General features: G+C 44.1%; 1 protein-coding gene across 1 annotated transcript; it reads left to right on the top strand.

Moving 5' to 3' along the window:
• Positions 1–69748: 69748 nt before the first annotated feature.
• Positions 69749–195408, top strand: LOC124722241. The gene is made up of 2 exons (XM_047247432.1): positions 69749–69923; positions 194729–195408. The coding sequence occupies exons 1-2, from the start codon at positions 69749–69751 to the stop codon at positions 195406–195408; spliced, it is 855 nt and encodes a 284-aa protein (XP_047103388.1).
• Positions 195409–288358: the final 92950 nt, after the last annotated feature.

Raw genomic sequence — 288358 nt, forward strand, 5'->3', positions numbered from 1 at the left:
GGCAACAGAGCATGCACAATGTCGGCACTAGTACAGTGTATATCCACCTTTCGCAGCAATGCAGGCTGCTATTCTCCCATGGAGACGATCGTAGAGATGCTGGATGTAGTCCTGTGGAACGGCTTGCCATGCAATTTCCACCTGGCGCCTCAGTTGGACCAGCGTTCGTGCTGGACGTGCAGACCGCGTGAGACGACGCTTCATCCAGTCCCAAACATGCTCAATGGGGGACAGATCCGGAGATCTTGCTGGCCAGGGTAGTTGACTTACACCTTCTAGAGCACGTTGGGTGGCACGGGATACATGCGGACGTGCATTGTCCTGTTGGAACAGCAAGTTCCCTTGCCGGTCTAGGAATGGTAGAACGATGGGTTCGATGACGGTTTGGATGTACCGTGCACTATTCAGTGTCCCCTCGACGATCACCAGTGGTGTACGGCCAGTGTAGGAGATCGCTCCCCACACCATGATGCCGGGTGTTGGCCCTGTGTGCCCCGGTCGTATGCAGTCCTGATTGTGGCGCTCACCTGCACGGCGCCAAACACGCATACGACCATCATTGGCACCAAGGCAGAAGCGACTCTCATCGCTGAAGACGACACGTCTCCATTCGTCCCTCCATTCACGCCTGTCGCGACACCACTGGAGGCGGGCTGCACGATGTTGGGGCGTGAGCGGAAGACGGCCTAACGGTGTGCGGGACCGTAGCCCAGCTTCATGGAGACGGTTGCGAATGGTCCTCGCCGATACCCCAGGAGCAACAGTGTCCCTAATTTTCTGGGAAGTGGCGGTGCGGTCCCCTACGGCACTGCGTAGGATCCTACGGTCTTGGCGTGCATCCGTGCGTCGCTGCGGTCCGGTCCCAGGTCGACGGGCACGTGCACCTTCCGCCGACCACTGGCGACAACATCGATGTACTGTGGAGACCTCACGCCCCACGTGTTGAGCAATTCGGCGGTACGTCCACCTGGCCTCCCGCATGCCCACTATACGCCCTCGCTCAAAGTCCGTCAACTGCACATACGGTTCACGTCCACGCTGTCGCGGCATGCTACCAGTGTTAAAGACTGCGATGGAGCTCCGTATGCCACGGGAAACTGGCTGACACTGACGGCGGCGGTGCACAAATGCTGCGCAGCTAGCGCCATTCGACGGCCAACACCGCGGTTCCTGGTGTGTCAGCTGTGCCGTGCGTGTGATCATTGCTTGTACAGCCCTCTCGCAGTGTCCGGAGCAAGTATGGTGGGTCTGACACACCGGTGTCAATGTGTTCTTTTTTCCATTTCCAGGAGTGTATTTTCACTCTGCTTCGGAGTGTGGTCTGGTATGAAACTTCCTGGCAGATTAAAACTGTGTGCCGGACCGGAACTCGAAATCGGGACCTTTGTCTTTCGCAGGCAACAAACATAAGCTGCTTCTATCAGTTTTTTTTTGTTGTAAAAATAAGACGATGTCGTTTATAAAATAAAATATTTCTGAAAAACTTAAATAAGTGTACTTTTTTTAAATAATGATGTAACAATAAAAAACATAAACTGCTTCTATTAGTGCAAAACAATAACGGACCACGTCCCTCTTCTTGGGTCCGTTCCTTGCTAATCCCGTTGCACCGCGTGTTGGTGGCAGGTACGTCTTCACGTATGGTGGTGGATCCTCTCTACTGACCTGGTCCTTTCCTGTTCTTAATACTTACGGGCAATAATTACATTCTCCAACCCGGGACATCCCAAATGAGTGGAGGATCAAGCAAGGCTCTCCCTAAATAAATTGCTTAATATGTTCAGTATCTCGGGTGTCTCATAATCTGAGAGTAATGTTCTTGTAGTAAGGCCCAAAAGTCGAATACATTATTTCTGCCCTCCCTGTAAAGGTAAAGCACAGTCAGACTCCCAATCCAAGTCACTGCCTTTGTCTTCGTTCGGGGATATAGGTCATATCTGGGAGAAGTAGTATCTGTGGTTCTATTACTTGCGGCACCACCCGAAGGAGGAAGGCGATCATTTTTTGGACCAAACACCACTCGTCCGCCGAAGGCCCATATGTCAGATGATGTTCCTCTGTGTCTATAACATTGCACAGTCGACACAGTGACTCATCCGCCATATGAATTGTATGCAACCTGAAATGAGTCACATATTTCCCATTTACCACCTGATACCACAGTGCGCGCGGCCCCAAATCAAAGTGTGGGTGGTGCACCACACGCCATACCACTGGTCATGCCACTGTTGGCTCTCGGCGCTCTACGGCATTTTTCGGCTGTCGTCGAGTCAAGATGTGATATATATCACCTGCCATTGCTGTCCTGATAGTCGGTAGTTACATGTATACATAACAGTGTTCCACAAAAAAGCTTCGCATGCGGGCAAGCGATGGTGAGATGTGAGCCACCGCTACTGGTGCCAGACGAGAAGATGGAGCTAGTTCGAATATCAAGGTGCCAGTCGGACATGGCTCTGGCTAAGCCATGTCTCCGCAATATTCTTTCTTCGAGTGCTAGTTCTGCAAGGTTCGCAGAAGAGCTTTTGTGAAGTTTGGAAGGTAGAAGACGAGTAACTGGCTGAACTGAAGCTGTGATGAGGCGTCGTGAGTCGTGCTTGGGTAGCTCAGTCGTCCGCAGCTCGTGGTCTAGCGGCTAGCGTCGCTACCTCTGGGTCCAGGGGTCCCTGATTCGATTCCCGGCTGGGTTGAGGATTTTCTCTGCCCGGGAAATGGGTGTTTGTGTTGTCCTGGTCATTTTGTCATCATCATCAATCTTGACAGAGGCTAGATTGGACTGCAAAAAAATGTAGGTATAGCCCTTGCCCGCGAAGTGCAAAGGTCCAGAGTTAGAGTCTCGGTCCGGCACTCAGTTTTAATCTGCCAGGTAGTTTCATATCTTAATGTTATGTCGTATTATAGAAAAATTTCTGGACATACGCAATCTTTTATTTACTTTATTCTTAAAAAGCCTTCGTTAGAGTTTCTGTATTATTTTAATGAACATATTTTGTCCATGTCAAAAAAATGGAAAAAGCAAGGATAGCAAACCAGTGGCTAAACACAGTTGTGATTGGTGAAAGAACAAGGCTGGACCAAGGACATGAGTATGTAGGGGTAAGAGTAGTCAGTTGGGATACAATGATGAGAAAACAATGGTACAAGGACAGACATGAGTGGAAAGCTCTCGTAAACCACATCCCGGCAACTACAGACTTGAAAAACCGACGATGACGATGAAGATTATGTCTAATTCGGAGGCAGAGATGTAATATTGTAACCGTACAAAAACGGAAGAGTCACTGTTCACAAAAATGCATCTCTACGAAATACATGAGGGATGTACATGGTCACCAGTGTTGTTTAACGTGTTCACTATGTGATCAAAAGTATCCGGACACCTGGCTGAAAATGGCGTACAAGACCGTGATATCGGTAATGCTGGAATTCAGTATGGTGTTGGCCCACCATTATGCTTGATGACAGCTTCCACTCTCGCTGGCATACCTTCAATCAGGTGCTGAAAGGTTTCTTGGGGAATGGAAGCCCATTCTTCTCGTAGTGCTTCACTAAGGAGACGTATCAATAACGGTCGGTGAGGCCTGGCAGGAAGTCACGTTCCAAAACACCCCGAAAGTGTTCTATATCATTCAGGTCAAGACTCTGTGCAAGTCAGCCCATTGCAGGGATGTTATTGTCGTGTAACCACTCCGCCACAGGCCGTACATTATGAACAGGTGCTCGATCGTGTTGAAAGATGCAGTCGCCATCACCGAATTGCTCTTCAACAGTGGGAAGCAAGAAGGTGTTTAAAACATCAATGTAGGCATGTGCTGTGATAGGGCCACGACAAACAACGATGGGTGCAAGCCCCTTCCATGAAAAATACGGCCACACCATAACACCACCGCCTACGAATTTTACTTTTGCCACTACACACACTGGAGATGACCTTCGCCGTACCCACACTCTGCCATCGGATAGCCACATTGTGTACCGTGATTCGTCACTCCGTACAACGTTTTTCCACTGTTCAATCGTTCAATGTTTACGCTTCTTACACCAAGCGAAGCATCGTTTGACATTTACCGGCGTGATTTGTGGCTTATGAGCAGCCTCTCGACCACGAAATCCAAGTTTTCTCACTTCCCGCCTAATTGTCATAGTACTTGCAGTGGATCGTGATGCAGTTTGGAATTTCTGTGTGATGGTCTGGATAGATGTGTGCCTATTACGACCCTCTTCAACAGTCGGCGGTCTCTGTCAGTCAATAGACGAGGTCGGTGATATGTCTGCGTAAGCAGAAGAAACTAACGATCAAAGTCCGAAAACAATTTATTGGACTGTTCAACTAATCAAAACAAATTCTTCAAGTATAACACCAACACAAAATAGTGATCCGTTTTCGAATCACAACTACATAGAAGAATAATATAGAAAACAACAGAAGTAATTCCTACTAGTCTCCGCCAGAGACTTCTCCGATATACCAAGCCTAATCCAGAGATTAGCGAGAAGATCCAAGCCGGGCCGGCAGCTATCCACGTCAGCTGGCGGTCGATGAACTGCCGAAAAAAACCTGTAGTACAGGCAGGCCGGACGCAGCATACGACGCCGCTCTTTGGCCGCAGAGAAACACAGATATACAAATGAAGACATTTAGAGAAAAAACATGGTGGACATATAAACGGAGACAAACACTTTTTAAAATACAAGGTGCCGTTCACGGGCGTAGAGTCCAATATAAAATTGTTCAGACACTTGGACACAGACAGAAACGAGAACTGTCACACGTGAACGTAGGTGCACAAAACGAATAACACTGAACCACTTAAGCACAAAATGACGGCACACACACAACACGAGGCGTTGATCTCCGGCGCGCGAATGTTCACTAACCGTGTACGAGTCCGGGGACCAGCCAAGAGAGGAGGAGCGGGGGAGGGAGGGAGAGGGAAGAGCAGATGCCATGGGCAGGGGAGACAGGGTGAAGGGAGGAAGGGGGAGGGGAAGCCCGGGGAAGAGGGGTGGAGGGAGGGGACAGGGGAGAAGGAAAAGGAAGGGAGGGAGCGTGCCTAAAGGAAAGGACACAGGAAGTGGGGGGGGGAGGATCAAAGTTGATAGGAGGGGTAGATGGAGGGGAGGAGGACATCATCTGGGAGGGGGAGCTGGCGGAAGCCACCTTGGGAGAGGGTAAGGAGGGTGGAGAGATGGAGACCGGATGGGACGTGGGAATACAGGCGCGGCAGCGGTCGGGGGTAGGAGAGGATGGGTGAGACAAGCGGATGAGGAGGATCGAGTTTGTGGGAGGTGTACAGAATCCGTATCCTTTCAAGGAAAAGGTGGAGGTGGGGGAAGGGGATGAGATCGTACAGGATCCGCGTGGGAGAGGGGAGACGCATGCGATAGGCGAGGCGGAGAGTATGGCGTTCAAGGATTTGGAGGGATTTATAAAAGCTAGGGGGGGGCGGAGATCCAGGCCGGATGGGCGTAACAAAGGACAGGGCGGATGAGGGATTTATAGGTGTGGAGGATGGTGGAAGGGTCCAGACCCCACGTACGGCCGGAAAGGAGCTTGAGGAGACGGAGTCGGGAGCGTGCCTTGGCTTGGATTGTCCGGAGACGGGGAGTCCAGGAGAGGTGACGGTCGAGGGTGACGCCAAGGTACTTAAGGGTGGGATTGAGGGCGATAGGACGGCCATAGATGGTGAGATAGAATTCAAGGAGGCGGGAGGAAGGGGTGGTTTTGCCTACAATGATCGCCTGGGTTTTGGAGGGATTGAACTCGAGCAACCACTGGTTGCACCAAGCAGTGAACCGGTCAAGATGGGACTGGAGAAGGTGTTGGGAGCACTGCAGGGTGGGGGCAATGGCAAGGAAGGCGGTGTCATCGGCAAACTGGAGAAGGTGGACGGGGGTCGACGGCGGCGGCATGTCATCCGTGTACAAAAGGTACAGAAGGGGGGAGAGGACGGAGCCTTGGGGCACACCGGCGGAGGGCAAAAAGGTGTAGGAATCCGTGTTATGGATGGTGACGTAGGAAGGACGGTGGGAGAGAAAGGAACCGATCATATGGACGTAGTTAAAGGGAAGGGCGAAGGTTTGGGGATTGAAGAGGAGACCGGAATGCCATACGCGGTCATAAGCACGTTCGAGGTCCAGGGAGAGGAAGATTGTGGAGCGACGGGAATTAAGCTGTTCGGAAAGGAGATGAGTGAGGTGAAGGAGAAGGTCGTCGGAAGAGAAGGACGGTCGAAAGCCACAGTGGGAAACGGGAAGGAGGCGGTGCTGGCGGAAATGCTGGTGGACGCGTCGGGTGAGGATAGATTCCAGGACCTTGCTGAAGACCGAGGCAAGGCTGATGGGACGGTAGGAGGAGACGGCGGACGGCGGTTTGCCAGGTTTAAGGAACATCAGGATACGGGAGGTTTTCCACAGGTCGGGGTAGTAACCGGTGGACAGGACTACATTGTAGAGCCTGGCCAGAGTGGAGAGGAGAGAGACAGGAGCTTCACAAAGGTGACGGTAGGTGACACGATCGTGACCAGGAGCGGTGTTGCGTTTTGTGCGGAGTGTAGCAATGAGATCCTGTGTAGTGATAGGGGCATTGAGTTCTGTGTGTGCAATGTTGTCCAAGTACTGGAAACCAGGTGCGAGGGGAGGGATAGAGGTGTCAGTTCGATCGCGGACATCCGGGGAGTAATCGAACTGGGGATCATCGGGGATGGAAAACACATCAGAGAGGTAGGAGGCAAAGTGATTGGCCTTACTAAGGGTGTCAAGGAAGGGGTGATCGTCATGGAGAAGAGGATAATAGGGGAAGGGTTTAGTTCCGGTAAGGCGACGGAAGGCTGACGAGAACTTGGACGAGTAGATAGGTAGGGTAGCATTTAAACGGGTGCATGTCTGTCGCCAGTCCCGGCGTTTCTTAGCCGCGAGCAAATTACGAATGTGTCGCTGAAGTTGCCGGTGGAATCGTAGTGTGTCCGGGTCACACGTGCGGAGGAAGGCACGGTAGAGACGGCGGGATTCACGGAGGAGGAGGACGGCCTGTGGGGGTAAGGTAGGACGGTGGGGGTGGATGGCCACAGTAGAGACGTGGGCCTCCACGGCCGCAGACAAGGTCTGCTGGAGAAAGGAGGCGGCATGGGTTACATCGTCAGGGTGGTGGTAGGTGAAGGGGTGGCTATCGACCTGGGTGGAGAGGGTATCCCGGTAGGCATTCCAGTTGGCACGGGAATTGTCATGGACGTACTTAGGAAGAGGGTCAGTACGAGGGTCGGGGTGGGGGGACGACCGTCTGAAATGGTGAGGAGGACAGGGAGATGGTCGCTACCAATAGGCTCCAGGACATCCACCGTTATGCGGCCAAGCCGATGTGCGGCCGAGCGCCGGCCTTTATAGCGCTTCGGCGGATGAGTACCTCGGAACTATTTTCCATCACGTGGTTTGACGTGTGAAAATAGTTCCGGGATCTGCAGCGACCTCTTCCTTATGTTTATGTGGGCCGGGAGTGGCCCCTGGTGGCCACTGGTGTCTTTGCAGTGGTGTTGTTGTTGTTGCTGTTGTGGCCGTTCATCAATATTGCCTGTCCGTTGTGTAGTGCTTCGGTGTGTCTGCGAGTGGGCAACCCGCGGCTGCAGGCTGTCAGTTTGGTTGCTGCTACTGTAGGCGTCGTGATGTCTGGTGGAGAAGGCCACAGCAGTCGGTGTGTACGCTTTTGTGGTGTACGGTTCCCTTCACGATTCCATTTCACTGTCACATCGGAAACAGTGGACCTATGGATGTTTGGGAGTGTGGAAATCTCACGTACAGACGTTTAACACAAGTGACACCCAATTACCTGACCACGTTCGATGTCCGTGAGTTCCATGGAGTTCCCCATTCTGCTCTCTCACGATGTATAATAACTACTGAGAGCGCTGATGTGGATTACCTGGCAGCGATTTTCAATGATCATAGAAAATGTGAACTTAATTTACGTGAACCAGAATAACCGTAATAAACATTTCACCAGAAATGAAAAATGTGCAAACCAACGGGGCTTATGGCCGTGTACAGTGATGTGGGCATGTGGACCCAGTTACAAGACATCAAATAATTACTCTTTATGTAGCATGAAGGACTGCCACTCTGTCAACTTCATCATTTCCAACTCTTCCTACTCAAAGATTATGCACAGAAGCGCGAAATATAATGATCACAGCTTCTGAATTGGTGAACGCAGGATTGTCGTCGCGAGTCTGAATCCCGTAACCTCCAAATCCCCGAAAATAAACGAAAAATAGATCTATTAAAGAAAAGCAGATAAAAATTCGCTTGACGCCTTCCTGAGAGACAATCTCCACTCCATCCAAATTAACAAGATAACAGTAGACCTGATCTGTCAAGAATTCAAAGAATTAGTATCGACAACATTTGATTTATAAAAAATATATTAACAAACGACGGAGCTGATCCCCTGGGTACACAAAAGGGTCACAACACTGTTGCAGAAACACCGAAAAAGCATGCCAAATTCAAAGGAATGGAAAATCACCAAGATTGGCGATCTTTTACAGAAGCTCGAAATTTATTGTGTACTTCAATGCTAGATGCTCATAATAGTTTCCACAACGAAACTTTGTCTCTGAACCTGGCAGAAAATCCAAAGAGATTCTGGTCGTATATAAAGTATGCTAGCAGCAAGACACAATCAGTGCCTTCTCTGGGCGATAGCAATGGAAATTCTGTCGATGACATTTCTGCTAAAGCAGAGTTACTAAACCCAGCCTTCCGAAATGATCTGTTCCCAAACCCTGGGAAGTTGCACAGGTCACACCAACATGCAAGGAAGACAGCAGTAATACATTAAATTACAGGCTCATATCATTATCGTCGATATGCAGCTGCATTTTTGAACATACATTGTGTTCAAACGTTGTGAAATATCTTGATGAGAACGGTCTATTGCCATACGGTCAACACGGATTTAGAAAACATCGTTCTTGCGAAAGATAAGTAGCTCTACTCACACGAAATGTTGAGAGCTATCGACAGTGAATTTCAGATTAATCTCGTATTTCTAGATTTCCACAAGGCGTTCGACACCGTACCTTACAAGTAACTTGTAATGAAGTTGCGTGTTTATGGATTACAGTCACAATTATGTGACTGGATTCGTTATTTCCTTCCAGAGAGGTCATATCTATGAGAACTTCACTCTGACTGTGACGAATAGGTGCAAGCAGACGTAAGTTTGTGGCTTCGTCAACAAAGTCAAACATTCCGCAGTGACAGTATCAACAAACTGGTCTCTCATTGGGAGACACGTGTTCCCCGCCAGGGTGAAAATCGATAAATAATTATGCAAACATGCAGAATCAAGATGTAGTATGCCAATAAAGATTTTTTATTTAAACAATAAAGAGTTTTCACATAAGCTGACGGAAACTGAAGGAAAGTAACTGAGTAAAACAGAAGCGCTTTCTGGCTTTCGCTATGGTACTGTTATAGGTCCCCTGCTGTTCCTTATCTATGTAAACGATTTACGAGACAATCTGAGCAGCCTTCTTAGGCTGTTTGCAGATGATGATGTTATTTATTGTCTAGTCAAGTTATCAGAAGATCTAAACAGATTGAAAGACGATTTGTAAAAGGTATCTGTATGGTGCGAAAATTGGCAATTGGACCTTAATAATGAAAAGTACGATGTCATGCACATGAATGATAGAAGTAATCCGTTAAACTTCGGTTACACAATAAATCAATCATATCTGATGGCCGTAAAGTCCGTTAAATATCCATGAACTACAATTACGAATAACTTAAATTGGAAAGAACATATAGAAAATGTTGTGGGGAAAGTGAGTCAAAGACTCCGTTTCTTTGGCAGAACACTTAGATTATGCAACAGATCTACCTAAGGTACTATCTACACGACGCTTGACCGTCCTCTTTTGGAGTACTGCTGTGCGAGGGAGAGGGGGATGGGTCCTTAATAGATAGGATTAACGGAGTACACTGAGAGAGTTCAAAGAAGGGCAGCACGTTTTGTATTGTCGAGAAATAAGGGAGGGAATATCACAGACATGATACAGGATTTGGGGTGGACATCATTAAAACAAACATGTGGCAGGAACTTCTCAAGAAATTCCAGTCACCATCTCTCTCGTTGGAATGCGAAAATATTTTGTTGACACCCACCTACTTAGGGAGGAACCATCATCAAAATAAAATAAGAGAAATCAGAACCCGTACAGAAAGATGTAGGTGTTCGTTTTTTGGTTGGTTGGTTGGTTGTTTTGGGGAAGGAGACCAGACAGCGTGGTCATCGGTCTCATCGGATTAGGGAAGGATGGGGAAGGAAGTCGGCCGTGCCCTTTCAGAGGAACCATCCCGGCATTTGCCTGGAGTGATTTAGGGAAATCACGGAAAACGTAAATCAGGATGGTCGGACGCGGGATTGAACCGTCGTCCTCCCGAATGCGAGTCCAGTGTCTAACAACTGCGCCACCTCGCTCGGTGTTCGTTTTTTCCACGCACTGTTCGAGAGAGGAATAATAGAGAATTAGTGTTAAAGCGGTTCGATGAACACTCTCCCAGGCACTAAGTTGTAATTTGCGGAGTATCCATGTAGATAGATGGAAGCAGACGAATCTAGGTTTTACATCAACTGCAGTGAGAAATGCATAGGACTGTAGAACCTTTCACATTGTGTGATCGTATGCTGTCTGCTGAGCATGAATCATTATACACTCGATAGAACAGAAGAATGACTGGCAAAAAAATTGATTTAAAAGAACGTTTGAATATACACTGAGGGGGCAGAAGTCATGGGATATCTCCCAATATCGTGTCGTACATTCTTTTGCCCGACGTAGTGCAGGTAGTGCAGCAGTATTGTGGTGTCACCGCCAGACACCACACTTGCTAGGTGGTAGCCTTTAAATCGGCCGCGGTCCATTAATATACGCCGGACCCGCGTGTCGCCACTGTCAGTGATTGCAGACCGAGCGCCACCACACGACAGGTCTAGAGAGACTTACTAGCACTCGCCCCAGTTGTACAGCCGACTTTGCTAGGAAAGGTTCACAGACAATTACGCTCTCATTTGCCGAGACGATAGTTAGCATAGCCTTCAGCTATGTCATTTGCTACGACCTAGCAAGGCACCATAGCATTTGATAATTAATATTGTGAAGCTTGTACAGTAACGAGAGATGTTCACCAATTGTGGATTAAAGTTAAGTATTACAGCGACTGCGTCCGTTTTCTACGTTCTCATTTCCTTGTAATGTTCCAGACCTTACGCCAGCCTGCGTGAGCTAACGCGTGCCTTTCGGCTACCTTACAAAGGCTTGGCTGTCTGGCCACGCCACTACAAGTATCTCGTGGCAGCGACTCAATAAGGCTTTGGTAGTCTCCTGCGGATATACTGAGCCATATTACCCTTGTAGCCGTCCACAATTGTGAAAGCCTTGCTGCTGTAGGATTTTCTGCACCAACTGGCCTCTCGATTATGTCCCATTAATGTTTGATAGCATTCATGTCGGGTGAACATGGTGGCCAAATCAGTCTCTCTAATTGTCCACAATGTTCTTCAAAGCATTCGCGAACAACTCTGGGTTGGCCACAGGGCACATTATCATCCATAAAAATTCCATTGTTGTTTGGGAACATGGAATTCCATAAATGGCTGCAAATGGTCTTCAAGCGGCCAAAAACAGCCATTTCCGGTCAAAGATCTGTTCGCCTGGAACAGAGGACCCAGTCCATTCCATGAAAACACAGCCACACCACTGTGTAGCCACCACTAACTTGCACAGTACCTTATTGACAAATTGGGTCATGACTTCAGGGGGGTCTGCGCCACACTAGAGCCCTACTATCGACTCTTACCAACTGAAATCGGGGCTAATCTGGTCAGGCCCCCGTTTTTCAGTCGTCTAGGGACCTAATGAAAAGGTCTCGAGCCCAGGAGACACGTTGTAGTCGATGTCGTACTGTTATCAAAGGCACTCGCTTTGATCTTCTGCTGTCATAACCTATTAACGCCAAATTTCGCCGCACTGTCCTAACGGATGAATTCGTCGTACGTCCCACATTGCGTTCTGCGGTTATTTCACGCAGTGTTGCTTGTCTGTTAGCACTGACTCTACGCATACGCCGCTGCTCTCTGTCGATAAGTGAATGCCGTCAGCCACTGCGTTGTCCATGGTGAGAGGTAATGCCTAAAATTTGGTAATGTCGGCATACTGTGTAGATCGGAATACTGAATTCCCTAAAGATTTCCGAGACAGAAAATTCCATGGATCTAGTTCCAAGTATCACTGCGCGTTTGAAGCACATTAATTGCCGCTGTGCGGCCATATTCACACCGTAAACCTTTTCACATGAATGACCTAAGTACAAATGACAGCTTCGCCAATGCGTTGCCCTTTTACACCTTTTGTATTGGATACTACCGCCGCCTCTGTACGTGCGTATTGCTATCCCATAGCTTTTGTCACCTCTCTGTATACCTTATAATTGCCCCTACAGATGGTAAAATCACAGTATCGCGTGTAAGAAAGTTTTCTAACAGACAGAGAGCAGTATGTCGTCCTCAATGGGGTGACTTCAACAGAAACAAGTGTAACTCCACGTGTGCCCCAGGCAAGCGTAATAGGACCGCTGCTTTTTACGATTTACGTAAACGATCTGGTTGATGGTATTGACAGCGACATTAGACTGTTTGCCGATGATGCTGTAGTCTACAGGAAAGTAGTATCACACGAAAGTTGTGAACAAATCAATGAGGATTTGCAGAAAATAAATGCGTGGTGTAATGCCTGGCAGCTATCTCTCAACATTAGTAAGTGTGACCTAATGAGTACAACAAGGCGAAAATCCCCATTAATGCACGAGTACAAAATAAATGTCCAGTCTTTGGAAGTGGTAACATCCGTCAAGTATCTGGGCATGACTGTTCGAAATGATCTCAAATGGAAAGATCAGATTACACAAGTAACGGGCAAGGCGAACTCTAGATTGCGGTTTATTGGTAGAATCCTGAAGCGATGCAGTTCTTCAACAAAGTAAATTGCTTACAATGCGTTCGTTCGTCCAGTCTTAGAGTATTGTTCTTCTGTATGGGTCCCTTACCAGTTGGGTCTGATTCAAGAGATTCGTGACTGGTACATTTAGCCATCGCGAGAGCGTTACAAATCTCATAGAAAGTTTGAAGTGGGACACGCTTGCAGATAGACGACCCGCTAAACGGAGGGGGCTGCACACTAAATTCCAAAATCCGATCTTCGCCGAGGATGTAAAGCATATATTATTACCACCAACTTTCAAATCGGGCAATGATCACCATTCAAAGATAAGGGAAATTAGAACTCGTACTGAGGCGTTCAGACAGTCGTTCTTCCCTCGCGCAATCCGCGAGTGGAACAGGGGGTTTGGGGGAGAGAAGGGGGGAATATGAATTTGGCGCGAATTGTGCCCTCCACCAGCTAGCGGAGTATATATGTAGACGTAGATGTAGAACAGTGGCACACACAGCTTCCACGTGAGAAAATGAAACAAAGCAAAGACAGTGTAAGTCGAGAAACATTGGCATGCCTCATTGATAGGGAATGTAAAGAAATTAATTGTTACACAAATCATGTGAATTAGAAACAAACAGATTCTGTACAAAGTACTGAAAGTACTGTTGTTACCAAAGCACAAAGAATGGATCCCCACATTGGAGACACGGTTATAACGAATGAAAGTCTCAGTGAAATTCTTTACCTTCAATTTCACGATGCTGACAGAGAACATGTTTATGCATTAACTACACAATTTGCGTGAACAAATACTATTAATATGCTCACACTGTATAGCTTCAGAGTACGAGGGCGTGCTGGAAAATAATGCCTCCTAATATTTAATGTGGAAACTCTTCAAGCTTTGTAATAAAACAAACGTTATTAATATTTTACATTTTTATTCTTCACGTACACAGTATGCTAATAACTTTTGTTTTATGTAAAAACCTTAATAGTCTTCACATCAAAGATTCGGAGATATTACTTTTCAGCACGCCCTCGTGCGTCGTATCACACTGCAAAGCTCCAACCGCACAGTGAAACAAGACGACACCGCATGCGTGCCAGAACATCCCTCTGCCGCTAAAATCTCCGTATGATAGCATGTAACACGGTGGTGCGTGACGTAACTACGTCGGTTTATGAGAAACAGCGTGCATTAACCGAGTTTTGAATTCGAAGAGTTCGTCCACACGTGGAGCACCCTTTCCTTCAGCAATCACACTAGTGCTCCAATATCTGTAACAGTCAGACATCTTGGGTTCACTGTCATCGATCGTCCTCAATACAATCCCGGCCTGGCCGCATACGAGTTTATCTATTTCCAACACATTTAAGGACTTCACTTTGATAGTTATGATGCGGTGCAGGCAGAGGTAAGGTTATGCCTCCACCAACAAGGTCAAACATTTTGAGGTGAGGCTATCGTTGGGAGCGATGTGTCCGTCGCCAGGGTTACTATATCGATAAAGAATTATTAAATATGCAGAACAAATACACGGTATGCTAATAACTTTGGTTTTATGCAAAAACCTTAAGAGTCTTCACATCAAAGATTCGGAGGTATTACTTTTCAGCACGCCCTCGTGCGTCGTACCACACTGCAAAGCTGCAAACAGGCAACCGCACAGTGAAACAAGACTCAACCGCACGTGTGACAGAACGCAAAGTGCTTCTTCCAACTGGCAACCCAGAACGATGGCACGACGCCGACTGTGACCTGGCTGGTCATTTCAGCCGGAACTCGAAGACTGCTTCCTGGAAACCGCAAAGGCAGACCCAAAGGTGATCGGCGCTGTCGGCAGTCGATACCTAGGCACAGAACTGTATCTATGCAGAAGACCTGCGTTAAGTAATACGCGAAATAATGAAAAGGTGAAAATTTCAGATTAAACAGTGAAATCTGCTAATGCAACAGCCAAGTTTCATCCTTTACCTACTTAGGAGATATGATCACCACTGATGACAAAAATTAAGCCTACGTGAAAAGCAGAAATGCACAGGAAAAGCAGCGTATTACAAGAAAAAGGTGCTGCATATCCTAAGGACGCCAAATTTAGAGAGCAAAAAAGAACTGTAAAGGAACTTTGTTTGGAGTGTAGCTCGGAAACATGTGCTATTGGAGGCAATTGAAAAGAGGTGCTGGAAGATGTGCAGACACTCTCCCCAACTGGGTGAATTCGTTACAATCGTCAATCGACTTTTGTGCTGAGCTACAGACAGTTTACTATGTTGCACCAAAATGTTCTTCACAACCACCCTCAGGCATGGGTGTGTGTGTTGTCCTTAGCGTAAGCTAGTTTAAGTTAGATTAAGTAGTTTGTCAGCCTAGGGGACGATGACCTCAGCAGTTTGTTTCCATAGGAACTCACAACAAATTTCCAAATTTGTCCTTCACATGGCTGCAAGGATTCTTTCGAAGAATTCCTGATAGTGGCAAACTGGGTGATAATCTATGTAAGAGACTTCGATAAAAACCTATAATTATAGTCGTCTGTATTATTTTATGCTGGAGGGCTATATTGAAGTATTGTTAAGTGTTACTTTACTAATCTTTGGATATGTATAGCTATTCACATCATTGAAAATCGCCGGCCGAAGTGGCCGTGCGGTTAAAGGCGCTGCAGTCTGGAACCGCGAGACCGCTACGGTCGCAGGTTCGAATCCTGCCTCGGGCATGGATGTTTGTGATGTCCTTAGGTTAGTTAGGTTTAACTAGTTCTAAGTTCTAGGAGACTAATGACCTCAGCAGTTGAGTCCCATAGTGCTCAGAGCCATTTTTTTTTGATTGAACATCGTTTTACGTATGCCCTACGGTTAATAAATAAATGTGGAGTTAGAGGAGGGAGAAAAAGGCGTCGGGGACAACAACAAAACTCGCAGATGGAGACATTTATAGCGAACAGGTGAAAAATGATCTCTGCCACCATCATACAGAACAGAAGAAATCAATCAATTACCCCCTTCTACCACTACAATTCTTTTCTTGCTACCGTAATCGATGGAATGAGTCAAGGCAAGATACGAAGAGGAACACCTAAGCTGCCGTACTACAGACAGAGCAGATATGATGCAAGGGTAGGCTCGTATAAGGAAATGAAAAGAATAGCAGGAAACAGAGGAGAGAGGAAACGCGAAACGCTGCCAATAAATCTTCGGATTGAGACTTGAGAAGAGTAATTAATTATTAACTGACTTATAATCCTTTACTTACTTTTAAGGCCTGTAAAGACATGATCTTACACTGTACGTCCGAAAGAAGAGACACCACCCAGTCATGCAACTGATTCGCCTCGATGGACAATGAAACCAAAACCTTCAGTTAGGACGCATATTAACGTTCGACCCATTGTCGGAATGTACAATTAGCGAGCATGGAGTTCATGCAAGGGGTCTGCGGATAGGTGTTACTTGCTGAGAGTGTGGGTCGGCCGGGAGGCATGCCGAGATACATAGTCACAGGATAGTGATACACACATATACAGGTACTGGTGGTATCCCACACACGTTCTAAAAGGGCAGTGCATTTAGAGAGCTGTCATTTGTAGTCCGATAATTCATGTGAAAAGATTTCCGACTTGATTGTGGCAGCACGACGAGGATTAACAGACTTTGAACATGGAATGGAAGTTGGAGCTAGACGCATAGGAGATTCCATTTCGGAAATCGTTTGAGAATTCAGTATTCCGCGATCCACAGTATCCAGAGTATGCCGAGAATAGCTCATTTGAAGCATCCACATCCAACACAGGGGCCGACGGCTTTCACTTAGAGACAGAGAGCAGCGGCAATTGCGTAGGGTTCTCAGTGCTAACAGACAAGTAACACTGTGAAATAACCTCAGAAATGTGAGACCTACAACGAACATATCCGTTAGAACGTTGGGGCGAAATTCGGCGTTAATGGGCTGTGGCACCAGAGGACCGACCCAAGTGCCTTTGCTAACACTACGACATCGCCTGTAGCGCCTCTCCTGGTCTCGTGACCATATAGGTTGCACCCTAGAGGACTGGAAAACCGTGGTCTGGTCAGATGAGTCCCGGTTTCAGTTGGTACGAGTTGGTGTAGTGTTCGAGTGTGGCGCAGGCCTCACGAAGCCATGAGCCCAAGTTGTCAACAAGGCACTGTGCAAGCTGGTGGTGGCGCCACAACAGTGTGGGACGTGTTTACGTGGAATGAACCGATCATTGACTGGAAATCGTTATGTTCTGCTACTGGAAGGCGATTTGAAGCCATTCATGGACTTCTTGTTCCAAAAGAACGAAGGAATTTTTGTGGATGACAATGCGCCATGTCATCGGACCACAGCAGTTCACGGTTGGTAGAAGAGCATTCTGGACAGTTGGAGCGAATTGTTTGGCCAGCCAGTTCACCCGACATGACTCTCATCGAACATGTGTGGTACATAATCGAGAGGTTAGTTAGTGCGCAAAATCCTGTACCTGCAACACTTTCGCAATTATGGATGGCAATAGAGTCAGCATGGCTCAATAAGTCTTCAGGGGAGATCCTACGACTTGTTGAGTCCTTGTGACGTCGAGTTGCTGCACTGCGCCTTGCTAAAGAATGTCAGAAACGATATTGGAAGGCAACCCATGAATTTTTCAATTCATGAGTGAACTAACTTTTCCTTCGATCATGAACGAAAAATGGTTCAAATGGCTCTAAGCACTGTGGGACTTAACATGTGAGGCCATCAGTCCCCTAGACTTAGAATTACTTAAACGTAACTAACCTAAGGACATCACACACATCCACGCCCGAGGCAGGATTCGAACCTGCGACCATAGCAGCAGCGTCTAGAACCACTAGGCCACAGCGGTCGGCGATCATGAACGACCAAAAGCGTAAGAAGTCGATCGGTTTATACGGGATGAAATGTATCTTCCATAGCAAGATGTTCTCGAGATTCATTTTTCTGTCATTAGTACCACTGTAGGTATCAGACGGCGAACCAAGAGACGTGCACCGACGTTGTGGCGCCATTGGAACTGTCTCAAGTTCCGATACAGCGACAGGCATACTGGCGCTGTCGTGGTTGATCATGCTGGTTTTGGCCTCCGATCGTTGACAGTGTTGAGTAGAATACTCTCCTTCAAATTATAAAGGTGGTAGGGGTAAAGTACAGGGAGCGAAAGGCTATTTACAAATGACACAGAAACCAGATGGCTGTTATAATGTCGAGGGGCACGAAGGGAAGCAGTGGTTGAGAAGGGAGTGAGGTTTTTAGCCTATCCCCAGTGTTATTCAGCCTGCATATTGAGCAAACACTAAAGGAAGCAAAAGAATAATTTCTCGACGACGCCTAGGACGTTTTGCCTGTCTCTGCTACACTGCCGTCGGTGGAAGTAGAAACGAGCGATGGCCTTCAGCAGTCGTAAGACGTCTGTCCTGACCCCATGAATGTTGATCATGCAGCTGTACCTGTGGTGTCACCGCCAGACACCACACTTGCTAGGTGGTAGCCTTTAAATCGGCCGCGGTCCGTTAGTATTCGTCGGACCCGCGTGTCGCCACGGTCAGTGATTGCAGACCGAGCGCCGCCACACGGCAGGTCTAGAGAGACTTCCTAGCACTCGCCCCAGTTGTACAGCCGACTTTGCTAGCGATGGTTCACTGACAAATTACGCTCTCATTTTCCGAGACGATCGTTAGCATAGCCTTCAGCTAAGTCAATTGCTACGACCTATCAAGGCTCCATTATCATTAGCTATTTATCTTGTGATGCATGTACCGTCAGACCGATGTTCACCAATTATGAATTAAAGTTAAGTATTCCAGCAGCTTCGTACTTTATTTGCTAGTCTCAATTACTCTACCTGTTCCAGACCTCACGCCAGCCTGCGTGAGCTTAAACGCGTGCCTTTCGGCTATCTCCTAGTGGCTTGGCTGTCTTGCCAAGTCACAACAGTACCTACCTCCGCTTTTCTGCCGTCTGGACGAATGTCGGACGACAGCCGTCCGCCATCCGACACGGAACTGCATGTTAGGAAACGACGGTCGCCGAGGTTGCTCGAGTATCATGTCGTTTTTGGAAACCCAGAATCTACTAAGTAGGAATCAACATGGATTCCGGAAACAGCGATCGTGTGAGACCCAACTCGCTTTGTTTGTTCATGAGACCCAGAAAATATTAGATACAGGCTCCCAGGTAGATGCTATTTTTCTTGACTTCCGGAAGGCGTTCGATACAGTTCCGCACTGTCGCCTGATAAACAAAGTAAGAGCCTACGGAATATCAGACCAGCTGTGTGGCTGGATTGAAGAGTTTTTTGCGAACAGAACACAGCATGTTGTTATCAATGGAGAGACGTCTACAGACGTTAAAGTAACCTCTGGCGTGCCACAGGGGAGTGTTATGGGACCATTGCTTTTCACAATATACAGGGTTATTACAAATGATTAAAGCGATTTCACAGCTCTTCAATAACTTTATTATTTGAGATATTTTCACAATGCTTTGCACACACATACAAAAACTCAAAAAGTTTTTTTAGGCATTCACAAATGTTCGATATGTGCCCCTTTAGTGATTCGGCAGACATCAAGCCGATAATCAAGTTCCTCCAACACTCGGCGCAGCATGTCCCCATCAATGAGTTCGAAAACATCGTTGATGCAGGCTCGCAGTCCTGGCACGTTTCTTGGTAGAGGAGGTTTAAACACTGAATCTTTCACATAACCCCACAGAAAGAAATCGCATGGGGTTAAGTCGGGAGAGCGTGGAGGCCATGACATGAATTGCTGATCATGATCTCCACCACGACCGATCCATCGGTTTTCCGATCTCCTGTTTAAGAAATGCCGAACATCATGATGGAAGTGCGGTGGAGCACCATCATGTTGAAAGATGAAGTCGGCGCTGTCGGTCTCCAGTTGTGGCATGAGCCAATTTTCCACCATGTCCAGATACACGTGTGCTGTAACGTTTTTTTCTCAGAAGAAAAAGGGCCCGTAAACTTTAAACCGTGAGATTGCACAAAACACGTTAACTTTTGGTGAATTGCGAATTTGCTGCACGAATGCGTGAGGATTCTCTACCGCCCAGATTCGCACATTGTGTCTGTTCACTTCACCATTAAGAAAAAATGTTGCTTCATCACTGAAAAAAAGTTTCACACTGAACGCATCCTCTTCCATGAGCTGTTGCAACCGCGCCGAAAATTCAAAGCGTTTGACTTTGTCATCGGGTGCCAGGGCTTGTAGCAATTGTAAACGGTAAGGCTTCTGCTTTAGCCCTTTCCGTAAGATTTTCCAAACCGTCGGCTGTGGTACGTTTAGCTCCCTGCTTGCTTTTTTCGTCGACTTCCGCGGGCTACGCGTCAAACTTGCCCGGACGCTTTCAACCGTTTCTTCGCTCGCTGCAGGCCCCTTAGAGAGGCATCCAGAAGCTTTAAACTGCGCATGCCATCGCCGAATGGAGCTAGCAGTTGGTGGATCTTTGTTGAACTTCGTCCTGAAGTGTCGTTGCACTGTTATGACTGACTGATGTGAGTGCGTTTCAAGCACGACATACTCTTTCTCGGCTCCTGTTGCCATTTTGTCTCACTGCGCTCTCGAGCGCTCTGGCGGCAGAAACCTGAAGTGCGGCTTCAGCCGAACAAAACTTTAAGAGTTTTTCTACGTATCTGTAGTGTGTCGTGGCCATATGTCAATGAATGGAGCTACAGTGAATTTATGAAATAGCTTCAATCATTTGTAATAGCCCTGTATATAAATGACCTAGTAGATAGTGTCGGAAGTTCCATGCGGCTTTTCGCGGATGATGCTGTAGTATACAGAGAAATTGCAGCATTAGAAAATTGTAGCGAAATGCAGGAAGATCTGCAGCGGATAGGCACTTGGCGCAGGGAGTGGCAACTGACCCTTAACATAGACAGCTGTAATGTATTGCGAATACATAGAAAGAAGGATCCTTTATTGTATGATTATATGATAGCGGAACATAAACTCGTTGCAGTTACTTCTGTAAAATATCTGAGAGTATGCGTGTGGAACGATTTGAAGAGGAATGATAATATATAATTAATGGTTGGTAAGGCGGGTACCAGGTTGAGATTCATTGGGAGAGTCCTTAGAAAATGTAGTCCATCAGTTCTAGGCGCTACAGTCTGGAGCTGAGTGACCGCTACGGTCGCAGGTTCGAATCCTGCCTCGGGCATGGATGTGTGTGATGTCCTTAGGTTAGTTAGGTTTAATTAGTTCTAAGTTCTAGGTGACTGATGACCTCAGAAGTTAAGTCGCATAGTGCTCAGAGCCATTTTTTGTAGTCCATCAACAAAGGAGGTGGCTTACAAAACACTCGTTCGACCTATACTTGAGTATTGCTCATCAGTGTGGGATCCGTACCAGATCGGGTTGACGGAGGAGATAGAGAAGATCCAAAGAAGAGCGGCGCGTTTCGTCACAGAGCTATTTGGTAACCGTGATAGCGTTACGGAGATGTTTAACAAACTCAAGTGGCAGACTCTGCAAGAGAGGCGCTCTGCATCGCGGTGTAGCTTGCTGGCCAGGTTTCGAGAGGGTGCGTTTCTTGATGAGGTATCGAATATATTGCTTCCTCCTACTTATACCTCCCGAGGAGATCACGAATGTAAAATTAGAGAGATTCGAGCGCGCACGGAGGCTTTCAGACACTCGTTCTTCCCGCGAACCATACGCGACTGGAACAGAAAAGGGAGGCAATGACAGTGGCACGTAAAGTGCCCTCCGCCACACACCGTTGGGTGGCTTGCGGAGTATAAATGTAGATGTAGATGTAGATGATTCAAATGGTTCAAATGGCTCTGAGCACTATGGGACTCAACATTTGAGGTCATCAGTCCCCTAGAACTTAGAACTACTTAAACCTAACTAACCTAAGGACATCACACCCATCCATGCCCGAGACAGGATTCGAACTTGCGACCGTAGCGGTCACGCGGTTCCACACTGAAGCACTTAGAACCGCACGGCCACACTGGCCGGCAGATGTAGATGAAACGGAAGAGACAGCGCCATACCCTTTTTTGATGACTGCCTTCATCTGATGTGTGCACAGGATGACGACCTTCCTACTAATGATGTGCTGTCCTCCGACGCCATGGCAGTGGACTACGCAACGTCTCCCCACGCAACCATCTATGGTCAGTATCCACCTACAGACATAGATCTCCTACCCCTGCGTCTAATGTGGTTCTCCACATTTCTGTGTTACTATCTGCGGGAGCATCAGTGATCCTTGAAACCGTCTGCTGAGACTCTTATCTCCAGGGGTGGACGACGACGATGCTGAGGATGGACGTCCTTGAGCCGTACTGGACGATGGAACCGGCTTGGTGGGGTCGACTCACTTCACGTCACAATAATGTTCCCTTCCACGGCGGTTCAGCGCTTCTTCCGTATTTGTATCGCCCACATTTCTGGTATTGGCAGATTTTCAAACGTTCAGTGTCAATAACATTGGCGTGCACAATAAACCGGCATTATTTGTGCCATCCATCTCAGCCGCCAGAGTGTGTGGCGCTGCCGGGGACCCTGGAAACTGAAAAAGATTCATCTTTCTTCACCCGGCTGCCTGCAGCTCATAGCGATAACGTGGACAGCCTGTCGTCAACGCCACGATGCGTATCAGTCTGACTTGTCATGGTGGGTCCAATGCACAAAGCCTGCCCTCCACGAGGACTTAATTTCTTATGGATGGGAGGTCGAGGAACACTGGGTAGTTCTAAACATTTGTTCATAACTATCATGAGAAAGACAAGAGGTCTGTGTTGCAAGAAAGTGACAATATAAATATCTGTGTCAGGAAGGGAAGTGCTACGTGTACTGCAGAGAAAGCGAACGTGGATCTATAGTCACCAAGCTACAAAGAGTTGCAAACCTGTCCAATGAGCAAGGTAGATTTCGTGTCTCTCTAAGTTACACACATTTACACGGCGTTAATATGGGTAACTAGTCGTACTGATTTATGCCAATTAGGCGACACCAGCTAAAAAACGTGTTGTGATTATTCAAGTGCCAAAAGTTTGCTCAAAGCATGTTTCGTTTAGAGGTCGTGCAACTTGCATTAAGTGTCTAGCAGCCCATTAATTAAGTGGAACCACAACTATTACCCGATTATGGAACAGAGATTACATAGTCTACTCGGAGGAAAAGAAAATGCAAGAAGTTAAAAATACAAAATGCGTGATGTATGCTGAAGGAAACAAAAAAATACTGCCAGATGAAATGTAGCACCCACAAGACATGTCTGTATGTCAATGTACACTGAAAAGCCAGGGAAACTGGTAAACCTGCCTAATAACTTGTAGGGACCCCGCGAGCACGCAGATGTGCCACAACGTGACGTGGCTTAGGCTCCACTGATGTCTGAAATAGTGCTTCAGTGAACTGACACCATAGAACCTTCAGGACTGTCCCCGTAATAACAGCATGCAGCAAGGCATCTCAAAAAATGTTTCAAATGGCTCTGAGCTCTATGGGACTTAAAATCTGAGGTCATCAGCCCCATAGAACTTAGACCTACTTGAACCTAACCAACCTAAAGACATCACACACATCCATGCCGGTGGCAGGATTCGAACCTGCGACCGTTGCGGTCGCGCGGTTCCAGACTGAAGCGCCTAGAACCGCACGGCCACACTGGCTAGCTAAGGCATTTTAGATATGCTCAATAATGTTCATGTCTGGGGAGTTTGGTGGCCGGTGGAAGTGTTTAAATGCACAAGAGTGTCCTGAAGCCACTCTGTATCAATTCTGGACGTATGGGGTGTAGAATTGTCCTGCTGGAATCTCCCAGATCCGTCGGAATGCACAGTGGACATGAATGGATGCAGTGATCAGACAGGATGCTTACGTACGTGTCACCTGTCAGATTAGTGTCTAGACGCATCAGGAGTCCCAAATCAGGCCAACTGCACACGCCCCACACCAACACAGAGCATTTGCCACCTTGAACAATCCACTGCTGAGATGAAGGGCCGATGGATTCATGAGGTTGTCGCCATACCCACACACGTCAATTCGCTCTATAAAATCTTAAACGAATCTCGTCGAACCAGGCAACATGTTTCCAGTCATCAACTGTTCAATGTCGGTGCTGACAGGCCCCGGCGTGGCGTAAAGCTTTGTGTTGAGCTGTCATCACACGGGTGGACCTTCGGCTCCGATGATGTTTCGTTAAATGGTTCGAACACCGACATTTGTTGATGGCTTTGCATTGAAATCTGCAACAATTTCTGGAAGGGTTGCACTTCTGTCACGCTGAACGATTCTCTTCAGTCGTCGTTGGTCCCGATCTTGCAGTATCTTTTTCCGGCCGCAGCGATGTTGGAGATCTGATGTTTTACTGGATTCCTGATATTCACGGTGCACTCGGGAAATGACCGTACGGGAAAATCCCCACTTCATCGCTACCTCGGAGATGCTGGTGCCTGTCCGTCAACTGTAACACCACGTTCAAACTCACTTGAATCTTGATAAACTTACGTTGCAGCAGCAGTAACCCATATAACAACTGCGCCAGACACTTGTTGTCCATATAGGCGTTGCCGACGTCAGCGCCGTATTCTGTCTGTTTACATATCTCTGTATTTGAATACACATGCCTATACTAGTTTCTTTGGCGCTTCAGTGTAATATCGTACAGCCACACACCATCGATGGGTATGGAAATCTAGATCTCCAGGGTTCATTTTGGATTAACATGACCTTGCGTATCAGTTTATAGTGATATGTTAAGCAATTACGGGGTATCAGGTCACATACTGAGGCAATTAAGCAAGATCACTCCTCCCCTCTCCCCCCACACACTCGCTTCCATCTAGGACCCATCATCCAGCACAGGCAGCTGGCTCAGTTCTGCGAGTTATATTCAGAATCACTCAAGGGAACCCCCACTTACGCACACAGTTCAGGCATTTGTATGTCCCTGGACCAATAACATTAAAGCTCCCCCTCACTCTCCTTGTCGTCTCTACCTAGTTCATTTGCATACGCCTCTGCGTTCAGGGTTTTTGCATCACAGGGAGAGCATCATTACAATCAAATTATTATTAACAATAACTTTTTCTCTATCTTTCAATACTGAGAGGGCCCAGAAATTATAACAGTGTTGTTGTTGTTGTTGTGGTCTTCAGTCCTGAGACTGGTTTGATGCAGCTCTCCACGCTACTCTATCGTGTGCAAGCTTCTTCATCTCCCAGTACCTACTGAAGCCTACATCCTTCTGAATCTGCTTAGTGTATTCATCTCTTGGTCTCCCTCTACGATTTTTACCTCCCACGCTGCCCTCCAGTACTAAATTGGTGATCCCTTCATGCCTCAGAACATGTCCCTTCTTCTAGTCAAGTTGTGCCACAAACTCCTCTTCTCCCCAATTCTATTCAATACCCCCTCATTAGTTGTGTGATCTACCCATCTAATCTTCAGCATTCTTCTGTAGCACCACATTTCGAAAGCTTCTATTCTCTTCTTGTCTAAACTATTAATCGTCCATGTTTCACTTCCATACGTGGCTACACTCCATACAAATACTTTCAGAAACGGCTTCCTGACACTTAAATCAATACTCGATGTTAACAAATTTCTCTTCTTCAGAAACGCTTTCCTTGCCATTGCCAGTCTACATTTTATATCCTCTCTACTTCGACCATCATCAGTTATTTTGCTCCCCAAATAGCAAAACTACTTTACTACTTTAATTGTCTCATTTCCTACTCTAATTCCCTCAGTATCACCCGACTTAATTCGACTACATTCCATTATCCTCGTTTTGCTTTTGTTGATGTTCATCTTATACCCTCCTTTCAAGACACTGTCCATTCCGTTCAACTGCTCTTCCAAGTCCTTTGCTGTCTCTGACAGAATTACAATGTCATCGGCAAACCTCAAAGTTTTTATTTATTCTCCATGGAATTTAATACCTACTCCGAACTTTTCTTTTGTTTCCTTTACTGCTTGCTCAATATACAGATTGAATAACATCGGGGAGAGGCTACAACCCTGTCTGACTCCCTTCCCAACCACTGCTTTCCTTTCATGTCCCTCGACTCTTATAACTGTCATCTGGTTTCTGTACAAATAGTAAATAGCCTTTCGCTCCCTGTATTGTAACCCTGCCACCTTCAGAATTTGATAGAGAGTGATCCAGTCAACCCTGTCAAAAGCTTTCTCTAAGTCTACAAATGCTAGAAACGTAGGTTTGCCTTTCCTTAATCTTTCTGCTAAGATAAGGCGTAGGGTCAGTATTGCTTCACGTAGCAATCAACATGGATTCCGGAAACAGCGACCGTGTGAGACCCAACTCGCTTTATTTGTTCATGAGATCCAGAAAATATTAGATACAGGCTCCCAGGTAGATGCTATTTTCCTTGACTTCCGGAATGCATTCGATACAGTTCCGCGCTGTCGCCTGATAAACAAAGTAAGAGCCTACGGAATATCAGACCAGCTGTGTGGCTGGATTGAAGAGTTTTTAGCAAACAGAACACAGCATGCTGTTATCAATCGAGAGACGTCTACAAACGTTAAGCTAACCTCTGGCGTGCCACAGGGGAGTGTTATGGGACCATTGCTTTTCACAATATATATAAATGACCTAGTAGATAGTGTCGGAAGTTCCATGCGGCTTTTCGCGGATGATGCTGTAGTATACAGAGAAGTAGCAGCATTAGAAAATTGTAGCGAAATGCAGGAAGATCAGCAGCGGATAGGCACTTGGTGCAGGGAGTGGCAACTGACCCTTAACATAGATAAATGTAATGTATTGCGAATACATAGAATGAAGGATCCTTTACTGTATGATTATATGATATCGGAACAAACACTGGTAGCAGTTATTTCTCTAAAATATCTGGGACTATGCGTGCGGAACGATTTGAAGTGGAATGATCACATAAAACTAATTGTTGGTAAGGCGGGTACCAGGTTGAGATTCATTGGGAGAGTACTTAGAAAATGTAGTCCATCAACAAAGGAGGTGGCTTACAAAACACTCGTTCGACCTATGCTTGAGTATTGCTCATCAGTGTGGGATCCGTACCAGATCGGGTTGACGGAGGAGATAGAGAAGATCCAAAGAAGAGCGGCGCGTTTCGTCACAGGGCTATTTGGTAACCGTGATACCGTTACGGAGATGTTTATCAAACTCAAGTGGCAGACTCTGCAAGAGAGGCGCTCTGCATCGTGGTGTAGCTTGCTCGCCAGGTTTCGAGAGGGTGCGTTTCTGGATGAGGTATCGAATATATTGCTTCCCCCTACTTATACATCCCGGGGAGATCACGAATGTAAAATTAGAGAGATTCGAGTGCGCACGGAGGCTTTCAGACAGTCGTTCTTCCCGCGAACCATACGCGACTGGAACAGAACAGGGAGGTAATGACAGTGGCACGTAAAGTGCCCTCCGCCACACACCGTTGGGTGGCTTGCGGAGTATAAATGTAGATGTAGATGTAGATGTGTTCCAACATTTCTACGGAATCCAAACTGATCTCCCCCGAGGTCAGCTTCTACCAGTTTTTCCATTCGTCTGTAAAGAATTCGCGTTAGTATTTTGCAGCTGTGACTTATTAAACTGATAGTTCGGTAATTTTCACATCTGTCAACACCTGCTTTCTATGGGATTGGAATTACTATATTCTTCTTGAAGTCTGAGGGAATTTCGCCTGTCTCATACATCTTGCTCACCAGATGGTAGAGTTTTGTTAGGCCTGGCTCTCCCAAGGCTGCCATTAGTTCTAATGGAATGTTGTCTACTCCCGGGCCTTGTTTCGACTTAGGTCTTTAATGCAAAATTATGTTGTTATTAATAAACCATATGCTAATTTGTTATACCATCTTTACAGTGGTATAACAAATTAGTATATGGTTTATTAGTAACAACATTTTTTGCATTAAATCTTTAATAATAACTTTGTTGTTGCTCCTTAACAATGTTTTCCAATGTTTTTAATGGATTTATATAGAAATGTAATTTATGGAATTTTTTGTTGGAAGAACGTAAATATTATCTTTCCCATTCAGTCATGTTTTTTCTGATTGGTTTGACCATTCTGTACACCGTACTTACACTTTAGTCATATGCAGAACAGGGAATAGCAGCAGGAAGTGTAGAATAATCACACATGTTCGTATACAATATTAACATGCACACTTAGTTTAACGTAAGTTGTATGCACACACAGGGTCCAGTCATTTACATATACTATCACACACAGCAACGACCTATTCGACATACACAACCAGTATTTAGAAATGAAGAAAAATGCACAGCCACATACTTAATCACTCAACGAACAGTGTGAGTATGGTAGGGTCCCAGCTCTATTCCCACGTATGAACGGATTGTAGTCATGATCTGAAAGCCCGACTTTCAGCTGCTGTTCAGTATGTACCTGAAGGACTCACGACTCATTGACTACTTGGTGCACCATACGTAGGGTGGTGTATAGTGCTGGAGCAGACACGTCCTGTAATCCTTGATCGTTACAGCTTTTGAAGGTGCACAGTGGGAACCCTTAGCCTGCCTCTCGTTAGCACCTGCATCTGCATGGTATGAATACATTTTGTACCCGAGTGCTACAAACCCTAAAATCAGTGAACCATTCGCCTCGTTTTTCATCTGAAGAATAACCTTCTTTCGCGGTGTTATTCTCTATCGATTTTATGCCACGTATCCAGACAATTCTAATGCACTGGCATTGTGCCTAATTACTTGATATGGATCCCTGCCTTTTAACCAGTCGATGAACAGATGAAACTGCCTGTACGCATTGCAGATAATTTGGTATCAGTAAAATTTGGGAAACTGGTAGTGGAATCAGTACATGTGAAGCCTGGAGAGAGTTACACTCTGTATGTACAGTTAAAAGTACTGTTCTTTTAAAAATATTTGAAATTACGAAATTTCTGTTATACTTAAAATTCATATTATTAATTGCACAATCTAAGGCTAATTATTAAATTTATTTCTGGATTCATTTATAAAATAATATCACATCTTAGTGATGATTCTTCTTTTGCCTAGAAAGATTGCAAACTCTTCGAATATTGGGAGTACCGCAGAATGTAAATAGTAGTGGACATGCCTCTGATGGGAACGCAAGTATATTTTTAATTTGGTTTACAACAATGTAATTCATGGTTTTATGAAAATGGATATGGTGAAGTCAGTGCTATATAGAAGATTGGGGTAAAATAAAAGAAAATCATAGGAACAGATAGTACTTCATCGGTTATTTAGTCATCTGGAAACCACAACGTTAAATAAAAATTTCAGCCGCATGAATGTTCCCCTACACGCAAGAAGTGTAGCCAATAACAAGAAGAGATAATGAAGATCAGTAAAAAGTTTCTCTTTTGTATGTCTTACGTTTCTCTAAGCTGTGAAACTAATGAAGACACTAAGAAAAATTTAATAGTGATGTCTGGGAGAGTACGATTACAGTGAACTGCACTGAAAACTTGGCCATCTCCACACCAGATAGTCGTCGATGGGAGACAATTGCCTGCTTCAAATTTGGTTTCACGATGTAACGTTTTGCCCCATGACGTCCATACCATCGTTAACTAAATGAATTTCGTGGTATTGTGTAGGTTTTCCATTGTTGTTCCGAAAAATGGAATATTCATTCATTACTTTAAAAGTATCGTTTTCACAGTCAGACACGTCGCGAGAGCTCTGCGTTCGGTCTTTACCTTAATGTATTCTTTCAGCGAGCGACGCTAATTGAAATACATGCCGCAGGAGATTCTAACTCGTTTCATCCCGAAACTGAGACATTGCTGGAAGTTTCTACACTGTAGAATATACCTCTTCTTATTCCCCAGTATTGTCAACAGCTTGAGGACAGAACCATTATATGGGACTAGATACTTCGAATACAGAGGAAAGTTGCTGTGTACATCAAAGATGTATCAGTTCTGATTCCAGGACATATCCTTATGCAGAATCAGCAATCACGTTTTGGATCTCATCTTCCAGTGTATTGATTTCCTCTCTGGACATCCATCAGAACCTTCCCAAAAGCAGATATTGTAGCATGGCATGCTCATAAAGCTGAGTAAGTGATGTAACTCAAATCATCAAATGGCCTGTTCTCTTCCTCACTCATTCGTGAGTTATTCGCCTTCTTGTATCTATGCACACAGTGCAAAGCCTCTCACAAATCCCATGTTCGAAGAACTGAAGCATGTCATCATCAGTATCGACAATGACATTTACACGTGTTCCTCTTACCATTGCGTTCCACGAATGTGTAATAGATGGGTGGACGGAAGTGGATGTTCCCGTGCACATACTTTGGAATTTCTGAAAAATACACTCCTGGAAATGGAAAAAAGAACACATTGACACCGGTGTGTCAGACCCACCATACTTGCTCCGGACACTGCGAGGGGGCTGTACAAGCAATGATCACACGCACGGCACAGCGGACACACCAGGAACCGCGGTGTTGGCCGTCGAATGGCGCTAGCTGCGCAGCATTTGTGCACCGCCGCCGTCAGTGTCAGCCAGTTTGCCGTGGCATACGGAGCTCCATCGCAGTCTTTAACACTGGTAGCATGCCACGACAGCGTGGACGTGAACCGTATGTGCAGTTGACGGACTTTGAGCGAGGGCGTATAGTGGGCATGCGGGAGGCCGGGTGGACGTACCGCCGAATTGCTCAACACGTGGGGCGTGAGGTCTCCACAGTACATCGATGTTGTCTCCAGTGGTCGGCGGAAGGTGCACGTGCCCGTCGACCTGGGACCGGACCGCAGCGACGCACGGATGCACGCCAAGACCGTAGGATTCTACGCAGTGCCGTAGGGGACCGCACCGCCACTTCCCAGCAAATTAGGGACACTGTTGCTCCTGGGGTATCGGCGAGGACCATTCGCAACCGTCTCCATGAAGCTGGGCTACGGTCCCGCACACCGTTATGCCGTCTTCCGCTCACGCCCCAACATCGTGCAGCCCGCCTCCAGTGGTGTCGCGACAGGCGTGAATGGAGGGACGAATGGAGACGTGTCGTCTTCAGCGATGAGAGTCGCTTCTGCCTTGGTGCCATTGATGGTCGTACGCGTGTTTGGCGCCGTGCAGATGAGCGCCACAATCAGGACTGCATACGACCGAGGCACACAGGGCCAACACCCGGCATCATGGTGTGGGGAGCGATCTCCTACACTGGCCGTACACCACTGGTGATCGTCGAGGGGACACTGAATAGTGCACGGTACATCCAAACCGTCATCGAACCCATCGTTCTACCATTCCTAGACCGGCAAGGGAACTTGCTGTTCCAACAGGACAATGCACGTCCGCATGTATCCCGTGCCACCCAACGTGCTCTAGAAGGTGTAAATCAACTACCCTGGCCAGCAAGATCTCCGGATCTGTCCCCCATTGAGCATGTTTGGGACTGGATGAAGCGTCGTCTCACGCGGTCTGCACGTCCAGCACGAACGCTGGTCCAACTGAGGCGCCAGGTGGAAATGGCATGGCAAGCCGTTCCACAGGACTACATCCAGCATCTCTACGATCGTCTCCATGGGAGAATAGCAGCCTGCATTGCTGCGAAAGGTGGATATACACTGTACTAGTGCCGACATTGTGCATGCTCTGTGGCCTGTGTCTATGTGCCTGTGGTTCTGTCAGTGTGATCATGTGATGTATATGACCCCAGGAATGTGTCAATAAAGTTTCCCCTTCCTGGGACAATGAATTCACGGTGTTCTTATTTCAATTTCCAGGAGTGTATCTAAGAGCAGTACAATGTAACAGATTCCTCTCAGTCATAGATGTCGAACTCATGCCAAAAGTATACCGCCTGTTCGTACTCCACATTAATCTTGTCAGTACCTGGTAGGTAGTTTGCTAGAGAATACGGTCATTTCGGGGAACGTGGTTTCGTGGAGTCTCTGCAACGGATCGAGGTATTCATACAGAAAGACCCAATTCTTGGTCAAAAAATTGAAACTTGGCACAATCGGGATATGCAACGCTGGTTATGTTCGTATCCTCCTGACGCGTTGTTTGAGAAAGTTCCTGAAAAGACGATAGAAATAAACGTGCCGAAACGAGGGCGCATATATTTATTTTTGGCACGATTTGCTTGGAAAATAAAATATACTTTTTATCGGTGTCAAGTATGACACTTACCTTATCACCTTTGAAGCCGAAATGACGCAAGTGCACAACAAGGAAGTATATGTGCTGAGAGCTGACATTTTAAGTTGCATGCATTGTGAGCTGAACTTCGACGTAGATGACACTGGTTCCCGCGTGTAGTTTCCGCTTTTCTATCCAACAGCAGATAGGAAATGTGATTATCGATTGCCTTCTAGTATAATGCATCATTGTCCTGTGAATCGACCAAGGAAATATTTTTTCTGATTCGGATCATCAACTTCGCACACAATTTTTCATGCTCAGAGTGAAGCCTGCAGTATTATCCTAGATGTATGACTCAAATTTGTTGACGTTAGAGTTTACATGGCGTAAAGACGATTTTCAAACCGACAAGGAAGATCAAAGAGTGTCTTAGATCGGCAAAGGAGAAAAGAGACCCACTTGCAATGTCGGGAATATACCGTATACCATGCACATACGGGAAAGTTTATGTCGGAATGACTGGACGTTTCATCAACACCAGGATCAAAGAGCATAAGCGACATTGCAGGTTGGGGCAGGTGGAGAAATCGGCCGTGGCAGAGCACGCACTGAATGAGACCGACCACGTAATAAAATTCGCCGACACGGAAGTTCTGGCTGTAGAGAAACACTATCACACGCGCTTGTTCAGAGAAGCTGTAGAAATACAAAAAACACGTGAACAGTTTGAACAAGAAAGAGGAAAGCCTTAAGGTAAACGGATCCTGGCTTCCCGTACTGCAGCGAACGACCGTCGCAGGTAGCAAGAGGAGAACCGCACCGGAAATGACCGCATAGAAGCCCTCGGACGTTGGCGCGCCAGGTACATATAGTCTGCACCCGCGAGCTCGGCTCCAGTTCACCACCGGCAATGGAGGGTGAAGCTTTGACAATGCCAGCCACTCGTGCTGGCGAAACGTCAGAAAAATCATTATATGAACGTCGGCCGAAGAACCCGAGACAGAAGCCAATAGGCAGTTTGTCAACAAGTGGCCACGAAAGCCTTAACAATTTTGTAAAACTCGATATGTTGCTGCATATGGTAAATGCTGTTTTGCGAAGGTAGTATGCGAGACATTAAGGTCACTTTCACTACATTCCACATGAGCTAGGTGACCCTTGCTTTCAGTGTATATGGTGAAGGGATATCATTCCCGGCCTTTGTTGTCTTCAACATCAAGAACGTTGTATCCTCGGTAGGCATTTTCATACGTACTGCTTCTGGAAAAAAACAGTCAATGAGGTGCCTTTCAAAGGTACCCACTCTTGGTAAACGAGTTGCAGGACCTGGAGTAAAACTTTCATTTATGTTCTTCTTTAATCAGTTGGGTTGAATGTAAGCACGGCATGGTTTTGATTCGTACGCAGTGTTCCTTCTAGTCCTTGGAGAATAGCAACAAATCTACCTATTTTGGTCGATCAGCAGCTAATTTGGAAAGCTTACGCTTTAGTTCTCTCTGCACAGTGTGGTGCTGCACATCTTCGTCTTCTTCTGGATTGCTATCATCTGCAACTAGGCCCTAAACATAAACCGAATAGTCTGGATTCTGCCTCTTGAACTCTAGTAGGTACTGCAGTTTTATAGGGAACGAAATGTTTTTGAAATGAGAATGTCTGCAAACATCAGATGAGCAGTATATTTTCGTAAGCACGTCATTTGTATGGGAAATTTTATCACAAGTCAGAAGTGACGATCCAAAGCTTAATTCATTACCTGTGGTAAAATTCTGGATATTAACACATGCTTTTTTAGTACCAATATCTTTCGGAAGATAGATGGAACTGGATGCCCCATTAATTGAATCAAAAACATGTGAGTATAGAACGGGGTGGAGTACATGGCCGAGTGTCTTACCCAACCCTCTTCTCGGCGTTTTGGAAAATGGCCAAGCATGGCGCTCTTGGTAAATATCCTAACCACTCTGTGATTCATTCACCCTACCATATCACACCATTAGCCACCCACATTTGTACAATGATCATTTCTTCAAAAACACCACTGTCATCTTTTGAGGGTGTGTAACTTCACACTTCACAATATAGAGCTGCATTGCGCTTAACTGTGGGGTACTGTGGATCGTTGACGAATCCAGTGCTCTCCCTCTCCAAAATGACTTCTCAAGCACTTGGGAAAGTCTTAGAATGTCAGTAGCCAACATCCGTGTTGTCACTGCGATCTTGTGAGATCCTGTTCCCAGCAGCGCTAGCAACCACAGAGTAGTCAAATGCAACAGCTGTGCTTACCTAATGATCCGGAACAGCGGATTCCGGGGCTGCTGCTGTTATGCTGAGGGTGATCATGTGGCGACGACTGTGAGACGGTCCACGGTGCTGCGTGCATGGCTGAATTGTCAGACGAGCAGATGTCATCCACCCATACCACGTTGATGATGCCGGCCGGGGTGGCCGAGCGGTTCTAGGCGCTACAGCCTGGAACCGCGCAACCGCTACCTCCGAAGGTTCGAATCCTGCCTCGGGCATGGATGTGTGTGATGTCCTTGGGTTATTTAGGTTTACGTAGTTCTAAGTTCTAGGGGACTGATGACCTCAGAAGTAAAGTCCCATAGTGCTCAGAGCCATTTGAACCAACATTGATTATGTCAGTATCTGCTGTAGTGTTTGCAGGCTGGAGCGATCGCTCATCACCATCACACTCACGGCAGGTGTTGCTGTAGCTTCAGGCAGAAATCTGCATTTGTATGTCCTTCATATTACCTGCAAGGAAAAAAAAGTTCGCAGTCGCAGCAAATACATCATCGGTGGTGAGTGATAAACGCATCTTCATTGTATCAGGTCATAGAACTATTATTGCAGGTAAAAGCCTGAGTCGGCACATATCCTTCACATTTGTAACAGAAGAAGATAAATATAATGATCACACTGCAGTTTTAGATACTTAATGAACACAGACAAACATAGAAAAAATCATCCTAAATCCAATAATGCAGGATCACTAGAGTCAAATGGGTGACTCCTATTAGGCTCTGATGAGCCGTTATCATAATCATCTCCACAAAACCGTTCCATCTTTGCTGATGCTATCAGTGCCGTTGGTGTTGAAGGAAGCAATTCTCACACAAGAACGACTTTTGCGCTGAAACCTCTCATATTTATAGCCAAACACAACATCACGTTGTTAATTTAAAACAACAGGATTTGATCATGCTTATTTATGGCCACGTGGTTTTTGACGAGATTGCACCAGCTTGCAGATGTGCACAGGCGTCACTATCTTAGGCGGCTTCCCCTCAGGTTCTTATATATATCATTATACACTGCGTCCGCAAAGTCTCTCCACACCGGCAACCTCCACGTGTCTCGCCTTGTGGGGCGCGTAAGTGGGCAGCACATTCATAAGCTAGGGACCAGGATTTACTGCTGGTGGCTGCAGTTATGTTGGGACAGTGGATTCAACATTATTACAATTAAATACATGGTACTCACCACTATCACAGTTGGAGGTCGAAGTGTTTTCCTCTTTCTTGAAGGCATAGTTCAACACTTTTACATTTATTTGCGAACATCTTTACCAACGTTTCACACGTAATCGAATGTAGATAGTCAGTTATCAATATCTTCAGTTCATCTATTTTCATTGGGTTATTTTGATACACAGATGTGTTTGCAGCACCTATAGGAAATAGTCTGTCAGAGACAGATTCGGTAAGTGCGGGGGCCGGAGACCTTTCGCAATTACTCTGTCTCCAAACATTTCATCTAAACGTAATAGGGACTAATGCGTCGAACGAGCAGTAATATCGTCTAGTTAGAAAACTGAATGATCATTTTCATTCTGCATGGCCGCGCGGGATTAGCCGAGCGGTTTACGGCGCTGCAGTGATGGACTGTGCGGCTAGTTCCGGCAGAGGTTCAAGTGTCCTCCCTCGGGCAAGGGTGTGTGTGTTTGTCCTGAGGATAATTTAGGTTAAGTAGTGTGTAAGCTTATGGACTGATGACCTTAGTACTTAAGTCCCATAAGATTTTACACACATTTGAACATTTGGACATTGTACATGGTAATAAAAGGATAAATTATCTGGGAACAATAGACGTTTTAAGTGACGGTAGTATCGAAAATTTTGGCTCTATAATTCGCACTCGCACTGTGACAACCCACACTCCGATGGCGTTTGTATTAAGGCATGTGGATTTTCTGATAACCAGATTTGTGAATTTTGGGAATTAATGTAACCAGATAGATGCAGCCAAGCCCTATCAGTGAAAAAGGTTCAATCTAATACATCAACTTCATGTCGGATGACAAATCGCTGAAACCTTTCACAGTACTCAATTCATTTCACATTGTCCATGCCATGTAATTGTTGCACAGAAATAATTTTTTACTGATACATCCCCAGTTCTTTGGTTATGACCTCATGTGCTCTCGTAGAGAGGCTTTAGTCTCTTACAATATTCTCCTCACTGATTTTGTTGGACTCCGCAAAATGGTCTCAGAAACATCGTCAAGCTTCTGCTCGATTATAACTGTGGGCCTAAAGCTTCGTGGTACATCATGAACTGAACCGATTGTCTGGAATTTGCGAATAAAATCACGTAAAGTGTAATGATGTGGACACCTCGAAGCAGGAAAGCACAATCTAAATTGCCACCTCGCATGCCCTGTAAAGTTTCCACCTGCACAAGAAACCTCTTCCACTAAAAATACTCTCTCTGCAATAGTAAGCATTCTGCCGGCCGGAGTGGCCGTTCGGTTCTAGGCGCTACAGTCTGGAGCCGAGCGACCGCTACGGTAGCAGGTTCGAATCATGCCTCCGGCATGGATGTGTGTGATGTTCTTAGGTTAGTTAGGTTTAAGTAGTTCTAAGTTCTAGGGGACTGATGACCACAGATGTTAAGTCCCATAGTGCTCAGAGCCATTTCAAGTAAGCATTCTAACTACACACAGCTTACACAAGAACTAGACAATAACACAACTGCAGGTCCGTGGAAAACGTACAGGCAAGACTTGAAGGTACTGCCAACCTTACACGCCTTGTAAGGCGAGACACACGAGGCTTGTTGCTGCCAAGAGACTTTGTGGACTCACGGTATTTCAGTGCAATACCTTTTCTGTGAATTTCTGACGCTGGATGATTAGTCATGTACAAGTAATTTGGCCTCATTCACCGCTGGCCGACGCGCAGTGGCCTTTATCGGCGGAGAACTGCTCACGAGTCAGATCCCGTGGGCCCACGTGTGTTGGCCTCCAAGCACTGAGGTGAGTGACACTGTGTGTCTATGAAAAGACGGCGGCATACACGTTGAACACCAGAAAGGTCATATGTAAGCATCAGGAATGGCTCAGAGCGTGGTAGCTACCACGATAAGTACTGCCTCCACAGTACTAATAATATAATGTACCCAGTGAGATTAATTTTTTACTTCGCCATTGAGACAACACGTTAGAGCAACGCAGCATGCATTATCAGTCAGCTGCTATCAAACGCAGTTCCCCAGCAGCCCTGATTATGCTCTTCTGCAGTCAGCAGATACAGGCGCACATTTGTACAAGGGCATGCATTAAAATACACTGTCGGAAAAAAATGTGTGTCCTTTTCCAATTCACTCAAGATTTATTGTTGTAACATTGCATATGAAGTATATGAAATTATTACACTTCCAGATCAATAGCACAAGCGGTTCTGAGCTTCCAAGTATCGACCCACGCTGAAATACCCATGTTAGTACATGGTGAAGTGTCCACAGGTGGCAACGCAGCTGATGACTCAGGCATCCAGTCGATCGTACAGATGGCGAATAGTGTCCTATGATACGTAATGTATCGCCTGCTCGATCTGTTCCGTGGTTGATAAAACCCCCTTCCTCTCCGGGAGGAAGACTAATTACAGAATTAGGTGACGCTAATAGTTTGATATTAATTTGATATAAGGCATCGAATCCGAAGTGAAAGTATCACCCGGAAGAAGTCAGGTGCCGTCGTAACCTGATCGTCACTGTCCAATTTACTTCACGCAGTAACGATCGGCAGAATAAAAAAAAGTACAAAGTAATACGGAAATTAGCTAGTGAAATTCTGGTCCGAAATAAATGAATTAATTTTGACTTTGTTTGAAAATTATTGTAAATGATCGGTCGCCAGCTCACTTAGTGTGAGCGAAATCAAGTAAAACTGTAGACTTTGAAATTAAATTTCATTACTATTGTAGTATGTTGACAGGCGTGGACAGTCGCAATGGCACTGACTCGCACTCACTATCGGAACACAATGATTACCCAGAAAAATTTCCGTCACGGACAAATTCAAGCTTGCAACTACTTGATGTATTAATTACTAGTTCTTTACACTACTAGTTACAGAGCAACTGAACTGTGTTTCTCATTGGGATGCTAACTGCTATTAAACTGTTTTACAAAAGGTAAACCTTTCGAAAAGAGTAATTTTAGTATTCAAATTGACTGTTCTACAATAATAAGTGGTTTTTAAAATGATTACAAGGTTCGATACTTTGACTTATTGTTACATATATTACATCTAATACAAAATTGTTTGAACATTAAGTATTGTTATCTATACTGCTTTGTCAAATTATTTATCAATAATCAGCACTTAATATGCAAATCCAAAAAACTTTTTGTTCGCTTTCATTTAAACTATTAATCAATTCGATAAACTTCACTCGTGCGATCATTTACTTTCAGTTCATTAATGACACACTCGCTTAGTAATGGATATGGAGAGGACCCTGTCAGGTAGTTGTTACTGAGGATTATTCACCTGAACACACATAAGTTGCTAAGGTATTTGTTATTGGGCGATTCGTAATTAACACTGGCAAGCATTTAGAATTCTTAATGATAGACTAGTCGGGTCTTAGCTCATAGCCGTGCGGTCGGTGCGGCTAGGTCTATTATACCACGACAATGTTCGGCCACAGGCTCTTCACCGCAATTAACTTTGGACCCCAGCGTTCTTCTTAAAGACTGGTTAACCTTGATGTTTTGCGCTGTGCCCAATTACTTCTCTACATTATGCCTAGCCATACCGCCCACGGGATCTTGCAGTGCAAGTCTTGCGTCCTCTAGCAGCAGAATTCCTCCTTTGAGTCCGACCCGCTCACTCGCTACTAACCAAATCTCGTTACCACCAGACAGACACTGCCTGACTACGCCGCGCTTCTGCGCCCAGTGACAGTACGACAGTAACAATAACCTTTTTGGTTTACATTACGAAATTTCTTGACTTGGCCAGTGCGTCTAATTCAATTCGTTACATTCTCTTTCATTGGTTATTTTGCTCACGGGTAATTATTAAAACATATATACATTACAATATTATATACAAATTATTTATACACTTCATTTAGATGTACATAGCTAATAAAGCAGGAAAAAAAATTATATGTGGGCACGTGGTGATGTGTTGCAAATTTTGGAAGGATTGATGGTTGACGAGTCGCATGAGTCACTTCTCAACCCGTCATATCCCACATGTGCTCGACTGGAAATAAGTCCAGAGATTATTCCGGACAGATAAGTTTCTGTACGTCTTGCTGAACAGGCTGAGTTCCACCTGCAGTGAGTGCGCAAGCATTATCCTGTTGGAAGAGCAGCAAAAGAGTGAGTCCAAGAACATTCTGCATGTTCTGAGTGCCGGTTAACATCCCCTCGAGAAACACCAAAAGCGAACGAGAGTGTGGAGCCAATGTGCCTTGCACGAATGAACCAGTCGAACAGTACACGTGGATGCTGTGGCGTTAGTGGAAGACAGGATAGAGGCGTATGTGCCCATAGTCCCACTGCCAATAACCAGTTTGCAACAGTTTGAGTGTACACGTCTGCCCTCGTAAGCCACTTTTTCTGTACTGTGGTAGCTGTACGATCTGCCACTACGGCCCTTAAAATACGACGATCATTTTATTTTATTTTACTTACACGTCTAGTTCCGTAGGACCAAATTGAGGAGCAAATCTCCAAGGCCATGCAACGTGTCCGTGTATGAAATTGCAATGTAAAAGTGATAACAGATAAACTTACTTAAACTAACTTATACTAAGAACCACAGACACACACCCATGCCCGAGGGCGGACTCGAATCTCCGGCAGGAAGGGCCGCGGAATCCGTTAAGGCCGGTTCCCACTAGGGCTGCCGCGCGTCAAAACGGCGCGTCAGCGGCGTGGTTGCCATGGAAATGGCGTCAGCGGCAAGGCGCGGCGGGCTCTGCGTCGCGGTTTGACCATGTCGAACCGCTTCCGCTGCCGCGTGCCGCGCTCCAGGTGCGCGCCGCCAATCACAGAACGCGCTGATCGTGACGTCAGGTACGGACTCCCGGGCCACACGAACTTTCGCCGAACCGCTGGCGCGGACGCGGCGGCAGCTATGAAATACTTATCATCCGATTCCAAGGAAACTATTCGGTAGAAAAATTTGATTCTTGGGCATGTTACAGCCTGATATCTTCTCTCGATAAAGGACCGAATTTCTTTTCGTTATTCGTCGTGGTTACTTGCTGTATCGCATTTACGTAAACCTTTACACGAAATTTTAATGAGTGTGCAGAGGTAAAAACGCATTGCGTGGACTTTGCGTACAGTTCATTTTAGGTAATACATTATTGCGTATGAAATTTAGTCAACATATCGAAATTGTTTTTAAAGCTGAGAGCAGATCGATAGCTATCACCGTTCTCGAGATATTGTCTGATATGTCGGCGGACGGGCTATGCCGTGACCGCGCGCGGGTTGCTCGGCGTCGCGACCGGTACTTCGTCCTGCTCGTCGTAAACCATGTGGTTGTATCAACCGCAAATTTCGTAAACGGTTCAAGAAATCGAAATGTTTTTTTTTTTTTTTTTTTTTTTTTGCAAACGATAACTTGTGAAAAGTCATGTATTTCGTCGCATGATAAATATCCTAAATCTGTTCATCTACCAAGATATGAAAGTAACTACAGTTTTTCAGAAGGGATAGATGAATTTTTTTAAATGGCATTAATAGCATGTCGAATGAGAAGTTAAACCGAAACTAATTTGCTGGTATGTCATAAGATGTAATTTACTAAATATGTAGAGCTATTGATTATTTCCTTTCTTTTTTCTTTATCCAGTGTACTTTACTGATTCAAGACGCGTTTCGCCTTTTACTTTAAGGCATCTTCGGTGGAATCTAGAATGACTCAGTTTTGTTTTGATCTGTGATACTTGGAGATTATAAAACAGTTCACAGCTTTTTTTACGTGAATGACTGATTACTTACAGTGAATTGAGTTTTTGGCGGACATATACGTTTCCCCTCACCTGCTCACATGCTGGAGGTTGAACTAAAACTTAGATTATGGAACATAAGCACATTTTCATGTTCGCTCTTTTTTCTTCTGTCACTAGCAGTAGACGTTTTACCGAAAACTCTGATTTAAAGTCGTAACTACAGTGTGTTCAGCTCATGTCCCTTCCTGTCTGGTTTGTTTATGTACATGTTGCCAACCTGCAGAATTATATGCTGAAAACTAATGTTTGTTTATTTTTGTTCTCCTTATATCTGTATTTGTGTGTGGCTAGCCAGTGATAGTTATAGAAAGTTGAAAGTGAATCCAGTAGTTGTCAGACAGTGGTTGAAAGATTTGGTGCTCAGCTGATTTCAGTTTTGGTTTAAATGTTTTAAGGAGTGCATGGAAGAGTAAATTCACTGCTTACATTAATAGATAAAATAGTAGAATAGTATTTCAACAGATGATTATTATCAGAATACTATCACCCAACCCCTTTGTCCTCACTCTTTGACGCCCCACAATACGCCCTGTCAACTAACCCCTATTGTCGTCAAAATTGTACCGTAATTTCCTCTTCCTCCTCTATTTAATTCCGTACCTCTTCTTTAGTCACACGATCCTCGTATCTAAAGTTCAGCATTCTTATGAATCACCACATTTTGAAAGCGTCCATTGTCTTCTTGACAGAAGTGTTCATCGTCCACGTTTCACTTACATACGAGGCTGCACTCCACACAAATACCTTTGTAAAATAGTATCCAACCATTAGCATTTATATTCGGTGTGAACAAATTTTCTTTTTCAGAACGCTTTTCTTGCTATTGACAGTCTTCAGTCAGGTTTGCGTCTGCACCAGGAAATGCCTTACAATTTAAAATCTGGTTTCGAAAACTGTTCCAAATATATATTATTCTTTCGTGATTCTTAAGCAAGGTGCTGGCGATGATTACATTATGCTCTGTGGGAAATTCTATCAGGTGGCTTCCACTTTCATCCCTTCCACCTAGTCTTTGTGTTCTTACTGTTTTCGTGTACCTGCTACCGTATCACATTTTAAATTTTTGTCTCGCTTAACTATCTGAATAATCTCTTTTGTCGTACATTGTTTCAATGTGTTAGGAGATAGTGAACAATCGTGAACGGTAGTCATGAAATCTGTTTATGGTGAAATGAGAAAACATGAATAATGAAATATGTGAAAGAGTACATTGTACAGAAAATGAAAAATTGGTATGCCTTCACCCAACTTCGTCTTTCCTTCATGTAGGTGTAAGATATAGCTAATCAAACGCACCGCGCGTTTCAGTGGGTCCTGCCCCGTACCTCAGTGGCTGTCCGTCATTGGCTACCGCTAGCGTCTGCCGCTTCCAGGTGGGAACGCCAATTCTGCGAGCCGCCGCGTCAAAGCAGAAAACGCTTGCCGCTGCCGCTGCCGCACGACGCGCTGGCGCGCTCTAGTGGGAACCGGCCTTTACGTGGCGCCTCAAACAACGCGGCCACACAATGCGGCTTTCAAGTAATTCGTCGACAGAATAGAAGGAGTGATTCATGAGGAAACTCTTCAGTTTCGATTTGAAAGAGGGTGGATTACTGCTAAGGTTTTTGGATTCTTGTGATAGCTTGTTGAAAATGGACGTATCAGTATACCGCACACCTTTCTGGACGAGATATAAGGAACTGCGATCCAAATGCACATTGGATTTATACCTAGTATTAACTTAGTAAAAGCTGCTAATTCTTGGGAATAAGCTGATATGGTCAACAAGAAAAGACAGTAAATAATATATATTGAGAGGCCAATATCAGAATACCCAGACTAGTGAACAGAGGACAGAGGTCGACAAGAGGTTCGCAAACATACACTACTTACAGCCCGAACTGCCCGTTTCTGAACCAAAAATGTCCTTTGAGAATGGAGAGAGTTATGCCAAAATATAACACCATATGACATAAGTGAATGAAAATAAGCTAAGTAGTCGAACGATCACTTACTTTAGGTATCGTTCGGATAGTAAAAATGGCAGCATTAAGTCTTAGAACAAGATCCTGAACGTGGGCTTTCCACAACAGTTTACTATTCATCTGAACATCTAGAAATTTGGACTCTTCAGTCTCGCTAATCATATGCTCATTATGTGAAAGTAAAACGGCGGATCTTGTTGAATTGTGTGCCACAAACTCTAAAAACTGAGTCTTACTGTGATTTTGCGTTAGTATATTTTCTATAAGCCATGAACTTATGTCATGAACTGCACTAATTGAAACAGAGTCAATGTCGCACATAACATTCTTACTAACAAGCTAGTGTCATCAGCAAACTGAATTATTTTAGAATTACCTGTAACACTACAGGACAAATCATTTATATAAATAAGGAACAAGAGTGGCCCCAACACTGATCCCTGGGACACCTCCATTTGACTGTGCCCCTTCAGACCCCACATCAAAGCCATTCTCAACACTATGAATAATTACCTTTTGCTGTCTGTTGTTAAAGTAAGAGGAGAAGCAATTGTGAGCCACTCCTCGTATTCCATAATGGTTCAACTTCTGGAGCAATATTTTGTGTTCAGCACAACCAAACGTCTTAGTTAAATCAAAAAATATTCCTAGCGTTCGAAAGCTCTGTGCCTCACAGAGAAAAGAGATTATACTCCATTTTGTCGCTTTTAAAACCGAACTGCACATTTGACAGCAAATTATGTGACACCACATGATTAATTATCCTTATATACACAGCCTTTTCAATAACTTTATCAAACACTGATTTCATAGAAATAGTTTCAAAATCGTACACATTATACCTTGTTCTCTTTTTATAAAGCGGCTTTACTACTGAGTACTTTAATCGTTCAGTAAACTGACCATTCTTAAAGAAAATATTACAAATATGGCTAAATACAAGGCTAACATGTGCAGCACAGTACTTTAATATTCTGCTAGGCACTCCATCATATCCATGAGAGTCCTTGTCTTCAGTGATTTAGTCACTGACTAAGTCTCCCCTATGTCAGTATCACAAAAGGGGTATTTAGTCATCAATCACAGAAAGACATTTTCCAAGAGACTTATATGGTTCCCTGTAGAAACTACGTTTTTATTTAATTCACCAGCAATGCTCAGAAAATGATCGTTAAATACTGTAAATATATCTGACCTATCAGTAACAGAAATGCCGGCCGGAGTGGCCGTGCGGTTCTAGGCGCTACAGTCTGGAGCCGAGCGACCGCTACGGTCGCAGGTACGAATCCTGCCTCGGGCATGGATGTGTGTGATGTCCTTAGGTTAGTTAGGTTTAATTAGTTCTAAGTTCTAGGCGACTGATGACCTCAGAAGTTAAGTCGAATAGTGCTCAGAGCCATTTGAAGTAACAGAAATATTTTTACTATGAACTGACTTTATATTGTCGATCTTGTCCTGCTGACCAGACACTTACTTCACAACTGGACATATGATTTTAATTTTATTCTGTGAATTAGCCATTCTGTTTACGTACCACATACTCTTTGCCTTCCTAGTAACATTTTTAAGCACCTTACAGCACTGTCTGTAATGGGCTACTGTAGCTTGACTGTGACTACTTATAACATTTTGATATAATTCCCGCTTTGTTCTACATGATAATCTTAATCTCACTAACCAACCACCCAGTCAGCCTTTTACTGCTAGTACCCTGTTTAGAACGTTATAATGAAAAGCAGCTCTCAAAGAGCATGAGAAATGTGTTAAGAAAAGCATTATATTTGTCATCTATGTTATTGTCACTGTAAACATCCTGCCATTTTTGTTCTTTAACGAGGTTTAAAAAACTCTCTATTGCCGTTGAATTAGCTTTCCTACATACTTTGTAAATATGTGTGACTTTTGGTTGAGTACAAAAGCCTTTTATTGTTAAAATTTATTCATCATGGTCTGAAAGGCCATTCACCCTTTTACTTACAGAATAACCATCTAGTAACGAAGAATGAACAAAAGTATTGTCTATGGCTGTGCTACTGTTCCCTGCACCCTGACTGGAAAAATCAAAGTCTGCATGAGACCATATGAGTTTAGGATACCTACTAACGTCCTTCCTCTTCCACAATCATATACGAAATTCAGATTGAAGTCACCACATATGACTAATTTTTGATAGTTCCTATAAAGTGCGCCAAGAACCCTGTGTAGCTTGAGCAGAAATGCTCTGACATCAGTGTTAGGAGACCTATAAACAACATTAGTTAGATGTTTAGTTTCACTAAATTCAATAGTCCCTGCACAACATTCTAATACCTGTTCAGTGTAGTGCTGTGATACGTCTACGGACTCAAGTAAAATAATGGATTTTTATGTACATGGCCACTCCCCCACTCCGCAAATGACTCCTTGAAAAACAGCCATTTAATCTGTATCCTGGTAAAGGGAGCCTCTGAACTGCCAATTATTTAAGTGGTTCTCCGATATACCAATAATGTCAGAGCCAACATCTGTAAGCAGTTCTCTAACTTTATCTCTAATACCTCTTATATTTTGACGAAATATGCTAATTCCTTCTCTACTTGGATACGTGACCTCCTCTCAAGGTGATTCCATTGTTAGAGGGACATTCTTTAAGCAGATATACATATCGTATGACTTCAGCCTAAAAAAGGTGCAGCTATAACACCAACTGCTACTGGAATTTTTCCGTTAGTGATCCCACCACCACCCACTACACTGTCACCTGTAAGCTTTGCCAGCCTACCCTTCCCATACCTATTGAGGTGCACGCCATGTCTAGTGAAATCCGATCTATTGATAGACTCAACTGGCACCACTGCAATGTGCGCCATGCTCTCCAACATCGCTGCCTGCTCTAGCCCCATGTTAACACACCTAACAGCAGCGTTAAGGTGACGCTGCAACAGTTGCACGAAATGCACTTTAGTGCCACCAGTTTGAGTAGCTATCTCTACCAGGTTACCAACTACGTCATATTCCCTGCTCCACTCACAATCACTACATTATCCTCTTTCGTAAAATTCCTACATAACTCCCTTATGTTGACAGTCATCTTAGCCAACTCTGCACTAGGCTTCACAATGCTGGCGGGTGGGCGTCTGTGCTGTACGACGCAGCACGTCGAATTAATGTGGCAATTGTCCGAAAGGACCATCTGGCTACTCGGAAGGCCAGTATTTGGCCTGATTCAGACTCGCTAAGTTATCTGTAGGTAGCACCTCTGCATCTCCGTAGCATGGCTGCATATTTGCTTTACATGTTTGCACCACACCTTCTGTACTATCAAAGGGTAGCCACAGATGGCGATCTGATAGCTATTCCACCATAATATATGTTGGTGGACAACACTGAAACCATTATCACTATCTCCACCATTCTCCATGTGGCATATGCCGTCATCAGATCAAAATAGTCTTTTTCCCATGTGTAGTATTTTACCCAGCTGTTTATGATAAAAACTGAATGGTTTACCAATAGAACCTTAAACGAATTAAAAATGCCTTTTTAACACCTACAGAAGAAATTCCACATTGAGAAAAAAGCTGGTACTTTCTGCTAATTCACATGGACCATGCTGTATCAGAAACAGACATAACAGGAAAAACTTTAGCAGGAACGACCAGAAATCGTATAAAACTAACACACAGTGCCTATGGCTATGTCATAGGTCAATGGTACATGTATGTTCTAATAGATCAAATAATTTGGAGGTGATTACTATCTTATGAAGGTGTATGTAATGCAAGACTTTTCTGGAAATATTTTTTAAAAAAGCTGGTTGTTTAGAGGAAATACATGGCATTCTGTTCAGTTTACATTGCGCCAGAGAGCCTATTGCTGAGTTAGCAAGTTATCCTACATAATTATTGATGTCACACACATCACATTCTAAATGGAGATACGTAATACTTAGATGAATCAATAAAATTTCCTTCTAAGAAACTGGTCAACATTAGGGAGTCATGATTTTAATGCTAAAACATGAAACTGGCAGACAACACTAACTTCTTTTTTCGGCTTGGTCTTCGTGTTGGAGGGTTAAAAGTATGGATTTTTTTTTCATTGCGGAGTGTTTTCGGCGAACCATTCAGTTTGTATAATATTTTAATTCATGTCCGAGGATAGTAGCATCTTGATACGGATGTAAACCTCTATCACCATATATCAAAACACCATGATCAGGGCGATAATAGGGCTGGGGGTGATAGTGGCTGTCCACTAATGTATGATGTGCAGCTCTAAGGTGTTGTCTCACTGGCTGAATAAATAATTATACTCACTTTCTACCTTCCATTATTATTATTGCATAAGCAGTGCATACATTGGTAGCTAACTGACATTGAGCAATTCCTGACTCTTACATTGGACGTTAGTGGTGTTCAACGTGTATGCCTCCAACTTTTTATAGACATGCATAGTCACTCATCACAGTATACACTGGCCAGTACACGTGGGCTGGAAGGGTCTAAATTGTGAGCAGTTCTCTGCAGATAATGGTCGGGGCATGCCGACCGGTGGTCGCTGAGGTCGAATTTCTAACATGTTGGTGATATTTCACTGTAAACTGGGGCTGCAAAGTGTATGACAAATAATATTTTGTTCAATCGATGACTGCATTCCACTGCAGCCCAGTTGTAGCTATGGAAATGACACAGCACACACCTGCACAGAAATATAATCATTTATTGAAGAACACCAGTCGAAGCAGGCTATGATAGTGTCACTTAAACCGGCCGGGGTGGCCGAGCGGTTCTAGGTGCTTCAGTCCGGAACCGCGCGACTGCTACAGTCGCAGGTTTGAATCCTGCCTCGGGCATGGATGTGTGTGATGTCCTTAGGTTAGTCAGGTTTAAGTGGTTCTAAGTTCTAGGGGACTGGTGACCTCAGATGTTAAGTCCCATAGTGCTCAGAGCCATGTGAACCATTTATCACTTAAATGGTCAGTAGCATGTGTCATTTTATCTAAAACCATGTGACTAGAGATACGATACTCGCTTTATGTTGTTTAAAATAAACAATGGACATCAGTTTTCGACAGTAAATATGAGGCAGGAAATGAAATGATCATGTGTCATTGTTGGCCGGCAGGCACCATCCAGGGAAGTTTGGCAGCCCCAGGTTGCAAGTCTTATTTCAGGTGACATCACAATGGATGACTTACGCGTCGGTGATGATGAGACAATGACGTGGACAACACAACATCCAATCTACAAGCGGAGAAAAGCTAAAACCCAGCCGGGAATCGAACCGAGGCCCACTGCATGGAAGGCAAACACGTTACTACTCTGCTAAATGGGCCTACAAATATGAGGCATTTTAGCGTGAGAAAGTCATTCAAGTCTGAGACCTGATACCAGCGGCATCAACAGCACTAGCAGCATCAGCAAAGACTGAGAACTATAATTGAAACGGTTATCATCATGGTTCATCAAAGTGTAATGAGCATCTCTTATCTGACTCTAGTGATCAATCTAATGATTAATTCTTTCTTCTTCTGTTGCAGATGTGACGGACATTGTGGACTCGGGTTGTGCTTGTAGCTGATGTGATTAAGATGCATCAGCACCCTGATCCATCGATGATGTACTGCAAACACTACCACAGCCAAGTCCATCAACACTGGCATGGTGGCAGATAATGACGTCAACTCATTTGCCAACGCAACCATGCTCTCCTCATACCGGACCGCCTTGCAATAATTATGGACTTTCGTTTCAAAGCACACTTGATAATAATGGGATGGATCTTGATGCACAGGATGAACTCTACAAGATATTACGACAAGTGATGGCCAATAATAATGTGATGGGAGCCCTATGGACTTATTCAGAGGCTGATAACATTTCACGTAACGAGAATTGCCACTTAATTTTTATGCATGATACTTACCAATATTTTTTCTTTGCAGATTAGATAGAAGACCTATGCAGACATCGCTTGACCCAATGGCGATGTGTATGTCACCCTAGGCTGATCCATTGCTGTGACTGCAAACACTACAGCTTGCTCCATCATCATAAATGTGGATTGGCAAGATGACACCAGCTTGTTTGCCAGAGTCGTCATTGTCTCTGTGCCGTGGATAATCTTGCAGTCATCACCTTTGAAGATCATCATGATAATGCCCTAGGCATAGCACCAGCCCACTCTGCTACCGATCACCAGCTACATCTTCTGCTGCATTTGACTACTCTGGGGTTGCTGGCGCTGTTGGGGATAGGCTCTCACAACAATGCATTGGAAGCAAGAATGTGGGATACTGAGATTTTGAAATTTTTCTTGATGCCTCTCTAGCCATTTTGTAAAGGGAGCTCCTGGAATTCATCAACAGCTCTTGGTATTTCTATACTGCGAACTCACACACTCCCAGAAACAAGGTAGCGATACTCTACATCCACATCACACTCCGCAAGCCACCTAATAGTATGTAAAGGAAAGTACTTTCGGTAACACTATCTGATCCCTCCAAGCCCGTTCCACTGTCGAATAGTACATGGGAAGAATGATTGTCGGTAAGCCTCTTTATTGGCTCTGATTCCTCGGATTTTCTCCTCGTGGTCAATATGCGAGACTTGTGTGGGGGAAAATGCTATGTTGTCCGACTCTTCCTGAAAAGTGTTGTCCCAAAATTTCAATAGTTAATCTCTCCGTGATGCACAACGCCTCTCTTGCAACGTTTGCCAGTGGAGTTTGTTTAGTATCTCTGTAACGCTCTCTCGCCAGCTAAATGATCCCGTGACGAAACGCGCCGCTCTTCGTGGGATCTTCTCTATCCGCTCTATCAATCCTACCTGATAGGGATCTCAGAGAGATGAACAATATTCAAGAATCGGGCGTACAAGCGCCTTATAAGCCACTTCTTTCGTGGATGAGTTACATTTCTTTAAGTTTCTTCTGATGAATATTAGTCTGGTGCCTGCTTTTCCCACTATATGTTTTATATGGCCATTCCACCAAAGGTTCTTCTGAATAGTTATGCCGAGATATTTTACGGCAGACGCTGTCTCCAGCTGTTTGTCATCAGCAGTGTAGCTATACGGTAGCGGATTTCTTTTCCTATGTATGCACAATATGTTACATTTGCTTACGTTCAGAGTCAACTGCCTGAGCCTACTCTGTTCACAAATTCTATTGGTACTTTGGTATAGACAACTGCATCATCTGCGACCAGCCTTGCAGAGGATCCGACGCTTCCTACTAGATCAACAACCGTTCTATCGCACTTCTCTGTGGTACTCCGGATATTACCTTTACGTCTGTCGTTTTAGCTCCGTTAAGAGCAACGGGTTGAGTTCTACCTGCAAGAAAGTCTTGAATCAAGTCGCTGGTCTGCTCCTATACTCCGTAAGCTCTTTATTTTTCCATTAAACGGCAATGTGAGATGGTGTCAAAAGCCTTACTGAAGTCAAGGAGCACGGCTCCAACCTGCGCGCCGTCGTCCACTGTGCTGTGGAGCTCATGGCAGAACAGAGCGAGCTGAGTTTAGCAGGATCTATGTGGGCTGAAGGCGTGCCAGTCCCCGGCACGAATCCGCCCGTCGGATTAGTGTCGAGGTCTGGTATGCCGGCCAGTCTGCGGATGGATTTTAAGGCGGTCTTCCATCTGTCTCGGCGAATGCAGGCTGGTTCCCCTCATTCCGCTTCAGTTACACTATGTCGGAGATTGCTGTGCAAACACTTTCTCCACGAACGGGTACACTACAGTTACTCTACCACGCAAAAATGGGGGCTACACTTGTCCGGTGTGAGACGTTCCCGTGGGGTGAGGGGGGGGGGGGGGGGGTTCCACCGGGGGCCTCGAACCGCACAATAACCCTGGGTTCGTTGTGGGGCGACGGTGGGGTGAGTGGTGGACTGCTGTAGCCTGTTGTGGGGTTGTGAACCACTGATTGCTATGGCGGGGACTAAGCCTCTCCGTCGTTTCTAGGTCTCCGGTTCCATACAATACAATACAATTAGAAGGATCTCTGTTCGCGGGATCCATGTTGATTTTTTTAGAGGAGATGTTCATTTTCCAAAAACGTCATAATTCTTGAGCATAAAACATGTTCCATAATTCTACAACAGACTGACGTCAACGATATAGGTCTATAATTTTGTCGATCTGTCTTACGGCCTTTCTTAAAAACGGGAATGACCTGCGCTTTTTCCCAATCGTTAGGTATCTTTGGTTGCTCAGGTGATCTACGATAAATTACTGCTAGAAAGGAAGCAAGTTCTTTCCCATAATCTTTATAGAATCCTATACGTATCCGTTCTTGTTCTGAATCCTTTCCGCTACTAAGTGATTAGAGCTGCTTTTCAGTTCCGCGGTTATCTCAATGTTCGTACGACGATTGGAAGGATCTTCCGCGATCTTCTTCTGTGAAACAACTTCGGAAGACCGAATTAAGTATTTCGGCCTCTTCTCTGGTATCTTCCGTTTCGGTGGTGGTGTGGTCGCTGAGAGAATGAATAGATGATTTTCACCCACTTATTAATTTTACATACGACCAAAATCTCTTAGGGTTTTTACTCAGGTCGATTGACAACGTCATACTTTCAAAATCATTGAACGCTTCTCTCATTGCTCACATTACACTCATTTCCACTTTGTTAAGCTTTTGTTTGTTAGCTACGTTTTTACGTCTCTTGAATCTGAGATGAAGTGCTCTTTGTTTACGCAACGCTTCTCTAACACGGCTATTAAACGATGGTGGATCTTTCGCATCCGTTGAAACCTTACGCGGAACATAATTGTCAAGGGCATTTTGAACGATGCCTTTGAACTTTTTCCATAATGTTGAAGAAAGAGCGTCGTCCTGTTTTAGGGGGCCAATGGTGTTATATGACGGAGTAAGTCAATCACAGAGTGGTTTGGATCATTTACTAAGAACATCATGCTTAGAGATTTTCTTCTTAAATCCAGGAAAGAGGATCATTTCCATTCCAGCTGAGTAAAGACGAACATAAATGAAGTTTCTCCCATATGGACTACAAGTCGATTGCGATGAGTGAGTATCTTTGAAAGACACATCATTGACTGCTATAGCCAGAACTGGTACATATGAAAATGCCTACGCAGGATACAAAGTTTTGAAGTTCAAGGACAATCACCATCAGGAGCGATATCCCTCGTCACATATGCTGAATTCAAGTGCCTTCTAGCTCATGTGACGTGTTGTGAAGGTGACCCTAATGTCTTGCACACTAACTGCACAGAACATCATGAACTGTGTACAGCATCTTATCGAGTTGTATGCCCATATGACTCTAACCTTACGAAACATGAATTATACATCAGGGATTATACAGCATACTTCTCTCTGAGCTCGAAAAATTGAGTGGGAAGGTGATGAGATTTATTGAACAATATTCCCATTGCCGACTAGCAGGAGAATGATACATTATACCAGAAGGCCATTGACTACCACATTTGTGGGCTGCTGTTAGATGGAAAAGCGGAAACTCCATGCAGAGAGCACTATCGTTTAACGGGGAAGTTCCGTGATGCAACTGACAATGCATGAAACTTGAAATACGAACTGCCACAACTCGTATCCAAGCGTCAAGCCATGTCGTTCATCCTTGTCAGACAGCAAGCTACAAATCCCGCCTCCACTAACACGCAGTAAAGGACAATCGTCGAAGGAGCGGGTACTGAACATAATTCCGTACATTGAAAAAAGTTACGAACAGATTTCGAATAAATCCGCAGCAGTATTACCGTGTAGTGCATAAGAAAAACAATGGATACTCGAAGGAGGACAAAGCGCACTTGTTACAATAACTGGTGTTTGCACGTTTCAACGATGGTCAGTACAATTTACAGGAGGTGCATGATAGTGACCTACCACGCTATGTACATCAAATTGTCCGCGACATAGATTACACTGACTTCAACGGAAGCAGTGGATGGTTGCATAACTTCAAACAGTGCTACAGAATTGTAAGACGAAGGGTAACGAAACTTTAAACAAAGCGTCAACTTGACGATGCACAGTAAACGGCGAAATCGGTTCGAAAATTTGTAGATGATATAAACAAACTCATTCTGTCGTTCGGGATTGTTTACAGCTCCGACCAGTCGAGATTTGAAGAGTAAATGCATATGAAAGGAAACCTGGAAATTACTGTTAACCTGTGCGGTAATCTGCCTGGAAAATTATTTAATGTGCTGAGAGAAGTTGGAGGCGCTCTGTCCGCTACAATTCTGATGCATGATCTTACAAGGGCAGTAGGGAATATTTACGTCACAGCTAGCAAGAGTGAGAAAATGGGCATGAGAAAACTACAACTATGGCACGACCACTGCTTTTAACCAATGTCTGGTGAATATAATTTACATTTGCTGAATTCCTAGTCTGCATGTAAAAATCATCTTTAGAGTAATCTATCTCTCCTGAAAAGTGTGTGACATTGTAGTTCATACCACCTGGAACCACTGACAAATTCAGCTTTTGGATGTTGGTATTTTCCTTCCCTAAAAAGCATATTATTGCACTACCTGCAGCTACACCTTGAAAGATAGCCAGTTTCGTGACAAGCACCATGACAAAAAATGGTTCAAATGGTTCAACATCTGTGGTCATCAGTCCCCTAGAACTTAGAACTACTTAAACCTAACTAACCTAAGGACATCACACACATCCATGCCCGAGGCAGGATTCGAACCTGTGACCGTAGCAGTCGCGCGGTTCCGGACTGTGCGCCTAGAACCGCTAGACCACCGCGGCCGGCCCCCATGACAGGTTGTTTCGTATTCAGTTGCATACCATCACATTCCATCAGGTCTCATCAGTCCGTTACACCTAAGATTCTATATGCATTCAGTAAGAGTAGATACCTAGCTGAACGTCCTGCACGGCTTATAGCTCTCAAGGAGTTCGCCTTCGATCTTCATGACACGAACTTTCGTGATCACTGCGGTGCGCCATTTTTCATTCTGTGTTCATGGTACAAGTTAATGGTTTGTTCGGAGCATTTCCTGAATATCGACGATGTCCATTTTGTGAAGTGCGATACACACATCGCATAAAACGTTGATCTCTGCACCTCCCAGACAATCATTTTCGGTCGCCCTCCTGAAGTCCATGGAGAGTCGTAATAATTAACACTACACTTTTAAATGACTGAACGTGCAGTCTTCGGCTCAAGAGGTTCCTTGTTAGTGTTATACATGACACCACTGACAAGTATGTTTCAATAATTTTCTGCACACTTGATTCGCTACGTTTCATTCAAGAACTCCTTCACATTCAAGAATTTCTTCAGAAACTTGCTAAGACAAGTGACAGTAAGGCATGCACATCACCAGAGCTGTATGTCACGATGATGTAGAATTTCGGCTTCTGATGTTGAATGGGGCCCATCCGAATCAATACCTGGATTCAGTGGGGAGACTTAATGAAACCTCATAGACCGACATGATCATCCTTGATACGTTACGTTTCATTCAAGAATTTCTCCACATTCAAGAATTTCTTCATAAACTTGCTAAGGCATGTGACAGTAAGATATGCACATCACCAGAGCTGAATATCACGATGATGTGGACTTTCCGCTTCCGATGTTGAATGGGACCCTTATGAATCAATACCCGGATTCAGTGGAGAGACTCAATGAAACATAGTACGGGATGATCACGTTCTCCAGTAAACTACCGGGCACTGTCATAACTGATGTGGAGTAGTAGCACATGGTCAACGTTTTGCATGCCGTTAACTTGCCTGACTTAGAGGAGTATGCTAGATTGTACATGAATACTGATGCACATTTTCTTGCAGACATTTTTGAGAAATTCGGGAGTATATTCCTGCGCTCATACCTTTTGGACCCTGCCTTCTATTACAACACACCAGAGCTTTCATGGAACGCAGTGGTAAGAAGAACATGTGTCAGTGTCAAACTGTGGACTGATAGCACGCTTCTCTTCTTTGACCATGGGATTCGTGGGAGCTTTACCAGTGTATTATGTGTGCACAAGTATATCAAGGTGAATAGCTCACGAATGAGAGAGATAGAATGCATGCCATCTGATGATTTGTATAACATCTTTTACTTGGATGTAAACAACTTTTATGGGCACGCCATGTTACACTCTCTGCCATATGGAGGGTTCTGATGGGAGTCCGAAGGGGAAACGTTTAGATTGGAACATGAGATCCAAGAGGTGGCTGCTGATTCTGGTGAGGAGTATGTCCTTGGGACAGTACTGACGTATCCCACCCATTCCTGTGACATGGAAAGCGACTTTCTGCTATGTCCAGAGCGTCTAGTATCTAATCATGTGAAATGTCAAAGCTGTGGAAGAACACAGAGATATATTCTACACTACAGACACCTCTAGCAGTATCTTAGTTGGTGGAGGAAACTTGTTACCATCACCCGCAGCTCCTTCTTGATGCAGCGTCATTGGTTGGAGGAGTATATTGACATACGATTATGTCGCCAAGCCAAATTTTATTCGGGTCACTATCTTCTATTAAGGACATGGGCAACTTCAGTGCAGTTCGCGAAGCCTGCCTACATCGGCGTTTGTGTTCTGGAGTTCTCCAGATTCCGCGTGTACGGACTCCACTACGAATTTTTGAAGCCAAACCTTCCTTATCCCAAACTACTTTGTGTCGGTACAGACAATTTCATCCACTGGGTGAAAGGCTGCGATCCATATGAAGTAATTAGGCACAGTGCCGAAATATTCAGTATGTCTGGATATGCAGAATACAATCCTTGGGAATAACAGCACAAAACAAGAAGGATACTGGTCTGATGAAAGACGAGGCGAATGATATGCCGACAGTGGGGTTTGTAAGACTCAGGTAAGAAACGTATACATACCTGCAGATACATGTGCTAAAGAGAGGTAGGCTAAGAGTGCCCACAGCGCAGCTTCTAAGGCTCCCACGATTGAGGATTACAGCTGTTGTATACTTGAACACTAGGCACCACTCTGAGTTTGGTCAACCACATAGAAGTGCGATCCTATCTTACTCACACTATTCTTTGAGTGAGTGAGTATGTGGCTGTGCATTTTTTTCCCCTAAGTAGTGGCTGTGTATCAGAACATGGTTGAAATGCTCGTCTTAGCTGAGTGTAGGTGTATGCATGAATTACTGGACACTATGTGTGCATCCAAATTTTGTTAGTCTACCTGTCCGCCATTCGGCGACAAACAATGGAATCTCTGCAACATTTTTTCATCATTATCCGTTGGCCAGACACTAGCAGCACCCGGGCAGGGGATTTACAATTCCATGTGTAGGCTGCCATTAACACCAAAATACAAACGGCTGCATTTTGAGTGGTGCCTTTACCAGGAAACATGGACTGCTGATGAATAGCGTCGCATTATGTTCGCGTTGTCCCAGACAACCATCATCGGTGGCTATGGCGGCGACATGGGGATAGGCCCCAGTCTTCAGTTCTTACAATGTTTTAAAAAGGCGTCATGGTGTGGGGAGACCTCGGTTCAAGTCACGCCTGAAAGTGACTGAGGGAATTCTGACGGCACAATGATACGTCATCTGCATCGTGTATCCTCATGTGTTACTTCCCATGCGACAGTATGATGGTGCCATTTTTCAGAAGCTCAATGCTCGTCTACACATGGCACTTGTTTCTATGAACTATCTGCGTGATGTTTAGGTACTTCCTTAGCTATTAACATCACCATATCTATCCCCTATAGATCAACTGAACGTCAGCTCCATCCCAGTGCCAGTAACCATGCAATGACTGTTGACAATAGTTGTGGTGCAGCTTGCCTCAGGAGGGGATAAAACGGCTTTGCGATATCCTTACGAAGGAAATTAGTGATTGTATCCAGTCTAGAGTGGGTGCAGCGTCATAATGATAAGTGGGGTCATACTGTCAAGTTCTTTACAATTCTTACCTCTTTAAGGTAATCACAGAAATTACAACACATTTTCCCTCTCTACTCGTTAAGTTTCAGTTCGCTTACTCCTTCCCTTCTAGGCGCTTCTCATGTTTTTTGTCAGACAGTGTATTACTTCAAACCACGCCACCTCCTTAGTTTGTAATGTTACTTGCATCAGTCGTGAAGCAGTCTTCATTTATTGTTAGTGCATCAACACAGGTAAAATTAACAACAGGTTTTGTCATTTTCCACTCCGAGTAACACTTCCTACTGAAAATGTAAAGTTGTGCCTTTATTTGCTGTTTCAAACGTCACTTAACAGTGACGCACTCCCCACACCGCCTTTTATTACTTTAATTTTTTTACCACACTTCAACGTACATAGTCGTTGGGAGGCTCCCATTTAACTTGCAGCAAAGGTCGACAGTTTGAGTGTATTCTACATTTTAAGAATATGCGTCATTTATCGCATCAGAATCTAAACCTTTCGTTACGGCAGCATAATGACTCACTGTTTCTTTCGTCCCGCCCTCGGAGTTCCGCACGCGTCGGGCGAAGTCCGACTCACAGTCGCGGCCCGAATCCTCTCTTACGAATAGTTTGCGCGTGGAAGAAATTAATCGACGCATTGGATAGCAGGTTTGGTGGCTTCCAGATTAATCCTCTGCACTGTTACACTGCTAAATCAGTCTACATAAGGGTTACCAGCCTTGGTTATTTCGCGCGAAACATAGTTTTTTTTTTCCAAAGGCTGGTACATACGACCACTATATTGGAATACATACACCGCACACCGTAATTACATTAACAGCAGCAGGTTTCTAGCAACACCTGGGCAACTGCAGCTGTCAATAAAGTAACCAGGCAGGAAGGAATTCATCAATGATTTTATTGTGCCCTACATCGATGCATAAAGGACCCTGAAGATGATGTACTGTAGCGCCAAAACCGATATCAATAAATATATTTGTGACATCCGCAGAATTCATCCACAGTTTAAAAAAAATCTAGAGGTTCGAAGTCAAAAAGAACAGAAGACACACAAAAACAACACACTTCAAGTTTCTACTCGAACAAATTGAAAAAAACAAAAAGAAAAATTCCGAGTAGGTATTAATATCCATGGAGAAAAAATAAAAACTTTGAGGTTCGCCGATGACATTGTAATTCTGTGAGACACAGCAAAGGACTGGGAAGAGCAGTTGAACGGAATGGACAGTGTCTTGAAAGGAGGGTATAAGATGAACATCAACAAAAGCAAAACGAGGATAATGGAATGTACTCGAATTAAGTCGGGTGATGCTGAGGGAATTAGATTAGGAAATGAGACACTTAAAGTAGTAAAGGAATTTTGCTACCTGGGGAGCAAAATAACTGATGATGGTCGAAGTAGAGAGGATATATAATGTAGACTGGCATTGGCAAGGAAAGCGTTTCTGAAGAAGAGAATTTTGTTAACATCGAGTATCGATTTAAGTTTCAGGAAGTCGTTTCTGAAAGTATTTTTATGGAGTGTAGCCATGTATGGCAGTGAAGCATGGACGATAAACAGTTTAGACAAGAAGAGAATAGAAGCTTTCGAAATGTGGTGCAACAGAAGAATGCTGAAGATTAGATGGGTGGATCACATAACTAATGAGGTGGTATTGAATAGAATTGGGGAGAAGAGGAGTTCGTGGACAACTTGACTAGAAGAAGGGATCGGCTGGTAGGACACGTACTGGGCATCAAAGGATCACCAATTTAGTACTGGAGGGCAGCGTGGAGGACAAAAAACGTAGAGGGAGACCAAGGGATGAATACACTAAACAGATTCAGAAAGATGTAGGTTGCAGTAGTACTGGGAGATGAAGAAGCTAGCACAGGATAGGGTAGCATGGAGAGCTGCATCAAACCAGTCTCTGAACTGAAGATCACAACAACAACAACAACAACAACAACAATGTGTTCTCATACTGACAAGACTGGTTAGGGAAACTACGCCCATGGCTACATTTAAATCTCTTACAAAGTTTGAGAAATTCAATTTGTTGTTGTTGTTGTTGTTGAGGTGTTCAGTCCTGAAACTGGTTTGATGCATGCTACTCTATCCTGTGCCAGCTTCTTCATCTCCCAGTACCTACTGCAGCCTACATCCTTCTGAATCTGCTTAGTGCATTCATCTCTTGGTCTTCCTCTATGATTTTTACCCTCCACGCTGCCCTCCAGTGCTAGATTGGTGATCCCTTGATGCCTCAGAACATGTCCTACCAACCGATCCTCGTCAAATCACATCGTAATTTGACCATTTTCCCGTTATTCTCCCAGAATTCAGATTAGTTCTTTAAGTACATAATGACCTATGTCGGTCAATTATTTTAAGTGTGTTGACTGGAGCGATTTTCGCCAAGTCCCACTTTAGCTTTGAGCATAATTTACCCCTGTCGGTCAATAGTTTTAAGTGTGTTGACTGGAGCGATGTTCGCCAAGTCACACTTTAACTTTAAACATAAGTCCGCTCTCATTCCGTAAGTTCAATGGCAGTGGTCTCCAGGCCCGAATTATGATGGCAATGATCCACTCACAGTTTTTACAGTATGTGTGTGGATCACCTCCATGAAGGCAAATTGAGTACCCCATTGCCGCCACATTATCCTCCACTTTAGTTTTTTTCTGCAACTCATAACCATAACTGCGTCAAGAAGGTCAATCAGGCACGTCCATTAGTTTTTGACTTGAATCTAGACCATTTCAGGTCAAATATACTAATCTTCAATAATGATCATCTATTTTATGTGGCCGGTTTGCCGGATGTTACAGATTAGATATAGACTTGTTCATAAGTTCCATCATGGCCATTTGTGTGCTAAGTCAATAGGATGTTCATGCGTTGTAACCATAGCTAATCAAGTGCTTCACAATTACGTCATAAAAATATCTAGACGTAGTCATAATAATGACGATGTTGTCTTCATATTAACCTACCCTCTCCTAAGTTCTTTTTAGGTGATTACACAAAATTTTCCTAGACAGGCCATACCTTGTAAGCTTATGATGTCTTCCTCATATCATGACCAATGAATACTTCATAAATGTTAAGACAGTCGATCTAAGTACGTTCTGCACAGGATAACACATACGCCCTTTCCCTCAGCTATACCTTTCATTTCACTTCACTAATAAATTCAAGGTCAGGAGTTAAGTTCGCGTCTTGTCCGAGCAAGTAACTATCATACAGTTTATGCGCAGGCGTAAGGTATTGTGTCCGCATAGACGGGCCTCATGACGCTACGGTCAGTTCCAATACAGCACTCGTACCTGCCGCGTCGCGACCGCGAAGTGGGGCTGAGACAGTTTCAGGTAAGTTTTTACAGTCTGACGATAATTTATGGATTTATAGTTTTAGCTTGACGATGGACAAAAGGTAGTTATTCTGGAGAAGTTTGGGTTATCCCAACTGAAACCTGGGTAAATTCTAGGTAAACGGTGCAACTGAGGCTGTTGGTTATTAAAACTAAAATTAAAATGCCAGGATGGTACCTTTGAAAAGGCACGGCCTATTTCCTTCCCCATGCTTGACACAATGCGAGTTTGAGCTCCGTCTCTAAAGACTTCAGTGACGACGGGACGTTAAACCCAATCTTCGTTTCTCGTATACTATCGGACCCCGGTGAACGAACATTTACTTCGATTAAAATTACTTCGTGGTTGACGTTTCAGTAAGCCGAGCGGTATGGGGTAGTACTCGGCCAATCACAACTGTTTCTCCGGCTCGCCGTGTGGCCTGCTCTGCAGACACGAGTCTTGCCGGGTGACGCAGCCTGCAGGGTTATGATGCGCGGGCGGGGGGAAGGGGAAGGAGCGCTAACGGCCAAACACGTAGTCAATTTTGCGTCTTCTCTTGCACTACTATAAAAATATGTTTGTTCAAATAAGGCAAAGTTGGAAGGTGCTATAGTTTCTACAAAAATTGCTGAAAAGAACAATGGCAGACTCACAATCCTTAAGAAGCGACCATATATAAACTACTGTTTTTAATAGTTACAATTCATAGCGTGACCCCACCGAAACCTGTCACGGGTGCCACTTAGCCAGATAAAAGCAAGCGATTGTTGTAGGTTATACACTACAATAGAAATACTACAGTTTCAATGAGAAGGCTGTGCCTGTTTGATTACTAATCATTTGTCAAATAGTAGTTCTATTATTAAGGCATAAATAACCAGATCATTTCTAATTGAAGGCTATTGCTCTTCTTAGCCTTTATTGTCACCATTGAAGAGAACACTAAGTCACATAGGGAGAAAGTGGTGAATAGCACGAATAATTTTAAAGCTTTCCTTGCCACCTGTGGATGATCGTCTTTTCACTTCATTCAGTAGACGTAAATCTTTTGCGAATTAAATTCCGTTCGTCGCATGCCGGCAGAAGTGTCGAAGGGCCATACGGATTTTCGCGGATGATGCTGTAGTATACAGAGAAGTTGCAGCATTAGAAAATTGCAGCGAAATGCAGGAAGATCTGCAGCGGATAGGCACTTGGTGCAGGGAGTGGCAACTGACCCTTAACAGAGAAAAATGTAATGTATTGCGAATACATAGAAAGAAGGATTCTTTATTGTATGATTATATGATAGCGTAACAAACACTGGTTGCAGTTGCTTCTGTAAAATATGTGGGAGTATGCGTACGGAACGATTTGAAGTGGAATGATCATATAAAATTAATTCTTGGTAAGGCGGGTGCAGGTTGGGATTCATTGAGAGAGTCCTTAGAAAATGCAGTCCATCAACAAGGGAGGCGGCTTACAAAACACTCGTTCGACCTATACTTGAGTATTGCTCGTCAGTGTGGGATCCGTGCCAGGTCGGGTTGACGGAGGAGATAGAGAAGATCCAAAGAAGAGCAGCGCGTTTCGTCACAGGGTTATTTGGTATGCGTGATAGCGTTACGGAGATGTTTATCAAACTCAAGTGGCAGACTCTGCAAGAGAGGCGCTCTGCATCGAGGTGTAGCTTGTTGTCCAGGTTTCGAGAGGGTGCGTTTCTGGATGAGGTACCGAATATATTGCTTCCCCCTACTTATACCTCCCGAGGAGATCACGAATGTAAAATTAGAGAGATTCGAGCGCGCACGGAGGCTTTCCGGCAGTCGTTCTTCCCGTGAACTATACGCGACTGGAACAGGAAATGGAAGTAATGACAGTGGCACGTAAAGTGCATTCCGCCACACACCGTTGGGTGGCTTGTGGAGTATAACGTAAATGTAGATGTATAAGAATATTCTGTACTTGTTTCTTCCATCCTCGGGCTCATATCAACCAGCTGTATTTATTTATTCAAAAAAGAAATTACTTTGCAACTATGCCCCTAGTCAACTTCAGAGTTCAGTCCTGGAAAGTAGCTTAATAGTGTCATATTATGCCAGCTCTGTACCATGCGAGAACTTACCACCGTCGACTGGTCCATTGCAATTTCATTGTCAATCTTCTGAACACATCTTTTGTAATGACGTTGCCAACAAAAGAAGTTTTGAGGGGAAACCTTGTTTTATCCTTGGCCTCCATAATTTTTCCTTCTCTCGCCTGGAAAAAATATTTAGATACTTAAACATATCAACTTGAAATAGTAATTTTAATTGCCACAGAGGGTCACAAAAATAATTCACATATCCAGATTCAGAATCATGTAAGGACATTTACAGTTCAGCTTTTAATTCCAGAACTCGTGTCAATGCCTTACCTTTGGGACATCACCTGGTTTCTGTGTCATAAGTGTGATTTTGGTGGAGCGAACCCATATCTTCACAAACGATTCTCTACAGTTGATTTTGAAACGCGTTGGCTTTAATAGAGTCCACAGCTTTGAGCACCTCTTTAAGGACATCACTGAAATCAGAAGTTAAAATCATAGCTGCCAGAGCATGTCGATGAAGAAAGCAGTGTGTCCATGAAAGACTTGATATCACTGATTCTAATTTCGCAGCGAACCCGTTTTTATTGCCAGTCATAGCTTTAGCACTATAGCTACAAATGCGAAAAACTTTGTCCAATCAGTCTCGTAGTTGAGAGTCCTTCATAACAACATTTCTTACAAACACTGGCCAGTAGCGTTCTAAAGAAGTGCTTTGCAAAATAAAAAGGTTTCCATGACAAATTCATCGCCTTCAAAGCCCACAAATACCTTGAATTGCGCACAGTCTGAAACATCAGTAAATTCATCAAATTGCACAGCAAAATGTGGGCTCTTCTTTAGAATTTAGACTAACTGTTCTCCAACGTCACCGGCGATATCGTTCATTCTGCCAGTGGTATGATTTTTAGATTGTTGGCCTCCAGCTTACCTAACATAATTTCAACCATATCCAGGTTTGTTTGCGAAATAAGATTCTCAGCATCGGTATGCGGCCTTCGTGTCTCAGCGGCTCGGAAGCTACTTAATAACGTTTTCTCGTTGACACTGTGCAAGATCCCCTCCCTTCTAAACAGATACTGTTATTACTCAGCTTAGCCGCGAGTCCGTAGAGGGTGGTATATGTGACGTACAGTATGACTGGTCAGCATTTACACCCGCAATTTGCGAGTGCAAGTCGGACCTTCCTTGATCCGCCTTGGTGGGTCGTGTCGTCGGATTTCCTCCTACTTGTGCGCGGTGCAGCTCTCGTAAATGTCGTCCCGTGCCGATTCTTCATTGGCGCATTGGATGTGTCTGTCGGTGGAAGCTAATTATCTGAAATTGCTGTCGGTCAACTTAGGGGTATCTATTTACTCGAAATTAACATTTAGAATGCCGTAATATCACTTTTATTCCTATGAGATCAACAACGAAACACTCATGTCACAAACTACTCGTAACCGAGAGCATGGCTACCATCGAACAAGACAGGAAGAGCTCTTAACGCCGACTGCCGACTTTGGTTCAAAATGGCTCAAATGGCTCTGAGCACTATAGGACTTAACTTCTGTGGTCATCAGTTCCCTAGAACTGAGAACTACTTAAACCTGACGACATCACACACATCCATGCCCGAGGCAGGATTCGAACCTGCGACCGTAGCAGTCGCGCGGTTCCGGACTGAGCGCCTTAACCGCGAGACCACCGCGGCCGGCTGCCGACTTTGGCGCGCAGTCCTTATCACTTACTAGTTTCATCACAGTTCGTGGATTTCCGATCAAGTTCGTACTTACTAAGATATGCATTTGTTAATGAACGGGTGTGAATTTTAACGAGGCAAAATTATGATAAATAGTTTTAAACATCCAGAGGCTCCTCCTAATATTCATGTTGTCATAAATGACTTCAATTATTAAATATAAATAAACAAAATCGGTGACTTTGGCGCCAAGATGGCGGTACTTCTCGTTATGTATATTTCCCAGACTGACGCTTGCTGCTACGGTTCAGCGCTTAGCCCCGCCCCACTACGCGCTACATATGGTCGCTTCGTCACCTAGCCAGCCAGCGTGGGAAATGCTCTCCGACTCATGGCCGGCTACGGACTACAGCACTTCCTAACTATCGTGAATACATCAATAAGAGACAATAATTTATTAAACCTGGTAGAAATGTCTTCCTCACTTAAGAGGCACCTTACAACTGGATACCTGAAATCAGAGAAAACATATTTTGTAATCATAAAAACAAATAATTAGTCTATTTCCTACGATTTTGAATCGCTTCCGTCACTGCAAGTTATTCCAGACGTGGACGGCTGCGCAACTCTTCCGAGAAAATTCTCCATTTTATGCTCCCTCGGAGTGGAGCACGAAGACACAGTGATCACATCCGTACTCGCTATCGTACCGGGACAACTGACTGAAGCGACTGGAAATGTGCGTCTATGTGACCGTTCACCTCTTTTCGCCCCTACACCTACACCGCGGCAAAGAATATGAAAAGCCGAAGAAACTGGTACACCTGCCTAGTACCGTGTAAGGAACCCGCGAGCACACAGAAGTAACGCAACACTCGACTCGACTAAATCTGAAGTACTGCTGGAGGGAACTGACATCGTGAATCGTGCAGGGCTGTCCATAAATCCGTAAGAGTACGAGGGGGTGGATATCTCTTCTGAACAGCACGTTGCAAGGCATCTCAGATATTGTCAATAATGCTCATGTCTAGGGAGTTTGGTGGCCAGCAGTAGTCTTTAAATTCAGAAGAGTGTTCCTGGAGCCACTCTGTAGAAATTCTGGACGTGTGGGGTGTCCCATTGTCCTGCTGGAATTACCCATATCCATCGGAATGCAGAATGGACTTGAATGGATGAAGGTGATCAGACACGATACTTACGTACGTGTCACCTGTCAGGGTCGTATCAAGACGCATCAGTGGAGCACAAGCCCCACGCCATTACAGAGCCTCTAGTACCTTGAACAGTCCCCTGCTGACGTACAGCATCCATGGATTCATAAGGTTGTCTCCATAACAGTACACGTCCATCCGCGCGATACAATTTGAAACGAGACTCGTCCGTCCAGGCAACATGTTTCCAGTCGTCAACAGTCCACTGTCGGTGTTGATGCGCCAAGGCGAGGCGTAGAGCTTAGTGTCGTGCTGTCATCAAGAGTAGGCTCGTTTCACACTGGGACACTTGTGACGGTCACCGGTGACTGTGGCGAACACTCCTGGGTCACTGGTGTCCCACACTGCAGCTGTTGCCAACTGATTAGTTGGTGAAATGGACTCGAGCGAGGAGGAACTGTTGTTAGTACTTGTAATGAGGAGGAGGAGGAGGAGGAGGAGGAGAATGAAGACAAAACGTTCATTACACATACATCCACTGCTACGTGATCGGCTCGAGAAAGGATTGTATTACACCCTTTATGACGATCTGAGACCATCAGAGAAGAAGTTTTTTCAGTATTTTCTAATGTCAAAAACTTCATTTGACGAACTACTAGAAAATGTGAAAGAAGCAATCACAGGAAAAGACACTATACTAAGGAAGGTTATCCCACCAGAGGAAAAACTTGCTCTTACATTAAGGTAGGTACTGTAGTATTATTTTATTTTATTGAAAGCACATTTTACAGATTTTAACTGGTATTAATATACATTACAAAATATTGTAAAACTTTCACTCATAGTTTTAAGATCATTGTTTCTCTGCCTGTGCTGTTGAAAAGTATATTAAGGACTCGTCACTGTACTCGGAGGCTACTGGCGAGCACACAGCTGGTAACTGATCGGACAACCTCGACTGTCCTCCAGTGTAGCCTTGAACTGTTCCATGATATGCACGGTCGTGATGCGGATCCCCCGTAGCGTAATTTGGTACCGGCGCAAATCCTATTTGGGACGAAGAGGAAGCAGAAGCGCTGTAATATTGTTGGGCGTTAATAATGACATTCATCAAATCTGATTTCACTTTCAATCTTGCATGACTAGGTAATTTTTTTTAATTCAGGTACTAAAGACTGCATAAACAAGCTATCTTCGTCGGCTTGCTGTGATGAATTGTCTTTTCTGGCGTACGTTTCCTTCAAAATGTTATATGGGATATCTTCTTCTTCAAGACTCTTCTTTTCACGTGGCCTTTTTTGCCATCACTCAGCAGTTTTTTCACGTGCCTCCTGCTCTAAATTTTCTCCTTCATCAAACTCACTTCTGTCTTCATCATCATCATTGTCAATACTAGAAGTAGTGTTCTTACAGTCAGTTGTTAGGAATCGCAGCTGATCGAAGTAGATATACTTCTTCCTACCAGTTGCTGCAGAACCACTCTTTTCTGTTCTTTGCCTTAATAACTCTCTGGTGTAACTGGCCCTTAAGCTCTTCCATTTCCTTTGAAGGATTGTCCCTGCAACAAACAAAAACCACCATAGTATTGTAATATCTAATATATAAAAATTAATGTTTGTTTGGTTTTGTTCGTATTTTATGCGCAGCCGTACCGTTCATCCGATTGCGATGAAACTTTGTCACTTGCGCGAAAGTTATAGGCATAGTACAATTATTAACATTTATTAAAATTATAGTTGCCGGGTGTTTCAGCTTGTTATCTATAATGTCTACGTGTGCGTGCGTGTGTATGCTTGTGTGTAACCTGCATAATTTTGTAGTTTTGCTCCATATGCTTTATCTTTTTTTTACAGGTACTTGAGGGCCGGATCATCCATGATGGACTTACATTTTCAGTGCAGAATTGGAGTATCAACTATCTCGTATATTATACGAGACGTTTGCTCTGCCATATGGCGTAAAATGAAGTCAAAATGTTTTCCCGACCTCTCGAAGTAACTATGGCTTGCCTCAGCTGAAGGATTCCATAAGAGGGCCAACTTTCCTCATTGTGTGGGTGCAGTGGACGGGAAGCACATCAGAATTGTAAAACCCACTTCCAGTGGTTCACTCTACTGTAATTATAAGAACTATTTTTCCATTCTGTTGTTAGCTGTTTGTGATTCGACGTACAAATTCTTATTTATAGACGTTGCAGCATATGGGAAATCGTCCGACGCAACTGTGTTTGGTAATACAGAGTTAAATAATAAACTACAAGATGGTACGCTAGATTTACCTGCACCAAAACAACTATCATTATCGTTTGAAAGACCTATGCCATTCATGTTAGTGGGAGACGAAGGTTTCGGACTGTCAAAATTCATTTTGCGCCCTTATGGTGGAAAGTATTTGGACATTAAAAAACGTGTGTTCAACTATAGACTGTGCAGAGCTAGAAGGTACATCGAGTGTACTTTTGGAATTCTTGCAAACAAGTGGCGCATTTTCTATCGACCACTGGATTTTAAATTAGATTTTGCAGAGTCTATTGTGAAGACATGTTGCCTCCTCCATAACTTTGTGCGTGATCGTGATGGAATACAGTTTTAGGATACGTTAACTATTCAGGGATTGCAGGACATGTCACCTTGCTTGGTCCGTGGAGGAAATATAGCGAACGGTATCAGAGAAGATTTCGCAAACTACTTCATCAGCCCTGAAGGCGAAGTGCCATGGCAGCTGCAAAAAATCTAAGTGCTAGAAATGTTATGTGAACATTAATGTCGTTAGGCCTAAATGTTCATTGGAATTGTATTTGAAATGTGCAGTGTTCAATTATTACCATGTTAACTGTAACAAACCATACTGTTGCGTTCACTGAACTGATTAAAACTTGCAATTAAAATTATAATTACACTGCACTTTTTTGTATTACAGTTGTGTGTATCTAATTGAACAGAACACAAGCACGAGCACTGTTCTCATTCGGGTGTCAAAAACTTGTAAGTCAATAGTATTATGGTAAATAAATAAAATTCATTATTATAGTAACAACATATCCACGAACCTACTACGGTGTCGTAGCAGGCGGAGAGGTGATACTCCGACGTGGTGCGTCCCAGGTGGCGGATAGGGGGGTCCTCGCCGGTTTACCGGCGGACTTGAGCGAAATAAAATAGCTCTCGCGGACCAAACACTAAAGTCACCCAGAAAAACAGAATTGACAAAATTTTAAAAGTAGAGAGAAGAATTGCTAGAACATGCATAAATAAGAAATATCAAAAAGCTGGGCAATGGCGGATAGTTCCAAATGAAGTGGTATACAGAGAACTGGAGCCCATCACTGATACTATACGAAAGAAAAGGATCTCTTTTTGTGGTCACATTCTGAGGACACCAGAAACCAAATTATCAAGGAAAATTATTGAGAAACTCTGGAATTTGAAACAACAAGGAGGATGGCTTAAGGAAATAAGAGAGGATATGGAAGAACTGGAAATAACTCTGGATGATTTGTAGAACAAAACGCCAAATTTAAAGAAGTTGAGGGACACAGAAATAAAATTTAAACCAAAAATTGACAAACGACATACAATGGAAAGGGTATTTACAGATAAGGAACGACGAAAAGCATCGGAACGAATGAAGAGATACTGGGCCACTCGGAAGGGGAAAATACCAAAGAAGAGGACCAGAAATGATTGACTGAAGTGGTCCAATGAGGCCGTAAAAGCAGAAGAAGAAGAACAAGAAGTAACAACTTATGCATAAATTATTGCTGTTTTGAATAATATTTTAACTGTATTTTTCGGACCATAAGGCGGAGCGCCTTATTAGACTACGAAAACACGTACCCTTAATTTTGTTATGAAAATGTTGAAATAAAACTATTTATTTTATTTTACTTTCATTCGCCCTTTAGGGGTGAGTACATGCTTTCTACGCTCATCCATTTTGTCCATTCTTCTCGCATTGAGACTGCATAACAGTACACTTGCTATTGGTAATGCAAAAGAAAAGGGGTGAGGGATAGCTTTCTCCTTGTAGGTTATTAACCTCCTAGCCTGGTACAGGGGTAGAAAATATATTTCGCTATTCTTGTGGTCCGAAAAATACGGTATTAAAGTGAAAAAAGAATATAAAACTTACCAATTTTGTTTCTTTCATCTATGCTCTTTTCATCGAAATCAGGCACAAACTTTGTAATAATTTCTTGCCACGCTTTCATTTTCATGACTTTGTTACTGTAGTCATTGCTTTTCATATCCCAAATAACGGGACGACTTTCCACTTCACTTATAAAATCTTCTGTGTTGATGAACTCTAAACTCATGGCTGCACTGTGTGGAGAACCACTGGGCTCAGCAACGGCTGCCTGTCTGTTGGCAACTCTGCACTGCTGTGTCTGTGATCGTTGTCCCAGTGTGAACACTCCAATACAAGCTAATGCATGTCCGGCGGTGACCGCAGCGAACACGGTGTCGGTGTCCGTCACATGTGGCGAGGGTGAGTCACTGCTGGGTCACCGTGACTCGGTGACTCAGTGCAGTGTCCCGGTGTGAATGCTCCAATTCAAACGAATGTATCTCTATCAGTGACCGTCACCGGTGACCGTCACAAGTGTCCCAGTGTGAAATGAGCCTAGGAGAGTGGGCCTTCGGCTCCGAAAGCCCATATCGATGATGTTTCCTTCAATGGTCCGCACGCTGACACTTTTTGTAGGCCCAGCATTTGAAAGCAACAGCAATTTGAGGAAGGCTTACACTTCTGTCACGTTGAACGATTTTCTTCAGTCGTCGTTGGTCTCGTTCTTGCAGGATTTTTTTCCGGCTGCAGCGATGCCACTTCATCGCTAACTCGGAGATTCTGAGTTCCATCGCTCGTGGACTGACTATAGCACCATGTTCAAACTCATTTAAATTTTGATATCCTGCCGTTGTACCATCAATAACCGATCTAACAACTGCGCCTGACACTTGTTTTCTTATATAGGCGTTGCTGACCGCAGCGTCGTATTCTGCCAGTTTACATATCTCCGTATTTAAATCGCATGTCTATAACAGGCTCTTTGGCGCTTCAGTGTCTATCTGCCTAGAGAGCGCTGTCACTACCTTGAACAGTGCACTTTATTTCTCGGCCGGTATGGTATCAATAGAATCACTGACGTAATTTTATTGCGGTTCTAGGCGTCGCCAGAATTTCTTTACTCGGAAAGGGGTCGCGTATTCAAAAAGGTAACAAAACCCTGCTCTTTATATACATATTATGTATGTTCACCCAGTTAGACATAAATTTCAGTAGGAGGACGCTGTCGTCTGCCAGTCTGGGAGTGACATTTAATTATAGATAACCTACCCGCATCCACAGCGGAGATGTCTAAGGCACGCGCTATTGTGTTGGCGTTCAACTCAGAGGCAGCCGGACGAAATCAGGCCGCGAAAGAAATTTTCGCTGCCAATATTTGGCTGGGAAGAGGAGAAGAAATGGTGGCATAAAGTGCCTGATCACCAAACGTTGGGACAAAATTCTGGAATAAATTATAAACCTTTCTGCAACATCTAATGGAGTGAGGTGTTGGTGATCAGTTCTTCGGATTGTAACGATAAACTTGGTGGTTCTTGGTGCCATTTGAGAAGAGTGTGGTATCTACCAGCACTGGGTTTCTGCCTCTCCCATCTCTCGTCATCATACAATACAAATATTACCGTACACTATACCCGCATCTACCGGCCAGTGTGACCGAGCGGTTCTGGGCTCTACAGTCTGGAACCGCGCGACCGCTACGGTCGCAGGTTCGACTCCTGCTTCGGGCATGGGTGTGTGAGATGTCCTTAGGTTAGTGTTTTGCTCGCGTATCATGTCATTTCTGGAAACCCAGAATCTATTCTGTAGGAATCAACATGGATTCCGGAAACAGCGATCGTGTGAGACCCAACTCGCTTTATTTGTTCATGAGACCCAGAAAATATTAGATACAGGCTCCCAGGTAGATGCCATTATCCTTGACTTCCGGAATGCGTTGGATACAGTTCCACACTGTCGCGTGATAAACAAAGTAAGAGCCTACGGAATATCAGACCACCTGTTTGGCTGGATTGAAGAGTTTTTAGCAAGCAGAACACAGCATGTTGTTCTCAATGGAAATACGTCTACAGACGTTAAAGTAACCTCTGGCGTGCCACAGGGGAGTGTTATGAGACCATTGCTTTTCACAGTATATAAATGACCTAGTAGATAGCGTCGGAAGTTCCATGCGGCTTTTCGCGGATGATGCTGTAGTATACAGAGAAGTTGCAGCATAAGAAAATTGCAGCGAAATGCAGGAAGATCTGCAGCGGATAGGCACTTGATGCATGGAGTGGCAACTGACCCTTAACATAGACAAATGTAATGTATTGCGAATACATAGAAAGAAAGATCCTTTATTGCATGATTATATAATAGCGGAACAAACACTGGTAGCAGTTACTTCTGTAAAATATCTGGGAGTATGCGTGCGGAACGATTTGAAGTGGAATGATCATATAAAATTAATTCTTGGTATGGCTGGGGCCAGGTTGAGATTCATTGGTAGAATCCTTAGAAAATGTAGTCCATCAGCAAAGGAGGTGGCTTACAAAACACTCGTTCGACCTATACTTGAGTATTGCTCATCAGTGTGGCATCCGTACCAGGTCGTGTTGACAGAGGAGATAGAGAAGATCCCAATAGGAGCGGCGCGTTTCGTCACAGAGCTATTTGGTAAGTGTGATAGTATTACGGACATGTTTAGCAAACTCAGGTGGCAGACTCTGCAAGAGAGGCGCTCTGCATCGCGGTGTAGCTTGCTGTCCAGGTTTCGAGAGGGTGTGTTTCTGGATGAGATATCGAATATATTGCTTCCCCCTGCTTATACCTCCCGAGGAGGTCATGAGTGTAAAATTAGAGAGATTCGAGCGCGCACGGAGGCTTTCCGGCAGTCGTTCTTCCCGCGAACAATACGCGACTGGAACAGGAAAGGGAGGTAATGACAGTGGCACGTAAAGTGCATTCCGCCACACACCGTTGGGTGGCTTGCGCAGCATAAATGTAGATGTAGATGTAGGTTTAAATAGTTCTAAGTTCTAGGGGACTGATGACATTCACAAGTTAAGTCCGATCGTACTCAGAGACATTTGAACCATATACCCGCATCCATTACATTCTCCTGCACTCAACAGATACCCCTAAAACACAACTCTATCGTGCTGCGAGAAATGAGCCTGTTAGGCGGCTGAGTTTGCCCCTCGAGGTCTCCGAGCCTGTGATTCCATAAGAGTTATTTATTTATTCGAACAGTTAATCTGATAGGTTTTTTGTTCAGCAAACGATATAATAGTGCACTACAACGGTATATTGGAACAGTTTGTACTCTAATATCAGTCCTAGGTCGTCTATTTATAGTTGTTGAGTCGGCCATAATGTTGCATTGATCATCACTCCAGTGGCACTTTTGTACATAGGCTATCGCCTGTATTGCCATACTTACGATACGGATTGTTTCAAAATAGACACAGCTTATGACGGAGTTACAACCATTTATTTCAACGAAGATTATGTGTTTTTCCAACACGGTAATGCTTTACCACACAGTGCCCGCGAAACTCGACGTGCTGTGCAAGACGTGCAGCGACTTTCCAGGCTAGTGCGATCTCAGGACATATCTGCAATCAACAACGCGTGGGACGTGATGGCACGAGAAGCGACCAGTGCGACACGTCAACGAACAGCTCTTACGGAACTACGTGATCAGGATTAGCAGGCGGGGCATTACGTATCCCAGCGCAGTGTTCGCCATCGGCAGAGTCAACCAGGTATTACCGACCGTGGAGGCTACACCACGTAATAATACTGGTGTTTCAGTACCGGTCGATATCTGGTGCCTCAGAACCGCTTGTGCTATTGATCTATAATTGTAGTCACTTCATGTACTCCATATGCAACGTTGCAACAATAAATCTTGAGTGAATTGGAAACCTCTAGGAGAATGTACTAAGTGTATATGTTCCATTTCATACTTCATCGAAGCATTGTGTAACTCTCGTCAATTTTGTTAACATACCCCACAGGTTTTCTAAGGTTATAAAATAGCAGTTATGTAGAATTATACTGCTATAGTCTGTCTGTAAACTCAAGAGCGAGCAGCGCTTTTGGTGGGGGAAGTGGCCTTTCAGGGAAGAAAGCTGCCACCGGCCTACAGGGGCAACCAAAATCTGTTGCCTGTTACCTGTCTAGCGGTGTAGATCGGCGGGCACTGATATACGTTGTTTCTGTTCGCGGGATCTTAATTGTCAGTGTCAGTGAGTTAACTTTGTGTACTTACTGATATATTTCGATATCCGAAAGTGATGGATAATAGTCTAGCATTGCCAGAAAATGTGCAGAATACTAAGAAGAGGAAGTATTTGCGGAGTAACAAGCGTTCGATCGTCTCTAATGTTATTACAGCGTGTATTAAAGAGGCGACCCAGAAAGAACTGTTGGCTAATATTACCAGTCCCATTCAAAGGGTTGCAATTTATGCAAACGTCAGCCTATCCCAATAGGACGCATAAGGAAGGAACGCAAAAATAAACCGCATGGTTTACTGGAATCGCCACAAAGGAAAGTTAATAAGTTTGGGAGGAAACCCATCGTTATAGACAATTTCAAAATCACGTAAAACCTTTGATGCTTGTGGAACACTAAATCTCTATCTCGGTCACTATTCATCTGATTCTAAGATATAGTGCTTAAAACATGTGCGCAATAGCTATTCTTAGACACTGGTGAAATTTCCTTCGAAAATTGTACACTGATTCTGGACATCTAAGAAAAAAAGCTTGACATACGAGTTACGTTCGCATATTAATTTTTATTTTTTGGTAAGAACTTTATTTGTTAATCTACAGCAATGTTATCCTCAAAATTACGTACTATACACATATGCCAGTGCTTTTTCCAATTCCCGAAACACTTTTAGGAACTGTCTCTTCAGGTTAGTTTATAGCCTCTTAACTGTGCATTTTTAATCTCATCCATGCTTGTAAAACCGCTGTCCTTAAAGGCCTGCTTTGAAATGTTTGTAGGCCCTACCACTTGTGTTCCCTTGGTTTACCCATAACAGGCTCACCAAAAGGAATATTTAACATTTCTAAAAATTTCATACACTTTATTGCATTCTTATAACAAAACTTAATACAGATTCCACAATTTATTTTTATACAAAACAAATAAACGTTGATGCTACCAAAACACATGTAACCTTTCTGACAGCTGACAACAGAGTAAATACCCAATATGGATAACATTGTACACATATTTTTGAGGCATGTTTATGAAGATAGTGACAAAAAAGTAGTGCAAATCTGAGTAATACAACACACAAAATTATAAATTTCTTCTTACCTTTTAAACACTCTTCATGTCGCAAGTGTTGTTAAGTTTCAATGCAGTCCTTCAAAGAAAACTACTACTGATTACGCTTTAACAAGTTTAACAAGTTTGTTTGCGTGGCCATCCTCGCAACAAGCACAGAAATATTTGTTTTGTAAATAAAACCGCCTTTTCTTGCGACACTGTAATTTATTTTTCCCAGACACGTTTCGCCGTTTTCTTTATTCTAAGGCATATTCAGAGAGCTATAGAACGATACAGTTTTGTTCTGATATGTGTTATTATTAGATTATCAAACAGGCACGTGGCGTTCTTCATGTAAATAAGTAATTACTTGCAGGGAAGCAAACCAAACAGGAGGAAACACATAATGAACTCTAATATTTAAATCTTTAAAAGCGCAGTTTTCGAACATCTATCTATAACTACTGACGAAAGAGTAATAGTGCACCACAAAAATAAAGGTAAACAGGGTGAACAGTGTGAAGAAGAAGTTCGGAATATAAAAATTAGCTTATGTTTCGGAAATGAAGTGGTTATGCGACCTCCAGACCAAATGAGTAGAAACGCAGATGCCAACAAACTGTAAGTAATCACTTACTTACAGAAAAAAACGCAATGTGTACTGTTTTGTAATCCCAATATCACAGATATGAAAACAAAACTGCATCGTTCTGGATCCCACTGAAGATGGCTTAGAGAATCAAAAAAAGGCGAAACGCAAATGGGAAAAATAAATTACAGTGATTATGCTTTGCTTTACTGGGCAATGATGTAATATAGTTGAGAGTTCCCATTGTGCAGATACTAAGACCTACTGATACTGAAGGAGCCGAAAACAGCACCTTCCAGGCAATTAGGAATGATATTTGGCTACACAAACTATCATACAGAATATTATAGGACTTACCATCTGAGGTCATCAGTCCCCTAGAACTTAGAACTACACTTCTTGATTATTAATGTTGGGGGGTGGGGGGGGCGGGCACAGATTTGTCATCGATTCTAAACTTATTAGTAACATTTTTATTGGTTATGAGAGAAGAAATGGAGTACTTCAAGGCAACATTTCGTAGCGTGCGTGCAACCCCCCCCCCCCCCCCTCTCTCTCTCTCTCTCTCTCTCTCTCTCTCTCTCTCTCTCTCTCTGTGTGTGTGTGTGTGTGTGTGTGTGTGTGTAGTGGCTTGATACGGTTACTGAGAGTAGTGACAGCCAGCAGCAACATATTGCAACAATTCTCTCTCTACAGGGGTTTTAACCGATAGAAGCTGAGGGTCACAGCTCTTACAAGAATTTCCGTAGATAACGTCTATTGGTCGTTTAATATACCTAATCTGTTAAGGAACATAATTACGTTACATCGATAATTTTAGCATTTCCCCAACGCTATTGCTGCTGTAATCTCATTATGTTGTTCCTGTTTATGTTTCTTAGGAGTACTTCATGTAAGTACTGGTACATCTGAGTTGTATTTCCACTGACCATCATAAGTGATTTTACTGCACTATTTATGTCGAAATTTACTCTTAGAATTTACTGTTTTACTCCACTGTTAGGTACAAGTAAGGAACGTACATACATGTGTAACTGCTTTAAGACAAAAATTTAACATTTGGTGCTTTATATTAGCTGCTACAGAAAGATTCAAGTAATATTTGCCACACAGAATTGCCAGTGTAGAGTGAAGAATAATAACCAGCACAATTTTAGAACAGTGATAAAGAGGCCGGTTGGTGTGGCTGCCGGCCGCGGTGGTCTCGCGGTTAAGGCGCTCAGTACGGAACCGCGCGACCGCTACGGTCGCAGGTTCGAATCCTGCCTCGGTGATGGATGTGTGTGATGTCCTTAGGTTAGTTAGGTTTAAGTAGTTCTAAGTTCTAGGGGACTGATGACCACAGAAGTTAAGCCCCATAGTGCTCAGAGCCATTTTTTTGGTGTGGCTGAGTGGTTCTAGGCACTTCACTCTGGAACCGCGCGACTGCTACGGTCGCGGGTTCGAATCCTGCCTCAGGCATGGATGTGTGTTCTGTCCTTATGTTAGTTACGTTTAAGTAGTTCTAAGTTCTAGGGGACTGATGACCTCAGATGGTAAGTCCTATAATATTCAGAGCCATTTGAACCAGTGATAAGGAGTGACCGCCAATTGTACCCAAGAACTTTCACGAGTATTTATTCAGATAACAGTAGCAAATATTGAAAGAAAGATATACTCGCTGCAGGCATTGATTTGGTGAACTAGGTGACTGAGCAATAGTTCTCTGTCAGAAGAAATCAGGGGCTCCTATGATTAGTATGTTTTATATGAAGGGTGATTATTATTAACCCTTAAAAACCCCCGAACCGATGTAGATAACACTGAGACAAGTAATTTAATACAAGATTCATGGGGCCGCAATTGACGGCAAATGTTCCAAAAGAGGATGACAAATGTTGAACATGTGACGCAACCAGATGGTATACGTTGCCACAGAAATGTCGATCCTCCCCTAGCCGGTAGGGGTAGTACTCCACATCGCTCGGCTAAAATACTCTGTTTTCGTTCTTTCATTATCCAATGCGATACGGTAGCGGTCGCGGTAGTGGTAATACAAGACTGTGACGAATCGGTTTAGTTTTACGAAGACAGAGTTGCAGAGAGGAGCGATGTACAGTCAGTGCCACGGGGAAGTGTACGTCATAATTTTAAATGTAATGTTCGCAGCGACATTGCGACTTAACGCTGTGGGGACTATATAAAACGACTGAGAATGTGTGCAAAATTTACTAGAGTTCTAACAACATTTATTTAAAAAAAAAAAACAGACATAAATTATGTTAAACAAGTTATTGAGTGAATATTGTAAACAACTAACAGGTGGTTTAAGACCACAATGGACAAGGATCCTAAGGTGGCAGAAGTGAGTCAAGTACTCTGGCCCTAATAATGTGGATAACGCAACCTGAATTGATCTGACGCTGAGCAGGCTTTGATTGTTCTAATCTTCAGAAGTTTCTCTTTGTCGGTGCAGCTGCGAGCTAGTGGCGATTATCTGTACGCCCTGACTAGGCCGCAGCAGTACGTTACCCTGTTTGCTTCATGCGGCGGTGTAACTTGCAGCTGGCGAGATGTGTGCGGCGGAGGCGAGACGTGACGTGGCACCTGTGAATCGATCGCGGCCACGAAAGAAATGCAAAAATCTCACAGCCTAGCGATTAGGCATACGGATCGCAATTTACTGTCTACCAGAGCTCTGATATCACGATCTTTCAGTGTGTGACACACCCGTACGCTGGTCGTACCAAGGACCAATTTGGCTCACTTATGCGACAGAACTCACGAGGACACCAAACGTCAAGACTGGTAAACCAAAAAACGAATAAGTACCTTCAGCAAACGAGTAATCCGAGACGTTTAAAGTCACGCTGTGGGTACAGTAAGAATTTCACCACAGACTCCGTGCGGTTCTAGGCGCTACAGTCTGGAACCGCGAGACCGCCACGGTCGCAGGTTCGAATCCTGCCTCGGGCATGGATGTGTGTGATGTCCTTAGGTTAGTTAGGTTTAAGTAGTTCTAAGTTCTAGGGTACTGATGATCTTAGAAGTTAGGTCCCATAGTGCTCAGAGCCATTTGAACCAACTCCGCAGTCTAAACTACTCACACGTGAAGTCGGTCTAAGGACAGATCGCAAGTACCTACGACACATCCAGAGCATCGACCAGAAGGTGCTCTTACCAGACCAGAGTCCAGCACCCGAGTGCCTCACACCTCTCCAGAAAAAGAAAAAAATAATCCGTTTTCCCGCAAAGTGCGCGACGACACCGCCTTCACGCCGTCTTGAGCCAGTCATAGGGCTCTAGAGGCGCTAAACTCTCCTCCCACACGACAACACAAACTCATGTCGAACCAGGGCAAGAGTTCAACTTGCGTCTCTGAAAAAACAGGAAACCACCAATTCTGGCTTTTTTAAGTTTTCGTAGAGGGGGAAGATGATCTTCTCCGATGTTGCGTCGCTTCCCATGGCAAAAAGTGAACAGATACAATCTAGAAGATATTTATGTAAACTGTCCTTGCATTTGAGCTTGTCAGTGCTAGCTGTGACGTGTAATACAGATTCTATCTCTTAAAAGTTTCTCAGACGCCACAGTTTCTTATACAACCGAGGTGGCCAATGGAAATAGGCCACAGGCATATTTGCAGTATCGGTGAACAAGAAAACTTGTGAATTTTTATTACATGTGTCTCTGCACACAATGCCCGTTTTACGACTCCATTGTGTAGACACATTCCTTTAGTCCATTGACCGCAGCCCAGCCATCGGTGGCGCCAATGCAGATACTGCAGCGTTGTTCTACTGGAGACCTGTCTCGGTGAGGGGCTGCTCTATCTGCCCTGTACGGCTGTGAGCCTCTCCGGCAAGATTTACTGAGGGATGGCTTTCAACTTCCGTTACTATGACTAAGAACAATGAAAGTACCTCATGCTCTTAGCGCCCTACCAGGCTCTATCAACGTCTACTCAGGCCTTTAACTTTCTAGAGTCTCGCTCTAGGTGTGTCAGGTTGTAGCAAGTTCTTTAACAATTTTCCGTATACGGTAAATAGGTGAGAGAGTAACTTCTCCTCTCTCAACATATCTGGTAGTGGTCTCGAATTTGTACTCAAAGCGCTTTTGCACAGTGTATAGGTAAGCAGTGTGACCGGCCGGTGTGGCCGAGCGGTTCTAGGCGCTTCAACCTGGAACCGTGCGACCGCTACGGTCGCAGGTTCGAATTCTGCCTCGGGCATGGATGTGTGTGATATTCTTAGGTTAGTTAGGTTTAAGTAGTTCTAAGTTCTAGGGGACTGATGACCTCAGGTGTTAAGTCCCATAGTGCTCGGAGCCATTTTTTTTAAACAGTGTGAGAGTCGAACGTTTTGTTTCGTCGCTTGCAGTTTAAAATGAGCGCTGAAAAAATGTGCATTATTTATCAAATATTTCAATGTGGTCCGTTAAGAAGCTATTTTATTCGAACTAGTGAAACTGGGTGCTTCAACAGAATAATGATCTGAAAGATTGCAGCTGTCTCTGTACAGCATAGAAACTAGACAATTGGGTGTCCAAGATGGATTGGCCTGCGTAGTCTCCGGATGCAAATCCGATCTATAATGATGGTCATACATTAAGATGAAGCTTAAAGAAAAGCCAGTATAACTTTGAAACTGTTGTCATACAAAATCAGGACGATATGAAGATCGTTACCGAGACAATAACTGGGGAAAAGCCTGCCAAAAAGGTGCCAAGCTACAATCGATAATGACAAGGATTGGATTAACTATTAGGTAAATGTGTAATTAGCAATAACAGGTATTTTCATGTAAACAAATATTTATAATAGATAACGGCGTACACTTTATCGTGGAACTGACTATATAGCACTGTCCCCTATGAACGAGAGTAGGATCGACAAGCTCAGTCGTTTTATGTGTCGCGAGGTACTTCACTGAGGCCCACGAGAAAGACAGGTCGTGGAGCTTAAGTCACAGTAGGTCGCATTGCAGATCTTACGAGTGCCAGCATCCATCTCCGGTGGGAAGCGAGTGACGACTTCAGACGAGTTTAATTGAGTGCGTGTTTAAATGCATGCAAGCTCTCGATGGTACACAACTAAGTTGAGAACTTTAATCAATACCTTGTCAGTTACATACGTTGGTGTCCAAAATTAAAGCAACAAACCTCTGTTTCTCCGTCATGTGTCTAAGTCACGATATAGTCACACCAACTATAGGCAGATGTCCGTACGATCGTGTTCTGCTCGGAAGATGGTGTTCCGGTCAACAGACAACCACGCCAGCGATGACGTCAGGGCACCCATCAAACGGGACAGTGTTTTTCGGATAGCCCCACATCCACAATCGCTGTGTACACAGACACAGACGCTGCAATATGGCACAGAAAAGACGCCTGTTAGACTCGCTGCAGTGGAGAGGCGTAGGAAAAATGGAAGCAGGACGGTCGCAAATTGATGTGGCCCCATGGCTTAATGTGAATCGTTCTGTTGTTTTTCGAATGTGGTGACAGTTTATAGTATCCCAAAGATCATGAGAGGCCCGACCACGTGTGACATCAGAAAGAAAAGGCCGTTATTTGGCTGTAAGAGGACAATGGTACCGCCCTATTATTGCACGGCAACTGGCATCTGCCCTTGCAGTATCCACTTGACGTATTGCATCGAGGAAAACGGCGAATAGTATGCTTCGGCAGAGAGGTCTTTATTGTCAAAGACTTGCTGTAAGTGTACCTCTGACGCGTATTTTCAGAAGGGAACGTCTAGAGTGGAGTCGTCAACATGCCACCTGGCCGACCGAACGGTGGGCCAATATTCTTCCCAGATGAGTCCCGAATTGGTCTTGTGAGTGAGTCTCGACGGATTCACATCTGGAGGGAGCGTGGAACACGATTTTGGGACCCAAACGTTGCGGGAAGAGCCAGATACCGTGGAGGGTCCCTAATGCTGTGGACAGGGATTATGATGACCATGAAACTGTACGGGTGAATCGACAAGGTTTAACTGCTGTCAGGTATTGTGACGAGTACTTGAGACCTCATGTACCGTTGTTGCGAGGTGCTGTTGGCCCAGATTTCGTATTGATGGACAATAATGCTCGACCTCATAGTGCACGGGTGGTTTATGTTTTCTTGGAAACAGAAGATATTGCACGTGTGACGTGGTCTCTCCATCTTCCGATCTGAATCCCATAGTGCATTTCTGGGATGCAGTACGGAGACGGATTGCATCACGTCGCCATCCACCAACCACTGTTCAAGACTTGCGAGCAGCTCTGCAAGAAGAATGGGCGTTATTCCTCAACACGAGATTGATGACATTCACAGTAAGCTCCGTCGTTTTCAGGCTTGTATTGCTGCCAGAGATGGTCACACCACATACTGGTCAAATTGAGCAGTTGTTGGAATGTGTGTGCAAATCCGTTAAGTTGAAAAAAAACGAAGAACATTTTTGTCTACCGTTATATACGTTGCAGTTATTTACGTTCTGTATTCTTTGCACTGTTTCTACTTTACTACCACCCGTGTATAGTGTTTTGTGGCCAAATAAACGCCACCTTGAAGAATTTCCGTTTGTTGCTATGATTTTGTAACCCAGTCTATTTATTTCTCATGGGCCCTGCACGGAGCCGAGCGCTCGCGAAGTGTGGCGGACAAACCGACTAACGTGACGTCACAAGTTCGTTGCGAGACCCGTATTTTTCGTGAGGCCCGGTACGTCATCTGATGAAGTCACATGTTGGCGAGATTCGCTAAAACTACGGCTACTTCGTAAAGGTAGTTGTCCAGAAAGGAATATTTCAATACACACCAGTCGTCTCTCATTATCTATGTGATATTTAAGGGTAATAATGACCTATTGAGTTAACCGTTTTTCTTGCATTTCATCGGATTGCTCACTGCTGACTTTGACCACTAAACCACGTGATTCAGTAGTAAATATGTAAAACTTGTCACCAAGTTTGAAACCTTAGTATACGACACTGAATATTTACAAAACGAGGTAAGACGACGCCTCAGCACAGATCCAACTTCGTTACGAAGATTCCGTAGGAATGACTTGGACCGTGCGTCTTATTGTGAAGTGATTTATTTGTTTGACGGTATCTGTAGTTCGTCCTTATTTCCCTCTCGTGAAACTCTGCTACCTTCACACAAGGGAAGGATAGCCCTGACGTTAGCCCTGTATTAAATCAATCAGTGCTTATGAAGATTATGAGTAATAGATTTTTCTTACTCTCGCAGTAACATTGACAGTATTGTCATTTTATGGTAAGAACCCAAAAATGTAAAACTTGTCCTTATTACCATGAAATTTTCAATTGTTGTCAACTACCGTCCTCCTCTAACCTACCTGCGTTATACAATGTGTTTTCTGAGTCCCTGTATTTTGTGATTTTTCTTCTGCACCACATTTCATGTGTGCAAGAGGCAGGGTTATAACACTTCATTTCCCCTGAGACGAACCGAAACAATTACGCAAGAAGTTATAGTGAGACTGATATGAAAAATAGTGATGACAGTATTTTTGAATGAATTATCATGTTGGAATGTAGGATTTTTATACAAGCTATCGTAATGGCTCCGGTATGGCTAGTACGGGATATATTTAGTGCAATGTACAACATCATAATTATGTGGGAACGAAGAAGTGAGGTGTATTCATGTGCAGCATTTCTTATACGGTTATTTACAGTATTGTGGAACTTACGCCTAGAAGAACTTTCGAGGACTTGATATTTCTTTTTATAATGGATTTAAGTCTTTTCCTTTATGGTTAGTCAAGTGATTGTGATTCGCACTCCTTTTGGCAAACTGCTCACTCTGAGTACTGCAGTGGTGTGCGTTATCTTTCCGTTGAGTTGGGTACAGTGAGCTAGGCTACCTGTATTCTAACAAAACGTTTCCGTGGTGTTTTCTTGATGGTGGCTACGCTCATACTGTGGCCACCACTATTTAAATGTATAGGAGTGTTTAGTTGAGCTGTTTTCCACAATACCTGGCAGTTGCTGCCTAACGACCGTTCTCTCACAGGGGTGAACTATTTATCGCTCACTGTAAATATGTATGAGTATGTACTATTCGCGATTCCTACTGCCAGTTCATCAAGGTTATTATTATTTATGGCACTACATTTACAATTACCCCTCTCTATGCACGAATGCTTAAAAAATTTACGAAGGTGCTATAGGTAGCTTGCGGAAGTGTGGGTGCGGCAACGATGCGCGCTGAATGCTGAATACCACACCGAATGGGTGTTAATGCCGGCGCAGTACATTTAAAGTTAAAATTGCAACTGTGTGATTGATTGTAGGAAATATTTACTTACAATATTCTTCTTGACTGCTGCTTCTGCTTATATGAACACCTGCTTTTCGTATGAATCTCACTAGGAAACAAAACGTTTCAACATTACTGAAATTTCAAGAGTTGGCAGTACTTTCACCGCCACCCAATCACAGTGCATCATATTTTTCCGAAAACTGGCATTAGCCACGATATACTACAGGAATTTTGCTGAAAACAATTTCAAATAATTTTTTAATTCACTTGTTGTTTCCATCATTCAATCACAAGACAATTAGTAGACAAATAGCGACAACATCGTTACAGCATACATGGGAAAAATTTCGTGTAGTAATTTACTATGGAGAGGGGTAGATAAATGAAAAACAAAAACAGTAATCGGATTTCGAACACGGGCCAAAGATGTGAAACCGCGATGCTACCCACTGTGTCACTGGTAAGGTTAAACTTGTTAAGCGTTAAAAGGCATATAAACTATCTCGAAAACTTTCACATAATTTTCTCAGAACGGTCGAGTATCTACCGATAAGTCGGCACACGGGTTCGCTTATTTTGACATCTCTTCCACCGAGTGATGTTTCCCCGTGTTCTCCTCGCCAGCAGTATGTGCGAACCACAGACGCCTCTCGCTACAACGAAAGGTGTGAACGCAATAACTAAGTGGTACTGCGTCTCTCCTGTGCTACGTTATGTATGTTATCACTCAGAACAGTATACATACAGGGTGTCCTACTCAAACCTCCCTGATTTCAAAGATCCAGGAAAAAAGCCACAGTAGATACGTCAATGAAAAATGGACCACATTGTAGAGCATCTCAAATAATTTATTTATTTATCATCAATACACCTCTACATGTGAACCATTTGTAGCAAGAATAATATCGAGTCTATATTCAATTTCTTGCCTAGTTCTTTGTAACATTTCCTCTGTTATTGTTGCAATCGCATTAGTGATACGATGTCGCAACGTAGGAACATCATTCATTTTGGTCGCATACATACGAGTCTTCAAGAATCCCCACATGAAGAAATCAAGCGGCGTAATTTGGGGTAAACGTAGCGGCCAGGCAATAGGTCCGCCGCGTCCGATCCAACGACTGGGGACTTTCCTGTCCAGGAACTTGCGAACAGCCGTTGACCAATACGGTGGAGCTCCATCCTGTTGAAAAATGATGTTGGGTTGCAAGTATTGTATCTGAGGTTTCACAAACTGCTCCAACACGTCCAGATACACTGACCCATCTACTGTTTGTTCTGCAAAGAAGAACGGTCCAACAATCCTGTCGTGCATTAGCCCGCACCAGATGTTTAGTTTAGGGCTATCACGAACATGTTCAATGACAACGTGCGGATTTTGCGAACGCCAAATCCGAACACTAAGCCCATTAAACCTTCCTGATAGATGAAAGGTTGCCTCATCTAAGAATAAACTTCTTTCCTGGAAGCTGGTCTCCATATCAATACGCTGTAGCATAACCGCAGCAAATTGTTGTCGGCGTAGTTTGTCGTTCGGCGTCAGATGTTGCAGAATCTGAACTTTGTAAGCACACATACGAAGATGCTGGTGAACTACACGATGCATTGTAGATCGAGGTACATCAAGTTCCCTAGATGCTTGACGAATTGACTTACGTGGGCTTCTGAGAAACGTTTGTCTGATGTCCTCCAATGTCTCTTCTGAAGCTCCGTAACGTGCACCATCTGAATGTTTCAGAACACTTCATGTTGCCAGAAACTTCCTATACCATTCCTTAATTGTTTTCACATCAGATGGATCACATTCATAACCACAACGATAATTTCTTTGCACAGTAACCGGCAATTTTGTTGTGAACCACACTACTGCTTGCGCACTACTGTGGAGTCGCCATTTTCGCTTCATGTGACCATGCTGCTCTCTTGCGACTATACTTAGCACTTCTGAAGCGGGAATATAAATTCTTTAAGATGCTCCACAATGTGGTGCATTTTTCATTGTCGTATCTACTGCTGTTTTTCTCTCCTGGGTCCTTGAAATGAGAGAGGTTTGAGTGGGACACCCTGTATAATGCGTTTCAAAAGTAAACTCTTATTCCATACAGTATTAGTGTGGAAACTCCGCCATAGCCAGTCGCAAATCCTGCTGATAAAGGAGAAGGGGAGGAGTAGCACCTAGTTAAAAAACCTTGGTTCACCTGGCCCGCGTGATGGTACCTTGTCAGGGTACGGTGAAGACTTCAACGATAGCGAAGGCGGAGATAGAGACCATCGGAATGGCGGAAGTGACGCGTGAAGAAAACCTCGATTTTTGGCCCAACGGCGAAACCGTCAGAGGAGGAACCTTCTTTTAGCGGTTCTAACCGGCCGTAGAGGCGAATGAGGTCATGCCAGACGGACTGACCATCAAGGAGCAACTCAATGGCATTTTCAGCCTGCGGCAGTCCGTTACAGCGGCGGTACCAGAACCTGCACGTCTCATTTCATCTCAGCTGCAGAGTACTAAACAAAACACCGCTTGCGGCACATTTTCCTGCCGTCAAACCTGAATTCAACTCCAACGGCGATTGGTTAAGTATGGTGGAGACAGGTTTTTAGGTGAAAGTGGGAGCCTCTAGTTCGGACCTGGAGGTTGGCAGCAGATGTGTGATGGTCATCTTACTGAGACCCCATGACTACTCACGAATTCGGTCCTGCACCTGCTTTTGGGCAGGCCTCTTAAGAATCACCACTGCCGATTACGAATGGGGAAGGCCCTAGAAAATGTGGGCTCAACATCGGCAGCTACACTCTCAGCCCGCTAGGAGGCTCCGCCCAGCAGGTCACCCCTAATGTGGTCGAAAAACAAAGATTGCCATAACTCTAATGATCGAAACCTGTAATGATCGAACCTTACTTCACTTAATAGGCAATAACAAGCCTGAAAGAAGAAAAGCTCTAGCCAGCTGGGAGCTTGATCGAACGAACATTGATATAGCTGCCTTAAGTGAAACTAGATTGTCCAGCGAAGGTAAAATTACAGAGTTCAGTTCAGATTACACGATCTTCTGGAAAGGAAAAGCTGAGGGAGAACTCCACATTCGTGTTGTTGGATTCACTATGAAGACTTAATTGGTGAATGATTATCAGCTAACTCCAACGGCTGTGAGCGAAAAAATTATGTCTCCCCGAATACCACTGTCTAGAGGTAAATTTATCACTTTCATCTCTGCATATCCTCCCACCATAGATGCTGATAAGGACACTAAAGATTAGTTCCATAACCTGTTGAGGAGTGCCATCACGAAAGTACCACTTAGAGACAATCTCTTATTGCTTGGAGTTTTCAATGCCAGAGCTGGTAAAGATCATTAACCATGGAGCAATGTGATGGGGAAACAAGGACTTGGCAACTGCAGCGCTAATGGTCTGCTGCTCCTTGGTTTATGTGCTGAACATGAGCTCTAGTTCCGCCTGCCTAATCGCTATAAGACCACTTGGATGCATCCTCACTCGAAGCACTGCCACATACTTGACTACATCATCACCAGCCAATGTGGTGGAAAGGATGTTCTTGTCACTAGGACAGCAAGAAATGTCGATGACTGCTAGACAGTATTTGCGAGATTGTGTCCTGTCATTTCGGATTCCTGAGGCGAGCTATTGCCGACCGATCGATCGACAATGCTTCCCTGTTCACTAATTGTTTCACTGTTTATGCAATTATTTGCCGCCCGCTCCATTTCCCTATGCACAATTACCAAATTACTAGTTCGAACATTAGTTAATTCATTACACGGTGGCGCTAACACACTGCTTTCGTCTTCACTGTCATATCTCAGTTTACTTTGCAGCCTAGTATTACGTTTTTCACACGCCATTATTGTCACAATATTTCACATGATGACACAGAAAAGCACAATTTGAAGAGCAAAATAAGAAAACACATTATCACAGCATTGAAAATAATATCTAGTTAATCGCAAGCGCAGCTGCGAAATACTTGGTGCAAATCTACATGCATCCCACAACTGTTTTACTGTACAAGAATGTAAAACTACAACTACAAAGGAAATTCTCTCTACAATTACGCGCTAGCAATAAACAAAAGCTACACTAATTACACAAACTACAAGAAAAAATCAGAAGATTCCAGTGAGGTATCCAGGGCTAAGGGTCGACATATGAAACGTCCCCTTTGAACAATTATACATGACTGTGTTTAAACTGACACATAATATATTTTAGCGCAACGCAATCTGACTTTCAATAAAAGAATGTCCCTGACTAATATTAACCTATACCTTTCACAAATCACTTACCTCACAAAAATCTTCGTTACTCGAACTACTGCAATACAGCGAGCGCCACTACTGCCAGCTAAATAAAAGATTCAAACTACGGAAGGCACTAACTACTGATGGGCATAGTTAGTAAAATGAAAGATTTTAATAGAGAACAAACGATGTATTTACCTTAATAGTGTTGAAAAATCATAATATACATAGCAGTTCATGACATCCAGTCTTACAAATTTCAAAACTCCGCCATTTCTCTCCCCACATCCACCACTGCTGGCGGCTCACCTCCAACTGCGCAACGCTACGCGCTGTTAACAGCCAACTGCCCAACGCTACAATGGCAGACAACAATGTAAACTAGCCACAGACTGCACACAGCACAGCCAGTCATTTTTCATACAGAGCGCTACGTGGCGTTACCAATAAGAAAACCTAAACAGCCTACTTACATAGCCCCCATGCTCCGCACAAAAAATTTTACAAATTATTTTGGGCACTGGCCAATAATGATTTGATAAAATTTTTCATAATTACAATAACAAAGATATCAAATGCACACACTTATTGATACAATGTTGGTCAAAAGCTAAAATTTTCTCACAGTCCATAAAGACAGTCCTGATCATTCATCACAGTAAAATTGCAGTGTTTTTCTCAAAGGCTAAGCAGTAAAAGAAAATGCACACGGAAGTAGTGGATTTCCATGCAGTCTTGAAGAAGTAGTGTAGTCCTTCCAATGGAAAGACAGTGCTGACTCTCGACATGCAGACAGGTAATGGGTCACAACAGAGCAAACCCACAGCAGAGTCATTCGAAGTTTTGAAGAATATTGGTAGGTAGGTCATCACAGAGCAGACCCACTGTAGTCCTGGTAGAGATTACGGTGTTGGTGGGCCACCAGAGCTGCACACCCACTGCAGTCCTTGTAGAAATAATGGTACTGGTGAGTCATCAAAGGTGTAGATCCACTGTAGTCCTTGTAGAGATGGCCAGCAGCTATCTGCTGCGACTGTGCAGGTGCACAATCACCATCGAAGAGTCTTGCAGATAATATAGCACGTCCATAAACCACCACTTGTCCACTCACAAAAAATTTGTTAGAAATGTCCTTAGAACCAGCAATGCTGTTATCCAGTCCCTTGCTGAATTATTAACACACGTGCAAACACTATCAGTCCCTACTTCTCACATATTGTCCATATACTATGACCAACAGAAATGTGTCCAGTGAAATGTAACTTAAAAGTTACTTCATTTGGTGAACTGGTGTCAATTACAATTTTATAACATAAGAATACAATAACAAAGGTAGAAAATACATCATTAAAGAACATAACAATACAGATAACTTTTGTAGTAACACAGACTTTACAAAGGAATAGAAATAAACATATAAATCCGTGTTACAGGAATTATGAAATATGTAAATATATAAAATAGTGAGAATAGTTTTCTAAACATTAATTTCACACATGAGCATTGAAACAGAACAGAATTAATAATGTCTAAACATCTTTACAAAGTAAATAACATAGTATCTGAAAAATTCTGCAACATAAATCTTATTAGCTAAACATATAAAGACAGGAAAAAGACAAATACACAAGGATACATAAACACATAGACGGATAACACAAAAGGAAAAGACAGGGTTTGTTTTACTGCAGTATCTTGCAAACAAAACTTTCTTTACTTCTTGGAGATCTCCCTTCGTTCTTCATTATTTCAAAAAGTGCTATCTATACCTGCTTTCTCTACTTTTTTCGTAAAACTTCTCAATGCATTTCTTCCAATTCATCGCAACTCATTCTCTTATATAGTCTATCCCCTCTTAAGCTAACTTAAATCTACTGAGCTCAGATGCTAAACTAAGGGACGAGGCAATGCAGCAGCGTAAAACAATTAATACAAACAGCAATGAAAAAAATGGAAATTGTCAAAGCAAGCTGCAGTAAATCTAAATTACCAAGCACTGCAACATTACAACTAATATGAGCCAATGTGCAGCAACAAGAAAAATAAATCAGTAGTAAAACTAGCTTAACAGAGTAATACAAAGTGACATTTAGTAGCACTATGCCTGGCAAACAGCAGCAGCATATGCAATAACTTATATCTAAACTTGACAAAGCTCAAGCAAAAAAAAAAATATTACACTAAAAATGGCCATGTTTAATACCTATGCCACATCTTAACACTAGGGTGATGCATCACCTTAACTTACACTACTAAATAAGTTACCCAGTCATTGACAAAAATTATGTATGCAATTCCTGTGAAGGGGAATGTCTTTTCGTGCTCCCTCGTTCTTTTGAAGTAGATTATAAAATGGTTATTTACTGGATCTGTAGGCATAAAATATCTATATTAGTACATCTATTAAATTTTATTTTAACCAATGCTGCAGTGCAGCTAGAAACTAGATATTAAACGAAATGAGCAAATATATATAGCCTATATAGAGCAATGCATGAAACGTCATTCACTAGGCAAATGGCGTCTCCAAAGGCAAAAGAATCTCTCAACTAGAAAGACTAAAATGTTTCTCATCATTTCATTAGGCATTTCAGTAAATATCACAAATTAAGAGCTCCACAGTGTAATAATATGTTTTCAAGTTTGAGTGTGTCGTATTTGCGATGCTTTCTACAAAGAAATGTCAATAGCAAGGATGATGGCCTCCCTTTTTTTTTACCTGTGCCTCTGAAAAGGCACACACTAATGGCTTTTTCTCCAGGCATCTGACACAGCTGGCCGCTCAAGACGCATTACGTCAAGGTCACTTGGCTTTCTTACCAAAATATTTACGACACCAGTTTGCACTACTGTGAGTCTCATATAAAAATTTCACAGTTCGAGAGTTTGTGTTGCAAATCTGTAGAAACAAAATCCTATAAATATAACAGTGTCCAAAAAATATTCGTCGGCATTGTGATACATTCGCGCATTTAGACACATTTCATAACTCTTAAAGTACGATTCTTGGTTTCCAACATACTTTTTCACAAGTCAGAGTCCCTAACCACTGTTCATTACTCCTTACCTTATTACACATATAAATATTCGTCGATATTTCATCATAATAAATACATAGCATAATCTAATTCCTCATATAGCATCAGCTTATTGATCATAAACATACCGCAACAGCGTAATACACATAGTCATCATAACATCATAAAACCTCAGCCAAATCTCAAAAAAGGCGTAGCTTTCTGCAATAACGTCAAAACCTAAAAAAAATTCTCTGCTCATTTCAATAGTGTCATATACCTCCAACGTACTTGAAAAATCATGCTCCCTTACCAAATACATCATTCAAAGCTCTCATAGTATCACAATGGTTCCAAAAAAATATGAACAGTTCACGAAGTACAGACAAAATACAATTTCATAAGTGTGAAGTTACCCAACTGCGTAATTGCGTAAACATGTGTCACTGATGTAGTAAAAAATATGTTTGTCTCTCTCTCAGTTAAATGATCAGATAGCTGTGTAATTTATGTGTTAGACAAATACGGTACCGATGTGTAAAGTTGTATAAGCAAATACCACATTAGCTAGGGCTCCTTGTGCTTGCCACACACATGGTACACAAAGTAAGTGTGTACCCCCCTGAGGATTAAAGTAATTATACCCTCAGGTGTTACAGATTACAGCAATGGAATGAAATGTATCATGGAAAACCTTTGTATCATTGTACTTCAAATATCTTTAAAAATAAATGATTTAAGTACAAAATTAATCACTCAAATACGTGTCCTGTAGCGCTAAATGTTCGTCTTGCTGTAAGATAATCTCTGTGGAAGTGTCGTAGTTATTGTCCTCCGAAAGCTAAGTTCTGCAGAAACCAATGTACTTACCTCATGATAAACAAAGGTGAAATGCATTGCGTATAGATATCTTAGTTATTATGTACCTTACCGTGATCAAGAAAGTACTATAATGTAACGTATTGTTGTGCTACGGAAAAGGCTGTCTCATTGTAGCTATACCACAAAAGTTACTACTAAAACATGTTTTACTTTCCAGAATAATACAGAAAAACTGTGCAGATATAAATCAGAAACCCTGCAAAAGCAACATTGTAAATTGTCACTCATTAGTAGCGTCGTGATAAAATCGTGTAGCTGTCACATAAACTAACCACTGTGTCATCTGGTATCTCACAGAAAGTACTTTAAATTCAGAATGTATTTTCAAGTAAACCAAAATGTTGCCTTAAAATCTCATTAGCAGTACTGGTACATGTTCTAAGTATGTCAGCCTTATAGTCGTTACGTAATCGTGCAACTAACAAGCAAGAATGTACACACGCAATAACACTGTGTCGTTCACTATAACAATGCACTCGTAAATACTGTCTAAATATGTTCCCTAGGTTCTAGACTGGATAGTGAACTTCAAAACATTGTTGCATGTTAACAGTTTCAAAGTCTGACAAGGCATACTAATAATGTGAAATGAAAAATTGTATGGCAAAGACTAAGTTATAAAGCAGATTATCTTTCAATAAACGGTTTTACATGTGAAATGTGGTGCAATCCTTTACTCTTCCTAGTACGCAGAGTTTCAACTTCAATGCAATTATCATGCGGTATACATCGGTAAAGAATACTGGAATTTTTCTCAAGGTTAGCCTCTATGTTATTTTTCTCTGAGCCAGCTGGCGTACATGGCTGCCTGCGGTGTGAGTCATTGTCTGTCTCCTTGTTGGCGTGCGTCGTTATTGGGATTAGGAGACCTAAATTCTACAAATTCACCTTGTCGAGAGAGCCCAGCTCTGTTTGAATCCCGCCAGTTCTGATGGAATTCGGGTCTGTCGTTTTGTCGGTAGTTTACGTAGTTTCTTGTTTGTCGGTCATGTGGTGGAGAATTTCTCCCGGAATCGTAACTGTGTGCTGAACTGTTGCGTCTGAAGTTATTCTGTCTCCCGTGATAATAATAGCTCTGGTTGCCAAATTGTCTGTTTCTCTGATTGTCTCTGTGATAGTCACTACCGCAGAGAGGTGATCTTTCCCTGTAATTATTACTACTCTGCCTACGGTTGTCATACGGGTGGTGTCTGTTTTGGTTACGATTTGTGTTGTGAGAATAGCCATGTCGTGTCCAGTTGTTATTTCTTTCATCGCGGAATTGCGACGGATGTGACATGTAATTGTTGTGTTCCTGTTTTCGCGTTCCGCGATTGCCAGTATCAATTTCTAATTCTTGTAAGAGTCCGTGAAAAGCTTCAATGTCGTCTTTGCAACGTCTTGCCAAAATAATATGTCGTAAATGTTCAGGTAATTTGATTAAGCAAATGCGGATGAGTTCTGAGTGGCTGTATGGGTTTGACAGGTACTGATTCTTGTGCAGCATGTCTTCAAAATATTTCACAAGAGTGGAAAATTCAGATTGTTCGAAATATTTCATCATTATGATGATATGTTTTACTCAGTCTTGTGTAGCTTGAGACCAATATGCTGAGAGGAAGGCATGTTAAAATTCTCCTTCACTGTGGCAATCGTGAATGACCGATCGCATTCTTACAGCTGGTTCATTCCCTAAATAGCCACACATAAATTCTAATCTGTGCTCTAATGACGAGTTGGGAGGAAAGCAATGAGAGAATTGATGGAGCCATGCTTGTGGATGAATGTCGTTGCCAGAATTCTTAAATGTTTTGAATTTATGTGTAGTAATGAACAGCTTATAGTCAAAATCATCATGTCGGCGAGTCGCATGTCGGTCATTGTTACGTCGTTTCGGCGGTTCCATCTCAAAATTCGGTGTACCTTGCCAATTTCTTTCATAACTTCCGAAGTGCCCTGAGTTATTATTTTGTGGCTGTTCCGTATTTCTATGTCCCTCTTCCCGTATTGGAGCGCGAGTGGCCTCTGAAATACGTAATTCTTGTATTACCTGTGTCAGCTGACCTTGTACTTCCAGGATTTCTCTTTGGTGTTGCGTATTAATTTGTTTCTGATTTTGTTTGAATTTCCTAATTTGTTCGCACTCTTCTGTGTCGTTAAAGACTACCGGTTTTGTGTCATTCAGATTATCATCTACCTTCATAGGTAAATTATTTAGCTGATCCGAAAGTTCAGCTACTTTCTCTGATAATGAACTAATTTCCTCCATGTGTCTTTCTGAACCAATTTTCAGAGTATCTACTGTGTCCTTTAAGTTTTCCTGAGTTTTTGCAAGTTGCGTAACCGAATCGGTAGATGCAACTGAGTCAATTTTAGCTTGCCAGGTCTCATGATTTTCATGAACAATAGTTTGCAGTTCTTTCATGGCTGCTTCGTGATTCTGTAATGCATTTTCATGACGCGAAAAAATAGGTTGGAAATGCTCACAAATTTGTGTTTTTACGTCATTACAGACTTTTTGACATTTCGATTCTATTTTATGTAACTCAGTAGTTAAATCTTCACGTGTTTGTTCAAGCGTGGTGTGAAGATTTTGTTCCATTGCGTCTAACTGTTGCTGAGTTTGTCTCTGGTGTTGTTCCATTGTGTCTAACTTTTGAAGATTTTGTTCCATTGTGTCTAACTTTTGAAGCTTTTGCTGTGTTTGTCCCATTTGTTGTATTAATTGTAATAACAATGCACTGGTGTCTGAAACATGTTCCTCAGTGCTTTTCGGCAGTGAATTTGCACCGGCAACATTCACATTCTGACAAGCAGGAAATGTGTCTTGAGTTATTTGAGAAAACGGTGAGGACCCAAAACCTGAATGTACAGTATTTGCGAGATTGTGTCCTGTCATTTCGGATTCCTGAGGCGAGCTATTGCCGACCGATCGATCGACAATGCTTCCCTGTTCACTAATTGTTTCACTGTTTACGCAATTATTTGCCGCCCGCTCCATTTCCCTATGCACAATTACCAAATTACTAGTTCGAACATTAGTTAATTCATTACACGGTGGCGCTAACACACTGCTTTCGTCTTCACTGTCATGTCTCAGTTTACTTTGCAGCCTAGTATTACGTTTTTCACACGCCATTATTGTCACAATATTTCACATGATGACACAGAAAAGCACAATTTGAAGAGCAAAATAAGAAAACACATTATCACAGCATTGAAAATAATATCTAGTTAATCGCAAGCGCAGCTGCGAAATACTTGGTGCAAATCTACATGCATCCCACAACTGTTTTACTGTACAAGAATGAAAAACTACAACTACAAAGGAAATTCTCTCTACAATTACGCGCTAGCAATAAACAAAAGCTACACTAATTACACAAACTACAAGAAAAAATCAGAAGATTCCAGTGAGGTATCCAGGGCTAAGGGTCGACATATGAAACGTCCCCTTTGAACAATTATACATGACTGTGTTTAAACTGACACATAATATATTTTAGCGCAACGCAATCTGACTTTCAATAAAAGAATGTTCCTGACTAACATTAACCTATACCTTTCACAAATCACTTACCTCACAAAAATCTTCGTTACTCGAACTACTGCAATACAGCGAGCGCCACTACTGCCAGCTAAATAAAAGATTCAAACTACGGAAGGCACTAACTACTGATAGGCATAGTTAGCAAAATGAAAGATTTTAATAGAGAACAAACGATGTATTTACCTTAATAGTGTTGAAAAATCATAATATACATAGCAGTTCATGACATCCAGTCTTACAAATTTCAAAACTCCGCCATTTCTCTCCCCACATCCACCACTGCTGGCGGCTCACCTCCAACTGCACAACGCTACGCGCTATTAACAGCCAACTGCCCAACGCTACAATGGCAGACAACAATGCAAACTAGCCACAGACAGCACACAGCACAGCCAGTCATTTTTCATACAGAGCGCTACGTGGCGTTACCAATAAGAAAACCTAAACAACCTACAGAGGAACAAAAGATATGAGCCTTTGTGGTAGACAACTGCAGAAAACGTACAGAGAGCCACATAAGCCTCTATTTAGTTTGCTATGACCTGGAAAAAGACTTTGATTTAGTGCCTAGATTTGCCATGGTGAAGGTACTGAGACACCGTGGATATCCTGAGCACTGTGTGGACCTGATTCAAGCTCTGCGTGATGGCATGTCCGCGCAGGTACTTCATGGTAACGCTGCAACCGGTTTGTTTCCAGCCACTCAAGATTTCTAACTGTGTGCTTCCTCCAACCATCTTTGCTCTGTACATGTCTGCCATGCTATATGAATCATCTAGAAACAACCAGGGCATGGAGATTAAATTTCGTTTTGATGGACGTATCTTCAGTCCGGCAAGACTTCGTTCACCAATAAATACCCAGGTAACCCGGCGACAGAGCTACACTGCATCTCCTGGTCTAACCTTGGCATTGTTACAACCGTCAGTCAACTGCTTTAAGACTGCAGGTTATCACTTTGGTCTTACGATCAATTCGGGAAAAGCGAAGGTACTCGCAAAATCTGCCCCAGAATTAACTCTCCCCGTGTTTATTATCTCTATCCTAGATACGGCATTGAAGTAGGTCGTGCAATTCTCATATCTTGGATGCATATTGTCAAAACGGTGTACCTGCAAAAAAGATGTTGATAAAAGAATTGGGGTTGCCCAAGCAGCATTTGTATGGTTAACACACAGAATCTTCATGAATAAAGACCTAAAGCTACACACTAAAAACACCGTGTACAGAGTTGTTGCCATTCCTTCGCTCCTGTATGGCTGTGAAACTTGGACACTCTGTCTCGTTGATATCAAGAAATTTGAACGCTTCCACCAACAGAATGTCTGATACATCTTGACCATTAAGTGGGAGGATCATGCGACCCACACTCTTGTTTTCAAGAAAGCACATCTAAGCAGTATTTAGGCAACCCTCATTGCTTATCAGCTGAAATGATTAGACTATGTGCATCGCATGAGTGATACAAGGCTTCCCTGCCACATCCTTTACGGTGAACTCTGCTCTGGCTTTAGACTTCATGGAGCCCCTCTCATGCGCTTCAAGGACCAAATGAAAGAGATCATGAAGATAACCGGCGTAAACATACAAATATGGGGAGAATGTGCTGTGAACCGTTCACTGTGGAAGAACACTACATCCACCGCTATCAACATTTTTTTTTTTTTCAGGAGAACGCCGCAGACACGAAGAGGTCAAGCGACAAGCAAGGAAGCTCCGTCAGTTACAACCCCGCCCTCCTCCAACCGTTCACTGCGGGGTATGTGGACATATGCTTCATGCCAGGGTTGGTCTCTTCAGCTATCTGAAACATATCCGTAAGTTGAACTGAAACGTTCATAATATGCAGGAAGAAGCTGTGCATACTCGGAATAGAGTTGCAGCCGACGACGACGATTAGTGTGAAAAATGCATCTCTGCATATAAATTGTTAGTCATATTAATCTAATTATACAGTAATATTTTTGCTGTATCAGTGTTATTATTTAGAAAAAAGTCCATGATCTTCTCTCATTATGTAAATCACACAATCATTCAGTTTTGAAGAAGAAGAATGATTTTTATCTGTTATTAATTCAGTCCAAATGGTATTCAGATCTACAGGAGCAACTGCATACCTAGGCATTCCTTCAGTGAACTGGGCTTCCACAGATTTTATCCTTATAGGACTTATAGTTACATATAATTTTTGCCAGGTCGAGATAGCCATTTATACACTGTTCTATTTGATTTATATTCACACCGTTTTCACGCAAACATCAATAAAGTGATAGTATGCAGCTCTCGTACAAGCACACCAGCGGCTCCGTCTCTGTCAGCAATCAGTAACGCATTATACAGCTCACTTAAATTTGCCACACCACAATTTTTAACACATATGGTGGCATCCTCAGGTTTTAACTCAAGAACTGGCTCCCTATACATATCAATAATTGACGTCTCACCTTTTAACATGATAACGTTAATGGGGGTAGCCGATGCATTGTATTTATTCCTCATCTTCCTCTCTATGATTTCCATTATGCTACACAGATAGTCTCATACAAACAACGCATGCTGCACACTAGCACCAAGACACTGAACATTCTTTGTTTCAGTCACCATATCAAAGTCACTGTGAGGTGCTAGACATACATTCACACGTTTAAACCTATTCGTAGCTAAATTGCATGCATTGGTGAACAGCAGTGTTCTGCAATCAATTGGCTGTGACTCAGCTTCGGGCTGGTACTGCTGCTGATGCTGCAGTGACTCCGCTACAGCGTAGTCGGACGAAAACCTGTCTAATCCGTCAGGGTTGTAGGAAACGGCTGCGCGATCTCTTCCAGAATCCGATTATACTCTCTAAAAATAATAGCAATAAAAAGTAAGTACAATGAACCACGCATAATTAATAATAATAATTAGAGATTAATGGGCAAAGTACCTACCAGTAACCTCCTTCTTCTTAGAATGAAATTTTCATTCTACGTTGTGTGCGCTGATATGAAACTTCCTGGCAGATTAAAACTGTGTGCCAGACCGAGACTCGAACTCGGGACCTTTGCCCTTCGTCGGCAAGCGCTCTACCAACTGAGCTACACAAGCACGACTCATATCAGCGCACACTCCGCTGTAGAGTGAAAATTTCATTCTAGAAACATCCCCCAGGCTGTGGCTAAGCCATGTCTCCGCAATATCCTTTCTTCCAGGAGTGCTAGTTCTGCAAGGTTCGCAGGAGAGCTCCTGCGAAGTTTGGAAGGTAGGAGATGAGGTACTGGCGGAATTAAAGCTGTGAGGACGAGGCGTGCGTCGTGCTTGCGTAGCTCAGTTGGTAGAGCACCTGCCCGCGAAAGGCAAAGGTCCTGAGTTCGAGTCTCAGTACGTCACACAGTTTTAATCAGCCAGGAAGGCTCCTTCTTCTTATTCTGTCCGGCAGACGCCGAGCCGAGAGATCAACCAGAAGCGGCAGCGGAGCAGAAAATGTCTGATACACAGTAACTTGATCTAGTTTCCATTTTTTTCATGTGATTCTGCAAAGGAGTGAACTATACCGGTATATTTTACTGTGAAGACTAATGGTTAGCAAATTACTGTAAGTTTTGTTTTGTGTAAATCTTGGTGCATGTCCTTGTGTAACGCGGCTTGCTAGTGTAATTTTCCCACAGCCAGACCACAGTGTCACGCCACTAAGTTAAAATCTCGTGCTGGTACACAGCATATAGTTCAGAGCAGTGCATTTTAGTTTGCATACTTATCTTGTGCAGTATCTTTCGGGTAACTAACGTTACTTGTAATGGGTAACTATTGTTACATCCACTTCTGTAGAGAAATTTGTTCCTGTTTAGGAGTTTGCCGTCCCAGGACATAGTGAGAACTCTGCAGAGCAGTTTTTAGTGTTTCTTTATTGTTATCATTGTGTTTTTCGTACATACCAAACTCCATACGGTCATTTGAGATCTTCTATCCATTTTTACAAGCTTCAATATGGCTACGGATTGTGCTTGTTATGAGCGGACACAAGGAGAATTGGCTGCTGTCCGTAAACAGCTGCAAGCAGTTATGGCTTCCGTCGACATGCTTCTGGCTAAAACTCAAAGTTGCGGTGACATCGGGGAGCCAGGAACGAGATCTGCGACACCGTTGGCGTCGTTGGAATCTCCTGGTGACCCGGGCGTCGCTGCATCTTCTGATACTCGACATCTGGCCGGTCCATCCTCACTCGAGAGTGAGTGGATATCAATAGTGGGTTCCGGTGTCAATGGGTGGAAGGCGAAATAGGGAGCAGGTAGCGCGGCTGGCTCCCTACGACTTAGCAACTGGTACGAGATGCCACCCAATGCTGATGATAACTCTGAGCCAGCACGAGATGCCTTTCCTGTTGAGCAAACGTCCTGTTTACCTGGCCACTCTGGACAAGTACAGAGGATGGGTATGCGTTTCATTGGGAGCTCCAATGTTAAGGAACTGATGGAGCCCCTCACGGAAATGGCAGGAAAGGCGGGAAAGAATGCCAGTATGTATTCTATATGTTTGCCCCGGGGGCGGGAGCGGGGAGCGGTCTCGTCCGTGATGTGGAAGAAGTGCTGCCTGCGGCTATCGAGAGCAAAGGGTGCAACCGGCTACATACAGTGACACAAGTCGGCACGAATGACGCCCTCCGCTTGGGTTCTGAGGTCATCCTCGGCTCCTTCCGGCGTATGGGTTGATTTGGGAAAGGCAACTAGCATTGAACGCGGGGTGCAGGCTGAGCTATCTGTCTGTAGCATCGTAACCTAGGTTGACTGCGGTCCTTTGATTTGGAGCAGAGTTGAACGTCTAAACGTGAGGATCAGACGACTCTGCGACAGTATCGGACGCGGATTTCTCGACCTCGACTATCGGGTACAGAACTGTAGGGTTGCCGTTAGTAAGTCAGGCGCAGGAAGCGGCTACCAGGCGTGTGGTGTGTACATGGGGCTTTCTCAGGTTAGAGAAACCCTGGTCGAAGGCGGTTTGCCTCATAAATTAAATATAATATCCTCAGAGAAAATTTCGTAATCGCATATCAGAGGCAGAAAAAGTTAATATGATCTTAATAAACTGCAGGAACATGCAAGGAAAGGCCGCTTACTGAAGGTTACAATCCACAGATAGCATTAGGAACTGAAACTTGGTTGGAACCAGACATTAATGACAACAAAATCTTATATTTACCGTAAGGATAGGTTAGTCGCCAGTGGTGGCGGCGTTTTTATTGTAGTAGGGGATTCGATAAAATCAAGCGAGGTTATCACGGATTCGGTTTGTGAATTAATGTTGGTGAACTTAAGTGTTGTGTTGGCAGAAGGGCCAACACCGTGTTACGAGAGGAGGCCGAAATGCACGCGTTTTAGCTCACGCAGGCTGGCGTGAGGAGGGAAGAACTATACTGACGTGAGGTCTGGAACATGACAAGGAATTAGAATTCAGAAAGCGGACGTAATTAGTTTGATACTTAACTTTAATCCATTAATGATGAACGTCGCTCTTGACGGTACCTGATTCACAATATTATCTGTTCAGAACAGTAACATGTCGTCTTGCTAGGTCGTAGCAAATGACGTAGCTGAAGGCTATGCTAAACTGTCGTCTCTGCAAATGAGAGCGAATGTAGGCAGTGAACCATCGCTAGCAAAGTTGGCTGTGCAACTGGGGCGAGTGATAGGGAGTCTCTCTAGACTAGACCTGCCGTGTGGTGGCGCTCGGTCTGCAATCACTGATAGTGGCGACACGCGGGTCCGACGTATACTAACGGACCGCGGCCGATGTAAAGGCTACCACATAGCAAGTGTGGTGTCTGGCGGTGACACCACATTAAGTATCAAAGATCCGTCAAAAATTGTAATTGCATGATTTTATAGACCCCCTGGTACAAGAGCACAAGTGGTAGAGCGCTTCACACATAGCTTATAGAATATCGTTAATAATTTTCCTGATCGTACTGCTGTATTAGGGGGTGACTTCAACTTTTCAGGTATAGTTTGGGAGTCTCGTGGTATCAAAACTGGTGCCAGAGACTGGAATTTGTATGACATTGTTCTGGATGTCTCGTCCGAAAATTACTTTGGGCAGATCGTTAGAGAACCATCTCTGGCGGTAACGTCTGGCCAACAAACAGACCTGAACTTATCGAATCGGTTAGCGTAGAGGAAGGTAGCAGTGATCGTGAGGCTGTGATAGCATCTATGACAACGGGTCGGGCAAAGAATATTAAGAAAAGTGGGAAGATATTTTCGCTTAGCCAGATTGACAGGATACAAATTTTAGAGAGCAAATATTCGGTGATTAAGACGAAGATATGGAAAACGAATGGACAAAATTCGAAGAAATCGTGCAACAGGCCCTAGGCAAGTATGTTCCGAGTTAGATCTTAAGATCCGGGTGGGAAGGAGCGACTGGTCCCCGGCACGAATCCGCCCTGCGGATTTCTGTCGAGGTCCGGTGAACCCGCCAGTCTGTGGATGGTTTTTAGGCGGTTTTCCATCTGCCTCGGTGAATGCGGGCTGGTTCCCCTTATTCCGCCTCAGTTACACTATGTTGGCGATTGCTGCGCAAACAAGTTCTCCACGTACGCGCACACCACCATTACTCTACCACGCAAACATGGGGTTACACTCGTCTGGTGTGAGACGTTCCCTGGGGGGGTGGGGGTTGGTATGGGGCGGCCGAGGGGTGAAGTGGACTGAGGTAGCCGTCGTGGGGCTGTGGACCACTGCGGCTGCGGCGGGGACGGAGCCTCTCCGTCATTTCTAGGTCCCCGGTTAACATACAATACACAATACAGTACAAGATCTTAAGGGATGGTAAAAACCACCAATGATGTTCGAAAACTGCTACGTAAACAAAGAAAACTTCTTTTCAAATTCAAGAGAAGTCAAAACCTAGATGACAAACAAAAGCTGAATGAAGCGAAAATGAGCGTTAGGAGAGCACTGAGAGAATCATTCAGTCGCTTTCAAAGTAATACTTTGCAACCGATCTGAGTAAAAACCCTAATTAGTATTGGTAGTATGTAAAATCAGTCAGTGGGTTAAAATCATCTATTCATTTACTCAGTGACCACACTGTTACCAAAACGGATGATGACAGAGAGAAGGCCGAAATGCTGAATTCGGTCTTCCGAAATTGTTTCACCGCGGAAGACTGTAGCATGGGCCCTCCTTTCAATAGTCATACGAACGTCGAAATGGCAGGTATTGAGATAACCGATCACAGAACAGAACAACAACTACAATCGCTTAATAGTGGAAAGGCGTCAGGATCCGACGAGATACCTATAAGATTCCACAAAGGCTATGCGAAAGAACTTGCTCCCCTTCTTCCAGTAATTTATCGCAAATCACTTGAGCAACGGAGAGTGCCTGGGTGACTGGAAGAAAGCGCAGATTCCCGTATTTCGGAAGGGCCATTGAGCAGATGCACACTGTTATAGACCCATATCATTGATGTCAATCTATTGTAGAATTATGAAACATGTTTTATACTCAAGAATTATCACGCTCTTGGTGAAGAAAAATCTGTTCTACAAAAATCAACATGGATTCCGTAAACAGATATCCTGCGAAACTCAGCTCGCTGAGTCTCCATTGGATCCACATCGCCGTAGACTACGACGCTCAAGTTGATGCCGTGTTCCTGGACTTCAGAAACGCTTTTGACACCGTCTCGTACTGCCGTTTAGTCAAAAAAATACGAGCTTATCAAGTATCGGAGCAGATTTGCGACTGGAGTCAAGACTTCATTGCAGACAGTACTCATCACATCGCTCTTACAGGAACTACGTACAGATGTACACTAAGGAAGTGCGATAGGACCTTTACTGTTTCTTACAATAACTTCAATAATCTAGTAGGAAGCGTCGAATGCTCTCTGAGGCTGTTCACTGTTGATTCGGTTGCCAGTAAAAAGTTAGCCACACCAGAAGACAGAAACGATTTTCAGAATGACATCCAGAGAACTGATGAATGGTGCAGGCCTTGGTAGTTGACTCTGAACGTAAATAAATGTAACATATTGGGCATACAGAAGAAACGAAATCCACTACTGTATAGCTATACTATTGATGACACAGCGCTGGAAACAGTATCTGCCGTAGAATATCTAGGAGTAACTATTCTGAGAAACCTTCAGTGGAATGACCATACAAAACAAATAGTGGGAAATGCAGATGACAGACTCCGATTCATAGGAAGAACGTTAAGGAAATGTAACTCATCCACGGAGGAAATGGCTTGTAAGGCGCTTGTCCGACCAATTAGTGAGTATTGTTCATCTATCTGGGATCCTACCAGATACGAATGATAGAAGAGATAGAGAAGAGCCAACGGAGAGTGGTACATTTCACCTCGGGATCGTTTAGTCAGCACGAGAGCGTTACAGAGATGTTCAACAAACTCCGTTGGCAGACGTTACAAGGGGGGCGCTGCGCATCGCGGAGAGATTTACTATTGAACTTTCGAGAAAGTACTTTCCGGGAAGAGTCGGAGACTCGGACAACATATTACATCCCCAACATAAGTCTCGCGAAATGACTGTGAAGAAAAAATTGGAGAAATTAGAACCAATACAGAGGCTTACCGACAGTCATTCTTCTTTCGCAAAAGAATATGAAGTAAATATTTCAGAATCCGAATGAAAGACAACTGTCACCTTGAGTAGATATCCTCGGTGTAGCGAAGCAGCTTAAAAAGTCTAGTATTCTGGTCTAAATTCCATACCAGTCAGGTTGTTTTCAGAGTACGCTGATACAACAGCCCCATACTTAGCAATCATATACAACCGCTTGGTCGTAGACAGATCCATAGCCGAAGATTGGAAAGTTGCTCAAGTCACATCAATAACCAAGGAAGGAAACATGAGAAATCCGCTGACTTATAGACCTATATCACTAGCGTCGATTTGTAGTAGGATCTTGGAACATATGCTGTTCTCAAACATTATGAATCACCTCGAAGGAAACGATTTATTGACAAACAGCCAACACAGATTCAGAAAATATCGTTCTTGTGAAGCACAGCTAGTTCTTTCGTCTCAAGGAGTAAGAACTGCTATCGACAGGGGATGTCGAATTGATTCCATATTTTTAGATTTACAGAAAGTTTTTGACACTGTTCCCCTCAAGTGTGCCTATGGATTATTGAAACAGTTGTGCGTGATCATCTGTCAGAAAGGTCTCAGTTCGTAGTAACTGACGTAAAGCCAAGTAAAACAGAGGTAGTACCGGCGTTCCTCAGGGACGTGTTATAGGCCTTCTGTTGTTCCTGATCCACATCAACGATTTTGGACACAATCTGAGCAGCCCTCTTAGACTTTTTGCAGATGATGCTGTCATATACAGTCATGGAAAGTTAACAGTTGATGAAAACGAATTGCAAAATTATTTAAACAAGATATCTGTAGGGTGCAAAAAGTGGCAATGGACTCAAAATTAAAAAAAAATTGAAGTCATCCACTTGAGCACTAAAATGAATCCGCTAAATTTCAGTTACATAATAAATCACATAAATCTAAAGTCTTTATATTCAATAAAATGCTGGGAAGTTACAATTACATTTAACTTAAGCTAGAACGATCACATAGAAAATGTTGTGGGAAAAGCTAACCAAAGACGGCGGTTTATTGGCAGAACACTTTGAAAATGTATCAGGTCTACTAAAGAGACTTTTACACAACGCTTACCCGCCCCTTTCTGGAGTACCGCTATGTGGTGTGAGATCCGCATCAGATACGACTGATGGAATACAACGAAAAAGTTTAAAGAAGGGCAGCTCGTTTCGTACTACCGCGAAATAGGGGAGAGAGTTCCACGGATATGTTACAGGAATTGGGTGTCAGTAATTAAAACAGAGACAGTGAAAATATTTGTTTGGCACCCACCTACATTTAGAGAAATGCTCATCAGAATAAAATTAGGAATAGCAGAGTTCGCGCGGGAAGCTTTAAGTATTCGTTTTTTACGCGCGCTGTTTGAAAGTGGAACGGTAGAGAAGTATTTTAAAGATGGCTCGATGAACCCTCTACCAGGTAGTTAATTGTGAATTGTATAGTACTCATGTGGCCGATGTAGATGAAGTGCTGATTCTGACCTCAGCGAAATACCTGTCTGTACCGGCAGTGATTCACCGATCCAATGCGACTGTGGTCACAAGGCTATTCGCGTCCTCAAAAAAGTAAGGTAACTTTCTTTCTGTGCAGTGGATGTTGGTGTAGCTGAGCAACATCTTATTCTGCCCTATTACGAAAATTTTGTTTCTTAACAAATGCATTGAAATGGGCTTCGTCCACAGCCAACTAGCGGTTAACGAACTCACTGTTACAGTTTTCTTCATAAAACTTTCGTCACATTAGATGGCCACTAGGTTTCAGTTCCTGGACGATCTGCAACTTGTACGGATGGTAACGTAAATTGTGTACCAGTATTCTTCGACCACTGGAACTATGGAACCATAAAAACAACGCACGACGAGGATTGTTGGACTGGTAGTGAAAGGTGCTTGGACAGTTTCGAGCTGAAACTGTTTCCTCGAAATTAAATATCTACATTTTCCCTGCATGTACTGCTGGAACATCATCGTGAAGTCTTAAATTCAAAACTGTCTTTGTTTTTGTAAAACAAATCATGGCAAATTCACAAGTCCAAGTATCCATATTAAAAAAATGAGAAGATGGCGTGAGCTTGTTCCTATTTGTTAATTTGTGTTAAAAACCCTCGAAAGCTACCAAAACAATTAAAAAATTTTCTCGTTTCCTTGAATCACCCTGCAGCAACCTCACCAGCTCTTTTTGAATCAAACGTCAGTCTACTTCGCAATCTAGATTATATCGCGAATGTACGTTTGTCTGTTTTCTGCTTACCGTCCACAGAGATCGCGTTTTAAGTGATCTGCTCGAGGCCACCTGACCGAAGCATTGTTCGCCCGGCGGAGTGCCGCATCCAGAGCGCTAATGAACTGGTGACGAGTGCTTGACAGTGATTGCAGCATAAGGACGGCTTGCATATGTGAAATCCTCCCTCTCGTGAAAGCTGACCTGCTCCTACCGGAGGCAGCGCTTAATTAGGCATCGGGTAGGGTTTCGCTGACATTGATAGTCTCCTGTTTCCTCGATTCCCCTATTGAGATCGGCGTCATAGCGATAGGTCGTTTCTGCATGGCAAACACTGCTATAGTATCTCGGGATACGAAATCTCTTACCATGCTTTTCGGTACCAATAAAGAATCAGATTTATTAGATAAGTCTAGAGAATTTCAGTTTAGGCTGAAGAAGTCTTTCGCGGATTCTTTAGTTCCTGTTACTTTCCGTGTTGCATTTAACGGTCTTAATATCATTTGCATATCATCTGTTGTTCTCAAGCCTATAAGATAATCTCACGTTAATGGATGTTCAAATGGTCACAGTTTTAGCACAGGTTTTCTTTCGTAAATCAACCATTATATCGTGTTCAGCACTGATGCTACGCTGTGTATATTACATCACCATTTTCATTATCGTCATCAACATCAGTAGCATCAGCAGCCGTTAGGGATCTGATGGTAGATATTTTGTCTGTATTACACTTTTCAATGTATTACGGCCTACAGTGATACGCAACCACACAGTCCTTAAATGTTTTCAATGTAATCAACCCACTTTTTGTAACATCATATCCTCAAACTTTTCTTATATATTGATATCAATCAAAGAGCGTCCTAAATCCATATACTGTTCCTTCACCTAATTACGTGTCTCAACCACTTTCATTTAATTTTTGTTATTACTACAATTATGTACTCCATTCGAGTTTGTTGTCCTTTCCCCGGCTGTATTTCCTAAATTCCATCCCTTCCTTCTGTTCTCGCTGAACAATAATCAGCTTCTGGATTATTCTTCGTATAGCATACTGCTAACTATTTCATAAGTTCGGAGTCGAAAGTTTCATCTGGAATTCTGTCCTCCCACCAAAGAGTGTCATCTTTTCTCCCGAGTGTGTCCGCCTCCTGATAGCATCACGTATGCCCCACAGCTGGGAAAGCAGATCTTATTAATTGCGTAAATGACAATATACGGTACTGCTCTCGGCGTGCGTGGTATAATCTTCCGCTACTGTAACTGTGTTCTTCGTTACATACAGGGTGGTCCATTGATCGTGACCGGGCCAACTATCTCAAGAAATAAACGTGAAAGGAAAAAACTACAAAGGACGAAACTTGTCTAGCTTGAAGGAGGAAACCAGATAGCGGTATGGTTGGCCCGCTAGATGGCGCTGACATAGGTAAAACGGATATCAACTGCGTTTTTCAAAATAGGAACCCCATTTTTATTGCATATTCGTGAATGTTTTAGTTGGACAACTTTTTTCGCTTTGAGATAGATGGCGCTGTAATAGCCACAAACATTCGGGTCACAATTTTAGACGAACAGTTGGTAACAGGTATGTTTTTTAAATTAAAATACAGAACGTAGGTACGTTTCAAGATTTTATTTCGGTTGCTCCAATGTGATACATATACCTTTGTGAACTTATCATTTCTGAGAATGCATGCTGTTACAGTGTGATTACCTGTAAATACCACATTAATGGCTGCGCGTGATTAGCTGAGCGGTCTAGGGCGCAGCAGTCATGGACTGCGCGGCTGGTCCCGGCGGAGGTTAGAGTCCTCCCTCGGGCATGGTTGCGTGTGTTTGTCCTTAAGATAATTTAGGTTAATTAGTGTGTAAGCTTAGGGACTGATACCATAGCAGTTAAGTCCCATAAGATTTCACACACACCACATTAATCCAATAAACGCTCAAAATGATGTCCGTCAACCTCAATGCATTTGGCAATACGTGTAGCGACATTCCTCTCGACAGCGAGTAGTTCGCCTTGCGTAATCTTCGCACATGCATTGACAATGTGCTGACGCATATTGTCAGCCGTTGTTGGTGTATCTCGATAGCAAATATCTTTCAACTTTCCCCACAGAAAGAAATCCAGGGACGTCAGATCCGGTGAGCGTGCGGGCCATGGTATGGTGCTTCGACGACCAATACATCTGTCATAAAATACGCTATTCAATACCGCTTCAACCACACGCGAGCTATTTGCCGGACATCCATCATGTTGGAAGTACATCGCCATTCTGTCATGCAGTGAAACATCTTGTAGGAACGTCGGTAGAACATTACGTAGGAAAGCAGCATACATTGCACCACTTAGATTGCTATCCATAAAATGGGGGCCAATTATCCTTCCTCCCATAATGCCGCACAATACATTAACCCGCCAAGGTCGCCGATGTTCCACTTGTCGCAGCCATTGTGGATTTTCCGTTGCCCAATAGTGCATATTATGCCGGTTTGCGTTACCGCTGTTGGTGAATCACGCTTCGTCGCTAAATGAACGCGTGCAAAATATCTGTCATAGTCCCGTAATTTTACTTGTTCCCAGTGGCAGAACTGTACACGACGTTCAAACTCGTCGCCATGAAATTCCTGGTGCATACAAATACGGTACGGGTGCAGTCGATGTTGATGTAGCATTCTCAACACCGACGTTTTTGAGATTCCTGATCCTCGCGCAATTTGTGTGCTATTGATGGGCGGATTATCCACGACAGCAGCTAAAACACTTACTTGGGCATCATCATTTGTTGCAGGTCGTGTTTGACGTTTCACATGCGGCTGAACACTTCCTATTCAGTTAAATAACGTAACTATACACCGAACGGTCCGGACACTTGAATGATGTCGCCCAGGATACCGAGCAGCATACATAGCAAACGCCCGTTTGGCATTTTGACCACAATAGCCATACATTAACACGGTATCGACCTTTTCTGCAATTGGTAAACGGTCCATTTTAACACGAGTAATGTATCACGAAGCAATAACCGTCCGCACTGGCGGAATGTTACGTGATACCACGTACTTATACGTTTGTGACTATTACAGTGCCATCTATCGCAAAGCGAAAAAAGTGGTCCAACTAAAACATTCATATGTCTTACGTAATAAAAAATGGGTGTTCCTATTTTAAAAAAACGCAGTTAATATCCGTTTGACCTATGGCAGCGCCATCTAGCGGGCCAACCATAGCGCCATCTGGTTTCCCCCTTCAAGCTAGACGAGTTTCGTTCTTTGTATTTTTTTCGTTTGATGCTTATTTCGTGAGATATTTGGCCCGGTCTCTATCAATGGACCACCCTGTATATAGAATATCGGAAAAGAAAACTTGAATCTGCGCGGCAGCAGGATAAATAATGAGTGTACCTCACACATTTATAGCTTTACGAAATCAAAAGTCACAGTCTTGGACATAGACGGCCTTATATTCAATGTACAAACATCAAATACAGTCTAGTCGATACCTAGGAAAAAACGTTAAACGAAGGCAGCGAATACAAAGGAAACAATTAATAAAAATATTTTTCTTTCCAGTGGAAAAAGTCTCAGTACGAGATTTGTGAAAACAAACATTATACTGGAGTCAGTTATGCTAATCCCAAGCAATGGCCTACCGTGACATGAGGAAACTTCTCGTAACTTTTGTCACTTGTAGTTAACAGCAGGTAAATTCCGCAAGCCAAAAGTTAGCAACTGATTTAGTGCAAATCACAACAAAATAGGTAAAACTGTTTTTTATCCGCGTGTCGCAAGGTAGATGTCGTGCGAACTGTGTCAATGCGTGTGATCGACAAATTGCAGCTATTCTTAGGATCCACTGAAAAGAATTTCTCTTAGAAGCTGTGTTAAATACAACTGTGAACGTTAGGTTTCTTTTATTTTACTTTTGGGAATTGTTTGAAAATACAGTGTACGGACTGAAGACTGAGCTTCAGAAATAATTAGCACATCACTTACTCTCTCGGCGGAGGTGAGGGATTGTGTGAAGGTTTATCTGTTTTCACATTTTATATCTATAACGGGTGTTTTTTGTCAAGTTATTTGATGCGAGAAACTGTGATTACGTATTGAGAGAAATATTAAAATTATTGAGCATATCTGTGGAACAGTTGACCATTCAAAAATTCTGGTGTATTGGCTTTACGAAGACGAAAAGATTCGTTTCAAGAAAGTTCTGAGGAATTTCCGTCTCGAGCGTTTTTAATATAAAATGTGCACCCGCAAAAAATAAGCTGCAGATTGATATACAAGTAAATAAGAAATTAAGGCGATATATATATAATTTTCAAAGACTGGACAGTTGTCCTTGTCGTAGTCATATCAGTCTGTGTAAATGAACCATAGATATTGCTGAAGATTCTAGTGCAGCAGATTTTATTGCATTTTCCAAGTTGGGTTACTTGTTTTATTAATCGTGTTAAACTGAGTCGATGCACGTATGAAACTTTCTATCGAAAAAATAAGTATTTCAAACGGAAGTACTGAAACTTTGTTGCAAATTCAAATAAAAGTACCTCTAACTTTAGGTAATGTTACACCTTTCAAACAGCTAGTTATAGGTTCGAAAAGAAATGCGCCGTGAAATGTACCTGGCATCCAAATCGACAATGACTGTTATTAACCTGAATGATTATTTTTTTTACTATTACCACAGCAACAGGACCCTATAGTACTGGGAAAGGGAACTTCCACTACTATCATTTGTCACGCTCTACTTTCGTTTTGAGGAAACGAATTACTTTCACCTCTAGATTTCTGATCAAGCCATAGATATTCTCAGTTACTGTAAGCGCTTTGAACTTAAACTGTCAAAGTAGTACTTCAGTTTCTACGAGGTACGACAAATGTAATTCAATTGTTCAGCCGAGAACGTTTCGGTTAATGTTGCCCATTTTATAGGAAATTACCAGAAAAAATACTGCGGACAGGTCATAGAAGTGTTAAAAATGAACAAATATAGGTATGGGTTCAAAGTCTCGTCGACGAAGACGCAATCCTAAAAGAGAAAAACAAGCTCTGATTACAGAAAGATTAGGAAGCGTGTCTTTTAAGTGCACCAGCCAATCTGGGTTGGCCGGACTGCCCTGAATATGTAAATGAAACTCCACTGAGGAGGGAAGTATTTATATGTGGAAGATGCAGGCTTTGAGAGGAGGAAGATTGGCGGTTGTGGAGAGACAGGAAGGACGCACGAAGATAGGATAGACCTGGAGTTGTGTGGAAACCGCGGGGCCAAGCGAATGCGCCGGGACTTACTTGATGGAAGCTACGCTGGCAAAAGCGTTTAGCTTCGTGCACGGAGGAAGTAAAGGGCACAGTGACTAAAGCCGGACAGCGGTTCATGTAAAGTATCTCAAGTGGCCCGATACGTAAAGTGTTAATCCTGATGCTGGCATAATGGAAAGTTTGTGAAAGGTAATGCCATTCATGACTACTCATCTTGGTAGATCATTGACTTATGATGCGTCGGTCTCACACTGCTCATCCTCGTGGTTAAAGCCTTATCTTTTGTTGATTGTGCAGTCTTTGACCTAAAGTCTAACTGGTTGCTTGAGTGTGTTGTGCTAAACATATTTATGAAATGGGCCTGTCACGGATTACGGAATTAATTGATGCTCATTTGTGGCTGGTTGTTTATCAGTCACGCTAGTAAAGGCCTCTAACGGGTATTGTGGTGTCAAGTGGCTGCATCTGAAAGTGTTTGTCTTCTCAAAATTGTTTTTATTTCTGTCTCTATTACTGAACTGTTTCAGGTGTAAGAGATATGATCGGAACCCATAAACTGGTATAGTTTCACTAGCCAAAGATCATAGATTATTGCAATAGTGTCCGCCCCGATAGCTGAGTGGTCAGTGTGACGGATTGCCGTCCTACGGGCCCGGGTTGGATTACCGGTCGGGGTCGGGGATTTTATCCGCTGAGGGACTGGGTGTTGTGCTGTCCTCATCACCATTTCATCCTCATCCGGCGCGCAGGTCGCCCAATGTGGCGTCGAATGTTATAAGACCAGCACCGAAGCGGCCGGACCTGCCCCGCAAGGGGCCTCCCGGTCAATGACGCCGAACGCTCATGTCCGTCTCCATTGCAATAGTAAAAACTAACTCTAAAAGCTAATCATTCACTTAAATTATTTTGCAAGGTAATAAAATACTACACTGCGCTTAGTAATCTTCAAAAGGAATCATTCATGAAGGGTACCAAAACTGTACAATTATTGAAATTGTCCATAACTTCACTTCTAACAATCTACCATAAATCTGTTCATTAAAGATTTATATGTACTTGAACTTTAATCACCTGTGACGCAAGTATTCCTTGCAATAATATTTACACAATCTTGCACTTTAATACTACAAAACTATATTTTAGAATACACTAAGGATTGTATTGTATGTATTGTATGTTTACGAAGGAGAGGCACCGTCCCCGCGGCAGCAGCAGTGGTCCACAGCCCCACGACGACTACTGCAGTCCATTTCACCCCTCCGCCGCCAAACACCGAACCACTCTTTCAGGGTTATAGTGCGGTTCTGCCCCGGTGGAACCCCTCCCCCCCCCCCCTCACCCCCCGGGAACGTCTCACACCAGACGAGTGTAACCCCTATGTTTGCGTGGTAGAGTAATGGTGGTGAACGCGTACTTGGAGAACTTGTTTGGCAGCAATCGCCGCCATAGTGTAGCTGAAGAGGAATAAGGGGAACCAGCCCGTATTCGCCGAGGCAGATGGGAAACCGCCTAAAAACCATCCACAGACTGGCCAGCTCACCGGACCTCGACACAAGTCTGCCGGGAAACTAAGGATACATTATCAAAAGCCTATCCAACTTCACTTTTGTAATTTTAGCTTTTAAATAATTAAGGTTTTAACTTTCCTATTAATTGATCTTTGAATTTTTGTACTTAACTTCATACCTTAACAATTTCACTTTGAGTAGTTCATTAATAAGGCATCCAAATGTTACTCTTACTTTAACTTTTACTACTCCTTTTCCTTTAGACAAAAAAATGGCTTTTACACACATGAATGCAAGAATTGATCATTCAAATAAGGACACTCGGTTTCAGAAGCACTTAGGTGAGGACCTTGCATAGGTTCGTGATCAGGATTGAAGTTATGGTTTCGAACACGAATTGACGTTTTATGTGATTATTATTGAAACAGCCGGCCGCGGTGGTCTAGCGGTTCTAGGCGCTCAGTCAGGAACCGCGCGACTGCTACGGTCGCAGGTTCGAATCCTGCCTCGGGCATGGATGTGTGTGATGTCCTTAGGTTAGTTAGGTTTCAGTAGTTCTAAGTTCTAGGGGACTTATGACCACAGATGTTGAGTCCCATAGTGCTCAGAGCCATTTGAACCATTATTGAAACAACACACAAATTAACTGGTCCATGCTCATATACATTACCTAACTGAATATATGAAGTCTGTGAAGCAGTGGCGAAAATTAGTGGCAAGCGACCTGGCGACTAACTGTACTCACCGCTCGTGAAGTGAGAATGCTTTATAAAATCAGTTCTCATCGTAGTATTTTCAACATTTTAGAGCCATTCAATTATTCGTTGAATACCAAATAATAGCGAGATCCACATCCTAGGCAAATCCCTTCTAATGCAGCTTCCAATTGCCTCTCTTAGCACTGTCGAGGTGTACTGTGCTGAGGCTAGCCACACACTGCGTGCTGTTCACACAAAGGAGTCGCGGAGTTCGACCGCACAACCCACCTTTTATATCGTGCCATGCCACTGTCATTGCGGAGGGACTTTCCTACAGCGTTTACATGTGATAAATACAAGTGCCCTAAGCATGAGCCAGCTGTTGACAAACATAATTTTTTCATAAACATATTCATATTATAAGAATTTAAAATTTCAACATGTTCTTTTGCCTTTTTGAGGACTCTAATTTTTTGCCATATATCAAGGGGTTCAAACAAAAACACAGAACGCACACTTCATAAATTGCAGGTACACATTTACTTAAAATAAAACTTGTACTCCAAATCGATATAAGTGTTACTACACATGCCCACGTATCATTAAGGTTTCCCCACACGGATACGTCAATGAAACATCAATAACACTTCAAAACAGTGTTGTGCGAACAAAAAAATTTGAAATAACGTTACACAACAAACGCTTCAAATAAATGTTTACGCAAAACACAGTTTCATCAAGTACCAGAACATGAATTTTTGTTATATTCAGAAAATATATATTTTTCTATTCATGTCTCCATGTTGTGAAAAGCATATATAAGAATTTACATATTGCTTATATACACAGCTTACATTACACAATATTTTCATTTGGATGATAAGATGTGTCAATATTTTAAGTGCTTTCCTTTCACATGACTAATTCATACCTATTTTTTACTGTATGATCAGTAAGATACTATGTTTTGTCTGCTGTAAATATTCATGCATTTCATCATGAAAAACGTAACACTCAGTACACAATATAAACTTTCCATTCTGCCCCTTCAATATTCTAGGCAGTCCACCTTTATTTTCACTTTGACCCTTGTCTGCCTATTGGCGTATTTGGCAGTCCTCCTGATCATGCTGCCAGTATTCAATCAATGCAGTTCTTATTATGTCAAGGCCTGAAGTTTACATATAATTTGTATATCCAATTATATTACACAAGAATGAACCTTACAGGCATGTATCAGTAGTCTCATAACAGAAAAGTTTTCCAACATAACAACACTTGACAACAGAACATAATGAACAAAAACATGCAGAGTAAAATACTGTTTGATTAATTCCATATACACTTTTTAATGTTGTCCCTTATTACTCATTTATGTGGGCGTAAGGTTTTAAATCTACAATGTCACCAACACCTAATTGCTTCTTTGAATTAGGGTAAACAAGATAATATGCGTTAGTGTGCCGAATCCCCTGCACTTCAAAGGAACCATTATTAAATGTATTTGAACTTAGAAATTTCTTGGTTTATTTCACTAGATTATTCGTGAGTTGTTATGATGATGATTATGATGATGTTCGCTTTGTGGGGCGCTCAACTGCGTGGTTATCAGTGCCCGTACAAAATCCCAAAATTTACTCAGTCCAATCTCGGCACTTTCAGGAATGATGACGAAATGATGACAACAAAAATACCCGGTCATCTCGAGGCATGTGAAAATCCCTGACCCACCAGGAATCGAACCCGGGACCCCGTGCTCTATAACCAAGAACGCGACCGCGAGACCACTAGCTGCGAACGTGAGTTTTTATGAGAACAAAATCCCCAATTAGAATTTGGTCACATTAAGGCTCTTATCATGCCTTTTACATCTGGCTTCCACTTTCTGTTTCATTCTTTTTCTTACTGATTCTTTTTTCTGCCCCAGATCTAGCTCTACACATGGTGGAAATTGTAAGGTTTCTTCAATTATACCTTTCGTCTCATGATTAAGTACAATTTCCTCAGGTGTAAATCCTGTAGTTTCATGGTGGAGGGTATTCATTACAATTTCAAAAAATGGTTCAAATGGCTCTGAGCACAATGGGACTTAACGTCTGAGGTAATCAGTCCCCTAGAACTTAGAACTACTCAAACCTAACTAACCTAAGGACATCACACACATTCATGCCCAAGGCAGGATTCGAACATGCGACCGTGGCGGTCTCGTGGTTCCAGACTGTAGCGCCTAGAACCGCTCGGCCACACCTGCCGGCTGCAATTTCAAAGTCAGCAATACCCACGCCTTATGATTGTGAAATGGCACTCATTAGGGATCCAGTGTCTAAATGTACTTGCTATTTAGTATCGTAAATTTCGACTGGGATATTAGTTTGTTTGATAGTCCTATTTTTTAAATTTTCATGTTCCTCCCATACCAAATCTTGTTCGACCATCAGATCGCTCCAAGATATGTTACTTACTGGCAAATGACATATGTTTGGGGGATTCTTCGGTTTCATGCATTCGACGTCTTTCACAACTCTAATCATATCTTGCCCTGGTTTCGTGTTGTCTGATGGCTCTTTCTTTTTTGGTTCGGTATTTACTGCCGGATTTTGTTTCAATAAGACTTCACTTTGCTTTTCAGATACATCTCTCATTATACTTTGTTCCCTTTCCTTCATTTCTACATATTCATTACCTGAACTATCATTTATTTGACATTCACTGTCTGATTCTAACAGGAACGCTACTCTTAGCAACGAGCAAGCTCCTCTTTTGACCATTCATCAGTTTCCTTATTTTCAAAATTTCGAATCTTTCCTGCAGTTTCTATTTCATTTTTAATCACAGTCGGTTATTCATCTAAATTATCTTCAATATCTCTTCTGATGACGTCAACCTTAACGACATATTTATTACAATCATCATGAATTTCAGTGGTTCGCATATACTCGTCTTTATCTATGTTCTCTTGACCATCAACAACAGCTAATTGTGCAAGTCCTTCAAAATGGTTCTAATGGCTCTGAGCACTATGGGACTTAACAGCTGTGGTCATCAGTCCCCTAGAACTTAGAACTACTTAAACCTAACTAACCTAAGGACATCACACACATCCATGCCCGAGGCAGGATTCGAACCTGCGACCGTAGCAGTCGCGCGGTTCCCGACTGAGCGCCTAGAACCGCGAGTGCAAGTCCTTCGTCAGCCAGAATCGCCTCCACTGCAATATCGATGATTTCATACTCCTCCAGATCCCTATTTATACTGAACGTTTTTCTGTTTCTAGCACCAATTTCTTTAACATCGGCAGCTCGCATGCTTTGTGCGGCGCCTTCCTCTCCGTTACCAACCTCTTCATCTGAAATCGCTGCTCGCACACCTTGCGCAGCGCTAAATACTTTCATCTCCTTTTCATTTTTGGACAACGCCCTCTTTACGAAGTATCCACTTTCGTTTCTTCTGTTTATTAAGTCCCTGGACGTATAACCATTTTTGAAATCTTCCCACTCTTATTGCTTTAAACTGTAAAACACATCATTATGCCACTCCGCAATCTCTGAAGACTCCTTTTCACACAAATTTTCTGTCTTTGTTCGGTTGTCGATGTTTTCCGTTTTACATAACATGTCCGATTCCTTTCTCATTTCGGTGATATTTCCCACCAAAGCAGGACCACTGAATTCTCTTGTGGCGTCATCTCTCCCTATTGCCGCTACTGCAGCCGCGCTATGGACAGCTGATCGCTCCGCCAAGTTCATTGCACGCAGTTGCTCAGTTCGCACGCTCCCCCTGTAGCACAGTATGTCGCCTGTGACTCACTCATGCCCGCACCTTTCGTTCTGCGTGCACCGTCCTCTGGCGCTGCACTGCCAGTTACTTGTGTCTTAAATTCACTTTGTTTTGGCCGGTATGATTTCCTTAGTTCGGGCCGGCATTATTTGCCCAGGCGAATTTGACCCGTAAAACATGCCGGCCTTAGTTTTCTGTGTCATTTTGGTTTTGACAGTTTCGTGGTGCAAATCCTCTACTGCGAAATGACATGTTACCGCGACCTCTGCCTCTACCTCTCTGCATCATATTTATGCAGTAAAGTTCGTTCTCATTCTCTTCATTATTCTCGTGATTATTCCGATTCCGGTTGTTATTATTTTGACAATAATCACGGTTCCGTTTCCAGTGGTCCTCTTCTTCGACTCTATCCAAAAATGACCAGAAGCGTTTGTGATTACTTCCCATGTAACGTTTTGTATCCTCCGAAAACTTTTTCCATAGTTCCCACACTATTTTGTATCCTGTTCGTCTGCTTCTCAAGTGTGTCAGTTTCTCATACCACATTTCACAAAATTCCTTCATTGAGTTTCTGCCTCTGTTGTCATATAACCTGGCCTTGATAGACTCCCAGCATAGGCAGTCCTGTTCTCGCTCTGAAACAGCACTCCTCTATGAATTTCTCTTTAAATTCGCCTAATCACATATGTTCTCAAATGGCTCTGAGCACTATGCGACTTAACTTCTGAGGTCAATAGTCGCCTAGAACTTAGAACTAATTAAACCTGACTAACCTAAGGACATCACACACATCCATGCCCGAGGCAGGATTCGAACCTGCGACCGTAACGGTCGCTCGGTTCCAGACTGTAGCGCCCAGGACCGCTCGGCCACTCCGGCCGGCTGACATATGTTCTGAACTGAAATCTAGGCTCCATGTTTTCGCATTGCCAGCTAATGTGCTAATGATCACAATGATCTTTTCCTAGTCTGTTGTGTAATCAGGAAAATTCCTTTCACAGTTTTTCAAAAACTCTAACGAGTGCCATCCATTATGCCTATTAGCTTGATGGAGTCGTTCTTCACACTCTAGCAATTTGCTACACATTATTCTGTCAGTGACATATTCCGCGCCGGCCCGAGTGGCCGAGCGGTTCTAGGCGCTACAGTCTGGAACCGCGCGACCGCTACGGTGGCAGGTTCGAATCCTGCATCGGGCATGGATGTGTGTGATGTCATTAGGTTAGTTAGGTTTCAGTAGTTCTAGGGGACTGATGACCTCAGAAGTTAAGTCCCATAGTGCTCAGAGCCATTTTTGAACATATTCCGCTTCTTCTCTTATTTTCCGTTCATGTTCGTTCACTTTACCTTGAACTTTCGAAGTGTTCTGTTCACACTTCTTTTCATATGTAGTCACTTGTTTACTCAGTTCCTTTCCAGAATCATTCACCGTTTGTCTCAATTGAGAAACTTCAGTTTTACATTTGTTTACTATTTCGGTTGGTTCAAATGGTTTAAATGGCTCTGAACACTATAGGACTTAACATCTTAGGTCATCAGTCCCCTAGAACTTAGAACTACTTAAACCTAACTAACCTAAGGACATCACACTTATCCATGCCCGAGCAGGATTCGAACCTGCGACCGTAGCAGTCCCGCCGTTGCCGCCCGCAGTGGGCGTGCGGTTCTAGGCGCTACAATCTGGAGCCGAGCGACCGCTACGGTCGCAGGTTCGAATCCTGCCTCGGGAATGGATGTGTGTGATGTCCTTAGGTTAGTTAGGTTTAATTAGTTCTAAGTTCTAGGCGACTGATGACATTAGATGTTGAGTCCCATAGTGCTCAGAGCCATTTGAACCATTTTGAACCTCAGAAGTTAAGTCGCATAGTGCTCAGAGCCATTTGGACCAAGTCCCACGGTTCCGGACTGAAGCGCCTAGAACCGCACGGCCACCGCGGCCGGCTACTACTTCGGTATTGAGGCCGAAAACCTTTTCATAATCTTTTGGTACAACCAGAGGTTCTACAGTGTCTTGAATCTTCATTATTTCAGTATGGAACCTATCGTTGATGTCATTACTCTGCCCCTGCATAGTGGTCTCATTTGTACTGATGGTATCTATTTCAGTTAATGCATTACTCAGAACACCTACTTTTCAGTCAACCTTTTCGATCGGTTTACCGATTTTAACACCTTCTTTTTTAATTATATCTGCCTGTGTTTTAAGCTGATTGTTAATATTCCCTTGTGCTGCGTTTTCTTCTTTTTTTTCTTTCTTTATTGAATTTCGGTTCCCCCCGAAGGGGTTTGGGTGGCAGCAGCTTATTATGCCGCTCTTCAGCCTACAGATGCTGCAATTTGTGCAGACAACATTTCTAACATATCGTTCATGCTCAGTGGTTTTTTGCTGTCTTGTTCTAAGGTGTCCTCATACTCAGATTCTACTTCTCGTGTTTCGCTCGGCTGACATTCGATGAACTGAACATATCCATTCAGTCATTAACATAACCACTGTATTCATTCGTGCCGTCTTTCATACCTTGTTTTATTTTCGACAAGCTCATCATCTGATTTTGATCGTTGGCGTGTGTATGGTACTCAACGTAAGCCTGTTGCCGTCCAGTAGCGTCATCTGTGCTCTAGTGAACTACTGCCACCTAGTACTATAGATACTTGTGTTTTTCACTTTCTGGTCTACTGTCGTCTTTGTATCCGTTTTAGTTTTGTTAACTCTTTATATTTTATCTTTTAAAGACTTTTAAAGTTTTCTGTTAATTATTTGCTCTATCTATTGCAAGTTCGCACAACTGGACATTCAACGCTCGTCTTACAGGTATTTTATGCCCAATATTTATGTTAGAATCTTTATTTTAGTGAGTAAAACTGACGAATGCCCTCCCCCACCTCATTCCCCTTTCTCTCCTCTCCTCCTTCGCCTTCCCCTTCCCCTTCTTCCCATTTCCCTTGTCCGCACCCCCCCTCCTATAGAGATCCTCACAGGTTTTTATTCGGTATCAGTGTGCTACGTTAGTGTTGTGTTTCGGTGCCGTTCTACAGTGTTATCTAGTGGTGTGGGTTGTAATTGTGGGCTCGACCTGTTTATTGTCCATGAAGTTCCTTGCTACGCCGCTTGTCATGTGGCTGTTTTACTTGTTCTACGGACTTTTATGCTCCGGCCGCACTTTGCCTGGTGCCTTTTAATGTAGTGTGTGGTTTCTTTGTGTAACATACTTTTTTAGATTTTTGTCTCCGATCTACAGTCACCGCTTTGTATGTCTTATTTGCTTCTATTCCTCCTTTTTTGTTTCTATATTCCTCCATGCTATCTACTTTATATTATTTTAAATGTCTTCCCGTCTACTTATGTCTCTTGGCTGAAGAGCAGCGCTTATGCTGCTGCCATCCCGCCATTGATGGGGAATGGAAATGACAATAAAGGAAAAAAAAAGGAAAACGAATGTCCTGTCACATGGCGCCACATATATCACTAACGTCCCGTGAAACACGCTACTATTGCGTTCCCAGAGGATTTCAAGGAACGACCGTACTTGTGTCTAATGTAAAGGTGTATCGGACTATAATTTCGAATTATGTGAAGTTAACAGGAAAACCAAACGGGCTTTAACCTTGGGAGTGAACAGAAGCGGTAAAATCACAGATGAATGGAAAAAAATTAGGCACATTATTTGTATATATATGAGAAAATTATTGAAGTTACTTTTGTTGATGTTTCCCTTTTAATAGCAAATAGTATAGAAACTGACACAGTGCACTCTGTCCTGCGTGCAGCAGCAGTTACCAATAACACACACAGTAGAAAATTGTGGGGAGCAAAATTGCACTGAGCTTTACTAATGACGGGCACACTCAAGAGTATTACTTAATGAAATACTGAAACATCAGTGCATGAAGTGCAGAACTAATTTTGGACATGAGGGGCTTCTATCTTGACTGACATGAAAAACATAACGATGAATAACATCTTAAATACACTGTCTAAGCTTCTCTGCACATAGCAGTTTTCCTTAGTAACAGTAATAGTTCTACTTTTTCTTAACAGGTATAGAATATGATAGGGACCCGTAAACTGGTATAGTTTCACTAGCCAAGGATCTTGGATTATTGCAATAGAAAAAACTGACTCTAAAAGCTCATCATTCACTTAAATTATATTGCAAGGTAATAAAATACTACACTGGGCTTAATTAACTTCAACACAAACCATTCATGATGGGTACCAAAACTACACTATATTTGAAAATGCGCATAACTTCACTTCTAACAATGTACTGTAAATCTGTTCGTTAAAGATTTATATGTACTTGACCTTTAGTCACCTGTGATGCAAGTACTCTTTACAATAATATTTACACAATCTTGCACTGTAATCGTGCAAAACTATATTTTATAATAAACTAAGGATACTTTAGCGAAAGCCTAACCAACTTCACTTCTGTGGTTTTAGCTTTTAATAATTAAGGTTTTCCCTTTCCTATTAATTGATCTTTGAATTTTTGTACTTAAACTTCCTACCTTAGGAATTTCACTTGGATTAGTTCGTTAATAAATCATCCAAATGTTACTCTTACTTTAACTTTTGCTATTCCCTTTACTTTAGACAGAAAATCACTTTTAAACACATGAATCCAAGAATTTTTCATCTAAATCAGGATACTCGGTTTTAGTACCACTTAGGTGAGGACCTTGTGTAGGTTCGTGATCAGAACTGAAGTTATGGTTTCGAACACAAACTGACGTTTTATGTGATTATTATTGAAACAACACACAAATTAACTGCTTCATGCCCATATACATTACTTAAATGAATGTATGATGTCTGTGAAGCAGTGGTGAAGATTAGTGGCTCTTGAGTGCGCATGGTTTATAAAATCTCTTCTTGTCGTAGTATTTTCAACATATTACAGCCAGTCCATTATTCCTCGAATACCAAATAATAGCGATATCCACATCCTAAGCAAATCCCTTCTAATGAAGCTTCCAGTTGCCTCTCTTAGCACTGTCGAGGTGTACTGTGATAAGGCTAGCCACACACTGCGTGCCGTTCACAGAAAGGAGTCGCGCAGTTCGACCGCCATACCCACCTTTTACATCGCGTCATGCCACTATCGTTGCGGAGGGACTTCCCTACCCTACAGCGTTTACATGTAACAAATACAAGTTCCCTAAGCATGAGCCAGCTTTTGACAAACATACTTTTTACATAAACATATTCATATTATAATAATTTAAAACTTGCACATGTTCTTTTGCTTTTTTGTGGAGTGTAATTTTTTTGCCATGTATCAAGCAGTTCAAACAAAAACACAGAATGCTCACTTCATAAATTGCAGGTACACAGTTACTTAAAATAAACCTACTCCTAATCGATAAAAGTTTTACAGTACAGCCTTTAGGACAGAACTACTTTTCATATCCTCACTTAAAAATGTGATCAAAAATGCGTGTCATTCCGTAAGATATTAAGCCAGAGTCATAAACGGAGAACTAGGAAGTGTCCCTGCGACTGAAATGGCTGTCACGTGTCAGCCGTAAATACATGTGCGTAGCACTCAAGAATTAAACAGCATTTTCAAAAACATTACAGAAGATTACATATTATGTAATCAGGAAAATACAAAAAAAATTGCGTGAATTTTAACTTACACATTGAAACTAAAGGTTTAACTCGGAACCAATTGTAAGTTGCTAGTTAGTGTGGTTGCTAATAGATGTCTCCTTCGTGCAGTTGTCTCTCTCTCTCTCTCTCTCTCTCTCTCTCTCTTACATTACTCAATGGTAATAATACTGGAACAGGAGGCGGTCTGCGTTCTCCATTTCAACAGATGCCATTTAGTTAGTACTGTACGCTGTTATTTTCATTAAGAGTAGGACCCTACACGCTCTACAGGCGAAACAATTGCGCAGTGACACAAGCAGTTTTTAGACAAAGATATTTATATAAGATCGAATCCTCAGATCGCCAGATCGCTCCAGTGTCTCCCTCGACCTCGAAAAGGCCTATGACCGTGTCTGGCATCCCGGTCTCCTGTTTAAACTCCAAACCTACGCCCTTCCTGTCAACTACATCCGTCGGATGGCCTCCTTCCACTCCAGCCACCCCTCCTATGTTACCATCCATAATGAGAATTCCCACACTTTCTACCCCTCTGCAGCTGTGACCCAGGGCTCTGCCCTCTCCCCTCTCCTCTACCTCCTGTACACGGCAGATATGCCCCCCCCCCTCCAGTACACCTCCTGCAGTATGCCGATGACACCGCATTCCTCGCCCTCGCTCCTACCCTCCAATGGTCCCAACGCCTTCTCCAGAATCACCTTGACCTTTTTGCCACATGGTGTAACCAGTGGCTCCTGATAATCAATCCTTCCAAGACCCAGGCAATCATCGTCTATCGTACCACTCACTCCTTCCGGCTCCTGGATTTCTCCCTTACCGTCTGTGCCCGCCTTGTCTGCCTCTCCCCCACCCTCACCTACCTTGGCCTCTCCATTGACCGTCACCTCACCTGGATCCCTCATCTCTGCTCCATCCAAACCAAAGCCCACAACCGCCTTCGACTCCTCAAACTCCCCTCTGGCCGGACATGGGGGTTGCACCCCTCTACCATCCTCCACACCTACAAATCCTTAATCTGTCCCATCCTCTGTTATGCCAGTCCCACCTGGATCTCTGCAGCCCCCCCCGCCAAATTCTGTAAGTCCCTCCAGATCCTCATGCACTCCGCCTCGCCTTCCGTATACGCCATCCGTCCCCCACGTGGATCCTCTATGACCTCATTCCTTTCCCCCATTTACTCCTATTCCCCAAACATATGCACATACTCTACACCTCCCGCCGCCTTGATCCCCCTTACCCCCTGGTTGCTCCTCTCCCGTCCCTGCCCCCTGCTTCGCCTTCACTGTTGTGTCCCCCCTACCCTCCATCTCTACACCCTTCATCTCCTTTCCCAAGGTGCCTTCCATCAACTCCCGCACCTGGACGATGCCCTCTGTCCCTCCATGTCCTTTCCCTGGGCTCCCTCTTCCCCCCACTTCCATCCTGTGTTTCTCCCCGTCTAACCTCTCCCTACCTCCCTTCCCCTTCCCCGAGTCCTTTTGTATTCCCTTCCTCTGCCTTCCCCACTCCCTGTGGTGTCTGTTCAGCACCCCCCACCCCTCTTATTGGTCCTCATACTCCATTGGCTCCTTTCCCCCCTCCCCCCTTCGCTTTTCCTCTCCTTCACCCACTTTTTTTTTATTTTCCCATCATCTGTCCAGTTCCCCCCCACCCTGGCTTCGGTTGTGGTACGTCGTATTTGCCAACCTTTTAGTCCAGTGAATGTTCAGTGTTGTTTCGTCTTACCAAGTGTTACGAACAGAAACCATGCTATCGCTGGGTGTGAATTTTATATATGCCGGCCGCGGTGGTCTAGCGGTTCTAGGCGCTCAGTCCGCCACCGCGCGACTGCTACGGTCGCAGGTTCGAATCCTGCCTCGGGCATGGAAGTGTGTGCTGTCCTTAGGTTAGTTAGGTTTAAGTAGTTCTAAGTTCTAGGGGACTGATGACCACAGATGTTAAGTCCCACAGTGCTCAGAGCCATTTTTATGTGTTTTGCGAACAGAAGCCAGACTGTCGCCCTGTTTTTTTAATTGTCTGTCTATTATTTTACCTGTCTGCTTCATATGTATTTTATTAGCATCATCATCCCTTTGTTCTATGTTTTAAAGTTCCACGATTTTTTCGCCATGTTACCATTTAAGTCTCTGATTTTATCGCTTGTTTTTATTATATATTATCGTCACCTTTTTAAAACAAAGTCTGCAAAGTCTGTAAGCTGAAGAGCGGCATACTAAGCTGCTGCCTGCCCGCCCCCTTCGGGGGTAATCGAAATTCAATAAAGAAAAAAAAAAAGATCGCTCCAGTGTGTTCGTTCAAGACGTAGTACACATCCAACAACTTTGCACGTACTCCACATATGTCTACTCGCCATGTCAGCCATTCCTCATGTGTCTGTGTGGGGTGTTCTGCGGCAGCTTCTGTATTTGAAACCATACAGTATTCAGCTGCCACAAGACCTTCATCACTGTGATGAAGCTACATTCGACTTAAGTCTGATGTTGTACCACCACGACGTAACATTGTGGGGAATGCAGCAGCCTCATATGAAAAGACGGCTACAGTAATCACATACCTGGCTGGATATGTAAGAGGTATTTTTCCATAATTGCAAGACGGAGCACCACAGCTCCGGCGCCTGCACATAAAATCACTTACCTCCGAAAAGGATCAGCCTTAAGGGACTTACGTATTTCGCATGGCACCATGGGCCTCCATGGCCACCTGATCTTACGGTATTTAATTTTTGTCATATGGGTTAGTTAAAGATTCCGTCTATGTGCCTCTCCTTCCGACAATTTCTGTTCCGTTGTGACGACACGTAGCAACAGCAGTGAATGCATTAACTCAAGATATTCTCGCAGAAGTATTGGACGAGACTAATTGGCGCTTGGATACTTGTCGCGCGTCTGGTGAAACGCACGAGGTACATTTGTGAAAGATCAAGAGGAAGCAAACGCTGTTTCTGTTTGTCTAATGTGATAAATGAGAGATAGGTTTTCCATGTGTCACTCGACCGAGGTCAGACCAGCATCGCTTGACGTGTGTGCCAGCAGAGCAAGCAAAGAGTAGCAGAATAATTTAAAGAGAAATTAAATGTTTAAATAATTTTACAAGACTTTGCCAGATCATGTAAAACAATGTCAATGTTTAATTATTTACGAGGGGGGACCCAAAAGAAACCGGATTGTTGTCATAAAAAATTTAGTGATGAACCTTTTTACAAAATTACTTCAGTCACCTTCAAAATACTCTCCATTACATGCGATACACTTGTCAAGTCTCTTTTCCCACTGTTGGAAGCATGTTTGGAACTCTTCAAGTTTGATATAGTCCAGTGCCCTTCACGAATCTGTTTTTACCGCCTCCACATCGTCATAACGCTCCCCTTTTAGCGTTTTTTTCATTCGTGGAAATAGGAAAAAGTCGCACGGGACTAGGTCCGGCGAATACGGAGCGTGGGGAACGACAGACCACCTCTTAGATGCCAAATAGTGGGTCACTCGTAAGGCTGTGTGTGCTGGAGCGCTGTCGTGATGCAGAAACCTGTCACCTGATTGCCAAAGTTCCGGGCGTTTCCTCCTCACATCCCCTCGCAGACACCTTAAAACATCGAAGTATAAGTGCTGGTTAACAGTGTGGCCAGGGGTACGAAATCCCGATGCACAATTCCTCAGCCGGCCGGGGTGGCCGAGCGGTTCTAGGCGATACAGTATGGAATCGCGCGATCGCTACGGTTGCAGGTTCGAATCCTGCCTTGGGCATGGATGTGTGTGATGTCCTTAGGTTAGTTAGGTTTAAGTAGTTCTAAGTTCTATGGGACTGATGACCTCAGATGTTATGTCCCATAGTGCTCAGAGCCATTTGAACCACTATTCCACGAACATAAAAAAAGACAATGATCATCGTCTTCACATTTGACCTCACTTGCCTTGCTTTTTTTGGTCTGGGAGAGTTGGGAGTCCTCCACTGGCTTGACGCTTGCTTGGTTTCTGGGTCATACCCGTAACACCAACTCTCATCCCCTGTAATGGCTTTGTCCAAGAAGTTTGGATCACGTGCAATCTCTGTTTTCAAGTCCTGACACACATTCATGCGGATGGTTTTTTGCTCCTGTGTGAGAAGGCGCGGAACAAATTTAGCAGCAACACGTCTCATGTGCAAATCCTCACTCAAAATCCGCTGGCACGAGCTCCAACTGATTCCCGTCTCTGCTGAAATTTGGCCGATCGTTTGACGACGATCCTCGTCGATCTTTTGGAGGACCTTTTCAATGTTCTCCACATTTCGCGATGTTGAAGGGCGTCCAGAACGAGCTTCGTGTTCAACACACATCTCACCACGTTTAAAGCCCCCAAACCACTCGAAAACCTGTGTGCGGCTCATAGCGTCCTCATGGAAAGCTGCCTGAAGCATTTGGTGTGTATCCTTTGCAGTTTTTTTTTAAGCATGAAACAAAATTTCACACACACTCTTTGTTCTTTTAAAGTTTCCATAACGACTTCGCAGAGGTAACCCGCCAACAGTCAGAGAAACACAATACCACACTAGCACTTTCAGCTCTACACTGACGCCGTCTACACAGCTGTTTCATGAAGGTCTCTACTAACACCATCTAGCGTGAGAACCCTGCACTACGTCTACGAGTGGCAGCGCCCTCGGAGTCAGGTTTCCTTTGGGTCCCTCCTCGTATTTATCAGCATGATCAGCCGAATATTTTCCTAAAAAATACACCGATTACGAAAGTTTGAAAGTACATAATATTAAGGTTAGAAAGTTGTAGTTCTGTATTTAGGGTCTGTTTAATGTAATAACAACTGGTAGAGTTTTTTAAAAAGCTATATCCCTTACCTTTTAACTTATTACGCAAAAAACCGATTTTTGGACCAAAAATTGGAAAAAAAACATGTTGTATTAACTAACATTCATATTTAAGGTACAAAGGTAAACTGACATAACAGTATTCAGTTAACGTAACTGACGCGTGCCCCTCGACTTTACTCAGCGGTCGACTCGGACATGCAAAGATATTGACGTGCGGCGCCGGGCCAGAGGGCGCGAACTGCGGCGGCTGGTGGAGATTTTGACGGGAGGCCGCGCGCGAATTACGGTGAGAGGTGGCCGGCCGGTGTTGTCAACGAAGCGGACGCTGCGAAGGGCCAGTATTGGGGTCACGTGTGTGCACGCGCGTGGCGGCAGCACGGCGCGAGCCGAGACGGGTGGCTGGCCGCTGTCAACCGAAGCGTGGGTGGCAGAGCGCGGGAGACTGTTGGTACTGGGCTTATGATCGCGGCACCGGGTTTGTCGCCTAGACGGGACGGAGGCTGCGATCTGGCTACGATTAATCCTTGCCTTTGGAACTACGGTCAGCATTCCTGAACTTCATAAACGAATTCTTTGATTCTCTCCCAGCTCATCGCAACCTTGCCCTGTGTTTCAGACTTAAAGGTCTGCTTTGGGCTGCACGGGACGAGCGTGAAGGCGAGTGTTTGTTCTGTTTTCCCTGGCCTGATGTAAATGTTAAAAATACACTGATTTGACTGGGAGTCACTATGTTAAACGTAGCCGCGCGGGCACGGTAGCTCAGCGTGTTCGGTCAGAGGGTTAGCTGCCTTTTGTAATAAAAAAACTGAGTGAACGGGTCAGCGATGAACTTTAACAGGTATCATGATGATGCTGTAATTTACCGTCTAGTAAGGTCATCCGAAGACCAGTATCAGTTGCAAAGCGATTTAGAAAAGATTGCTGTATGGTGTGGCAGGTGGCAGTTGACGCTAAATCACAAAAAGTGTGAGGTGGTCCACATGAGTTCCAAATTAAATCCGTTGGAATTGATTACTCGATAAATAGTACAATTCTCAAGGCTGTTAATTCAACTAAGGCGAGCCAAAGGTTGCGTTTCATTGGCAAGACACTTAGAAGATGCAACAAGTCCACTAAAGAGACAGCTTACTCTACACTCGTTCGTCCTCTGTTAGAATATTGCTGCGCGGTGTGGGATCCTTAGCTACGGTCGCAGGTTCGAATCCTGCCTCGGGCATGGATGTTTGTGATGTCCTTAGATTAATTAGGTTTAACTAGTTCTAAGTTCTAGGGGACTAATGACCTCAGCAGTTGAGTCCTATAGTGCTCAGAGCCATTTGAACCATTTTTTGTGGGATCCTTACCGGGTGGGATTGACGGAGGACATCGAAAGTGCAAAAAAGGGCAGCTCGTTTTGTATTATCACGTAATAGGAGAGAGAGTGTGGCAGATATGATACGCGAGTTGGGATGGAAGTCATTAAAGCAAAGACGTTTTTCGTCGCGGCGAGATCTATTTACGAAATTTCAGTCACCAACTTTCTCTTCCGAATGGGAAAATATTTTGTTGACCCCAACCTACATAGGTAGGAATGATCATAAAAATGAAATAAGAGAAATCAGAGCTCGAACAGAAAGGTTTACGTGTTGGTTTTTCCCGCGCGCTGTTCGGGAGTGGAATGGTAGAGAGATAGTATGATTTTGGTTCGATGAACTCTCTGCGAAGCACTTAAATGTGAATTGCAGAGTAATCATGTAGATGTAGATGTAGAACATACACAACGAACAATTACGAACAAAATGAGATCAGCAAAAAAAAAAGGGGCGGTCTAAGGCTTTGCAATCATGGACTGTGCGGCTGGTCCTGGCGGAGGTTCGAGTCCTCCCGCGGACATGGGGGTGTGTGTGTTTGTCCTTAGGATAATTTAGGTTAAGTACTCTGTCAGCTTAGGGACTGCTGACCTTAGCAGTTAAGTCCCATAAGATCTCACACACATTTGAACATTTTGTTTTGTTAAACGTAGTGTGTACAGAGCGTCATTCGTAAAGGTCGCTTTGTGGCAATCGTGCGACGTAATTTATGCATTTCTATCAGTTATAGTGTTATGTGTGATTTGGCCATCTTCTGAATTTAACTTGTAGTGTGTGCTGAGACATTACGTTAAAAAGGTGCCATTGTTTGACGCTCCGCGTGTGAGTACTGTTAGGTAACTCTATAATAAGCTCATATGCCTTTTACTTGAAATTGTTCTATATTATGACGTCTGTTGTTCATTGCTTAAAGAGAATTCAGAGCCTTGCTTTTAACTGTGTTGCTATTTGTTTTCCCTTGGTTATTCACGGCCGTGTTCTTGCAGAAACGTGGACTTTAAATGTGCCTGGGCTCTTGATTTATTACAGCCGTTCCTGTTGAAAGGAGTGCAAAGGCTTTGTATTTAACTGTAATAGTAATTGTTCTTCCGTGGGTTATCGCGGCCGTTTGTTCAGAAAGTAAACTGTACTTGACATTTCCTGATTTGTCTGACAATTTGTCCCAGCCGTTGTAGCCTGAAGGATTCTCTAGTATTAATTCCCTTAAACTGTTGTGTGTTCGGCATTGGCCGGTCAGAGTTTAATTTACTAAGGTGTTCGCCAGTAATGGCGGGTGCCTAATACTATCTAACATTTCCTTTCAAATATTTAAGATAACTATTTTTAATGACCAGCTACGGCCGTCATTGCTTAATGAGATTTGCAGATTCATGTACTGATACTGTCAGTTAGTGAAGGCCGTTGTCTCAGTAAATTCCACTCTATTGATTAATTCACTTAGCTGTTGACCAGTGATGGCCGCCTGCTTAATACTATGTCATATTACTTTTTAAATATTAAAGTTAATTGGTTTTACTGGTTAATCACGGCCGCCCTTCCTTAATGAAAATTTGCATATTTACACTCTGATGCCACCAATTAGTCACGGCCGTAAAATTACGCCTTTTATTTTGATGAAGTTATTGAACAGTTTAACGTTTTGAGTCACGGCCGTTTTCTGAAGAAACTGGTCTTATCAACTGTTCCGGCCGTTGTTGTCCCCAGGCTGATTGAAATTTTGGGTGTCGTGGTACTAATTAAATTTGCTCAGCTGGATCTAATTCGACCGTGGCCATCTTGCAAAGTAAAAACTACTGTAAATTTTTCTTGTTCATTTGCTATTGCACAACCACGACCGTTTGCGATAAAGAAAAAAAATTAACTAAAGTAATATGGAATGTCTACATGGCGATATAAGGGTGACACTGCTCTCAGGAAAAAAAAAGAAATTGTTTTGACTTTTCTGGAGACAAGAAATTTGATGTAAATACAGATGTAATGGAAACAATTTATATTTCCTAAGACAAGACCTTTAATTGCAACTGTTCTATAAGAGTAACAGTTCGTTCTTGGTTTTTTGGGAAGAAAATGTTTTTAATTATATATGCTTTTTTCTGTATTCCACTTGTACCGATTATGTAGTATTTGCTTATAAGCAAAGAGATCTGGGATCGAGTCCCGGCTGTGGTACACATTTTAATTCATTTGTTTAGTTCCATTATCATCGTAGATAAAGATGAGACTTAAATATTTCGGGGAGAATTTAATTATAATGCTATTTTGTAAAACAAACTGATATATTGAGCCCGTTGCTGTGTACAAAATATAGGCTGACTCTTACACAGAAGATTACAGTTGGCTGGTTGCTGTAATCTTCTGTGTAAGAGTCAAATCTATATTTAATTATAAGATGTACAAGACCTCCAGATGTCGTTTCGATGTTGTTGGATGGCCGAAGCCCAACTAGCCTTCTACCAGAAGGATGGACATAAAAAAATTTCAATATGGTACTGTAATTTGATCAAGTGACAGAAATTAGAAAAGAAACAGGTCACAGTCAACCGTCAGTCCATTTTTAAAATGTTTCGAAGTTACAATTTGAGAGTTTCCAAGCGGATAGATAGAACATAAACAGTGTTCAGTATTGTTCAGAGTAAAGTTGGAAACGTTGTTTTTTGTGACGTGACCACTTCTGCAAACGCTGAAAGCGATCTTTCTAAGGGTGTTCTCTTAGCTGTCCACACCGAGATTATACAGGGTGGTCAGAAACAGTCTGAAAAGCTTGAAGGGTGTTTCAGGGTACGTTGTGCTGAGAAACAAGTGTTAAGGAAAAACTTCTATAAGTTGCGTCGTTTCCCAGTTAATTAGCGTTGATGTTAGCCAATCAGGCAGTTGCGCGTGTAATTTCAAGCGGCCCACCAGAGGCGGTGTCTCCAAACGTGAGCTTCGTTTGGTTTTCTGAAACCGAACAATTGAGCAATACAAAAACTGGACATGGGACAGTAGTAAGGAACAAACCTGAGCCACAGGCTGTGTAGTCTCGTGCGCTATCATCTGCGCCAGGGGTCTCCAAACGCCGCACCCTCAGGCCCTAAACTGGTCCGCGAACACCACTAATCCGGCCCGCGGTAACAGTTCAGACAAGCATAGTAGCCTGCCCGCTGCAGTTTTTTTACTACACCCGAAGCTTGCTTATTGAGCACCTCTCTTGACGAGTGTTTCGTATAGCGAGTAGAATAAAATATAAGAAACTGACACGCTTAACGAATGACTATTCGGATAAAGATTGTGTTTTCAGTCTTTCAAAAACCACCTAGTCTGGATCGGTCTCTTGGACCATTATAAATGAACAGTGTCACGTGTTCTGCTATAAAAACCACTTTGTAAAGTAGAGGCTCGAACTACTCCGTAGTCAGTCAACAATATTCATCCCATTGCACCTCGCACCGCCAATGTCAACTGTACCACTGCTCCGGCTACCTTGTCGATGCTACAAATTCTCTGCAACGATGTTGTAACATATTTACTTCACTGGCAAATAGTAAGCCTTTCTTTTGCAGTATCTGTTTATGTATTCCAATTGTGATCTGTCATCGCTAAGTGACACGAATTCCTTAAACATGCCCACAAGGCAGTAGCTATGCGCGCTACGAATTTAATTAACGATAATGCTATGTACAGTCATAGACAAACAGCTCTAGACAACTTTCTCCTAAAACACGATGTACTGCACTATAAATAAAAAAACTAAAATCCTGTATTAGACATGTTTGAGTACCTGTTTTTCGGAATGGATCGCACTGACCTGCTTTACGGAAAACAGTTTCACATAGCGTGGGTTGATTACGAGTGAGATTCAGGAACAGATTATGCTCATTAAGCGAAGTAACGCTGTACAGCGTCGATTCTACAGTACAAATAAATTGTACCAAATACGTACAACAATAATTTTATTTTACGACCGATTAAGATACACGTTAACTTACATACACTCTAATACAAGGAGCAAAAAATAAAAAAAGGAAAACCGACGCACCACGAAGGGAAGGAAACAATCGAATGGGATGGTAATCGATAAATGTAATGTACATGTATAGATAAACGATTACAATTTCAGAAAAATTGGATGACTTACTCAAGAGAAAGAGCTTCACAAATTGAGCAAATGAGAGTTATCGTATCAATCTGTCACACTGGCACGTTAGATCGTCAAAATTTTGAGATGGCTGGAGGGACCTACCCATAATGTTTCAACGTTCTCAACTGGCTAGACATCCGGCGACATTTCTGGCCAAGGTAGGGCTTGGCAAGCACCAACACAAGCGTAAGAAACTCCCCACGTCTGCGGGCGGGCATTACGTTGCTGAAATATAAGCCCAGGATAGCTTGCCATGAAGGCCGACAAAACAGGCCGTAGAATTTCGTCGACAAGTCGCTGTGCTATAAAGATATCGTGGATGACGTCCAAAGTTGTCCTGCTATGAGCAGAAGTGCCACCCGAGACCACCACCCTTGATTGTAGGGTCGTGTGGTGGGCAAAACGGGCAACAGTCAGGTTAGTATCCCACTGCTGTCTGGGGCGTCTCGGGATTCGACTTCGGCCTGGAATCTCATTAATCAGAGTAGAACAGTCTTCAGTGGTGAGTCCCGCTTCCAACTGCGCCCCCCCCCCTCCCCCCCCCCCCACCCCAATGATCACGAGAGAGCTTATGCAACTGATGAAACTATGATTGGAAAACTCTTATAAAATTCCAGAAATGATGAATTTGAGTATTTATCTTTATAAATCGCAGTAGCGGATAACAAGTATTTCCATTTGTAGTAATGGGCCAAGGCTTCCTATGTCGACGATAAAAATGTTTTTAAAAATCTTGATATCGTTTCCACTTCCATGAAAATCTGACAAACGAGACTCAAATTTATTTTTAATGTGCCGTAAGCTTCATTTGCGAAATCAGCGGGAAATAGTCTGTGATTGCTGACTGAATGTTTGGCATGTATTAAAATGTGTGAAACACTTTTGTTGAACTGAGACTAAAACAAAACAATTTTTATGGGTGTACAAACTAGGCAGTAGCTGGTTCTCTCTTCGTAATTTTAAATCTGTCATGCATATGTTTAGTTAAATCTGTATCTAATGATTACTTCCATACACGCTCGTTGCCAACTTAATTTCATTCAAGATGATTTCGATTGTTGTCCGAAGCTAAAAAAATAGCGTCAGAAATTTTCCACAGATAAGCCAGCGTACTGCTGTATAATATGTCATTTTCTTCATTGTCTTCAATAAACTCACGAAATCGACGATCACTGAGAGCATGTGATTTTACATAACTAACAGGTGACATAACTGGCTTTAAAACTTCTGACATATCCAACCTTTTTCCCCACGAAGACTGTTGATCAATGATGCATTGTAAGATTAATGGTTTTGATCCTTTGTCATTTTGTACGCCTTTGACGTGAGAGGAACGATACCTTTATTTCTTCCACGCATGTCTTTTCCCCCCTCAGTTGTGATACAGGCTAAGCTTTTCCACTAAAGATTGTTTTCTGAACGGCATTTTCTCCTCCTCCTAAATTTTCATCTCCCGTGGCCGTGCAGTGAATGTTATAACGCCAACAAGCTATACATACAATTATACACTTAACAGTTTTTATCCACTGTTTTCTCAGACAATTGAGTTAATATACAGGGTGATTCAAAAAGAATACCAAAACTTTAAAAATGTGTATTTAATGAAAGAAACATAATATAACCTTCTGTTATACATCATTATAAAGAGTATTTAAAAAGGTTTTTTTCACTCAAAAACAAGTTCAGAGATGTTCAATATGGCCCCCTCCAGACACACGAGCAATATCAACCCGATACTCCAACTCCTTCCACACTCTCTGTAGCATATCAGGCGTAACAGTTTGGATAGCTGCTGTTATTTCTCGTTTCAAATCATCAATGGTGGCTGGGAGAGGTGGCCGAAACACCATATCCTTAACATACCCCCATAAGAAAAAATCGCAGGGGGTAAGATCAGGGCCTCTTGGAGGCCAGTGATGAAGTGCTCTGTCACGGGCTGCCTGGCGGCCGATCCATCGCCTCGGGTAGTTGACGTTCAGGTAGTTACGGACAGATAAGTGCTAATGTGGTGGCGCTCCATCCTGCTGACATATGAATTGTTGTGCTTCTTGTTCGAGCTGAGGGAACAGCCAATTCTCTAACATCTCCAGATACTGTAGTCCAGTTACAGTAGCACCTTCGAAGAAAAAGGGACCAAAAACTTTATTGGCTGAAATTGCGAACAAATGTACAACTAAATGAAACTTTATAGCTCCCTTAATTCGCCGACAGATAGTGCTTAGCTCTGCCTTTTGTCGTTGCAGAGTTTTAATTCCTAAAGTTGTGGTATTCTTTTTGAATCACCCTGTACTTCCAGCAGTATCATTTACCCTTCAAGCGACAGTCTTTGCTGACAAACTGATGTTTTTAAGTAAATTAACTTTTTCTGGACACATTTCTCAAACTGCTGCAGTCATACAAACCTTTATTAATTCTCCATGAGTAAGGGGTTATTCATGCTTTACTATTGAGTGAGCCACGCGCAACACTAGCTCGAGCTGCTGCAGCTGCTGCTTCATGTTCAGCATCTACATTTTTAAACAACATTTAGTGGTCCGGACTGTCCACGGGTGTACTGCCGGTCCACAGTATCCAGTGGGCACAATATTTCGGCGATCAGACATGTCGCCAACGAACGGGTGACCAGGGCGGACGAGGCAATTACACCGACGCCACCACAGACGCCGACGCCAGCGTCTCAGCGACCGTTGACGCGCGGGCGCGCACCGCGGAGAGAACGTTTCGCGAGGGGAGGGGATTTAAGACGGCCGCGCGCCCTCAGGAGCTCAGTTCGTCAGCGCAATTGACGATTACGATATGTCTGGTCTCCAAAATATTGTGCCCGTTGGACACTACGGATCGGCAGTATAGCCATGGACTGTTCGACCAAGAAAAACGCCGGAAAAAACTGAAGAATCACAACATTCGCTGGTATTTCAAACCAGGTTTCAAAGACGCATTTATTTCTACTATTTAAAAAACAGTTGTCGGTTGCACAATGATCTTTATTAAATTATGAATGAAGAATTTCACCCGGATAGGAAATCAGGTCACGTTACAAAATCAAATTTTTGCCAAAAATCCATCAAAGAAGGTATAGTGCAAGACAATATGCACAAAAAGCGGGCAACCTCATGGAAGAGACAAGTATAGTAGCGCTGAACAGGACCTTGCGTGTATACTGCAAACACAGCCGAATGCTAGAACGGCCTCAGAGGCCTGTCTGCATTCACACAGTACAACACATAAATGATAGCTCATGTTCAACATTGGGCTAATAGTAATGACAGGCGCTATGCGGCGCTGCAGTTGGGTGTACATTGTGAAAACAGCGTAAAATTCAAATAGTAATGGACAAATTGAGAAAAGAACAATACATAATGGAGCATATGGGAATATACGGAGTGCAATACGTACTAGACCGGAAGATATGTACAGAGACATAGAAAACCTTTATACTCAAAAGCAGTGTAAAAGGATATTGAAGTAAATTATGTAGAGCAAAAAAATAAAGATTAGACTACAAATAAAGGCATAAAGGCAACGATACTAAAGAGATAAAATACAGCTGCATACAAATGGTTCAAATGGCTCTGAGCACTATGGGACTTAACATCTATGGTCACCAGTCCCCTAGAACTTAGAACTACTTAAACCTAACTAACCTAAGGACATCACACAACACCCAGTCATCACGAGGCAGAGAAAATCCCTGACCCCGCCGGTAATCGAACCCGGGAACCCGGGCGCGGGAAGCGAGCACGCTACCGCACGACCACGAGCTGCGGACTGCATACAAATGACAAGAGACCAAGTACCTGGTAATAGAAAAGCTTAAAATTAAAATATTGTTTAAAAATGGGAAACACACTATCATAGAAAACCTGATTTTTGCCTGATAACTGATCACTGAGTAATATATCCTTCTTAGCGTATGAATGTTTAACAATTTCGATCTCTTCAAGCAGATTGCACTTCTCTCCTTTGGGTGCGTGGTATGAAACCATTTAATTTCCCGAGTGTAGGTGGCCCGTGGCCACCGGATTTCAGGTACTCAGCGAAAACGGAATTATGCTTGACTTACCCTTGCTTAGTGAGTAAATGATTCTGAAATCTCACTTTAAAATCTCTTCCCGTGTGGCCAATAGAATCTGTTTGATATTCACAGCAATCGAGCATTTATACGCCCGAGGCACCGTATTTATCTCTTTAGGGACCCTCATTGTGAATTTATTGATACTGGATTATATTAGAGAAGGTTACAGTATTTTCACATTTTGACCAGGGAGTTATTAGCTGTAGCATAAGCTACATCACCTAAAAATGGAAGCATGCAAACGGGTAAGTCTGAGGTGCAGGCAAAGAGTGGTTTCTCATTCACCTCACTATGTTTTCTGGATGTATAATTTGTCAATGCTGGAGGGGCCGTAGCCATTACAAAGAGCTGATAGACTTAGAACTACTCGTAAAGCCAGTGAAATTATTGAGAAGTACACACATGCTATGTATGATAATAAAGACTGTGTGATTCTGACCTGTATTAACAAGAGGGTTCACTTGGGTGATACAATTATAGTCCGCGATGACAAAGAGAATACTGCTTCCGCAGATAATAAAACTGACTACACTGATAGAACCATGTTGGTTTTCCAGGACAATGATATTCGTGAAACAGATTATGATCCTACCGAGGTCTATGTTAAAGAGCCTAAGGCTTGCTTAGATGGATGTGAATTTATCATCCCCCTAACCTCGCACCCAACTTTAGAGTAACGATTCCAAAGACTCCTAAGATGTGGGCATAAATAAGGACTCACAAGATGGATTTCTCTATATGTCCTGTTATTAACGAGATTGGGAACCAGCCGAGCTGGTCTTTATATATTTGCTTCAACTGATTCGCAATGAAGTCACTACCCACGAAAATTTTGCCATTTCTAATAGAAAGGAACTTCTACGACTCATACGTGATAAAACTTTTCCCTTTAGGCTGCACTTTACTGTCTCTCAATATTAAAAAATTATATACAAACGATCCTCTAAAAGAGTATTTCAGTTATTTAGCATAACCTTTTAAGGCACCGACGTCTGTGGACTGAACAGATTGTTGAGGTTATAATTCTTCTTAGGCTGTTGGCTTAGTACAGTTACTTTGCCTTTAATAACGAATTTTATAAGCAGTCGGATGGCTTGGTCATGGATAATCATCTTGCGAGTTTTCCTGCTAATGTATTTGTGAACCACTTGGAGTGTGACAATTTCACCTGGGCCTCCACCATTCCCAAAACTATGTGCTTGTACAAGCTATATGTCGATGATATGACAGTTTTTTACTTTGAAGGATCGGATAATACGCTTCTGGTCGAAGAGTTTTACAACCGTCACAGTAAAACGATCTTTACGTACGAAGTTATGAACGGGAATGCTTTCTCGAATTCCTTGATTTGCAGCTTTATCTCGCAAATAATGTCATCAAGTTTTACATTTATCGAAAGCCTCCTACAAGCGACTCAATTGTACACGCTACGTCGTATCGTCCCTATGAGTACAGGATCAGTTACTTCAGATCTATGATACAGCTTATGACTCAAATTCGACTTAGCGCTGGATCTCTTACACAGGATCTGCAAGCTTTTCGCTTTTCCTAACGGCTACAGCCCCTCCATTATTGACAGATGATATATGCAAAAAACATCGTGAGGCGAATGAGAAACCACTCCCAGCACTGCACCTCAAAATTATCCGATTGTCAAGCACCATTTTTAGGTGATGTCTTATGCCATAGCTAATCTCTATCTGGTCAAAATATGAAAATATTGTACACCATCTCTAATATAATACAGTATCAATACATTCACAATGAGGGTCCCTAGAGAGACAAATACGGTGCCTCGGGCGTATAAATGATCGATGGCTGTGAATATCAAACAGCTTAAACTGGCCACAAGGGTGGAGGTTTTAAAGTGAGGTTTCAGAAGCATTTACTCACTAAGGAGGGGTAGGTTACGCATAATTCAGTCTTCGCTGAGCACCTCAAATCCATTGGCCATAAGCCAACTACACTTGGGAACTTAAACGTTTTCACATCACGATCTCAAAGGAAAGCAGTGTAATCTGCTTGAAGAGATCCAAATTGTTAAATATTCATACGATAAGAAGGATATGTTACTCAATGATCAGTTATCAGGCAAAAATCAGGTTTTCTTTGATGGCGTGTTTACCAGTCTTAAATAATATTTTAATTTTATGCTTCTCTATTACCAGGGTCTTGGTCTCTTTTCGTGTTTATGCATCTGTATCTTATCTCTTTAGAATTGTTGTCTTTTAGCCTTATATTGTAGCCTAATATTTATTTTATTGCTCTACATATTTTACTTCATTATTCTTTTACACCGCTTTTGAGTATTAAGGATTTCTGTGTCTCTGTACATAGATTCCGATCTAGTATGTCTTGCACTCAGTATAATTCCATCTGCTCTGTCATGCTTTATTCTGTTCTCATTTTGTCCATTACTATTTGAATTTTACGAGTTTTCACACAGTACAACCAACGGCAGCGCCGCATAGCGCCTGTCATTACTATTAGCCCAATGTCGTCCATGAGCTCCTATCTGTCATATGTATGCACTTTGTGAATACAGACTGGTCTCTGTGGCCGTTCTAGTATACGATTGTGTTTACAGTTGGCACGCATGGTCCTGTTCTGCACTGTTCTGCAGTCGTCTCCTCCATAAGGTTTTAGCACGTTTCGTCAGGATTTTTCTTAGCAAAATTTTGATTTTTTAACATGGTCTGATGCCCTATCCGGGCGAAATGCGTCGTTCTTGGATTAATAAAGAACGTTGTACAACCAACGACGGTTTTTAAATAGTAGCAACTGAAGGCTGCTGTATCGCCACGCCACAGTGGAATGCAATAATTTTTTGAATGGAATAATTTGGACACATTTCTAACAGTTGCTTTCCTGTATATTTGGAATAGCTCTAAGAATGTTATGTCGAATGATGAGTGTTACATTGTACCCTTTGAGAACTGATATTGTTTCATTTCGAAATATACACATTGCCTTATTACTTGACTCAATCACGAAATAATGATGCCCAAGGAGCTCTTTAAAATTTCTGCCCTCACTATCTCCTGTCACTTTTCCACATTAACACAAATCCACGCAAAAGGAATGTAGCTGCCAATCAAATTGATGGCAATTAATAAAATTCAGAGCAAGACTTCTGAGGAAAGAACTCCATTAGATTTATCTTTAAGGCAATTTTAATTAAATACTTGCTGTTAAACACACGGTATATTCACTAAGAATCCGTAGTCACGAAACACGCTAGTCCGACTATATTTTGCTTTTCAGATCGCATATGTTGCCGCTACCCACAAGATGGTGCTGTATTAATGCACTAAATGTCTTAACTCTTCGGAAGACGTTACTGTTATATATTTATATTTGTCAGAAGAAGACGTAACAATGCGCACAATCCTGCAAGCGCATCGATTATATCGCGGCAGTAAAATGACCTAACACCCTTAAGTTCAAAAATGGTTCAAATGGCTCTTAGCACTATGGGACTTAAAATCTGAGGTCATCAGTCCCCAAGAACTTAGAACTACTTATACCTAAGTAACCCAAGGACATCACACGCATCCATGCCCGAGGAAGGCTGAAGCGCCTAGAACCGCTCGGCCAACACGGCCGGCCACGCATAAGTGCCAAGAGAAATTGTGTAGTTGAGTCCACCTCTGCTCCGTGTGTCGCAGATGTCGCAATCACCGTCTAGTCCTGAAACGAAAATTTGCGCGTAATTCACCACTACAGTCTGTTCGTAGGATGAACTATAGTCCAAGTTTTCTTGACCCATGTCAGCGGTGACCACAGGGAACTGAGGTATCCACTATTGCCGCCACGTGGCGAGGGATTTTACTGCGGGCAGATGTCCTGCCAGGGCTGAGAGCGTATGCATCTCTAGACAACTTGCTGTGATGTTAACGAGGCACGGAAGTAACAAGGATTCGTGAAACCACGTTACAACTGCCTCCAAGAATGGTACTGATTCGTGGCAATGTATATATGAAATGAGATTAAGGTCACAGCTCAAGGTCAAACAATAAGCAGTTCACTGCTTAATGACTACCGCAGTGCCCTTCTGTGTCAGCTCGTATAGATTGGGAACAATGAAAAGCGTCACGAAAACTTGTGAATTGGTTTGAGAATGAAATGTTTGGAAACCCCTGGTCTACAGTATGATAGCAACTGACACTAATTGTATCCCGCGGGCCTCTTGAATTTGCGTGCCAACGCCCTCTTTGGCTAATGTCAATGCTAATTAACTCGGAAACGGCGCAACGGTTCGAATTTCTTTCTCAACATTTATTTTTCAGTACATAATACCCTGCAACACCCTTACAAGATTTTCAGACTGTTTTTGACCACCCTGTTTAAGGGCCAATGTTTTCTCACTTGGGAGATTATTCGATCTGTCGTCAGTAGTAGGCGATGCGTCTCGCAACTTGTGAACCGTAATTCTATCCGTGACTGCGCTACTATGGTAAGCCTCGAAGGCCTGTGTTCCGGTTTCGAGGTTTTGTTTTGCGTGTCGCCCGCTATTTTACAGAACAGCGCGTGTCTTTTAAGACGCGAAATTAATTGTGCTTAATTATCAGAGTTATACTTAGATATACTTGGAACTTCGAGTGGATACCTTCTCTGTGTTGTCTTGATTATGATTTGACATTTATTTGTGGTCATAGTTCCCGACTTCTCTGCATTATACTCAGAGAGGTATTATATTTTATCTCAGTTTCGGCTACCTGAGTTGTGGACTTGTGGACTCAGGATGATGGGCAGCATGTTCATCACTTTCTGGCTATCCATAGAACTGATTTTCAGGCTCTTGTAAAGCTCTGTAGTATTGAAAAGTCGCACGAACTGCAAAATATAAATATAAAAGCTAACAAAAACCTAATAACAAATATTGTATTTGCACCCGCCACCACACATATGGTGCGAAGTGGGCAGGGAAAGTGAACAGTGAAGGTGATCAGTGTACTGGTCACTATAGAGTGAACTCTATAGTCACAAACAGGGTACCGAAACGAAACTTAGAGGCACGCTCCAGTGAAGGTTCAAATGGCTCTGAGCACTATAGGACTCAACTTCTGAGGTCATCAGTCCCCTAGAACTTAGAACTACTTAAACCTATCAAACCTAAGGACATCACACACATCCATGCCCGAGGCAGGATTCGAACCTGCGACCGTGGCGGTCGCGCGGTTCCAGACTGAAGTGCCTAGAACCGCTCGGCCACCACGGCCTCCTGTGAAGGAAACAGTGGGAGTATAGCACAGACGACTGCTGGTACACCCGGCGGGTATCACTCGTAGAGTTCAAGAAATTAAGTCAAGAGTACTTGTTAACTGCTTCTAACTTGTTCTTAAAAATAGTTAATTGGAAAAAGTGGTGTAAAACTTAAAATCGAACCACTTTCTAACGACGATGGGATAGAAACAGAAAATAAACCAAAGACAGCATGTAGTGAAGAGGGAAATGTTAAAGTAAAAGTAGGGCCAAGGTATATTTCGCTACTGAGTTTGATGTTTCAGAAATACGGCCTCGTCAGATAATGCAACAGACTCCTTGGGATCAGTTGGAACGCTCAGTGAAAAGGTAGGGATGCCAGACTGGACCCAGTTGCTTCTCGCTACAATAGATGGCGATGTCGAAATGCAAAATAAATTGTAATCTCGTTTCGAGATTCACATGAGTTAGAATCCAATAATAACATATTATAGCAGTGGGTGTATGTATATGTAGGTACATATGTATGTTCCACGTCTCCTTCCAAACCACTGGGCAGATTTCAACCAAACGGTGTACATATATCAGTCAGGAAAGAGTCGCTTTGCAGTAGAAACAGCCTAAAAATCCTTGGTGTGGAGGTGAATACCCATACTTAATTCATCCATTATTTGAGAATGATAGCACTTCGTGATTTGCACTAGTAAAAGTTTTCTCGCTGACAATCCCCACAAAATGAAAAGAAGGGAAAAAGTTTATCGTTTAGGCTTACTACATTTTATCTGTTCGTGCAGTAAAACAGCCACATGAATTATGAAGTTTTAATCTATTACTTCCTTATGAGTAAATGTATTCGTGACACATTTTGCGGGCAGTATTCACATGTACCACTGAATGTACTAGCAGAATTATATACTAAGTTCAGGAGATATAACGCCACAGTCAGTGAGATGCATGTAAAACTTCCGCAATACGCATGACGTTTAAATTTATTACTTCTTTGTTACTAGTTTCGTTCACAAAAAAGGAAAATAATCCCAAACAGTATCTACATCTGCCGCTGCTGAGCTGCTTGAAAAGGAAAAAAAGAAAAAAATGTTCAAATGTGAGTGAAATCTTATGGGACTTAACTGCTAAGGCCATCAGTCACTAAGCTTACACACTACTTAACCTAAATTATCCTAAGGACAAGCACACACACCCATGCCCGAGGGAGGACTCGAACCTCCGCCGGGACCAGCCGCTCAGTCCACGACTGCAGTGCCATAGACCGCGCGGCTAATCCCGCGCGGCGTGAAGAGGAAACTACAGGGTGAAATTCACAAGAGATACTGGTGAAATTTGTGTACAAATACACATGAAATGTGTAAAAGTATGTACCGTATAACTGACATGTGAGTACACAGGTGAAGCCATGGACAAATAAGTCATCCTTAATCCCTGGCGCAATTTCAACCAATGTTGGTACAGATATTAGTTACGATCTGGAAGGAATAACTTTGGGGTAAGAACTACCAGCATCCTCCAGACTGCATAACGTGTTACACCGGAATCGGTTAGTTCGCAATGAATTCAAAAAACAAAATCAACTATTAGAGGAGAAGTCGACAGAAGGAATAGGCAAGAAATCCGAGCTATACTCTAGTCAGTTTCAAGACGTGAATACTAAAGTAAATATTTATCGAACTGAAGTCAAAAATGTATGAACTGATTCTAAAATGCTCGTGCAAAAATTGAAACAGTAGAACTCTATAAGTAGAGATTTTAAGCTCTAGTATCGCTAATATAGGGAGAAGTTTAACCTCAGGCAGTTTCTGTAACTGAGCTGTCACATGGTGTTTGCGTTGACGCAGATTTCATTGAACGTTAACAACTATTACGTTTTGACCCAGACAAGAAAACACACCCAGTAGGGTTCTGGTATGATTCTGAAGATGTGTTGCTAAGTGGGTGGTCTGAACGTGAGCAAATTTTCTTTATTAGAAGCCATTTGTTGGGAGATTGTTTTGCATTGATCAGCTGATGTAATGATAAGATTTAAAATATTTTTTTTTGCTTTTAAATCTGCCTTCCTTAATGAGTACAGGCCACATAATAAACCGAATGATGTCTCAAGGGAGTTTCAGAGCGGTAAAAGATACTGCTGGTCGCGAATCTATTAAAGAATCTCAAGGAAGTGGGTTTTGCAATTGTTGCATTCAATAGAGAATATGAAACTGGAAATGGTAATAATGGGATTGGAAGGCATAATGCTTTGGTATTACCAGAAGAGAATCATTTCCGCACGTAATGTACTTACGTTCATTGAATATACAGGATGGGTAGAGAGAGTGGCCTCTAATGAGGAGCTAATGCGTTTTGATAGTTAGCCTTCTGATAGAAATGTAAATAACAGAAATGATGAAAACTTGTCTTTATTTTGTTCGGCCATGCTTCCATTGTCAACCGCAAAGTCAGAAGTGCCTCTGCTGCCTCTACGTCTCCTTAAGCGAAACCGATCGTCATCTAACATATCCTCAGTTTTCTTTTCCATACTGCTTTCTCAGCAGCTTGGATGCATGAGATGTTAAGCTGATTGTACAATAGTTCTCGCACTTATCTGCCTTTGCTGATGATATTTTTCCAAAAGTCTCATCGTACGTCACCAATCTCATACGTTGTACAAACCAATATTCGTTTTGTTGCCACTTACCCAATGATTTTAGAAATTACGATGGAATGTTATCTACCGCTTATGGCTTATTTGATCTTAAGCTGCCCAAAGCTCTTTTTAAATTCCCATTCTAGTACTGGATCCCCTATCTCATCCTTGTCGACTCTTGTTTCTTCTTCTGTCACGTCATCGGAAAAGTTCTCCCAGTGACAGTGGAGATCAATGTCCCTATTCGTTCTCTCTAGTGCGTTTAACAGTTGAATTACTGTCGCACTCATAATCATGCCACCCTTGATTTTAATTTAACAGAAGGTTGTTTTCACTTTTTGACATGCAGCTTCAGTCAATCCGGTAATCATTTCTTCACGATGTCTTGACATTTTTCATGCAACCATTACGCCTTAGCTTCCTTGCACTTCCTATTTATTTCATTCCTAAGTGACTTGCATTTCTGTATTCCTGGATTTCCCTGAACATTTTTGTACTTTCAAACGACAGAGCAGAGCAATCAGTCGTTCTCTTCTTTCTGGTTTTATTTGGCAAATGTAGATGCTGGCTAGCGCCTAGCCATTATCAATGCACTATTTCATGTTATCAATGCATCTCCTAGTAGTCTTGAACGAACTGTGATAGAAGCCGAACAACAGCGGGCTGACGTACTAGGACATGCATTCATCCAATGAAATAGTGCATTAATAACGGCTAGGCGCTAGCCGAAGTCTAAATTTGCCTAATAAAACCTGAAACAAAAGGACGACTGATTGTTGAGCTCTGTCATTTGAAAGCCATATCACAGTCGTTGAGTGCACCCACATTCCTAATGGAAGGTAACTTGATTTTTGTACTTTCTTCTTTCGTCGATCAGCTGACCTATTTCTTCAGTTACTCATGTGTTCTTCACAGTTACTGTCCTTGTACTTAGGTTTCCTTCCCAGCTTCAGTGATTGCCCTTTTTAGAAATGCCAGTTCATCTTCCACATAACTCCTTATTGAGTTATTTATTATCGCAGTATGTATAGTGTGAGACACCTTCAAGCATTTCTCTTCATTCCTTAGTACCTCTCTATCTCACTTCTTTGCACATTGCTTCTTCCTGAATAGTCCGTTGAACTTCAACCTGGCCTGAGTCTATGTGCGCTCCTACGTCGCCTTACAATCTAATTCCTGATTTCATAATCTATGTCTCACCATGGTGTAATTTAACTGGAATCTTTAGGTATCTCCCTACCTTTTAGAACTGTACCTCCTCCTCTTGTGATTATAGATAAATGTATTCGCTATAGCTAGTTGAAATTTACTGTAGAACTCGGTTTAGTCTTTCTCCTCTTTAATTCCTACTATCAAGCCCATACTCTCCTGTAGCCTTACGCAGCAATTGCATTTTAGTCCCCGATGATTATTAGATTGTTATCTCCCATTACGTAATGAATTACCTGTTCAATAACCTCATTTACTTCCTCTCTCTCTCTTAATCCTCTGTCTGTGGCGTCGGCATTTATACCCGAACTATTGTACTCAGTGATGGTTCGATGCTGATTTTGGTTAGATCAACCCTGCCACTGAACTATGCATAATAGCTCACTCTCTGCCGTGCCATCCCATTCATAACGAATCCTACTCTCGTTATACCATTTTCTGCTGCTGTTGACGTTACACTATACTCATATAACCAGAAATCCTTGTCTTCTTTCCATTTCACTTCAATGGCCCACACTATAGACTGAGTTTTAGAATTTCCCTTTTCAGATTTTCTATCTTCCTTACCACGTTCAGACTTGTGGCATTCCACGCACCGACTCGTAGAACGTTAACCCTCCGTTAGTTACTCCACCTTCTTCTCATGGTCACCTACCCCTTGGCAGTCCCCTCCAAGAGATCCGAATGGGGAACTACTATACTCAGGAATCTGTTGACAATGGAGAGATCATCATGACATATTTTCAGTTACAGGCAACTTGTCCTGTGAATACAAATTATGTGTCTTTAATGCAGTGGGTCCCATTGCCTTCTGCATCCTGATGTCCTTGATCATTGCTGGTTCTTCCAGCAAGAAAGTGCTCTCAACCTCTTTCCGCTCCTCCGCCCTCTTTGATAAAGCCGTTGGTAGACTGAGAGTGATCTCTTATGCTGGAAGTTCACGGTCACCATTGTTGATGATTTTCCTTCAAAATTTAAGCAGTGGTGGGATTCACATCAGAGACGCAGGACGTTTCAATTACTTTTTTCCTTTGAACATACTAGAAAAGTGGGATAAGCTTCAAGAAAAAAAAGTTATAAGTAGTAAGGAACAGTCAAGATGTTCATTTGTAACATGAAGTAACGAAGATGAAGTAAATGTCCAAATTTATGGTACTCATGTAAATCTGCGGGCTAAGATCCCACTGGGGTAAGTAGACTCAGTATTGTAAAGTTTCGAGGAGGAAGAGTTAGTAGTCGAACTGGAAGTAGTATGAGTTCTCGTAGTATGTCCAAATAAGTAGAAGTAGCTGATAATTTATATAGAAGTGACGTGAAGGAACGTGTTTGCTCAAAATGTTTAGCTGATGTACAGCCAACGAAAAGAGAAGCCGTAGAATACTTTGGTTTGAAACTGGTACTCGGGTAAGAAAAAGCAGCTGGAAATGTTACTACTGATAATCTCGTGAACCTATAGTAAACGTAATTGCAGATGAAATATATAACTTTTGCTGGAGACAGTTTTAGAAAAATTTGCTCGATGAGATTCACGAGACAACTGTACAAAGTAACATAAGGCAGCCTATCACAGAAGTGAATAATTCCGACAAGATAGTGCGCTGTCTTCTTAAAAAGCAGTGAAACAAGTGCGTTGCCCTAAGCATTCTTTAATTATATTCCCAACAGGAGTAAGTTAGCTGTAATGAGAGTAACTGGTTTAAGAATAGTAGTTGCGACTGGAAAATTATCTAGACTAGTAAAACAAGGTTTTCTTACCAGTAAATTAAAGTGAAGTAATTAAATATATCCATTTTTAATTTGGGCAGGCTTGAAATTCGATACATTAATTGGCACTGATTCCTCATCAAAGTTCCGAGGAAAGATTAATTGCTATCTGAAACAAGTAGAGCTGACTTTGCCAGACACTGATGTAATCACTGTGCCATTCAGTGGAAAGCATATTGTTAAAAATAATAAGACATGGGAGGTATCCCTTAAGTGATGAAATTAGGGGTACTGGGAGAAAGACACTGAATTATTGAATGGGTACCAAGGAACATTTAGAAATATTGGTAAGCCACAAGGAAATCCTTACGCACTTGAGCTACAAAACAGTGTGGATCTGATCAGCCGAAACATTATGACCACCTTCCTAATAGCCGTGATTTCCACCTTTGGCAAGGATAACAGCGGCGATGCGTCGTGGCCTGGAAGCAGTGAGGCCTTCGTCGGTTGCTGGAGGAAGTTGGCACCATACCTGTACACGCAAGTCGCCTAATTCCCATAAATTCTGGGAAGGAAGGTGATGAGCTCCGACGCCACTTCAACGCGTGCCAGATGTGTTCGATTGTGCTCATTGTGCTCAGATCTGACTAGTTGACGGACCAGCACATAAGTTGGAACTCGCTACCCTGTTCCTTGAACCACTCCATCACACTCCTGGTCTTGTAACATGGTGCATTATCTTGTTGAAAAATGTACTGCAGTATGCAAACATGATCGTCATGAACAGGTGTATGTGGTCTGCAACCGGTGTACAATACTTTATGGCCCTCACGAGCTCCACAGGACCCATGGATGCCCACGTGAACGTTCCCCAGAGCATAACAGAGCCGCAGCCAGCTCGTCTCCATCCCGCAGTATATGTGTCAGGGAGCTGTTGCTGGAAGACAACGGATTCGCACCCACCCATCGGTATGATGAAGATATTAGGGTTCATCAGTCTATGCAACGCTCAGCCCCTGTACCAACGTCCAATGCCGATAATAACTTGGCCATTTCAGTTGTAGTTGCCAATGTCGTGGTGTTAAAATTGTTAACAGGAGTCGTCGGCTGCCGAGGCCTATGATTAGGAGTGTTAGGTGTACACTTTTACTCTTTCCATCATTAAAGTCTGATGTTAGATCAGCCACAGTTCGCCGCCTGTTCTGTTTTACCATTCTATCCAGCCTTTGACCTCTGACATCTGACATCTCGACGTGACCGAGCGAGGTGGCGCAGTGGTTAGCACACTGGACTCGCATTCGGAAGGACGACGGTTCAATCCCGCGTCCGGCCATCCTGATTTAGGTTTTCCGTGATTTCCCTAAATCTTTTGAGGCAAATGCCGGGATGGTTCCTTTGAAAAGGGCACGGCCGACTTCCTTCCCTAATCCGATGAGACCGATGACCTCGCAGTTTGGTCTTTTCCCCCAACACAACACAACCCAACCCGTCTCGATGTGTTTTCCCCTTGGTTTCGCCACGTGTTGAAGACACTCACCGTAGCACGCCACGAACACCCGACAAGTCGTGCAGTTTTCGAAATGTTCGTGCCAAGGCTTGTCCGCAGCTCGTGGTCTTGCGGTAGCGTTCTCGCTTCCGGCGCACGGGGTCCCGGGTTCGATTCCCGGCGGGGTCTGGGATTTTCTCTGCCTCGTGATGACTGGATGTTGTGTGTTCGTCATCATCATTGACTCGCAAGTCGCCGAAGTGGCGTCAACTAAAAAGGACTTGCAATACGGCGGTCGAACTTCCCGCATGGGGCCTCCCGGCCAACAATACCATACGATCATTTCATTTTCCGGACCATTGAAGCCGGCCGCGGTGGTCTCGCGGTTCTAGGCGCCTAGTCCGGAACCGTGCGACTGCTACGGTCGCAGGTTCGAATCCTGCCTCGGGCATGGATGTGTGTGATGTCCTTAGGTTAGTTAGGTTTAAGTAGTTCTAAGTTCTAGGGGACTGATGACCACAGCTGTTAAGTCCCATAGTGCTCAGAGCCATTTGAACCGGACCATTGCAATTTGTACTCGGTCAAACTCAGATAGATCGCGCTGCTTCCCCATTCTACACACGGACAGCGCTCTCATTGAACAACATGCGCCGCGACTGTGTCTGACTAGCAGTTATTCCTCGCCAGGTGACGCTGCTATCGTCTGGACGGTTTTATACCGATAGTATGTCGGGGGTCATAATGTTCTAGCTGGTAAGTATAGATGATAGCAGTGAGAACCTGTGGGTAGTCTGCCACTCTACGACGGATACACAGTCAGGATTACTGAACAATCGCAGCAGAACGAAATCTTATTTCCTAATCAGGTTTACTTCCTTCGTCTTTTCTATCCGTAGTGAGTAAAAATTATGTCTTCATCTACACAAGCTACTACTGAATAATAATTTTCATAGTATAATAATGTTTCACCGATTTTGAAGAACATGCTTTGTGGCACACAAATTATAAATGAACTTAGTCAAGAGCATAAATGTAGGTGGTAAAAATCTGAAAGCAACGATTAGTGGGAAAGTATAAGAATACTTTATATGAACCATCGCAAAAGCTGAAAGTTTATAAATTTATGGGAATGAAGTCTGTATAAAGGCGTATTTTGCACTGGTTATCATGCTGACTGTTGCTAAGAGAATGTAACAAGCTTGTGCCATATAGGGGCAAGCAAAAGCGATTTTTGTATTATTTGAAAGTGATGTAAGGGAGTGGCGTGACGCTCATCCCAGAAATTTGTGCACAGAGGTCAGTAGACTGACGTTAGGGAGTGGAAGAGAGGTGATTAGAATGACCCATTCAGTGGAAGAATTATGTGTGGTGATGTAGGTAGGCTGACGTAATCGATGGAGAAATACAAATGGAAAGGACGTTTATATTTATTTCCCTCATGTATCAAGAATCTGCTTTAGAAAAGCGTATACCTACTATAAGGGAAAAGGTCAAATACGATGTAGAAATTGATAAACGAGGACAGACAAAACTTGGACAGATAAAATGGTTTAGGAAATGCAGATTATAGAGAAAGGAAAATGTAACATACACACTTTTGATAAGGGCAACTGCGTACATACTTCGCAAACCACTGTACGGTGCACCACCACTAGTCACTTCCCTTCTACACTCCTGGAAATTGAAATAAGAACACCGTGAATTCATTGTCCCAGGAAGGGGAAACTTTATTGACACATTCCTGGGGTCAGATACATCACATGATCACACTGACAGAACCACAGGCACATAGACACAGGCAACAGAGCATGCACAATGTCGGCACTAGTACAGTGTATATCCACCTTTCGCAGCAATGCAAGCTGCTATTCTCCCATGGAGACGATCGTAGAGATGCTGGATGTAGTCCTGTGGAACGGCTTGCCATGCCATTTCCACCTGGCGCCTCAGTTGGACCAGCGTTCGTGCTGGACGTGCAGACCGCGTGAGACGACGCTTCATCCAGTCCCAAACATGCTCAATGGGGGACAGATCCGGAGATCTTGCTGGCCAGGGTAGTTGACTTACACCTTCTAGAGCACGTTGGGTGGCACGGGATACATGCGGACGTGCATTGTCCTGTTGGAACAGCAAGTTCCCTTGCCGGTCTAGGAATGGTAGAATGATGGGTTCCATGACGGTTTGGATGTACCGTGCACTATTCAGTGTCCCCTCGACGATCACCAGTGGTGTACGGCCAGTGTAGGAGATCGCTCCCCACACCATGATGCCGGGTGTTGGCCCTGTGTGCCTCGGTCGTATGCAGTCCTGATTGTGGCGCTCACCTGCACGGCGCCAAACACGCATACGACCATCATTGGCACCAAGGCAGAAGCGACTCTCATCGCTGAAGACGACACGTCTCCATTCGTCCCTCCATTCACGCCTGTCGCGACACCACTGGAGGCGGGCTGCACGATGTTGGGGCGTGAGCGGAAGACGGCCTAACGGTGTGCGGGACCGTAGCCCAGCTTCATGGAGACGGTTGCGAATGGTCCTCGCCGATACCCCAGGAGCAACAGTGTCCCTAATTTACTGGGAAGTGGCGGTGTGGTCCCCTACGGCACTGCGTAGGATCCTACGGTCTTGGCGTGCATCCGTTCGTCGCTGCGGTCCGGTCCCTGGTCGACGGGCACGTGCACCTTCCGCCGACCACTGGCGACAACATCGATGTACTGTGGAGACCTCACGCCCCACGTGTTGAGAAATTCGACGGTACGTCCACCCGCCCTCCCGCATGCCCACTATACGCCCTCGCTCAAAGTCCGTCAACTGCTCATACGGTTCACGTCCACGCTGTCGCGGCATGCTACCAGTGTTAAAGACTGCGATGGAGCTCCGTATGCCACGGCAAACTGGCTGACACTGACGGCGGCGGTGCACAAATGCTGCGCAGCTAGCGCCATTCGACGGCCAACACCGCGGTTCCTGGTGTGTCCGCTGTGCCGTGCGTGTGATCATTGCTTGTACAGCCCTCTCGCAGTGTCCGGAGCAAGTATGGTGGGTCTGACACACCGGTGTCAATGTGTTCTTTTTTCCATTTCCAGGAGTGTAGTTCCACTCGCAAATAGACCGGAAAAAGACTGTCTATACGCCTCCGTATAAGCCCTGATTACTCTTACCTGTCTGGTCCTTACGCGAAATGTTTGTTGGCAGCAATAGAATCGTTCTGTAGTCAGTTTCAGATGTCAATCCCTTAAATTCTCAATACTGTTCCCCGAAAAGAAAGTCACCTTCCCTCCAGGGATTCCCATTTGAGTTGCCGAAACATCTCCGTAACGATTGCATGTTTCTGGACCCTACCAGTAAAAAATGTAGCACCCGCCTCTGAACTTCTTCGATGTCTTCCTTTAATCCGACCTGATGCGGATCCTCAACACTCGAGCAGGTCACACTAGTGTCCTATATGCGGTCTACTTTACAGATGAGCCACACTTTCCCACAATTCTCCCAATAATCCGAAGTTTACCAGTCGCCTTCCCTGCCACAATCGTCACATACTCGTTCAACTTCATCTCGGTTTGCAACGTTATTAATTATGTAAGTGGAGACCAGATATGGCTCAAATTCAAAGATAAAGTATCGACAGCAATAGATAGATTCATACCGCATAAGTTAATAAGAGATGCGACTGATCCACCATGGTATACAAAGCACGTCAGAAAACTGGTGCAGAAGCAACGAAAAAAGCGTGCCAAATTAAGAATAATGCAAAATCCCCAAGACTGGCTAAGTTTGACTGAAGCTCGAAATTTATTGCGGACGTAAATGCGAGATGCTTTTAATAGTTTCCACAATGAAACATTGTCTCAACAATCAATACCGTCACTGCACGATAGCGATGGAAATGTTACCGATGATGGTGCCACTAAAGCGGAGTTACTCAATACAGTTTTCCGTAATTCCTTCACGAAGGAAGACGAAGTAAATATTCCAGAATTCGAAACCAATACAGCTGTTAGCATGAGTGACATAAAAGTAGATATCTTAGGTGTTGCGAAACAACTCAAATTACTTAAGAAAGGCAAGTCTTCCGGTCCAGATGGTGCGCCGGCCGTTGTGGCCGAGCGGTTCTAGGCGCTTCAGTCCGGAGCCGCGCGCCTGCTACGGTCGCAGGTTCGAATCCTGCTTCGGGCATGGGTGTGTGTGATGTCCTTAGGTTAGTTAAGTTTAAGTAGTTCTAAGTTCTAGGCGTCACGCGGTTCCAGACTGAAGCGCCCTTAACCGCACGGCCACACCGGCCGGCCCACCTCATGGTGTGTGGCGGTGGGGATATCTGGTACCATTAACTCACGCCCCCTACCCTGTCCCACTCGCGAATGGGGCGTGAGAAGAATTATTGGCGGTAAACCTCTGTATTGACTCTAATTTCTCGAATTTTCTCGTTGTGGTCATTACGCAAGCTGTATTTGGGAGAAAGTAATAAGTTGTTCGACCCGTCTCGGAAACTGTTCCCTCGAAATTTCAATGATAAACCTCTCTGTGATGCACATCGCCTCTCTTGTAGCGTCTACCAATGAAGTTTGTTGAACATCTAGGTAACGCCCTCGCACCGACTAAACGACCCCGTGACGAAATGTGCAGCTCATCGTTGGATATTCTGTATTCCTTCCATCAATCTTACCTAGCAGTGATCCAATATTGATAAAAAAAAATCAAGAACCGGTCGAACAAGCGTCTTGTATGCCACTTCGTTTGAGGATGAATTACATTTCCTTAGGACTCTTCCTATGAAACTCAAGATTGCGCCTACTCTCCTACTATTTGTTTTATGTGGTCATTCTAGTGAAGGTAGCTCTAGATAGTTACTCCCACATATTTTAAAGTAGATGCAGCAGTTTCTCATCAATAGTGTAAATGTACTGTAGAGGCTACCTTTCCCTTGCATGCGTAATGTGTTGCATTTATTAACGTTCAGGCTCAATAGCAAGAGCCTGCACCATTCATCAAACCTCTGCTGGTCATTCTGGAAATTGATATAGTCTTCTGGTGTTGCTACTTTGTTATAGACAGCCGAATCATCTGCGAACAGTCTTAAAGAGCTTCCGGTGCTTTCTATATCATTTATATACATTGTAAATAGTAACAGTCCTGTCACACGTCCTTGAGATACTCCGTAAAGTACCTTTACATCTGTTCTGTCTACAACAATATTGTGGCAGATCTGGCCCGATAGATTGTTAGCGCATACTGTTTCACTAATCGGCAGTGTGGGATGGTGTCAAATGCCTTCTTCAAGTCGAGGATCACGCATCAACATGAGCGCTTCAGCACTATGTGCCCCATGGGGGAATTGGGTGTCAAGAATTTCGCAAGATATGTTTCCTGGTTTTATGTTGATTTTTATTCAGGAGATTTTCGATCACCAAAAGCATCATAATTCTTGATCATAAAACATGTTCCATAATTCTACAACAAATTGACTTCAACGATATAGGACTGTAATTACGTGCATCAGTTCTACAGCCATTCTTGAAAAGGGGAATGACCTGCGCTTTCTTTCAGTCGCTAGGTACCCTTCGTTGCTCTAGCGATCTGCGATAACCTGCTAGAACTGGACCTAGTTCTTTCGTATAATACACTGGAGAACCAAAGAAACGGGTAAACCTCCCTAATTTTGTGTAGGGCCCCCGAGAGCACGTAGAAGTGCCGCAACACGACGTGGCATGGACGGGACTAATGTCCAAAGTAGTGCTGGAAAGAACTCACACCGTGAACCCTGCAAGATTGTCCACAAATCCGAAAGAGTACGAGGGTGTGCAGAACAGCACGTTGCACTGCATCCCAGATATTCACAATGATGTTCGTGTCTGTGGACTTTGGTGGCCAGCAGAAGCATTTAAAGTCAGAAGAGTGTTCCTGGAGCCTCTCTGTAGCAATCCTGGACGTGTGGGGTGTCGCATTATCCTGCTGGAATTTATTAAGCCCGTAGGAATGCACAACTGACACGATTGGATGCTGGTGATCACAGGATGCTTACGTACGTGTTACTTGTCAGAGTCGTATCTAGACGTATCAGCGGTGCCATATCACTCCAACTACACACGCTCCACACCATTACAGCGCCTCCACCAGCTTGAACAGTCCCCTGCTGATATGTATGCTGGGTCATTGAATTCTTTGGGTTGTCTCCATATCCGAACACGTCCATCCGCTCGATACAAATTGAAACTAGACTAGCCCGACCAGGCAACATGTTTCCAGTCATAAACAGTCCGATGTCGGTAGTGACGGGCCAAGACCAGACGTAAAGCTTTGTGTCGTGGGGCTTCGGCTCCGAAAGCCAATATCGAAGATGTTTCGTTGAATGGTTCGCACGCTGCCACTTGCTGATGGCCCAAAATTGAAGTATACAGGAATTTGCGGAAGGGTTGCACTTCTGTCACGTTGAACGTTTCTGTTCAGTTGTCGATGGTCCCGTTCTTGCAGGATTTTTTTCTGGCCGCATCGATGTCGAAGATCTGATGATTTACCAGATTCCTGATATTCACGGGACACTCCTGAAATGGTCGAAAGGGAAAATCTCAACTTCATCGCTACCTCGGAGATTCTGTGTCCCATCGCTCGTACACCGACTATAACACCACGTCCAAACTCACTTAAATCATAATAACATGCCACTGTAGCAGCAGTAGCCAGTCTAAAACTGCGCCAGACACAATAAGTGTCAATAACCGCAGCGCCGTGTTAAGCCTGTCTACATATCTCTGTATCTGAAAACACATGCCTATACCAGTTTTTTTGGCGCTTCAGTGTGTGTGCAGAATTTTGTAGGAATCTCATCTGGTCTTGATGCCTTTTCTCTAATAAGCGATTGTAGTTCCTTTTCGATTCCGAGAGCGTTTATCTCAGTATTTGTCATTTCGATGATGGGAAGGAAGAACTGTGTTAAAATCGTCCGTAGTGAAAGTTTCGGATGATCGAATTCAATACTTCGGCCTTCTCTCCGTTATCTGGCATTTCTGTGCCAATACGCTCACTGAGTAAATGAAGAGATGATTTCGAGTAGCTTACTGATTTTAATTAAGACCAAAACCTATTAGGGTTTTTATTGAAATCGGTTAGCAAAATTTTACTCTCAAATTCATTGAACGCTTCTCTCATTGCTCTCCTTACGCTCACTTGTGCTTCGTTCAGGTTTTGTTTGTGAGCTAGGTTTTGACTTCTCTTAAATCTGTGATGAAGTTCTCCTTGTTTATGGAGTATTTTTGTGACACTCCTATTAAACCATGGTGAATTTTTCACATTCTTTAAGACCTAATTTGGAACGAAAAAGTCTAAGTCATATCGAAAGATGCTTTTGAATTTTCGCTCCACACTCCGTCCTCACCACTGAATATTTAATTCTGACTGCTCAGATATTTTGCAGTTTGTATTCTGTCACTCTTGCTTAGCAGAAATATCTCCATACCTAGCTCTGATTACAGAGAATGAAGACGATGGGATTCTATAAATTGCAGCAGATAGCCTCTGATTACAATCTAACATTTCGGTAGATAAAATGGAATTGATCGTATTTCAGGGCAGACTATCGGTAAGCTCTCAAATAGTCTTGAATAATAAAACCTCGGAACAAGTGGAACATTTAAAATAACTTGGATGTGACATCACTTACTAATATTACTATGACGTGGACCAAAAATTAAATCTGTTTACTTCCATGTGTGTAACCACCGTAAAACGTTTGCAGAATAAAGCCAGGAAAGAAATACCGTTGAAAATTTTATAAAACAGTAACAGTACCAACACTTGCTTATGTAAATGAAGTATGGGTGACAACAAGACACTAAGAAAGAAGAACAGACTCACGAAATGAGTTTTCTAAGAAGAGTGAAAGGACGTTCGAGGGAAGATGAAAAACGGAAAGAATTTATAAGGAAAGATTCGGGAATATATAGTCTAATGACAAAATAATAAAGGAAAATAGGAGAAAATGGAAGGAACATGCCGGCTACTGTGGCCCAGAGGTTCTAGGAACTTCAGTCCGGAACCGCGCTGCTGTTACGGTCGCAGGTTCGAATCTTGCCTCGGACACGGATGTGTGTGATGTCCTTAGGTTAGTTAGGTTTAAGTAGTTCTAAGTCTAGGGGACTGATGACCTCTGATGTTAAGTCCCATAGTGCTTAGAGCAATTTGAACCATTTAGAAAGAACGTTTAGATGGTATGGGTGGAGAAAGATTCCCGGTAAAGGCTCTCAGTTATAAATGCATTGGAAGAAGAAAGGTAGGAAGACCATATAAGACATGGAGTACTATCACAGGCAATTTTCCTAATACGTGAAGTGAAGACCTTTCTCAATATGTTTGTAAAACTGTAGTCATATTTGCTATCACAGCCTTATAATTACTGGTAACTTCCTCTCCGTTAACAGATTCGAGACGTTCATGTCTGTTTTTTGCTAGAAGGGGTCTTAGACATTACTTTCACGGGTTGGTTCTTTAACAACATGCTCAAAGTAATTCTCGGACAAGACATTCAGAATAATGTGACATGAATCCGTCTCTGGCACCAGTTTCGGTGGCATAACTTTACCTGTCTATGCCTGGCAAACTGAAGTCACCCTCCATTACAACATCATGATCAGGAAAGATATTAACGATATTCCGTAAGATCCTCTCAAGCGCTCTAACACTACAGCTCGTAACCCAGGCAATCTATGAAAGCATCCGATTACCATTTTTGATTGACCTTCGTTGATTAACTTCACCAGAGTATCAACAGTGTGGAGCAAGATAACCGTACTAGATGCTACAGAGTTCTTTACTGCGCTAAATAGGCCTCTACCACTGTTGTTGTTGTCTTCAGTCCTGAGACTGGTTTGATGCAGCTCTCCATGCTACTCTATCCTGTGCAAGCTTCTTCATCTCCCAGTACTTACTGAAACCCACATCCTTCTGAATCTGCTTAGTGTATTCATCTCTTGGTCTCCCTCTACGACTTTTACCCTCCACGCTGTCCTCCAGTGCTAAATTTGTGATCCATTGATGCCTCAGAACATGTCCTACCAACCGGTCCCTTCTTCTTGTCAAGTTGTGCCACAAACTCCTCTTCTCCTCAATTCTATTCAATACCTCCTCATTAGTTACGTGATCTACCCATCTAATTTTCAGCATTCTTCTGTAGCACCACATTTCGAAAGCTTCTATTCTCTTCTTGTCCAAACTATTTATCGTCCATGTTTCACTTCCATTCATGGCTACACTCCATACAAATACTTTCATAAACGAATTCCTGACACTTAAATCTATACTCGATGTTAACAAATTTTTCTTCTTCAGAAACGCTTTCCTTGCCATTGCCAGTCTACATGTTATATCCTCTCTACTTCGACCATCATCAGTTATTTTGCTCCCCGAATAGCAAAACTCCTTTACTACTTTAAGTGACTCATTTCCTAATCTAAATCCGTCAGCATCGCCCGACTTAATTCGACTACATTCCATTATCCACGTTTTGTTTTTGTAGATGTTCATCTTATATCCTCCTTTCAAGACACTGTCCATTCCGTTCAACTGCTCTTTCAAGTCCTTTGCTGTCTCTGACAGAATTACAATGTCATCGGCGAACCTCAACGTTTTTATTTCTTCTCCATGGTCTTTAATACCGAATTTTCTTTCGTTTCCTTTACTGCTTGCTCAATATACAGACTGAATAATATCGGTGACAGGCTACAAACCTTTCTCACTCCCATCCCAACCGCTGCTTGCCTTTCATGCCCCTCGTCTCTTACAACTGCCATCTGGTTCCTGTACAAATTGTAAATAGCCTTTCGCTCCCTGTATTTTACCCCTGCCACCTTTAGAATTTGAAAGAGAGTATTGCAATCAACATTGTCAAAAGCTTTCTCTAAGTCTACAAATGCTATAAATGTAGGTTTGCCTTTCCTTAATCTATTTTCTAAGATATGTCGTAGGGTCAGTATTACCTCACGTGTTCCTACATTTCTGCGGAATCCAAACTGATCTTCGCCGAGGTCGGCTTATACCAGTTTTTCCATTCGTCTGTAAAGAATCCGCGTTAGTATTTTGCAGCTGTGACTTATTAAACTGATAGTTCGGTAATTTTCACACCTTTCTTTGGGATTGGAATTATTATATTCTTCTTGAAGTCTGAGGGTATTTCGCCTGTCTCATACATCTTGCTCACCAGATGGTAGAGTTTTGTCAGGACTGGCTCTCCCAAGGCCGTCAGTAGTTCCAATGGAATGTTGTCTACTCCCGGGTCCTGGTTTCGACTCAGGTCTTTCAATGCTCTGTCAAACTCTTCACGCAGTATCATATCTCCCATTTCATCTTCATCTACATCCTCATCCATTTCCATAATACTGTCCTCCAGTACATCGCCCTTGTATAGACCCTCTATATACTCCTTCCACCTTTCTGCTTTCCCTTCTTTGCTTAGAACTGGGTTTCCATCTGAGGTCTTGATATTCATACAAGTTGCTCTCTTTTCTCCAAAGGTCTCTTTAATTTTCCTGTAGGCAGTATCTATCTTACCCCTAGTGAGATAAGCCTCTACATTTTTACATTTGTCCTCTAGTCATCCCTGCTTAGCCATTCTGCACTTCCTGTCGATCTCATTTTTGAGACGTTTGTATTCCCTTTCGCCTGCTTCATTTACTTCATTTTTATATTTTCTCCTTCCATCAATTAAATTCAATATTTCTTCTGTAACCCATGGATTTCTACTCGCCTTCGTCTTTTTTCCTACTTGATCCTCTGCTGCCTTCACTACTTCATCCCTCAGAGCTACCCATTCTTCTTCTACTGAATTTCTTTCCCCTATTCCTGCCAATTGTTCCCTTATGCTCTCCCTGAAACTCTGTACAACCTCTGGTTTAGTCAGTTTATCCAGGTCCTATCTCCTTAAATTCCCACCTTTTTGCAGTTTCTTCAGTTTTAATCTGCAGTTCATAACCAATAGATTGTGGTCAGAGTCCACATCTGCCCCTGGAAATGTCTTACAATTTAAAACCTGGTTCCTAAATCTCTGTCTTACCATTATATAATCTGTCTGAAATCTTCCAGTATCTCCAGGCCTCTTCCATGTACACAACGTTCTTTCATGCTTCTTGAACCAAGTGTTAGTGCAAAATTCTACCAGGCTGCTTCCTCTTTCATTCCTTGACCCCCCCCCCCCCCCATTATATATTTACCTAGTATGGCATATAAACTCGTACTACTGTGGTAGGCGTGGGCTCCGTATATATGTTGGCCGCAATAATGCGTTCACTATGCTGTTGGTAGTAGCTTACCCGCACTCCTAGATTGTGGTCAGAGTTCACATCTGCCCCTGGAAATGTCTTACAATTTAAAACCTGGTTCCTAAATCTCTGTCTTACCATTATATATTCTATCTGATACCTTCTGGTATCACCAGGATTCTTCCATGTATACAACCTTCTTTTATGATTCTTGAACCAAGTGTTAGCTATGATTAAGTTATGCTCTGTGCAAAATTCTACCAGATGGCTTCCTGTTTCACTTCTCTCCCCCAATCCATATTCACCCACTATATTTCCTTCTCTCCCTTTTCCTACTCTCGAATTCCAGTCACCCATGACTGTTAAATTTTCGTCTCCCTTGACTACCTGAATAATTTCTTTTATGTCATCATACATTTCATCAATTTCTTCATCATCTGCAGAGCTAGTTGGCATATAAACTTGGACTACTGTAGTAGGCATGGGCGTCGTGTCTATCTTGGCCACAATAATGCGTTCACTATGCTGTTGGTAGTAGCTTACCCGCACTCCTATTTTTTATTCATTATTAAACCTACTCCTATATTACCCCTATTTGATTTTGTATTTATAACCGTGTATTCACCTGACGAAAAGTCTTGTTCCTCCTGCCACAGAACTTTACTAATTCCCACTATATCTAACTTTAACCTATCCATTTCCCTTTTTAAATTTTCTAACCTACCTGCCCGATTAAGGGATCTGACATTCCACGTTCCGATCCGTAGAGTGCCAGTTTTCTTTCTCTTGATAACGACGTCCCCGCCCGGAGATCCGAATGGGGGACTATTTTACCTCCGGAATATTTTACCCAAGAGGACGCCATCATCATTTAACCATCCAGTAAAGCTGCATGCCCTCGGGAAAAATTACGGCTGTAGTTTCCCCTTGGTTTCAGCCGTTCGCAGTACCAGCACAGCAAGGCCGTTTTCGTTAGTGTTACAAGGCCAGATCAGTCAATCATCCAGACCTTTGCCCCTGTAACTACTGAAAAGGCTGCTGGCCCTCTTCAGGAAACACACGTTTGTCTGGCCTCTCAACAGATACCCCTCTGTTGTGGTTGCACCTACGGTACGGCTATCTGTATCGCTGAGGCACGCTAGCCTCCCCACCAACGGCAAGGTCCATGGTTCATGGGGGTAGGTTCTACCACTGGTGACTGCAATTCTTAAGATAAATATACCTATCTGAACTTGGGACGTCATTGCTATGAACTTCCAGTTCCAACCAACCATTTGTTTTTAATACTGTCTGGGCCTTATAATCTTCAATAAGCAATACTATTTCTGAGACCTTTCCTTCGATGCTTCTGCAGTTTACAAACATCATATTAACCTTCTCTACATCTGATCTGCGAGGACGATCACTCTGAGTACATTGTACATGATGTAACTTTGATTTTGGCAGGCAATTCATCTCAGATACCGAGGTGGGTTTCTCTAACCTAAAAACGCCCCATGTGTACACCACACGTACTCTTCTACCCTAGTAGCCGCTTCCTGCATACAGTGCACACCTGATCTAGGGGAACTTTTCAACAGTCCACCTGATAACGGAAGTCGAGAACTTCGCACGCGATACTATCTCAGAGTCATCTTAGTTTCTTGTTTAGACGTTCAGTCTGCTCCAAATCAGCAGACTGCTGATGATCCTGGGTACGATGCTACAAATAGACAACTTAGCCTGCAACTAGCGTGCGTTGGTAGTTGCCTCAACCAAATCAGCCATCCGCCGAAAGGATCCGAGGATGGCCTCGGAATGAAGGTGACAGGCGTCGTCAGTGCCGACATGTGCCACAATTTGCAGCTGGTTGCACCCATTGCTCTCTATTGCCGCCGGCACGACTTTCTCCCTCACCCCCGTCACCCTGCCGCCTCCCCCCTTCCCAGGAAAATGTACCGATTGCACACTGCTATTCGTTACCATATTGCATGCTACACTCCTGGAAATTGAAATAAGAACACCGTGAATTCATTGTCCCAGGAAGGGGAAACTTTATTGACACATTCCTGGGGTCAGATACATCACATGATCACACTGACAGAACCACAGGCACATAGACACAGGCAACAGAGCATGCACAATGTCGGCACTAGTACAGTGTATATCCACCTTTCGCAGCAATGCAGGCTGCTATTCTCCCATGGAGACGATCGTAGAGATGCTGGATGTAGTCCTGTGGAACGGCTTGCCATGCCATTTCCACCTGGCGTCTCAGTTGGACCAGCGTTCGTGCTGGACGTGCAGACCGCGTGAGACGACGCTTCATCCAGTCCCAAACATGCTCAATGGGGGACAGATCCGGAGATCTTGCTGGCCAGGGTAGTTGACTTACACCTTCTAGAGCACGTTGGGTGGCACGGGATACATGCGGACGTGCATTGTCCTGTTGGAACAGCAAGTTCCCTTGCCGGTCTAGGAATGGTAGAACGATGGGTTCGATGACGGTTTGGATGTACCGTGCACTATTCAGTGTCCCCTCGACGATCACCAGTGGTGTACGGCCAGTGTAGGAGATCGCTCCCCACACCATGATGCCGGGTGTTGGCCCTGTGTGCCTCGGTCGTCTGCAGTCCTGATTGTGGCGCCCACCTGCACGGCGCCAAACACGCATACGACCATCATTGGCACCAAGGCAGAAGCGACTCTCATCGCTGAAGACGACACGTCTCCATTCGTCCCTCCATTCACGCCTGTCGCGACACCACTGGAGGCGGGCTGCACGATGTTGGGGCGTGAGCGGAAGACGGCCTAACGGTGTGCGGGACCGTAGCCCAGCTTCATGGAGACGGTTGCGAATGGTCCTCGCCGATACCCCAGGAGCAACAGTGTCCCTAATTTGCTGGGAAGTGGCGGTGTGGTCCCCTACGGGACTGCGTAGGATCCTACGGTCTTGGCGTGCATCCGTGCGTCGCTGCGGTCCGGTCCCAGGTCGACGGGCACGTGCACCTTCCGCCGACCACTGGCGACAACATCGATGTACTGTGGAGACCTCACGCCCCACGTGTTGAGCAATTCGGCGGTACGTCCACCCGGCCTCCCGCATGCCCACTATACCCCCTCGCTCAAAGTCCGTCAACTGCACATACGGTTCACGTCCACGCTGTCGCGGCATGCTACCAGTGTTAAAGACTGCGATGGAGCTCCGTATGCCACGGCAAAGTGGCTGACACTGACGGCGGCGGTGCACAAATGCTGCGCAGCTAGAGCCATTCGACGGCCAACACCGCGGTTCCTGGTGTGTCCGCTGTGCCGTGCGTGTGATCATTGCTTGTACAGCCCTCTCGCAGTGTCCGGAGCAAGTATGGTGGGTCTGACACACCGGTGTCAATGTGTTCTTTTTTCCATTTCCAGGAGTGTATTTCCTTGGGGGGCTCCATCACCCGCCTAACGTTGGTGCTCCCAATGACCAACATACGCACCCGCCCGCCCGGTTAGTCGTGCGGTCTAACACTTCAAGCAAGGTTCGGGTCCCTCCACGCCCACACCAACGTGGTGACCAAACCAAAAGTTCTACTGTCACCTCCGTATAACATGCTAGTTTTTGAATCAGGAGTCACAGGATGCGGGCTGTGACGTTATCCATGCGTCTGGGTAAGATTACTCATGGTCCATCAGGAGATAGAAAGTGGACGAAAGCGATCGAAGGGTAGCGGTTGTAAGGGCAGAGGAAAAAAAAGTGCCAAGGCAAGCGCCAAAGGAAAAAAACCTCTGCGATAGTAAGACGAGTAGTAAGGGCAGTAGCGGTCTGCTATCTGCGACAGTGCATGCAAGGTGTGGTTATGTTAGTGCGAGGTACCGTGCATCGTTACCTTTGTCGTTGCTGGAGCTCGTTGCGGGGCTTGCTGCAGTTGCTGCGTCCCTGCAACAGTTCAAGGTCGTTGTACATTAGTGGGCGATCGGTCATAGATCGGCTCACAGACCGTTTAGGGTGTGTGTGTGGTTGGTTTGCGTGCTGTGTACATTACGGTTTCCCTGCGGTTGCCTGTTTTTCGGCAGGTTGAGCATCTGGGGTTACAAGTAGTAGCTGTGTTGCAGGGGCTCGCCAGTACTGTCGTGTTAGCGTGCTATGGACCATAGATGTTTAGTTCCTACCTAATAGTGTCTTATGGTCTGTTATGCTTCCATCTATGGTTGTGGTCGTAGTTACCCAGAGAAAGGATAAACGGGTTACGCGAGTGTCTCGTGTTATTGTACAGTCGTGTGGAGAGTTTTTAGAATACCTGCAAGATGGTATGGTTGGCTGGTTGGTTGTTTTGGGGAAGAAGACCAGACAGTGAGGTCATCGGTATCATCGGATTAGGGTAGGACGGGGAAGGAAGTCGGCCGTGCCCTTTTAAAGGAACCATCCCGGCATTTGCCTGGAGCGATTTAGGGAAATCACGAAAAACCGAAATCAGGATGGCCGGACGCGGGATTGAACCGTCGTCCTCCCGAATGCGAGTCCAGTGTCTAACCACTGCGCCACCTCGCTCGGTCTGCAACATGGTATCTAGCCGGTATTTCCGGTGAAGGTCCGCGATGCGTGTGTAGCGCGGAGCGTTGCTTATGATTTTGAGTACTTTGTTCTGTATGAGCTGCAGACGGCGCAGGCGAGTGGGCGCAGCGAATCTCCAGACAGGGGCTGCGTATGTCATCAGTGGTCTAACGCACGGCTTTCCCTACTGGTAAGGAGCGCCTGTTCCCCGGCACGAATCCGCCCAGGGGACTAGTGTCGAGGTCCGGTGAGCCAGCCAGTCTGTGGATCGTTTTTAGGCTGTTTTCCATCTGCCTCGGCGAATGTGGGCTGGCTTAAGGGAAACCAGACCGCCTCACCTACACTATGTCGACGATTGCTGCGCAAACAAGTTCTCCACGTACGCGTTCATTCGTCTGGTGTGAGACGTTCCCTGGGGGGGGGGGGGGGGGGGAAGGGGGCGGAGGGTCCACAGTGGGCCGAACTGCACAATAACCCTGAAAGGGAGGTTCGGTGTGGGTCGGCGGAGGGGTGAAGTGGACTGCGGTAGTGGTCGTGGGGTTGTGGACCACAGCGGCTGCGGCGGGGACGGAGCCTCTCCGTAGTTTCTAGGCTCCCAGTTAACATACAATAGGATACAATACAAAACAACATACACACCCGCTGCTCTTGTCCGGAGTGGGCAGGAGAACAGGCCGCTGGCCCAGCAAGAGAGGCGTCTCGTGATGGCTCAGAAGTATTATCAACACTGCGTAGCACCCCGTACTTGTTCATAATGCGTAATGTGCCAGCCCTGGGGCACGTTCCCCCTTTCGCCTTCCGTCCAGTGACGCACTAACCGAGCACTGTCCATCACTCACTCTCGAGTGAGGACAGGCGGGTCATAAGTTGTGTATCGCAAGATGCAGCGACAGCCAGGTCACCAGAGGATTCCAACGGCACCAAAAGTGTAGTAGATCTTATCACTGGCGCCTTTGTCACTGCAGCTTTGAGCGTTAGCCAGAAGCTTGTCGACTATAGCTTACAGAACTTCCAACTGTTTAAGAACAGCAGCCAATTCTCCTTGTGTCCGCTCAAAACAAGAACTATCCCTAGCCATATCGCACTGTCAGAAACCGGATATAACATTTAAAAAAATACAAACAAAACAATCAAGATTTACTTAGAAAGCTATAGCAGACTCAGCAAAAAAGACAGTTTCCTGACGGTGGCGCTATTGAGGCTGGAACATACGCAAAACATAACAAGGAGAATAAACAAACACTAAAATCTTCTTTGCAGCGTTCTCACTATAGCATGATATCGCAAGATCAGGAAACTCTTAAAACAGATATAAACTTCTCTACCGAAAATGGATTTATCAACAGCAACTTTTTACCAGAAGCTCTGTTTGCCCAAAAGCTACTACAGGAAATAAATATGCAAACTCCAATGCACAGAAATAAACTTTATTCTGTGTACTAACACGATATTTAAGTGTAAAGAAGTGACGTAGCGCTTCGGGCGGTGGAATACACTGATATACTTCACTTCCTCGTACAAGTACGTAAAAAAAAGACTACTGTGCAACAGAAAACTGCTACTGGTGCTACCGCTCCAGGCGCGTTCACTCGTCTCGGCCTCTGGCACTGGAATTTTCTCGGGTTCTCGGATAGACCTTCAGCGAAGGTATAACGATGGTAGTTGTTATATGGTTCGCACATGGATACTCTTACAGAAGCACGAACCTTCACTAACCTCTGCCGGTCGTCATTTGCGCGTTCTCTTTTGAACCGACAGTAGAACAAGGTTTACTTTTTCAGCATTTTCTAAATTTCGTTGCTAATCCATGGTGGGTCTTTTCCGTCCGTAATCCCCTATGCACATACTTTTCAGAAGCGTGATTTATGGTCTGCTTAAACCTCGCCCGTAATTCCTCTACGTCCATCATACTGGGACTAAATGATGTCCATTCACTGCCTGAGTGAGATGCTGAGAACTGCTTATGCGCTCTTTCTAGCATAAACACTCTCCTATCCATCTTGACAGGTTTATTAACTTCAGTAACCATAGTCGCTATGATGACACGATCACTAACCCCCATCACTATACTGACGCCGTCGGTGAGGTCCGAGGTTCCACTGCATGTGGTCTATCGGAGTAAGTACTTTAATTTATCGTGCATCGCTGGAGCAATTAAAGGTACCTAACGACTGGAAAAAAAATGAGCAGGTCATTCCCCTTTTCAAGAAAGGCCGTAAGATTAATCCACATTATTATAGACCTATATCGTTGACGTCAATCTGTTGTAAAATTAAGAAACATGTTTTATGCTCAAGAATAACGATGTATTTGGAAAATGTAACATCTCCTCTATAAAAATAAACATGGATTCCGCAAACCGAGATCCTGCGAAACTCAACTCGCCCTGTTCCACCATGAGATCCACAGCGCAGTGGACAACGGCGGTCAGGCTGATGCCGTGTTCCTTGAGTAAGGCGTTTGACACCGTCCCGCACTGCCGTTTAATGCTTACGGAGTATCGGAGCGGACCTTAAATTGAATTCAAGACTTTCTTGCAGACAGAACTCAACATGTCGCTCTTAACGGAACTAAATCGACTGAGGTAAAGTTAATATCCGGAGTACCACAGGAAAGTGTGATAGAAACGTTGCTGTTCACAGTATATAGAAATGGTGTAGTAGAAAGCGGCGGATGCTCTTTAAGGCTATTAGCAGATGATCCAACTGTCTATGCCAAAGTAGCAACGCCTGAAGATAGTAATAATTTGCATAATTGATGAATGGTGCTGGCTCTGGCAGTTGACTTTGAACGTAAAGAAATGAACATATTGCGCATAGATAGGAAAAGAAATCCACTACTGTACAGCTACACTATTAATGACAAACAGCTGGAGACAGCGTCTGCCGTAAAATATCCAGGCTTAACTGTCCGTAGAGACCTTAAGTGGAATGATCACATAAAACAGGTAGGGGAAAAGTAGACACCAGACTCAGACTCATCGGAAGTTGCTTAAGGAAATGTAACTCATCCACGCAAGAAGTGGCTTATAAGGCGCTTTTTCGACCGATTCTGGAGTATTGCTCATCTATCTGGGACCACTATCAGGTAGGACTGATACGGGTGCCACAGAAGATCGAGTGAAGAGCGGCCCGTTCGGTCACGTGATCATTTAACTGGAGAGAGAGCGTTACGGAGATGCTAAACAACTCCACTGGCAGACGTTACTAGAGAGACGTTGTGCATCACGGAGAGATTTACTATTGAAATTTCGGGACAGCACTTTTCAGGAGGAGTCCGACTACATTTTACTTCCCTCCACATACATCTCGCGTATTGACCACGAGGAGCAAAGTCGAGAAATTAGAACCATAAAGAGGCTTACCGACAACCATTCTTCCCACGCACTATTCGCGAGTGGAACAGGGTTGGAGGGATCAGATAGGTAGTTGTACCGAAAGTACCCCCCCCCCCCCACCCCTCCACGCACCATTTGGTGGGTTGAGGAGTATGATTCAGAAGTAGACGTAGATTTAGCTACTCAATACAGTTATTGGGAAAGTCATTCGGAAGTACTTCGCAAGACTGTCTGTCCGTACCGCCTCCAGTGAATCCATAGACGTCCCAGTCTATAATCGGTACGTTAAAGTCGCTTCCAATAAGAATTACACGATCTAGCTATTTATTCACAACTGGCCTCTCACTTTCTGTGAATGATTCTAACACTGTCACAATGGAATCGGGTGGCTATTAGAAACATCCAGCACTTAACCTGATTTCATGTACCTCTTCTATACGCGACCAGATAACTTCACTGTCACTCTCAATTTTGACGCAAATAGAGATGATATTTTTGTCAACTACAGTGAACACTTCCCCTCGTACTGTGTGTAGTCTGTCTCCACGACGCAGGTTCGACGACTCACTAAATATCTGAGAGCTTTCTGCTTCGGTTTAAACTCACCATGTTCCAACTGAACCATGAAAAGGTAAAAACTAACTGGAGTTGTTCAACCTTACGACTTAACGTAACGGGTATTTTAAAAATACGTAATCCAGATTGGCTGCTATTTGACTAAGTAAAATATCGGGTAGTACAGAAAGGCAAAAACTTTTATAAAGAGCAGAGTTCGTGAAACAGGTCCAGTAATGAAAGATAAAATAAAGATGACAATAATAGCATTGTGCATCTTGCGAGCAATGTGCTGTAAATAACAGTACTGGGAAACATACTTTAAACAGAAACATTCTTTCTCTTCACTTCTGTTATAATTAACAAAATAAGGGAAAGAGAAAGTCGATTATAGTTTATTTTGTACCTCCTTTGTATAGTAAGAGAACAGATGCTGAAGCTATGTTATCTGTTTCTCAGGGAGAACAACAGCCAAAGTGTCTGCTCACCATTCCCTTTTAAAGCTATGGAATGGCGAGTAGAACGCTCATCATAGTGACTTCCCCCACTCTACCCATAGTGAGTAATGAGTGAGTTTTCGATAGTATGCTGTGCCTACCGTCTGTAAAGTTATAAATGTGTACAAAAGTTGTATGTGTTCAGTGTTCTTTAGGTTACATTGACAGAAATAACAAAGTAAAACATTTTAAATACAAAGATAATTTTATCTGTATGCAGTGAATGATTAAATATGAACAACAAATTTTCTTCCATATTTGCGTATATGTGTAATAATATGTTGATTTGTGTCTTTTGATGTGTATGTATAACAGTGTATTCTATACCTACCAATAAGCAACAGATACTGTTAGTATTAGATTTTATAGAGGTAATGTTTTTAGTAAATCTTGCTTGTAATATTTAATTTGGTACAAAAAAATTGTCAGAAAATAAAATGGGAATGATGTGTGGGAAGCTAGAGCTGTGTCTGTATGACTGGTGGCCAGTGAGAGATAGACTTTCTCGCCACTATTTGCCCAATGTCAACTTGGTAAAACTTGGCATGTGTAGGAGCAGAGCAAACAGAGATGCCCAATAATTTATAGTGAAACTAAATATGTAAATAATTTTAAAAACTTGACTAGATTATGTAAAACTGTGTCGGTATCAAATTTTTTTTGTCTCAGCATGATATGCTGATTAGTTTCCACGAAAATCCACATTTTATGAAATATTAAAAACGCGTACTATTAAAGGTAGAAAGTTATAGTTCTGCAATTAGCGTCTCTCTCACGTATAAAGATTTGGTACGGGTTTCATGAAGCCACCTCTTTTACTTTTCGAATTATTATATAAAATAAATAATTTTACCAAACATTGTAAGAACTTGTTAAGGTAACAAACCTTCATAAGGATAGAACGCCAAAATAACAGTACTATATTTAATTCATGCAATGATGTAGTTGCACCAACTTTCAAGGTGATACTGCATTTTCAATGAGGTGCAGAACTTAGAAAAGAGGCAGTTCAGAGAGTGCTATCTACCCTCGATTTCAGATGTAAAATTCAGGAAATTAATGCTATTGTTACTGTCGTTTCAATCTCCTGTTTCTTTATCCCTTCTGTTTCTGATAACCATAAATATGCCTTCAGATGAGTTAAGGGGAGCTAAGCTATTCTATATCATTCAAAATGCTCTTCACTACTGTTATTATTATTAGTGTAAATTATAATAATTGGAGATGATCTTAGACCCTAATCTGGTTAAGCTAATTAAGCAATAAATGGTAATAAAGCTCTTTAGTTATTAAGCTTATAATTTTTTTATAACATAAGCATTGTACAATTTTTATCTATAGAAAACTGATGTTGTTAGCGCCCAATTAAAAATGATATAAATGACCTTGTAGTTAATAAGCGTGCTATGTGAGCACTTCTGCAGACCTTTGAAGTTATCTACCTGCAGATGCCCCGTTTGCCGCCAGCACCTAGGATATATAAGGCCCAAAGTGTCTTCATGTCTTTACTTGGGAGATTATTCGAAATTATTCGTCAGTCGCAAGCGAAGTTTCTCGCAACGCTTCAGAATGTGCCGTGATTCTGTCCGTGTCTGTGTCCACTAAACCTCGGACAGTATTTAAGACGGCTGACAAGATTGTTGTGGTTGCCTTTTTTATCGAGTTAGTTATCGTGCTTGTCTAGTGCCCATGTATAGAAGTGAAGAGTCATTGATCAGTTATTTCTTGGAAAGGCTGTGTGTCGTTTTCGGGATATTGTTTTGTATGCCGCCCGCTATGTTAGAAAAAACCGCTTGGTAAGAGACCCTCTTTATAGGTGAGTATTTAATTATACTTAATTAATAGTTCGAGTGATTATAACGATACCTGGAACTTCAGGTGGATGTCGTCTCTGAACTGTGTGAAGTCCTGGTTAGAGTAGGAATACTTGAATGAATTGCAAAATTAATACGTGTGAGAACGAATTGTAATATTCTATACTGATTCCTCAAACGACAGTAGACTTCTGTTTATCGTCGTAGTTCCTGATTTCTCTCTATTATACTAGGACAGTTTTATTTCGGTTTCGGCAGGCTGACTTATGGACTGAAGATTATGGACAGCACATTCTAAATCGCCTTTCAGCTGCCTGTGCAATAATTTTAAGGCTCTTGTAAAAGGCAGTGGCATTTAAAAATGACACAGACTAAAAAACTAAAATCTAACCAACGACAAACAACAGACCTTCGTATTTTTACCTGACGTCACACAAGGTACATGAAAACTTTATTCACAACGTAATTCAGAAACGTATCCCATGTTTGTGCATGCCAGTTGCGGCGGCGCGGTTTCTTCCGTCCCTTTACGACGAACCTGCACCTGCAGATCATTAGTAGGAAAGCCGAGTGAAACCTACTGTACTTCGACGTGAACCATGCTGCAATTTAAGTCACTAATCTAATATGCTGAAGTTTTGCTTATGCATAAAGTTATTTACTACTGTTATTTATATCTGAATTAACTTTCTCTTTACCGTAAACTTACTTTACAAATCTATTCTACAAAAATCCCCTTTGTCCATATCCATACTTCTTCGAAATGTTCCCATACTAAATCCTACTACATAACTCGTTAAAGAATTATCTTCATATTAACCTTAAACCACACTCACGCATCATTCATACTGCTAAAACACATTTATAACATTTTACCTTCACAAAAAGACATAATAACACTTTATGAAAATACTAAAACAGTTTATGTGGGCACAATCGAAACTAAAATCACAGTCCCACTATCCAATATTGTCCCCTATCGGCTGATACATAAACTACGTGCGCGTCCAGTCTCGCATCACCATCTGTCACTATCCAGTTCTGAGACACATCTCCCACTTAACCGCCTCCAAGGCAGGATCGTTATACGGCGCTACGCCTCGCAGTTTGTTGAAGATATATCTTCGTAGAACCAGAATGTTCTGTTTAAAATAAGATATTTGTAATCTCATGCACGAGTTACGACTCAATCAAAGTTGATATCTTCATTTATGCTGAAGACAGAGTTCTGTAAAATAGGATGAACCTGTTACAATCACTCTGTTTGTTCGGAAGATTCTGTCATTAATTCCACTTTCTTCAGTACTTTATAAGCATGGTAGGAACCTATTTCTCGCATATAGTCCTTAAAAATTCCGATCGAACCTTCCAGATACATTATAAGTTGTACTGTCTATGAACATTTAGTAATCTTTCTATTGTTTTCAGTTGAATTCCGGGCTTCGTCTTGCATACCATAGTAGCATAGAGGTACCTCTGACTAGAATACTGTGGCATTAAACGTGAAAGTAGGAACAATGAACTACGCCGAAGAAATGTTAAGTACCTGCATGACGTAACTCCCCGTGGCCTGATAGCGTCTGCATTTATCCGTGGATAAAGCAGTAGTGTAGACGGTGTGGAGTATTTGATGTGATCCATTCTTGTGGCAGTCATTGTCTCGTATTCCATATAGTGAACAGATATTAGAACACCAGTAATCTTAAGCTCCGCTGCTCACGCCTCATTCATTTACCGCTGTACTTAACGGCACTGGGCTTATGCAATTAATCTTCGTCTCGTCTTTACCATAACTATTATTTTTCTAAGACAAGTGTTTTGTAGATACTGTTACTTGCGATTCACCTTCTTTTCACCTGCATCACTGACTAATGACCCAACAAGGTGGTGCAGTGGTTAGCAAACTGGTCTCGTACTTGGGAAGACGACGGTTGAGACCTGCGTTCAGCCATCCAAATTTGGATTTTCCGTGATTTCCGCAAATCGCTCTAGGCAAATGTCAGGATGGTCCCTTTGAAAGGGCACTGCCGATTTCCTTCCCCATCAGTGACACAATCCGAGCTTGTGCTCCGTCTCTGACACTGATGTCGATGGGACGTTAAACTCAATCTTCCTTCCATCCATCCATCCATCCATCCATCCTTCATATCTCACTAATGATTTGGGCAGATACACTTAAGGCTCTAGAAATAAGAAATATTGATCACAAAGTAGTAAGAGGCAGTTATTTCCTTGTAGCTGTAGAATAAACGATGTGATTGGGCTCCCAGACCTTCTATTTGATTGCACTTCTCTGGCTTGAGTATCCATTGCGCTGTTCTACATCTAAATCTACGTACACATTCTGCAGACCACCGCCCGGGGCATGTCGAGAGGTAACACTTACCATTATTAGTCATTTCCTCATCTGCTCTACCCACAAATAGAGCGAGGGAAAAAGACTGTCTCAGAGCGGCTGAACGAGCGCTAATTTCTCGCATCTTATCTTCATGGTCCTTGCGCTTACTGAACGTTGGCGGCAGTAGAATCGAATCGTTCAGTAGTCGGCTTCTACGTTTTCGCAATAGTGCCTTGCCGATAGTGTGTTTCCTCCAGGCATTCCCATTTGAGTTCACCAGGCATCTCCGTAATGTATGCGTGCTGATCGAACCTACCAGTAACAAATCTAGCAGCCCGCCTCTGAATTGCTTCGATTTATTAATTTCTCATTCAGCTTTAGAACCTTGCTACAATTGATAAATCCGATGTGGTCAGCGTGAATCGTACTACCGGTTTCCATATTAGTAGCTAGAACTCTAATCGCTAGACTGTGAGATCATTCTACACTGGTGTCCAAAATTAAAGCAACAACCGCTGTTTCCCCGTCCTGTGTCTAATTTACGATATAATCATACACACCGTCAACCAGCTGTCCGTGCGATTGCGTTCTGCACAGGAGATGGCATTCCGGTCAACGGACAACCATACCACCGATGATGTCAGGGCACCTATGAAACGAGATAGTTTGCTGGGTAGCCCCACATCCACAATCGCTGTGTATACAGTCACAGGCGGTGCAGTATGGCACACAGATGATGCCTTTCAGACTCTCTGCGATGGAGGGCCATAGAAAGAAGGAAGCGGGACAGTAGCAAACTAATTTGGCCCTATAGCTTAATGTGAATTTTTCTGTTGTTTCTAGAATATGGCTGTAGTTTATAGAGACCGAATCTGTATCCCGAAGACCAGGGCAGGGCCGACCACAAGTGACTTCAGAAGACATTTATTTGGCTGTAAGAACATAAAACCTTAGTACTGCACGGCAACTGGCATGTGAGCTCGCAGCATCCACTGGACGTGTTGTATAGAGGCAAACGGCGTGCAGAAGGCTTTGGCACAGTGACATTTATTGTCAGAGACAGGCTGTGTGTCTCCCTCTGACGCGTCTTCACAGAAGGGGACATCTAAAGTGGAGTGATCAACATGCCACCTGGACGATCGAACAGTGTCGCAATTTTGTTTTCCCAGATGATTCCCGAATTGTTCCGGAGAGTGATTCTCGATGGATTCGCATCTGGAGGAACTTGGAATACGATTTCTGGGCCCAAACGTTGTGGAAAGAGATGGAGATAGAGGAGGAGCGCTAATGATGTGGGCAGGGATTATACTTACCGCTTGAACCCCTCTTCATGAAATTGCACGGATGAATTGTCAGGGTTTAACTGCTCTCAGGTATCGTGACGAGATCTTCGGAGCTCATTTGCGGTTGTTGGGAGGTGCTGTGGGCCCACACGTCATATTAATTGACCATAATGCACGACGTCATAGAGCACAGATGGTTGATGTTTTCTTGTAAACGGAAGATATTGCATACGTGGCGTGGCATGCTCGCTCTCCCGATTTGAATCCCATAGAGCATGTCTGGGATGCACTAGGGAGACGGCTTGCGTAACGTCAGCATCCAGCAAGCATTCTCAAAGAGTGCGAGCAGCTGTGCAGGAAGAATGAGCATTACTGCCCCAACATGAGACTGATGACATCATCCACAGCATGCCTCGTCGTTGTCAGGTTTGTATTGCTGCCAGAGGTGGTCACATCCCATACTGACCGTATTAACCAGTTGTCGGAATGTGGGTGCAAATCCGCTGGAAAAATGGAGAACATTTTCCTCTACCGTTATGCATGTTGCAGTTGTTTGTGTTCCGCATTTTTTTTATTTGTTTCTACTACGCTACCACCTGTTTATCCTGTTTTGTGGCAACATAAACGCATCCTTGCAAAATTTCCTTTTGTTGCTTTAATTTAGGACACCAGTGTATTTTAGCAGTTACTGAATAGAAGTTAGAATTTTATTTCCATTGGCAGACGTAAGGAATATTATGGAAACTCTTGCAGTTAGTGACTAAATAACTATATCGAAAAATTTGTTGCCCGTTCTGGCAACAAGTATGTCTGACAAGGGGAGGCCGTCAATTGTGAAATTTAGATTCGATTCATACTGCGCATAATAAAAGCTCATGGCCAGAGGTGTAATGTGGCAAAGCACCAAGATGCACTTCTCAGCCGTTGTCGAGAAAATCGACAGTTAAAAGAAGCCGTTGCGGTGAAATGCTCTCTACGGTTAATAGTTTTATACAGCGTCGTGGCGCAGCGGTAAGCGCTCGGGTTTGTAATCGAAAGGTCGGTCGCCGGATCGAATCTCGCGCCATGCAACATTTTTTTTTATTATTAGTTTTTTGTAATTAAAATATATATATATATATATATATATATATATATATATATATAAACTATTAATGAATTGCTTATGCATTTTGGTGAAGGCGGATCGCTCTCCAATTGTACCGCCTCCATTTTTCCGTTTGTTTAACAGGGTGTACCAAAGCTCTCCCGTCCGCACTGATTTTCGACGATGTTACAAGTTGCGCTAGGGACCGCATCTACCTTCTTTCGAAGTTAGCAGGCAACTACGCTTTTATGCGGCGGCTCGTTTCGGCCCATTCAACATCTGTCCATCAAGTGTATTTCATGCCTGCCACAGCAAGTTTGTGTTCGTGGGGTCTCTATTCTAATTCGAACGTTTGACTTACGCTATACGTATTCGTTTCGGAATATCGTTTCTACGTCTTCCGTTAACTATACGTGGTTAACATTACGAAGACAATTAATAATACAACTTTGTTTGCGGAAAACATAATGATGTTCGAAGTCGCCAGTTTTTCCACGACAAACGACCTTCAACAACTTATTATATGCATAATTGTTGCAACTGATTGCCGGGAATTATATATATATATATATATATATATATGTGTGTGTGTGTGTGTGTGTGTGTGTGTGTGTGTGTGTAGTATAGACACATTTGAATAACAAAAAACAAATACAAAAAAAAAAAATTACATGGCGCGAGATTCGATCCGGCGACCTTCGGATTACGAACCCGAGCGCTTACCGCTGCGCCACGACGCTGTCGACAACTATTAATCGTTGAGAGTATTTCACCGCAACGGTTTATTTTAAATGTCGATTTTCTCGACAACGGCTGAGAAGTGCATCTTGGTGCTTTTCCACATTACACCTCTGGCCAAGAGCTTTTATCATGCGCAGTATGAATTGAATCTGAATTTCACAATTGGCGGCCTCCCCTTGTGAGCTGTAGGTTAGAATGAGGGTAAAATGGAGGGCTCAGTGACCACAAAAGTCATCGATTCATAACATACTACAAATGTTCAGAAAAAGAAGTAAACGACAGGAAATATTAAATGATCATCATGTCCTTAAGGATATAAATATGCAGATTAACTACAAAATACTAGAAATTATCACCTATAACAAAGAAACTGTGGACGTTGAACAAAATCCTTCGGATAGGCTTGCACTGGCAAAGAGGGAGAGAGCGGCAAATTATATGTCGATCGGGCTTCAAATTAGCATTAGTAAGACGTTCAGGGATGTGGGTTAGTGGTACGACATACCTAAAGGAGTACATCACTTTGCGCGCATAAGCCTGTGATGAATTTAGTTCTATGTACATAGTTATCAAAGAACATGAAAGAATTGAAGGTCGTGAGTGAAATGACTAAACCGAATGGCATCATAGATTGTCTGACCATTGTATTCCCTTACAAAAAATACACGCTCTAAGTAGGAATCCGAAACTTATCAGGCTGATATCAACACGGTTGCCGAATAGTATATTTCTTATAGATTTTCAGGGGTACAACGTAGAGGAGAATCCAAAAAAAAAAGGTCTTTCTCACCTACAAGTCCAAATCCGAACGCAGGCCTGCAAATTGATCACACTTTATGGTAATTGTAAGGCAGTTTAGATATGCTTCTAATGTCTTCGAAAAACGACAGTGTGATGCACAACAAAGCAAGTTAGTGACGAACATCAACGTAAAGCCAGGGCAGAACTGACTTTCTGGACACGGACCGCAGCTATTTATAGGAACATCGAATATTCCAGCATTACTGATATTTAGACACACTGAATATCGCGTTCTGGTCGTGTTGTTATAACTTTTTTACTATGAAGAGCATTGATGTTACCCAGCCAGCCGAATCTTCGCGATCGTCGAGTCGATCTTCAGTCTTTTTGAACGTCTCATCGTAGATATGCGCCTCTGAACTATAACAGGGCTTAACACGAAGGATATGGACTACGTCTCTGCACTTTTGTCTTCTTGATGAAGGAAGATAATGCTAGACTTCATATAGATGTGCAACAAGCGAACTGCGGTACGACGCGGTGCAAAGTAGAGTTATACTTACTTTCCAATAGTCCTATTTTCTGCAGGGGCGTAAAAATCAGTACCAAAACTCCCAGACTCTAGCTCAATGACTGGTGACGTGTTCCACTAAAGGATTCCTTCAACGGCAGTTTGCGTCCTTTTGTTTGCCTCTGCTTTTATATACCACTGTGACACCGTACTCGTGAAGCCTCAGTGCCCAGCAAGTCAGTTGACGTAACGCATCCTTCAGGCTAGCCAGCCAGCATAAGGAACGGTGATCCTTCACAATGGCGAGTGATTTGCCAGATAAACCTGGCTGGAACTTGTTGATGTTGCCCAAAGAAATGCAAGGCAATCCACCTTTGTTTTAGAGTAGTCTGTTTCGGACTTTGAGAATTCTCTGGAAGCATACGCTAACACCTTCACAGCAACTTCCTGAATTTGCAGTAGAACTGTATCTAAGCCGTAACTGCTAGCCCAGTTGCCAAGTTATGTCTCGGCATTCTGGTAATACTGTGCTAGTACTATAGCTGATGTTAGAACCTCCTTAAAAACAAGGAAATATCTTTCTTGCATCTCTTTACAAGAACATTTGAATTCTCTCTGCAGTAGTTCTTGTACAGACGTCCTTCTTGAATCGTTAGCAGTATTAGCACATTCCTAGGTAACTTACTACATCACGAACGTGCCAAGTAGTTCGAGAATCTCGCAATCCTCTTGCTATCTCTGCGTCAGGAAGAACTCGATCGACATTCGCTAGATCTCCCAAGATGTTTATTACTTGGTCGGCGATAAAGAGACTTTTTGGATTCAACTGAAGGCCTGCAGTCTGATCACACTTTATGGTAGTTGTAAGGCAGCTTAGAAATTCTTCTACTGTCTTCGAAAAAACGACAGTGTTATCCACATAGCAAGGACAAGTCCTTCGTTTAAGGTGTCGAGCCAAGTTGTCTATCACACTTTCCAAAGTACCTGGAGCGTGACACGGACCAATGGTATAACTTTATTCTCATAGGGGCCATCAGGAGATATGTAGGTAGTCTTTTTTCTGGTCAGCCTCGTTAACCTCTCCTGTCTGCTATACGTTAATAGCTACTCCTTTCAAGTTGTGTAGGATGTATCAATACACAGCAATGCATAGACATTTTTCTTCATGACTTTGTTCAATCGTCTTTAGTTCCGTAAGAAACGCCTTGTACTCTCCTTCTCAAGAACCACATGAGAGGACCAAGGATGAAAGTCCATTCATGCCATCTTGCAGCATCTTCTCCCCCTCCTCCCAAATTATTCGTCGTTGCATAAGAGCAGTGGATAGTTGGTGGATGATCTCCAGCTTTGATAATGAGTTTAGCGCTGGCTTCTCGGTCTGTCTTTTCCCCATTTTCGATCTGTAAGCATCCAAATAATGTCACAGAACGGCTAAGACACACCGGCGCTGTTCCTCAGTCAGGCCCTCTGATTTTGCACAGAGACTACTCGTGATGCCTGCAAGAAGTCCCATCCGAGAATAATATTGATTACTTTCTGTTAAAACGACAAATTCGAGATGCTGTGTTGTGTTAGTGATCCTAAGATATTGTTGTCGGCGGGACGTGTTTCCCATTTGGGCCTCTCAACACAACCACCTTCGTATCATGAAACATAGTCTTCTTTAGCTGACGACGATAAGACTCTGACATAACAGAAAAGGAAGGCCCTGAGACGACTAGCGCTCGAAGGGATATGCCATTGGATATGACGTCAATTAGATTTCCTGACAGAGATGGTGACTTTCGTCCATTGAGGCTTTGCATCTGCGGCGGCCTTGTCTCCACATATGGTCGCCTCGCTTTCTTTTGCTGAGGTCGGCTGCTAGGCGAGCAACTGGTAACTCTGTGTGATGGCGGAAAACACGCTATCCTGGCGAGTTACTTCGTCCAGGCTATTGTGATGGGCCTCGTCCCACAGGTCGATTGTAATAACATGCAGTTGGCTGACGTGAAAATTACTGTTGCGGTGGCTGACGTCTGGCGACGTAATAGTTGTCATACATTCGTCTTCTCTCTCTCTCTTTCAGGTAGCACGCAACGTGTCCAGGCCATTCACAGTGAAAGCGTAATGGCCTGTTTTTCTTCAACCTCCAACTTTCTCTCCGTCAGAAGGGATCTGTACTTGCTAGAGGAGATGGTTGCACCTGGTTTGGTCAGAAGCCGGATTGTCGCTTGACAGCTGTGGCATAAGTCCTGATTGGCTGAGACGAATATTCATGCTGCATTCGTCTAGTAGCGGAGATTGGTGGTAAAGATCAATACGACTCTTCTTCCACATTCTCTATTACCACCAGACTCTAAAATCATAGCTGCTAATTTTTACATTATTATTACAAATATACATGTATTTATACATATGCAGATATCCAATGTAGTCTGCTAATTATGAGTTAGTTATTTATTCTTCATAATTACAGACTATTATCTAAAAAGCTAAAATATGCCATACCAATAGCATTACCATCGATATAAATGAATTATGCATTAATTATTTATATCTGGTACTTAATTAAAAATTTTATGCAAGGATATTTAATTAACGCTTAATTTTGGACTGCGAAGTAGTGACACTACAATTTAATTTTGTGGCCAGGAGGGGTATCTACATAATGAAATTCAAAGTTACTATGAATTCTATTGCTTTTTACAGAACTTGTCTTAAACCTACGGAGCAGTTGCACTAGAGTACAATATAAACATGTTTAATTATCCTATTCACTGACAAAGATTTTCACACGTACATGAAACAATTACAACGTAGTATGGTTGGCGGAAATACAAGGAAGGAACTCATAGGTAAAGTCAGTTCTTTCCTGCCATAACTGATCCGTTTCCGCGATCCGACGAAAGTGATTACCGAAAGCAATTACTTCCTATTTTACGCACGCCAAAAGACTGTATTGCTCCTACTCATGAGAAACTCTTGCGTTCACTAAACACATTGTGTGCAATACCCGCTGAAGCCTGTTGAGTACACTCCTGGAAATTGAAATAAGAACACCGTGAATTCATTGTCCCAGGAAGGGGAAACTTTATTGACACATTCCCGGGGTCAGATACATCACATGATCACACTGACAGAACCACAGGCACATAGACACAGGCAACAGAGCATGCACAATGTCGGCACTAGTACAGTGTATATCCACCTTTCGCAGCAATGCAGGCTGCTATTCTCCCATGGAGACGATCGTAGAGATGCTGGATGTAGTCCTGTGGAACGGCTTGCCATGCCATTTCCACCTGGTGCCTCAGTTGGACCAACGTTCGTGCTGGACGTGCAGACCGCGTGAGACGACGCTTCATCCAGTCCCAAACACGCTCAATGGGGGACAGATCCGGAGATCTTGCTGGCCAGGGTAGTTGACTTACACCTTCTAGAGCACGTTGGGTGGCACGGGATACATGCGGACGTGCATTGTCCTGTTGGAACAGCAAGTTCCCTTACCGGTCTAGGAATGGTAGAACGATGGGTTCGATGACGGTTTGGATGTACCGTGCATTATTCAGTGTCCCCTCGACGATCACCAGTGGTGTACGGCCAGTTTAGGAGATCGCTCTCCACACCATGATGCCGGGTGTTGGCCCTGTTTGCCTCGGTCGTATGCAGTCCTGATTGTGGCGCTCACCTGCACGGCGCCAAACACGCATACGACCATCATTGGCACCAAGGCAGAAGCGACTCTCATCGCTGAAGACGACACGTCTCCATTCGTCCCTCCATTCACGCCTGTCGCGACACCACTGGAGGCGGGCTGCACGATGTTGGGGCGTGGGCGGAAGACGGCCTAACGGTGTGCGGGACCGTAGCTCAGCTTCATGGAGACGGTTGCGAATGGTCCTCGCCGATACCCCAGGAGCAACAGTGTCCCTAATTTGCTGGGAAGTGGCGGTGCGGTCCCCTACGGCACTGCGTAGGATCCTACGGTCTTGGCGTGCATCCGTGCGTCGCTGCGGTCCGGTCCCAGGTCGACGGGCACGTGCACCTTCCGCCGACCACTGGCGACAACATCGATGTACTGTGGAGACCTCACGCCCCACGTGTTGAGCAATTCGGCGGTCCGGCCACCCGGCCTCCCGCATGCCCACTATACGCCCTCGCTCAAAGTCCGTCAACTGCACATACGGTTCACGTCCACGCTGTCGCGGCATGCTACCAGTGTTAAAGACTGCGATGGAGCTCCGTATACCACGGCAAACTGGCTGACACTGACGGCAGCGGTGCACAAATGCTGCGCAGCTAGCTCCATTCGACGGCCAACACCGCGGTTCCTGGTGTGTCCGCTGTGCCGTGCGTGTGATCATTGCTTGTACAGCCCTCTCGCAGTGTCCGGAGCAAGTATGGTGGGTCTGACACACCGGTGTCAATGTGTTCTTTTTTCCATTTCCAGGAGTGTATTTTACCATTTTTAACTGTATCGTGATGACTGCCAATACTGCTGTTGACTAGTTACGGGCGCTTGCATTCGCACAGCCTCTACATCATAAAAGGTCTGCAGCAGACTGTGACTCTGTCAAGTACGATACATGCGAAACTCGAACAGCTACCTAGCCCTAGCTTCACATCTTACTCGAGGCAGACATGCGAATCACTCAACGACTACACATGCTGAAGTCGGAAACCAAATCTGTGAGCAGAATTCGAAGTGTTTCTCCTGCAATAAGAGGCAAAGTGTTTCTTTGGCGCCTCCTGTTCTCCCCCGTCACGTCTGCCTCATCTCGGCGAGCCAATCGAAAAAGTCTTACAATCAGTTGTCCAATGACAAGGACCTGTTTTGTTGGAGCATTCTCCCATAAAATAGAAATAAAGCCAATCCTGCGAATCTGGTTGGAGAGCCTCCTCCACTTCTCAATAATTTTCCAGAAAGTACTACGTCAGAGGAGTCTGTCTAATGAAATTCCCGTGCTATCTTGCTCACAGGGCTCCGTGACTTCAGCTAAAGAAGAGAAATAGTTTTTCCACTGTCCTGTTAGTGACTCAAAGAAGGCAATTGTTTAACACCACTGCATGTTCCCCTAAACATCTTAAGGTTCCTATCTGCTTTTCTAATGAGAGGCCGTCTACAAGTATTTTGGGACGAGAAAGTTATGGTCTCACACTTTATGCAATCCTCACTCCTCTGGCGGCGTGTCCTGCCAAGAGCCTAGGGTCGTAAACGCCTTCCCTTCTCTCTGTTGCTTTCACAGGGGCCGTGTTGGCCAGCGGTGCATTGTCTTCCTGTCGACAGACTAGCGCTGTGCTCCCTCAGCGTTGCTGCACAAAGCCCGCTGCTGCCTGCTAGCAGAGACCTGTAAGTATTCTTTAGAACATTTTGTAGGCAAAGACAACGATGGCGAGGCCGTCTAGAATTTCTCCAACCCCTTCCGCAGCGTGCTAAGGCCTGCCTTCCGCCACAGGGAAGTTACCGATTATTATCTTGCCCAGGCGTCCCCCTAGCGTTCTCAATGCACATAATAGCCATCGGCGAATGCTGTCCTACCTGCAGTCTCCTGTTTTACAACTTGTATTAATGGTGCCCTTGCCTCCGTTTTGCTCTGCTGTCTGTCTGTAAAATTACCAGCCCAGCCAGATGAAGTTCTCAAAAACCAAAACTGCTACAAGTACTAGATGTATTATCAGTCACTGTTGGTAAGATAATTAAATGAAAATAATACATGCATAATCTTTAATAAAATAAATAAGTTATTTTCAAATCAAATTTATTCGATTTTAGTACCTCGGTACATAATTTGCATATCACATGTGAATAACGAGAAAGTTGTGAAACCACCAGTTTCGAAGTGTTTCACCACCCCCCCTTTTTTGGAAAGAAAAATGATTAAGGCTGTAGGGAACGGAGACATTGCCAACTTATAAATGAACGCATAATTTTTCCTGTCACACTCGTACTAACGGGAATCACGTTAAGTCAGTCTTTCTTGCTGCTCAATATGCAAAAGTCACTTACGTATACGTTCCACCTACACCTACCTATACATAGATACCCCGAAAGCTACAATACGGTGCTGTGTGGCGGAGAGAGCCCTGTACAGCTACTAGTCGTTGCCTTTCCTGTTCCACTCGCAAACGGAGCGAGGGATGAACGACTGTCTGTAGCCTCTGTATTAGCCCTAATTTCTAGTATCTTATCTTCGTGGTCCTTATGCGCAGTATGTCTTGATAGCAGTAGAATCGCTTTGCGATCAGCATCAAATGCTGGTTCTATAAATTTTTTCAATAGTGTTCCTCGAAAATAACATCGCCATCCCTCTAGGGATTCCCATTAGAGTTCCCGAAGCATCTCCATAACACTTAAGAGTTGTTCGGACCGGTCAGTAACAAATCTAGCAGACCGCCACTGAATTGTTTCGATGTCCTTCTTCAATCCGATCTTACACGGATCCCAAGCATTCCAGAATAGCTCGTACAAGTGTCCTATATGGAGTCTCCTTTACATATGAGCCATATTTCCCTAAAATTCCCTACCACGGTTCTCAGATGCTTGTCCCATTTCTTATCCCTGTGCAACGTTATACTCAGATATTTCAACGATGGGAACCAGAATACTATTAATGCTGTATCCAAACATGACGGGTTTTTTAATGCCACATATACGAGAAGTTCAGATATCGAATGGTTACAGCTACAAGAATTTGAACAACCAAGAAAGAAAATCAGACCATCTCTTTCACTGAAAAGCAAATAGTCACACTTACTTCGGGACAGGAGGTGCAGAGTGGCCCTGCAGTTAGAGGCGCCATGTCACTGATTGCGCGGCCCCTCCTGCCGGAGTTTCGAGTCCTCCCTCGGGCATGGGTGTGTGTGTTGTCCTTAGAGTAAGTTAGTTTAAGTTAGTTTACGTGGTGTGTAAGTCTAGGGACCGATGACCTCAGCAGTTTGGTCCCTTAGGAATTCACACATATTTGAATATTTTTTACTTCGGGACAGAGTGCATTTATTTACGACACCAACTATTCACTCATCTCTGTAAACATGGTGGTGCCTTCTTAATGTTAGCTTACAAAGTAAGCGAGATATGACAAGGTCCACTCACATACACACATCTACATGTGAACACTTTTACTTGAAATGAAATGTGAAAAATAAGAAATTTAGTCAGTTACACAATAACTACACACTATATATCACAAAAATCAAACATTTTCAAAGGTAAAGTCACAATATACATATACAGTAGTACTTCACAAAGAGACTCAAAAATTAATAAGATGAGATTCCCACTTTTGCAACTATTCAAACATATAAACAACAATTACAGAATCACATAATAATAAATATACATGTAAATCACAAAGCATAACAGTGACCAACAGTTAAACAGAAAAACAGTACTTCGTTTGTTGATTATTTAGTGTTGTTATACATAAGAAATATCCAAATGATCATTTACAGCTTATACATGAATTTAATGAGATTGTGGTGTTTGGCATTGTTTCCGACATACTGGAATCAAATGACATGATGTTAAATGTTAACAAATAATGTAGTGTTTAAACGAGTAAATGACATTCACGTAACAGATAAACTTTACAACTTTAACAGTCTTTCTGAAAAAGAGAGAAAATACAAAATATTGTATGCGTTATCAGTTCGTTCGTCAAATAAGAAATATAAATTTAATTCACAAAACACTTTTCATCCTACATTGAATTAGAGGTGACACACGTCACATGGGACAACACTGTGTGTTTTGTCGGGACATCGGGACGCAGAGTGTTAACACATTGTTATGAGAACGAAGATTCATTCCTGTTCGTCTGTGTAGGGCGAAGCTCCAGTTGCTTGGTGAAAAGGTGTGAAATTATTCTTGTTTGTTGAGCAGGAGAAATGCGTCACTGTCGCTGTAGTTCGCCGTCACATCTCATCCATTAGTGACAGCTGGAGAGTCATTATGAAGGTGTCAAGCTCTCAACATTACACGGTATCAGCATCTTCATACGTCTTGAAACTTCCTGGCAGATTAAAACTGTGTGCCCGACCGAGACTCGAACTCGGGACCTTTGCCTTTCGCAGGCAAGTGCTCTACCGTCTGAGCTACCGAAGCACGACTCACGCTCGGTACTCACAGCTTTACTTCTGCCAGTACCTCGTCTCCTACCTTCCAAACTTTACAGAAGCTCTCCTGCGAACCTTGCAGAACTAGCACTCCTGAAAGAAAGGATATTGCGGAGACATGGCTTAGCCACAGCCTGGAGGATGTTTCCAGAATGAGATTTTCACTCTGCAGCGGAGTGTGCGCTGATATGAAACTTCCTGGCAGGAAGTTTCATATCAGCGCGCACTCCGCTGCAGAGTGAAAATCTCATTCTGGATTCATAAGTCTTCTTCGTAGACTGGATTACAGGATTCTACTCTTGGATTCTTGTGCTTACTGGCTGACGTTGCTCTTAATCTATTCATCAAGATGCTCTGTGGGTTGCTGCATTTTCCATGTACAAGTGAAGAGCGTAGTTATATGATCAGTCCATAAGGATATGGTGTAGGAAAACAGTTACGGCATTAGGTTTTGAAATGGGTCAACCGGATACACTGTTTTGATACCATTGGTCATGGTATGGCACGAAGGTGCAAGTTGACAATGTTTCCGGATTATTGATTGTCTTATCTCCATTTCATGTGGTGCTAGCTCATTTCGTTGCCAGAATTCCACTGCCATTTGCCGAGTAGTGTTTATCAATGTCCAAACTCTGCCGTTGGCGGACGTTGTAACGAACAGTTGCTTTCTGCACATCTCGTATCCCACCGGTAGCGTCTGCCTTGCTGGATGTTTTTCTGTGCACACTGTTTTCTGGCCCTGAGGAAACAAGTCTGTTGGGAAGTCGCAGCCGTCGTTGCCGGACAGGGTGGCGTGCATGCCGTATTGTGACACTCGGTTCTCGCCTCTGTAGTCTCGCCCCGAAGAAAGTTGGTAAGGGGACACCCACTTAAGCTTCCGTGGGCTTTGGTCGCCCTGCTGTGGTCTCCTTCTGTCTGGCGAGTGTCAGTGAAACCCACTCCAGTGCCTTGTTATCTGCTTGACCACTTTCAGACTATTTGCAACTAACGTTATGCTCTTACGAACACTTTGTATATTCATAATAATTAAGAAATTGTCTTACTTAACCTTATACTGAGAATATGTCTCACAAAAATTATGTATGAAATTACCTTATATACATACGAGACAAAAAGCAATTTGAACAGCTGTGTAGGGCAGAAAGACAGCATTAAACGGATTTGACTGTGGGGACCAGGGGTGCCAGTTGAATATTTACGGCACTATGACAGCGTGAAAACAGTGCTCAGTTTCAACATTTTCTACGACATACTTACGTGAATTAAGTGATGGTAAGTCTATGTATAACAGCATATTCATCTATCATTTACTTGGATCTTGTTAGGAAACACAGACATGTGATATTTTCCATTTCTAAAGAAGTGCTATATGGTACGTCATCAACGTACGTCACATGTGTATGTGTTCCTTCAAGGTTTTCTTGTACCCACCATGACGACTGACTAGTCCAAATATTATTTTTACGTATACATCTTTTGTAAATGACATGTCATTTTGAGTAAAAACGTCCTCTGTAGCGCCTAAAATATGCAACTGCGGCCTCAAGTTCCTTCGCTCAGTTTCCTTTGTTTGATGCTGCCCTTCTGCCCCACACTTTGGTCAAATTGTTTCTCGGGACACTGTATATAACAGCTCGATGGCCTTCAAGAAGCCGGCTGGGGTGGCCGAGCGGCTCTAGGCGCCACAACCTGGAACCGCGCGACCGCTACGTTCGCAGGTTCGAATCCTGCCTCGGGCATGGATGTGTGTGTTGTCCTTAGGTTAGTTAGGTTTAAGTAGTTCTAAGCTCTAGGAGACTGATGACCTCAGTAGTTCAGTCCCATAGTGCTCAGAGCCAGAGCCTTCAAGAAGCTAAGTTCTTTAGCCCAGGGGTCTCAAATCATTCCAAATTATACAAGAAATTCTATATTTATTTCCCTATCTTTATTACCATTTATAAGATTTGTAATAAACTAAAAGATGGGCGTCTAGTCCTTTACGATTACCATTGATTGCACTTGATTGTATTGCACTAATGTATTCAATAACTTAACATGCATTAATCCTTCATCACTGTTATACTGGTGTAATGGTACATATCTTCATGACCTTACGTAATTTTAGCCTAGTTCAGTTTTTCTCATCCTTAGACAAGAAGCTGTGTACAAATTATCTCCTCCTCATCATTCTCTTTTATCTACTTCCATTCATCCGCTCAATTCGAGTTTTCATATAGTACCTTCCCCAATTACTCCTCACGTGGTCGTTTCCTGCGACTAGCTGTCGAGTTCTCCTTAAAGAAATCTCATAACAAAGAAAATTGAAACACAAACTGCCATATTCTCATCTCCGAACTATTCTAATGTTGCTGATAAAAAATATAAATTCCAAAAATGGATAAACTATCTATGTCATTACATTTTCTTTGTAAACCTTTATTTCCGTGACATGTTCCTTTACCGTCATCTGATTTAACCTCCATATTTTCGCTCATATTTCAATCTAACAAAGAAACTGAAAGTTCATTACAACGTAAGTCATCCTTTGTTTACATTCGTGTACGTAGTGGTACGTTTATAACTTAATTTTTGACTGATGGTCATCCAACTTCCGTCGATTCATATCGTACAGCCTCCGTTTCTGGTTGTCCGTAATATATCACAACTTCCACCATCACACGTGCTCCTAAACTAATATACAAATAGAATGTCCCCATTTCCTTTCCTCCTGAATGCTCTGAAAATAAAGCATAAATACATCTCGACACGGGTCTCTGGTTTCACGAACAATCTTAGACAACTCGCTGGGACCTGCGCCTTAACAGCTGGACTCTGAAAACATATTTGCACGTCTTTCTCTCCTTTCAACGTAATCATGCCACATACCATGTCTCATGAGGACTTGTTTTCCCTCATGAAATCTATGCCGAATATAATTTCTATGGCAAGCTTATGTACAATGAAGAAATTGCGCTCTAGCTCATGTCCCTGACATGTAAATTCTATTCCAGCCTGTCTGTTTACTCCTGTCTGTTTGCCTACTATTGCCAACTTTTTGCGCGTCCTTGACAGCGCTGGCCAACGTTACCTCTCCTCACGTCTTTCAAAGGCGCCGTAAGAAATGGCAGAGATGTGACCACCACTGTCCAAAATTCTCTTCTATTTCACCTTTTCTACGTTTATCTTTACTTCTGGCTCTAGCTCCTGACTGCACAACACTTCCTTTTTTTCCAACATGATCTATAACATGTCTACACACTTGAGTAAAGTTACACTGTTTGTCGATTCCACTTACACTCTGTACCCGCTTGATATTTCTGTGAGTTCACCTCTTTAATCACTGTTTACTTCTTTCCCGTATTTTCTGCTCTGACATAGATTTTCTATCACCTTTGGTACAAACTGTTTTCCAGTTCCCCTCATCGTACTCAGTTTTGTCTCCAGTGTCTTAAATGTGAATATTGCTTTCCGCCTTGTTCATCTTCTGGCTTCGACTCCATCTTCTTTATCCTCTTCTTCCTCATTTTCCTCTTTCTCTAAATCATGGCTTACCGTAAAAATACTTATTCTTTGATCTCCATCATTATTTACAACTTGTTCCTTTTCATTACTGCCATCGTCTTTATAATATGCATCTCTCGCGTCGTCGTCTTCTCTCCCTTGCTGCTCGTCCTCTGACATATTTATAGTATCTGCTGCAGGTTCTAGATCTGCTCCAAATTGTTCTGTGGAGGTTCTAATGACCGATCTCGCTTCTTACATTTGCCCCTGTGGATTTTGATTTCCGGTGTGACCGCTGACACGAGGATTTGCTGACCTAATCTCCATGATATCCGCTTGTCGCATCATTCGTAAGGTTGGGGCCACATTGGTACAATTTGTGGGTGATTGTTTGATTGGAAATACTTCCCCTCTGTTTGTGGGAAAGGCTGAAACGGGGCACTGATGGCTGGTGTTTTGTTCCTGTTATTTCCTCTGTTATTCAACCATCGTGGCAGTCCACGAAAATTATTGGGACTGCTCCCTTTATTCCCCATCTCCCTCCAGCTTCCCTTCACCTGATCATCTGTGAAGCGAACTCTAGCACCTGCAATACGTTTATTTTTGAATGCTTCTATGCCTCCGCCACACCTGCTGCCCGATATGATAGCGATTTCATATAGCAAAAGCATAGCATTTCGCTCGAACTATATGTTGTGTCGAAGTACTGGTTTTTGTGTTAAGGATTATCAAAGAACTTCATCAGACTCCACTGTCCTGATGATTCTAACTGTTTTGCATCCCAGTTTGTTGCTTGATTCGCTTTTGAGTTCCTTTCATCCAAAACATTGCAGGGAAGGCAACTTCAGACGCCTGATTTGAGGTTCAAGTTTGTGTGATAACACTCAGACTACCGGATCTCCTTCTAAGAGTGCACACAAGAAGTCTAGCTTATACAGCAATGGCCATGACAATGGCATTGACAAACTGAATCGAGCTATCTACGCCTTGGGATGAATTGATTTTCTGTTGTGCATGTATCTTCGTAATTGCTACAGAGAAAGGAAGTTCTTAAAATCAAATGCTTCTTCCTCCTGGTATACATTCTATCAGCTGTCTGCGTTGTCCTGTGTCCTCATGTCCTGATACAGGACCCTGCCCCAACCCGCTTATGATACTGTCACACTTCTTCTACTTTCCGTGGAGACAAACTCGTTCATATGGCGTACACGTGTCCTCATGAGTGGAGTACAATTATTTCGTAGATTTTCAACAGTCTCCATAAGTGAATGTCGCGCATTTTATTCAAGAAAATCATTACCATTACTGTCCCTTCTTTCCTGTGCTCTATTCAAATAGTCCAGTGATAGATTTTCTTCACTTTCCCAGGACGAGACTATATTTGAATTTTGTGAATCCATTCCTCTCCGTGTTTCACGTGAGATTAATTCGTTGTTGCGCAATTTTAACAATACTGTGACTTCACATAATATCGCGGCAATATCAGCATCAACATTATCTAATCTTCTTTCGACTTCTCCCATATGTGTTCGCTGCTCATCCTGAATCCTGTTTACTTTGTCATTCCTGTTCTAGGATTGGAAGTTGTTGTAAATTTGTATTTATTCCTTCTTGCACCTTCTCTCTGTCTTCAGCCAACTGTTTAGCTGATCGCGCTATCTTCTTGGCTTCTGCAGCACCACCTTTTGTTTCTGTAGCTTATCTTTTTAAATCGTCTATTTTTTCACCTAAAATATCCTAATTTTCTTTTATTTCTTTCCTAACTACCATCATTTCATGTAAGGCTTCTTTTCTCACTGTCTCATTCTTCTTTTCGAATCTTCACAACATCTGCAACAAGTAAAGCCCTGAGTTACTTTGCTCATCTCTTCTACAGGTACTGATGCTCTTTAACTCAACTGAAAATGCATCTGCAGTGGCGAAACTGCTCTGCTGCTCTCTACCTGATAATCTCTGGTCCTTTTAATAGCAACTGAGTGTTGGGAAGTCACAATGGTATCCTCTTTCCCTTTCTGTCATTTACAATTGCACCTTCTGACTCGAAATTCTCCATGTCTTCAATTTGAAACACAGATAGACTCTGAATTATTTGTTCCATGGGAAACGTTATCTGCTTCTCCCCCATATCTGATAGTTCCCTATCTTGATTCCGCTCTACACTTGGCATTTGTTTTCATTTAAACAACTTTCTATCTGCACTCCTCTGTACTTCTGGGCCTTATTGAAACATGCGCACTAACCTACTTCATAAACTTTTTTTTCCAAAACACCTCACATACAGAAACACAAAATATTCAACCCTTCCTAAACAATTCAGACGATGTATGAATAGTGTTATATTGATAAAATATGGAGCAAAATCCACACAAAACCAGAAAAAACTGAAATATCAAATACATGGGTATTTTATTCATGCTAACAGATATTCTATATGTAAAACGGATTTACGTCATTAGTAAATTGATTATAAACCAGTCTAATTTTAACTGCTAAATTTTTACTTCTCTCTTTGTTAGAGGAGTAGTAAGTTACGCAAAACGTTTAAAAAATATTTCTGAAAATTTATAATGCAAGGTTTTTCTTTCCTTTTTTTTTTAATTCCTGACTGCATCACAGAATATCCAATCACTGTCGTTATCCTGAGATGTGTACGCCAATGTGTACTACTCCATTGTCTACACATTTATACACTGACAGAAGGAAAACTCGCAACACCAAGCGACGTAATTATTTGTACGTTACTCAGTCTGAACGAAGTCGTGAAATACGGCTACGAGGATTTGGTTTCTCCTTTTGCGATAGCGCAGAAAGACGTGACAAGAATTTAGTCACTGAACACTACTGATGGCAACGGTGGTCACGAGAAAGTACAGTCGCAAGATGACAGGGCTCAAGACGGCCACGTGGCACTCCAGAGATGGAAGACCATCGTGTAAGGCATATGGCTCTGATACAGCGTACTGCGTCTGGAGTAGCAATTTGGGCAGCAATTGGCACCACAGTGACACAACGGATTTTGCAAAGCGGTTACTTCAAGGACAGTTCCGACCCAGATGCTCTGTAGCGTTCATTCCAATGAACCCAAATCACTGGCATTTACGACTTCGGTCGTGTCAAGCGAGAGCTCATTGGAGGACATGGTGGAGATCAGTTGTTTTTTAATGAAAGTTGGTTCTGCCTCGGTGCCAGTTGTGGACGTGTGCTGGTTGGACTGTTGGCATTTGAGGGCCTGCAGGTAACCTGTCTGCATCCTAGACACACTGGACATACATTTGAAGTTATGGCCTGGGGCGCGATTCCTTTTGACAGCAGGAACACTCTCGTGATTATCCAACGCACCGCGAATGCAGATTTGTACATCACTGTGCTACTATTCACGAACAGAATTCCAGGGGATGTTTTCCAACAGAATAACGCTCGTCCAAAAACCACTGTTGTAATCGAACATGCTCCTCAGAATGTCGACATGTTGCGTTGGCCTGGTGAATCATGTTATGTATCTCCAATCCAGCACACATGGGACGTCATTGTTTGACAAGTCCAGCATCATCCACAACCAGAATTAACCGTCCCTTTACTAACTGAGCAAGTGCATAAGGGGCCCGCATCTCGTGGTCGTGCGGTAGCGTTCTCGCTTCCCGCGCCCGAGTTTCCGGGTTCGATTCCCGGCAGGGTCAGGGATTTTCTCTGCCTCGTGATGGCTGGGTGTTGTGTGTTGTCCTTAGGTTAGTTAGGTTTAAGTAGTTCTAAGTTCTTGGGGACTGATGACCATAGCTGTTAAGTCCCATAGTGCGCAGAGCCATTTGAACCATTTGAAGTGTATAAGGAATGGAAATCCAGGCCACAGACAGACCTCCGGCACCTGTATAATACATTTCATGCAAATTTACGTGATTGCATTTAAAATTCTGGCAGTTACACCGGTTATTAATATACCAGCATTTCACGTTTGCAATGGCATATCTCGAGCTTACATTCACCTGTGACCTTGCGATGTTGATCACTTAAATATGTTGCCCAGTAAACGTATTCCCGAAATTTCATTACTCTACATTAATTTTTGGTGTTGCGACTTTTTTTCGTTATCTTATATCCAACCCGTATGTATATGTAGATACCTAATGAAGACTGTTAATTATTAGTTGTTATACAACGATATTTAACTAACGCTAAGTTAAGCCTGCCCTGTTAGCCGAGCGGTCGTCTGCCTTCGGCAGGGCAACAGAGCGGACGCGTACGTGTTGACTTCGTGCGGAGAGCGAGCTCACCTTGTTTACATTCTGACGGCCGTTGCTTAAGTGCCGGCTTACCTTGTACGATCCATGGCGAACCGTTACCGTAAATCAACACTCCGATTTACTTTCTGCAACGATTATGCCCGACCCAAAGCACTCGAGGTGGAACGTTTTCTGCGAGAGGAAGTGAAGATCCCGGCGACCGATATTATCGGCATACATTTGTCAATCGTGAGCAGCACGGTCTATGTGAAAATCATTAACGATGCGGCGTGAGAACGCATACTATGTGAGACCAAACAGGGGCTCCGCTTCTGTCATGCTGATGGCAATGTGGGGGAGGTAACCGTCGATCACGCAGGCTTAGGTATGCGAACGATACGCATTTCGAATTGCCATTCGAACTTCCAGCTGAGGAAGTCGTCGCGGCACTACGCCCATACGGCACAGTCCACGGCCACACTGCGGAGAAGTGGACACAGTTTCGGACGTATCCTGTCCTAAACGGGGTCCGACAGGTCACCATAGATCTCCGAAGCCACGTCCCGTCCTACTTACAGATCGGCGGATGCCGTGCCATAATTATATACGATGGCCAGCCTCGGACCTGTTCCGGGTGCGGCAAAGAAGGCCACCTTAGATCCGAATGCCTACAACGGCGTATTACGCAACTTCCAGCTGCCGAAAAACCGCCCACGTCGCAACCTACAGTGCTACCGGTGACCTATGCCGCTGCTCTGGCTTCTCCTACCACTTTGCAACGTCGCCCGGTCACCACAAACGACGCCACCAACGAGCCCGACCAGACACTGACGGAGAGCGCCTCGGACGACCCGCCGCCTCGGCCGGCCATTGACGCCGCTCCGAAGATGCCGACGCAACCAGACGCTGACCCTGATCTCGGAAACACGATGGAGATCGACTCGCTCATCGTTCCTACAGCGGCCTTTCTGCCAGAACGACGTGACTCCCTTCCGTCGTCGGACACGGAGGGTCGCACAAGGAAACAACGTTCCCCGAAACGTCGCAAGCGAAGACGTCGCACCGTTTCCGGCCAAGAGGAGACGTCACAAGTCGAGGAGGACGTACCCGTCGACCAGCACGAAGCCTCAGAACCCGCTACTGCTGACGAAGACGTCATGAGCGCGGAGACATCTATCGGTGTGCCTACGCCCCGTGCTGACGCTGAACTAAATCATGAACGTCTCACAGGCGACACGACACCACGCACAATTACAACATCTTCTGAAGACAAAATGGACGATACACCAGTTTCCGCTTCCACGGCGTGGCACGAGGAGGAGGTCACGGAGCAGGAGCCGTTACGGGACCCTGCGCCGTCACGGCCGCACCACTAATCATACTCTCCCCAGACTCCCCTGCGGCCCAGCGGGTCAACGTTCCGCTGCGACGCCCACACCCTTGCGCGGACGGCGGAGTGGACCAGCCACCAGCAATCCGACACCAGGCCTACCGGATAGCAACCATCAACACCAACAACATCCGTTCCAGGGTGAAAATCCGCCTTATGCAGGAGATGTTCTGGGCTTCGGATATTGATTTCGCCCTTCTGCAGGAAGTTCACTTGGCTAGTCTCCCGGATATTAATGGCTATACCGCCCACGCCTCTGCGAGTGATCCTATGGGCCGCGGGGTGGCCATCTACGTCCGCCACGGGATTTCTGTGACCGATGTCGCCTTCCTTCCATCAGCTCGGGGCATGGCACTCACTGCCATGGGGACACGCATCATTAATGTCTACGCTCCCTCAGGCACCGAACGACGGCATGAAAGAGCCCAGTTTTATTCCGAGGAAATCGCTCCCCTGTTTTTAGGGCGTTATGACCATTGCCTACTAGGAGGTGACTTTAACAGCGTTCTGCATCCTAAAGATCAGATTCCCCACTATACTACATGCCAGGAGCTACGTATAGTGGTGCGAGACCTCCTACTTCACGATACCTGGGAAGTACAACACGGCGACCTTTCTGGCCATACCTTTCTTACAAGTCATTCCGCAAGCCGACTAGACAGGATATATGTCTCACAAACTCTTAGATCTGCGATACGGGGCGCCGAACGCTGGCCGCTGGCCTTTTCCGACCATTGCGCTTACATCTGTACGGTCCTCCTTCCGCCGCAATCAGTATGGCGCAGCCGTGCGCCATGGAAACTCAATACCTCACACTTGCATGACCAGGCGTGTCGCCAACAAGTCACTGACACGTGGACAGCCTGCGAACGACGCCTTCCCCGCTACCGCTCGACATTGACATGGTGGTTGGACTGCGCCAAGCCGGCGATCCGGAGGACACTGATGAGATACGGGAAGGACATGGCCGACTGGCATCGCACCACTGTTGACTTCTATTATGCGATTCTCCGAGATCTGTACGCTCAACCGCCAACCCCGGACAACCAGTTGGAACGGCAAAGAACTAAGGCGAAGATAATTGCATTGGCACGCCGGAAACTGCAAGGGGTCGTGATTCGGACGCGAGGCCACGATCACGCGGATTTAGAAATTCCATCTATGCGTCATATAGTGTCCGACAAACGACGGCGACGTCGACAGATCATCAGCACTCTGACCACGCCACATGGCACGTAGGTGACCACTCAGAATGACATCGTCCACGCATTCGTCGAGCACTACCGTCGTACTTACAGTGAAGCAGAGATTGAAACTGCAGCAGACGACTCCATTTTGCATTACGTCACGCGCACCCTCTCCCACACGGAGGCGGATGCTTTGACAGTGGCGGTCACGCTAGACGGAGTCAACAACGCAATCGCCAAGGGTGCTGTCAACAGATCGCCCGGCATTGACGGCTTACCAATTGAGTTTTACCGTACCTTTCGGGACCTCATGGCACCACGGTGGACGACTATGTATCAAGAACTGATGACATCTGACCAAGCAATCCCACCCGCCTTTGCTGAGGGCATCATCATACCAGTCCACAAACCAGCCCGTGGTTCGATGGTAACGAGTTACAGACCGCTCACCCTACTCAATGCTGATTACAAGATTTTCGCGCGCTTACTGGCTATGCGGCTCCTAACAATCCTGCCTCATATCCTCTCGCCAGAACAAACGACGCCTGAAGGACAGGTTAACATACAGACTGCCACAGGGGAATGCCGCGACTTAATTGCGATGGCGGCGGTCTGCAGACTCCGTGCAGCGGTCGTCGCTATAGACTTCGACAACGCCTTCGATAAAGTGCGTCATCGTTTCCTGTTTTCGGTGGCATCCCGAATGGGCATCCCCCCTCCGTTTCTCGACGTCATCCGGCATCTTTACGACAGTGCCAGTTCACGTGTCCAAGTCAATGGACGTTTAGCAGGGCCGGTACCAATTTGCCGTTCGATACGGCAGGGGTGCCCCCTCTCTACCCTCCTGTATGCCATTGCCCTTATGCCCCTTATTGGGGGCTTGACGACCAAGCTCTCTGGCCTCACCCTACACCAACACACTTTTCGATGTCGGGCATATGCTGATGACCTCCTCCTCCTCATTCGCTCCGGCTCTGAGATTCGAGAAGTCCTCGAATTGATTACCCGTTACGGGGCTGCCGCTGGCAGTGCCATGAACGTAGCCAAATCTTCTGCAATGCACATTGGACGAGGCCTCCAGGAGGGTGAAGTGGCACCCCTGCCGCTTGTGTGGACTTTCCGGTACCTGGGCATTACCTTTACCCCCACGGTCACACGCACAGCGACAACGAATTTCCGTTGCCTGTTACACGTCATCCGCAACGACGTCCGCCAGAACCTCTTGCGCCGCCAGGATACACTTCAACGGGTTGAGTTTCTTAATCTTTATGTGGCATCAAAATTGGTTCACATCGCGCAAGTTCTCCCTCTGCCAACTGCAATTGGGCGCAACCTTCAGGCGGCTTTTGGCTGTTATCTCATGGCTGGTTCAATGTTTAAAGTCCGTTATGAGACACTTACCCTGCCCTCACGGTATGGTGGCGTCGGGCTCGTCAATGTCCGTATGCGAGCTGCAGCCTTGTACATGAGTACCATGCAAAAACAGTGGATGGGCCAGGGTACATCTCTAACACGCAGCTTGCTTGAGGTCCTCCTACCTGCTTCCACATCACTACCGGTGTCTGTCGGCCATATCGTGCCTCATTTGTCCCATATTTCGACCTTTTTCGTCGACTACAGTTACATACATACCAGTCTCCCAGATACACGCCCACCCAGGACTAAGGATTTTTACAGCCTGTTGCTGCGCTGTGTTCCCCGGAATGTGATGGAGACCAAACATCCCTCCATCCAGTGGCCCATAGTGTGGACTACCGTCCACCAGCCCTTCCTCCCTACGAACGTCCGGGCACTGTGGTATCACATAGACAACAGGAAATTTGCCACGAAGTAGCGCCTGCACAACATTGGCTTGTCAGAATCCCCTCTTTGTCTCCTTTGCCAGCAACTGGACACTGATGAACACCGTCTGACATGCGGCTCATCACAAGATGTATGGCGCTTCGAGCAACAAATCATTGCCTGCTATCTCCGGGTGCCACCAGACACAATCGAACCTCGAATGTTTCTATACCCGGAGGACAGACATTTTCCCGCCGCCAAATGTCATGCTATTACGTGGGTCAAAGGGTGGGCGGTCGCTTACCTCTTTCATGAGGGACCTAAATCCCGCCTCGACTTCTGGACCTATTTAGGAACAGCCCATGCAGCTCTAGAAAACACGCCAATTTACCGAACATTATTTGCTAACTATCTTCGAGCGGTCTTTGTTAGACCTCCACTGAGTTGGGGGGTGCCTGGCTCAGAGGCCACCTACCCCTCCTCCCCCGGCGGTGTCTGAGTTTCAACCACCTACGATCTATTTTACTTCTGACCTCCGCGGATGGGAAAGCGCGTCGCAGATTGCGCGGATTTTATTTCTTTTTGCTTTCTTTTTCTTTAACCAGAATTTATATTTCTTTTCTCTTTCGCCGATGTGTTCACATAATTTCATGATATTAGTAAATATTACAAAAACACGTGCAAATAAATAAATAACAACGCCTTCCACTACTGTTGATTCCTGTGTCTCCCATTTCCCTAAGCACCGCAGGCTCGGTGGTGGTGGGAGGACACTGTGGCCAGGCCTCGGGTTTCGACCCCTGCCCACTTTGCCCCCGAAGCCCCCACCGGTCCACTACAAATATATATATAAAAAAATAAAAAAAGAGCGCTAATGCGCTATAAAAAAAAGAAAAAAGATGGACAGAGCGTCTGCCATGTAAGCAGGAGATCGCGGGCTCGAGTCCCGGTAGGTAATCTTAAAAAGAAAAAGAAAAGCGGTCTAACGCACGGCTTTCTGGAGGAGCGCCTGATCTGATCCCCGGCACGAATCCGCCAGGCGCTCTGATCCCCGGCACGAATCCGCCCGACGGACTTTTGTTGAGGTCCGGTGAGCCGGCCAATCTGTGGATGGTTTTTCGCAGTTTTCCATCTGCCTCGGCGAATGCGGGCTGGTTCCCTTATTCCGCCTCAATCCGTCTCTAGTGACCTCGTTGTCGACGGGACGTTAAACAGTAATCTCCTCCTCCTCCTCCTCCTCCGCCTCAGCTACACTATGTCGGAGATTCTCCACGTACGCGTACAGCACCATAGGGGCTACACTCGTCTGGTGTGGGACGTTCCCTGAGTTGGGGGGGGGGGGGCCTCCCACCGGGGGCCGAAGTGGACAATAACCCTGCATTCGGTGTGGGGCGGCCGAGGGATGAAGTGGACTGCGGTAGTCGTCGTTGGGTTGTGGACCACTGCGGCTGCGGAAGGGACGGAGCCTCTCCGTCGTTCCTAGGTCCCCGGTTAACATACAATACGTAAAACGCTAAGTTATGGACCTACTACTTCAAAACTGTTGGCGGAATAGTGCCACAAGAATTTAATTATGTGGACAGGAAAATACCTACGCAATGAAAGAAAAATTACGATAAATTCTATTGTTTATTGCAAAACCTAGAATAAATATGTGTACTAGTTGCACTGAAATACAATGTAACATGTTTCATTATACTATCCACTGTCAAAGATTTTCACAAGTATGTGAAACAATTACGAAGGAAGTATGGTTGATAGGGATTAAATATAAGCAACTTAGAGATAAAGTTACTACATTCCTGGCATGACTCATCCGTTTCCGTGATCCGACGACAGTGATTGCGATAATGCTAAGTTGATAACGTTATGCATGTCAAAAGGGGATATTCCTCCAAAACAAGAAACTTTTATGTTCACTGAGCAGATTGGATCCTCTGAGCACTATGGGACTTAACATCTGAGGTCATCAGTGCCCTAGAACTTAAAAGTACTTAAACCTAACTAACCTAAGGACATCATACTATCCATGCCCGAGGCAGGATTCGAACCTGCGACTGTAGCGGTCGCATGGTTCCAGACTGAAGCGCCTAGAACCTCTCGGCCACATCGGCCGGCAATCTAATCGGTTCCACAAAGACTTGTGATTGTCGACCAAGAGGTCATGTATCTTGTTTATAGCTAAAATACTGTTGCATTAAACAGATTGATTTATTGTTTGCGTTTTCGTGACGACACGCCACATACTGCACAATCGGTCTTTTGTATCTCATACCGTCAGCCTGCACTGTGGCGATGTGTGACTTTGGCTTCGCCAGCACTGTGTCCCTGAATCTGTTACGCTGGGCCCCGCAGCAAGTAAGAACTTCGCTTTCATTCACACCGACGCTGCTAATATCTAGGACATACTATGCCAGCTCTGACGCATTTCGATCGACCCACGTTTGGCACCGTTTCAAGCTTAATAAAGGCGATCGACAACTTATTCCAAAGCGACGGTTGTATACAGGGGTTCAACTCTTGCATTATCTCATTATTAACATTAAATGCCTTCAATGTTGTTTTGATATAGTGATGTATCCGTTAGTCCACAGTCGAAGATTCCAACTCAGGAAAGAACAGTTCGTGAATCACCTTGTATTTTCCTCCTGTAATAAATACTATTACTAAGTATACTCTTGCTTTCTTTACAATCACCCAGTTGTGATGGAGCTTATTTACTTTGTTTCAGTTTAGAACTGAATTCTGAATGGTTGCGGGATTGTAATTCCAGTTGATGTTCATCACTTTTTTTCAGTACGGACGGTAGCATTCTGATTCATATCGTGCATCACTTTACGGAAATGAATTTTCTTCAGCAAGAATTTAGCTTTCGGTGAAACTTTGAAGTTAATACAGCAAAATATATATCAAACAGGATAATAGGAAGAAAATATAAACTCACTAAAACTATACTTAAGTGTTAGATTTACTGTGTTTTTTGTGTTATATTTTACTTCGCCTAGCAATATAAACTAAATTTCGCTGAATTCATATTTGTAGACACAGAAATTTAAAAACTTTTCTAGGAAAAACGCTTAATACGAATATCTGCACTGGTATTTGCACTCTTTTGATGTGTGTACATAACCTCTGCTTAACTTATTCTCTAATTTCTACAACTTTCTGTCATCTCACAGTTTTTTGTTCACAAAATCACTTCAACTTACAACATGTTACATCAACAATTTTCCTGATGATAACACACCCTTTGGGTTCTTTATATTCTTTTGCTCTCCAACATTCTTTTAACTTCTATGTTATTAAGGCGTCCCTTCTCGCATTATCTTTACATTACTTTCCTAGTGCTCACTTTTGAAGACAACTTTAGCACAACGCTTTTTGGTTACTTCATTGCCTATTCATGCACATTGTTTTTATTAAACTCCTTCTCCCTCTCTCTCTTCACTTTGTTTCAGCAATCCTTTTCTTATTTACAACACAATCTGAAACTTGCAAGAATCAATTTATAGACTTCAGAATTACAATCGTATTTGTAAATATATTTTTATAGTGACATTCCTTGAATTTAAACATATTTTTGAGTCTCTTCTGTGTTGACCTCGAGTTGCTTCTTTTGTGTTTTCTCACATCAGTTTCTCTTTCAATGAGCGCTATTAGTAACTCTTGATTCATATTTTCTTAAATCTGTAATGTCTCTTACACTTAATGGTTTTCCAGGGATTAGAAATTCCCAGTAATATACGTTGTTTATTGGACTGTTATCAATTACAAATGGACTGTCGTACACAAACTTGAACTTTCTTATCGAATTCTAGCTTCTGCCTGCTTGCTCACATTTTTCTTAACAAATCCCCTTTTACTGCCAGGTCTTTCTATGAAATCGGTCCCAGTTTTACTGTTTGATCTTTATCTGGAGATTTCTTTCTCCTCTTTTCCTTTACATCTTTCATTGCCTTTTCTCTCTGACTAAAATTATCTTCTCTCCGACTTTCGTTTTTGTCACATTTAAACTGCATCTCTTCAGGGTCATCATGAGCTACAGTGATTTACTAAATGGATCTTTTACTATATACCTTCCCTCTTCATACTCATTTGCCTCTGTTGTATTCTCATTATAGTTGGCCACATTCCCCATATTCCGAGAAGATAACGCAATATCTTCGATGAATTTGTATGCCTTTCTCAAATTCACTCTCTTCTATTCTTAAACTGTCAGAATCGTAAACTACATCATCATCAACTGCCCATGTGGTTGTTATATCTTCCTCATTCACATATGTATTTAGAAGAAAAGTTGCTTTTACATTTCCCAGTACCTCATATTTTTCACTCGCTGTCGTCTGAATCTCTTTCACTCTTGTCAGTTTCCTTATAGTAGACTTTTTAGGGAACACAAATTCGTCATCATTGCTACTAACTGGCTCACTGATAAATATAACATTCCTCCTTTATTTCACACACCTCGAAGTTCGTATGGTTTTCCACTAATCTAATGTTTGAATCGTGTTCGCCTCCTTCAATAGTTATCGTTTTAACTGGATCGAGTTTCTCTACATCACCTTCAAATAGGTTTCTATCATCTACAACTTCTGTGGCAATCATCTTTGTGCTATGCTCCTTCCTCTCTTCCTTTCTCCTTTAAGTTAATAGAACCCCTTTGAAGTCACTACATTCTTCACCTTCCCATTCCTGAAATCCACCATACAGTTGACAGTTTCTTCACAAATATCTCCTCCTCTTCAGCCTCATGCATTTTCTGGAAATTGTCATGCGAGACGACAACCTGCGTTTCTAGAGGCACTTCCAAACTACTCTCATACAGATCCGTTGCTTTAACTTGCTTCTCGCCATTTTCCTGAGAATTGGATTGTTCACTCTTTACTTCAGTTGGTTTTGTTCAACCAAAACTGTGCTTGCATCCGATTTTTGCACTCCTACTGTATTCAGATTGTGGTTCCTCTTTTGAAACCACTTACCATTGTGACAACACTTCGTCCTCATCCCACTCACTCCCTAGCGATTACACTTTTGTGCTTTATTGCTTGCATGCCAACCACTTTTATTAGCGTGTGCCCGGCCCTCGTCCTGCACGAAAACTAGTTTACCGTATCACTGTACAATCTGTTGTTATTATTTTTATCTTGCACACAGTTAACAAAGTTGCTCCCACTCTCAGCATATTAACTTACTGTCCAATGTCATCTCTCCCAGACTCATTTAGTTACCTCAATTTTGGTTGTTCGTGAGTTTCGCACCAACGATCATCATTTCCAACCTCTCCATGAACTCGTCGAAGGTTTCATAGTTACTCCCAATGTAATGTTTTGTGTCATATGAAAGCTTTTTCCAGACTTCCCATATAATTTCTGACTTAGCCTTTCTCCCTTTCAGGTATTCGATATTTCGAAAGCATGTTTCGCAAAATTCCTTCAGATAATTAATTCCACGATTGTCAGACATTTTGGTGATAATACATTCACGCCACAAACTGTCTTGTTTTTGGATACAATAGCATTCTTCCAAAAACTTGTCCATATTCAATTTCAACCCTCATTTTTTTTTTTTTTTTGCGTCGCCTGCCAGGGCATCTATGATTAAATTTATTATTTCTCTGTCACTTATATCACTCAGTAGAACTTTTTCACAATTTCTTACATCATCAGCAGTGTGCCAACCTTCTTGCTTCTTTTGCGGATTGTACTTATCCTCCTTGTACAAGAAGTTATGCTCCTGTACCACCACCTGCTCTACTCACTAATTACTGACGCAACGAGTCGATTTCATTGCGAATTTTAGTCACAGTATTCCTTAAAGTTTCCTGCTCTATGTAGGAATTTTCGATGGATTCCGTCGCTCAAAATTTCGCATTTGTTTTTTCAGAAACTTTGTCTTTTTGTTCAAGAACTATAGCATTTATTTTGTCATCTGATATTGGTTCTACTTCATCTCTGATTCTTTGCATTTAGATTTTCTGGTCGATATCGGTAATGTTCTTTTGTACGTCTTTTAGCTCTGACTTTGCCAAACTTATCGATTTACTAACTATCGCTTTGTTTACTCAAAATGAGTAGGTTAACCTTCTTCGTCTTGTCGGATAAACTAGCATCTAGATCTGTGATATTCCCATTACGATTCGCCTCCATTTTTTACTATTCTTCTCTAAAGGAGTTGTGAAAGTAGTTTTCACTGTTCTAATTCGGTTCTCGGCCTCCTCTAACTGATTAGTGAAAGTAGGTTTCACTGTTTTCAATAGGTCAGTGATATCAGTATGTAGTTTGCCGTTTTTCAAGTTCGCATCTTCGTAATTTTTGAAATTATGGATAACATGATCCACAAAAGAAAAATCTTCAGAAAGTTATTTTCCGGAAATTCCTGTCACGGATGCCACGTGCGACTGAACACTTCTGATCATTTACTATTAGTTCAATCCGTGATTTTCAATTAGTGAGAAATTGTGTAACAAGCGTGTCAAATTCTCATTTTCACAGTTCTACAGAGACTGTTGGCTGTCGACCAACAGGTCAGATTTCCTGTTTATAGCTTCAGTTAGTATCGTTTCGTTGACCAGGCCGGTTTAGGATTACTGTTTACTGGTGGTGACAAGCCACATTCTGCACGCCCGGTCGCTGGACGCATCTTCTTGTCTCTTCTATCCTTAGCCCGAATTGTGGCGGTGTGTTACCTTGGCTTACCAGCATTGTGTCCTCGAAACTCTGGCGCCGGACCTGCTCCAACCAAGAATCTCCCTTTCATCCAGCGGCACACCGACGCTGTTAATATCTAGCAAATAACTATACCGACTTTGCTGCATTTCGATTGACCCTTAGGTGCCCCACTTGAACTGTTTCGAGCTAATAAAGGCGGTCAACTACTTATTACAAAGCGTGTAGTAGATATAGGGATTTGATCCTCAGCTACACCCACTATGGCTCACAAAGCATTGTCTCAATGTTAACAACTTAGACATCATTTTGAGCCGCGCGGAGTGGCCGCACGTTTTGAGGCGCCGTGTCACGGATAACGCGGCACGTGTGTGTGTGTGTGTGTGTGTGTGTGTGTGTGTGTTTTGTTCTTAGCGTAAGTTAGTTTAAGTAATTTAAGAAATGTGTAAGTCTATGGACCGATGGCCTCAGCAGTTTGGTCCATTAGGAATTCACACACCCATCATTTTGAAATTGGGGTTATATCTGCCAGTTCACAACGAAGATTACAGCTCAGAAATGAACAGATAGTGACTCACCTTACATTTTTCTTCTATAATAAATATTGTTAGTAAGTATTTCTTGTTTTCTTTATGGGCTCCAAGTTCTGATGGAGCTTATTTACGTTGTTTTGATTTTGAATTTAATTGTGGATGGTTGCTGGGTCGTAATTCCAGATCTTTCAATATGGAAGCTACCATTTTAATACATTCATACGCTGTGAAGCAGACATCTTAAATTTCAATTGTAACTTTATGGAAATGAATTTTCTTTACCAATAATTCAGCTTTCAGTAAAACTTTGAAGTTAATACAGCAAAATATTTACATCAAAACGATTTGAATCATAAAGTGACCAATCCACTCAAGTAAAACTTCCGTTCTCTCTGTCAGAATGATCAAAATTTCTTCATGAGTATTAATTTAGTTGTTCTCCAGTCTCTTATATTACAAAACACCATGATTTAGAAAAAAAACTTTCGAGTAGTTCTGAACTTATCTTAGAATTGGGAGCGTGAAATGGATTGGACTGAAATTAACACTGTCTGTAAGAGATATTTCGCTATACTTCACCGCACGCCACCTAACATAAAAGTGCACTAAGCTCCCCTACAGTTCCAGTATTCAAGACAATTAATTGGATGGTACTGCCTTGTTGCGTTGTGACGTTCGTTGGTGCGTGTGTCGTTTAGATGAGGAGTGGGAAAACCAAGATTGCACAGCTGTTTCACTTCTGATATAACTACTCGTCAACCAATATGACGCCATTTGGAGCCGTTGTTACTTATGCGGCCATAGCTCCTAATCTTTGTAGCTTCACTAGCGTGGGAATTCTTGCATTCATGCTTTACATATTTCTGAGATGACTTAATAGCATGCTCATTAATGGTACGTCATTTTATAGTTGTTAAAACGAACTTTTTTCCATATAATAAATTTTTAACTCTCCAGTCACTGACAACACGGCTGTTAAGTTCAAAGCCTTGTTGTCTTCCATCCTCCTTGGTTCTGCGCCCGACACAACTGCGCATGCGAGCTGTGCAGCTCATCACAACTCGCCACTCTCGTTATTATGACTTTTAAGTTCAATATGTTATTTTATATACCCAGGGGGCTGTGTAAATACATTTATAAAAATAATTATTCCAACTCTTTCTCCATATTAACTGTTACATAGTCAAAAACTCATTTGTTTCATAAGCCACAATGATATCTGCTGTCCATTTGCATATAGGTACTGTCATTATTAAACGTGACAGCATGTTTCCCTATACCTCCTAAGATACCTATCTGCTTTTTTCACGAGGTCCCAGCTACAGTATTTTGGGTCAAGAAAACCGTGGTCTCACCGTTTATGAAATCCTCTCTCCTCTCGTGGCGTTTCCTGCCCAGAGTGTAGTGTCGTAAATGCCATCCCACCTCTCCCTGCTGCTATTACAGAGGCCGTGGAGCCAAGTGGTGCATTATCTTCCTATAGACAGATTGGCGCCATGCTCTCTGTGCGTTTCTACACAAACGCTGTTGCTGCCCGGTAGTCTGGACATGCGTCTGTGTAACTGTTCTTCATAAAGTTACGGCACTGGGAGCGATGGCGAGGCCGTCTACAACTTCACCAACTCGTGCTGGGACGTGCTAAGGGCTGCCTTCCACCACAGGGAAGCTGCGGTACGGCCGGTGGCATGCTGTGTTGCCTTTCCACAGGTGTCGTCCTAGCTGCCTTAATGTACAAAATAGCCTTTCGTGCATGCTAACATACCTGATGTCATATTTTTACAATCTGTGTCAATGGTGCCCTTCCGCCGATTCGCTCTGCTGCGTCTGCAAAACTGCCAGCTCAGCCAAAAGCAATTCTAAAGAAAATAAAACTGCTAGGAATACTTGATGTTTAGCAATCAAAGTCGGTTAGACAGTTGAATGAAGAGAATGTGGATAATCGTTAATAAAATAGGTGTGGACCATCATTAATAAAATCAAGGAAAACATTATTTGCAAATCAAATTAATCCGTATTACCTCTATCGGTATATACACTCCTGGAAATTGAAATAAGAACACCGTGAATTCATTGTCCCAGGAAGGGGAAACTTTATTGACACATTCCTGGGGTCAGATACATCACATGATCACACTGACAGAACCACAGGCACATAGACACAGGCAACAGAGCATGCACAATGTCGGCACTAGTACAGTGTATATCCACCTTTCGCAGCAATGCAGGCTGATATTCTCCCATGGAGACGATCGTAGAGATGCTGGATGTAGTCCTGTGGAACGGCTTGCCATGCCATTTCCACCTGGCGCCTCAGTTGGACCAGCGTTCGTGCTGGACGTGCAGACCGCGTGAGACGACGCTTCATCCAGTCCCAAACATGCTCAATGGGGGACAGATCCGGAGATCTTGCTGGCCAGGGTAGTTGACTTACACCTTCTAGAGCACATTGGGTGGCACGGGATACATGCGGACGTGCATTGTCCTGTTGGAACAGCAAGTTCCCTTGCCGGTCTAGGAATGGTAGAACGAGGGGTTCGATGACGGTTTGGATGTACCGTGCACTATTCAGTGTCCCCTCGACGATCACCAGTGGTGTACGGCCAGTGTAGGAGATCGCTCCCCACACCATGATGCCGGGTGTTGGCCCTGTGTGCCTCGGTCGTCTGCAGTCCTGATTGTGGCGCTCACCTGCACGGCGCCAAACACGCATACGACCATCATTGGCACCAACGCAGAAGCGACTCTCATCGCTGAAGACGACACGTCTCCATTCGTCCCTCCATTCACGCCTGTCGCGACACCACTGGAGGCGGGCTGCACGATGTTGGGGCGTGAGCGGAAGACGGCCTAACGGTGTGCGGGACCGTAGCCCAGCTTCATGGAGATGGTTGCGAATGGTCCTCGCCGATACCCCAGGAGCAACAGTGTCCCTAATTTGCTGGGAAGTGGCGGTGCGGTCCCCTACGGCACTGCGTAGGATCCTACGGTCTTGGCGTGCATCCGTGCGTCGCTGCGGTCCGGTCCCAGGTCGACGGGCACGTGCACCTTCCGCCGACCACTGGCGACAACATCGATGTACTGTGGAGACCTCACGCCCCACGTGTTAAGCAATTCGGCGGTACGTCCACCCGGCCTCTCGCATGCCCACTATACGGCCTCGCTCAAAGTCCGTCAACTGCACATATGGTTCACGTCCACGCTGTCGCGGCATGCTACCAGTGTTAAAGACTGCGATGGAGCTCCGTATGCCACGGCAAACTGGCTGACACTGACGGCGGCGGTGCACAAATGCTGCGCAGCTAGCGCCATTCGACGGCCAACACCGCGGTTCCTGGTGTGTCCGCTGTGCCGTGCGTGTAATCATTGCTTGTACAGCCCTCTCGCAGTGTCCGGAGCAAGTATGGTGGGTCTGACACACCGGTGTCAATGTGTTCTTTTTTCCATTTCCAGGAGTGTAGTTTGCATATCACGTGTGGATAACGTGAAAGTCGGCGAAACCGTCAGTGTCGACGCCTTGTGTACTCTGTCCTACGTTTCTGACTGCTATGCACTATTGTTTCTCTTTTCGTACTATCTGGTGTGTGAGAGAGGCGAGCTCATGGGGAACATCCACAACTTTCACAGGTACCACGTACGGTAGTCGGCCGTACCTCTTTCGTCCGACTCTGTTCTGCTGTATTTGCCTGGGAAATTGTCTCTATTGTTGTGACATATTTCACCAAAAGAGCTTGGTACATGTCTCCCATGACTCATTTCATCAAGTGAGACATTTTGTCGGCTTTCGTGACGTTCGGATTCACGATGAGGCACAGCGCTAAGACAATCTGCTTGAGTGGATCGTTTTCCCATGACGTTGGACATTATTCTGATGCTCATTGTCACCAAATGTTCCATCAGTTCGATCTAGAATTTGTCCCAGGTATTGAAGTTTTCTTGGTTTTTCTCTATCCACTGCTGGCTGTGATGTCCAAGTAAAAGCACACGTTTCCCAAACAAATCATATCAGCCCACCTGTTCTATTTAGCGACTCTGTCGAATTATTTCCGCCATATAGTCGTGTGGTGTCCAGCGTCTCTGTAAAATGTTGGTGAATCCCTGATGCTCAAATCGTTATAGACACTAAAATCTGACTGAAGCTGGAGACAAGTTGATCCGAGACTTTTTGGGAGGACGTAACGGTGTTCAGAAACGATAGGCTAAATACAGTTGCGTGCTTGTTGCTGTTAGAGGTAGTTTATCTTGTAGCGAAACTGAAGTAGATGGTACCTGTGTGTTAGTATGGGTAGAGGTCATTCTTTGCAATCGGAATAAAATAATAGCTAGATTCTTTTACAGATATCCCAACTCAGATGATACAATTGCTAAAATGTTCAAACAAAACTAGTCTAATTTCAAATACGTACCCATCTCACACTGTCGTAGTCGATGGTGACATCAGTTTTATCCTTGATATGCAGGCGAAAATACATGTTTAAATCCGGAAGTACGAATAAATCATGACCATCGGAAATTGTGCCAAACGCATTGTCTGAAAATTGTTTTGAGCAATTACTTCATAAGTCCACCAGAATGGTAAACGGTTGCGAAAGCACACTTGACCTTTTAGCAACAAATAATTGTGAGCTAATAACGAGCATCAAAATAGGTACAGGAATTAGTGAACACAGGTATTTCGTAGCGAGAGTGAATACCGTAATCCCTAAATCCACCAAAAAGATATATCTATTCAATAAATCAAATAAAGATTCGAAACTTCCTGGTGGATTAAAACTGTCTGCTCGACCGAGACTCGAACTCGGGACCTTTGCCTTTCGCGGGCAAGTGCTCTACCATCGGAGCTACCGAAGCACGACTCACGCCCGGTCCTCACAGCTTTACTTCTGCCAGTATCGCGTCTCCTACATTCCAAACTTTACAGAAGCTCTCCTGCAAATAAAGATTCGTTTGACGCCTTCTTGAGAGACAGTATTTGATCCTTCCAAGCTAACAACGTAAGTATTGACGAGATACTATTTGAATTCAAAGAAATAGTATCGACAGCAATTGAGAGATTTGTACCAAACAAATTAATAAAAGACAACGAAACTTTGTCTCGAAACCTGGCAGAAAATCCAAAGAGATTCTGGTCGTATATGTAAAGTATCTTAGCTGCAAGACACAATCCAGTACCTTCTCTGCACAATAGGAATGGAAATTCTATCGATGACAATACTACTAAAGTAGAGTTTCTAAACACAGCCTTCCGAAATTCCTTCACCAATGAAGACGAAGTAACTATTCCAGAATTCGGATCAAGAACAGGTGCAAACATAGTAACTTACAGGTAGATATCTTTGGAGTAGTGAAGCAACTTACATCACTTAATGAAAGAGTCTTTTGGTCGCGACTGTATACCAGTTAGGTTCCTTTCAGAGTATGCTGGTGCAATAGGTCGATATTTAACAATCATATACGACCCCTCTATCGACGAAACACCCGTATCCAATGACTGGAAACCTGCACAGGTCACACCAATATTCAAGAAAGGCAATAGGTTTAATCCTCTAAATTACAGGCCGATATTATTAACGTCGATGAGGAGCAGAAATTTTGGAACGTATGTTGTCTAGGAACATTATGAATAACCTCGAAGAGAATGGGCTATTGACCAATTTAGGAAACATCGTTCTCGTAAAATACAACTAGCTCTTTACTCGTACGAACTGTTGAGTGCGGGCGGATCTTGTCATGAAATTTCAGTCACTAACGCTCTCCTCCGAATGCGAAAACATTTTGTTGGAGCCGACGTATCTAGGGAGAAACGATCATCATCATAAAATAAGGGAAACCAGACCCGCATGGGAAGTTGTAGGAGTTAGTTTTTCCACGCATTGTTCGAGAGTGGAATTATGAAAAGTCAGTGTGAAGGTGGTTCGGTGAACCCTCTGCCAAACACTTAAGCATGGTTTGCAGAGTAGCCATGTAGATGTAGATGATGTGCAGCTGTCTTGGTATACATCTGTCTCCGGAATATACGGATCTTAGGAAAGATGGACTGTTTGTATTCCTGTTCCTGTCCATGTAGGCGACGGCTTTTGTATTACCTAATTAGAGCCACGGTCATGTAGGTGTTGAAATGCTCGGCGTCCCTACCAGCAAAGTCACGTAGCAACAGCACCCAACCACAATAAAAAAGCAGAGCCTTCAGTTAAATGCAACAATGAGCACTGAAAGCACATTTATCACCAACACCAACGCACAGTCAGAACAGAAGTGGTCAACTGGACGGAGAGTGTTTTCCATCTTATTTATATGGAAGGACTCTGGGCAATTGAATGTGTTTGGGTAAGTTATCCACTTTGAACACTGCGTGAGTGTTCAGGGGTAACACTGGACCGCTGCTTAAACTTGAGACAAACCAACGTCAGACAGAAATCCAGCGCTTGGTAAAACATCTTGAGTAAGTTAAAAGGCACAAATTGGGTAGCTAAGCCACAAGTTCTAACAATTACTATTTTGTACCTGTGCCTCAACGGAATATGCCTCCAGTATTTGGTACATATTGTCTTACGTTAAAACTTTAGGGCTGGTTCTGAACGAAGTTTGCAGGGTAATTACAAGTTACCTAAAACTCATTCTTGTTGAAGATTTACTGTCTTGCCGGTATCGCACTCCCTAATATTCGTCGAGAAGCTAGACTTTTTCGTGTGAAATCCGTGCAACAAGATTGGCTGGAATCGCGAGAACGTCTTCCATTCGGCCACAAAAAGGAGAAGGTCGGTTGGAGGCCCCTAAACCACTGTGGAACATCTGTGACAGTGCGGTCTTTGTCAGTTTACCTACTCAACGGATGTTGCAAACGATATTGTCCTATGGACAAATTTCATCTGATCCGCAAATTTGGACGATGATATTTCTGAATGGTTTTTGTGTATGTTTACAATTGTATGTACTGTAAAAATAGGCTTCTGCCACTAATAAACAAAATTGTTCCAGCTCATCAAACTGCTATCGAAATGAAGATTGTGTATACACCAACTTTGTTTGGTTGATTGACTGATAAAAAAATGGAAGGTGTAGAAATATCTCTCTGCCTACTAAAAATAGAAGCTGTAGGCAGAGCTTCGGACAGGGGACGAAGTATTAAATTTAGTGGAGCTAATAATGATGTTAACAGCACATTAATCAGACAGATATGCTGGACAACGGAGCTCACTCGTATTCTGTAAAAGTGGTAGGTCCATTCTGTAAAGAAACAAATCTGTATAAGATGTGTCACGAATACATATACAAATCCTTTAGGAGTAGGTTTCTCACGGCACTATAAGAGAAAGATCATTTGTTCCGGAATATTTTTCGAAGTTTTTATCATTTTATTCAACCGAAACTAATCGAAGGGATCGATAGATAGGGCATACACTAAGGCCTAAAGTATGAAGGAATCGTCACTTTTCGTAACTGTAGGAAGTGAGGGGGGGGGGGGGTAGGTAAGGGGGAGGAGGGGGTAAAATTTGCAAGGGAAATTCAAGGGTGAACGTAGCAAGCAGGTTCAAATGGATATAGGTTCCAACCAATTTTCGAACTGAAGACCACAACGTTCATCTAGAAACAGTTGCACAGGCCTCGCGCTGCATAACCGATTTCGGATGACGCAGAACCTATCTTCAGCTTATATCACCGCAATGGAATTACAGTAAATAATATTCCTTGTACAAATACATGGGACACCAGAGGTTAACTCCCAGAACATTGCATGTTCCGATACAGAGCAATTCAAAACTTTCAGCGGGCCCAGATGTTGCCAAGGTTGTTTAGAGTATGCTGAAGAAGTTTCGTTGGGAAGCCCTTACAAATCTTCCACACAAGCCCCATCTCACTCCATGCGATTTTCATATTTTCAGAGTCCTGAAAAAAGACGGTAGTGGCCGTCGGTTTGCTTCGGACGAAGAGGTGCATCCTTGAGTACAACCGTGGATCCATAGGCAACAGCAAACATTTTGCCATGAAGGCTCTGACACGGTGCGATAAATATCCTAACAGATATTGCCACTGCTTTTAAAAATATGAACAGTGTATTTACTTTTTTTCATGCGTCTCGTCATTATTTGACTGCCCATTATAATCCTCCCAGATGTCACTAAATGCGAAAATTGAAAGGAATCCGGTAGCAAAAACATACACCTCATGAAGCTGCCTATCTGTTTGGCACAGGTAACTGTTCAACAATTTGACGGAAATGTGCTATAGCCTGTTGGTCGAATGCCATCTGACATACGAACAAAAAACCGATTGCGAGTGTGGTCCGCACGGCTGAAAAGTGAATGTTACAGCCCCTGACAGGTAGACAGCGAGCATAGCAGATATGAAGAAGTAGCTGGAACGAAATATTGCAGACGATGAGGCCGGCGAATTGTCAGGCAGACAGACAGGCGCGCTCTGGTAGAAGGCTAGCAGGTTCTCTCACCTGCAAGTGGAAATGATCGACGTAATCGTTGTCTATATACAGATCACGTACCCGGGCGTGTCGAAGTCCCTCGGGCTTTTAGACAACACCACTCACGAAATGAAAGGGCACACACATGTGCACTGCCTGACAAAAACAGTGACGTATTCAGAACGAGTGGAGGAAACGATATGAAGCTTCACGGGTTGAAAGGGTATGTGATGTTATTTCAATGACTACAAAACAGTCAAATGAATAAAGAACCTAACAGTATGACTCTCATTATACACATAACGTTGGTTATGCATGCGCTGATCCAGTTAGCAGGGTGTCATGAAGACATTGCAACCACTCCTGAGGTAAGCTCGCCCACTACTGGTTAACTGTAGTTTGATGTCCTGAGTACTGCCACTGGGACAGAGTTGATGTCAGTGACGGACCCACAAATGTTATATCTGACAAAAATCTGGAGTTCTTATTGGGCACGGGAGTAGCTCAACACCATGCAGGCTGTTCGTACACACACGTGCTGTACGTGGACGAACATCATTCTGCTGACACGAGGCAGGTTGTCACCATACCCGACGACGATGAGGCAGAGCGACTCATCACTGATCATAAAACGACACCATTCCTCACCATTCCAGGCTTCCCGGTCACGACACCACTCCACATTCTGCCGATTGGGTTCTGGTGTTACGGTAACCGCCATACAGTATAGTAATTCTCCAGTCCGGCTGCTGCTAGTCTCCGACCAGTGGTGCAGGACAGCACAGAAAGTTGTAGACACTCCATTACTTGTTTTCGGATGACAAGCGCTCATGTGAATGGGTTACGATTTGTTCGGTGATTGATACCTCGATCCGCCCTTGTGGTCGTCAGACGTGGTCGATCGAAATCTTGATGACGAGCATGTCTGCCCTCACCTTCCTATGCAGCATAACATCGAGCCACTGTCAAATGCAAACGCTCCACAAATCTGGATACTGCACGATTCCACCAGCTGGCAAAATGGAAGCCCACGATGAGGCCACTTTCATACACATATCAAAAAAAGTTTTGGATCACCCCGGTTCCCAGAACTCCAGATGATGGACGTTGACTGTGGATGTTGTATCACAGTCACAGTCCCTTTGACTGTTCACAGATATGACTAAACCCGCCAAAGGATGTAAACAGCCATGCATAAGCAGCACCGATTGGACGGAGGTGGTCCGACAGCCGATCAGTTCGTCATTCCACCAGGATCGAGGTACATCGTTCGTGTTGTCTGTAGTTCAACCATGCCTAGACGGTCAATACCGCGGTTCCATCGCGTCCGCATTGTTACTTTGTGCCAGGAAGGGCTCTCAACAAGGGAAGTGTCCAGGCGTCTCGTAGTGAACCAAAGCGATGATGTCCAGACATGAAGGAGATACAGAGGGACAAGAAACGTTGGTGACATGCCTCGCTCATGCCGCCCAAGAGCTACAAATGCAGTGGACGACCGCTATCTACGGATTATGGCTCGGAGGAACCCTGACAGCAACGCCACCATGTTGAGTAATGCTTTTCGTGCACCCACAGGACGTCGCGTTACGACTCAAACTGTGCGCAATGGGCTGCGTGATGCGCAAATTCACTCCCGACGTCCATGGCGAGGTCCATCTTCGCAACCACGACACCATGCAGCGCGGTACAGATGGGCCCAACATCATGCGGAATGGACCGTTCAGGATTGGCATCATGTTTTCTTCACCGATGAGTATCGCATATACCTTCAACCAGACAATCGTCGGAGATATGTTTGGAGGCAATCCGGTCAGGCTGAACGCCTTAGACACACTGTCCAGCGAGTGCAGCATGGTGGAGGTTCCCTGTTGTTTTGGGGTGGCATTATGTGGGGCCGACGTACGCCGCTGGTGATCATGGAAGGCGCCGTGACGGCTGTACGACACGTGAATGACATCCTCCGAGCGGTATTGCTACCATATCGGCAGCATATTGGCAAGGCATTCGTCTTCATGGACGACAGTTCGCACCCCCATCGTCCATGAACGACTTCCTTCACGATAACGACATCGCTTGACTAGAGTGGCCAGTATGTTCTCCAGACAATTAACTATATCGAACATGCCTGGGTTAGATTGAAAAAGGCTGTTTATGGACGACGGGAACCACGAACTTCTCTGAGGGATCTACGCCGAATCACCGTTCAGGAGTGGAAAAATCTGGACCAACAGTGCATTGATGAACATGTGGATAGTATGCCACGACGAATACAGGCATGCATCAATGCAAGAGGGCGTACTATTTGGTATTAGAGGTACTGGCGTGTGCAGCAATCTTGCCGCGTGGTTTGAGGCGCCATGTCACGATTGCGCGGTCTTTGACGCCGGACGTTGAGTTCTCCCTCGTGTGTGTGTGTGTGTGTGTGTGTGTTATTCTTAGCATAACTTAGTTTAAGTAGTGTGTAAGTCTAGGGACCGATGACGTCAGCAGTTTGGTCTCTTAGGAATTCGCACACATTTGAACATTCGAACAGCAATCAGGACCACCACTTCTGAAGGTCGCTGTATGGTGGTACAACATGCAGTGAGTGACTTTCATGAGCAATAAAAAGGGCGGAAATGACGTGTATGTTGATCTCTATTCCAGTTTCCTGTACAGGTTCCGGAACTCTCGGAATCGAGGTGAAGCAAAAGTTTTTTTGATGGGTGTACTTTGTCAGGTGGTGATGTCGCGTACTAATCTGAGGCAGCGTCATCAGCGTGTCCTTTGTAGCGATTGTCAAACATTTGAAGCTCCTTATGCCTCATATATATCTAATCAGGCCTGGTAACAATGCTAAACACGAATAACGCCTACACACTCTATCGACCTGTCACAGAGAATTGCAAATCCTAATCATTTATATATCCCCCGATGGTGTGCACGTGTACAAGTCTATACTGGCCTTAGACCATGCCTTCTAGCTGCTTCACTGTTTTTTTCCAGACTGTGTGGTTGTGTAATAGCTGATACACTAAAGGAAATGTCTCAGCTCTCGCCTCGCACAGGCCGAGTCCAAGCATCTCGCACAGTTGACAAGACGTGGCCTCAAAGCACCCAAAGCAGCGTAGACGCCAGACTGTCGGTAACTTTGGTATCCTTCCGCCTAACGACTAAATCTGCCACCCGTTTTACCGCACCAAAAATGTTGAACCAGTTTTCTTGTACTCATTTGGAACACACGCACTGAATTAAATAAATGTGTCCTCGACGTCGTACTTAATGGGACGAAACTTGAGGTCGGCGACTGCTGCGAAATTTTAAAATTACCACTTTTATGTGGCCTGTTAAGGTTTGCTACTCAAAAGACGAGCCGCTTTGTACTAATTATATCACCTGAGCGGACTATTCTGGTGCTAGACACTCATTTCTCCGATTGAGAATGTCCAAACAATTTGTCTCCACAAAGACAGGAGGCCATTTGTAGTATCTCTCTCTCGTTTTGGAACCGATATGCTTCAGTGTGATCATTTATACCTTTATTTCACTTATAGGAATTTTCTGCCGTTTTATGCTTAGACAAAATAGCTTTTCTAAATAATATATAGGTTCAGTGAAAACTGACATTTTTAATTGCAGAAAATTCGGGCACCTACTGCCTGGGCCGCTTGGAACTGTTCTTAATGAGCCATTCATGGGTCTGTCATACGACTTCTCATAATAACATATTTTTCAAATATGCCCAACGGCAATTGCACTTTCTTGTATTTCTCGCTTGTATTACCTTTCCCAAACACTACTAGAAATTCGCCATAAATAAATTTTTTAGCGATTAAGACTTTTCCATAAATTTACTACACTCCAACTGAAAATATCTGTACAACAGCGCAAATGTCGACGTTATGCACTGTATGTGTGTGCACACTGTATTGTGTATTAAACTGGGGACCTATAAACGGCAGAGAGGCATTGTCCCGCCGTAGCCCTCAGTGGTTCACAACCCCACAACAGGCCACGGAAGTTCACCCACCTCATCGCCGCCCCACACTGATACCAGGATCATTGTGCTGTTCGGCCCCCAGTGGACCCCACCGACCTCCCCCTCCCCCGAATGGGAACGTCTTATACCAGCTGAGTGTACCCAGAAATGTTTGTGTGGTAGTGTAATGGTGTATGCGTACGTGGAGACAGTGTTTACGCAGCAATCTCCGACATAGCGTAACTGAGGCGGAATAAGGGGAACCAGCCCACATTCGCCGAGGTAGATGGAAAACCGCCTTAAAAACCATCCACACGCTGGCGGGCACACCGGACCTAGACACTAATCCACCGGTCAGGTTCGTGCCAGGGACCGGCATGACTTCCTGCTTGGGAAGCAGCGAGTTAGACCACGCGGCTAGCTGGGCGGGCAATGTATGTGTACTTTGCAAACAGATTAATTCCATTCTGGCGTGTCAACAGCCGACGCTACATGACAACACACTGCCGTCGGGTTGGTTGCCAGCTTAGCTCCTGTGGCTACATGACGTTCCAAATTAGTCATTTGCAGCGCGAACTCCACAGGGCCTTCAGGTACACTGGATCCCAGTACAGACGGCGTGTAAATCAGCAAGGTGGGTCGCTGATGCCACGAACCTTCTGCTGCATCCGCCAATGTCACGGGCAGCCAATCAGGAAGAAGTGTACCTCCACCTGTGTGGCATTTAGGACCCCGTCCGCGACAGTCATGGTCACGCCTACAAATCCTGTGTTATACTAGGGTCACTTGGATTTCCGCCCCCTCCCAGATTTTATACAGCCCTCCTTACCCTAGAACGCCATGCACTCTGCCTCGCCTTCCCTATCCGCCTTCTGTCCCCCACACACTTCCTCTAAGATCTCACCCCCTTCCCCCACCATCTTCTTCCCCTTGAACACATCCGCACCCTGTATATTGTCTGCCGACTCGATACCCCCCACCCCTTGTGTCCCCCTTCATCTCCACCCCCCGCCCATTACCACACCTTTACCTTTGTGCCCCACCCTCTGTTCATCTCCACACCCTCCACCTCCTTTCCCACTGCAACTTCCATCACCTGCCCCTCACAGATGATGAACTTCAGCCTGATATCAATCCCTCCTACAAACTCTAACCACAGCTTCCTCCCCACTACTCCTCAGGGCTCCCTCCCCTCCCCTCTCCTCCACCCTTCCTTTCTCCTGAACGGTGTTTCCCCTGCTCCACCCCCTCCATCTCCCATGGCCGCTTCTGTGTCTCTGCACTCCATCCTACATTGGCTTCCCTCTCTGTCTGCCGCCTGGTCCATCTCCTGCCTCTTGGTACACCTCTTTCCCCCTTTTTTCCTCTTCCTCCAGCGCCCCACCGCACCTTGCTCCCATCCTTTCCCTCTTCCCCAGCCTCCAGTCCCTTGGCAGGTCCCTACCAGCTGCTTTTATTCTTCATGAGTGCTCTGTCATTTGCAGTGGTTTAAGTGTCTCGCTCTATGTGATTTTTATACTGTGGCCGACTTTTACCTCGTTTGCCTCCAGTATTTTTTTAAGTGCACTTCGAATTGCTAGCTGTGTTCTTTTAACTTCATGTCGACTTTTTAACCGCCCCCAGTGCATGTCCCAATATTAGTGTATATTTTAACTCCCATCATCTCTGCCTCTATGGGGCAGGGGAATGAAATTACAATACAGAAGAAAAGAAACAATCATGGTAGTTACTACGCAGCCAGCCAAGAGGGAAAGTCCGGATCCAGCACTGCCGACCACATGTCGCCGTAGCCGCCAAGGGACTTCGGAACTGGGACTGCTGGTATTCTGTCGGATTCATTTGGCAAGGCTACAGAAAGTCTGAACTTGTACAGAACGTAACTTAAGTGTTAATCTGTTCCAATGTGCACCTCTCAAGGAGAGCGTGGAGTTAAATATTTGATAGTCAACTAACGTAGAACGAACTCAGACTGTGAAAGCCTTCCTCTTGTTGTTCCAAGTACTTTCGTCTATTGTGAACTTATTTCACTGTTCTGAAAGAGTTACAAAGTTGGTTATTTGTTTTTGGCAGTCAACGAAGACCATTTGTGTTGAATTCATTGTGTTCTTAAATATAGAGGATGAACTTGCGAAACACAGGAATATGGATAAGTTTACAAACGACGAGTTTTCCGATTATAACAACATGTTTAAGCTCACTGAAAGCAATGGAAGACCCTCACAACGACGCTACCTTGAGCTCTTCCTGCAGCAACCAACACGCAGTACATTTTGTAGATGAGGGTTGTTGAATTACTCTGCATTTAATGTTATGCTTATAGGCGACTGCATAGTACAGGTGTTTTCATTATTGTGCAGATAATTACAGTGAAATAAATATGATTAGAATAACAAACCGATTAAATCATAAACATGTTGTTGCCCTATAACAAACAACCTGGGACGACCTGTCTCTTATACTAAAATACACAGAAAATATCCCCGAACTGTCTCCTAAATTAGTCGGCGTTGTTGGGGTTCAATCAGTGTACAAAGTTTTAACTATCTATAATGGACTGAAAAATTGTAGACGTATGTTTACGAAACGGTCGCTGATTACAATGTAAAACACTGATACAATCTCCTTAGACTAAGTATGGGATCCAACTTACTTCGTGATTGGCTTATTGAGTTCCTTACAGAATAACGACAACAATCTAGTTACGAAGTACCTTTTCATCGAGGAGACGTTAAACATAAATCTTACTTCCACTTTAACGACTCCATACACTGAGGTGACAAGTCATGGGAAGCCTCCTAATTTTGTGTCAGCCCTCCTTTCGCCCAGAGCAACTCGACGTGGCATGGACACAAGAAGTCGTTGGAGGTCCCCTGCAGCGATAGTGAGCCATATTGCCTTTATAGCCCTCCATAATCGCGAAAGTGTTGCTGGTGCAGGATTTTGTGCACGAACTGACCTTTCGATTATGGTCAAGAGTCTAGGAGAGAGGCTGCAGGCGATGTACTGTTAACAAAGGCACTCGCGTCGCTCTTCTGCTGCCATTGTCCATTAACGCCAAATCTCGCCACATTGTCCTGGCGGATAGGTTCTTCCTAAGTCCCACATTGATTTCTGCGGCTATTTCACGCAGTATTGCTTGTGTCTTAGTACTCGGAATCCAAGCAAAAGCCACTGCTCTCCGTCGTTACATGAGTGCCGTCTGCCACGGTGTTGTCCGTGGTGGAAGGAAATGTCTGAAATTTGAAGTTCTCTGCACACTCTTCACACGGTGGATTTCGGAATACCGAATCACCTTATTATTTACGAAACCGAATACCCATGGGTGTAGCTCCAACAACCATTCCTCATTGAAAGTCTAGTAATTCACTTTGTGCGGTCATAATCACGTGTAAAATGTTTTCATATCAATCACATGAGTGCAAATATCAGCTCTAGCAATTCTCATCCCTTTTGTACCTCCTATATGCAATACAACTGCCATCTCTATATAAGTTCATCACTATCCAGTAACATGTCACCTCAGTGTAAACTGATAAACTCTTTACCTACTGTGACTTGTATCATATGTGGTTTAGAACGAACAATAGTACATTGCAACATTACTTTTGTTTAATTACGGGTGCAGACGTTTTATGAAATAGAGCGAAGCATTAATCCCTACCTCGATGTGGAAAATGTGGATGTTACGGCATCTATAGGTAGTCAAGAGAATTAATTGTTACTAGGCGTCAGTTGTATAAGAGAGCGTATTATGTTAAGAGAGTACATCACACACTGGAAAGCCAAAGAAACTGGTACACCTGCCTATTACCGTGTAGGAGCCCCGCGAGCATGCGGAAGTGCAGCAACACGACGTGGCATGTACTCGACTGATGTCTGAAGTTGTGCTGGAGGGAACTGACACCATGAATCCGAACTGACACCATGAATCCATCCAATCTCCATAAATCCGTCATACTACGAGAGGGTGGAGATCTCTTCTGAATAGCACGTTGCGAGGCATGCTCAATAATGTTCATGTCTCGGGAGTCTGGTGGCCAGAGAAAGTGTTTAAACTCAGAAGAGTGTTGCTCGAGACACTCTGTAGCATTTCTGGAAGCGTGAACAGTAGCATTGTCGTGCTGGAATTGCCCAAGTCAGTCGGAATGCACTATTGACTTGAATGGATGCATGTGATGAGACAGGATGTTTACGTGCGTGTCAACTATCAGTGTCGTATCTAGACGTATCAAGGGTCCCATATCACTCCAACTGCACACGCCCCACACCATCAGCTTGAACAGTCCCTTGCTGACATGCAGGGCCCATTGATTCATGAGGTTGTCTCCATATCCGTACACGTCCATCTGCTGGATACAATTTGAAATGAGACTCGACCGAATAGGCAATAATTTTCCAGTCATCAACAGTCCAATGTCTGTGTTGACGGGCACAGGCGAGGCGTAAAGCTTTGTGTCATGCAGTCATCAAGGGTTCATGAGTGGGCCTTCAGCTTCGAAAGCCGATATCGATGATGTTTAGTTGAATGGCTCGTACGCATGTTGTTTATGGCCCAGCGTTGAAATCTGCAGGAATTTGCGGAAGGGTTGAACTTCTGCGACGTTGAATGGTTCTCTTCAGTCGTCATTGGCCTCTTTCTTGCAGGCTCTTTTTTCGACCATAGCGATATCAGAGATCTGGTGTTTTACCGGATTCCTGATATTAACGGTGCACTCGTGAAAGGTCGTACGGGAAAATTCCCACGTCATCGCTACCTCGGAGATGCTGTGTCCCATCGCTCGTGACTATAACACCAGATTCAAACTCCCTTAAATCTTGACAACCTGTCATTGTAGCAGCAGTAACCGCTCTAACAACTGCGACAGACACTTGTTGTCGAATACGCGTATTTATACCAGTTTCTTTGGAGCTTCAGTGTAGACTGAAATGCAGATGGTCTGAATACAGAACTGAGTATATTAGCGGCTTTCTGATTTTCCGTGCGCGATCCCCTGATATGACACATCAGTTAGCAAAGTATGAACATACACTATATCCTAATCGATATGGCCTGGAGAAAGACCATCACATTTGCTGATCAAATGAGAGCTTTCAGGAACAACCAGTAAAACTCTATTTTTAGCCAGGCTTTACGAAGTGAAGTTTAGTACTGTAGGTTTAGCTTTGCTTCCATCTGCATCAGTGCTAGTGTATTATTAATTTCCTGATTCCAGTTTTGATAAAGAAAATTATTTGAAAGTAATTTTATTTGTTCATGGAAATGGAAATGATGTGGCATGGTTCTTGACAGAGCGTAGTGGAAGGATGCAGGAGACCCGCACAGCCGTACTAGGCAAGGCCTTAAAGGAGGTGGTTTGCCGTTCCCTTTCTCAGACCGTAATTGGCATGAACGATGATGAAGACGACACAACAACATCCAGTCATCTCGTGGCAGGTGAAAATCCCTGAAGTCGAACCCGAGACCCCGTGCTCGGGAAGCGAGAACGCTACCGCGAGACCACGAGCGGCCGACTTAATTGCTCATACGTTTTAGTTTCTTAGATGTATGAGTCTTATACGGTAACCTCCTCCAAAGATGGACAAGGAATTGGAAGCGATCTGTCACCAGGGGGCATGTGCTCCCCGATAGCTGAATGGTCAGCGTGACGGACTGCCGTCCTATTGGGCCCGGGTTATATTCCCGGCTGGGTCGGGTGTTGTGTTGTCTTCATCATCATTTCATCCCCATCCGGCGCGCAGGTCGCCCAATGTGGAGTTGAATGTAATGAGGCCTGCACCAAGGCGGTCGGTCCTGCCCCGTAAGGGACCTGCCGGCCAATGACGTCAAACGCTCATTTCCGTTTACCAGCGGGCATCACACACGCCACGTTTGGCGCGCGTGCGCTAGTTGTCGTGCGCCGTATTTGCTGCAACAATCTGACACTTAGTCCTGGCACCTGTACTAGCTCTTCCCGTGTTGCCGTGTGTAATTATCTCTTCATTGACTTTCGTATGTTGAAAATAAATCACATGGTCGATATTGATTTGGTGATGACTCTTTCCGCGTTAAAAAAATGGTTCAAATGGCTCTGAGCACTATGGGACTCAACTGCTGAGGTCATAAGTCCCCTAGAACTTAGAACTACTTAAACCTAACTAACCTAAGAACATCACACACATCCATGCCCGAGGCAGGATTCGAACCTGCGACCGTAGCGGTCGCGCGGTTCCAGACTGTAGCGCCTAGAACCGCTCGGCCACTTTCCGCGTTAGATGTCGACTTCATGGACATGGCAACTGTGGTACTCCTTGCACAGAAACAGTAGTAACAGGCATTCCAGAAGAAGCAGACTGCTGTACTGAAAGAGCAGTTCTAACAGAACTCACGGGTGGAGTAACAGCAGAAATTCTGCATCTTATAAACGCAGCAGTAACCTCCCACAGCTTCAGCGTCATTCACTATGCAACCATCAACTTTCAATTCTTACAGGAAGTGAAAAATAATTAGGAATTTCACGTTAAACGACTGCGGGAATCTTTTGTTGCCACTAAGGTAAAGGACAAGAACAGCTAATAAGCTATCTTTTTTTCCTTGGTCTGGCCCAAAATTGTTTCATTTTCTACGTAAGCTAGTTCCAGCAATAGACCTAGGCGCCTTGTCGTTTGTGGACATTTACTAGTAGCAGACTACCATCAGCAGACGAATATTATGGCAGCAACGTTACGATATCATCAAATGTGCAAAAGCGAGAATCAGTCTCATCAAGGTTGTGCAACAGAACTGGGGGAACAAGGACATTACTTGCATGCGATCATCAACTGTCTGCAGGGCGCTCGGCTGAAATACAGCTGGAAAATGGCAGCAATCTTTAACAAATGGTTGGGTACTTAGGTCACATCCTTAGCTTTCTGCAACGAACTAGCAGGAAAGCTTCTAGTAGCGTTCGGTGCACAGTTGTACCTGCAGAATCTGAGAGAGTGAATGGCTATTTTGCCTAAAATAGTTTACTACGCCAAACGTACCCAAAATCAGCTAGGTAATACATCCCTTAAGCGTATTTAACGCAAGGAAGTTGCATTCTTATAATCAGAAGCATTTAATGAGAAATATCATACATTTACGAACAGATTGAGATCAGCGTTGCTCCTCGACACTTATTCGCTTGAAATCCGTTAACAGTAGGGACGGAAGGCTCGCAGTGGGGCCCTGGAGCAACGCAGGTGTATAGAGACACAGACGGATTGGAACAGAAAACGTCATTTGCGTCTACAATATTAACGGCAGCTCAGATGAACTACAGTGAACTGGAAATTCAAAAAATGGTTCAAATGGCTCTGAGCACTATGGGACTTAACTTCTGAGGTCATCAGTACCCTAGAACTTAGAGCTACTTAAACCTAACTAACCTAAGAACATCACACACATGCATGCCCGAGGCAGGGTTCGAACCTGCGACCGTAGCGGTCGCGCGGTTCCAGACTGTAGCGCCTAGAACCGCTCGGCCACTTTCCGCGTTAGATGTCGACTTCATGGACATGGCAACTGTGGTACTCCTTGCACAGAAACAGTAGTAACAGGCATTCCAGAAGAAGCAGACTGCTGTACTGAAAGAGCAGTTCTAACAGAACTCACGGGTGGAGTAACAGCAGAAATTCTGCATCTTATAAACGCAGCAGTAACCTCCCACAGCTTCAGCGTCATTCACTATGCAACCATCAACTTTCAATTCTTACAGGAAGTGAAAAATAATTAGGAATTTCACGTTAAACGACTGCGGGAATCTTTTGTTGCCACTAAGGTAAAGGACAAGAACAGCTAATAAGCTATCTTTTTTGCCTTGGTCTGGCCCAAAATTGTTTCATTTTCTACGTAAGCTAGTTCCAGCAATAGACCTAGGCGCCTTGTCGTTTGTGGACATTTACTAGTAGCAGACTACCATCAGCAGACGAATATTATGGCAGCAACGTTACGATATCATCAAATGTGCAAAAGCGAGAATCAGTCTCATCAAGGTTGTGCAACAGAACTGGGGGAACAAGGACATTACTTGCATGCGATCATCAACTGTCTGCAGGGCGCTCGGCTGAAATACAGCTGGAAAATGGCAGCAATCTTTAACAAATGGTTGGGTACTAAGGTCACATCCTTAGCTTTCTGCAACGAACTAGCAGGAAAGCTTCTAGTAGCGTTCGGTGCACAGTTGTACCTGCAGAATCTGAGAGAGTGAATGGCTATTTTGCCTAAAATAGTTTACTACGCCAAACGTACCCAAAATCAGCTAGGTAATACATCCCTTAAGCGTATTTAACGCAAGGAAGTTGCATTCTTATAATCAGAAGCATTTAATGAGAAATATCATACATTTACGAACAGATTGAGATCAGCGTTGCTCCTCGACACTTATTCGCTTGAAATCCGTTAACAGTAGGGACGGAAGGCTCGCAGTGGGGCCCTGGAGCAACGCAGGTGTATAGGGACACAGACGGATTGGAACAGAAAACGTCATTTGCGTCTACAATATTAACGGCAGCTCAGATGAACTACAGTGAACTGGAAATTCAAAAAATGGTTCAAATGGCTCTGAGCACTATGGGACTTAACTTCTGAGGTCATCAGTACCCTAGAACTTAGAGCTACTTAAACCTAACTAACCTAAGAACATCACACACATGCATGCCCGAGGCAGGGTTCGAACCTGCGACCGTAGCGGTCGCGCGGTTCCAGACTGTAGCGCCTAGAACCGCTCGGCCACTTTCCGCGTTAGATGTCGACTTCATGGACATGGCAACTGTGGTACTCCTTGCACAGAAACAGTAGTAACAGGCATTCCAGAAGAAGCAGACTGCTGTACTGAAAGAGCAGTTCTAACAGAACTCACGGGTGGAGTAACAGCAGAAATTCTGCATCTTATAAACGCAGCAGTAACCTCCCACAGCTTCAGCGTCATTCACTATGCAACCATCAACTTTCAATTCTTACAGGAAGTGAAAAATAATTAGGAATTTAACGTTAAACGACTGCGGGAATCTTTTGTTGCCACTAAGGTAAAGGACAAGAACAGCTAATAAGCCATCTTTTTTTCCTTGGTCTGGCCCAAAATTGTTTCATTTTCTACGTAAGCTAGTTCCAGCAATAGACCTAGGCGCCTTGTCGTTTGTGGACATTTACTAGTAGCAGACTACCATCAGCAGACGAATATTATGGCAGCAACGTTACGATATCACCAAATGTGCAAAAGCGAGAATCAGTCTCATCAAGGTTGTGCAACAGAACTGGGGGAACAAGGACATTACTTGCATGCGATCATCAACTGTCTGCAGGGCGCTCGGCTGAAATACAGCTGGAAAATGGCAGCAATCTTTAACAAATGGTTGGGTACTTAGGTCACATCCTTAGCTTTCTGCAACGAACTAGCAGGAAAGCTTCTAGTAGCGTTCGGTGCACAGTTGTACCTGCAGAATCTGAGAGAGTGAATGGCTATTTTGCCTAAAATAGTTTACTACGCCAAACGTACCCAAAATCAGCTAGGTAATACATCCCTTAAGCGTATTTAACGCAAGGAAGTTGCATTCTTATAATCAGAAGCATTTAATGAGAAATATCATACATTTACGAACAGATTGAGATCAGCGTTGCTCCTCGACACTTATTCGCTTGAAATCCGTTAACAGTAGGGACGGAAGGCTCGCAGTGGGGCCCTGGAGCAACGCAGGTGTATAGGGACACAGACGGATTGGAACAGAAAACGTCATTTGCGTCTACAATATTAACGGCAGCTCAGATGAACTACAGTGAACTGGAAATTCAAAAAATGGTTCAAATGGCTCTGAGCACTATGGGACTTAACTTCTGAGGTCATCAGTACCCTAGAACTTAGAGCTACTTAAACCTAACTAACCTAAGAACATCACACACATGCATGCCCGAGGCAGGGTTCGAACCTGCGACCGTAGCGGTCGCGCGGTTCCAGACTGTAGCGCCTAGAACCGCTCGCCCACCTCGGCCGGCAATCATCAAATCTGTTACAAGCTCACAGGTAAACATGAAAAATCTGCCGAATTGTCAAGACTTCCTAAGAGTAAAGACGTAGAGTTCGATATAGATAAAACAATGACTTTCTATTTAGACAAGGAGCTGCAGGAAGCTATATGGAATTCTCTCGCAATTCAAACCCCACTGCTCAGTTTAGGAGCACTGATGAAACTTCACACCGATGTTGTTAAGTAAATTAGCAGAAGTGAAAGCAGAAGAAATCACCAGATACCTAATTTTAATCAGATGTTTTTCTACCTTTCGTTAATAAATGCTGTCCTAGTGTAGGGTCCAAAATGAGGAGCAACAGCGCATCATAATCGTGATGGTTTTCTGATTGCAAATTCTAACGTTACTTCACAGAAACGACGGAAGAATGGCGAGAACGGATTCTGGCCATAGAACACGTATATGGGCCAGCCCCCAACATAGAAACTGATCCGACAGTTCATAATCATCAAAAGTTCGCCGAGCAGCTGCAGGTGTCGTAGACAACATTCTCATTTCGATCACCGCCCAAACAGCGTAAGGAACGTATCCTACTGGATTTTCCGTACCGTTTCAGTACGTTCATGTAGTTAGCGGTAACAGATGCGTTATTCAGTTTTCTACTCATTCTCCCAATGTCATCCCTCATCACAGAGGTTACACTAAAAGTGCAATGTAAGATTTTGTAGATTGAAAGCCTTCTCACGATATCAGAAACAGAACGAAATATACATAAAAATCTGTTAGTGATGTCTGTGCCAATAAAGTCATTTGACGTGTAACATCGGCACTGTTTCATGCAGACTACAAGATCCTGTCAGAGAGTCTGCACAGTTAACTATCAATGACAAAAGCAGTGAAGACACGACTGCAGAACCAGCCCTACTGTTGTTTCGAGAATGGTCATGCGCGTAGCCAGTGGACAAAGACCATACAGTGATTTTTTTATTAAAGGCTAATGGAAATTTTGAAAAGACTTTTTGATTTACATAAGGAAGACGGCTACGTAAAGCAGTTCTGATCAGTTAAAAGGATGCTGACGCGTATAGCCACTCCCAAGAGGAGGAAACTGAGTCACAGAAATTAGGACGAGAACTGTGGATAGTTTCAGGAGTGAGACTTCAAGTTTAGCGTAGTTAATGGTGCGTCATAGGTGTTTGGAAAACATTCCATCGCCAAAACCCGGGCATGGAACAAATGTCTGCACGAGGTGACTGTTCTGGTTTAGATTAGCAAACTAAGAGGAGACATCCTATTAGATTGGTTTTGCAGGAAAGCGTAGAACACTGTCACGTGACGTGAATCTCTCACCTTCCGATTGATCGTTCAAAGAAATCGAACATGCAGTGCGGGAATTCTGTTGAATCCTAGAGAGGGGTCGGTCAGTGTGGAATTGGCTGACGTCTTGACACAGCCCTCTCTGCACTGTCGTTCCAGACTGGTGTGCCGGCGCTTGACTTTACGCCGTATATCACGCCCCTCCCCCCCCCCCCCCTCCAAAGCGACGGACCGACGTCGTATAGGGAGTTCGACAACGGCGGGGGAGACAAGAGGAGCATGGATGCTCTGAGGGACTGGAGGCTGTGGCTGCAGGGGACGTCTGGCTTCCAGTCGTACCCCGCCATCCGGTCTGCGCTCCGGCGGAAACGTCCCCCGAGAAACAACCACAATGGTACGCGTCCACCTCCTGAGGCCCGTAGCAAGATGTAGGAAGCGTCGATTGCTGCGGTGGATCTGGGGGAAAAGATACAAAAGGATCACCGTACACAGGGCAGTGGCGAATTTCATTGTGATGTCGGCGCTGCAATCCGTTTGGGCCTGAAACGAGATACATGCAAGCGCCAAGGCGACGAAGGCTCTCGCCTCGCGCCAACCGTCTGCTGCCACCAAAAACCCTGAAAATTACAATTTCATGCGGCTCGTAACGATACTTGCGGCGCCGGCCGGAGTGGCCGCGCGGTTCTAGGCGCTACAGTCTGGAACCGAGCGACCGCTACGGCCGCAGGTTCGAATCCTGCTTCGGGCATGGATGTGTGTGATGTCCTTAGGTTAGTTAGGTTTAATTAGTTCTACGTTTTAGGCGACTGATGACCTCAGAAGTTAAGTCGCATAGTGCTCAGAACCATTTGAACCATTTTTGATACTTGCGGCCTTCCTTCGGCGCCTGGTGCCGAGGAGGGTGGAGCAGTGTCCGATGGCAGCAGCCGTGAAGCAATTCCGCCGGCGATGGTGTATCTCGTTGATGTGAACGATAGGAGGCGATAAACAGTTGTAATGCTTGATCCCTGGTGTGTGCGGTGCAAAGTTTAGCCATCTGATGCTTCAACGTTCTGACAAAACTTTCCGCTTCGCCATTAGACTGTGGATGGAACGGTGCACTGGTTAGACGCTGTATGCCATTGCGTTCACAGAATGTTTCAAATTCATTTGATGTGAACTGAGCTCCGTTGTCTGACAAAACTATTTCAGGCAAACCTTCGAGGCAGAAAATAGAGGACAACACCTGAATTTTGCTACGTGACGTTGTCGGGTTCATTGGCACAGCAAAAGAAAACTTACTATAAGAGTCTACCAAAATCAACCAACGAGTGTTCCAAAAGGGTCCCGGAAAATCTATGTGCACATGTTGCCATGGTGATTGAGACTTAGGCCAAATAGAGATATTTTGTGGCGGAGCGGGCTGATTTTCCGCACATGCGTGACACTGTGATGTCATCTGTTCTATTTGGGTGTCCATACACTGCCAAGTACACTGTCGACGCGCTAACTGTTTCGTACAAACAATCCCCCAGTGTACTTGGTGAACACTTCTTTTTGCAAAGCTTCGGGGATCAACACACGTGATTGTCCACTGTCATTGTGAACAAGAATCGCACCTTGCTGTATAGCGAGGTGATGCTGACGTGCGAAGTATTGGCACACAACAGATATCTTTATGCAATGCAATGAGCGAGGCCAAGATGTGCGAATATATTTTAGCAAAATGTTCAAATCTGAATCAGCTTCAGTGGCCTGTACAATTTTCCTATAGCTCAGAGGAAACGAGTGAAACAATTCAAAATCCTGAACATCGGTGTGATAACCCGAGCCACCACTACCAGAGTGTTAAGAAGACCGCGCGCCTGGCTGCTACAAACTTCAGATTTTTCGTGGGATATTGTGTTTTTACTGGCGCCTTAATTTTACTTTGTTTGCAGGGGCGTGTATACTTACGTTCATAGTGTCTCTCTTAGTGCTTTGATAATCATTCTTTTCAGGTGGGCGTTGCGGAACTTTTCTTTGCTTTTGCACTTATTTTTATCGCTTGCCTTGTCTGTTTATTGCATTTATCTCTTCCAAAATGAATAGCACCCCCCCCCCCCCCCCCCCCGCTCAGTCTCCACACCTGCAGGTGTTTCAGTTTCAGACCCAGCAAATATCAACACGGCAAAAGACAGTACAGCAGCTGCTGGCAAATCGAACGAATGAACGAATGCAGTAAAACAGCACCTACTGTCGCTCCAACTACTAACCGCTTTTTTGCCAGTTTCATGAAGAAGATTAGGAATATGAAGATGGTATCTGTTCTTTCGGACAGTTAAGGCTAACCGGCAATTGTCGTTCTTCTTCTGTGCTGGATGCACACGCATTGCCCGAACTCTTACGGGATTCAGTAAGATTGTCTGCCGCGAGTAATGAATTTAATGGGCAGGGGCACTACGAATGTAGTGTGTGGACATTAATTTCGGAATGTGGGTCGCAGGAGCGTGCAAGGGATAAATACCTGCAGTCGAAGTATTCTCTGTGCCCACAGTGGCTCAGATTGACAGAGCGTCTGCCATGTAAGCAGGAGGTCCCGGGTTCGAGTCCAGACCGGGGCACACATTTTCAACTGTCCTCGTTGATTTATGTCAACGCCTGTTGACAACTTAGGGTCTTGATTTAACTACCATTTCAAGAGAAGGAATGGCTCGAATGGTTGCAGCAGTTTGAAGCAGCCCACGTAATTGCTCAAAACGTACCAGGTACTGTGAAACTCCATTATTTATTGTCAACGGTACTAAGCGCAGTGTGTCACCCAGATCTACAGAAGCTTCAAGGCCAGCGACCTGGACAGAAGCATCCACTGCATTACTTAACCAGCCGGCCGAAGTGGCCGTGCGGTTAAAGGCGCTGCAGTCTGGAACCACAAGACCGCTACGGTCGCAGGTTCGAATCCTGCCTCGGGCATGGATGTTTGTGATGTCCTTAGGTTAGTTAGGTTTAACTAGTTCTAAGTTCTAGGGGACTAATGACCTCAGCAGTTGAGTCCCATAGTGCTCAGAGCCATTTTATCCATTACTTAAACTGTAGTGGAATCGTTACACTGAAAGACACTGATTATATCACATGTCGCCCTTTGGTTGCTACACATCTATGTATCACTCAAAGTCAAGTACTGTCATTTATTTTCTGTAATAAAATGCATGAAGACGATTTGCTTGAATTTTTGTCTAGCGATCCGAGAACGGAGACATTCTCGGCATCCTATATTTGACGTGTAGGCAGGGTACAAAAGGAATGGACCAAAATGTCCTTCGTTGCTGGCGACACGCGCAGTGCTGAAACTGCACGATGGTATCTTCAGCAGAAAGAATGAAAAGTTCCTCCAGTTCTGAGACGCATACCGTAAAGGGAAAATACGAAATTAAATCTTTTCTCCGGAGACTGTTTAACTCGTTCGTACAGTGTTGTTTATTATCAGTTACAGAACAACATCTACACTCCTGGAAATGGAAAAAAGAACACATTGACACCGGTGTGTCAGACCCACCATACTTGCTCCGGACACTGCGAGAGGGCTGTACAAGCAATGATCACACGCACGGCACAGCGGACACACCAGGAACCGCGGTGTTGGCCGTCGAATGGCGCTAGCTGCGCAGCATTTGTGCACCGCCGCCGTCAGCGTCAGCCAGTTTGCCGTGGCATACGGAGCTCCATCGCAGTCTTTAACACTGGTAGCATGCCGCGACAGCGTGGACGTGAACCGTATGTGCAGTTGACGAACTTTGAGCGAGGGCGTATTGTGGGCATGCGGAAGGCCGGGTGGACGTACCGCCGAATTGCTCAACACGTGGGGCGTGAGGTCTCCACAGTACATCGATGTTGTCGCCAGTGGTCGGCGGAAGGTGCACGTGCCCGTCGACCTGGGACCGGACCGCAGCGACGCACGGATGCACGCCAAGACCGTAGGATCCTACGCAGTGCCGTGGGGGACCGCACCGCCACTTCCCAGCAAATTAGGGACACTGTTGCTCCTGGGGTATCGGCGAGGACCATTCGCAACCGTCTCCATGAAGCTGGGCTACGGTCCCCCACACCGTTAGGCCGTCTTCCGCTCATGCCCCAACATCGTGCAGCCCGCCTCCAGTGGTGTCGCGACAGGCGTGAGTGGAGGGACGAATGGAGACGTGTCGTCTTCAGCGATGAGAGTCGCTTCTGCTTTGGTGCCAATGATGGTCGTATGCGTGTTTGGCGCCGTGCAGGTGAGCGCCACAATCAGGAATGCATACGACCGAGGCACACAGGGTCAACACCCGGCATCATGGTGTGGGGAGCGATCTCCTACACTGGCCGTACACCACTGGTGATCGTCGAGGGGACACTGAATAGTGCACGGTACATCCAAACCGTCATCGAACCCATCATTCTACCATTCCTAGACCGGCAAGGGAACTTGCTGTTCCAACAGGACAATGCACGTCCGCATGTATCCCGTGCCACCCAACGTGCTCTAGAAGGTGTAAGTCAACTACCCTGGCCAGCAAGATCTCCGGATCTGTCCCCCATTGAGCATGTTTGGGACTGGATGAAGCGTCGTCTCACGCGGTCTGCACGTCCAGCACGAACGCTGGTCCAACTGAGGCGCCATGTGGAAATGGCATGGCAAGCCGTTCCACAGGACTACATCCAGCATCTCTACGATCGTCTCCATGGGAGAATAGCAGCCTGCATTGCTGCGAAAGGTGGATATACACTGTACTAGTGCCGACAATATGCATGCTCTGTTGCCTGTGTCTATGTGCCTGTGGTTCTGTCAGTGTGATCATGTGATGTATCTGACCCCAGGAATGTGTCAATAAAGTTTCCCCTTCCTGGGACAATGAATTCACGGTGTTCTTATTTCAATTTCCAGGAGTGTATTAATGGGGTGTGCAGGACACGACTAGGACTTCCACATATGTAAACAGAAAGACGAAACTCTAGACAGTTTTCGAGAAAATCGAGTTTGAAAATTTTTTGCGTGCTTGTATACTTTGTCGCTAGAATTCAAGGATTACGTAGCCAACTGAGTAAGCATTTAGTTTCATAAGTGCTAGGACTCTAGATCAAATCTCGCCACCGTTACTCTTGTTTCGTTCCTACGTAATTTTAACAGCGGATAGGCATGCTACGCCACGGAACTGTGGGATGATCAAAAACCGTTTATGAATGTAAGTCAATTTTTTTGCATTACACACACTGAAATAATCACGCACATGTAAAAATTCAGCTTTTCTTACGTGTGCTGTATGTCGCAGTAATCATTGTTTCTAAGTTGCTATGGTTAGTATTAACCAGATTCGTGAAGCACTCAGTAGGCTGCAAATTATAATTGTCATAATAATATAAATAAAATGACTACTGATTTCAGTGAAAGCTTTTTTTTTTATATCCCTCATTTATTTTCAATTTCCTTACGAACAGTTTCCTTTCTCCTTTTTCTCAGGATAAATATAGGAAAATAATAAGTGAATCATTAAGTACTGATAACTTACATAGTCATAAAATCTGTTGTTAGAATTACACGTGGATTAAAGAAATAAGTGCCCGCAGCGAGACTCAATATAGAGACTTCGCACTTACGCACATACGCGCTTACTCGCTCCGCTGCGCACTTCTTGGTGTCTTGCGACCATACAAAGTATACAAACACACCTAAAATATTCAGAATCGGTTTTTTCGGGAGTGGTTTGGAGCTGCGTCTCCCTGTTTATATATGTTGAAGTCCTGGTCGTGCCCTACACACCACGTCAATATGAATCAAATCGGCGAGGAGAAGTTCGTACGGTCTCGCTGCCAGCACGCTTTGCACCCGGCATCATAGCGTGTGTGCGCACATTTAAGTTAGCACAGCTCTGCCGTCCCAGGGTGGCCCCACGTACGAGGTCACTGCCTTAATGGTGACACCACACACAACTTAGGTTGCAGTACCTGAGGCAACCTTCGCCACTTGTTGGATGAGAACACATGTCGCCAGAGCAGGCTGACGGCACACGCCGCACGCAACGTAGTACTTCATTCACCGCCTCCGCATGGCATCAAGAAGGCCGACCTCTCCCAACGTCACGCTACCAGGTACCAAGGCAGCCACCCAGTTCGTCAGCGAACCGAAGGTATCGTCTAGCGACTTTTACCCTACATAATAAGCATGGAGGATATATGCAGGGTGACTCACCTAACGTTACCGCTGGATATATTTCGTAAACCACATCAAATACTGACGAACCGATTCCACAGACCGAACGTGAGGAGAGGGGCTAGTGTAATTGTTTATTTCAAACCATACAAAAATGCACGGAAGTATGTTTTTTAACACAAGCCTACGTTTTTTTAAATGGAACCCCGTTAGTTTTGTTAGCACATCTGAACACATAAGCAAATACGTAATCAGTGCCGTTTGTTGCATTGTAAAATGTTAATTACATCCGGAGATATTGTAACCTAAAGTTGACGCTTGAAACCTCTGACGTTCAGTTGCGTGTTGTAACAAACACGGGCCACGGTCGGCGAGCAGCATCTGCAGGGACATGCTTACGACGACGACCGTGTTTACGAGTGTGGCTGTAGTGCACTGTTGTGGTTTGGTCTAGGTGTCGCAGTGTCCGCATGTAGCGCTTGCTGCTATCGTTATTCTGCATTCGTCTCCGCACGCAGACCAACTGTAGTACACCGTGTTACCAGACGTCTGTGATAGTGTAGTGTTCTAGGAACTGTGACCATGGTGTATTCGAACTCTGAAAAGGCGGAGATGATACTCATCTATGACGAGTTTCGACGAAATGCAGGTGAAGCCTGCAGGGTGTATGCAGAATGATACCCGGACAGAGAGCATCCAACGTGCCGCACATTGCAAAACATCTACCGCCAACTGTATGCAACAGGTATGGTCGTAGCACGCAAACGGGTACGTAACAGGCCTGTCACAGGAGAAGCGGGTTCAGTTGGTGTGTTAGCTGCTGTTGCCATGAACCCACACATGAGTACACGGGACATTGCGAGAGCCGGTGGACTGAGTTAAAGTAGTGTCATGCGCATACTGCATCGTCACCGCTTACACCCGTTTCATGTGTCGCTACATCAGCAATTACATGTGTTGTAACATCGAGTGCAATTCTGTCAATGGGCATTAATGCGTTGCGTTGCAGTTCTACCTGTTTGCCGATGAAGCGGGTTTCACAAACCACGGGGCAGTGAATCTATGGAACACGTATTACTGGTCCGTGGACAATCCTCGCTGGCTCAAACAGGTAGAGCGACAGCGACCGTGGACTGTAAATGTATGGTGCGGAATCATTGGCGACCACCTCATTGGTCCTCACTTCATTGCAGGAATCCAAACAGCTGCAACATACATCGAGTTTCTACAGAATGATCTGCCAACGTTGCCCGAAAATGTCCCACTGGAAACGCGTCGACGTATGTGGTATCAGCATGATGGTGCACCTGCACATTCCGCAATTAACACTAGGCTGACCCTTGACAGGGTGTTCGACGGGCGTTTCATAGGACGTGGAGGACGCATAAATTTGCCAGCCCGTTCTCCTGATCTTACACCTCTGGACTTCTTTCTGTGGGGTACGTTAAAGGAGAACGTGTACCGTGATGTGCCTACTACCCCAGAGGATATGAAACAACGTATTGTGGCAGCCTGCGGCGACATTACACCAGATGTACTGTGGCGTGTACGACATTCATTACGCCAGAGATTGCAATTGTGTGCAGCAAATGATGGCCACCACATTGAACATCTAGTGGCCTGACACGTCGGGACTCACTCTATTCCACTCCGTAATTGAAAACGGAAACCACGTGTGTACGTGTACCTCACCCCTTATGGTAATGTACATGTGCGTCAGTGAAAAAGACCAATAAAATGGTGTTAGCACGTGGACGTAATGTGCTGTTCCAATCTCTTCTGTTCCTAAGGTCCATCACCGTTCCCTTTGGATCGCTACGTAATTCGGTGCTCTCCGATACATACGATCGAACAGCGGAGGAGTGATACTCAAGCGTCAACTTTAGGTTACAATATCTCCGGATGTAGTTAACATTTTACAATGCAACAAACGGCACTCATTACGTATTTGTTTATATGTTCAGATGTGCTAACAAAACTAATGGGGTTCCATTTAAAAAAACGTAGGTTTGTGTTAAAAAACATACTTCCGTGCATTTTGTTTTTATGGTTTGTATTAACCAATTACACTAGCCCCTCTCCTCACGATCGGTCTGTGGAATCGATTCATCAGTATTTGATGTGGTTTACGAAATATATCCAGCGGTAATGTTAGGTGACTCACCCTGTATATACAGGGTGGTCAATTGATAGTGACTAGGCCAAATATCTCACGAAATAAGCATCAAACGAAAAAACTACGAAGAACGAAACTCGTCTAGCTTGAAGGGGGAAACCAGATGGCGCTATGGTTGGTCCGCTAGATGGCGCTGCCATAGGTCACACGGATATCAACTGCGTTTTTCTTTTTTTAAGAGGAACCTCCATTTTTATTATATACGTAAAGAAATATGAATGTTTTATTTGGTCCACTTTTTTCGCTTTGTGATAGATAGCGCTGTGGTAGTCACAAACGTGTAAGTACGTGGTATCACGTAACATTCCGCCAGTGCGGACGGTATTTGCTTCGTGATACATTACCCGTGTTAAAATGGATCGTTTACCAATTGTAGAAAAGATCGATATCATATTGATGCATGGCTATTGTGATCAAAATGCCCAAAGGGCGTGTGCTATGTATGCTGCTCGAATCCTGGACGACATCATCCAAGTGTCCGGACCGTTCGCCGGATAGTCACGTTATTTAAGGAAACAGGAAGTGTTCAGCCACATGTGAAACGTCAACCACGACCTGTAACAAATGATCATGCCCAAGTAGGTGTTTTAGCCGCTGTCGCGGCTGATCTGCACATCAGTAGGAGACAAATTGCGCGAGAATCGGGAATCTCAAAAACGTCGGTGTTGAGAATTCTACATCAACATCGATTGCACCGTTACCATATTTCTATGCACCAGAAATTGCATGGCGACGACTTTGATCGTCGTGTACAGTTCTGCCACTGGGCACAAGTTAAAATAAGGGACGATGACAGATTTTTTTGTACGCGTTCTATTTAGCGACGAAGCGTCATTCACCAACAGCGGTAACGTAAACCGGCGTAATATGCACTATTGGGCAACGGAAAATCCACGATGGCTGCGACAAGTGGAACATCAGCGACCTTGGCGGGTTAATGTATGGTGCGGCATTATGGTTCAAATGGCTCTGAGCACTATGGGACTTTACATCTGAGGTCACCAGTCCCCAAGAACTTAGAACTACTTAAACCTAACTAACCTAAGGACATCACACCATGCCCGAGGCAGGATTCGATCCTGCGACCGTAGCGGTCGCACGGTTCCAGACTGAAGCGCCTAGAACGCGGAACAGCGTGACATCTGTGACCAGATACGTATACCTAATGTGCGGCAACGGTTCCGCTTCCTTGCTAACGCGAAACCAAGAGGGCGGAAGCACATCCATTCATGCTTCCTTCTGGCCACTGTAGCCTTAAGTAACACCTACTGATAAATGGCGAGTATTGCAAAAAAGGCAAAGAAGGGGAGATCTGTGTTCTCAATCATTCAAACACGACTGCGAACTGTATTCTTCTTTACAGCAGTGAGTAAAAACGGGCAGTGTTTACTGTGCCGCCGAATAATAGGCGGCCAGAGCAAGTTCACGAGGGAAAGGCACTATAACTCATTTTACAAAGACGAGTGTACCATACTGAACTGTGAGGAACGGCAAGCCCACTTACGAAAATTGACGAGGCACATAACAATGTTTTAATGTAAATCACAATAATTGATACGTCTTGAACTCTTCGTTTCTTGCTTTACACTCGTAGTTATCTTACAGTGCAAAGTACTGTTTTCATTTTTCCAGAATAACTATCAGAGTACATCTGCACTGCGATCAAATTTTAAAATTTCATTAAGAGCATAAAGATCTGAGAAACCGTTTTCAAAAGGTGAATTTGTAAATGACTGTCACATTGATTTTGCAAAACGTTTGTGTCCCACGAACGTTAGCAGGTTTCAAGATATCGGCCCTTCCAAACAGATAGTGATACGACATATATGTGTTATGGCCGGCGACGTACACAAGCAGTTAATAAATAAGGCTAAGGACTACGTTGCTTTCTCTGTTACGCTAGATGATACAACAGATCTAACAGATACAGCTCAGGTACACTACATGATCAAAAGTATCGGGACACCCCCAAAAACACAAGTTATTTATAGTAGGTGAATTGTGCTGCCACCTAGTGCCAGGTGCTCCATTTCAGCGACCTCAGTAGTCATTAGACATGGTGGAAGGGCAGAATGGGGCGCTCCGCCAAACTCACGGACGTCGAACGTGGTCAGGTGATTGGGTGTCACTTGTGTCATACGTCTGTACGCGAGATTTCAACACTCCTAAACATCTCTAGGTCCACTGTTTCCGATGTGATAATGAAGTGGAGACATGAAGGGACACGTGCAGCACCAAAGCGTACAGGCCGATCTCATCTGTTGACTGACAGAGACCGCCGACAGTTGAAGAGGGTCGTAATGTGTAATAGGCAGACATCTATCCAGACCATCACACAGGAATTTCAAACTGCATCACTATCCACTGAAAGTATAATAACAGTTAGGCAGGAGGTGAGAAAATTTGGATTTCATGTGCGAGCGGCTGCTCATAGGCCACACATCACGCCGGTAAATGCCAAACGACGCCTCGCTTGGTGTAAGAAGCAAAAACATTGGACGACTGAAGAGTCGAAAAACGTTGTGTAGAGTGACGAATCACGGTACACAATGTGGCGATCCGATGGCAGAGAGTGGGTATGGCGAATGCCCGGTGAACATCTGCCAGCGTGTGTAGTGCCAACAGTAAAATTCGGAGGCGGTGGTGTTACGGTGTGGTCGTATTTTTCATGGAGGGGGCTTGCACCTCCCATTGTTTTGCGTGGCACTATTACAGCAGAGGCATTTTCTTGCTTCCCACTGTTGAAGAGCACTTCGGGGATAGCGATTGCATCTTTCAACACGATCGAGCACTTCTTCAAAATTCGTGGCCTTCGGCGGAGTGGTTACACGACAATAACATCCCTCTAATGGACTGGCCTGCAGAAAGTCCTGACCTGAATCCTGCAGAACACGTTTTAGGTGCTTTGGAACGCCGAATTCCTGCCAGGCCTCACCGACCGACATCGATACCTCTCCTCAGTGCAGCATTCCGTGAATAATGGGCTGCCATTCCCCAAGAAACCTTCTAGTACCTGATTGAACGTACGCTTGCGATAGGGGAACCTGTCATCAATGCTAAGAATGTGCCAAAACCATATTGAATTCCACAATTACCGATGGAGGGCGCCACGAACTTGCAAGTCATTCTCAGCTAGGTGTCCATATACTTTTAATCACATAGTGTACATACGGGTTGTCGATAACGCTGTGTCGGCCGCAGTGGGCGTGCGGTTCTAGGCGCTACAGTCTGGAACTGACCGACCGCTACGGTCGCAGGTTCGAATCCTGCCTCGGGCATGGCTGTGTGTGATGTCCTTAGGTTAGTTAGGTTTAATTAGTTCTAAGTTCTAGGCGACTGATGACCTCAGAAGTTAAGCCGCATAGTGCTCAGAGCCATTTGAACCATTTGATAACGCTGTGCCTGCCGTGGTGGCCAAGCGGCTCAAGGCGCTACAGTCTGGAACCGCGCGACCGCTACGATCGCATGTTCGAATCCGGCCTCGGGCATGAGTGTGTGTGATGTCCTTAGGTTATTTAGGTTTAAGTAGTTCTAAGTTCTGGGGACTGATGACCTCTGAAGTTAAGTCACATAGTGCTCAGAGCCATTTGAACCATAATGAAAATGAATGAATCGAGGTTTCGATCGAATATTAGTGACGAAAATCTTCGCAGCTGGTTGCGTTTATCGATGCGCCGTGCTTTTGTGCCCGACGTGAACTTTATTGTTTCTCATCACCAATGATATACAGCCGGCCCCTGTGGCCGAGCGGCTCTAGGCGCTTCAGTCCGGAACCGCACTGCTGCTGCTGCGATCGCAGGTTCAAATTCTGCCTCGGGCATGGATGTGTGTGATGTCCTTACGTTAGTTAGATTTATGTACTTCTACATCTAGGGGACTGATGACCTTGGATGGTAAGTCCCATAGTGCTTAGAGCCAAACCAATGATATACAGGGTTAGGATATCTTTCTTTCTTTCCATTTGAAATGGTTATTTACTGAGTGTGCCACATCCTGCTCCATGTTGCATGGGCGAACATTATTACCTGAAGAATTTGGTATTAAACAGGTTATTGAAGGTATACTTACATGCTTAATATTTATCCTTTAATTACTGGGAGAAATGTTTGATACCCTTGCCATGAAGCGTATTTAGGTACCTAAAATTGGCGTAAAACCAACCCGGCATATTGATGCGCCATTTGTTTTTATGTTTCGTTTTGGAACCGTGACGTATGACGATAGGGCGATGGAATAACACGATATCTTCCACTGATTGCTTTGCACACTGAAAAGAAACGAGAGTAGCCAAGGTACAGTGCATTCTAGATAGTGGGTGAAGCAAAGTGGCGACATCTGTGCTCAGAGACATACACTAAAAGAGCAGTGACGGTTCAGTTTCCTTGTTTATACGTCCGGTAAGTATGCATACTGTGACGAGGATATTGCACGTGTGGAGCAGCTCCACACGTGTGCAGAATTTCTGGCCAGCCCTTGTCTGTAGGGTGAATTACCTAAAGCTTTACTGGTATACTGCGGAAGTGAAAAGTGCTATTGACGTGCGGCTTCCCGGAATAGAGTCATAGTCAGGAACTAGTATTGTTAGCTGGATTCTACTGCGAGTCGTTAACGTGAAATAGTATTTTGAAACTTTTACACACCGACACTTGTTTGTGCCATTCAATCTGCGCAGTTGCTATGTACGATGTTATGTTTGCTTACAGAATGCTTATGTGTTTCTTGCGTGCACTACGACTTGCTAGTCAGTTTGTGTGTGACAGTCCAACAATAGGTCGTGAGTGGATGATGGGATTTACAAACACAGAAAAGCTTATATGTTAGTGGTGTATGGAGAATGTAGGAAGAATGCAGATCGTTTGTATGGCGTATGTAGCAAGATATAAAGAAGGACATCAACAATTTCGCCAGTTATTTATCAATATCTTCAACCGGTTACGTGAAAGAGGTAGTGCAAACCCTAGACAATGTAACAGAAAAAGAACTATTGACGACAGAAAAGGGGAAATTAATGTTCTTGCTGTTGTTGCAGTTGATCCGCACGTTTGCTCCCGTCCAATCGCACGAGGAAGTGGCTTGGGTTTTCACAACATTCATATATGAATTATCAAGATGTAGTTGTTAAAACAGGCTGTTATTTAAAATATAACGTGCGACCAAAATTCTTCCATTTGATAATGTTTCCACAGCGCATATGCAATGTAGCGCGACTCCGATGCGGATATATAAGTACCTACATGTAGGCAAGGGGTCATTGTGACATTCCTGTCTTCACGGGGTGAGTGAGGTAAATGCGGAAACATGAACTATGGCGAAGTAACGTGCTGTAATCGTTTTCTTAGCTGCCTAAGGACAAACACAGGTAGACATCCATGAGACTAGCTATCGCACGTCCACATATTTCACATGTCTTTAAGGAGGAGTGACGTGAAGTCAAGTGGGAGACAATCGAGCACCCACCCAATATTCCTGATCTCCTCATGCCATTATCCTGCCTTCGGTCCCTTAAAAAAGGCCTTGAAGAGTCGATGATTCCTGTGAGACGATGATGTGCAGCTGGCAGTTGTGAGCCTCTTTATAAACCAGGCCACACTGTTTTACGAAACGGGTATCTTGATCCCATTGAGTTCGTGGGATGATTGTCTCAATGCTCACGGCGATTTTGCCAGACTGGCATAACGATTCTGGACTGTACGGCCTTCGAATGGAAACATTTTGACCGCTCCTTATATTATGGCCCTTGTGGCTGGAAGTTACTTAGTGGACAACGCTGTTATCCCTTTTCATAGCCGGCCGCGGTGGTCTCGCGGTTCTAGGCGCTCAGTCCGGAACTGCGCGACGGCTACGGTCGCAGGTTCGAATCCTGCCTCGGGTATGGATGTGTGTGATGTCCTTAGGTTAGTTAGGTTTAAGTAGTTCTAAGTTCTAGGGGACTGATGACTACAGCTGTTAAGTCCCATAATGCTCAGAGCCATTTGAGCCTTTTCATGCTGGGTAGTATTGGAAAGGCTTAATAACGTTTTCAATATACTCACTACACACATCAACTTGTCTCCTGAGGCAACTGCTCATCGTCTCCTGCATAGTAAAAACGTTCATGTTCACATAAATATTGTAAAACCAGAAGGACAAACAGGCATGGAGGCAAGACAAAATGGCTCTGAGCACTATGGGACTTAACTTCTGAGGTCATCAGTCCCTTAGAACTTAGAACTACTTAAACCTAGCTAACCTAAGGACATCACACACATCCATGCCCGAGGCAGGATTCGAACCTGCGACCGTAGCGGTTGCGTGGTTCCAGACTGAAGCGCCTAGAACTACTCGGCCACTCCAGCCGGCGAGGCAAGACGTCTTACACTTTACATCATTGTGCAACAACCTGAAAAAAATTGAGCCTTGGTAAGGCAACGAATTTAGGTGAAATAAGGTTAATGAAATAAATTTAATATTTCAAAATGAGACCTAAGCTATTTCTTCCATAAGTATATCCGTTTCTAAAGCGCTCCTATACAGATAACAAACGCCAAGTACGCGTAATTGAATATTTATTCAAGTAGTTTTACAGACTTCAATAACTTGAGGTCAGAGTGGGGTGTATCTATCAACCTGATACTGTATCCATCCTAATCCCAGTCCCAGAGCGATCCAGTTCCCAACTAGCATCCAACAATTTAATCGAAAAGCTCACCAGTGATATGGTTTCAGGAAGGGCGTCAAAAACAAAGAATAGAAAAGTCAACAAATTGCACGAAATTGAAACATATCACTTTTCATGAAATGTATACGGTTTAATCTTGCTTCAACAATTCTAATCAAATCATAATAGTCGTTAGGGATGCAGAATGTGGTGATTAATTTCGATAAAACATTAGTTTCTCAAAAACATCATTTGAGGCCCATTGGTTATGGACGAGTCATGTTTCCGGTGCAGAAATACTGCATGAACTCCATGTACTTGCGTGGGCGTTGAGACATATCAGCAGTTTCCTGAAACTCTGTTACAAGGAGGAGCTGCAGTAGGTCGCTCTCTGATACAGTCGAACAGTCGATGGTTCTCCTAGTGAAAGAAGGGCTAAAAGAAATTCACACCCATTTTGTCTTAGTTGTCAGCGCTCAATAGTTTACGAGAAAGTAAACGTTTTGACGGTACTGCGTGAGTTCGCACAGGGGGTGTCCCACCAAGCGAGCTGGTAGCGTAGTAGCTAACAGCACCGGTTATAATCTTTGCGCTACGTGCCAAATCGAATCTTAAGATGTTTTTTTTTTTTCCTTTTGTTGTAATGGGAGAATGTGAAATCAACGACATCAATATTTTTGTGACGTCTGGAAGCACAAAGGAATTATTTAGAAAATAGATAATCATTTCAGAAGTTACGGAATTTAGATTTTATAATCAAAGATCATGTATAATCTTGCGTAACAGATAGTAATAGAAAATGAAAAACTTAAATTCTAGTACGTCAGGTTTTGCTTTTATTTCGCTTTCATACGAGGAGAGAACCATTGTATTCCATATGGTAGTACCTTTCATGAACTTGTTCAAAGCGTAAAAGAACAAGATATGGCATATATGGTACTGTCATGTTCTTTAGTGTGAACATCACTAGGAAAAGACATGGCGTTAACATTCTAGACATCTCGCGATCTGTCGACAGTTTCGCAGCAAACCAAGCATACTAAAGCATTTTCTCGAAAGCTGGAGCCTGCAGTTGATTATGGATTCAGGGGTATATTTGATTATCTTCATCGCTTCTACTTGTGAGTCCCGTTTGCTGTGCGATGACAAGAGCGCACTTTTGAAATGAGCGAGCGTAATTCTCCACCTGTCAGTAAAAATATACATCGTGGAGTTGACAGCACGGTGTGCACTTCCGTGGAATCACTTGTGATGAACACGTCGATATACCGATTTCACCGATAACCCGTCCATTCTGTAACAAGGAAAAAGCGTTTGCCATTTAGCGGGAGCCCGCGTTAGTTTTTGGTTCTATCCTCGCCGCAGATAAGATTTTTTGCCTGTTCTGTGAAAGAGGCACTGTCTGGTAGATCGGCAATCATGAAAGAAATCTGAAGACAACTTCTTCCGCATGAGTTTTGTCACTGCCTTGATTCTAAACCCCGTAAATCTGAAGGGGAAGAACTTGCTGAATTGTACACTTTTGTGACGTCGTTGACAGTGTAGAGTCTTGTACCAGGGGAAGCAAGGGAGAGGATTTTGTTTGGTGCCCGGTATCCTCTTTCTAGACCACAAACTGCACACATGTATTAACAGTTTCTTTATTCATAACAACAAAAAACTTCTTATCTTGAATCAAGTTGTTGTGGTACAAGCTCTTCCGTAATAGTCCGCGTTAGCCTCACTGACGGTAAGCACAAGTCTCGCTATAAACACTACACTCCCGTAATCGGCGACGTGAACTGACGTATCCCAACTAGAATAGTGACTGAGCTGTTTGCAACTGGGCTGACTGAGTGACTGGGCCCTACGGTCCTCGGCAGCAATCTAAATACTTCCGATTGAGAGAGTTTGCGAATTTCTCTTTGGCCTCTCTCTTGACAGGCGCGCTTGATTCAGCGTCTGTTATCGATCTTCTTGTAACTTCTTTGCTGACCGGGCTTCTGGCGACAGCTTACACCAGCACACACACTTTTTAGTTCCTGCTTCTGTCTATTGTCTTGAGTTAACTGTGACACTGAATGATTTCATTGTATTTTGTTATGTATCTACCCCTACTACTACGTTTGCATACTTTCGTGGTAATCCAGTAACATTACTTCAGTACGACTGTGCACTGAACTTAGATACTGACCGCTTCGAAGCCGAAAGTGTGTATTATCCTGCATATTCGTAACAATCTGGGATACCTTTTATTTTATTACAAGTATATTTTCGTAACGTTATGACGGTAAGCTGTAATTTACTTGCATTACTGCAGTGCATGCGAAATAGCGTTTTTTCGTTGCTTTATTGAATATGACATGAAGATAAGACATAAATAAATCAGCTATAGTATAGTCTCCTACATTATTTAAAACATTATGACAATGTTCGGGTAGTTTCTCGACTTCTGGTCCACAGACAATATGTTGGTACCACTCGGTCTCCTTGCGTGTTACACTCTGTGAACAGACACAAAGCTGTATGGTTCAGCATAACCATGAGGCGATGGATCTCGCAAAATTAGCTACCAACTGTAACTGCTCACAAATAACAATTTTCGGTCGGTACTTCAGTCTAGTGACTGATTTTAGAATCACATGAGGTATGCGCACTGAAGACTGACATAACCAGTTTCCGACATTTTCTACAATTTTGTTTTCCTTATTAGACATGAAGTTGCGTTTCACGCGGCTTCTGTAAATATGTTGCGTTATACACATTTAAATGCTGCATAACATATTAAATCTATTTGGAATAAATATTTAATTCATTTGTAACAGAAATTTATGGTCAGTATAGTTCCCTACATTTTTAGAACTATTTATAGAACATCTGATCAATTACACTATACTTTATCGATCGTTCACCATCTTGTACCATAGAACAGAAAGGTCTTTTAGGGTGGAGCATGTGATACTAGCTAATAAACTCAGATTCTTAAATGTCGTAATAATTTTACCCGTCTTGAAAATGGAAATTTGCCTTAGTTTCGAACAGCAGCTGAGGCGTCGCAGCTGGGGTGCGATCGCCAATTTGTCTATTAAAGCTTTCTTGTGTGAATGTATGTGGGCTCCAGTGTAAGCAGTCAGAATCTTATACGACCTGCAACGGGCGGGCTGTGTCCTGCAGACGTGCGTCACAACCAAATGGCGTGACGGCAGCGTTTGAAAGTAGCGGACACGCACTTACAGAGTAGTTACATTCTCTGGAACTATAAAGTTAATAACTGAACTAAAAATAGCTTGAGGAACTTCATATTTGGTACATAACCTTCTGTTCTATGAAAGAACAATCTGTCAAAATCTGAAGTCAATAAGTATCATAATTTGGAAGTTACAAAAAAAAAGAAAAGTCAGTAAAAACCGTAATTATCCAACACTTAAAAAACTAAATGAATATGTTAATATTTCGCCAACTGTAACTATTTGAAAAGATATAACACCTTCAGTTTTTAGATTCAAATTTGGAAAGTTCTCATTGTAGAAAACCTTTCGTAAATTTGCTGTGGTAATAACTTTAAGCATTTCAAGTAGATATTTATGTTTTGTGTTAGGGTGAGTGTGAAAGAGAGTACTTGTGTGAGTGTATGTGGGACATTCGCCAATATTAAATTTTCAGTTTGTAACTCTCTCTAGGAACTTGCAAGTATTCCAGCTTTGTATCGTGGGAACGAATCCACCAGTCGTTCCCCTACAAGTGGATGACGGATGTCAAAGTATGTTTGAATATGTAAGAGACAGCCAGAACGTTCGCGACTATATAGTTAAATTCCAGACGTAAAGTACAGCTTAAATTTTATTTCATTTTATTTGTTTAACAAGAGAGTTTTGAGTTGCTTATTTTAATGACGTTAATGAGCTGAGAGCAGAGGTTGGTTCTTACTAGATTTTGGCGCGAGCCGCGCCCTGAAAGTCAGTTCTGATTGGCAGTAATTCTGCACAGCCAATAAGAAGTGCGACGGTTTGCTACCTAACGCAGGAGATAGAGAGGCTTGTAAAGGCAGAGAGAAGAAGGATGTCGTGGACTAGCTTTCGAAGGAGCCGGTCATGCTGAAAGTGTCCGAACGCATTATGTGTAAAATGAAATGATATTGTGACTTCCGCGTTTCGGTACAGTGATAAAGGTAGCTGGTGTTTACCATTAACTATATGTGAAATTCTAAGAGTCGAGAGATATTTTGTTCTGGAGAATATCGCGTGTGTAAACTTTGAACTAAAAGCGTGGCGGTGCTAAGTAATTTTCTTTTACTGGGTATTTATGGCGAGCAAAAACTTTATTTAAAGACAACCACTGAATGCCGAGTGCAGAAGTAAATAGCAGTTTATTGACTGTGCTACTCTCGTAATTGATTTCGAAGTTGGATAGGAAAAGTTCTGGCTGTTTGGGTGTGACGAGGACTGTGAACACGAACTTTAATGATTTGAACTCATGTGGGCTGATAATCTTGCTTAATGGCAATTAAAAAAATCCTAATGCAAGTTTAAAAGGACCCTGGAATTTTGAAATTTGAACAGCAACCCATTTCCGATTTATTCTTTAGAGCTCACAAGACTATTTTCAGCTTTTTGTACTTATAGCGGCCTCCAACGTGTAGTTATGAAATCTCAGTTTCTTCAACACTGCTTTTCTGAGGTCTGTTAAGTAGCTGCAGTCAGGAGTTACGTGTGCAGATCTGCAGCAGTACCGAGGTAGCTGGACAATTTATGTTGCAGAACCGCCGTCGATGTGTGAAAGAGCGCATTACGTCGCACAACCATCCCAAAATGTAAATAACCTATAAGTACTTTTTGATAAGACCTTTTCTTAATTTGTTTCACTTACTTATTATTGGAGACCAGTAGAGAAATGATGTAACAGATGGACTGTTAAAAATTGATCTGACAAGATAATCCCGACTGCAAAACTTTTAAATTTAAATAGAATATTTGTTTCTGGGCACGCCCAGCACCAAAATACTGGGGCACTGTAAATAAAACGGCAGAAAAATCGGACTATTTCGCAATAGCAACATAAAAACCAGACGATGGTGTGACATCAGACAGAGATATTCTACGCTGACTCTGTGTTCATCTATGGCCCATGTGCTAACAAGGGAACCTCCCCATCGCATCCCCCTCTGATTTAGTTATAAGTTGGCACAGTGGATAGGCCTTGCAAAACTGAACACATATCAATCGAGAAAACAGGAAGAAGTTGTGTGGAAATATGAAAAAAATAAGCAAAATATACAAACTGAGTAGTCCATCTCAAGATATGCAACATCTAGGGCAGCGTGAGCTGAGGAGCGCTGTGGTCCCGTGGTAAGCGTGAGCAGCTGTGGAACGCGAGGTCCTTGGTTCAAGTCTTCCCTCGAGTGAAAAGTATAATTTTTTATTTTCATTTTATGTGATAAACTCTTTTTTTCTTCACTTTTTGGGAGTGATTATCACATCCACAAGAAAACCTAAATCGGGCCAGGTAGAAGAATCTTTTTACCCATTCGCCAAGTGTACAACTTAGGTGGGTCAACAATATATTAATGTCATGTGACGCACATGCCGTCACCAGTGTCGTATAGAATATATCAGACGTGTTTTTCTGTGGAGGAATCGGTTGGCCTATGACCTTGCGATTAATTGTTTTCGGTTCCCATTGGAGAGGCACGTCCTTTCGCCTACTAATCGCAAGGTTTCGCGGTGCGGTCGCAAAACACAGACACTAAACTTATTACAGTGAACAGTGACGTCAATGAACGAAAGGACAGATCATAACTTTGCGAAATTGAAGAAAGTAAGCTTTTCACTCGAGGGAAGACTTGATCCCAGGACCTCTCATTCCGCAACTGCTCACGCTAACCACGGGACCACGGCGCTCGAGAGCTCAGACTGCCCTAGATGTTGCATATCTTGCGCATGGACTACTCAGTTTGTATATTTTGCTTATTTTTTCATAGTTCCACACAACTTCATCCTGTTTTCTCGATTGATCTGTGTTCAGTTTTTCAAGGCCTATCCACTGTGCCAACTTCTAACTAAATCTGAGGGGGGTGCGGTGGGGAGATTCCCTTGTAAGGATTGCTTACTTTACGGCACAGATTATGGACCTGTTCAATGTTCGAATCGCAACGGCAGCACCTGGATACCAGTAAATATGAGGTACAGATGATAGAAAACATTAAAGAATCCGTTCATAAGTTAACTATCTACGATTAATGCTTAACCAAGCATGACAGACCAACTTTACCATTTTTTATATCACTTATCTCTCCATTCTGAAACCTGAAATGACAACTTTGCACTTCTTAGAATGAAGATTGAAACCATAAAGTTGCCTTCCACGAGCGTCTGGACTCAAGTGTTCAGTGAGACTAGGGTTGCAGCTATTTCTCGTTGCGTTATGTTTTGAAAACGGCAGTGGTATTCTGAAGGTGCAGAGATCAAAGTTAGATGTTTCCATTTTGTTTATCGTTTGAACTAATCTCCTCTAAAGAAAAAGGTGGTGAAATTTCGGAAAACGTTTATGCAAATTATGAAACTGAGTGTAAAGCTATCGACATATTGCATATCGGTGTTCCTTTAGGTATCTGAAGACGAGAAAGATAAAGAATGTGATGCTGTAACTCTTCAGGCTTTCCCAACGATCTAATGACATCTTGCGCTGTCGGGTGTTCTGCCGGATATCAGCGTCGTACTTGCACGATATTTCGGTCACGTAGTTCGTAACCTTCATCAGGTGCGACCTGAGACTGCTCCTCGAGTTTTAAAATGAGATGGGGCCCTCCACGCCCGCACCAACGTGGTGACCAAACCAAAAGTTCTACTGTTACCTCCGTAAACATGTTAGTTCTCTAGTGAGTGGATCACAGGATGCTGGGCTGTGATGTTGTCCGTGCGTCTGGGCAAGGCTACGCATTAACACGGTCCATCAGGTGATAGATAGTGGACGAAACGCGAGTGAGGGTAGCGATTTGAAGAGCAGAGGGGAAAAAAGTGCCATGGCTCGTGCCGTGGGAAAAAAAACCTCTGCGACAGTGGGATGGGTAGTAAGAGCAGTAGGGGCTTACTAGCTGCGATAGCTCATGCAAGGTAGGATTTGTTAGTATAGGTATCATGCATCATTACTGTTGTGTCTAGGCAAGACAGCCTAGACACAATGAGGGGAAGCCGAAAGGCACGCGCTTAAACTCACGCAGGCTGGCGTGAGGTCTGAAACAGGATAAGTAATGAATGCTATAAAGAAAAGTACGTAGCTTCTGGAATACTTAACTTTAATCCATAATTGTAGAACATCGCTCTTGATGATACATGCTTCTTAATATTAATTAGGAATTGAATACGGCGCCTTGCTAGGTCGTAGCAAATGTAGCTGAAGGCTATGCTAACTATCGTCTCGGCAAATGAGAGCGTATTTGTCAGTGAACCATTGCTATGAACGTCGGCTGTACAACTGGGGCGAGTGCCAGGACGTCTCTCTAGACCTGCAGTGTGGTGGCGCTCGGTCTGCAATTACTGACAGTGGCGACACGCGGGTCCGGCGTATACTAATGGACCGCGGCCGATTTAAAGGCTACCACCTAGCAAGTGTGGTGTCTGGCGGTGACACCACAATTACCATGACAAGCGATGGCGATGTGTCCCAGTTGCTGCTGCTGCTGCATTCCTGGAACAATCAAGATTGTTATACAGTAGTGGGAGATCGGCCATTGATCATCTCACTGTGTGGGGGTGTGTGGAGCTTGTTTGCACGCAGTGTGCGGTACGGCTTCCCTGTGTGGTGGCAGTTATTCGGCAGTGTATTCCAGCTGGATATCCAGTAATGGCGTCTGATTAACAGGGGCTCGCCTGTGCCGTTATGTTTGCGTATTCTTGGCATAGATGTTATGTCCATACAAGTATGTCTTTTGGTCTTTTATGTTTCCATCTATGGTTGTGGTCGTAGTTCCCCAGATTCAGAATAAACGGGTTCTGCGAATGTCTGGAGTTTCTGTATAGTCTTGTGGTGAGTTTGTGGATCACCTCCGTGAGAGTCTCAACTCGGTATTCCCGGTGAAGGTCCGCGATGCGTGTGTATCGTGGAGCATTGCTTATGATTTTGAGTACTTTGTTTTGTATGAGCTGCAGACGGCGCAGTCGTGTAGGCGCAGCGTATCGCCAGACAGGAGCTGCGTACATCATCAGGGGTCGGATAAGTGTCATGTACATGGACCTCGACACCCTTCTGTTCAGTGTGCTGCGCCTGTTGAGCATAGGATAGAGCTGTTTGAGCCTCGCGCTAGCTCGGTTGGTCATGTGTTGTATGTGGTCCCCCCAGAGTAATTTCCGGTCCAGCCGGACACCGAGGTATTTGACTTTCTCACGGAAACGTATTGGACGTGCATGTAGAGTTATTGGTCTGCAGTAGCGGTGTTTGCGCAGTTGCTTCGGTCTTCTAGTGAACAGAACGGCTTCGCACTTGTCGATGTTTACTCTAACACGCCACTTCTCCAACCAAGGCTCGGCCACTCTGAGTGCAGTCTGTAGGCGTGACGTAATGTTTGATGGTTTCCAATCTTGCGCGAGGATGGCTGTGTCATCCGCGTAGATTGCCATCATTGTGTTGTGTGTGGTTGGGAGATCGTTTATGTAGAGGTTAAACAGTAGGGGCCTAGGATGCTTCCCTGGGGTACTCCCGCGTGTATACCGTGTCGAGTTGATTGTTTTCCCTGCACGTCAGTGTTGAAACTCCTGTCTGTGAGGTATGAGTGTATTAGACGCAGCAGCCCGTCAGGGAATCCCGCGTCGCTGAGTTTGCGGATGAGGCCGTTGTGCCATAGACGGTCGAAAGCCTTTTCGATGTCCAGGAACACTGCCCCTGTAGCTTTGTTTACATTGAAGCCATGTGTTATATGTTCAACGATCCGTAGGAGTTGTTGTGTTGTGGAGTGGTGATTGATTGGACCTGGTCCAGTATTTATGCCTATGGCCTTCCTCCTCCACCAACGGCTGCAGGCGCTACCTCTGTGGTCCGCGCCCATTCCCTGCGACCTGCTGGAGCGTTGCTGCTCCGTTTTCCTCCCGCTGCGGTTCTAGGTGTTCCCTCTGCAGTCCGCGCCCACCAAACCCGCTGCTGGGGGTTTCATCTACGGTCTGGGGTACCAAGCGTTCCCCCTGTGGTCCGCGCCCGCTCACCACGACCTGTTGGAGCGTTGCCGCTCCGTTTTTCGTCCGCTGCGGCTCTGGATGTTCCCTCTACGGTCCGCGCCCAACAGTCCCACTTCTGGGTGTTCCATCTTCAGTCTGGTGCGCCTGGCAGTCCGTCAGGGGCTCGTTTTCCATCTCCATGTCTCTGGTTCTTCTGTTTGTGTTGTGTTGCAGCTGGCCCCGTTGCTCCTTTAACAATTCCAGAGCCGGATCCCAGGCTCTGCTTAGCTGGTACCCTGTGTCACGGTTCATAAGATCGTCAGCCATTTTAATTTCTATCGATTCTCTTATAACACTGTCCCAAAATCTGGGTGTTTGTGCTAGAATCTTGGTATCCTCATACTTCATGGCATGATCTAGTTCTAGACAGTGTTCAGCAATGGCTGACTTAGTCACCTGTCTTAATCTAGTGTGCCTCTGATGTTCTTTGCACCTGATCTCCACAGTTCTTGTCGTCTGGCCAATGTAGGACATGCCACATTGACAAGGTAGATTGTAAATCCCTGGTTTTCGTAACCCCAGGTCGTCTTTAACACTCCCCAGCAGTCCCCCAATCTTGTTGGATGGACAGAAAACACACTTGATATTGTGTTTACGGAGGATCCTACTGATTCTGGCAGAAATAGAGCCAGCATAGGGCAGATATGCTTCTGCCGAAGCTTGTCCAGCTGATACATATCAAGAAGCTGGACAAGCTTCGGCAGAAGAAAGGGAAGATGCTGAGTTCTCTCAGTTTTTTGCTGAGGTGTCGAGATGGGGAAGTGGTACCAGTATTTGCCAGAATTAAACATCACATCAACTCCAGAGCGGCGAACAAGATAAAACGCAGAGCCAGCATGGCACTGGTGAAAGAGAGGATTCGAGATATGCGCCACAGGTTAGATGTTGTGGCCAGGGAGCTGTTACACATTCATCTGTACATGGCAGCCTCCTTAACAAGAGAAGATTGGGATTGGGTAGACCGTGCCTCCCGGTCTTTAGCTGAGTGTGCTAGAAGGAGTGCCTCATCTTGCCAATCTGCTAAGTTTGACCACATGAGTAAGAAAGCACAGCCGATGGAAGAGACACGCACTGTGACGAATCTGAGTGGCATACAGTTTGATGACACAACCTTAAAGGTACTCAGCAAGGGTCTCAAATTTGCTACGACCCCTAGAAACGTACTCATCTCAGGTTTCGTCAGTGCAGTAGAGCAAGTTGCAGCCACACTTCCACCTAATGTGGCAGAAGAAGTCCGCCGAGAGACCTGCAGGGCCCTCACCAAGGCCAGGCCTCCGAAATCGAACATCACAACCGAGGAGAGGCTTGCACTCAAGAAACTCCGGGAAGACAACAGCATTGTGGTACTGCCAGTAGACAAAGGGAACTCCACTGTCATCTTGCAGCGGGTGGATTATGATGAGAAAGTACGCCAAATTCTGGAGGACCCTCCATACGGAATTCTGGAGTGTGACCCCACGGACAAGGTGGCCAAGAAGACTAGTGCTCTCTTGAAGGAAATAGGGATGCCCGATAAGATCATCAGACAACTACGGGAAAAAGCGCCAGTGCCACCTGGGCTGTATGGTCTGCCTAAAATACACAATGAGGGCGTGCCCCTACGTCCAATTGTCAGTAATATTGGGGCACCTACGTACACAATAGCCAAGTACTTGAAAGGTCTCCTGTCTCCATATGTGGGCAAATGTATTCACCACATCCGCAACTCAGAAGATTTCCTGCAACGCCTCAAGCAACTGCACATCACAGATTCGGACATCATGGTTAGTTTTGATGTGGTATCGCTGTTCACCAGGGTTCCACTGAAGGACTCACTAGAACTGATTGCAGAGAAATTTGACGGTGCTCTGTTGGACCTGTTCAGTCATACACTGACATCCACGTATTTCCTGTACAGAAACCAATATTACGAGCAAACCGAAGGTGTAGCTATGGGCAGCCCACTGTCCCCTGTGGTTGCCAACATGTTTATGGAGAGTTTTGAGGAGAGGGCATTGGAGACAGCCACATTTAAACCCACATGCTTCTTTAGGTATGTGGATGACACCTTCGTGATCTGGCCACATGGGATGGACAGGCTCAATGAGATTCTTGAACATCTCAACTCATGCCACCCTAATATCAAGTTCACCATGGAACTGGAGAAGAATGGCCAGCTGCCATTTCTGGATGTACTAGTCCAGAGGAAAGCAGATGGATCAATTGGCCACAATGTGTACCGAAAACCAACACACACTGATTTATATCTGCAGGCCACCAGCTGTCACCACCCTGCACAGAAGAATGGGGTTCTGAAGACTTTGGCCCACAGAGCACGTGCCCTGTCAGACGAAGAGAATCTACCTATAGAGATAGAACGTCTCAAAACAGTTTTCTCCAAGAATGGATACACGGACAGACAAATTGAGAGGGCACTCAAACCAGCCACTATACCACAGGTCTCTGAAGAAGACCAAAATGAAACAAGGAAGGTGGCATATCTGCCCTATGCTGGCTCTATTTCTGCCAGAATCAGTAGGATCCTCCGTAAACACAATATCAAGTGTGTTTTCTGTCCATCCAACAAGATTGGGGGACTGCTGGGGAGTGTCAAAGCCGACCTGGGGTTACGAAAACCAGGGATTTACAATCTACCTTGTCAATGTGGCATGTCCTACATTGGCCAGACGACAAGAACTGTGGAGATCAGGTGCAAAGAACATCAGAGGCACAATAGATTAAGACAGGTGACTAAGTCAGCCATTGCTGAACACTGTCTAGAACTAGATCATGCCATGAAGTATGAGGATACCAAGATTCTAGCACAAACACCCAGATTTTGGGACAGTGTTATAAGAGAATCGATAGAAATTAAAATGGCTGACGATCTTACGAACCGTGACACAGGGTACCAGCTAAGCAGAGCCTGGGATCCGGCTCTGGAATTGTTAAAGGAGCAACAGGGCCAGCTGCAACACAACACAAACAGAAGAACCAGAGACATGGAGATGGAAAACGAACCCCTGACGGACTGCCAGGGGCACCAGACCGAAGATGGAACACCCAGAAGTGGGACTGTTGGGCGCGGACCGTAGAGGGAACATCCAGAGCCGCAGCGGACGAAAAATGGAGCGGCAACGCTCCAACAGGTCGTGGTGAGCGGGCGCGGACCGCAGGGGGAACGCTTGGTACCCCAGACCGTAGATGAAACCCCCAGCAGCGGGTTTGGTGGGCGCGGACTGCAGAGGGAACACCTAGAACCGCAGCGGACGGAAACCGGAGCAGCAAAGCTCCAGCAGGTCGCAGGGAATGGGAGCGGACCACAGAGGAAGCGCCTGCAGCCGTTGGTGGAGGAGGAAGGCCATAGGCATAAATACTGGACCAGGTCCACTCGAGGAGCAGTCTCAGGTCGCACCTGATGATCGTTACGACCTACGTGACCGAAATATCGTGCAAGTACGACGCTGATATCCGGCAGAACACCCGACAACCCAAGATGTCAATGTGATGCTGCCTAGAGTGAAGATGCTATGTTTTGAGTAAGGATTCACGTTACAGGAAGATCATCCTCCTGCGCAGAAGTCCCCAATCATTAAACACAAGCTGTTCAACGTGGGCGTTAGCGTCACTGACCGGCCACTACAGACTGCTTGTATGAATCCAGTGGAGAACGAATGTTATGAGAGACCACGAGCACTGTCAGATATCTCGCCATGGTGCCAACCGGCTACACCTGATGCCCTGTGGGACTGCGTTCTTGAAACCTGGGACGAAGATGCCTCTTCTGGCAGTACGTCCGACACCTCATGTGTACCGTGCCAAGTCGAATGACTAAAGTTAGAAATAATGGGTGATTCTGGACAAGACGTTAGAGCACTGAACACATTCTATTTTATTTACTTGTTCTTCCACTCAGTTTTCTGTCTGTAAGAGACAGTGGAAGACCACTTGGCTACAGAAAAATATCGAACTCGAGATAATAGAATACGAGTAAGTTTTCCATTAAGTTACGCTTTTAGGTGAAATAAGTTTCTTATAAATATATATTTAATATGTTACATTTATTATTTATTACGTTCTACGTGCATACCTGAAAGGTAATCTCTCTCTCCGCCCCTCCCCCCCCCCGCCCTCTCTCTCTCTCTCTCTCTCTTTCTCTTTCTCTTTCTTTCAGCTTCTTTTTGTCTCTTACACGAACATATACGTTTACTCACGAACACACAAACACACACACACTCGTCTTGGTATACAGAGAGTCGCTTGATGCAGGGACGAATTTCAGTGGCGTATCAGATTCTGCTGATAGATATTTGGAATCAGTGGACATTGGACAAGCTACATTTCGGGTATCGAGGGGTGTAAGAGCTGTAAGTTACGTTACTGTACCAAGGCATGAACGTTCATAATCAGTTTCTAATTTCTGAAGTCATGTTGTGATTATGTGGAGACGTTCGAGAGATTATGGCGGTAGCTCCCAGTAGTGATAGCAGCCATACAGTAGCTATAGCTCCGGTTAATGAAAATGCATCGATCTTAAAATATCTCAAGTGCCGCTTGGATCTTCTGAAATCAACGAGTCGGTTGGTATTTCTCGTGGGGGGACGTAAGAGAAGTCCTAGTGACTAAACAGGCGCAGAGTTATTTCTATATCACATTAATTTACCAAAACTGACATATTGGATCCATACGGACTCGTCCTACTCATTTCAGACATGGAAAGGCTACGACGGTAAGTTGTGCTCCTATGTGTGGACGTTGAGTTTGACCACCAGCATTGAATATCAGAAATCAAGTGTTGTTATTTAACGCACTAGCGCTTGACTTGACGGTGGGAGCTTCGAATGTATACTGTTGATCAGCAGCTCTGTTCTTCAAACTGTAATGCATGGAACAAAAGAAATTATCCGAAGACAACCTTATAGATCAAATAACAAGCTCGTCAACCTGGGAATAAACATGTTGTTTTGACTTGGTTTTCTGTTTAGTTGAAATTTCTGATGATATTCCATGATACTGGCTGGAGGTTAAACTATGTATATTTTTGTGCAATTTTTCGATTACTCAAAGACTTTTAGTGTTTATCCATGGTGATTCCAACTGACAGATCGCTTTTTTTCAATGTCTATTAGTAGTTCTGGTTTTTCAGTTGCTGTCTATTGTGACGGTACAAACCCCCGTTACTAGATGAATATTTCTAGTATGCCAGGATTGCTTTGTGGAGAGCGAGCGCGCTACACGGTGCGCGATTCGCGGAAGCTCGTGGCGCGCCCGCGCGAGACTTGCAACGGTCGGTGCGATGGTCTCTGCCGCCGGGCGGCCACGTGGCCTGCAGCTTGGGGCATTGTTTGGTTTTTTGCGCATTACGCGAAAACTATGTAACTTACTGTGAAGGGCGATGTGGCAGTGGATTGTGGTCAGCAATATGCACCTTCTGAAAGATCGATCTTTATTTCAGGTCACCAGACGCTAAAGTCATAGTAACCTCAAAAACGGTTAATATCACGAATTCTGAAAGATTAATAAAAGTAGTAAATAACAACTTACAGGGATGAGCCAGCACTCATTAAAAACGTTTCGTCATAGCGCATCGAGTGCCGTAGTCATATGTTAAGATTCACAAATAATTAAGACCGTAAAGTGCAATAAACGAAGTTTGATGGAAAAATGTTTATAAAATTCAATAGAAAATTCACGACTTAAAGAACGGCACTGTATAATATCTTGGGTTACATCACACGTATTTTAAACTAGTTAATTTATACTATACACTTAACTTCCAATAGTTTTCATTGTTTGAAAATTATTACTAACATTTATCCCCATAATTAATTGATTATTATAGATATGAAGATTTTGAGTAGCACAATGTGTAGATCGCTATATATTACGTCTAAAAACGGTGCTATATCCAGTGCTATGTTAAAACTTTGCAGTACGGATGTAAACAAACAAAATTGCGCTAAATGGCGAAAGTTTGCAAAAACTAAAACTTGATTTACGGGTGATAGAATAATCCTAGAAATTAATGTAACGTATTAAATAAGATTTACTTTTTAGCGCGGTTCCGATGGTGTACTTATTTCTGTCGAGGGATGTATGTGTTGTGTCGGTAGCTGGGCCGACACCTTGAAGTTGAGATGGCTGAAAAGGCAATCTAGACTAACACGGTAGCCGATAGGGCACGCACGGCTAAAGCAGACGGGCGAGAAGTCTGGAACATGAGAACTTATAAATGAATAAGAAGAAAAGTATGTAGATGCTTATTACTTATCCTTTTATTAGTCCTTGGAATACATCTCTCTTGAATACTCGTAAGCTATAGGCACTGATATAAATTGCCTTGCTAGTTCGTAGCCATTAACTTAGCTGATGGCTATTCTGTCTCTCGGCTAATGAGAGAGAAAGGCTTCGTACAACTGGGCGGTAGCTAGGTTCTCGTACAACTGGGCGGTAGCTAGGTTCTCGTACAACTGGGCGGTAGCTAGATTCTCGTACAACTGGGCGGTAGCTAGGTTCTCGTACAACTGGGCGATAGTTAGGTTCGCGTACAACTGGGGCGAGTGCTCTCTCGTATCACGAGACCTGCCTTGGTGGTGGCGCTAGGTCTGCGATTACACAGTGGCGACACGCGGGTCCGACATGTACTAAATGGACCGCGGCCGATTTAAGCTACCACCTAGCAAGTGTGGTGTCTGGCGGTGACACCACATTCCTCCCCCGCAAATCGGCGAACGGTCGTGTGATAAGGCTTCCGCCCGCCGTGGGGAGGACCACATGTTGACGTATGCGATGAGGTGGGGAGCCGAACAACAGGCGAGGCTGTGCCACCCGCACCCGGCCATTCGGTCCGAGGGGAGCTAGGAAACGCCTGAAAAACTAGTCCAGGGTGCACGTCAACATGCGGTGTATGCGCCCGTAAAGAGACAGGAGGTACCGAAGGGTCGACCTCCATTGCGTCGGGGTAGCCGACGCGCGATGACGTCATGTGGTCCGGAGCGGGCGGGAGTCCCATGGCGGAGGACAGCTGGTCACGGGAAGCGATCGGCGGCGCGTGACCCTGGGAGGCGCTTGGCGGCTGCAACGAAGCGTCGAATGCGGGCGGCGCCGGCGGGAGAACAAGCGGCGGCGGCAGCGGCTGCTGCTGCTGCGGCGGCGGCGGCACGTCGCCATCGGGCAAAATGGAAGGCATCGTCGGTAACACCTGGGGATGAGGCGAGCCAGTAGATGGGTCCCCAGGGCGCTGACCGGACGGCACCGTCGCTGAAAGCAGACGGGGAGCGGCAGAACCCGAGCGACGACAGAGGCGCAGCTGATTGAGATGCCGACGCACCCCACCAGAGGCCCCCAAAACCAAATACATCGCGCGGCCGAGGCAGCTAAGAATGCGCCCTGCGAGCCAACGCCGTGAACCTCGATAGTTGCGATAAAATACAACGTCGCCTGGAGCAAAAGCAGGAGTCTGCCGCTGCACAGGAACCTGATGCGGCGGATGCAGCAAAGACATCAAGGTGCGATGAGGACGACCGTGGAGCAACTCAGCCGGCGAGCGACCATCTCGGGGCTGAGAGCGATACGAAGACAAAAAGAGCAACAATGCGTCCTCCCGAGAATGCGACTCTTTCAATTTCAACATCTGTGACTTGAAAGTCCGGACCAATCGTTCAGCGGCACCGTTGGACTGAGGCGAAAACGGCGCGGATGTCAGATGTTGAATACCATTGGCCTGGCAGAATGACTGAAATTCTGCGGACATGAATTGTGGGCCATTGTCGGAAACAATAGTCTGCGGAAGACCTTCAATGCAAAAGATAGCAGACAACGCTTGGATGGTGGCGGAGGACGTCGTGGAAGACATCCGGACAACAAAAGGAAAATTACTGAAGGCGTCGACCAGAACCAACCATCGAGCATTCCAGAATGGACCAGCAAAATCAATGTGCAAGCGTTGCCAAGGGGAAGTGGCTTTCGGCCACGCAAAGACTTTCCGCGGCGGTGCGGACTGTTGTTCGGCACACGCCGGGCACGATGAACACATATTCGTAATCGCAGCATCGATTCCGAACCAAGTACAGTGCTGACGAGCAAGTTGTTTCGTTCGCACTATACCCCAATGTCCTTGGTGAAGAAGCCGTAAAACAGAGGACTGTAACGAACGTGGGACCACGACTCTGGACTGATCATTATCAGAACGCAACAACAAAACACCACGTCGAACAAAAAGTCTCTCCTTGTGAGCAAAAAATCGGCGAACCAACGGATCCTCGATCCGAGACTTTGACAAAGGCCATTGCGTAGCAACAAAACGTAAAACAGTAGCAAGGACAGGGTCAGCAGCTGTGGCTGTAGCGACACGACGAAAATCAATCGGAAACGATTCGACCACTTCATCGGTTTCCGAATCAATGAACATGCAAGCAAGTTCGGAAGAATCGAATGCTTTATCCTCAGCAACAGGCAAACGGGACAACGCATCGGCGTTTCCGTGCTTAGCAGTGGACCGATACAAGATATCGTAGCGGTACTGCGAGAGGAAAATAGACCAGCGAATGAATTTCTGCGCTGTACGTGGAGGTACAGGCTTGGTCGGATGAAAAAGCGATGTCAAAGGTTTGTGGTCTGTGATGATGGTGAAGTGACGACCATACAAGAAATCATGGAACTTAGTAACACCAAACACGAGAGCCAAAGCTTCTTTCTCTATCTGTGAATAATTTCTTTGCGCAGACGAGAGCAATTTGGACGCAAAGGCAATAGGGCGATCATGGGAGCCAACTTTGTGCGCAAGCACAGCACCGATCCCGAAATCCGATGCATCTACCATCAACAAAAGGGGTTTCTGGGGATCGAATGGCGTAAGGCAAGTATTAGAAAGCAACGCCGATTTCAACTGGCGAAAGGCGCGTTCACATTCCGTCGTCCAGACGAACGGAACACCTTTACGGCGTAAGCGATGAAGCGGAGCTGAAATGGAAGAGGCATTGCGCACATATTTATTGTAATAGTTAATTTTACCCAACACACTCTGTAGCTGTTTCACATTTTGAGGGGAAGGCAATTCTTGTATGGCACGGAGGTGCTCTGGACTCGGATGTATGCCTTGGGCATTAATGACATGTCCCAGGTATGGTAAGTCACGAGCAAAAAACACACATTTGTCCTTCCTCAAGCGAAGACCATTTTGCCGCAAGACCTGAAATAATGTTCGTAAATTCGCAAGATGATCTTCTTCTGTCTGTCCGGAGATCACTATATCGTCCAGATAGTTTGCTGCAGTAGGGACCGACGCACAAATAGTTTGTAAATATTGCTGAAACAAGGCAGGGGCGGATGCACACCCGAATGGCAGTCTTTTGAAGCGGTACAATCCAAGATGCGTGTTAACCACCAATACGCGCTGGGATTCGTCGTCCACCGGTATTTGCAAGTACGCATCGGCTAGGTCCAACTTTGAAAAATATTTTCCCGGGCACAGTTTAGCAAAAAGATCTTCCGGGCGGGGCAAAGGAAAAGTAGCAGTCACTAGCTGTGGATTCACTGTGGCCTTGAAGTCCACGCAAAGTCTCAATTTTCCGGAAGGTTTTGGCAAAATTACTAAGGGTGAGGCCCAGAGAGAAGCTTGCACACGTTCAATTACACCCTGTGATTCGAGATCGTGTAACGTTCTTGCGACCTCATCACGCAATGCGTGGGGAACATTGCGCGCCCTGAAAAATTTCGGTTGCGCGTTTACCTCCAGTTCTAAATGTGCTTCATAGTTTTTAGCGCAACCTAAGCCCGGTGCAAAAATGTCTGCAAATTCGTCACACAGCCGAGAAACACTGTCTGTAGGCACAGTCTGATTCACTGATAGGACCTGATTTACAATAGACATGTTAAACAACTGAAATAAATCTAGACCAAACAAGTTCACTGCAGAAGAAGAACGAAGAACGTAAAAGGACACAAGTTTTGTTTGTCCCTTGTATGTTGCAAGAAGGCTGCACTGTCCTAACACAGGAATTTTCTGTCCGGAATATGTAGTTAGCTTAACATTTGCGGAACGCAACGGAGGTTTGCCCAGTTGTTTGTACGTGTCGTGATTGAGCAATGAAACTGCAGCTCCGGTATCGAGCTGGAATGGTATCACTTTGCCTTCAAAGTCTAAGTCCACAAAAAGTTTATTGTCCTGCTGACGACAAGAGCGACTGTTTTGTGCAATTTGAATAGACGCTGGTACAGAATCACTTGCTAATTGACGTGATTTCCGGCGACGTCGACGCACAGTTTTTGTGGGACGATCACAGTCACTGTTAGAGAAAGTGTCACTGGACGAAGTGGAATTAACGACATGAATGTCCATAGGCGAAGGTCCACGAGCCTGAGTGTCCTTGGTTCGATTCCGGCGCGAAGCAAAGGGCCTGGAATGATTGTGATTGTCTGATCGGAGCTTTTTCTGGCAAACACTTTGAACATGTCCTTTCTTATTGCAGAAAAAGCAAATAGCTTGGCGTGACGGGCAATGATCACGCGAATGTCTAGTAGCACACCGCGGGCATGATTTCACTACAGTTGTGGGCTGGCGCGGCACACGTGGCTTAGCGCGCGGCGGCAGCTGTGCGGACGGCCGCGAGGGCAGTTGACCGGGCCGCGTTGCGCGAGCGCGCCCGGCGGGCCGGTTAATGTTACACACAGCTGGCGAAGTTGCAAAAGATTCCTGAGCACAGTCAAGTGTGTCCTGTCTATCCAATATGTCTATTACTTGTTGAAGGGAGGGATTAACTAGTTTCAAAATTTGCTCCCGTATGCGAACATCAGAAACGTTCTGTGCAATTGCATCACGCACCATTGTATCTGAATAAGAAAGACCACAGTCACATTCAAAGGCACAGTCCCTAGTAAGTCCTTGCAATGTTGCTACCCACTCCCTATTAGTTTGACCGGCCGTACGTTTTGTACGAAAGAACGTATACCGTTTTGCAACCACATTAACTGTTTCTTTGAAATAGGCATCTAATGCAGACAAAATTTCCTCGTAGGACAAAGTTGCTACGTCGCGTCGGGGAAACAATTTCACTATCACACGGTATGTGGACACACCGACACAAGAAAGCAAAAACGGCTGCCGCTCATTACCTTGAATTCTGTAGGCAGCAAGGTGGAAGTTGAACTGGCGAGACCACTCTTGCCACGTCTCATCGGCTGCCACGTATGGTCGAAAGGGAGGTGCAACAGCGTTTAGTGGCAGCGGTAGCGAAGAAGCGGCGGCGGCCGCATCGGTTTGAATGGTACGTTGACCCTGGACGAGCTGTCCAAGGGCATCCAGTAACGCCTGCGTCTGCTGATTCTGCAAGCGATAAAATTCGGACAGTACATCTGGAGAATGTGGCGAAGCCATGACACAATTAAATGTAAGCAATCAGAACACTTTAAATCGTCGCCACTGTTGCAAACGAATTAATACAAACTCTTTTGCTCGTCGCCAATAAATGTTGTGTCGGTAGCTGGGCCGACACCTTGAAGTTGAGATGGCTGAAAAGGCAATCTAGACTAACACGGTAGCCGATAGGGCACGCACGGCTAAAGCAGACGGGCGTGAAGTCTGGAACATGAGAACTTATAAATGAATAAGAAGAAAAGTATGTAGATGCTTATTACTTATCTTTTTATTAGTCCTTGGAATACATCTCTCTTGAATACTCGTAAGCTATAGGCACTGATATAAATTGCCTTGCTAGTTCGTAGCCATTAACTTAGCTGATGGCTATTCTGTCTCTCGGCTAATGAGAGAGAAAGGCTTCGTACAACTGGGCGGTAGCTAGGTTCTCGTACAACTGGGCGGTAGCTAGGTTCTCGTACAACTGGGCGGTAGCTAGGTTCTCGTACAACTGGGCGATAGCTAGGTTCGCGTACAACTGGGGCGAGTGCTCTCTCGTATCACGAGACCTGCCTTGGTGGTGGCGCTAGGTCTGCGATTACACAGTGGCGACACGCGGGTCCGACATGTACTAAATGGACCGCGGCCGATTTAAGCTACCACCTAGCAAGTGTGGTGTCTGGCGGTGACACCACAGTATGTATAAAAAACTGGTGAGATTGGTACTTGCTTAAGCATGGGGGGGGGGGGTTGACGTCCGACCCTAATAAGCGAGCAGCCATCTTGGCTAGGGCTTGACTAGGGGTCAGTCGTTTTGGACGGTGGGTGGCGAGCAAGCCCCACTTGAGGGTGGCCAATGTGGTTGTTTGAGAATTTCTTCTCGCACCGATTTATTTCGACAAACAGTATTTTTTAATAGTGCAAGTGTGCAAGCATATATTTGGTGAACTGGAAGTGGTACGATTATTTGTATGAGTGCGAATTACGAGGTATACATCGGCGTAAGTGAACATATGGCGACCTGTGATATCGAGCCAAAACTGATAGAACAAAGAGGACAGTGGGAATTGTGGTTCTGTTCGAATTATTTGAATAATTTTCGTTTATAGCAGCCTACATTACTGCTATTAATAAAGTAAAACTGTAAACCGTCTCACCAGTGCTAATTTCATTGTGTGAAACAAAAGGACAACGCCAATAAGTAGTAACTGAATTGTGTAGTGAAAAGCTGATTTTTAGTATAGAATCGAATAATTCTTTTTCCCTAGCATAAACTGAACTTATGTCTGAGTGAATAATTAATTCAAAAACTATAACAAATGCGCGGGTGTGGAAATCATCCCCTGAGACTTACGTGAGAATCAAAAATTTTCAATAACATTTTTTACCCAACATTTGTATATGCACATTCACGTGACAACGCTTCAACTGCACTTGTATATTTACCGCCCCGTCGCACTATCCTAACTTTTTCAGTTCAAAAAGGTTTGGTGAGCGACAGTACCTGAAGACAAGTACATGTACTCAGCAGCTATCTTGAAGGCGTCATTGATCCAATACACTAGTGTACAGGTTTTAAGACTGTTTTGTGACATGTTAAACGCTTCAACAGCTGAACTTAGACAATGGGCGCTGCCTTGCACTGAGGTGATTAGAAGTCACAGGGTACCTCATAATATCGTGTCTGACCTCGTTTTGCCCGGCGTATTGCACCAACTCGATGTGGCATGGACCCAACTAGTCGTAGGAAATCCCTTGCAGAACTATTGAGCCCGAACTGACTTCCTATTTTGCATCATAAATGTTCGATGTGACTCATGTCGGGCTATCTGGGTGGCCAAACCATTCACTCGAATTGTCCAGAACGTTCTTCAAACGAGTTGAGAAAAATGGGGCCCGTTGACATGCCGTATTGTTATTCGAAAATATTTAATCATTGTTCGGGAACATGAAATTCATGAATGTCTGAAACTGGTCTTCAGGTAGCCGAAGAAAACCATTTACAGTCAATGATCCGTTCATTTGCACCAAAGGACTGTTCACACCATTATGGAGTCATCACAAACTTGCACAGTGCCTTGTTGACAGCTTCGGTCCATGGCTTCGTGAGGTCTACGACACACTCGAAACCTATCATCACCTCTTACCAACCGAAATCTGGACTCATCTGATGGGGACACCAGTTTCCGGTCGTCTAGCATCCAACCGGTACGCCGTTATATCCAGAAGCCTAGGAAAGGCACTGAAGACTGTCGTGCTGTTAGCAAATGCAGTTGTGTCGGTAGTTTGCTGCCACAGCCCGTAACTTCAACTTTCCCCGAACTGTCCTAACGGATACGTTCGTTGTACGCCCTACATGGATTTCTGTCGTTGCTGCAAGCACTGTTGCTTATCTGTTAGCACTGACAACTGTACGCACACGCTGCTGCACATGGGCGTAAGTGAAGGCAATCGGCCACAGCGTTGTCCGGATGACAGGTAATGGTTGAAATTTTGTTCTCACGGCACTCTTGTGACACTGTGGATTTCGGAATTTTGAAGTCCCCATCAATATCCAAATCGGAATGTGCCATGCGTCTACATCCAGCTACCATTTCACGTTCAAAGTCTGTTGACTCCCGTCGTGTGCCAATAATTACGCCGGACACCTTTTCGTATGAAACACCTGAGTACAAATAACAGCACCTCCAATGCAGTCCTCTTGTATACCTTGTATACGCAATACTTCCGGCATATATATATTGTTGTGTTGTTCTTGTGGTCTTCAGTCCAGAGACTGGTTTGATGCAGCTCTCCATGCTACTCTATCCTGTGCAAGCTTCTTCATCTCCCAGTACCTACCTCAACCTACATCCTTCTGAATTTGTTTTGTGTATTCATCTCTTGGGCTCCCTCTACGATTTTTACCCTCCACGCTGCCCTCCAGTACTAAATTGGTGATCCCTTGATGCCTCACAATATGTCCTACCAACCGACCCCTTCTTCTAGTCAAGTTGTGCCACAAATTTCTCTTCCCCCGAATTCTATTCAATACCTCCTCATTTGTTATGTGATCTACCCATCTAATCTTCAGCATTCTTCTATAGCACCACATTTCGAAAGCTTCTATTCTCTTCTTGTCCAAACCATTTATCGTCCATATTTCACTTTCATACATGGCTACCCCCCCCCCCCCCCCCCAAGAACCATGGATCTTGCCGTTGGTGGGGAGGCTTGCTTGCCTCAGCGATACAGGTAGCCGTACGTAGGTGCAACCACAACGGAGGGGTATCTGTTGAGAGGGCAGACAAACGTGTGGTTCCTGAAGAGGGGCAGCAGCCTTTTCAGTAATTGCAGGGGCAACAGTCTGGATGATTGACTGATCTGGCCTTGTAACACTAACCAAAACGGCCTTGCTGTGCTGGTACTGCGAACGGCTGAAAGCAAGGGGAAACTACAGCCGTAATTTTCCCGAGGGCATGCAGCTTTACTGTATGGTTAAATGATGATGGCATCCTCTTGGGTAAAATATTCCGGAGGTAAAATAGTCCCCCATTCGGATCTTCGGGCGGGGACTACTCAGGAGGACATCGTTATCAGGAGAAAGAAAACTGGCGTTCTACGGATCGGCGCGTGGAATGTCAGATCCCTTAATCGAGCAGGTAGGTTAGAAAATTTAAAAAGGGAAATGGATAGGTTAAAGTTAGATATAGTAGGAATTAGTGATGTTCGGTGGCAGGAGGAACAAGACTTTTGGTCAGGCGAATACAGGGTTATAAATACAAAATCAAATAGGGGTAATGCAGGATTCGGTTTAATAATGAAAATAAAATAGGAGTACGGGTAAGCTATTACAAACAGCATAGTGATCGCATTATTGTGGCCAAGATAGATACGAAGCCTACGCCTACTACGGTAGTATAAGTTTATATGCCAACTAGCTCTGCAGATGACGAAGAAATTGAAGAAATGTATGATGAGATAAAAGAAATTATTCAGATAGTGAAGGGAGACGAAAATTTAATAGTCATGGCTGACTGGAATTCGGTAGCAGGAAAAGAGAGAGAAGGAAACGTAGTACGTGAATATGGATTGGGGCTAAGAAATGAAAGAGGAAGCCGCCTGATAGAATTTTGCACAGAGCACAACTTAATCATAGCTAACACTTGGTTCAAGAATCATAAAAGAAGGTTGTATACATGGAAGAAGCCTGGAGATACTGACAGGTTTAAGATAGATTATACAATGGTAAGACAGAGATTTAGGAACCAGGTTTTAAGTTGTAAGACATTTCCAGGGGCAGATGTGGACTCTGACCACAATCTATTGGTTATGAACTGTAGATTTAAACTGAAGAAACTGCAACAAGGTGGGAATTTAAGGAGATGGGACCTTGATAAACTGACTAAACCAGAGGTTGTACAAAGTTTCAGGGAGAGCATACGGGAACCATTGACAGGAAAGGGGAAAGAAATGCAGTAGAAGAAGAATGGGTAGCTCTGAGGGAGGAAGTAGTGAAGGCAGCAGAGGACCAAGTAGGTAAAAAGACGAGGGCTAGTAGAAATCCTGAATTTAATTGATGAAAGGAGAAAATATAAAAATGCAGTACATGAAGCAGGCAAAAAGGAATACAAACGTCTCGAAAATGAGATCGACAGGAAGTGCAAAATGGCTAAGCAGGGATGGCTAGAGGACATACGTAAGGATGTAGAGGCTTATCTCACTAGGGGTAAGATAGATACTGCCTACAGGAAAATTAAAGAGACCTTTGGAAAAAAGAGAACCACTTGCATGAATATCAAGAGCTCAGATGGAAACCCAGTTCTAAGCAAAGAAGGGAAAGCAGAAAGGTGGAAGGAGTATATAGAGGGTCTATACAAGGGCAATGTACTTGAGGACAATATTATGGAAATGGAAGAGGATGTAGATGAAGATGAAATGGGAGACACGATACCGAGTGAAGAGTTTGACAGAGCACGGAAAGACCTGAGTCGAAACAAGGCCCCAGGAGTAGACAACATTCCATTAGAACTACTGACGGCCTTGGGAGAGCCAGTCCTGACAAAACTCTACCATCTGGTGAACAAGATGTATGTGACAGGTGAAATACCCTCAGTCTTCAAGAAGAATATAATAATTCCAATCCCAAAGAATGCAGGTGCTGACAGATGTGAAAATTACCGAACAATCAGTTTAATAAATCTCTGAGCACTATGGGACTTAACATCTATGGTCATCAGTCCCCTAGAACTTAGAACTACTTAAACCTAACTAACCTAAGGACGTCACACAACACCCAGTCATCACGAGGCAGAGAAAATCCCCGACCCCGCCGGGAATCGAACCCGGGAACCCGGGCGCGGGAAGCGTGAACGCTACCGCACGACCACGAGCTGCGGACCACTTTAATAAGTCACGCGAATTCTTTACAGACGAATGGAAAAACTGGTAGAAACCGACCTCGGGGAAGATCAGTTTGGATTCCGTAGAAATATTGGAACACGTGAGGCCATACTGACCCTACGACTTATCTTAGAAGCTAGATTAAGGAAAGGCAAACCTACGTTTCTAGCATTTGTAGACTTAGAGAAAGCTTTTGACAATGTTGACTGGAATACTCTCTTTCAAATTCTGAGGCTGGCAGGGGTAAAATACAGGGAGCGAAAGGCTATTTACAGTTTGTACAGAAACCAGATGGCAGTTATAAGAGTCGAGGGGCATGAAAGGGAAGCAGTGATTGGGAAGGGAGTGAGACAGGGTTGTAGCCTATCCCCGATGTTATTCAATTTTTATATTGAGCAAACAATAAAGGAAACAAAAGAAAAATTCAGAGTAGATATTAAAATCCATGGAGAAGAAATAAAAACTTTGAGGTTCGCCGGTGACATTGTAATTCTGTCAGAGACAGCAAAGGACTTGGAAGAGCAGTTGAACGGAATGGACAGTGGTTTGAAAGGAGTGTATAAGATGAACATCAACAAAAGCAAAACGAGGATAATGGAATGTAGTCGAATTAAGTCGGGTGATGCTGAGGGAATTAGATTAGGAAGTGAGACACTTAAAGTAGTAAAGAAATTTTGCTATTTGAGGAGCAAAATAACTGATGATGGTCGAAGTATCGAGGATATAGAATGTAGAATGGCAATGGCAAGGAAAGCGTTTCTGAAGAAGAGAAATTTGTTAACATCGAGTATAGATTTAAGTGTCAGGAAAGCATTTGTATGGAGCGTAGCCATCTATGGAAGTGAAACATGGACGATAACTAGTTTGGACAAGAAGAGAATAGAAGCTTTCGAAATGTGGTGCTACAGAAGAATGCTGAAGATTAGATGGGTAGATCATATAACTAATGATGAGGTATTGAATAGGATTGGGGAGAATATGAGTTTGTGGCACAACTTGACTAGAAGAAGGGATCGGTTGGTAGGACATGTTCTGAGGCATCAAGGGATCACCAATTTAGTACTGGAGGGCAGTGTGGAGGGTAAAAATCATAGAGGGAGACCAAGAGATGAATACACTAAACAGATTCAGAAGGATGTAGGTTGCAGTAGGTACTGGGTGACGAAGAAGCTTGCACAGGATAGAGTAGCATGGAGAGCTGCATCAAACGAGTCTCAGGACTGAAGACAACAACAACAACAACATGGCTACACTCCATACAAATACTTTCAGAAACAACTTCCTGACACTTAAATCTATACTCGATGTTAACAAATTTCTCTTCTGCAGAAACGCTTTCCTTGCCATTGCCAGTCTACATTTTATGTCCTCTCTACTTCCACCATCATCAGTTACTTTGCCCCCCCCCCCCCCCCAAATAGTGAAACTCATTTACTACTATTTTGGAAATTGCCACATAACGTTACAGTCACTTCTAGCAACTGCTCCTCTCTGATTCTCACATAGATGGTTTGATGGCGTTGGCAAGTTGTTAATATGAAACCATCATGAAAGAAATTAAGAACAAACCTCATTGCTTTGAAATGCGTCCCTCGCTCAGCTAGGTTAACCTTTAATTTCCCTTTTTTATCTCTCATAAGCATGCTGGAAATTGAACAGCTTATTAATCAGATGCTTTTCGCTTTTATATACATAGTATCAGCAATGATTGTTTTGTAAACATTGTGGATAGAATTTACTATTTGTTGTTCTGAATAACAGTTTTATTTTAGAATAAAATACCAAATACTGGACTGTTAACGTAGTGTGTTCCTCTTTTAACTCCCAGCTGTAATCTCTTTATGCCTTTGCAGCGCGTTTTCTGTAATGGCACATTGATTCTCTGCATAGTTCACTTAAAAATTTTAGGCTTTTAATTGCTTGTCACTTACGGAATTTATTTCTGGGGGTTCACATTTTGCAATTAATTATCTATTACTGTCTTCTCATTTGCGTTTCTCTGTTTTGTAGGTAGTTCCAATGAGAGTGTTCTCACGAAGTACATTTTTTTTTAATCTGTAAAGGTATGTTATACACGCATAATGCTTACACTACATCTATCGTAAATTAACCACGTCTGGTGAATGAGATTTTTCAGCTGTAAATCTACGTTGACACTCTACAAGCCACATTCAGAGAGGGTACGCTGTACCTCCACCAGTAGTTTCCTTTCCTGTTCCATTCGCAGATACAACCAAGTAAAAACGACAGTCTACGTTCCTACAAGTGAGCCCTAATTTTTAGTATCTTATCTTCGTGGTACTAACGGTAAACGTACTTCTTTGGCAGCGATATCATTATGCATACTCCGATTCTTTAAGTTTTCTCAATATTGGTCCACAAAAAGAACGTCGTCGCCCCCCCAGCGATTCCTGTTTAAGTTCACGTAGCGTCTCCGTAACATTCATGTGTTACTCGAACCCACCGGTAACAAATATAGCAGATCCCCTGTACATTGGTTCGATAGCTTTCTTTAAATCGACCTGGTAGGGATTCCAAACTCTTGAGCTTTACTCAAGAATAGGTTGCACTAGCGTTCCATAAGTGATCTTCTCTACGTATGAGCTACATTTTCCTGAAATTCTCCCAATAAACTGAAGCTGAACATTCGCCTTTTCTTCCACCATCCGTAAGTGTTCGTTTCAGTTCATATCGCTTTGCAACGTTACGCCTAGAAATTTAATCGACATGACTGTATCGAGCAGGACACTATTAATGCTGTGTGGGAACATTATTGATTCTTTTTTCCTACTTAACAACCTGCAGCGGGATACCGTGGCAAATGCTTTTTCGGAAAACTAGGAATATGGAATCTGCATGCTGCCCTTCATCCATAGTTCACAATATATCATGTGAGCAAAGGGCAAGCTGAGATTTATACGAGCGACGCTTTCTGAAACGATGCTGATTCGTGGACATAATACTTTCAGTCCCCACGAAAATTATTGTATTCGAACCCATAAAATGTTCTGGAATTCTGTAGCAAGTTGATGATAAGGATATTGGTCTGTAATTTTGTGGGTCCGTTCTTTTACCATTTGAAATAAGCTTAAGGAAGAAAAACACTAATGACTGTTACAGCTACTGATTTATGATTTGCAACTTACAATCGGTGCATCAGATTTTTTTAGTATGTAAGCTGTAGCCCCTAAGCCTGGTTACAGAATAAGTCATTCCCTAATACTTATTCTATTTTGGTCCTGCGTCACCTCGGCGATATATCTTTGTTATGTGAGCTACACCCCCCCCCCCCCCCCCCCCCCCCGCCCCTCAGCACTGTCCGCTCAGGGCAAACGTTTTATTCACTTCGCAGGTAAACTGACAAGATCGCATAAATAACGTGTCTGGCAACTCTGTGATGTTGATGTAACTCCCTGGAGCTGCACGGAATTATTCTGCTAAATTCACTTCCTTTTTCCTTCTCACTTCCATTACATAATCTGAGTGATTTTCAGGTAAGGTGCTACACCAAGTTATCAAATTTATTGTTTTGAGTTCAGTAGGTCGTTCTAAGGAGGAAATACAACTAACCTCGTCTGTTAGCCCGCAAACTAGTTATATTAGCCATTGCAATGCCAATGAGAGAGCAGAGAAAACAACAGTTGCTCGGTAGCGCAGTGGTAACGTAGCTGCTGTGCGAAGCGCTCGCTGTTTTACGTGGATATTCGCCGCTGGCAGGAGACCTAGCATACTGCACCTCCGTTATCAAACTTGTTTAAACCGCCAGGCTGAAAATGTACAATGAAATCTTAAGGAATACTCTGCACTATAAATCTCATAACCATGAGTCAGTATATGTCAGATCTGAAGGCGAAACAAATATGAAATTCCAGGATTACTCATTCGTTAATACTGATTTTATTTTCTTCTCCAGCGAACAAAATTTAAAACTTCTGTGAAAACATAGTCTGATTAAATACTGAGTGACACTGAAAAATTTGTTAAGTACATAGACAGTTTTGTTTGTATAAGACCGAGGCGTTATCGTGGAAGTAAACGAAATCATTTGATTTCACCCCTTAATGTCCGAAACCAGTCTAAACTCTCCGAGGCTGTTGTAATGATAGATTAGTGCATTCAAGATACATCCGGGGAACATCAACCTGTCTGCTCATATCATTGTTCATCAGATATTGTGGGTCGTATAAATATAACATAAGGGAATGACAAATAGCCGGCCGAAGTGGCCGTGCGGTTAAAGGCGCTGCAGTCTGGAACCGCAAGACCGCTACGGTCGCAGGTTCGAATCCTGCCTCGGGCATGGATGTTTATGATGTCCTTAGGTTAGTTAGGTTTAACTAGTTCTAAGTTCTAGGGGACTAATGACCTCAGCAGTTGAGTCCCATAGTGCTCAGAGCCATTTGAACCATTTGAATGACAAATAGCTGTCAACACTAACAACGCCACACTTGAAATCGTCTTGGAAAAACATGACAAAGCCATTGAGAAATACCGGGTGTTCCATTTATCTGATGACCGCCTGTGCGGTGCTATAGACGAAGGGCCGTGAGCGCTCCGTTGCTCGCCGATCAGATGCCGTGTCACTCGTCTGCTGTGGCGGTACGATATGACTACATTTAAAATGTATGTAAGTAAATTTTTTACTCACCCATGTAACGCAAGGAGCCGCTGGAACTGCCTACCATTATTTACCACGCATTTCTGACATCTGTCCGCAGCTCGAGGTCGTGCGGTAGTGTTCTCGCTTCCCACGCCCAGGTTCCCGGGTTCGGTTCCCGGCGGGGTTAGGGGTTTTCTCTGCCTCGTGATGACTGGGTGTTGTGTGATGTCCTTAGGTTAGTTAGGTTTAAGTAGTTCTAAGTTCTAGGTTACTGATGACCATAGTGCTCAGAGCCATTTTTTTCTGACATCTTTTCAAGAAATTATTAATCACACGACGAAATTCTCTCTAAGATATTGCATTAATTGATTCGTGAATATGACCGAGCGGTTCTAGGCGCTTCAGTCTGGAACCGCCCGACCGCTGCGGTCGCAGGGTCGAATCCTGCCTCGGGCATGGATGTGTGTGATGTCCTTAGGTTAGTTCTAAGTTCTAGGGGACTGATGACCTCAGAAGTTGAGCCCCATAGTGCTCAGAGCCATTTTTGATTCGCGGATATTATCCGTGGGTTACCCTGTCGTGTGAGGATTTATTGAGTGAACTTTGTCCTTAAGTGCATCCCACAAGTAAAAGTTGCACCGTCTGAAATCAGGTCTTCTAGCGGGCCTAATCACTCTTTTATGAAATGCGTCCTGATTTACTTGCAAAGAAACCGGTATGAGCCCTTGCCGAATCCTGTTGAAAATGCGAAGCTTCGTTCACTTCAACTCAGTTCATCAAAAAACTGTCGCAAAATGTTTTGCACATATCTTTTACTTGTAACTACCAGTAAAAGAAATTGGGCCTATTCTGTCACCACTAACTGCGCACCACACTCCTATTTTCTGATAGTGAAGGGATTCCTCATGAAGCAAAACAGGTCTATCTGTGCTTCAGTGTCGACAGTTTTGGGAATTAACATACCCGTGTAAGTGGAACCGAGCTTTGTCTGAAAACAGAATGACGTAAGGATTCATTTCATTGTCATGCACTTGTTTTAACACCCGTTCGCAAAACATAACCCTGTGCGCAGGATCATCAGGGCGAAGTTTTTGCACTACTGAAACTTTGTAGAACCTTAGCCCAAGAAGCTTAATACCTCTTTGTACAGAGGTGCACGACATTTGTGTTTACTGAGAAAGACGTTTGAGATTTTAGGGGAGTTTTCCAGGCGGTATGTAATGTCATAGAGAGAAGCTTCTGTGAGCACACAAGCAGTCAAGCAGTATGTTGCTCCCTCCTACGTATATCTCGCGAAGAGACCGTGAGGATAAAATCAGAGAGATTAGAGCCCACACAGAGGCCTACCGACAATCTTTCTTTCCACGAACAATACGAGACTGGAATAGAAGGGAGAACCGATAGAGGTACTCAACGTACCCTCCACCACACACCGTCAAGTGGCTTGTGGAGTATGGATGTAGATGTAGATGCACGTCGTCGTTTACGCTGCTTGCTTTGAACACTTACCGTTTCACGAAATATATTCACTAATTTGTAAACTGCATCACGGCTCTGAACTCGAACGCCTGAAAACTTCTGTTGAAAGAATCTCCGAACAGTACGATCGGTCTCTGGACGCACATACGAATAGTAAACAAACACTCGTTGTTGTTCAAAATGGCTCTAAGCACTGTGGGACATAACATCTGAGGTGATCAGGCCCCTAGACGTAGAACTACTTAAACCTAACTAACATAAGAACATCACACACATCCATGCCCGAGGCAGGTTTCGAACCTGCGACCGTAGCAGCAGCGCGGTTCCAGACTGAAGCGCCTAGAACCGCTCGGCCACCACGACCGGCTACTTGTTGTGGAATTGAGTAATTCGCTCCTGGCACTGTTGCCTTTGCAGACCTCACTCTTACACTCGTGATTCCTGTTTCACTGCTCTAATGACACTGGCCGACAAGGTACGTATGTCTGGAGAGCCTTTAGATAAAAACCCACAAAAAAAGGGTGGGGAGGGGGGCTTAGTGTGGTCCCGTTGGACGCATTCGGCAGGGGCGACTTCCGTGACCGGCCTGCAATATCCCGGGCAGGCGGTCATCAGATAAATGGAACACCCAGTAGGAAAATGCTAAAGTTACGGATATAGACGATATGAGAATTGAACAAACTGAACATTCATGTGCCTAAGGAATTTCATTGCACATATTATTTGATATGTCTCCAAGTGACAAACAAACAACTAATAAGTGTCATATACGTTTTCTTACTTTCGTAGCTCATGGTCGCGCTGACGAGCGTCAACACAGTACTGGTGGGATAAGGTGTGCTGTCTGACTACATGAGGCAATTATGCCATTACCAGAAAAATTTTTCAGCGGAGACGGAACGACTGCCAACATTTGAGCATTAGTTTATGTAGTATCATCGATGACCGTATCGTGGCGCTCAGCGTTTCGCGGCCAGGAATCAGACGGCGTTCAGCTCCCGCCCGATAGGCGGCTGCAGCACCGCTGCTTAACAGCGCAGGCGCGACCACCCCTAAGCCGCTTCCGCGTTAACCCCAGCTACACCAGCCCGGCGTACATACGGAAAATAACAACCTACCGATTCGGCCAATCACGCCATGCTACACCACCGCGGGCTCACTGGCGGCCTGTGAGCTCCTGCGCGCCCGGACCAGTAAACAGCGCATTTCCAGCCACGGGCGGCATTGCGAAGTCAGGCCGCATTCCCACTAAGGATTTGGACTCACCGCTTGTAACTACGGACATATACAGACTTGAAGTAACAGTGTAGTATGATTGTGATAGGAACTCACTGTACAAAAGAATGGTTAAGATGGCTCTGAGGACTATGGGACTTAACATCTGAGGTCATCAGTCCCCTAGAACTTAGAACTACTTAAACCTAACTAACCTAAGGACATCACACACTTCCATGCCCGAGGCATGATTCGAACCTGCGACCATAGCTGTCGCGCGGTTCCAAACTGAAGCGCCTAGAACGGCCGACCGGACTCAGTGTACAATTCCGTCTGATACAGTACAGTTCATTCTCATTTTAAGGAGTCTCTGATCGCTAGTTACTGCCATGAAGTGCTCTCTTCGATTAACAACACATTCTTCTACATACCACCTTTCCACGTCTCTAGTTTGAACTACAATATTGTCGACCAACCATCAGTACTGGCAGCTACCGCCATAATCTCTGGCACCGCTACGCATAATCACAACACTACTTCAGAAGTCGGAAACTGCTGATGAACATACACGCCCATTCAAAGTGACATAACTTATAGTTCTTTCAGTCTTACAGTACTCAAAATGAAGCGTTGCCAATCTCCACAGCCCCTATAGCTGCATATAGCTGTCTGGAGACAATTAAAGCCAATTGGCATTAACCACCACGTCCTGTGACTCTCTTGGTGCTGAGACCTCTCTATGTATGTGTGATTTTGTCAGTGAGTAAGCGTGTGTGTCCACATCTATTTGTGTACGAGAGGAGAGAAGAGAAAAGAGAAGGAGGGATTGTGGGAGCATGGAACAGGGGGGAGGGCAGAAGTACAAAACAAGAGATTAAAAATGAACGAAATTAGATATTATAGAAAAATGAGTATTTCCTTTTATCTTAGGACACAGAGAAAAAGGGTACGGCAAGGATGTATTCAGAACGAAAAAAGGGAAATAGAACAAAGGATTTAAAAGAAGACAGTTTCATAGCTTTTAGTAGGAGTATCAGAAGGAAAGTGAAATAGGAGGTGAGATAGTGGGTGACTTTACAAAGAAAACGAATATTTTCAACGAAGACTTCTTGATATATTTATTAATTTTGGGAGAATGGAGTGATTCGTAAGTGAGGTGAGAATTTAAGAGAAAGAGAGAGACCCGAAGAAATTTGGGGAGGGGAGAGGAAGGAATTAAAGCTGATTGACTATTAGAAGAAATATTTCACACATTTTGGGGAGGATGCAAGGGGTAGGAATTGAGGGGAAATGGATATGAACCTGAAGTAACTAAAAAAAGTCTTAAAACAGTTCCTATTAATTTATTACTTTTTGTGTATGTAGGTAGAGACGAAATATATGAGAAATGTAATATTCAAAACAAATTTATAAGAAATTTTTCACTTAATGGAAAACTGACTAGTATTCTTTTATCTCCAGTTCTGTACTTCTGTGTAGCCAAATCTACCATTGGCTCTCACCGACATAAAATTGAGCAGAAGAACAGGTAAATAAAATAGAACATTTCCAGCACTCTAATAAGCCTATTTTGTCCAGAATCCCTCATAATTTCCATCTTTTACCATGCGACGTGGCATGAAATCTGAGGCGTCAGACGTTATTCCCGGAAGAGGCACTTTGTCCCAGGCTCCAAGAACGCAGTCGCAAAAGGGCGTCACAGAAACGCAACCCCGGCAGGAAACCGATAGCCAACCATTTGCGCTACATATCCTTCACGATGTCTTGTCCCTCGCGAGCTGTAAACCACACTTGGACACTAGCTACATGAAGGAAACACTTTCTAATCAGGAAAATTGCTTTGTCCCATGCTGCTTCCTGGTGGAGCCTTGTAAATTCCACCCAGTATAAGATATTTTCCTCCCTGAGTTCCTGTTTCACGGCGAAACGTTGTGCATTCACTGAGAGGTGTGACGGGTACTGATGAAGTTGGTCTCTCATAGAAACTGCCTCGGTTGTAGGAATGGAAGCTGTCGGGCATTATTCACAAAATATGTCCCCCATGTGTGAACTCAGTCTCTTCCTGTCTGAGACAGGAACTGTTTTGGTAGTCCCGCTGTCAGCACAATTCCCCCACCGTCTCTTCGCAGCAGTAGATGGCACGCCATGCTTCCTGCCAGGATGTATAACTGAAAACCGCCTTTTTCAGTCAGAGCGACGACTCTGTCTCTAATGGATTGCTCCTAATGAGCCACTTCAAGTGACTGCCCGCGATGTGGTGTCTGCTGTCTACTTCGTGCTCTTATATTAATGCCTGGGGAAGAAGAAACATGTTTCCGTTAAAGAGTGTGGCAGTGGTGAGAGCTTGAAAGTAGACCTGTTCATATCTTCTTGCCACTTTCATTGTCTTCATGAGTGTATGAGGAGGTCGAGTGGCCAAGACAAAACCATGCTTCTGCGGTGGTCGTGGGCTGTCGCGAACGTTCAGTCTGTCCATAACCTGTGTCATAAAGTAAGGAATCCTTAGCACTTGGAGCATAGGTAAATGCACATCTACTGATATAAAGATCAACTCCCTCTGTCTGGCGTCACGTCCTGGTCCAGTTTTTCTGCTGTTGTTGCCAAACGGTCCTATTTTTCTGCCATTTTTTCTATAGTGGCCCAGTTTTTGGCTGTTGAGTGTACATGACGATGTTACACGTTGGAACATGTCTTCACTTTTGTAGAAATCTTAATTTTACGGAGCAATTTTTTTAATTTCAGGAAAATACTGCAGCGCATGAAAAGTTAATGTCGCCAATTAAAAATGAAGTATGGAAATACATTCAACTTCTCTTAGAGGGCCGAATGGAGGTGAAAGATTGAAAAGTGTTCCACTATGCAGCTCTTCCATCTACACAGTACAAAAAGCAGTAAAATGTGTTTCTTTCCTTCCGCACATGCCATTTTCGTATGACCAATAAGGCGAACACACCACAGCCACAAAAATACCGTCATATCGTAGCACCACCTCTTCCGTACTTCACTGATGGTACTGCACATGACTGCATGTAACGATCCGCAGGCATTCGCCAAACCTAGCTCTCCCTTTGGACTAACTCAAGGTATAGCGTGTCATCATTCAAAGAAATCGTTCAAAAGGCTCTGAGCACTTTGGGACTTAACTTCTGAGGTAATCTGTAGCCTAGAACTTAGAACTACTTAAACCTAACTAACCTAAGGACATCACACACATCCATGCCCCAGGCAGGATTCGAACCTGCGACCTTAGTGGTCATGCGGTTACAGACTGTAGCACCTAGAACCGCTAAGCCACTCCGGCCGACGTGTCATCATTCCAGATCACTGGTTTCCAGTCATTCACTGTTCAGTGGCGTCACTATTTACACCAGCTCAAACGTCGCTTAGCACTGCCTACAGAAATGTGTTGCTTAAGTGGAGATTCTCGAACATTATACCCTATTCTTTGAACATCCTACGCACAGTCACTGTTCACTGTTCTTGCTGGACCGCTTGCAGCGCTTTGGAGTTAACGAGTTATTCCTTCCATTGATTTCATACGTTATATTACAATCACCCTCCACGATGCTCGACAGATCCCGTCCGTCAGCAAATGAGGTCTGTCTAGTTTCGGTTAGCTATTGTTGTTCCGTAGCGTTCCCACTTCACAGCTACATCAGCAACAGTCGACTTGGGCAGCTTTAGAAGTATTGAAATATTTCTGATTGGTTTGCTACTCAGATGACATCCAGTGACTGCTCCGCGTTCGAAGTTACTGAGAGCTCCAGACCGATTCATCCTTCTTTTACTGGTACTCCAGCGACAACACAATACTGCCTGCCACCTTTTCTATCGGTGGTTCCGCCACATTTGGTGCTCAGTTCCGCATTATGTCAGGTATCTTTTGATCAGATACTGCAGTTTTAGATAACATCACTCAGAGGAGAGATCTTGAGAATGGAGTCACCGTAGAGGGGTGCCCTTGATTTAGACGTTCCTAGCATTGTAGCGTGATGTAGTACTCACATCTGTAAAAATTTCTGCTTTACTATGAGGGTCTAAACTTTACTGCTTCTTTTCCTTCTCATATCTTTTACGAGGTTTGCAGTTTTGTGCATCGATTTTTGCAGTGCTAGAGGAATCTGGTTGCCGAATGCCTTTCCCCGACGCCAGCACGCCCCGTGTATCTCACCTCTCTGCGTCTAGGGTAGATCATACATACATACATACATACATACGTACAGATGTTGAAGTTTCCTAAGTGTTTTCGTAGTGTGCATCTGAGGTAGAACGTACACTATGTGATCACAAGTATCCGGACACCTTGCTGAAAGTGACTTATTAGTTCGTGGCGCCCTCCATCGGTAATACTGGAATTCAATATGGCATTAGCTCACCCTTAGTATTGATGACAGCTTCCACTCTCGCAAACATACGTTCAATCAGGTACTGGAAAGTTTCTTGGGGAGCGGCAGCCCATTCTTCACGGAGTGCTGCACTGAGGAGAGGTATCGATGTCGGTCGGTGAGGCCTGGCACGAAGTAGGTGTTCCAAAGCTCCCAAAGGTGTTCTGTAGGATACAGGTCAGGCAGGACTCTCTGTAGGGGATGTTATTGTTGTGTAACCACTCCGCCACAGGCCGTGTATTATGAACAGGTGCTCGATCGTGTTGAAAGATGCAGTCACCATCCCAGAATTGCTCTTCAGCAGTGGGAAGCAAGGATCCTTGAAACATCAATGTAGGCCTGTGCTGTGATAGTGTCACGCAAAACAACATGAAAAACACGGCCATACCGTAACACCACCGCCTCCGAATTTTGCTGTTGGCGCTACACACGCTGGCAGATGACGGTCACCGGGCACTCTACATACCCACATCCTACCATCTGATCACCACATTGGGTACCGTGTTTCGTCACTCCACACAACGTTTTTCCACTGTTCAATCGTCCAATGTGTACGCTCCTTGCACCAACCGAGGCGTCGTTTGGCATTTACCGGCGTGATGTGTGGCTTATGAGCAGCCGCTCGACTATGAAATCCAAGTTTTCTCACCTCCCGCCTATCTGTCATACCACTTGCAATGGATGCTGATGCAGTTTGGAATTCCTGTGTGACGGTCTGGATAGATGTCTGCCTATTACACATTACGAACCTCTTCAACCGTCGGCGATATCTTTCAGTCAACAGACGAGGTCGGTCTGTATGCTTCTGTGCTGCACGTCTCCCTTCACGTCTCCACTTCACTATAACATCGGAAACAGTGGACCTAGGGATGTTTAGGAGTGTGGAAATCTCACGTACAGACATATGACGCAAGTGACACCCAGTCACCTGACCACGTTCGAAGTCCGTAATTTCCGCAGAATGACACATTCTGCTCTTTCTCAATGTCTAATGAGTACTGAGGTTGCTGATATTGAGTACATGGCAGTAGGTGGCATCACAATGTTGCTGATATGAATAAGTATTGTTTTGGGGGTGTCCGGATACTTTTGATCGCATAGTGTTTGTTCCAGCCCAGTATTTACCTAAACAACACATCCTGCCTGGCTCAGATCTCGTCTTTAGTCCGAGGGGTGCATTCTATCCGCTGCCATCTCCCTTCCCTGTTTCCCATGCGGGCTCCTTAACTGTCTGGCTATACAGACGGATTCCGTCGGGATGCAAAAGTAATTCACCATATCAGTGTTACATTAATAAATTGGATTAAAACAAAATGGACAGATCAAATTATGAAATAAATTTTATGATGACTATTAGATTATTAAAAATTATGAAGTACATTATGTAGATCAAGATTATTTTGACGTCAGGAAAGTAGTGATGGATGATGCGGTTAGTTGGTGGTGTTCAGCTGGGTCTACTCTTGACTTTCGTTTCTGAATATGCTGATATCCCGACCCATTAGAGACAAGTAGTGTAATTAAGAACTACACTCATGCTCATAAATGAAGGATAATGCTGATACATGGTGAAACAATGCTCTGGTGGGCTGTTTGCGGGTTAAAATCACCTCGGGGTATGACCATGCGGTGCATTTGACCAGCGGTCGTCGCACGGTGGCGCTCGCAGCATTCCACATACGCAGAGATGTGTTGGTGCTTGTCAGAGTACGGTGCAGCGAGTAAGTATGCAGACGTTTTCAGACGTGCTAATGGTGACTGTCTGTTGAAAATGGCTCAAAGAACACATATTGATGAAGTTATGAGGAGTAGAGTACTTGGGCGACTGGAGGCTGGTCAAACACAGCAGGTCGTAGCACGGGCGCTTCGTGTGCCACAAAGTGTGATTTCAAGATTATGGCAACGATTCCAGCAGACAGGAAACGTGTCCAGGCGCTACAGTACGGGACGTCCACAGTGTACAACACCACAAGAAGATCGATATCTCGTCAGCAGTGCACCCGGACAGCCACGGAGTACTGCAGGTAGCCTTGCTCGGCACCTTACCGCAGCCACTGGAACAGTCGTCTCCAGACACACAGTCTACAGACGACTTAACAGACATGGTTTATTCGTCTGGAGACCTGCAAGGTACATTCCACTGACCCCTGGTATCAAGAACACAGTATATGGTCATTGGAACAGTGGTCCCAGGTTATGTTCACAGACAAGTCCAGCTATAGTCTGAACAGTGATTCTCGCTGGGTTTTCATGTAACATGAACCAGGAACCAGATACCAACTCGTTAATGTCCTTGTAAGGGACCTGTATGGAGGTCGTGGTTTGATGGTGTGGAGTGGGATTATGATTGGTGCACGTACACCCCTGCATGTCATTGACAGAGGAACTGTAACAGGTCTGGTGTATCGGGACGTCATTTTGCACCAGTATGTCCGCTTTTTCAGGGGTGCAATGGGTCCCACCTTCCTCCTGATGGATGATAACGCACGGCCCCGCCGAGCTGCCAACGTGGAGGAGTACCTTGAAACAGAAGATATCAGGGGAATGGAGTGGCCTGCCTGTTCTCCAGACCTAAACCCCATCGAGCACGTCTGGGATGTTCTTGGTCGACGTATCGCTACACGTCTTCACACCCATAGGACACTTCAAATGGTTCAAATGGCTCTGAGCACTATGGGACCTAACGTCTGAGGTCATCAGTCCCCTGGAACTTACAACTACGTAAACCTAACTAACCTAAGGACAGCACACACATCCATGCCCGAGGCTGAATTCGAACATGCGACCGGAGCAGTTTCGCGGTTCTGGACTGAAGCGCCTAGAAACGCTCGGCCACCGCGGCCGACTAGGACACTTCAGGAACTCCGAGAGGCATTGGAGCCAGAATGGGAGGCTACACCCCAGCAGCTGCTCGACCACCTGATCCAAAGTATGCCAACCCGTTGTGTGGCCTGTGTACGTGTGCATGGTAATCATATCCACTATTGATGTTCGGGTACATGCGCAGGAAACAGTGGCGTTTTGTAGCACATGTGTTTCAGGACGGTTTTCTCAACTTATCACAAATACCGCGGACTTACAGATCTGTGTCGTGTGTGTTCCCTAAGTGCCTATGCTATTAGCGCCAGTTTTGTGCAGTGGCACGTTGCGTGGCACCACATTCTGCAGTTTATCTTAATTTATGAGCCTGAGTGTAGACGCAGTTTTGACTTCATTTTATATCAACAATTTATAAAGCACATCTTGAAGCAGATCAGTAATATACGGTGTTATGCTGCAATTTATGTAACAATGGAGACTTTATTACGAGTTTGTGGTAGTACCTACCTTTCTTATGTCGTCACTAGCACAGATTGTCATCGTTACAAGACTGCAAACGTTGTATATGATGACAAATACATAAATACCTCTCCAGAGATGAACATGCAACATGAGATGGTCTCTCAGCAGAGAGCACTGCACCGTTGGCCACAGCGGGATCGCCTACACGATGTAAGGTGAGACAGTCCTGTGGCATCACGTTGCCCGTAACTCCCATCGTCGCTGCTGTACAAGCAGACTGCCAGCGGTTGCGCTAACTGAACTTCTCTTGTGAATATTATTTGGATTTTCTGTGATCATACTGTCAACCGGTTTACTGACTGACACTTCCGCCATGTGGCTGTACTAACACTTTATGTGTCGTAGTGTGTATTCACGCATGTAACGACTTTTGCTTGTTTAAAATAAATCAAGCCCACGGTCGATATTTTATTTGACACGTTGCTCCCCCACGTTCCATTACTCTATGGTGTGGCAGTCGATAACATTTCACCATGTTGAGAACATGAGTACAAAAGCAAGAAATTACCTGATCAACATATGCACCCATGGACAAAGTTACAAATGAGCTTTTCAGATGTAAAAAATGCCTCCTGATAAAGCAGAACAGGTCAACGTGCAGTTGGAAAGGTTGTTGAAGCCTGAAAATTGTGGTGCGTTGTGAACGTAAATTAATGTTTTACCTATCCCTGAGAGAAACTGATTAAAGACGTTTCATACCTCAAACATTTCTACCTTATGCTTTCTTAAAAGTTGGCGACGTACTTTATGTTAGTTTAACACTTCACAATATTTGTTAACTTTTTGTAGCTCAGTGATTAGCAGTACAGAAACAACATTCACTAACTAGCACAATGTAGAGTGCAGGAAGGACTTTCTATTTCGTAGGGAAACTGAAGTAAAAAATGGTTCAAATGGCTCTGAGCACTATGGGACTTAACTTCTGAGGTCATCAGTCCCCTAGAACTTAGAACTACTTAAACCTAACTAACCTAAGGACATCACACACATCCATACCCGAGGCAGGATTCGAACCTGGAACCTTAGCGGTCGCGTGGTTCCAGAATGAAGCGCCTAGAACCGCTCGGTCACTCCGTCCGGCAAACTGAAGTAAAGTAACGTATGTTTTTTCCCGTCTGTCATTTTGTAGAGTTTGTAAGTGTAAGCATTCAAAGAATGTTATTTGTTCATGAATCTGACTTCTTATCTCTACAGTCTATAACAGATATCACTAAATTAACAAGGACGATTGTTTGTAGCAGGTCATATCGTTCTGCTAATATTCGTAAACAGTTGTTTAAACTGGGATGTATGGAACATTGGTCTAAAATACTGAAATTTTTGCCGCCAGACAGGTTTGTAGTATGTTAGAACTATTGTCTCCAATTTTCAGAGTTTAATTCATGCTAGAGATGAAATAAAATATATATTTCTTAAACTAATGCGCAAGGCCACACCCACTCTTTTGCACACGACTTTGCCATTGTTTGCGTTATTTTACTGTTTTCTGTCATCAAAGAACACATCTGTAGAGTACAGGAGACTGCGAGTCCACTTACGACGCGATTAATTATGATATGTTAAAGAAAAGCACACGTGCTGGAACACAAATACCGAAGGGAAGCTTTAATAACCTCATTTAGAAGAACCACGCAAAGAAAACATTTTGCTCATCTACTTATATGACTCTTGTCTGGTGTGCAATGATGGTAACACTTGATGAATGACGTCCGCTAGGAGATTAGAATCTGACGCAGGCTGTTTCCCTGAACTCCTATTGGAAAAGACTGATATTGTGCCTATCGCTACTTCTAAAATGTCGGTGATAGATATTGGTTCAAATGGCTCTGAGCACTATGGGACTTAACTACTGTGGTCATCAGTCCCCTAGAACTTAGAACTACTTAAACCTAACTAACCTAAGGACATTACACACATCCATGCCCGAGGAAGGATTCGAACCTGCGACCGTAGCAGTCGCGCGGTTCCGGACTGCGCGCCTAGAACCGCTAGACCACCGCGGCCGGCCGATAGATATTGGCAAAAGGGCACACCGCAAGGACCAGACTAGAAGGAAAGAGCTACATGAATACCGAAAAGACCAAATGTAAGGTTACAGAAAACGTTAAGGTACTTGTTTCAGAATAAATGTTACTAAAATCTTGTTTCTGTTCCTCTCGCATCTTTCATTTTTCAGTGTGTAGGGAACATTTTCTGCTGAATCGTTGCAGACAAAATGTGAAATCTGCTGCATGACTTTGTTCATACTATAACACAGCTTCCTGTCATAAAAAATTTTTCAAAGAGCGTTATTGTGAAATTTATTTAAATTTTTAGGGAATAAAAAATACTGTTTATCGTACATATAAATTTAAAAAATGTTACGAGAGTTCTAACAATGTCATTAAAAAACTTTTACGCAGATTAGTTTGACTAATTCCTTAGAATAACTTACCACGTTTTGAAAGTGGAAAGTGAAGTGAACTTTCAGATAATGTTCCTCATGTGATAATATCTAGTCCAGAAATAACCAACAAGATCCTGATTAAATTCTTCGATGAAAAAATCCTGATTTTAGCCAAAAATATGCTGACAAGTGCAAAATTTGGTTCAGTTATCGTTGAAACAGTAAAAGTTACGTTACCTTATATGTCCCTGTCTATTTTCTCGTACGTCCCCTCTTAACAAGAGATTGATAAACTTTACAAAAACTATGAGTCTGCTTCTGGGACGAAGATGGTTTCGTCTTTATTTGTATTCTGGTGAATGAGCGCCAAATCAAAACCGGAATTCCAGGAAGACTACTTCTCCGGCTTGCGCAGCAGTTGAGGAGGAATGAAGAGCAGCAATTCTCTGGTTGAAGCGTCGATACAATTGCCACTTACTCTCTTATCGGCTGCGGATTCGCTCCATTTTCTAGTTCCGTGAAATACATTGGCGTAGCGCCCACGTGGAGCAGAGGTCCTCGAGGCCTCGGAGTCTGTTATGGGTAGCGACAAAATTCTCGTTAAAGAGGCTTTTCCGCTACTTAGGCAGAATTGACCTGAAGCGAACGTAGCGCCTACCTATTTTCGGAATGCTTGTTACGTATCGAAGCTGCGTCAACGGACACAGAAATACCTTTACACAGAATGTACTCAAGGAACAATACACGGGGGTGGCTATTGCCAGTATGAAACAATTCATTGCTGTAAAATGTTTTCCTCTTTCGTATTTCGCCGAAGCAAGCACATGATGACCACTTGTAAACAGTAGAACAAAGAAATCAG

The sequence above is a fragment of the Schistocerca piceifrons genome, chromosome X (assembly GCF_021461385.2).
Source record: "Schistocerca piceifrons isolate TAMUIC-IGC-003096 chromosome X, iqSchPice1.1, whole genome shotgun sequence".
Taxonomy (NCBI): Eukaryota; Metazoa; Arthropoda; class Insecta; order Orthoptera; family Acrididae; genus Schistocerca; species Schistocerca piceifrons.

Excerpts from the sequence above, each read along its gene's own strand:
- LOC124722241 (XM_047247432.1), top strand. The coding sequence starts at position 69,749 with ATGGCTGCACTGTGTGGAGAACCACTGGGCTCAGCAACGGCTGCCTGT. Across the intron at positions 69,924-194,728 it reads GTCCGTCACATGTGGCGAGG|CTGCCGAAAAACCGCCCACG; the intron begins GTGAGTCACTGC and ends CGCAACTTCCAG.